General features: G+C 39.4%; 11 protein-coding genes and 1 long non-coding RNA gene across 35 annotated transcripts in view; 6 read left to right on the forward strand and 6 right to left on the reverse strand.

Moving 5' to 3' along the window:
- Positions 1–5,892: 5,892 nt before the first annotated feature.
- Positions 5,893–54,490, reverse strand: pam (peptidylglycine alpha-amidating monooxygenase). Of its 2 annotated transcripts, none has more exons than XM_031738387.2 (26): positions 54,409–54,490; positions 42,576–42,716; positions 42,362–42,487; positions 42,027–42,105; positions 38,323–38,380; positions 37,762–37,849; positions 30,490–30,581; positions 30,153–30,236; positions 28,286–28,334; positions 28,015–28,082; positions 27,204–27,284; positions 27,039–27,115; positions 25,147–25,250; positions 24,163–24,356; positions 23,898–23,954; positions 22,576–22,705; positions 20,450–20,566; positions 20,246–20,318; positions 19,808–20,018; positions 19,219–19,422; positions 18,689–18,804; positions 11,723–11,819; positions 11,446–11,496; positions 8,224–8,463; positions 7,944–8,003; positions 5,893–7,247 (listed from the first exon to the last, which is right to left on the reverse strand). In XM_031738387.2, the coding sequence occupies exons 3-26, from the start codon at positions 42,454–42,456 to the stop codon at positions 7,069–7,071; spliced, it is 2,604 nt and encodes an 867-aa protein (XP_031594247.1). In that variant the 5' UTR covers positions 42,457–42,487; positions 42,576–42,716; positions 54,409–54,490; the 3' UTR covers positions 5,893–7,068. The 2 variants fall into 2 exon arrangements, with proteins under 2 accessions (XP_031594247.1, XP_031594246.1); XM_031738386.2 differs by having other exon boundaries at positions 42,027–42,147.
- A 212-nt stretch (positions 54,491–54,702) lies between these two features.
- On the forward strand, positions 54,703–71,203 carry pomk (protein O-mannose kinase). Of its 6 annotated transcripts, none has more exons than XM_039615016.1 (4): positions 54,703–54,783; positions 60,939–66,008; positions 66,202–66,483; positions 67,447–71,203. In XM_039615016.1, exons 3-4 carry the CDS (start codon positions 66,202–66,204, stop codon positions 68,215–68,217), a joined length of 1,053 nt encoding a protein of 350 aa, XP_039470950.1. In that variant the 5' UTR covers positions 54,703–54,783; positions 60,939–66,008; the 3' UTR covers positions 68,218–71,203. The 6 variants fall into 6 exon arrangements, 5 of the variants coding, with proteins under 5 accessions (XP_039470950.1, XP_039470948.1, XP_039470949.1 ...); XM_039615014.1 differs by having other exon boundaries at positions 60,939–61,111; positions 61,368–66,483; XM_039615015.1 differs by having other exon boundaries at positions 60,939–61,111.
- A 66-nt stretch (positions 71,204–71,269) lies between these two features.
- Positions 71,270–85,716, reverse strand: LOC116319150 (thyrotropin receptor-like). Its single transcript, XM_031738380.1, has 12 exons — positions 85,669–85,716; positions 85,044–85,159; positions 84,894–84,965; positions 77,491–77,565; positions 76,355–76,429; positions 76,164–76,238; positions 75,992–76,069; positions 75,041–75,109; positions 74,493–74,570; positions 74,085–74,273; positions 71,520–72,603; positions 71,270–71,443 (listed from the first exon to the last, which is right to left on the reverse strand). The coding sequence occupies exons 1-12, from the start codon at positions 85,714–85,716 to the stop codon at positions 71,270–71,272; spliced, it is 2,133 nt and encodes a 710-aa protein (XP_031594240.1).
- A 9,179-nt stretch (positions 85,717–94,895) lies between these two features.
- On the reverse strand, positions 94,896–142,720 carry nrg1 (neuregulin 1). 7 transcript variants are annotated; one of them, XM_039615418.1, is made up of 9 exons: positions 142,488–142,720; positions 141,981–142,395; positions 140,930–141,894; positions 136,150–136,288; positions 131,670–131,737; positions 120,157–120,259; positions 119,267–119,417; positions 119,052–119,173; positions 94,896–98,436 (listed from the first exon to the last, which is right to left on the reverse strand). In XM_039615418.1, exons 3-9 carry the CDS (start codon positions 141,627–141,629, stop codon positions 97,815–97,817), a joined length of 1,905 nt encoding a protein of 634 aa, XP_039471352.1. In that variant the 5' UTR covers positions 141,630–141,894; positions 141,981–142,395; positions 142,488–142,720; the 3' UTR covers positions 94,896–97,814. The 7 variants fall into 7 exon arrangements, with proteins under 7 accessions (XP_039471352.1, XP_039471353.1, XP_039471355.1 ...); XM_039615419.1 differs by having other exon boundaries at positions 141,981–142,172; positions 142,284–142,720; XM_039615424.1 differs by lacking the exon at positions 131,670–131,737 and adding exons at positions 113,556–113,756; positions 129,012–129,070 and having other exon boundaries at positions 98,300–98,436; positions 141,981–142,720.
- LOC120441206 lies at positions 101,333–101,935 on the forward strand. Its single transcript, XR_005613880.1, has 2 exons — positions 101,333–101,601; positions 101,681–101,935. It is a non-coding gene; the product is annotated as an uncharacterized LOC120441206 (long non-coding RNA).
- An 11,277-nt stretch (positions 142,721–153,997) lies between the features above and the next one.
- On the reverse strand, positions 153,998–191,061 carry slc38a9 (solute carrier family 38 member 9). 4 transcript variants are annotated; one of them, XM_039615452.1, is made up of 17 exons: positions 190,805–191,061; positions 176,162–176,263; positions 174,854–174,925; positions 171,980–172,123; positions 170,361–170,490; positions 168,214–168,332; positions 168,014–168,077; positions 167,760–167,853; positions 163,400–163,570; positions 162,558–162,617; positions 161,882–162,088; positions 160,984–161,091; positions 159,526–159,632; positions 159,274–159,387; positions 157,024–157,172; positions 156,520–156,609; positions 153,998–155,746 (listed from the first exon to the last, which is right to left on the reverse strand). In XM_039615452.1, exons 4-17 carry the CDS (start codon positions 172,075–172,077, stop codon positions 155,581–155,583), a joined length of 1,677 nt encoding a protein of 558 aa, XP_039471386.1. In that variant the 5' UTR covers positions 172,078–172,123; positions 174,854–174,925; positions 176,162–176,263; positions 190,805–191,061; the 3' UTR covers positions 153,998–155,580. The 4 variants fall into 4 exon arrangements, with proteins under 4 accessions (XP_039471386.1, XP_031594274.1, XP_031594273.1 ...); XM_031738414.2 differs by lacking the exons at positions 176,162–176,263; positions 190,805–191,061 and adding an exon at positions 175,119–175,233; XM_031738413.2 differs by lacking the exons at positions 176,162–176,263; positions 190,805–191,061 and adding an exon at positions 175,097–175,210.
- On the reverse strand, positions 187,528–191,091 carry purg (purine-rich element binding protein G). Its single transcript, XM_039615453.1, has 2 exons — positions 190,985–191,091; positions 187,528–190,863 (listed from the first exon to the last, which is right to left on the reverse strand). The coding sequence occupies exon 2, from the start codon at positions 190,845–190,847 to the stop codon at positions 189,819–189,821; it is 1,029 nt and encodes a 342-aa protein (XP_039471387.1). The 5' UTR covers positions 190,848–190,863; positions 190,985–191,091; the 3' UTR covers positions 187,528–189,818.
- A 7,241-nt stretch (positions 191,092–198,332) lies between these two features.
- il6st (interleukin 6 signal transducer) lies at positions 198,333–213,439 on the reverse strand. 3 transcript variants are annotated; one of them, XM_031738381.2, is made up of 16 exons: positions 213,280–213,438; positions 212,777–212,851; positions 209,304–209,603; positions 208,318–208,465; positions 207,375–207,538; positions 207,037–207,188; positions 206,348–206,510; positions 204,475–204,554; positions 203,246–203,504; positions 202,639–202,806; positions 201,942–202,043; positions 201,356–201,502; positions 201,110–201,250; positions 200,764–200,860; positions 200,338–200,419; positions 198,333–199,633 (listed from the first exon to the last, which is right to left on the reverse strand). In XM_031738381.2, the coding sequence occupies exons 2-16, from the start codon at positions 212,838–212,840 to the stop codon at positions 199,019–199,021; spliced, it is 2,682 nt and encodes an 893-aa protein (XP_031594241.1). In that variant the 5' UTR covers positions 212,841–212,851; positions 213,280–213,438; the 3' UTR covers positions 198,333–199,018. The 3 variants fall into 3 exon arrangements, with proteins under 3 accessions (XP_031594241.1, XP_031594242.1, XP_031594243.1); XM_031738382.2 differs by having other exon boundaries at positions 199,019–199,633; positions 209,304–209,600; positions 213,280–213,439; XM_031738383.2 differs by lacking the exon at positions 209,304–209,603 and having other exon boundaries at positions 199,019–199,633.
- Positions 213,440–217,053: 3,614 nt separating this feature from the next.
- psmb10 (proteasome 20S subunit beta 10) lies at positions 217,054–231,001 on the forward strand. Its single transcript, XM_031738417.2, has 8 exons — positions 217,054–217,223; positions 217,365–217,458; positions 217,563–217,660; positions 218,403–218,543; positions 218,905–219,020; positions 229,791–229,849; positions 229,992–230,143; positions 230,812–231,001. Exons 1-8 carry the CDS (start codon positions 217,159–217,161, stop codon positions 230,921–230,923), a joined length of 837 nt encoding a protein of 278 aa, XP_031594277.1. The 5' UTR covers positions 217,054–217,158; the 3' UTR covers positions 230,924–231,001.
- A 1,419-nt stretch (positions 231,002–232,420) lies between these two features.
- Positions 232,421–239,406, forward strand: LOC116319163 (histone H3.3). Its single transcript, XM_031738402.2, has 5 exons — positions 232,421–232,562; positions 235,532–235,648; positions 236,495–236,616; positions 238,026–238,100; positions 238,931–239,406. Exons 2-5 carry the CDS (start codon positions 235,534–235,536, stop codon positions 239,057–239,059), a joined length of 441 nt encoding a protein of 146 aa, XP_031594262.1. The 5' UTR covers positions 232,421–232,562; positions 235,532–235,533; the 3' UTR covers positions 239,060–239,406.
- Positions 239,407–241,566: 2,160 nt separating this feature from the next.
- On the forward strand, positions 241,567–253,825 carry dcp2 (decapping mRNA 2). Of its 2 annotated transcripts, none has more exons than XM_031738410.2 (11): positions 241,567–241,816; positions 243,176–243,327; positions 243,537–243,664; positions 246,868–246,966; positions 247,063–247,215; positions 248,580–248,692; positions 249,453–249,533; positions 251,288–251,387; positions 251,774–251,863; positions 252,110–252,161; positions 252,704–253,825. In XM_031738410.2, exons 1-11 carry the CDS (start codon positions 241,749–241,751, stop codon positions 252,826–252,828), a joined length of 1,161 nt encoding a protein of 386 aa, XP_031594270.1. In that variant the 5' UTR covers positions 241,567–241,748; the 3' UTR covers positions 252,829–253,825. The 2 variants fall into 2 exon arrangements, with proteins under 2 accessions (XP_031594270.1, XP_031594269.1); XM_031738409.2 differs by having other exon boundaries at positions 241,568–241,816; positions 251,774–251,878.
- A 2,476-nt stretch (positions 253,826–256,301) lies between these two features.
- The window catches only part of LOC116319164 (3'-5' RNA helicase YTHDC2), a 40,547-nt gene continuing 31,848 nt past the window's right edge, over positions 256,302–265,000 (forward strand). For 3 of the 6 annotated variants that reach the window (XM_039614605.1, XM_039614608.1, XM_031738403.2), the window contains exons 1-8: positions 256,309–256,492; positions 258,878–259,031; positions 259,209–259,299; positions 260,781–260,989; positions 261,524–261,726; positions 262,189–262,355; positions 264,137–264,239; positions 264,953–265,000. The exon at positions 264,953–265,000 is cut by the window's right edge and continues 109 nt beyond it. In XM_039614605.1, coding sequence (XP_039470539.1) covers positions 258,884–259,031; positions 259,209–259,299; positions 260,781–260,989; positions 261,524–261,726; positions 262,189–262,355; positions 264,137–264,239; positions 264,953–265,000 — 969 coding nt within the window. In that variant the 5' untranslated portion in view covers positions 256,309–256,492; positions 258,878–258,883. Of the gene's footprint in view, positions 256,493–258,877; positions 259,032–259,208; positions 259,300–260,780; positions 260,990–261,523; positions 261,727–262,188; positions 262,356–264,136; positions 264,240–264,952 lie in introns of all 6 variants that reach the window. The other 3 variants (XM_039614607.1, XM_031738406.2, XM_039614606.1) reach the window with 2 other exon arrangements.

A 265,000-nucleotide genomic window follows, 5' to 3' on the forward strand; every position in this document is an offset into this window, starting at 1 on the left:
ACTGAGATTATTGTACTTGATCCTTAAAAAATAAAACTGAGTCTAACCAGAAACTTACTTTAGATGGCCACCAGTAATAGTGTGAGGAATCATGGAGTAATTTTGATCATGATATGTTTTTCAGTGTACAGACCAAACAAATATGTAGGGATGCCTTTAAGTAATACTTTACTTGTACTAACCTGTGTACTTTTGACACCATGTGTTAGAGAAAATCAAAAATTAATTCAAACTTGTCCAGGCAATTCTGTTTTTGAAGTCAATTTGACATCTATTTTTGTGTTTAAAAAGAACTACAGGTGGCTAAAAAGATATTAACTTATTGTGAAGCGAAAAGGTCTCTATCCAGTCCGTTTTAAGGCTCAGATAGATGACCACAATGTCAAGGCTTAATAGCAATTACATTTCTGTCCAAATAATATGTAATTTAGAAAAGCAAACTGAAATGTATGATTTTACACAGAATATTTGAAAAAACTGTGCTGTGCTGTTGGCATAGACTTTGATGCTATGGCTACTGACCCAGACGTCCTTGCCCTTCAGACTGCACAAACAGGTCTTGTACTGGAGAACAGGCCCATGTGGAACAATGGGCCCAGCCTGGCACTGGCTTAGGGGCAGTTAAAACAACTACATTTTTTGGAAAAATCTAAGGAGAACTTTTACTTTTACTGTTTTACTCCCAGTCCCATCCACTAACTTGGAGGAGGTGAGGTTTATGGACTCTGGATGGCATTACCGTGGCCCCCAGTAATATTGTAAGGAATCTTGGAGTTGTATTTGACCAGGATATGTCCTTCATATTAATCAAAAATGCATCAGTACTTTCTGCATTTGCACAACAGCTCTAAAATTGGAAAAGATCCTGTCTCAGAGTGATGCTGAAAAGCCAGTTCATGCATTTATTACTTCTCGGATGGACTATTGTAATTCATTCAATTCATATCCTACTGTCCTAAAACTCCTTAACAAGCCTTCAGTTGATCCAAAATGTTGCAGTGAGAGTACTGACAAGGACTAGAAAGAGAGAGCGTGTATCCAACAGAAAGAACAGCAGTAACATACTACAGCTGCCTGTCTGGTAGCTGAGATAGGCTGCAGCTCCTCTGCAATCCTGATAAGGATAAGAGGATGGATGGATTATTACTGTTATAGTTAAATGAACATCTACTATATTATTTTAAAAAAATGTATTATTACCTGAAAGTGACACATGGTGGGGAAGTTTTTCAAACCATTCAGTTAGGAAAAGAAGCAATAAAACACAGCGAAAGCACCTCATTATAATACATAAAACTGCATAAATGAAAAGTATCTAAGGTAAAAAATAATTCTTCAGCAGAAAAATGTTTCCCATCAATGTTAAGTTGAATAACATGTTTAAGATCATTTCAAATGTTTTTTAATGTCTAGCATCATATTCTATAAATCATATTTTAACCGTGGCTGTCCTGTGAGGACCACATACTATGAAAATATGATTGTTGTTCATAAGCTCAGAAACACAGGCCTAAATCTTCATTTTTCAAAAAGTATATTAAAATATTAAAAAACAAAAAGATCAGGTGAATTGAAAGGCTTCAGCAGTGTGTTACATAAATGTCAATAGCTATAGAAGGGATTAAAATATGAAAAAAATGAAAGTGGAGTGTTGGCAAAAGAGCTGGTTAAACGTATTAAATTCAAACATTCTCATAGATGTTTGAAAGCAATGCTGAGCCTGCACCTGATCAACTTGCCTGTTTTATTATAGCAGACACGGTCAGAGCTGTCCATTCTACATCACTGTCATAGCTTTTCTTGCTAACGTACTAAAGAAGTTACTACCAACGTTTTCACACTCCAGCTTCTCTACATCACACATGTTGGATAAGTTGGTTAGCCATAGTAAACTGTTATGATGTTAAATCACTGAAATTAGTTTACTTGCTTAATGGTAGCTGTGTTTCCATAGCTCTCAGCTTGCCCAGCTCCATTCATTGTTAATGGACTCGACCCCCAGTCATGCTAATGCTCCCACACCCTCAGAGACATAGGAGTGCTGCAGTCTCTTACAAGATTGAAGTGGACAGTGCAAAGTTAGAGCAGCAAAAATTAAGAAAAACAATGGAATAGGATACAATAAAAAGAATAACATACTATATGCAATAGAATAAAATACTACGTTGTCAGAAAAAAATTGCACTTAGTGTTATTGCACATGTGTGGATGTGTGTGTTTGGTCAGCGGCGAAGTCTTTGTTGTGGAGTCTGACAGCAGTAGGAAAGAAAGACCTGCAGAATCTCTCCATCCCACATCGTGGGTGCCGCAGCCTGCCACTGAAGGAGCTGTTCAGTGCTGTCAGTCTCCTGCATGGGGTGGGAGATGTTGTCGATCAGGGATGACAGCTTAGCCACCATTCTCCTGTCATTCACCACCTTCACTGGGTCCAGAGGGCATCCTGAACAGAGCTTGCCTTCTGGATCAGCTGTTCAGTCTAAAGGCTGAATCCACATATTAACTGACAGGCAATCAACTTTATGACAGCAATGTTGAGATGAAAGGAGATAGATCACTTTATTTTGGTATGGTTTAATTTAATATCTATTTTCAGATTTGACACTTTCCCCGAATGAAACGTCAATGAAAAGAATACTAACAGGGACAAAAGAGAGCATATTTCTCCCATACTTTCTGTTAGAGAATTGTGGATCAATATGGTTGTCACTGTGCAAGATGATTAGATCTTTAGCAAGAATGCTTACCTCTGTTTTCCACACACATACACACACAAACATCACATTATCACATCACATGCTCAGACACACACACACACACATTACATGCTCACACATCACAGACGCACACGTCACATGTTCACATGTGAGTGTCTTATCTGTCGCATGATTAACGAATTTTTGTGTAACCACTGAAGTTAATAAAAGGGCTGCGAGGGAAGGCTGGAGTTGGAGTTGTCTGGGATCAGGTGAGGAACTTGGAGCTCCAAGATCCTGATCAGGCTTCCCTTGCGCAACTAAAAACCGATCAAGCTCTAATTGACTTGCTTTGTTCACGGTGATAAGTCTCTGAGCTAGCAAGGCCTGTGAGTGCAGACCTAACACTTTCTAAATTGGCTTCCTGTTAAATCCAGAATTGAATTTAAAATAAAATACCTATGCTACAATTGGCTCAGTCTGCCGGGGGCTTCCCATGATACATGGATTGTTTCTTCTTCACTCATCTTTTTTACTATGTGTTTATACACCACTCTGCATTTAATCATCAGTTATTATTGATCTCTGGCTCTTGTCCACAGTGTCTTTTATCCTGTCATCACCATTACAGCAGATTCCTGCCTCTCCCTCAGCCTGGTTCTCCCCAAGGTTTCTTCCTGTTAAAAGGGAACTTTTCTTTCCACTGTCAGCAAATGCTTGGTCAAAAGGCATAGTTTGTTTGTTGGGGTTTTCTCTCTACTATTGCAAGCTGTTTACCTTACATTATAAAGCCCATTGAGGCGACTGTTGGGATGATTTGGCATGTTATAAATCAAATTGAACTGAATTGAATATCACAGCAAACCAAAAGAGAAAACTACTCATTAGGTATCGTCTTGATGCATTCTCAATCATCCAGGAAAGTAAATCTCCAAAAGTTGAATCTGTTCATCTGGATGTAGCGTTTTGTGGGAGAAACGTTTCATCACTCATCCAAGTGACTTCTTCAGTCTCAGAGTGAAGACTGAGACTGAGACTGAAGAAGTCACTTGGATGAGTGACGAAACGTTTCTCCCACAAAACGCTACGTCCAGATGAACAGATTCAACTTTTGGATACTCATTAGGTAGTTCAAACGCCAAAATCCATAATAAGAAAGAAAAGTCAGGATAGGTAAAACCAATGCATATTGTGATTTTGACAATTTAAATAAACAAGGTTCCAGAAAAACAGGTGGAAACTGCCTTACTTAAACTGTGTAGAGAACTACAGTCCCTGAACATCAGACTTTTGACTATGTGGTGTCATTATTTCAACCTTCAGCAATACAAAAGCATGACTCTGTAGGTCTGTTAAATACTCCTGACCTATCACAAACTCAAAACAAAAAAAATTCCCCATAGTGATGTAATTTAGTGTTAAACATTTTTCTGTTCAGACTTTTTTTTTTTTAAAAGCAATTCATTTGCTTTAAAAAAGGTTTTCCAAATGTAGTCACTAGTTGTGCAAACGCAGTAGTCATTCAGTTTGTATCTCCGTATCGCTTGTATCAGTTTGAACCACATGACTGGATATGTAAAGCGCTTTGGGGTCCTTAGGGACCATAAAAGCGCTATATAAATACAGGCCATTTACCATTTACCATTTCACATGACAAGTGTTCTGATCCTACAACCACCATGATGTCACAATGCTTTGCAAACACTTTATTACACAAATAACAGTTACTGAAAATAGTACTCTTGCAGCAAAACCAGTGTGTCACAACTAATATTACAGCATCCACATGTAAAACATGGCATCATGTTAGGAAATCATTTAAACATTATGATATACTGAGTATAAATACAAAAAGAAGTGGTGCAGACTACATAAAAAAGGAAAAAAGACTAACTGAAACAAAACCTCAGAATCCTGAACAAACTTGAATATTTTGAATAAACAAAAGTCTTCATCCACTATCTCTGAGCTTCCAGTATGTGCATGAAGTGTGTTCAGTGAATTTTCCTTAATTAATTAATCCACATTAATTTGGACTTCACTTGTTCCACATTGCTGCCATCAGACTGAATATGTCTTTATTGATTTTTACATATAAATGCTTTTATTGATTAAGTCAGAACACCCAGTTGGTTTAGGCTGCTGGGTAGGACAAGATAAAACAAAACCATATATATTTTGGGTATATATATTTATAAGCTGGGTTTAGCGTTATGAAGCTTGAGAAGTGGTTCTTCTAAAGCAGGGGTAGGGAACTCCAGGCCTCGAGAGCCGGTGTCCTGCAGGTTTTAGATGTGTCCTTGATCCAACACAGCTGATTTAAATGGCTAAATTACCTCTGCAACATTTCTTGAAGTTCTCCAGAGGCCTGGTAATGACCTAATCATTTGAGTCAGGTGTGGTGACCCAGGGTGAGATCTAAAACCTGCAGGACACCGGCTCTCGAGGACTAACGTTCCCTACCCCTGTTCTAAAGAATGATTAGTGCACAGATTCAGGCATATATGAATTTATACACTATAAATTTTCTGAAGGGAAATAAAATCACTATAATACAAGCTCTACTGGCAGCAGTTTTCATCCCATGGTACGTGTTGTAATGGCAGGTGATTAAAACAAAAGGCAAGACAGATGCAAAAAGGCACAGAATCACAAGTAAAAAAAACGGATCCAACTTAAGATTAAGTGAAAAATCATTGTGTTTAAGGGTAGAAGTAACCATATTAGGTCAACCACTAACATGGTGACGATAACAGTGTTTGCGCCGCCCCCTACAGTTCCTTTACAATGCAACAAGCACAATGACCAGCAAAAGTGGCAGTAAGTACCCATATGGAAAGGAAATAGTTAAAACTTATAAAAGACTTGCATAAGATGTGGCCTACTTCATATAGTGAATCATATAAGGCTTATATGATTTACTCATGAAAGTGGCCACTTTCTCATTACCTTCATATATTGTTTTAGTAAGTATCCAAAACATACAAGTTTCATTTATATAATTTTTCAAGGGATCTTATATCTGTTTTCACTCTTGTATGCTTTTCATACAAGTTTCACACAAGACAGATACAAACTTTATAAGATTTATATATATCTTTTCCATATGGGTAGGTTACCATATAGATAACACAATAACTGAAACTGCAAACAAGATCAGATGTTTTAAATTTGGGAAACTTTCCCAGAGAAAGCAATCTTTTATGAACAAGTAATTTATTAAGTGATATCATCACATCATCATATAGTGACCAACAGACTGAATAAACTGATTAGAGAGGCTGGCTGTGTGATTGTCTGCAAACATTTGCAGCATTGGTGGACAGGTTGTCACCATTGTCCATTATGGATCATCCTGACCACTCACTGCACCAGCTACTCTAACAAACAGATTTAGCTCTGCTGCTACAAGAACAGATATAGGAAATCTATAACACAATATATATGTCTGACCATACATCATTATAATTATAGTTAGTGATTTCAGTGACTGTAAAAAAAGAATTTCCAAAATACAGGATTAAAAAAAATTTTTTCTCATCAAATCTCATATGCAGTGGGTTTCACCAAACAAGCAATTTTCATTCAAGTGAGTGTGATATTTAAATGCATCCTGTGTAGTGTCTGTCTGGTCTTGCGTATTATTACAAACATTTCATCAACTGTTGTTGTGATTTGGTGCTGTATAAATAAAACCGAAAAAAAAAAAAGAATTGACAATATTTCTCTATTTCACACTTTAAATCACACAATATCACATGAAATGCCACTTTTGCTAAAAACTTGAAAAACAGAAAAATAACAGAATTCATAAGAGTATTTTTTTTGCCATGAACAGCAAGAATATAGTTGACGAGGAAGCCAAGTCCATAATGACTAGAGTGAGAGCTACATTACAGTGCAGGACAGTTGGAGGCTGATTAATCACCATCAAGATGAATCCTGTTAATTAATTAATAAAACAAAGGGAATGTATGTTAAAAAAAACACTGACTTTGAAGGCGGACAGCAATCCAACATCAGCCTTTAACAGCTGAAGGGGAAATGATCTCATTCTTTTAACAGATTTGCATTGTTATTTTAAGGCCAAAACCAACTCCAGATATTTCAAAATATTGTTAATAATCTCAGTAAAAGCAGGTTTGATTTGGGGAAATGAAATGAGTGACACTGTGACATGAGTAGATTATGCCAGAGAATGTATGAATACCATAGCTGAATTAAATAAATAACTTATCAAAATATTTTTTTTACATACAATAACACACACACACACACATTGGCAGCTGGTACAACAGTTACACATGTGATGAATAACTACATCAGCGATTTTAGCAGAAGGTTGGCAGAAGGTTTGCAGTTGGCCCCAGAACATCTAAGAGGAGGACTGAGGCGGCGGCAGAGCAGAGTACTCCTCATTTTCAGAGTCGCTGCTGTCCTCATCATTTCTCTCTTGGTCACTGCCTTCAGTACTCAGCTGGTCAAAGCCCTGACGACTATAACCCTTATGGGATGGAAAGAAGTTTCCCAGATTCAGACTGCCCACTGCTTTACCTAGTAAAGGTTAAATACCAGAGAGGAGGAAATGAAGATTTCAATATGATAATAAAATCTACAGTTTTTAGGGAAATAATTCTCAACTTAGAATGATGGCTTCAGTTTACACACTGGCAGTGCATTGTATTGGGGATATTCATTCAGTCCCTGTGTAAAGCTATGGTCAATAAGATGATGACATGACATAAGAGAGGATCTATTTTCATTTTCTGAAATGTTTTCTAGCCTGGTCACGCCTTCAACAGACACTAATGAAGATGAATGAACACTGCTTTAGACATAATGTGGTAAAGGAGGGGGCAAAAGTTATAAGTTTTTATATATGACTGAAATGTTACAATATTTTTCCTTAATAATGGTTTAGTATCAAAAATTTTTTTTTAAAGAAGACGAAAGAGAAGAAAGAAGGAAGGATGATAACCTAAATTTGTGTTGGTTACAAGTAAATGGGTCTCAGTTAAAACAAAGTCAATAAATGATCTTCCCTCGTAGCCTGTCGGTGCTGCAGAACTGTTGTTTTTTGTGACAGCTGAACTTTACAGTTTGAGCATACTACTGCAAATCCAGCTGAATATATTCGGTAGTTAGTATAGCTGACAAATGAAAAAAATACATGAAGCATCTCAAACCTTATATTAAGTAAAAACGAAGTCTGGTATTTATTAAATTTTTAATGTAATGTAAACAACATACCCCTTATTTTGCCCAAAATGCCTCTCACCGAGCTGGGTTCAGCTTTGACCTCACGTTGATCTGTAAATGTTCAACAGTATTAGGTTTAATGTTCAATGACTGTTAAGATGATCAAAGACGAGAGAGGAAACAGAGCAGAACAATGTGCACTGACTATAGCAAAAAGACATTAGTGCAGTCAAAAGTAGTTAAAATGGCCTAATTTCTATCTCATTTGTTGTTCAATATTAAAAACGAATGGATTTTCTGCACATACTCCCATGGGTGTTTTCATACATACTGTATTTCCTCCAGGAAATGAAGACTCCTATGGAGATCACAACAACCAGAGGAATGAGCAGCAGGGTGGTGATGATGACTGGGAGTACACGCTCTCCTTTGTTAGGCTTTGCTGGACTCTTCCTCTCTTTGTCTGCCTCTAACTGTGGTTGAGTTTTTTGGACCACAGTTTGCTTCTCTTGGATGGCTGCGGTCTTTGATGTGTCTTGCTTTACCTTAGTTTGGACAACGGCGTCCATTTCTATAGTGAGAGATATATTCTAGTTATCAGTGTTCTTTTTACCCCAGTTCTGTAAAGCCTCAAAGATCCCAGCAACCACAACTGATAAGTGTGTGGCTGTAGCTCAGGAGGTACAGCAGGTCACCTACTGATCAGAAGGTTGGTGGTTCGATCCCAGGCTCCTCCAGTCTACATGCCAAGTATCCTTGGGCAAGATACTAACCCCAAGTTGCTCTCCGATGCATCCATCGGAGTAGGAATGTGTGTGAATGTGGTTAGACAGCACTCAGTTTAGAGACAGTGCTTGTGAGATTGGGTGAATGTGGCATGTTGTATAGAGCGCTTTGAGTACTCCGGGAGAGCAGAAAAGCGCTATGTAAGATTCAGTCCAATAACAAAGGTGTTTTTATCACAGGCAATTGTGTCACCAGTCAATTGTGACGACCTTACGATACGATACACCATATTCAATATAATTGTTACTTCCTTTGCGATGCCAGCTGAAGCAAACCCTTGATTCCTAGGTCTAGGCTGCTGGGGGCTTCCAATGACGAGTGTTTCTTATTCACTCATTTGTTTCACTCACAATGTGTTTACTGTTAGGAATAAAATGATTAAGTAAAGCTGTTTTTGTGATTTTTATATACATTTTGCAATTGTGCTCATTAAGAGTTGGCACTCCGTGCAATAAGGGTCAAAAGCATCAATTGAGTGCTATGATTGAATTGAATATTGAGAAGCGTTTATACACCACATTTAATCATTAGTTATTATTAATCTCTGGCTTTCTTCCACAGCTTTTCTTTGTTCCTCCTCATTCTTCCTCTCACCACCAACCGGTCATGGCAGATGGCTGCCTCTCCCTGAGCAGGTCCGTTCTAAAGTTTATTGCTTTAAAAAAGGGAGTTTTTCCTTACCACTATTGCCAAAGTGCTTGCTCAAAGCGGGTCATCTGATTGCTGGGGTTTTCTCAGTAGGATACAATAATCTATTAACTGGTCTGTCTGATCATAATATGATTTTAACTGTTAGGAAACTGACTAAAAAACAACTGGAGTATTTTAGTACAAATAACCCTGGCCATGTAAAGACATTTATTCCCAAGTCTGAAATTGTAAAATTTGAACAGGAGTTTGCAAATTGCAATTGGGATCATCTTAGATACAGATGATATAGATATAGATAGATATAGATGATTAAATTTACTAAATTAGCTTTTTCAAAGCAAGCAGTTGATTGGTTTGAGTCCTATCTTCAGAAAAGAGAGAAGAGTGTGAGGGTTGATAAAGAAAAGTCATCCATGTTGGAAAATAGAATGGGTATTCCCCAAGGATCTGTTCCTGGTCCATTGCTGTTTAGTTTGTTTATAAATGATTTGCCTGCCAGCTGTCCAAAAGCTAGCTGCTAGCTTTATGCAGATGATGCAGATATATATGTACCAGCTAAGTCAGCTGGTGAAGCAGCAGACACTTTAACGGCACATCTGAATAATGTCCAACAATGGCTGGAACATAATCATCTTGTATTGAATTTTTAAAAAACAGTTTCTATCTGTTTTTCTATTAGGAAACAAAGTTTATCTGATGATTTTAAAATCAAGTTAAGGAATGAAGAAATAAAGAAGGTTAAAGATTTTAAGGTTTTAGGAATAATTTTAGATTCACATCTTAAATTTGATAAACATGTAAAGAAGATTTCATAGACAGTTAAGGCTAATCTGAATTGTTTTAAGTTAATTCAGCATTATATACCTACTTCAGCAGCTCAGTTATTTATGCATTCTATGGTATTATCCCATTTTTCATATTGTATGACAGTTTGCACCCAAGCAGCACCATCTACAATTCAGACTGTGATATCCTTATATAATCAATGTTTAAAAATAATGGATAAAAAATCTGTTTGGTGGCATCATTGTCACATTTTAAAGAAATATAATCTACTTAGTTTTAAGAGTTTTAATCATTTGTGTTTTCTTAAATTCGTTTTTTAATGTATAAATAGGCTGGCCCCAGACTGTCTCAATAGATACATCCAAAGACAAGATAGTAATTGTATTACTAAGAGCATGGTGAACGGCAACTGCAAGATATCATATTGCAGATAAATTTGTTCAGTCAGCATTTTCCATAGAGGCTTGCCATCTGTGGAACACACTTCCAACTAATTAATGATTTTTGTTACTGTTTTTGTTGTTGTTGTTTTTTATCATTTATTGTCTATTAAATGTAGTTGTTTATGATCGTATTTTGGTTTTATGAAAATATATGTTTTATTGTAAAATGTATGTATTGTGATTGTAAGCCCAACAAGGGACAATGGTTGTTACTAGGATAGCAAAAGCTATAAACTTATGTGTGTTACATCAGTTTCATGTTTTGTACTTGGACTATGTTAAACTGCACCGTCCCTTTTAAATAAATAAAACAATAAAAGCCACAAATATTGTTGTGATCTGGTGTGATATAAATAGAATTGAATTGGATTGAAAAATTCCTTGATTCCTTAAAAAAATCCTTGCCATATATATAAATATTTTAGGTCTAAAAAATGGTATATAGCTGTTGAAAGAAAGGGGCATCCTAGTTAATGGAAAACGCAAGACATAGGTGAAGGAAAGTGATTGCACAGTTTTTCTGTGATTGCCTTGTAGCCTTCCCTGAAAATTTCACTATTTAGAATTCTTCAAATGATTTTGACAACTTCCTTTCTTGCAAGTGTGATGGATATCACCTTAACACTGTCTCAGAATGTTCAAAAGCAGTCATGTCATGCTGTGGAATTCTTCAAAGGTTGTAGCAATGGTACATGGTGACCTTAATCTGACGTTAATATTCAAAAATATCCCATATAGGCAATGAATTTTGTATTCTGAATGGGATTATAGGCAGCACGGTGGCACGGTGGTTAGCAATGTCTGTGACTCACTGTTATGAATAGCTGCCTGCCCCTTATGGATTCTAAGATTATGTGCCTGCTGCCTCCAGGTATCCAATTACTGACCTTCAAGTTCTTGAACCTCGATTCCAGCTTTCTTGACAGAATGATGCAACTCTTGAAAATAAAAGGTAATAATTAAAACAAAAAAAATCATTGATGTATACAACCTAGTACTACTGTTCATCTGCAAAGCCAACAAAGAAGCACCCATAATTCAAGTCTTATAAGTCTGAAATAAATTAATCATCAAAATTGGACTCAATACCCATACATACTTTATGATGGATTTTGCTAGAACAATTAACAGTTGGCAGCATTATTTTGATGAAGATAAACTTACTCTCTGTTGTAAACTTGTAGACGGACTTGCTGCTGGCATCCCCAACAAAAACACTGCCATCCCTAGTTTCAGCTATATCGTGAGGCATTTTGAACTCCTGCAATTGAAAGACAAATACAAGTCACTTAAATTCTAGACAACATAATGACCCACCATTAAACACAATCTTCTTAGTATAGTACATTACTGTGTGGTTCAGAATGTACGCAATACTTTGGACACCTGCGAACAGATTTAGCTAAAATTTTGTTAACACTGTAATGACGGAAACTCAGAGTTTTCTATTGCAGAAAGAGGATTAACTCAAACTCTTATCATGGTAATAGACACTGAACTGAATCTGCTCATTTGCAGGTTTTCTTCAACAAACTGACTCTTGTTCACTCTTTCAATGATATTGTGGCCCCAGGGTATTGTTGGAGGCAGAGTGGTTCAAAGTTAGGTGTGTTCACGGGGATGCTCACTGTAGTATCCTACAGTGCCACTGCTTATTAAATTTAAGGGCAAAATGCATAGAGTTAGTTAGTTGCAGTTAGTTCGCGCCTATTGCATTTCCTGATTCCGGGAACTGGCCCGGGTTTAATAACCTGTTGGGCCTTTATGTGACAATGCGATCATGACATTTAGTAGCATGTAGCGTCTGCACTGTCATGGTCCTGGGTCATTTGACCCAGTGTTTTGAGTTTTCTTGTGTTTTGATTTTGTATTGTGATTTATGTTTAGCTCCACTTTGTTAGTCTTGAGTTTATTCTGTAGTGTCTACGTTTTTTGATTACTAGATTGCCTCTTGTGTCTTTGCCCTCTATGTCCCTCTGTGTGTGTCTGTCTTTGTATATTTTGTGTGAGTTCTTGAGTTCTTCCCTTCTCATGTTTCATTCTATCCTCCCCTTGCTTGTGATGTTTATCAATGTTTCCCCAGTCTGTCATGTCTCTCTCGTCTCCTCTCACACTCCCTCGTGCTCTTTCGTGTTCCCTTGCTTCCTCTCGTCTGCCTCTCCTCCACTCCTGTGTCATGTTCCTCAGTTTCCTGTTTTATCACGAAGGCCTTACATTTTCATGTTCGGTGTGTGTCCTGTGTCGCGACCTCCCTCATTCCCCGCCATGTGTTCCGCCTACCTGCCTGTTTAGTTTCATGTAGAGTCCAAGTTTAGTTAGTTTTCGCATTTTCTGAAGTCCAGCAATAAAGCTGTGTTTTGAGTTTATTTTCGCCTCTGTGAGTCTGCATTTGAGTCCTCTCCTGTCTGCTTCACACGGCCAGTTTATAACATGTGCAGGGTTCAGCGGTGATGCAGAGTTGTCCAAAACCAACTCCGGGGAAGAGTAGGATGATTCACTCCACGGAAGATTTTCCACTAGAGCAGGCTTGTGACGACACCCTACACCTGAGCCACATGCTTTGTATTAAATAATTTATCGAGTAAGTCGTGACACTTGCATATGGGAAATGACAAAACTTTGGGGCGAATAATGGCCTGATTTTATTGGCCAGGCATCCGGGTGAATTTGTGCCCGGATGCAGGTGTGCATCCTGCCTGGAGCATCAGATAGTTAACCATCACGCCATCCCAAAACTGCCTTTGCTCCCATTACTATTGATGGAGGTCATGTTTGAGTGCACTGGCATGGACCTCATTGGGCCATTTCACTGGAATGCACGCGGCTGTTGCTTTGTATTAGTTCTGCGTTTGCGTTTAGTTTTTTATTTTTTAACAGGACAATGACCCTTAACACACCTCCAGGATGTGTAAGGGCTATTTTAACCAAGAAGAAGAATGATGGAGTGCTGCGTCAGATAGCCTGGCCTCCACAGTCACCTGACCTAAACCCAGTCAAGATGTTTTGGGATGAGATGGACTGCAGAGTGAAGACAAAAGGACCGACAAGTCCTCAGCATCTTTGGGAATTCCTTCAAGACTGTTGGAAAACCATTTCAAGTGATATATATACAGTTAAGCCCATAATTATTCATACCCCTGGCAAATTTTGACTTAAAGTTACTTTTATTCAACTAGCAAGTTATTTTTTAACTGGAAATGACACAGGCGTCTCACAAAAGATAATAAGATGATGTACAAGACGCATCATTGTGGAAAAAAATATTTCTCAGCTTTTATTTACATTTGAGCAGAAAGTATCATGTCCAGAATTATTCATACCCTTTACAAACTGTCACAGTCTCTGGGAAAATCCAAAGTTCCATACCATTCCAAATAGTCAAAGCTGTTCTAAAGCATCCTAATTACCCTGATTAATTGGAAATAGCTGTTTTGATCAACTCAACAGGTGAAAAACAGCAGCTCTCTGCAGGTGGTCTGTGGACATTCATGGCTAAGACAAAGGAACTCAGTGAGGACCTGCAGCTGTGCATTCTGGCTGCTCACAAGTGAGGAATGGGCTACAAGGCCATATCCAAATGTTTTCAAGTTCCAGTGGCTACAGTGCAAAGTATTATTAAAAAATACAAGATGTTCCGCACTGTGGAAAATCTCAGAGGACGTTGTCGGAAGCCAAAAGTGAAACCTGTGCTGGCCAGGAGAATAGTGAGAGAGGTGAAAAAGAATCCAAGGATCACCACCAAGGCCATTCTGGTGAATCTGGGCTCTGCTGGTGGCAATGTCTCAAGGCAGACAGTCCAACGGACACTGTTGGGTTCCACGGATGCAGACCAAGGAAAACGCCACTTCTCCAGGCACTTCTAAGGCATGCAAAAGCTCATTTGGCCTTTGCAAATGCTCATCTGGACAAAGAAGAAGGTTTCTGGTCTTCAGTGTTATGGTCAGATGAAACAAAAATTGAATTATTTGGTCACAATGATGTTGCCTTCATTTGGCATAAAAATGGAGAAGCCTTCAACCCAAAGAACACCATCCCCACTGTCAAACATGGTGGTGGGAACCTAATGCTTTGGGGGTGTTTTTTAGCCAATGGACCATGGAACCTAATCACAGTAAACAGCACCATGAAAAAAGAGCAATACATGAAGATTCTCAACAACAACATCAGGCAGTCTGCAGAAAAACTTGGCCTTGGGAACCAGTGGACATTTTAGCACGACAATGACCCAAAACATACAGCAAACGTGGTGAAGAAATGGTTAGCAGACAACAACATTAACATTTTGCAGTGGCCTAGCCAGAGTCCTGACTTGAATCCAATTGAGAATCTGTGGAGGGAGCTAAAGATGAGGGTGATGGCAAGAAGACCCTCCAACCTGAAAGATTTGGAGCTCATTGCTAAAGATGAATGGGCAAAAATGCCTGTGGAGACATGCAAAAAGCTGGTCTGCAATTATAGGAAGCGTTTGATTGCTGTAATAGCCAATAAAGGCTTTTTTTCTATTGATTATTGAGAAGGGTATGAATAATTCTGGACATGATAGTTTTGCTAAAATATAAATAAAACCTGAGAAATATTTTTTCCACAATGATGCCTCTTGTACATCATCTTATTATCTTTGGGGAGACACCTGTGTCATTTCTGCTCAAAAAAGAACTTGCTTGTTGAACAAAAGTAACTTTAAGTCAAAATTCGGCAGGGGTATGAATAATTATGGGCTTAACTGTAGATATACGTATATATATATGTATATACAGTGGCTTGCAAAAGTATTCGGCCCCCTTGAACTTTTCCACATTTTGTCACATTACAGCCACAAACATGAATCAATTTTATTGGAATTCCACGTGAAAGACCAATACAAAGTGGTGTACACGTGAGAAGTGGAACGAAAATCATACATGATTCCAAACATTTTTTACAAATAAATAACTGAAAAGTGGGGTGTGCATAATTATTCAGCCCCCTGAGTCAATACTTTGTAGAACCACCTTTTACTGCAATTACAGCTGCCAGTCTTTTAGGGTATGTCTCTACCAGCTTTGGACATCTTTTGCAAGGCACTTTTGCAAGCCACTGTATATACGTATATATATATATATATATATATATATATATATATATATATATATACATATATATATATATATATATATATATATATATATATATATATATATATATATATATATATATATATATATATATATATATAGATAGATAGATAGATAGATAGATAGATATACACACACATATATATATGTATCCTCCATGGAGAAGGAGAGAAGGACGCAACCCATAACGGCAATGCTCAGTGGCTGGTGGATCTGAGGGCAGACCACAGCAACCTCCCTGAACAGTGTCCAGTAACCATCACAGTGGCAGACAGGTACTCGACTATGAAGAGCTGGACAGCACCAGGCCCTGACATGGTTCACGCCTACTGGCTGAAGAAGCTGACTGCACTCCACGAGCATCTGGCAGCACAAATGAACCAGCTGCTAGCTGACAAGAGACACCCGGAATGGCTAACCGAAGGTCGGACGGTCCTGATCCAACTACCGACCAATAACCTGCCTCAGCACCACGTGGAAGCTCCTGTCAGGCATCATATCGGTTAAGATGAACAGGCACATGGGTCAATACATGAGCGGGGCACAGAAAGGGATTGGCAAGAATACCAGAGGCGCAAAACACCAGCTACTGGTAGACAGAACAGTCAGCTGAGACTGCAAGACCAGGCTGACCAACCTGTGCACTGCCTGGATTGATTACAAGAAGGCCTATGACTCAATGCCCCACAGCTGGATACTGGAATGCCTAGAATTGTACAACATCAACAGGACCCTACGAGCCTTCATCAGGAACTCAATGGGGATGTGGCGTACAACACTAGAGGCCAACTCCAAGCCCCTAGCACAAGTCACCATCAAGTGTGGGATCTACCAAGGAGATGCTCTGTCCCCACTGCTGTTCTGCATAGGCCTGAACCCCCTCAGTGAGATCATTAACAAGACTGGCTACGGATACTGACTACGGAACGGAGCAGTTGTCAGCCACCTCCTGTACATGGATGACATCAAACTGTATGCCAAGAGTGAACGAGACATCGATTCACTGATCCACACTACCAGGATATACAGCAATGACATCGGGATGTCATTCGGGCTGGAGAAGTGTAGTCGGATGATAACAAAGAGAGGGAAGGTAGTCAGAACTGAGGGGATCGAGCTACCAGAAGGCAACATTGCAGACATAGAGGACAGTTACAAGTACCTGGGGATCCCGCAGGCGAATGGGAACCATGAAGAGGCCGCTAGGAAAGCTGCAACCATCAAGTACCTGCAGAGGGTCAGGCAAGTCCTGAGGAGTCAGCTGAACGGTAAGAACAAGATCCGGGCTATCAACACCTCGCCCTGCCCGTGATCAGGTACCCAGCTGGTATAATAAGTTGGCCAAAGGAGGAGATAGAAGCCACTGACATAAAGACAAGAAAGCTCCTTACCATGCATGGAGGGTTTCACCCCAAGTCCAGCACCCTGAGGCTGTACGCTAAGCGGAAGGAAGGGGGCCGGGGACTGGTGAGTGTCAGCACCACAGTCCAGGATGAGACAACGAACATCCAAGAATACATTGGGAAGATGGCCCCAACTGACCGAGTGCTCAGTGAATACCTCAGGCAGCAGAAACCCAAGAAAGAGGAGGGAGACGAGGAACCATCATGGAAGGACAGGCCCCTGCACGGTATGTACCACCGGCAGATAGGGGAGGTGGCTGATATCCAGAAATCCTACCAGTGGCTGGACAAAGCTGGACTGAAAGACAGCACAGAGGCACTAATCATGGCAGCACAAGAACACAGCTCTGAGCACAGGATCCATAGAGGCTGGGGTCTATCACACCAGGCAAGACCCCAGGTGCAGGCTGTGTAAAGATGCCCCTGAGACAATCCAGCACATAACAGCAGGGTGCAAGATGCTAGCAGGCAGGGCATACATGGAACGCCATAACCAAGTGGCCGGCATAGTATACAGAAACATCTGTGCTGAATATGGCCTGGAAGTTCCGAGGTCAAAATGGGAGACGCCCCCAAGGGTGGTGGAGAATGACCAAGCTAAGATCCTGTGGGACTTCCAGATACAGACGGACAAAATGGTGGTGGCTAACCAACCGGACATAGTGGTGGTAGACAAACAGAAGAAGACAGCCGTAGTGATCGATGTAGCGGTTCCGAATGACAGCAACATCAGAAAGAAGGAACACGAGAAGCTGGAGAAATACCAAGGCCTCAGAGAAGAGCTCGAGAGGATGTGGAGGGTGAAGGTAACGGTGGTCCCTGTGGTAATCGGAGCACTAGGTGCGGTGACTCCCAAGCTAGGCGAGTGGCTCCAGCAGATCCCGGGAACAACGATGATCAATCAGAAGAGATTGATCATCGTCAGTTTTTTTTACACAAACTCAGTATGCTATATTTTTAAATGAGTACCGATGGAAACTGTTGCTACTTTCATTAAGGTTTTATATTTAGATAGATAATCAACATCACAACCGCACAGATATAGAAACAGAAAAGAACAAAATCAAAAGGACAAGCTGCAAGTAAAAAAAACAAGACTTATGTATAAGAATTATAATCTTATAAAAAAAAAGGCTGAAACATCTGGTATAGTATTTATAAACATAGGGCCTAAACTGAATCTACGTGAAATGCAGTTAAGTAAAATAATATTAGCAAACTCTAGTTAAGTATTTTCTGAAGAAAAAAAAATCATATTAATGAAAATATGTTTCACTCCTTTTTGCAGCGGCCTTCTTGATGTCATATCTGTAGCATGATGTCTTGATAGCTCAAAATGCACTAAAATATTTTTAGACAATGTTCCCTAATCACTTTGACCACTCACCATATTTGCCTTCCTGCAACTGCCTACACTTCCCACAAAAACATAAATCAAGTTGAAGGAACACTTGGGAGAGAAGAACCAGAGGCACAGGTACAAGGGGACATAGAAGTACTTCCACAGAGATCTTAAAATAGCAGATGCAGGCAGGCTTTTGATTTCAATAGACCTGTTATTAGAACATTTGGGGGGGAAAAGAACCTTTGATTGTATTGAAAAGTGTTTTTACCTTTTTGTTAGGGCTAAAGGTGTCCAAAATATCCTTGGTTGAATAATCTATAACAAAACCTCTAATTGGAACTGGACGAGATAGCGATTCCCCATTTACTGCAAAAATCAAGCCATCTTCACACAGAAGAAACACACAAATACACACACACACACAAATTGTTAAGCATGTATATATGTAAAGCAGAAAGAGAGTTCTTGAGTAATAAAATAAATAAAAAGAACTCTTAAAATGAATGCATCTTGGATATTAGTTACGAGTATGCATAAAGCTTGTAAACACTGGATCTACATATTTTTGCTAGAGGATGTCATTGTGACCTAACACAACAAAGGAACAAAGGATGAGCATTGCTTAACATTACAAAAATACTGAGGACACCACTTAGACTGAAAAGTAAAAAAACTGCAGGAGATATACACAAAAAATATATGTTACAATAGCTTACTGCAGTAAGCAGCAAGAAAACAAGCTTAAGAGGAAACAATACGACTACTGACTTCTACTGAGTATTCAGTTAGTAAACTTACCCCCGGTAGGGCTGTAGGAGACCGCAAACACTTCCCCTCCAAATTCATCTTTCTTAATTTCCTTGACAAACTCTCCAGTTTCTGCTATAAAGCACTGGATGCGTCCATTCTCTCGGTCTGCCACACAAATTTCCTTTTTGTCAGGAAGTAACACCAGGCTGTGGGGAATCTGAAAAGGTATTCGCCTTCTCCTGTCTGATGAGCCTATAGTCCAAAAGATAGGACAAGGTTAAAATAATGTAAATTGTGTCTGGAGACACTATGGTAGCAGTAATCTCTTAACCTTCTGGATCTAGTTGCGTTAGTTTCATAAATCAAAAAAAAGCAATGTTTGCAAATACAGCTTTGGATTTAAAATTGATACACGTACAGCTAACACAAGTAAAACTAATTATAATCCCCACAAAAACTTGTGTGGCAGAATAATAAAGAAATTATATTTTATGAGATGTTAATGTCACCTTAGTGTCTGATACTTCTTACTACTCTTACAGTTTAAGCATCGTAGCAAATAGGCTAATATCCAAGCTTTGCAATGTGTGTGTGTGTGTGTGTGTGTGTGTGTGTGTGTGTGGCGCTGGTGAGATACCTGCACCCCACTCAGACAGGTATTTGCCATCAGCAGAGAACTTTATTATCCTGGCATTACAGTAACCATCAGAGACAAAAATGTTCCCACTTTCAGTGTCAACTGCCACATCAGTGGGCTGGCAGAAATGGTTGTTGTCACTTCCTGGTATAAAGGCCTCTCCTAATGCCATCAAGGTTCTGTCTTTGCCATCACTGCTAACTTTTAACACCTGATGAGTATACAAAGTGAAGCATCTTAAATTTTCCCTTTTGTATTTGTGGTCATTTAAACTAAGTTAATTGATATAACATCTGATTTAAATATGTAATCATCAAACCTTATTCTTATAGGTAATAAACAATTTCAAAATGTCTTAATTTTTTAATTTATTGGCAAATATGAAGTGCAATCTATACACACTCATTGAGAATGCACCTTACAAAAACATCAGCTTACCTGATGAAGAGCCACATCAGTCACCCAGTAATTATTCTCTTTGTCTGTTGTTATTCCATGAGGCAAAAAAAACCTGCAACATCAGAGAAATGCATCATTATAAGACAGTTATGACTGTGTTTGAGATGCCTGGTTGTCAGTACTCTAATTCACACACACAAAACAACAACAACAACAAAAACACTAAAGCATTGTATCACTTACATGTTTCTGCCAGAAGCCTTCAAGATACTGCCCTTGGATGGATCCACAACTAAAATGGCAGACTGCTGAATTGGTCCTAGGGACCTCTGCTGGTATCTTGCCTGATTGTTAAAAGAGCTGGAAAACAAAAGACAAAGAAAAAAAACATGAATGTTTTTTTGCATTTTTATAAGAACAATGTGTGGGGATTTTTCTCGACGTCAAATGCAAAAAAAAGTATTTTCGTTTAATAACTAAATTGTCATCCATGTCACATTATACAAAAAAAGTGATTAGAGCTGACTTCTGTTATGCACAATGTTCCCTCTAAGCTGCGCGCGTGCGCAATTGCGCACTGCTGGCAAGGTCTCTGCGCACAGAATATCTGCGTTGCGCACAAAAAAAAAATCTAACCTGAATTGAAATTAAAATTAAAACTTTAACAATTCTGTTTTGGAGTGTTAGTCAGTAAGTGACTGGCTGCTCCCGTATGGGATTAGAACGATGCCACCTTATCCCATAGTCCAGCCAATAATGCGATTCACATTCGTATAAACGCAGCTAATCAACGTCGTTCGCAGGCTATGACCGCGTCCGACACCGATGTTTTAGCTAGCAAAGCGGCGTGGCTGATGTGGAGTTAACGACAAAGTGTACAACCATTGGAGATGTGAGCAGGGCAGACGTAACAATTGACGGAAAAAGTGTGGACTTTACCAGTTTTTAAATTGTGTTGATAGGCCACGTAAAACCAGAGTTATGATAAAATTATATGCAATGTTTGGTTTTCTTCCTGAATACTATCGTTGTTTATATTTACTGCGGGAAGAAACGGTAAAAACGGCGTTTTATAAGGAAAACGCTCGAAAGCACTCTTCGCCTGTGAGGAAAACCAAAAAGAACCCCCACCCTTTCCTATTGGTCGAAAAATGTACCATGTCGACCAATCAAAAAATGATATGATAACATGGCATTTAGTTGTTAAGAAACGGTGGGAAGTTTTAGGAGTAACGGCGGTGGTTTGAGATGTAAGAGATTTGCCACGTTTAGCGCAAATCTTGTGTAGTTAGTTGTAGTGTAGTCAGTAGTTTTGTTGTGTGTGTCAGAACAATGAGGCGACTGCTGAATGTTACAGGTGTTACAGGAGTGATACATCTCCTGTTGTCAGGCAGGTATCAGGCTGTTGTTCTCCTTTATCTCATAGCGGACAGAAATTATTTTTTGGAGTGGCACAAATAATTTGTGTGGCATCAAATTTGATGCAGAACACCGGCTTGTTCTGTAAATAGTTTTAATAGTTTTTAGGTAAACAGTTGCAAAAAACTTTGTTGTTTGCAAAACTCAGTTACTTTTTTGAAGAAGTAACTATATAATTAATTGCCCAACATTGGTCATTATATATTGTATTTTGCAGACAGAGAGTTACAGGACTCTCTCCCAGACCACAGACTCATACTCATAATACAAGCCAGAGCTTTATAAAAAAAAAGAAAAAAAAAAGAAAAAAAAAAGAAAAAGGTGTGTTTTCAAAATTGGAGTTCTATTTTTACTTCCAATAGTGTTAACATACTACACAGGTCATGAACAAGATTTTTTTTAAATTTTAATTGTAAGTGGAACAATTAAAAGTAGTCTAACATAAATGTAAATGCTGTAATTGGCGTGACCACAGTGCACACGTCTGCTGTTGCTCACAGTGGTCCAGGGAGTTTGTGTGTTCGCTCAGACACATGAAAAATTAGAGGGAACATTTTGTGTTATCTCATACTCATCCTTTCATCCTACAATCTATTGGTAAAAATCACTTTTTCAGCTTCCCATCCTCCTATTCTTCATTTCTTAGACATGACTGGTAACTGACATCCTATTAGACTGAAAAGGGTTGCTGTCTGAGGAGGCACTAAATGCTTTTCTTAACTATAATAGTAATTTTTTTCATCAAAGCTAAAACTTATTTGGATTTTTTGTTATACATTTAATAAAAATTGAACTGCTAATACTAGATCTGTGTTCTTTGCCAGTAAGGTGAAGGCATTACATTAGACTGAGAGTACACGACATTGCTGAGAGGGTTTTTTTTGGTGTTCTTTTGGTTGAAAAAGCCTTTTAAGAGAAGAATGGTTATAACATAAGTGAAACAAACTTACTCTGCTCCCCAGTGGTGGTCACCTCTGTGGAAAATGACCAAGTTAGAATCTGAGTCAAGAGCAAGTCCTGACACCTGTCCTAGCTGAAGTGAACTCTGTGGCCAAGCTGAAACTTGCTCAAAATGGTAGTCTATAACAAAAAACAAACACACACACACACACACACACACACACACACACACACACACACACACACACACACACACAAACCCATTAGTTAATCAGTCAATCATTTTCATTTGCAGTTAATTATGATTCAGTGGTACTACCCTAGTAGTACCACTGAATCATAAATAAATGTTTATGGTGGCAGACAGAGATGGCAAGTAACAAAGTAGAAATGCTTCGTTACTTTACGTAAGTAGAATTTTCATTTGTACTTGAGTAGTTTTTTTTCTTGATGTTTTACTTTTACTTTTTTAATGTTCTTAAAATTTCTGATTTCATGTTTTTAAATCAGATATTGGGTTCGTACACATGGCATATGTTTTTTCATATTGTGAAATGTAATGCTAAACAAATTGAGGCAGACTGTGTTATTTGCTGTACTCTGATAGCTTTAAAGTAAATAACACTGTTTGATTCGTGCACAGAGGCCATCCAGTAAAATGTTAGTATAAGCAGTAAATCAGCCAACAACTTATGAAACATCAGCTGACATCTGGTTGAATTCAGGTGTGTAAATCTACAAAGAGCAGCAGGTCAGTTGATCACAGCCTGTACACTAAGAAAATCTACTGGAGCTCTCAATAAAAATTATTGTGAGTTGTGATTTTTTTCCCCATAATGAGCCATTACAACTGATTTCAGGATTCCCCCGCCTGCTAAATCCTACTTTAACCCCTGACTGTACTTGTTTTCGTGTTTAAAGGCAAAGTCACCCTCTACAATGTAGGCAACAAAAAAAGATACATGCATATTCACATACTTCAAATTTATGTACGTGACTGCGCATTGGGCTTGTAATGCTTTTTTCAAGGTATAAGAAACGTACACATGCTTGAATGCAGACTGCACTAGAACTAGTGCTTACACTACACCTTCTAATTTAAACACCATTATATTGTTATTACATTGTTATCCTTAGCTTTAATTCAATTCAATTTTTTAAATTCAATTTTATTTATATAGTTATAAATCACAACAATAGTTGCCTCAAGGTGCTTTATATAGTAAGGTAAAGACCCTACAATAATACAAAAAGCTTCATATTCTTACAGTATTTGTGTGTGTGTGTGTGTGTGTGTGTGTGTGTGTGTGTGTGGAGAGAGAGAGAGAGGGAGAGAGAGAGAGAGAGAGAGAGAGAGTGTGTTAGAACTTACCCTGATCCACAGTTTCTGGTTTGTTTGTATCCAGGAGAACTGCGTGGTCATGATCATCTTTATGGGGGGAAAAAAACCACATTGTTAAATATGGTAGTTATGCAATAAATTTTAAAAAGACAATGGACCACAGATGGAAAGAATTGTGAAAAATGACTAAATACCTTTAATTAGCATAGATTTTATACTACAAAGAACAATAAATGCTAAGTTAACAATTTGGATTAGAGATGGTTAGTATGAACAATATTTGATGTCGCTGAACCTGTGGATTGTCCCAGATGCATCACAGAATTCATATGGCTTGGACTGACTTTAATGGGTACATTTGCCTCAGTGGGAATATGTTGGAACAGCTCTTCAGAACCCATCTCCATGCAGTTCATGTAAGGGATAGCATGTCTGCTGTCCATGTAATACATTATATAGAAGTTGCACATTTCATCATCAGATGTACCGCTGTATTAAAAAAAGACAGATACCTGGTATTAATTTCTCACCTAGTTAGTATATGCAAACAGGCAAATAATGTTTGTGTAAATAGTTTTATGTTGTAAGTGTAACATTAAGACGTTCTCTACAAACTTCTCAACATAGAGTATTATATTTTTAGCAGCTATCCCTCTATAAATGAGTAATAATCACTGACAATTGAGGACTAGCATATTTATTTTAAATGCGTAACTGTCACAGTTGGACACAATTTATTAATATCAACTACCAGCACAAGAAATACAGCATCCTTATCAGGGTCACAGGCCGGCTCGAGCCTATCCCAGCTAACATTGCGCAAGAGGCAGGACATAGCAGGGCACTTAGAATTACTAGACTTTTTTAATCATCTTACAATTTGTAAATGTCAGATGAAATCAAAACTAATATGTGAAAGAAATAAGATGGTTGCATCTTAAGAGCTTTAGTCCATGTTAAGAAATTAGCATTACTGGGCCTTCATTCATTTCAATAAGGCAAGTGCAATTACTAGCTGGCCTTACGGGCCAGGCACATACACAAAACCCACATTCTAGATACATTCTTCTGTGGACAGGCAGGGCAGACTTTGGTATGAGACATTTTTTTAAAATTGAGATCAATACAATTTTAGCACAGTGCTTTTTTATATCTTAATGCTTGGAAACTTATGGCTTGGTTTCTTTATGCCTTCAGTGCATACCATATTGAGAAAAACAGTAAATGGATATAAGTCTTATACTTTTTCACTGAGGTTGCATTAGGTTGAAGAACTCACCCAATGTAAGTTTTTGAGGTTTTGCCCTCACCAGTGAACACACATCTGGCAGCAAGGGTATCACCATATTTCACATTCACCTGCTTGTTAGCAGGATAGAAAGCCTAAAGAGAAAAATCAGTCAGTGGTGAGCAAAGAGAAAACTAAACTGTACTTGAAAAGAAACAGACAATGTGAGCAAGAAAGAGAGAGAGCGTTAAAGAGAAAGAAAGAGAGGGCCTGCTTTTACATTAGGTTTTTTGCAGTCTTTGTACCTAGGGCAATTTTTTAGTTGTTTGTTGAGGTATTTAAAATTGGTGTACTGTAAGTACACCAATTTTAAATTTAAATTAAATTTAAATTGGTGTGCCTAGACACTAGAGTTGTGTCTAGACGTAACAGATTAATCTCTTCATCATAGCTTCTGTTAATGAGTGAACATTTTGTCCTTAAACTTAATGTGTTAGAAGCAGGAAAAATGGCTGAGCTTAAGGATTTGAAAGGCCAAACTGTGATGTGCACATGATTGGATCAGAGTAGCTCCAAAACTGCAGTTATTGTGGTGTATTCTGCAGTGGTCAGTATCTATCAGAAGTGGTTCAAGGAAAGATAACTGGTGGACCAGCAACAAGGTCATGGGCAGCCAAGTGTGTCACTCCATGTGCATCACTGATGCACATAGGGAGCAAAGATTGGTCTGTGTGGTTTGATCCAACAGATGAGCGCATGTGGCTGAAATTGCCAAAAAGGTTAGTGCTGGTTCTGATAGAAATGTATCAGAATACACAGTGGAGACCAGTCAGGGTTCCCATGCTGAACCCTGTGCACCTCTAAAGCACAAACAATGGGCGTTGTAAAGCATCAGAACTGTAACACAGAGCAATGGAAGAAGGTGGCCAGGTCTGGTGAATCATGTTTTCTTTTACAGTACATTATGTGGATGGCTGGGTTCCTGTGAGTTGCTTACTTAGGAAGCATTTGGCACCACAATGCACTATGGGAAGGCTTCTCCAGACCCTTTCACTTCTGTCGAATGTGCTGCTCTCAATATCGAAAAGCATATGGTGCTGGTGGTGGACATGCTAAAACTGGTATTGTATGGCAAATGCCAACTGGATTCCTCCCCACTAGAGGATGTCAAGCCCTTAGGCTATCCTCATGAAGTCTATTTTTGATTTTCCGGTCATAGACATTCACACCAATGCCCTGTGGGAGATCTTTTTGTAGGGATCTGGCAATGCTCATACTGTTCCTTCTTGTACAAAGGAACACATACCAGTTATAATTGGGTAAGGAACTTGTACTCCCCAGCTCTCCTAAAGTAATTGCCTTTCTCCTTCATGCTCTTGAGAATAAGCTGAGAAACACTGCAAACCTTTGCAAATGGCACATATGAACGGGCCATCCTAGAGGAACTGGACTACCTGTGCAACGTTTTTTAAGGTCTAAGTATCACCTGGATATAAAGTATATATACAGTGTCACAACTAATACTATATTAGTTGTGACACTGTATTAGTTGTGACAACTAATACTATATTAGTTGTGACAGTCAGGAAAGATGAGGATGGAAAAAATGTCAGTGTCCTCCACCTGGAAAACCATTGCCGTTTTGGGGCTTGTCTCATTCTTGCCCCTCTTTTGTGTACCCGTTGTTCTTTTCACCAACATCAACCAGCTGAAACTGATTAACAACCTTTCTGATATTTAACTGCCCGTATCAGTATCCCAGAAGTTTAATTGACTTGATACTATACTTTAAAAGTGTTCCTTCAATTTATTTAATGTATTTGATCCCCAAGCAAACCATGATTTAAAAACATATTTTTTGAGCAGTATATAAAGAAATGAGAGTTTGCTCAAGCACAGTACTGTGTGGTTCCCAAAAATGGGCCTTGGATTTGATGACCTACCTGTGGTAGCTGAGGGGATTGTCTCCCAATCAGGGTCCACTTCCCATCTCGGATTCTGTAGCCACTGACCACTTTACCTGTGAAAAACAGACTAATTCATACTAACACTCATACTGATAAAAAAAATTATCTGAAAAAGATAGAAACTTCTTTTTTTTTTCTCACCAAGGCGGTGTGTGTGGGTCCTGAAGGCAAATGGGTAGATTGGATATGAAGTATAATCGCATGCGACATCTGCATCTGTGACTAACACAGGAAAGCAAAGCAAGTCAGGACTGGCATCACTTTTCACTTTTCTTCTGACTTATCCATTCATGCATTCTATCAAGCATTTGTGAGCAGACTGAAACAGCTGGCTTTACTTTTAATTATTTATTCAATTTGTCTTGATGCATGCTCAATCATCCAGGTAAGTAAATTCGAAAAGGTTGATTCTGTTCATCTGGACATAGCATATTCAAAGGGAAAAACGTTTCGTCACTCATCCAAGTGACCTCTTTAGTTTCAGCTGACTGCAGGTTTCCCCAACCTTATAAACAGTATATTGCACAATAACTGAAACCAGGCCACTAAATAAACAATGGGCTGTGAAAATTCTCATGACCATTTGATCAACAACAACTGATCATAGACCACAGATCAAAGGCCATGAGTACCATTCACAGAGAGTTAGGGAATGGCTGCAATCACAGAAAAAAATGTGCAATGTACTGTTTATAAGGTCGGGAAAACCTGCAGTCAGCTGAGGCTGAAGAAGTCACTTGGATGAGTGATGAAACATTTCTCTCATTAAAAAACGCTACATCCAGATGAACAAAATCAACCTATTCAATTTGTTACTTACAAATAAAGAAGCTATCCAAGTTAGTTTTGTTATATGACAAAGTACATAAACCCGTAAATGTGACTTTGTCACACACAAACACATGATTTACTGCAGGTTGGACTGTGCTGTGTCAAAAGACTTATAACATACCTCTTTTTCCTGGAAGGATAACTGTGTCCACAGACATGAGCAAATATATGCCAGCAATGAATGGCTGCCTTTTTAGAAGTCCAACAGAAGAACAAAAACAAAAAAAAAGTTAGTGGATTGGAAGGAAATGTTTATTTTCAGGTTACTGATGTTTATATTCTTTGATGTTCTCAACCAGAAGCAGTCTTAAAGAAACAACTGTTAAAATGTCTTCTAATTTATTTTGTTTCATCATTAACTGAAAAGTTCATTTATTTAACTCATTACTTACGGCCTAGAAGTCATTCTTAAAGTAAGTCCTGAGCAATCTTTATGGTGATCTGCAACAAGCAAATAAGAGGGGACTATGATATTTATACAGTTAAGCTGACACTAACATAAATGATCAGAGCCCGACCAATATAGATTTTGGAGAAGATACTGATATTTGGTGTTTTAAAAATCTGATCTTCTAATGTATCAGACAATTTCTTTTTCTTTCCAACACAAAACATAAACAAACATTCATTATGTGAAGTTCTTTATTTACTCATTCATGCGCTGCACTACTCTGCTCATATCAGCTGCTGTGTTTCAAACTGCTGGCATTTCAAACACAGGTGTTGCAACTGGCAAATTGCAGTGCACCATCTGGTGGACAAATATGCAAAATCAACACTCATAACATGGTTGGGGGATATTTCACCCATCTTTTCTTTACTTTATACATTTTTATTTATTGGTTGCTATAAATGTTGATACAGAGGGATCAATAAATAGCTAATATTAATAATATCAATGGGACGATATTATTAATATTAATAATGAATAATATTGGCCCATTGAAGTCAACGAACAAGGGACACAGAACAGCAGTTTTCTTGGCTTGCTTGATTAGCTCAAATTGATCAGCCCAGGCTAGAAGGCCAGAGGCTATTAGGTGAAGGCCAGTGTTCAAGAAAGTTGACACATTTTTACCAAGTTTAGGTGGTACCTAAGTTAGATACAACTTGTGTGATATAGAGAAGATGGACTGTAGTTTGTAATATCTCCTTTAGCAAGTTAGCAAGGAAAGCCTTCATAAAGAAGAGAAGGTGTCAAATCCAGTTTAATAAAACTGGCAAGTGGAAGCTCAGCTAAAACTTTAAGAATAGCATCTCTGAGAAATCACTTGGTTGACCGAATGCACATCATTTAACCAACAGTTTTGCTTTGTCTCTTGTAGATATAAACACTTTATAAACTATATATTTTAATACTTTTTTAAAATCTGTTTTTCCAAGATCTTAACAGCTGCTTTTTTCCCAAAAGATATGTGGTCCTCTCAGGACAGATTTTATACAATCTGATGCATTTACTGTAAATTAAACAAAGTATGAAATGTTTAAGCTCAGTCCTAAACATGTTGAGGAGAAATGTTAATCCATGAGGAACATTTTTGTGCAGAATAATATTTTTAGTTGTGATAATTTATGTACAATTTGCCAGTAATGAAGTGTTATGTGTAGTGAAGTCTTTCCTTGCTTCTTTTGCTAAAGGAATGGTTCTAAAAAAAAAATCCAGCACCTACTGTCATTGCCCACTACTGACAAATCATTTTGGGTAATATAGTAGATATTCATTTAACTATACAAGTAGGAAAATTTTATAGTTCTTTATAGTTCTTCAGACAGGAAGGTGTGCAGAAAGGTAAAGGCATCCATGTAGAGTGAAGCTGAAGCAGGCCGTCAGCAGACAGGCAGCACAAAACAGTGTTTTGTGCACCTACTTCCCATTTCCTAGCAAAATATTAAGAAATCGCTGGTGACTCAAGACTTTTGAACAATACTGTATTTAGGTTTGAGAGATTCACTACAAAGTTCAATGCAGAGAACCTACAACTGTGTGTTTGGTTGAAAAGCAACAGAAAACTAATGTTATAAATATCAGAAATAATATATACTTGCTACACTAGAAGAAGTCATTGCACTTGATATAAAAGATTGCAACATTTTATTTCAGTGGTGAATGGTCTTAGTGTAGTATTTAAAATTACTTTTCAAACTCTTTGGATCTTTCCAGTTTTTTACTGAATTACTGCTGCTTTAATTTGAGCTGCTTAATTTGAGCACATAATATTTTTTTTTATTATATTATATGTATGTTTCAAAAGGACTAACCTTTGAAAGCACTAATATCTCCGTAATGAATCTGCAGTACAAAGTAGGACATTCCTGAACTTCTTCCAACTTTGAAGCCAACATCTGATAAAATACAGAGAATAGTGGTTAACAATGGACATAAGACATCATGAATATAAACAGTAAAAGAAGAAGAGGGGAAAAAAATGAGTAGCATACATTACATAACAATATACATAAAACCTACAGATTCTTCTTTTAACATAAATGTCAAAAATAAAACTCCACCCTATTTTAATGCAGCAGTTCAATACAGAAAAAGTCATATTTATTAACTAATCTAAGTAATTGTTAACCAACCCTGTGAGCGACGTACCTTTAGGTAATTTGGTAGGTGGTGCATTTCGAGCCCAGGCATACATAATTGCTGGTTCATCCTCACAAGTGCCTTGCACACTGCCACAGTCCCTTATTGTAGAAACAGCATAATAAGCACCACTTTCTCTTTATGAATGACCACAAAACAGTGAATCCCAAAGGCAGTTACAGAACAAAACAAACAACTATCTCCAGTTTAGCCATTTGCTGTGGAGCAAGCATATAGAGGCATTTACATAACGAAAGACAAACGCACAAGCAAATAATATTACAAATATTACAATACATGAGTATTTGTCATTAAGAACTCAATAGCAAGACTAAGTCAAGGACAGGTTGACCATTTGTCATTGAGCAATTCTATTGCCAAATTACAGTTGTACAGCATCAAATCAAAAGAACCATGTTGCATCAGCTGCACCCTTTCGGAGTCGCCACAGTGGGTGACCAGGCTCCATCTCATCATGGCATATTTCTAGCATCCCCCTGCCACACCAACCTTCTACATATCCTCCTTCATCTCCAAAAGTTGATTCTGTTCATCTGGACGTAGCGTTTTGTGGGAGAAACGTTTCGTCACTCTGAAGAAGTCACTTGGATGAGTGATGAAACGTTTCTCCCACAAAACGCTACGTCCAGATGAACAGAATCAACTTTTGGAGATTTACTTACCTGGATGATTGAGCATGCATCAAGATATCCTCCTTCGTACATCCATTCAAAACTTCTCTGTGTTCTTCTGCTTTTTCTTCTGCTTATCAGATTGATATTCATGTAACATATTCAAGAATTTTTGTCCAGTATATCCACCATCTCTTTACTGCACACATCCAAAATAGTTAAGCTTTGCCTCTCTCTCTTTGGATCTTGCAGCATCTGCTTGCAGTCAGCATACGTTATGTATTCAGTGTAGCCATAAGGTAAAGGTACAGTGACATTAGGAAATACATAGTGCAAAAGAAAATTGTCCAATAAAATTTGTACGTTTTTTAGTTTGTGAATACACGTTGCTTTTCATACAGTGGCTTGCAAAAGTATTTGGCCCCCTTGAACTTTTCCACATTTTGTCACATTACAGCCACAAACATGAATCAACTTTATTGGAATTCCACGCGAAAGACCAATACAAAGTGGTGTACACGTGAGAAGTGGAACGAAAATCATACATGATTCCAAACATTTTTTTACAAATAAATAACTGAAAAGTGGGGTGTGCGTAATTATTCAGCCCCCTTTGGTCTGAGTGCAGTCAGACCAAAAGGTCTGACTGCACTCAGACCCTTTGGTTTGACATTGCCTGATGAGTGCTAATGACTAAATAGAGTGCACCTGTGTGTAATATAATGTCAGTACAAATACAGCTGCTCTGTAACGCCCTCAGAGGTTGTCTAAGAGAATATTGGGAGCAACAACACCATGAAGTCCAACGAACACACCAGACAGGTCAGGGATAAAGTTACTGAAAAATTTAAAGCAGGCTTAGGCTACGAAAAGATTTCCCAAGCCTTGAACATCCCACGGAGCACTGTTCAAGCGATCATTCAGAAATGGAAGGAGTATGGCACAACTGTAAATAGGGATGGGTATTGATAAGATTTTCACGATTCCGATTCCATTTTCGATTCTGTTTAACGATTCGATTCTCTTATCGATTCTTATTTTTTTAAAAAGAGAATACTAAGGTCGATTAGCTTAGAACTTTGTTTTATATCTTCTCTTTGAACAAGATAGAAATTTAGGAGTAACATGGCCTTAAGAACACAACAGTGAGATCTTAAGAGATCCACAGCCTACGGCTCTTGAATGGGGTGTCACAGGGTCCCCAGGAAAAAAAATTGTAAATGTAAAATAATAAAATAAATATTCTTCTGTAGCATTAACAAAGTATAACATAAATTATTCTGTGGCAATTACACAAGAATATCCAGTGCACAAAAATACCTGCCAACAATTAAACACATTCACTTACCGAAAATTGGGGGCATCTGCTGTGGCAAATGGGTGCAAGCCTTTGACCACAAACTTAGTCACTGCTCGGTGACATTCGTCTATCCTGGCCTGAAAGGAGACGCTACCGGTAGACTGCAGCGAGAACTGCCAGCCAGACTCTGTCTGTCTCTCTCATCATGGTCACCTAAATGCAACGCACAGTAATGGTAGGTTTTGTAATAAGGCAGATCGCACTAACATAACTGTTAGTTGATCATTTACCTGCCGTATTAACGGGAGAGGACGTGCAAACGTTACCGCTGCTGCTGGGTTGAGATTCACGAGTCCGGAGCGGAATTAAAAATACGACATTCATTAAAGGTTATCGTGTGTTTTGTGAGCAAATGCTTTTGCATATTCGTAGTGTTTCCTCCTTTAAATGAAATATCTACTTTGCAAGTATTGCATGTTGCCCTGTTGTCATCCGTTCTCGTAAAGTATAACCAAGCCGCTTAGGCGCCCTGCCAGATAGATGACGCTCCGCAACGTGGTGACGTCTTTCGGGGCGACTGGAATTGATAAGGGAATCGTTTGCAAAAATGGCAAACAATTCCAAGGAATTGAAACAGTGGGAACCGGTTCTCAACAAGAACCGGGTTTCGATACCATCCCTAACTGTAAACCTACCAAGACAAGGCCCGTCCACCTAAACTCACAGGCCGAACAAGGAGAGCGCTGATCAGAAATGCAGCCAAGAGGCCCATGGTGACTCTGGACGAGCTGCAGAGATCTACAGCTCAGGTGGGGGAATCTGTCCATAGGACAACTATTAGTCGTGCACAGCACAAAGTTGGCCTTTATGGAAGAGTGGCAAGAAGAAAGCCATTGTTAACAGAAAACCATAAGAAGTCCCGTTTGCAGTTTGCCACAAGCCATGTGGGGGACACAGCAAACATGTGGAAGACGGTGCTCTGGTCAGATGAAACCAAAATGGAACTTTTTGGCCAAAATGCAAAACGCTATGTGTGGCGGAAAACTAACTCTGCACATCACTCTGAACACACCATCCCCACTGTCAAATATGGTGGTGGCAGCATCATGCTCTGGGGGTGCTTCTCTTCAGCATGGACAGGTAAGCTGGTCAGAGTTGATGGGAAGATGGATGGAGCCAAATACAGGGCAATCTTGGAAGAAAACCTCTTGGAGTCTGCAAAAGATTTGAGACTGGGGTGGAGGTTCACCTTCCAGCAGGACAACGACCCTAAACATAAAGCCAGGGCAACAATGGAATGGTTTAAAACAAAACATATCCATGTGTTAGAATGGCCCAGTCAAAGTCCAGATCTAAATCCAATCGAGAATCTGTGGCAAGATCTGAAGACTGCTGTTCACAAACGCTGTCCATCTAATCTGACTGAGCTGGAGCTGTTTTGCAAAGAAGAATGGGCAAGGATTTCAGTCTCTAGATGTGCAAAGCTGGTAGAGACATACCCTAAAAGACTGGCAGCTGTAATTGCAGCAAAAGGTGGTTCTACAAAGTATTGACTCAGGGGGCTGAATAATTACGCACACCCCACTTTTCAGTTATTTATTTGTAAAAAATGTTTGGAATCATGTATGATTTTAGTTCCACTTCTCACGTATACACCACTTTGTATTGGTCTTTCACGTGGAATTCCAATAAAATTGATTCATGTTTGTGGCTGTAATGTGACAAAATGTGGAAAAGTTCATACTTTTGCAAGCCACTGGGGACAGTGATGATATGATATTATGATAGTTATGGTATGTCACTACCAGGATGAAACTGCATTGTAAGAATTAGGAACAATGGTTTAGTTTAGCTATTTGAAAAAATATTCAAGCCAAGGACTCAATTGATCTACGGCTCTTTTTATTAGAGCACATGTCATAAAGATAAGAAAATGTTATCAATCTGTCAAAAACTTACTTAAAATGAAAACATTATTTTCTTAGTTTTTTAAGGCAAAGTCTGGACACAGAGTGAAGTCTAGTTTTTATACCCAAATTTGAGCCAGCACACAGGATTTCTCTGAGAATAACTATAATTTGGCATCATACAGGGAGTGCAGAATTATTAGGCAAGTTGTATTTTTGAGGAATAATTTTATTATTGAACAACAACCATGTTCTCAATGAACCCAAAAAACTCATTAATATCAAAGCTGAATGTTTTTGGAAGTAGTTTTTAGTTTGTTTTTAGTTTTAGCTATTTTAGGGGGATATCTGTATGTGCAGGTGACTATCACTGTGCATAATTATTAGGCAACTTAACAAAAAACAAATATATACCCATTTCAATTATTTATTTTTACCAGTGAAACCAATATAACATCTCCACATTCACAAATATACATTTCTGACATTCAAAAACAAAACAAAAACAAATCAGCAACCAATATAGCCACCTTTCTTTGCAAGGACACTCAAAAGCCTGCCATCCATGGATTCTGTCAGTGTTTTGATCTGTTCACCATCAACATTGCGTGCAGCAAACCACAGCCTCCCAGACACTGTTCAGAGAGGTGTACTGTTTTCCCTCCTTGTAAATCTCACATTTGATGATGGACCACAGGTTCTCAATGGGGTTCTGATCAGGTGAACAAGGAGGCCATGTCATTAGTTTTTCTTCTTTTATACCCTTTCTTGCCAGCCACGCTGTGGAGTACTTGGACGCGTGTGATGGAGCATTGTCCTGCATGAAAATCATGTTTTTCTTGAAGGATGCAGACTTCTTCCTGTACCACTGCTTGAAGAAGGTGTCTTCCAGAAACTGGCAGTAGGACTGGGAGTTGAGCTTGACTCCATCCTCAACCCGAAAAGGCCCCACAAGCTCATCTTTGATGATACCAGCCCAAACCAGTACTCCAAGACTCACTCTCATTTCATCAGTCCATAAAACCTTAGAAAAATCAGCCTTGAGATATTTCTTGGCCCAGTCTTGACGTTTCAGCTTGTGTGTCTTGTTCAGTGGTGGTCGTCTTTCAGCCTTTCTTACCTTGGCCATGTCTCTGAGTATTGCACACCTTGTGCTTTTGGGCACTCCAGTGATGTTGCAGCTCTGAAATATGGCCAAACTGGTGGCAAGTGGCATCTTGGCAGCTGCACGCTTGACTTTTCTCAGTTCATGGGCAGTTATTTTGCGCCTTGGTTTGTCCACACGCTTCTTGCGACCCTGTTGACTATTTTGAATGAAACGCTTGATTGTTCGATGATCACGCTTCAGAAGCTTTGCAATTTTAAGACTGCTGCATCCCTCTGCAAGATATCTCACTATTTTTGACTTTTCTGAGCTTGTCAAGTCCTTTTTTTGACCCATTTTGCCAAAGGAAAGGAAGTTGCCTAATAATTATGCACACCTGATATAGGGTGTTGATGTCATTAGACCACACCCCTTCTCATTACAGAGATGCACATCACCTAATATGCTTAATTGGTAGTAGGCTTTCGAGCCTATACAGCTTGGAGTAAGACAACATGCATTAAGAGGATGATGTGGACAAAATACTCATTTGCCTAATAATTCTGCACTCCCTGTATGATAATGTGCTTTACTACTTTTTCTTGCTATTTTTGGAAATAGTAACATTTGAAAATTCATGGATAACAACAATAATTACAGTTTATCACTAAAAATATAATTTTTGTTATAGAGCTTGTGCACACAGGTTCTTAATAGATGCACCTAGGGTATAAATTTTAAAAAAAAAGTGTGCATATGAGACAAATATGTAAGACAGCTTTCTTCCATTTGTACAACATCTCTAAAATTAGGAATCTCACATTAATGCAGAAAAACCTAATCACTGCTAAAGGGTTTCTCACAGTACTGTTTAGAATTCTGTGGAAACTAGGAAGCCTGAACCAGAAGCGGTAACCCGTAGCAACAGTTGTCACCACTCACAGAGAGGGGTGCAAGCGTGCTACCGAGGAAGGGCTGAGCTGCCAGTTGACATGCAACACTGTAGGTGAGGCATTGTCACTGTGTCTGCAGGGAAAGGCATCACCTGCCTAACCTGGCTCATTTGGCCTGCAGGCTGAGGATTTACAATTATTTGAGAAGAATACTCATTTTTTATTGATTGTAACATTTGAACATTGTTGGAGCCACCTTCTTGGTGAACAGCAATGAAATACAATAATGAAAACAAACAACATGGTACCTTGAACATCTAACACGCTAACTGGGAGTTATACCTGAGACAGTAAAAAAAAAAATACTTTTGTGTGTGCAGAGAGAGAGAGAGAGTTTTTGTGCTTGAGAGACTTCTGGGACTGACAACCTGAATAGAGCTTAAGTGGGGCCTCTTGGGTGGAAACATATCAGGTAAAGTAGCGTATCCCTGCCAGTGGAGCCCCTTTTCCACAGTTTTAGGGACTGAGGCTTCCTCCTTCTGAGGGTCACGTGCCTCTAGGTGCCCAAAGGGGGACACAGAGATCACTCCCTTGCTGGTGGTGCACATACAGCTAGAGGGGGTACTACTCTCTTGCCAATGGGCAGAGAAATGGCACGTCCTTGAGAGCTAGGTGCAAGCTTGGGCTTCATATTACATTTGAAGATGATGGCTGTTTGAGTCATTTTTTTATGTTGCATTTACATTTCCACTGTCAGTGGTTGGTGGGTAACTAAAATAAAAAGCTATTATTGGTGCACTAAACAAAACTAGATTTGATCTGTGCTGATGTTCACAGCTAGCCATTATGGTTAGGTATTTAAATAAGAATATAGTCTAAGATTACAGTTTTTCCATTACAATTGAGTACCACCTAATACAATTAGTCAACATTAGAGCAACGTAACTGAGCATTCCATGATATTATTAGTATTCTACACGAACGCACCAACAAAGGGGGACCTCGAGGCAACAATATACTTGCTGCTCTGTCTGTGGCTTTTCAGCAGACTCAGGGACCACAGCAGGGGGGTTTTGTAGCCATTTCCCTCGGGTATCTGTTGCTGGGTTTCAAAACTGGTGGTTTTGATTTTTTGTGAATGAGATGCTCTCATGACTCATCAACCGACGGCACTGACCAGCCAATTGGTGGCATGCAGTCTGACGACGTCACATTTTAGTACCTGCTCCGATTACTTTAAAACCCCAGTTGAGCAGATAGTATTTCAGTACCTGGTACCTGGTACTATGACCTAATAGAAAACCCTGAAAAGCATGGAGAACCGTGGCAAATCTATCCGAGTAGGTAATAATGAAGAAGGGGCTTAACTTGCACTTCTTATGCAAGGTTTTTTTGTTCCTGGGTCCTGGCTTTTCGCCCCAAACAACAAAAACAGTAATAAAATTAATTTAAAGTTGGGCATTACCAAAAGCTGTGGGTGGAGACAGGGGTCTGACAGCCAAACAGCAGCATGTGATGGACTGTGTCCATACTGGCAAGAGGTATGAAGTCCACTGAAGAGAAAAAACACTGGTTAAAATTTTCCACTTCAAATTGACAGTGAAGTTCACACATAACAAATCGCCTTTCAATGTACCAACAGCCTGATTCTTTGAAAATACATCAGACTGGTAAATTGGAGAAAGATCATCACCACCCTCTAATTAATTTAAAGCTAGGAATGACTTAAGTTCCCTGAAAAATGTTTCAAAATATGAAAATGTATCAAAAACTTTTTAGTGAAACTAATAAATTATTACATGCTGAAAATAAATTTACACAGGAGATATACAAAAGGTAATCATGGTGACACTATGTGATAGCAATGATGCCTTTAAAATTTCCATTTCAACTGTTGATATAAATTGAACTTTGTCATTATTACTTTGTATCCAGCTAATAGGTCAGCTAGAAACATTTTTTTCTGTAATTGCCAATCACTGTAGGTTTTATAATATATAATAAATTAATAAAAGATAAAACTCACCAATATATGCATCTTGCCTAGTTGGAACTGGAAATGCCATGCAAAGGTAAGTGTCCGACTGAAATATTAAGGAAAACAATGACACTGAATGAGTGCTAAATGGAGAAAAGACACACACACACACACACACACACACACACACACACACACACACACACGAGTGGTTTCAGCAGATCCCAGGAGGGATATCCAAGCTCTCCGTCCAGAAAAGCGCAGTCTAGGACTGCACACTGGGGTCTGTTGAAGCCACTCACCTAATTTGGGGGTCACTGCCCCACAGAGGTCACTGTGCTCATGGGGACCAATGTTGTCTTAACGCTCCACATCTTTCGAGCTCGAGCAGTATTTCTCGAGCTTCTTGTGTTACTTCTTCTTGATGTTGCTATCACTTTGTATCTATCACTACGGCCTTTTTCCTCTGCTTATCCACCACTACTATGTCCGGTTGGTTAGTCAACTACTAGTTTCTCCATCTGCATCTGGAAGTCTCACAAGATCTTAGTTTTGTCATTCTCACCATCTTTACTCAGCCATACTCAGCACAGATGTTCCTGTATGCCCTGCCTGGTAGCATCTTGCACCCTATATTTATATGCCAGATTGTTTCAGGGTCATCTTTGACCCTGCATCTGGGGATCCTGTCTGGTGTAGTGGACCCCATTCTCTATAGAGCTTGTTCCCATTGCTGCCAAGAATCATGCGTCTGTGCCATCTTTCAGTCCAACCTTGTCCAGCCATTGGTAAGAATTTTCTATATCAGCCACCGTTCCTGTCTGTTGGTGGTGCATGCTATGCAGGGCAGTTTCTGTTCTTCCTCAGGTTTCTGCTGCCTGGGGCATTCACTAAGCACACGATGAGTTGCAGCCATCTTCCTGATGTACTCATGCATTTTGTTTTTTCATCCTGGATAGTGATAGTGACTGACACTCACTATTCCTTGGCCTCCTTTCCGCTTAGTGTACAGTCTCAGGGTGCTGGACTTGGGGTGAAGCCTTTCAAGGCTTGATCAACCTCCATGGTTGCAAAACAGCTTTAAATTGTTAACCCATTTTGTGTTCCCTGAAAAGGTTTTTGGGTAACCTTACCTTTTTTTTTTGTTTTGTTTTTTTGTTTGTTTTTTACCTGTGGCAGTTAACCTTTGTATCAATTTAAGCTATTTATTGGACTAGAACAACTTGAATTGCAGTAAATAACTAGAAAAATTAGGATGTTCTAAAAGTTTGACCAACTGTGTAAATTAAACCGAGTTGAATTTAACTGAATTCAAATCAATCCCAGTGAAAATCTGTGAGGTAAATTATAGACCAAAGGCCATGCCAGAAGACCATTACATCTGGAGGAACTTCTTTGAGATTGCCTAAATAAGAATGGGCTGGCATTGCTTATGAGATGAGACTTGCTAAAAACTTCAGCAAGTGCAGGCTAGTTTATCGAGGGTGGGAGGATAATTTGGACCCTGGTAGCTTGTGATTTTCCCATATAATTTTTTTCTGTGTTCAAAGTAAAATAAAGTAAGCATCCAAAATGAAACATGATGTTTGGGAAAGCTGTGCAGGGACCTCTGCTCCTAGTTGCCACCTGGCACACAATGCACACAATGCACACAATCCCTACGGTGCCTCCTGTGGGTGGTGGGCTTGCAGGAGGATGGGTCCATGTCCCTTTTTTTGGGCTGTTCCCGGATGGGCCCCATGGACCAAGGCTCAGCCAACAGATGCTCGGCCTTGGGCACCCTCCCCGGGCCTGGCTCCAGGATGGGGCACCCTATCCCGGGCAGGGTGAACTGTTCCTTGATGTTCTACGCATACGGGTCTTCTAAATCCCTCTTTGTCTGGTCCCTCACCCAGGACCAATTTGCCATGGGAGACCCTACCAAGCGGCGAAAGCCCCCAGACAACATAGCCCCTGGGATCCCTGGGACACACAAACCCCTCCAGCACAATAAGGTACCGATTCGCGGAGAAGCTATTCTATCCATCCATCCATCCATCTTCATCCGCTTTATCCGAGGCCGGGTCGCGGGGGCAGCAGCCTAAGCAGAGAAGCCCAGACCTCCCTCTCCCCAGCCACCTCCTCCAGCTTATCCGGGGGAACACCAAGGCGTTCCCAGGCCAGCCAAGAGATATAATCTCTCCAGCGTGTCCTGGGTCTGCCCTGGGGCCTCCTCCCGGTGGGACATGCCCGGAACACCTCACCCAGGAGGCGCCCAGGAGGCATCCTTGTCAGATGCCCAAACCACCTCAACTGGCTCCTTTCGATGTGGAGGAGCTATAGAATAGAAGCTATTCTATTCCGTTCTATTTTAATTCTAAGTCTCCTTCTTCAAAGGTGTCTTCCTTTACATGCATTATTGATCTTATACCCAAGTATTTCAAGGAATATTGTCGCAGTGGTATATATGTGCGCACTGGTTTCAGTGATACTGTTAATAGGGATGGTGCATAACGCAGTGTTTACATTTGTATGCATCTCCTCTGATGAGACATTGTGAGTGAGTTGGGGCAGTTGTGCTCTTGGCTGGGTGACTACTTTGAGTCTGGCCACAATCTTCATCCTCAGCTCAGTAGATTCATCGCAGGAAGCTATGTATCATCTAGTATGCCTTAATCAGTATTTGAAAAAATAATAATAATAAAACCCTCTCACCCTGTGAGGGGGGTGATATGTTTCTCAAGCATGGGTGCTCTACCAGATGCCTGGGAGTTTGAGGCTTTGGCACAGTATCGTAGCTGTACTGGATAATGACCTTTGTTGTGCCTGAAATCTGCTTGAGCCAATCTTCCAGTTTAGGGGTTAGAGCCCTCAATTCTTCTATTACTAAGGAACACTGTGGATTTTACCTTCCAGATCTGCTTCAGTTATTCATTCAACCCCTGGTACTTCTCCATTTTCTTGTGTTCCTTCTGGCTAATGTTGCTGTCCATTGGGACTACCACATGTATCACAACTGTGGTCTTCTGTTCCTTGTCAACCAACACTGTGTCTGGTTGGAGTCCAACCAGATCTGTCTGTCTGGAAGTCCTTCAGGACCTTAGCCCCATTATTCTCAACCACCTTTGGTGATGTATCCCATTAGGAATTGGTGGAAACTTCTAGTTCCTATATTCATCTCCAGCCATTTGGTTGTGCCTCTCAGTATGTGCAGTTTCAGGTTGCATCTTACATCCTGCTACTCTGCGATGGATAATCCCTGGGGCAACTTTGTACAGTTTGCAGCTTGGGTCCTGTCTATGTTTGGAGGAGTAATGGTAAGGTTTTCAAATATAAGAACACTGTACCAGTGTCAAGCATGATGGTGGTAGCATGTTGCTGCAGCGTTTTCAAGAAAGGTGATCATGTATCCATCCAGAGTTGTGCCAGAAACTTGTTAATGGCTACCAAAAGCATTTGGTTAACGTACAACTTGTTTAAGGACACTGAATATTACTGGGCGTATATATAAATATATTTGAGCCTGCATGTATTATATGTGTGGACAAAGAAAAATAATTTTTTAAAAATCAAACTTGTGCACTAAATTCTTTTCTTTTAAAGTAATTAAATATATAAGCTATACAATCATTCTACTTTATTAAAAAGAACAGGTCAAATAACTAATTACAAGCCCAAATTACCATGGCATTCATCCCCTTGATAAGTGTACATAAACTTCTGAAACAAACAACTGATAGACACACACCAACATTGCCTGGAAACAGACTTACCCCAGTTGGGATAACACCAGGCATGCGAAGATCCACAGAGAAGTTGTATGGGTTTGCTATTATCTGCTGCTGATTGGTCCTGGACACACATTTACTGGGATTCAGTACATTTTCCTGAGACCTTCAGCAATACAGACACAATCAATTATTAATAACATGTTAATAACATGTTAGGTCAATTACACCAAAAATACATCAACACAAGAACCAGCATACCATATCATATACCATTCCATACATTTTTGTGTTTTTATAATTAAAGTTGCTTTAGGCTAGTAAGGCTGTAGCTAGACTACATAAAATAAATAAATAAAACAATATATGTATAGTCTTACCTTTTAGACACATGCAGAGTACTTTGTATTTTCATACTGTGGCTGTAAAGAATGAATGTTAGCACCACCACACAGGATGCAGGAACTCCCATCATTCCAGTGATTATCAAGTGTAATGTGTCTATGCTGAAAATGTAAAAATAGATGCTGTCACTACTATCCTGTGGAAGAAAAAGTCTATTAATTAACCTACATATGATAATGATTGACATACCTGCCTATTCTCTTTGCTCAACTTGATTGAAGACTAAAACTACAACTAGAGGTGAAGGTTTTCTAGAAAGACCTCACTCATTTAGCATCTTTATGCTTGGTCACTTTGCTGGCAGAAAAACAAAAATTCTGGAGCAGAAACCTGGAGGAAAAAAACAAAAAACAAAAACATGCTAAATGCAAAAGTGACAGATATGGAACCCAATAAGGCAGCAATGTATAATTATTTTGTTAACAAAATGTGTCCATTAGACAGTATCTGTTTAATGGACACGTCTACCTGGTGAGTTTGATATAATATTAAAGCAAAGGGGAGTAAAGTTTAATGCGAAATAAAATATCATGACATTACAGAAATCACATTTCACGTTACTGAAAAGGTCAAGGTTGTTTTTGAATGAATGTAGAGATGGAAATTGATGAGAATTCACTTTCTATACTAGTCTTAGAATTTAAATCGTAATGGAATTATCACGGAATCTTTCCATTCATAGAGTGTGTTAATTATTATCCAGTAAGGATACCATTGTTCCCTCGAGGGTGGACAGGAAACTGCAGGATCTAGGATTGAGCAGCTCTCTCTGCAGCTGGATCCTTAATTTCCTGTCTGACAGATGCCAGGTGGTCAGACTGGGCAGCATCACCTTATCCCCCGTCATAATGAAAATTGATGCTCCACAGGGATGTGTACTGAGCCCTCTCCTGTACTCACTCTACACCACAACTGCATGGCCACAAGCAACTCCAATTTCATTGTTTCAAGTTTGTGGACAACTGTGGCAGAGGTGTTGTCCCGGGCTCGGCTGCAGGGGAGGAGTGGTGCAGTGAGCTCAATGGGGCAGTGCTGGAGAGGCAGGTGAGAACACAGCTGGTGGCGTTTGGTCTGGTGTAGAGATGGCACGATACCACTTTTTTATGTCCAATACCGATATCATAAATTTGGTAATCTGCCGATACCGATAGGAATCCGATATAGTGTATTTTTTAATCAATAAAACTGTTTTTTTAATATGTTGCTGCATTTTGTATAAGTTCATACTCAAGTTTAAATAAACAACAACACTAAAGCTATTCTGTTATACCTGTATGTAAAAAATACACTGCACTCAAAATATTTCATAGTTCAGCAACACTGATCAATCTAATAAACTTAAACCTACTCCATCCTCCCTATTCTGGTATTTTAAAGAGTACTTAGCAGAAATATTAAGCAACCTAACTAATAGGGTTGCAAACTCCCAGCAAAAAAAATAGAGAACCACCCCCCACCCTCCACCTCATGATGCTTAATCGATGTAATCAACTTTAATTTGATGCAGTGTGAAAAAAAATGCACAGAAATAAATTATTTTTCAAGAATAATTAAATAGATTCAACATCTTTCTTCAACAGAACTGCAGACTGCACAGATGGTACCTTCCCAAAGGAAAAAGTACCATAGCTTACTAGGGTATATTAGACTTAACAGTTACTATATACAGTAATGGACTTCTACACATTTTACATCAGATTAAAACTTTGGGTGTAAGATTCAGATAATTATTTATTAAAAGCTAGACATTTTAAATGAGAATAAGAAAGAAAAGTATGTCTTTGTGCCCCCTTTTCCCTGTTCATGCCCTATCGGCCCCCCTGGCTAAACTTTGCTAGATCCGCCCCTGCACAGTTACCAGCCGTCAGCTACATAGAAAAGGATCCTGGTCTAGAAAGTAATATTAAATAAATTCTAACAACAGCTTATCAAGCTTAAACGTGCTGCTGTTGTTCAGCCGCTGGTTTCCTCATTCTGGTGCAAAGTGGGCCAAAAACAAAGAAGAGAGACGGACTCGCGACAGAAAAGCCGATCAGCTGATCATTAATAAGTTTCAAGCTTAACGTGGGAATGCTTTACAAACATTCAGAGATGAACTTACACACTTGCTTTACTTCTCTCTGGGATAACTTCCTCGGAGATGAAATGCTGGTTTGGTAGCGAGGCTACAAATACACACAGCCGCTCTATCACCTGACGCACACTGCTCCGACGTGCTACGGTTATAAGCAGAGTTATGCCGTGTCGCAAGTTTTGTGAGGTGTTTTTTTGATATTTAATGGATCGGATTACATTTTTTATTTCTCGCCGATATCCGATCCAGTAATTTAGGTCAGTATCGGACCGATACCGATACGTAATATCGGATCAGTCCATCTCTAGTCTGGTGACGGTTTCTTCCCTTTTTTAGTGAGACAGGAGAGGAGCGGGAAAGAGGCTGGGAACAGCTGAGACCGGAGCTGTCCAGACTGTGGACTGTCGCAACAAACAAAAACTAAAAATAAACGTGGCATCTCGCTATAAAGAACTGTGTGTGTGTGTGAACTGCATTTCACAAGTGGTGCCGAAATCCTGTCTGCGTGGGAATGTCAGACCCACATGCTGCGCCACCCGCCCAGCCTTTGAAGTTCCTGGCGCAAATGCTGGCGGAGATGGCGAAGATGAGCCAAGACCAGGTGGCTGCCCAGCGCGATCACCTGGCAAAGCTGCAGGAGCAAGCGGACCGGCAGACCCAGCTGGTTGGAGCGGCTGCGCCACCGAAGGCCCCTCCACTTTCGGTGGCAATGCACCGGATGGGCGACGGGGACTTTTCGAGCCACGGCGGAGGCCTGCCAGTGGCCGCAGGTGGAGTGGCCTCTGCATTTGCTTCCTCTGCTGTCGGGGGAGGCTCAGACGGCGGCCCTGAGCCTGCCACCGACCTCGTGGAGCAGCTTCAAGGACGTGAGCCAGGCGGTGCTGGACAGGATGGGTCTCGCCCCTGAGGATCATCGCCGGCGGTTCCAAGCCTGTCGGCTGACCGGGAAGGATCGGCCATTTGCTTGGGCCCGGAAACTGCACGACCCGGCGGTGCGGTGGCTGCAGCCGGGATCGTCAGAGGGGGAGACGCTGCTGGTGGACAAGGTGGTGCTGGAGCAGTTCGTGGAGGGGCTGCCTGCAGAGACAGCGAGATGGGTCCGGTGCCACCGTCCCGCGAGTCTGGAAGTCGCGATCACGTTGGCGGAGGACCATCTCGCCGCCAGAGCGGAGGAGCCCGGGGAGGGCAGCCAGAAACCGAGCAAACAAGCCCCAGTGCCGGCACCAAGGCGTCGGGTACCTGCGCCGGCGCAGGGAGAGCGGGCGCCGGTGCTGAGCCCCACTAATCTTTTTGCTTCGTTTGTGCCTTCCCAGGGATCAGAGATGAGCAGTGCCGCCCCTTAGCCATGGAGAGCGGCACAGATGCCAAGGCAGGAGTGCTGGAAATGCGGGCAACCGGAATACCTGAAGAGGGACTGTCCTCTGATGGAAGTGGGGCAGGTGTTCCGCGTCGCCAGTGCCCCAGCACCCTCTCCCGGTCCAGGAGGGACGTACAGCATTCCGGTAAGGACTCGAGGGGCTATACGCCATGCTTTGGTGGACACGGGCTGTACGCAGACCCTCGTGCACCAAAGCTTGGTTCGCCCCGGGGCATTGCTGGAGGCAGAATGGGTGGAGGTGAAGTGTGTTCATGGTGATATTCACAGGTATCCCATAGTGCCGCTGTATAAGGCGGGTCCTTCATGGGAGGCCCCGCCGGTTCCGGAAATTCCCCCCACGGGAGATTTCCCAGTGGAGCAGTCTCGTGATGACACTCAGCCTTCGACCAGGTGATTGAGATTGATGGTCACGTGGTGCGCCCTGAAGCCGTGAGGACCTATCCACGCTTCATTTTATTAAAAGATAGGTTATATCGAGTGAGTCGTGACACTCGCACGGAGGAGACACTCGCCCAGTTGTTGGTGCCGCAGGGCCGCCGGGAAATGATTTTCCAGGCGGCTCATTATAAACCCATGGCAGGGCTTATAGGGTATGAAAAAACTCTGGAGCGAATAACGGCCCGATTTTATTGGCCGGGCATCCAAGCGGATGTGCGCGGCTGGTGCGCGTCATGCCCGGACTGCCAGCTTGTTAATCAGCCGGCCATACCAAAAGGGCCTTTGCGCCTGCTCCCACTCATGGAGGGCCCATTTGAGCGCATTGGCATGGACCTCATTGGGCTGTTTCACCGGAGTGCACGCGGCTATCGCTTTGTATTAGTCCTGGTGGATTATGCAACGCAATACCCGGAAGCAGTCCCGCTGCGCAACATCTCTGCAAAGAGCGTGGCGCAGGCACTGTTTCAGGTCATCTCCCGAGTCAGAATCCCGAAAGAGATACTGACTGACCAGGGCACTTCGTTCATGTCTCGCACACTGCGGAAGCTGTACGAATTACTGGGCATTAAATCTATTCGGACCAGCGTCTACCACCCTCAGACGGACGGGCTGGTGGAGCGGCTGAACAAACTTACGAATCATGGACTTTAAAGTCCATGATTCGTAAGTTCATTAACGAGGATGAACGCAATTGGGATCGCTGGCTAGACCCTCTGTTATTTGCAGTGTGGGAGGTGCCCCAGGCCTCCACGGGATTTTCTCCCTTTGAACTGCTGTTCGGCAGGAAGCCACGTGGGGTGCTCGACCTGATTAAAGAAAGCTGGGAGGAAGGTCCGAGCCTCGCCAAGAATGAGATTCAGTGCGTGTTGGACCTGAGAGTGAAACTCCACACTTTGGGGAGGTTGTCACGGGAGAATTTGCTTCAGGCTCAGCAGTGTCAGCAACGCCTGTATGAGAGAGGGGCTAGACTCGGGCAATTTTCACAAAGTGCTTGTATTACTCCCTTCTTCCAGCTCAAAGTTGCTCACCAAGTGGCAAGGACCCTTTGTGGTCACACAGCGAGTTGGGGACGTTGACTATGAGGTCACACGGTCGGACACGGGAGGAGCGCCGCAGATTTATCACCTCAATCGCCTTAAAGCGTGGAGAGAGGCTGATACCGCTGCTCTGGTGAGCCTGGTTAAGGAGAGAGATGAGTTGGGGCCGGAGGTGCTAAATTCCATCATCCCCGCCTCCCTCCCTTATGATGACCATCTCACACAGGCCCAGAGAGTGGATGCTGTCGTGTTACAACAGCATTTTGCAGATGTGTTCTCCCCCCTGCCCGGCCGAACGTCTCTCATTGAGCATCATTTTGAAACGCAGCCTGGTGTGATGGTGCGTTCACGGTCCTACAGGCTTCCTGAGCATAAACGGCAAATTGTTCAGAGGGAATTGGCTGAAATGCTGAAAATGGGAGTGATAGAATAGTCGCACAGCGCCTGGTGTAGCCCCATAGTTCTTGTGGTGAAGAAGGATCGGTCAATACGGTTCTGTGTCGACTATCGCAAAGTGAAAGAAGTGTCACGCTTTGATGCTTATCCCATGCCCCAGGTCGACGAGCTCCTGGATCGGGTGGGCACGGCCCGTTTTTTCACGACACTGGATTTAACCAAGGTCTACTGGCAGATTCCCTTGTCTGCCGAGTCCAAGGAAAAAACGGCCTTCTCCACTCCGTACGGTTTGTACCAATTCGTTACGCTTCCGTTTGGTTTGTTCGGAGCCCCTGCGTCCCATGCCCCTTTCAGCGCGTCATGGACCGGGTGCTGCGTCCGCACGCTGCATATGCTGCCGCCTACCTGGATGACGTGATCATCCACAGTGACACCTGGGCGGAGCACGTGCAGCAGGTGGCCGCGGTCCTGGAGTCCCTGAGGAGGGCAGGGCTCACGGCCAACCCGAATAAGTGTGCGGTTGGACGGAGGAGGTACACCTGTGGACGCACCTGCGTCCACAGGTGGAGAAGAGAGCAGCTATCGCATCCTGCCCGCGCCCCAAGACTAAAAAGTGGGTGAGACGGTTTCTGGGGCTAGCAGGTTACTACCACCGTTTTGTGCCGGGGTTTGCGGAGCTGACCAGCCCTTTGACCGATCTCACCCGGAAGGGTGCTCCAGATCTGGTTCGGTGGACGGGACCGTGCCAGGCAGCGTTTGTGCAGGTAAAAAAAATACCTCCGTGGGGAGCTGCTGCTTCACACTCCTGACTTTTCCCTCCCTTTTGTTCTGCAGACTGAAGCCCCGAACAGAGGGCTGGGGGCCATTTTGTCAGGTAAGGGGGGCCGACCGTCCCGTTCTTTACATCAGCCAGAAGCTGATGGAGCGTGAAAGATGGTACAGCACCGTAGAGAAGGAGTGCCTGGCTATCCGGTGGACGGTCGACTCCCTTCGCTATTACCTCCTGGGGCGCTCTTTCACCCTCTGCTCGGACCATGCCCCACTGCAGTGGTTCCACCGCATGAAGGATGCCAACGCCCGGATCACCCGGTGGTATCTGGCTTTGCAGCCCTTTAAGTTCAAGGTGGTCCATAGAGATGGCTGTGGCCGATTTCCTCTCTCGCTTGCGGGGGGTGGGGAGTAGGTAGGTTTGGCTAGACGGCTCCCCGGCCTCAGTTGGGCGGTGGGGGTGTGTGGCGGAGGTGTGGTCTCGGGCTCAGCTGCAGGGGAGGAGTAGTGCAGTGAGCTCAATGGGGCGGTGCTGGAGAGGCAGGTGAGAACACAGCTGGTGGCGTTTGGTCTGATGATGATTTCTTCCCTCTTTTAGTGAGACGGGAGAGGAGCGGGGAGGAGGCTGGGAACAGCTGAGACTGGAGCTGTCCAGACTGTGGACTGTTACAACAAACAAAAACTAAAAATAAACGTGGCATTTCGCTATAAAGAACAGTGTGTGTGTGTGTGTGTGTGTGTGTGTGTGTGTGTGTGTGTGTGTGTGAACTCCATTTCACAACAGCACAACAGTGATGGGTCTTATTAGGGCTGTGCGATATGACCAAAATCTCATATCCCGATATAAGACATTTATCGTCCTGAGAACGATATAAATCACAAAAATGTAAAATTTTCTGTAAATTCTGTGAATCTCGGGCAACTCCACTTGTGTGAAGTGTTTCCAGCTGGGCGTCCTTTACCTGGAGTCCAGTGTTTTAACCGATGCATTTTTAGACATAAGTTGTAACGGCCACCATTTTCTTTCAAAGTTTGAGTCTAAGGTTTATTTTTTAGCACCTGACAGCTCTTTTTCGCTTCCCATCCGTAAACTCTCCGCATACTCTTTCAAGTGATTCAGTTTATTTTGAAAAGTCTCAACAGGATCTTGAGCTTTATTGTGAAAGGTTTATGTGTAAAACTAACAAGCGGACAGCGGAGCCATGCGATGGTTTTACCATCATTGTTGCTAACGACAACACGTAAAAACAGGCGCTTGTCTGTCCGTAGTGTGGTTATATTAAATATAAGAAAAAGAGAGAACTTTAAGAAATTAATATAGCCACTACAGAGACCATCAAAACGATGAAAAACTGTTGCTGTAAACAGTTTATTTTACAACACAACGAAACAAACGATAGCATAATAGGAAATGATAGACGTTTTTATATCGTCATCTGATATATATCGTCACATCGAACAGCCCTAGGTCTTATCACCAAAGGTGATGAGACAGCTTACAGGGTGCAAAGAGAATAATCTCATCCTTAACGTCACAAAGTCAAAAGAGATGATAGTGAACTTCCAAAGGTGTAGAGAAGCAAATTTCCCCATTATCATCATTGCGCTGCTGTGAGTGAGCAGCTTCCGTTTCCTAGGTGTACATCTGGCAGAGGATCTCACATTGTCAGTTCACAGGAACAAAATAGTGAAGAAGACACAGCGGCGCCTCTTCTTTCTCAGGAGACTGAACAGATTCGGCATGAGCTCCCGCATCCTCAGGACCTTCTACTGCGGTGCCATTCAGAGCATCCTCGCTGGATGCATCACTACTTGGTATGGCAACAGCACTGCCTACAACCGCAAAGCTCTTCGGAGAGAGGTGCGGTGTTCTGAAAGGATAATTGGAGGTGAGCTTCCCTGCCTCCAAGACATCTACGGTGCCTGAGGAAAGCAGGAAGGGTCATCAAAGACTCAGGTCACCCCAGTCACAGTCACTGTTCAAACTACTTCTGTCAGGCAGGAGGTACTGCAGTATCTGGTCCCGAACCAGCAGATTGAGGGACAGCTTTTTCCATCAGGGCATCAGACTGCTGAACACTGACCACTTCACTGTCACTTTATTGAAACTATGACATGCACTCCATAAATGGCATTTTGCACAATATTCATCTTCTGACTTTCTGCATATCCAGTAATTTGCACACATTCTTTTTATTTCTACATATATTTATGTCATTCATTGCATATTTATCATGGGCATATTTATTTTTTATATTATTTTTAGATTTTTTTTAATTTCTGATATATATATATATATATATATATATATATATATATATATATATATATATATCTTTTCTTATATTTGTTATATTTTGTACATTTAATCAATTCAGGATTTGTTGCATCGATATTGCATTATTTAAAAACTAAAATCAATTTGAATCAGGGAAATCGATTTTTTAAACCCACTCCAAGTCACATATGACATCTAACGGTCTTGCGGACATAATGGTTGATTTTGTAATATGAGCATGTGCTACCTTATGTTGTTTGATGAGCTCTAACAAAAGATCCAAGCTAAATAATGCAATCATCACCACAAAAGTGATAAACTAAAATGCTCCCCCATGCCCCCGTTTTTTTTGTTGTTTTTTTTTGTTGTTTTTTTAAATTAAGAACCAGTGTCATTGTGGTATTTTAATGTCATCAGTCTGAAATGCACTGACTTCCTCAAAATGTCTTGCTTAACTCATAGCCTCATTGGTCCAACGCAAGTACTAATTTATTAGTATTATTCATACATAAAAACAAATGCAGCAAAACAATTAACAGCAATGAAAAAGTAGTTCATTTCAGGTGAGTAGACTAGCAGGGCAAAGTTGTTATGTCCACATGGTGTGATCAATAGTCCAATATAAAGCCCTAACCCCTGAGTCCAAACCGGTGATTGGCATTTTGACTGCTAAAATGAATCCTGCAACTGTAACCAAATTGCTATATTGTTCCATTTTCAAGACTTCTTTGAATATTTAACCCAACAGAGTTGATGGGCATGCCATGTGTCCAAATAAAATGACAGATTTTAGATGACATAGCACAAGACGCACTCTCACCAAGTCAGAAGAGCAGACTTAAAACTACATACTACATGTGTACGTGTGTGTATGTGTGTGTGTGTGTGTGTGTGTGTGTGTGTCAAAACAATGAAGCCACTACTGAATGTCACAGATGGTGGCCAAAAAGGCACCAAAAGGAAGGTTTAAATAACGCTGGTGGACAAAAGGACAACATGTACATCCATCCATCTTCTTTTGCTTTTCTGGGGCCTGGTCGTCGGAGCAGCAGCCTAAGCAGCCACCTCCTCCAGCTTGTCTGAAGGAACACCAAGGCGCTCCCAAGCCAGCCGAGAGATATAATCTCTCCAGCGTGTCCTGGGTCTGCCCCGGGGCCTCCTTGCGGTGGGACATGCCCAGAACACCTCACCCAGGAGGCGCCCCAGGCGGCATCTTTGTCAGATGCCCAAACCACCTCAACTGGCTCCTTTTGATGTGGAGGAGCACCGGCTTTACTCTGAGACCCTTCCGGATGGCTGAACCTCTCACCCTTTCTCTAAGGGAGAGGCCAGCAGCAACCCTTCGGAGGAAGCTCATTTCTGCCGCTTGTATCGCTTTGGGTCACTACCCACAGTTCTCTCTTCACCACAACGGACTGGTACAGGGTCCACATCACTGCAGCTTCAGCACCAATCCGTCTGTCCATCTCCCGCTCTCTTCTCCCGTCACTCGTGTACAAAACCCCAAGATACTTATACTCCTCCACTTGGGGCAGGAACTCATCCCTGACCCGGAGTGGGTCCTCCATCCTTTTCCAGCTGAAAACCATGACCTCAGATTTGGAGGTTCTGATTCTCATTCCCACTGCTTCACAATGAGTTGCGAACCATTCCAGTGTGAGCTGAAGGCCATCACCCAGTGAAGCCAAAAGAACCACATGATCTGCGAAAAGCTGAGATGAAATTCTGAGACCACACAAGTGAAAGTCTTCTGCTACGCCTAGAAATTCTGTCCATAAAAAATGTGAACAGAATTGGTGACAAAGGGCAGCCCTGGCGGAGCCCATCATCCACTGGGAATGAGTCCAACTTACTGCCAGCTATGCGGACCAAGCTCTTGCAACGGTTGTATAAGGATCGAATGGCCCGTAGCAATGGGCCAAACACTCCATACTCCCCTAGTACCTTCCACAGGACACTCCGAGGGACACGGTCGAATGCATTCTCCAAATCCACAAAACACAGGTAGACTGGTTAGGCAAACTGTCATGCACCCTCAAGTATCCTCGAGAGGATAATAAGCTGGTCCAGTGTTCCACGACCAGGACAAAAACCACATTGCTCCTCCTGTATCCGAGGTTCGACAAACAGACGGACCCTACTTTCCAGCACCCTGGAATAGACATTCCCAGGGAGGCTGAGGGGGCCTTATTGGGGACAGGAACTAATTTCTGGAGTGGCACAAATGATTTGTGTGGCATCTTATTGTAACACATGATTATGATTATTATTTTGTAAATCGTTATACAAAAAATGCTTGAGATATTTTGCCTTAAAATTCAAAATGCCAAAAGAATATGCTGGAAGTGGATCAAGTGGATCAGGAAAATCTTTAGGCAAGCTTGTGTGTGTGTCTGTGTGTCAAACTTTCTTGCAATTTATCTAGAGCTATAGTTCTAAATGCTTTCTGAAGGCCTTTCGGAGTTTTTCAGAGAAAGCAGTATCTGAACAGTGTTTGAAAGTCATGTCCTTAAGAAATAGTAAAAAAATCCAATCTGAATGAGGCTTGTAGCAAAACGTGCTTTGAAACAGTTTTTTCAATTTTTCATGTGTTATTATTTTCATTATTTCCATCAATGTTTGCACATGTTTCAATAAATCACTATATCTACTTCCTATATACGAAACAAAATACGTAGGAATAATTGGTGGTTCGAGACTTTTGCACAGTTCTGTATGTAAGCACATAAAATTGCTCATGTGTCCATAATAATCCTATTAGCAAACAAAAATGAGTGAACGTACTCAAAGACTTAAATGTGACAACATCATTATGGCAAAATCCAAACAACAAAAACTGCTTTTCTCCTCTACTTGAAACATACTTGAAACCCAGAGATTGCTTATTAATGGCGAAAGAAAAATAACCGAGATGCTTTGCTTGCTTGGTGACTCATCATCTGTTAACAGATAACAGAGTAGGGTGGCTTTAACAGAGGAGGAGTGCGAAGGGGAAGCTCTGTTGACATCAGAACCCAGGAGACGGAGGAAACTATGGAAACAGGGCTATTCTCACACGTCAAAAACAATGCAAGGCTTACTGAACATCTTCACATGTATACTATTACGTACATATTAACATTAAGCATCTTTAAAAAAAAAAAAAAAAAAATCATTGAAACATAGGGGTAGACACGTTCTTAGATACATTTTATGACGTGACAGCTGGTCGGTGCCTATAACGACAAGCGTGTAGCTATTACGTGAGGATTTATGATTTTTATTTATTTGTTTGATTGATTGTTTGAGCGTTTGTTTTTAATAATGCAAAAATAGCACTGGCGATACGACTAAACATATGTCACGCCTGACCATAGACCGGAAGCTACAAAGAGAAAATGCATCGATTTAGCGAATCGATACATATACCTCACCCTATATCTAAGCAAGCGAAATCTAAAGAAAAAGGTAGCTAAGGGTTTCCTACAACTTAGTCTACCTTATCAGGTTACTAAAAAGGCAACTTTCATATCCGTTTTCCACATAAGCTAACGCCCGCCATCTGTTAAGCTGGTTCGTTTTTTGTCAGGTTATCCGTTTCACTACAATACCAAAAGTACTATAGAGCTTGATTAAATATTCTGAAGATATGAATTTTGAAGGTGAAAAGATACCTGCTCACTCCCACTCGGCGTCTTCCACTCGCCTGTTATTGTAATAACCCTATGCTTCCTTGAGCCTAAGCAGTGGCGTCCACACTTTCACTTTTCAGAGTAAAAGCAGACATTTCATTATTTATTATTTTCATACAGGCTCAGAAAGGCTTCATCACATTGTAGTTACTGCAACCCCTGAAACTTTAATATGGAGAATAAAAACTGAATATTTTGGGTAAGTCATTTTTAGTTCGGTGAACTACTGTGCTTTTATTCTGGAAATTTGAAAGGAAGTTTTTTTCTTGATACGGCTGATGGTGGATGGGGTAGCAGACATGTTGCTATCGCCAAAAGTGCCTCCTGAGTCATAACACCATGTGAACCCTAGTTACGGTAGGCATCTTCGTAAATAACGCTGATCAATAGATATGCTTCATCACCTCTATGTGGGCTTCCTTGTGTTATTGCTCTACATTAGCTAAACGTAAGATTGCTCTGCCTGACACCATTTAGCTGCATCTCATTGTTGTAGTATAACTTAACATGATATTATTTTACATTTGCACATTTGTTCCATTTTAAAACCGTGCGGAGAATATCACGCGCTGAAATGCACGTAGTCAAAGTCTTACGCATGCTCAAAAGCCACTAATTTGTGCCTGCCGCTGTGGTATTTAATTACTTGGAGTCTTTAGTGTTGGTTTATTATTATACTTTAAGCATGATAGTTCTCGTGTCCATTTTTAAATACTTTAACTTAAACCGTGTTTACAAAAAATGTTTGTTTCCTCTGCAAGTAAAGAAACTGTTTTAGTCGTAGGTTTTTAGTTGTTTGTTTCTTTGTTTGATTTTAGATACTTAAACTTGGCGGTAATTAGTGGTCATATACCAACCATTTATTAAAATTTATTATGTCCATAAATCTGCAGAGTTTGAAATCTCCCCATATGTTAGTCCTTGTTTGTCAGCATACCATAGTCTACAATAAGTTTATGATTAAATTAGTTGTTCTCGGTGTACCAAATAAAAGAGTGCATTATTTTCTTTTTTTTTTTATTAAGTATTTAGTGGTATAAAAAAAATAGCAGAACAAGACTTCACTAAAGATATATTTTATTTGCAGGAATGAACAAATAGAATTAGCTTTCCTAGGGTACAGTGTAATCCACCCATTTATCCATCCATTTTCTTCTGCTTTTCTGGGACCGATGGTATGGAACGCCAGGACTGCCATAATGAATTAATTAAATACACCATTAAATAATTAATTAAATGCGGCAATAATTAATTAAAATCAGAAATAATTAATTACATAAATATTTACGACACATGTAATTAATTAATTATTGACACATTTAATTAATTAATGACACATTTAATTAATTATTGACCGTTTTAATTAATTAATAACACATTTAAATAATTATTGACAGTTTTAATTAATTATTTAATGATTTATTTATTTAATTCATTTTGGCACTTTTGTCCCCTTCATCTCTCTCCTTGAAATAATTTTATCTGTCAGCCTCACCCATCAAACTAAGTGGGCGGGGTTAACGCTGCCATGCAGCTTCTCGAACATTTGATTGGTTGCTGTGCAAAGTAAGTCAAGACAGGTCGATCCTAGATAATCGATTGCTTGTGTAGACTTGGGGCAGCCAGGTATCCCAGAATGCATTTCAAATCACAGGGAGCAATGGTGGTGGTGTAGTTTTAAAATACCCCGTTTTTCTGTCACCAACTACACTTTTAATAGTGTTTTAGCCGCGAATGTCGTGCCGTAATCATCACATGTCTGGTCAGGTTTTCAACATAGAACATGTTTGCAAAAGTGCTCAGATGTTTTCAGAGCTCTGCTAACAGTCAGCTGACAGAGTGCACCGAGCTCACAGCCCCGGTGTTCCAGCTTAACTGTTTATTTTGTGTGTATTTGTTTGTTTTGGAGGGGGGTTACGTTAACCGGTTTGTTTACATATTCCACTCTCCGTGTTCCACATGTTGCATTCGCAGATTCTCATTTTCACCGAACGATCGTCTCTTTCCGCCTGGTCCTGTGTCTCTGTGCTTCTGTAACATAAAGAACGAGCTGACATTTTTCTGATGACACCAGTGATCAGCTCAACAGGCCCTCAGTTTACCTGCATGCATCCTCCTCCTCACCTGTCAGCGGTTGTTTAACACCTGCTGCTAATTCAAGAAACACGCCCACGTTACCTGGTGATAGTCACAGTTTAACTGGGCAGCCGGTGCTCGATATAACGCAATGTCAGCGCATTTTTCTGCACAAAATAAGTAAATATAGTTTTTTTCCCGAGTGCAGAGCTGCTGGAGCTTGTTTCCCTACAGAGCGCTTTATAGGCGAACCAGCTTTATCAGCCGCTGATGTCCAATCACCGGCACAGCTTTGAAACCTCACCTAAGTTTTAGCTCTCAGAGGTTAAACGCTGGACTTAATTCACTCAGGTTTTGTCTGTCGGGTCACGTTTACTTCGCTGTTTTATTTACAACTGAGCAAATCGGTTTGGCTGAGGTTAAAGTTACGTTTCATAACTGCATAGTTTTACAGACGTTTAATGGTTCACCGTGTTAGACTGAACCATTCGCCTTTCTTTATCTGGTGTGTTTTGGATCCAAAACACACTCAAATTCAATCCCAAATTCAATCTCAAAATTCACTGTTAAACCCGGATTTAACAGTGAATTTTGAGATTAAACTGACTTTTAAAATGTTTTATACAAAGAGGAAGAAGGCGCATTTCCACCGAGAGGAGCAGAGTTTGCAACAGCATGTTCATCATGAAGACTGCAACCTGGGCATTATATAATCTGTTTTTTAATAGTTATTCAACTGTATTCTAAGCACCAGCTGTCTGTTAGAATTTTTAGAGTTTACTTAACTAAAAATAAATGAGGTTAACATATAATTTGTGTGATTTTTTTTTTCTCTCTTTTTTCTTTTTTTTTTTTTGATTTTTCGGTCCTATTATGTTTAACTGTCAAAGGCTTGTTACAAACTATGAAACACATCGTGCAGACTTCTGGATGTTAGAAGAAAACTAATACTGCTCATGAATGAGACTAAAGGCAGGAAGGTGTCCTTTAAAACTAAACATCTTAATAGGACCTCCCTATTTATATCATAGTTTCTGATATAAATAGGGAGTGTATTTGTATTTCTGTATTGTGTATTTCAGTAATAACCTACTTATTTCAGTGTAGTGGTGAACAGTCACACAGCTCACGTGGGCGTTATCTGTGATACTCCTTAACTATAATTTATCCAAGTTAACTTCAGTTAACCATTCAGACGGTTCTTTTGCAATGAACAACATAAACACCCATGTTTCGGTGGGTTTCCGCTGTGCCAGCTGTTTAAATTACAGCTGATTATGCAGTAACCATGGTAACCACGGACTCTGAGCGTCTGGATCGACGCAGGTCAGACAACAATTTTACATATATGATCTTAAAACAGGACATAGCCATTATCCGTCCTGGCCTCATATCAAATGTGAACGCAGACTGAGTCTATGTTTGACGTTTGCTTTATATCTAATCTTCCTCTCAAACATTTAAAAAGCAGCCAGTCTGCAGCTGAGGGAACACAAACTCAAATTGTCGGAACAGGTTCGATCGTGTATTAATTTGGTGATTTATTAAATGTATAACTGTTATTCTAATCTGCTGCTGAGTCTCTGACGCTGATGAAAATGCAGAAAACACAGATCACGAACACCTGTTCAACCAATCACTTTCATTCCACTTTGATCTGCGACAAACTGACGGTTCATCTCTGTTACAGTGTTACGTTAGACTGCTATATTTTTGTGTTATTTATGCTGTAGATTTTCACGTCTCTGGAATAGTTGGCAGTAGGCTAATAAGGATGATTTTCTGTAAAATCATATTGATATGACCCGTGACATATTCGTAAATGACCGTCAGATTAGTCAGCTGGGAAACTCTGGGTTAACTCATAGAGCTGAAGATATCGTGGATATGCTGACCTCGCTCCATGGTGTACAGGGCCATTTACCCTCATGATTAATATTCACAATAAAGATATTAGCCGAATATCATGAAGTGTGTATGTGTTTCATAGTGTCGAACAACCTTTGTACAGTTAAAGCCAGCAGTTACTACATGACGGAAACACCAACGTTATTTCTTTTATGCGTTTATATGCAGGTCACGCTGATTACTGAACAAAAACCCAAAGATCAGCTGTTAATCGAATTTATTTGCTCTCTCTCCTCCTTAAACATGTTTTTAATGTTAGTTATAATTCAGAATTGGCGACTGAAACACGTAGGACACATAAGAACATCAGGAAATAAAACCCCGATAAATATAACCTCAGTAAAAGAAGTCAGTGTCAGCGGGGGTTATTACAGCTGTGTACCGGGGCCTGCGCTTTGTCGGTGGTAATAACAGCTGGAGGCAAGCGGGTCTATCCCACGCTTTGCCGTGAGACTGGGCTGGGCAGACATCTCCGAAATCATCGAAGCACTTTTGCTAAGAGGCTGTATCTTGACAAACCGACCAGACATATGAAGATTAAACCACTACATTCTCGGCTAAAAAAAATATTAAAACGGTATTTGGTGACACACAAATAGGGTTTTTCAAAGTTCAGTTCTGTTAGTTTCCACATGCCGGTTGTTGTGTGCTAAAAACAATGGCCACCAGGCCAAAGCAATGGTTTTGACTCGATCAGCGTTAACCCCACCCCCTGAGTTTGATGGGTGAGGTTGACAGATAAAATTATTTCATGGTGAGACCTGAAGGAGTCAACTGTGCCAAAATGAATTAATTAAATACACCATTAAATAATTATTTAAATGTGGCAATAATTAATTAAAATGTGAAATAAATAAATAAATAAATGTGGCAATAATTAATTAAATGTGTCATTAATTAATTAAATGTGTCAATAATTAATTAATTACATGTGTCGTAAATATTTATGTAATTAATTATTTCCGATTTTAATTAATTATTGCCACATTTAATTAATTACTTAATGGTGTATTTAATTAATTCATTATGGCAGTCCTGGCGTTCCATACCGATGTGTGAGCAGAAACATAAACAAAGAAGCCCAGACCTTCCTCTCCCCAGCCACCTCCTCCAGCTTATCCGGAGGAACACAGAGGCATTTCCTGGCCACGACATCCTTATGTTTGATCTTGGTGTTCACTATGGACAAACTGTGAATTGCACAGTAGCTGAATAATAAAACACTTGGGTTCAGGTCAGACAGGCTGTTGCTCCAAATAACGCCCCTCCAGGTATCACTGTCATTGCCAATGTAAGCATTAAGTCTCCCGGTAGGGCAATGTAGGCAAAGAAGCGCAAATGACAGTCACCTGACCCAAAGATACAGGGAAGCAACGCTCTTGTCTATGGTAAAAACCACATGGTACTAGCAGCAACCCAAGAATGCTCAGGGTATAAAAGAATGCCCATCGCAGATTTTAGCCCTTCTGCAGGAGACTAGTTCTGGAGTCCAAGGTCATTTTCTTTTTCTTTCCATTTCCAAACAATCTCACTAGCAGTTGTCACCTTCTTACCAAGCTTCTTGGGGGATTTTGTAGCCCATTCCAGCCTTGTGCAGGTCTACAACCTTGTCCTTGACGTCCTTTGACAGCTCTTTGTCTATGGAGATGGAGAGGTGGGAATGGGGATGGGGTTTGAGGTCAGAATAAATCTGTGGGAGCCAGAATTCTGGCTTGGTTTTAAAGGATCTTTTTATTTATTTCACTCATTGACATCCAATGAAACTTAGAACTGCTATGTATTGTGTTTGTTCTGGATTTTTGCTCAATTAAAATGAATCTACCATAAAAATTTATAGCCTTTTGTTGTTCAGAAGAGACTCAAATAATTATGTCCCCCTCTCTATGTCATCTCTAACTTTTAAATGCCTATTTTTATGCCTTTGTATGTCATTTCATTGAACAAGTTTTAGTATTTTAACACACTGTTATCAGGCCTATTCAGCTAAGGAACTGTAATTTTAGTGTTTCAGCTTGTTCAGCTGCTTTTACTAAGCAGTATAATGAGCATTTTCTCTATAAGCGTAACAAAGACAAAATAAAGATTACATTTCTAAGAATTACATATACATAACTTATTGAAATATATAAAATCATTGTACACTACAGTATGTCACAAACTGCAGTATGTCAATCTGCAATACAGGATTGACATATAGGGAAATTTCAAACTCTGCAGACTTTTTAACAAATATATTTATATTAAATAGTTGGTGTATAAACAGTTCATTAGTCTGTTTTTTTCTGGGTTTTTGATTGATATTCTGTCTATCTTCATTAATATGATACTGTCGTACAAATAGTTTTTTTTTAAGTGACCAGACTCAAAAATTTGGCAGGGTATGAATAAATTATTTCTCCTCCTATATACAGCAGTCAAATTATGTTGTGTGTTTGCCTGTTTCATTAGAACTGACAAATGCAAAATAAATCATTCCTCGTTGTGTAAGTGACTTTCTGTATGGGTTTTTTTGCTTTTTTTGCTGATAGAACACCTTTGGGATAAATTAGAGCCTGCCTGTGAGCTAGGCGATCTTGTCCAACATCAGTGCTTGACTTCACAAATGTGCTTCTGGAAAAATGGTCAAAAATTTCCATAAACACACTCCTAAACCTTGTGGAATGCCTTCCCAGAAGACCTGAGGCTGTTATAGCTGCAAAAGGTGGGCTGACATAAACACTATAGATAAATAATGGGATGTCACTCGAGTTCATATGCGTGTGTTGGCACATGTGCAAATACTTTTGGCATATTATTGTCTCATCTGACACTGGATCATTGTCTTTGACAACTGCTGATGGCTTAACCTTCTTAACCTGTTAGTTGTGCTCTGGTCACCTGCCTTTTTAAAGAAATGTAACCCCTGACATTCTTTGGTTTGCTTTTTCTCCTCTTTCTTTATTTTCTTTCCGATTTAGCTCTTTTCAGGAAAGACATGATGTGGAGGGGTTTGTATTAGTGGTCACATGGATATACCAAATTAGCTGTGCTGTAAAGCCGAGTCCAAATGCGTCATTTATAAGACTTGAAATCAGGGCTGCAACTAAATATTATTTTGGCAATCAACTAAACTGCCAATTTTTCTTTGATTAGTCAATTAGTCAAGTATTATTTCAATAATTCTTATCTCCGCTTCCTGTGGGCAAACCTCCTGTTCTAGGCTCCAGTCTGCCCACCTGTTAATAATCTCACTGTTGTCTCGTCTCACAGAAAATTAAAATTATGATCCAGGAAACATAGCAATTTGAAAATAATCAAATGTATTTTTAACATTACTCAATAAGACTGTCAGAATAAAATGAAATAAATAAAAATGTTAGATTGTACAAATTAAAGTTCTAGTATTATTTAAACAAAAAAAATAGTGCAAACGGGAAATCAAAAATGGCTTCTGTCCATAAGTTCAAATAAAAGCTTCAAATTAAATCAAAAAGATTTTTTTTCTAATCCAGTGTAACAAGTTTCTGAATTATTGATATTGTTCGACCCACAGATCAACTACCTAACGTTAGGTAGAAGAGTTTACTATTCAGAAGAAATGCTATATATATTAATGTTAGGGGAAAACAAACAAACTAGGAGACAGTATAGCAACCCCTTTTTGATGGTTTAATATCGCATTTCACTCATTAGCTAACAAAACTGTAATGATGTTCAGTTATCAAGCATCATCCTGGGATATTTCTAACAGGATAGCTAACATAAACATTACTGTACAAAGAGTAACAGCGTTTATATGTCTGTGTAGGTTCATGGTAATCTAAGGAGCTTGGAAAGAAAAGCGACCAGACTTCTTTAAGTGTCTTGAAGACGTTTTACTTCTTATTCGAGAAGCTTCTTCAGCATTTTAAACGCTCGTACACTGAATTATTGCTGTTTTGGAACAAAAGCACAGCTTTGCACAGACTGCATTTAACTTTATTTGTTTTTGTATATTTTTAAATCTCCGTTTCCATTTTGTTCTGTCCTCCTGCTTTGCCGTTCACACTACATTCTTAGTTTTGGCAGACGATATAGGCGATACTGCCTCCAAAACAAACTTTTGGTTCCAGTCGTGCAAGGGCCTCTCTCACCTTTAGGGCCCGGGTGGTCAGTCCCACTTTTATCCTCACTAAGTAGGTGGCCCCCATATTCATCAGTTTCTGCTTACAATAGCCTGTTTGAAATACTCATTCAAACAAGTTTATGTTTGGTTGAGTGGTTTGTTAGACCCTGTGAAAAAACATGTTGTGGTTAGACCCTATGGAAAAGTGTCTCAGATATACAAATACAAATTCAAATTTTATTTGTCACATACACAATTTTACATAATACGACATGCAGTGAAATGCTTGTTGCTGTGCAATGCCGAACCATAAAAAAAGCTAAACGGAGACATAAAAGTAAACATAAAACTAAACTAGCAAGTAATTTAGATAATATACAAATGTAAAATTTAAAACTTAACTGTAAAAAATGTACAATAAAATTGAAGGTTTAAAAAATAATAATTAAAAAAAAAAAAATAAACAAAGTGTGCAAGTAGAGACTGTGCAAATAAACAGTGTGCAGAGTAACAGTTTGCAGTGGAATAAATAGTTCCTGATGTATAGTAATGAGAGAGAGTCCAGTCTACACATGGTTCAGGGACCGAATAGCCTGAGGGAAGAAACTCCTCCTCATTCTCTCTGTTTTGGCCTTAAGGGAGTGGAAGTGCTTCCCAGAACTCAGAAGTGAGAAGAGTCCATTGTTGAGATGAGAGCGAACTTCATAATCTTCCTGGCTTTGGTCTTGCACCGCTTAGTATAGATGGACCACTTTTTGAAGATCTCGTCTGTCCTGATTGGTGCTGTTCCCATACCATGTGCAGATGTTTCCCCATCAGGATGCTCTCAGTGGTGCAGGAGTAAAAGTTCTTAAGCATCCTCAGCGGGAGATGGAAGTCTCTAAGTCTTCTGAGGTAGAAGAGACACTGACAGGCTTTCTTAACCAGAGTGTTAATGTGACATTACCATGACAGGTCCTGAGTCATGTGGAATCCCAGGTACCAGAAGCTATCCACTCTGTCCACTGGCGCGCCACTGATGTTTAGGGGCTCGTAATTCCTCGCCTGCTTTGTACTGAAGTCCACAATCAGCTCCTTTGTCTTGCTGACGTTTAGGAGGAGGTTGTTCTCCTGGCACTAGTTCTCCAGGTGTACGTTTCCATTTGACTAATTTAGAGTATGTAGTTATTAGAACTAGTTGTTTTAGTTATTTTCATTCATACCAAAGATTAAATGGTAAATGGCCTGTATTTGTATAGCGCTTTACTAGTCCCTAAGGACCCCAAAGCGCTTTACACATGCAGTCATCCACCCATTCACACACACATTCACACACTGGTGATGGCAAGCTACATCGTAGCCACAGCTGCCCTGGGGTGCACTGACGATTAACGATGATTCTAATTTCTTAATCGACTAACCGTAAAAAAAGTTGGACTAACCAACAAGTCTAAAGAAACACTCAGTTAAATTTAAGAACCGTTTAAAGAAAAATGTCAAAAATTAATAACAAATGCTCTTTAAACCATTAATCACATTCTTCAATAAATGAATCATGCCGCTTAACTGTACGACACCTTCCATCATGCATTATCAACGTACATCAATTGTACGTTATACTCCAGACAGACAACAACAAAGAACACTTAAAACAAACCGATGTTAAATATGATATGAAAACATGTTACTACAAAAGGTGTTCATGTACTATTAAAATATGACAAATTAACATTGGAAAAGTGTGGCTCATTGTGGCGTTCATTGTGAATGATGCATGCTGTTTAAAAGTTCATAACAACCACTTCAGTAAAACTAAAATTCTAAAACAACAAAACAAGAAATCATCCAGTCATTTTCTTCCACGTATCTGAATTCCAGAGGCGGCAGCAGGGAAGCCCAGGCCTCCCTCTCGCCACGTCCTCCAAATTATCCAGGGAATCATCAAGCTTTTCCCAGGCCAGCCGATAAATGTAATCTCTCCCGTGTTGTCCCGAGTCTATGCCGGGGCCTCCTCTTGGTAGGACATGCTCAGTTGGAACACCCTACTTATGAGAGAACTACCCTAGCCATCTCCATGTGATGTAGAGGACTAGCAGCTCTACTCTGAACCCCTCCATAATGAGTGAATGCCTCACTCTGTCGCTAAGGGAGTGCCCATCCACCTTTTGGAGAAAACTAATTTCAGCTGCCGGTGTCTGCAAACTCATTCTAATAGTGTTCACAAAAACATGAAGCAGAGATTAATAGATCCAGGCGTATCTCAATAATAACACTCCATCTGGTGGCAGATGGTTACATAACATTTGGGACACAATATCAGAATCAGAATACTTTATTATTATTCCCCAAGAAAATTATGTGCTTACAGTTGCTCCAAGACAATAAAAACAGTAACAGACTGTACTAAATTAAATACAATTCAATATATTACAAAAAATAAGGAATAGCTTTAATATATGCAAATAGCTCAATTATAAATATCCAGAATATTACAGAGATTAAATATACATGATTGATATTTTACTCTAAACTGTAAAAATTTGTTATTTTCTCTGTAGAGCAGCGGGACTCAATGTTGTTGGCACATTTCAGGAGGACGCTGCTAATAAAGTTACACAATTACAGAGTGAATTCGCGTTTTATTATTATATTTACAAAATACCACAGTTTTTGTCTTGGCCGTATCATTTTATTTTGTTGTATTTATCCACGACACCTTAAAGGCCGGTCCGTGAAAATATTGTCTGACATTAAACCAATCCGTGGCGCAAAAAAGGTTGGGGACCGCTGCTGTAGAGGATGTGCAAAAGGGTGCAACTATTGCTATTTTTCTTTTTTTTTCATGGTTTGTGACTTGTTTGTGTTTATCCTGAAAGGTCATTGTTAATGTACATGAGAAATTTGACAGAAATGTTTTAATAATTATATTCAAGAGGATTTGCATGATATACTCAATTATATTGTAGATGTTTCATACTTGTCTGACATCAGCTGAGTTACTTTGCATGGAATGTGTTGCTTGCGCCCATCTGTCTTGTTTCATCTTTAGCCAGACTAAACAGTAGTCTGGGGCGCACTGACAGAGGCGAGGCTGCCGGACACTGGCGCCACCGGGCCCTCTGACCACCACCAGTAGGCAACGGGTGAAGTGTCTTGCCCAAGGACACAACGACCTAGACTGTCCAAGCTGGGGCTCGAACCGGCAACCTTCCGATTACAAGGCGAACTCCTAGCTCTTGAGCCACGATAGAGTGATAAAGAACATTACCTCTATCCCAGTTATAGATTTGTTTTGGATTTATTCCCAGTAATAAAGGTGAGCACACTGAAATGAATGAAGGTGTGTTCACCATTTTAAAGTAAGTCATTTGTTACTTCCTTACATTTGTTAATGCTGGGAGAATAACAAAAATAGATAGGCTAGTGGATATTTTTCCTGAAAATCTTTAAAGAAAAACGATTTTCCAACATTTAGTACTTTAACCAGGATGGTACCACAGGACCACTACACATCATCGTCAAGGCTACACAGCAGGTACAGCTGACCACACAATATACCTCTGACAACAATGGCCAAAGGGTGTGAAAATAAGACATGCTTGTAACATTTAACTAAAGGAGGCAGGAAAATACTGCTTTTCAGCCTCGTGTTATGCTAGTCTTTAATATCAGTAGCTGTAATTAGTACATTTACAATATCCCTTTTGTCATTTCTCTTTTTATTTTAGATGCAGGGCACAGTGGGTCAGCGCAGCAGGACTACCGTGGCCTACATTATTCCAGTAGTTGGAATATGTGCTGCTGCTTTCCTCCTTACCAATATATTCATTTACCTCTATCTGGACTCTGTGTATCAGCCTGGTTTGCAGCAAGTTTCACCTCTTGTGGGCTGTGTGCCTCAACACTTTAAAATGCCAACCATGAAAAACTGCACTGCCTGGCTCCAGTGTTCACAAATAAACGCTGAAGTACATGAGCTGAAGCTGATTGGCCAGGGAGCAGTAAAGAAGGTAGACAGACTTTTACATATATATGTGTATTGGCTAAGTTTGTATGTGTATCAAATAAATGTAATGTCAAAAGATTCCATGTTAATTCCCCATTTCCCATTGTGACTTTAGCAACTTTATCATATTATATAACAAATGAACAAATTATATTATAGTTGTGACACTGGACAACATGTCACAACAAAATACAAAGCACACTGATGTTATACAGGTCCCACATTGTTTAATGTTAATGTAAAGATTTAGGGCATATTGCTTGTAACTTAATTGTAACATTCACACTCATTGCCATGAAAAAGCATAAATCTCTCATGAGCTCTTGAGAGTGCCTCTTGAGGAGGTGCAGAGGTGGAGGATGAACCCAATCTAGATATCTATTGTCTCATGTAGTCTGGGAGTTCACTGAATGTTGGAGTGGGTGTAATTTACCTCTGCAGTGGAGTCGGGTGGGTCGCCCCATGCTCTGTGGGGCTCTGTGGTGCTACTGCTGTGGGCCCGTGTCTGAGTCGCCTGGGCCCCCTGCTCTTGATGGATTCTGGGGACTGGGAGTGCCTATGAGGGTCAACAGGGGAGCTGCTATTTTATTTTATTTTATTTTATTTTATTGTAATAAAATAAAATTGATAATAATAATAATAATAAGATTGAATAAAATATGTCAATCAAGTGGACCAGTATAGCAAAAGCCGTAATGCTCTACTTGGTAAAATAAATCTGTTGGGCATTTTTCTTGGCCTTCAGGCAATAATTCTGATTCTGATTGCTACAGTGTCGGACAGGACATACAAAAAGAAAAAGGAAAAAAAAGCATAAATCAAGCTAAAATAATTGATTATGTCATAAAGTAATATATGGCAGGTTTGTACAGTTAAAAATACAGATTTTGTTAAAAATATGAAGTTTTATCATTGGCAACAGTCAGTAGACCTTGTGAATCTCATCTATTTGGTTTTCTTTCCTCAGGTTTATTTGGCAGAGTGGAGAGGTCAGAAGGTAGCTCTGTCAAGGCTATCATCTCTCAATTACTTGGAGGATTTTCTCCATGGATTGTCAATGTTACAGGCCCTGCAGAGCCCCCAGGTGGTTCAGTTGGTGGGGTTTTGCCTTGAAGAGCACATCATTTTGACAGAACACCACCCGTTTGGCTCACTGCTTAATCTAGATGGTATTCTTGAAAAAGAGCAGCACAAGCAACACAACAATTGGGAGATGCGGCTGAGGCTAGCTATAGATTACGTCACTATCCTCCATTACCTTCATAACAGTCCAGTTGGGCGACGAGTTATGTGCGATTCAAACAACCTTGAGAAAACTCTGTCCCAATTTCTACTGACAAATGACTTTCATCTAGTAGTGAATGACCTTGATGCACTTCCTGAAGTGGATATGTCCAGAAACTTGTTAGTGAAATGTGGCCATCGGGAGCTCATTGGAGATTTTGTTGCCCCAGAGCAGCTATGGCCATTCAGAAACAATGGAAAGCCATTTTCAGACAATCTCATGCCAGAGTATGATGAGAAGACCGATATTTGGAAGATCCCGGATGTGACGTGGTTCCTTATGGGAAAGGTACCTGGCGGGGATTTAGTCCATTTCCATCTTTTTCAGATCCATGAGAAGTGCAAGAAGAAGGATCCCAACGACCGCCCTTCAGCTTTTGATGTTTTGAAGGTTTACAAATCAGTCTACAGCAGCATGGTACGAGACAGTGCTGGGTTTAGAGATATGCTTTAGAGTAATGCCTCATTTGAAGAGACTATCAATATACAAGAACAATTGGCTATCTCATGTACTTTAATAAATGCTCTTCACTTGTTCTGTCTGTCAGTCTTTCAGCAAATATTTCTGTCTGTTTAGAAAGCTGATGATAGAGCTGGAATTCTTAATAATATCAGCCAGGGCATACCATGGAGTTTTCACCTCGAAATTCTATACATAATACCCCATAAGGGCAGTTTTTTTTTTTTGTTGTTTTTTTTTTTTTTTTTTTTTTAAGTTTTCCTTGAAATTCTTGGAGTGTATAAGTATTCACTGCCTTTGCAGTATCAATCAAAATTGATTTCAGCTGCATTCTATTTTCATTAATCATTTGTCAGCTGTTTCTACAACTTGACTGAGGTCCACCTGTGGTGAATTCAGTTGATTAGACATGATTTGGAAAGGTACACACCTGTCTGTATAAGGTCCCATAGTTGATAGTGCATGTCGGAGCACAAACCAAGAAAAAAAGTCCAAAGAATTGTCTGTAGTCCTCGAAGTCAGGGATGTGTTGAGGCATAGATCTGGAGAACGGTACGAAAAAGATTTCTGCAGCTTTGAAAGTCCCAATGAGCACATTTACATGATGGCCTCTGTCATCTGCAAGACAGAAGCCACTCTTCACTAAAAGGCACGATAGCATGCCTGGAGTATGCAAAAAGGCACCTGAAGGACACTCAAAAAACAAGAAAAACAAAAATGTCTGGCTGATGAATCAAAGATTGAACTCATTGCCCTAAATGGGCATAGTGAAGCATGCTGGTGCTAGATGTTATTCACCAGGAGCTGAGAGAGTACCCAGGGTCAAGGGAAAGATTAATGCAGCAATGTACAGACTTAATGATAACCTGCTCTGGAGTACTCTGGTCTATGTACTGGGGTTAAATGTTCATCTTGCAAGAGGACAATGACCCTAAGTGCTCAGCTAAGATAACAAAGGAGTTCCTTTGTTATCTTGAGTTATGTCCTTGAGTGAACCAACCACAGCCCAGACTTGAACCTTAATGAACTTCTTTGGAGAGATCTGAAAATGGCTGTTCTACCAGTGCTTCCCATCCAACCTGATGGAGCTTGAGAGGTTCTGCAAAGAAGATTTTCAAAAACTGCCTCTAACTAAAAGCTCATAGCATCATACTCAGAAAGGCTTCACATTGTAATTAGTACCAAAAGTGCTTCAACAAGGTTATGAATACTTTTGTATATTTGCCATTATGGGGTATTCTGTGTAGAATTTTGGAGTGAAAATTAATTTAATCCATTTTGGAATGAGGTTGTAACATGACAAAATGTCATGACAAAGCAATTAAAGCACTGTCAATACTTTTTGGATGTACTGTATGTCTGGCTTATTTTTAAAATGGTTTAGGTTCATGTATATTGAGATATTTTTATATAATCTTGGTTTTAATGTACAACTTGTAGGCTTTATTGAACTATTTAGGATTAATTCTGATTCAAAATTGATTCTGTTCATCTTAATGTAGCATTTTCAGTGGAAGAAACATTTCATCACTCATCCAAGTGACTTTTTCAGTCTCTGCAGGTTTCCCCAACCTTATAAACAGTACATTTGCATAATGATGGAACCTAGCACCACTGATTAACAGTGGGGCGTGAGTCAGTTTAATGATAATATGCAAATTGTCTGGGTCACTGATTGTAGCAAAGGGTCCGACACACACACACACACACACACAGTATTTTGCTGTGGTGGTATTTGTTTATTTTCTTTATTTTCTTATAGTTCGTTTGGGTTTAAGGCACTCTTGTACTAGGAAGCAGCTCCTTCCTCAGCTCACTGCACACTCACCCCTCCCGTCTGTTTCCACTGTCACTATATACATATATATGTGGAGAGAGAGAGTCATCAGTCACAGCACACACACCTGTCTCCTCTGCCACCTCGATGCTTCCTCGAGAGCCCACTGTACCACCCCTCCACTGCAGCAGGCCTGAGACCAAAGCGCTGCCACATTGATCAATATCCAGTGATCAAAGACCCGGATCAATGACTTTACCTTTTTCACTTAAATAGCCTCCTTGACTCCACACTCAAACCAGTGTGCCTCACTGTCCAGGATGTGTAAGTGCTATGTCCAAATGAACAGAAAAGATGTGGTCCCAAATAGAGCTATTTTATTGTATTTTTTTAAATATGCTAATAGCAAGGATCCAGTTTGATTATAAATGGATTTATTGGAGGTTGAATTAGTCTGCTACAGTGGATCATAATGGCTTGTATTTTATCAGTGAACAAGAGTGCTCAACATATTGTTAAAGTGACATTGTCTAATTTTTTTTGTGCTTCTTGCCCTGAAAGGAATCTAATAAGTGGCCTTTTTTTACCGAGGAAAGAGCAGTTAATTATACAGAACAACCAACAATCTGCAGCCTACCAGGGTCTCACTTGTTATTAGTTTAAATTCGCAGTTTAGAATGTTTAGAATAAATTGTAGATCACAAAAAGTTAGGACAAACCTGCTCTTTACATTTCCCATTGTTTAGATATTTTTCCCCTTTGGTTGATAATTTAAATTCCATATGGTATCTAGACCAAGGTTTGTTACCTGGTTCTAAAAGCAAATATAAAATAAATAATGCATTGTTTGTTTTCTCGTGATTTGAACTGTTCTGTTTTCTTATTCCACCTTATGGCTGGAATAGTATAATGTTCAGACATTATTTGGTAAATGGCCTGTATTTATATAGCGCTTTTATGGTCCCTAAGGACCCCAAAGCGCTTTACATATCCAGTCATTCACCCATTCACACACACATTCATACACTTTATTTATATTTGTGACCGCATCAAAGACATATACGTTAAATATTGAAATTCAACCTCATGGTTACTTCTCTGTTTAGGTGACATAGTACACTGTGGATTGATCAGGTCTGTGAATATGTAACCATTTATGACTATTACTATAAGAAATGGACATTAATCAAATTTAAAAAGCCATTTTTTGTTTTTTGAGTCTTATTTTTGGGGGGATATGGATGCTGGACTTTGGGGTAGAGAATTTCTTTATATGTAGGGAGTAATACTGACTAGTTGGCTTCGATAGAGGTGTGCTTGCCGTTGACAAAGACCCATCTGACTCAGCATCATCAGGATGTCTCTGTGAAATGCCTTTGTCAAGATAGCATAAAAAAATGGGTTGGTGCAAGAGTTGAGAGGATAGAAAAGAACCAGCAGCACCTGTGGAGAAAAAGACATAACCCTTATTATAAATTGGGGGGGGTGCATTAAATATTACAAGCATGTAAAGTAATACCTTGGAATCTGTGACAGTTATCATCGGGTGGTGGAAAGCTGCAGACAGGCCGTAGAAACAAATGGGAGCCAGACATAAAAAGTTGGTAAAAATAATAACAGCCATGCGTTTGGCCATGCTCGTGTCATATCTGCTGGAGTTATGATTGGGATTGTGTACCATAAAGTAGATGTGGATGTAACATAAGCATACTACCATAAAAGCAGTGACATTAACAATCAAGACAGAAATAATGTAGGTCCGTGCAGCAGTTGTCCCAGTGTCCATAGGTAAGCAGATGCTTACTTTCTGGTAACTGCTCACACCAAGTACTGGCAGCAGTGCAAGAAACACACACAACAACCAGCCGACAAGCATTAGCACAGATGCATGACGCAACCTCATTTTTCTGTCTGGCCTGATAGCTGAGAAGATGGCATTCCAGCGCTGAAGACTGATTAAAGTTAATGTGAACACAGATAACTCACTTGCAAACACAGATAATGTTCCCACTATATTGCAGCCACTTCCTGTTTGCCAGGTAATCGCATAGTGATGATAATTGGAGCGTGTGTAGAAATCCACAAATGCAATGACCAGCAAGTAGAACCCCATACAGCAATCTGCAAATGCCAGGTGACCTATAAGAAAACGGGTAACAGACATTTTCTGTCGACTGGTCAACAGGATGACGAGCACCAATAGGTTTGCTGAAATGGCAAATAAACTGATGACCCAGACCAATATCCTCAGGATGTCTTTACTCATCACATCTTCACAGGGGTTCAAAGCATCAGGCAGGGGGGTGCATGAGGGTCCATCATCTGCGTCAAGTTCATTACACAGCGAAGAGTCAAAAACTTCACTAAGATGCTCTGAATATGTTTTTACATAGAACAAAGTATCATCCTGAGACTTCTTGGTTGGGCAAATCAGGCTGTTGCGATTGCTATTTGCACTGCCATGAGTTGGAATACCAAACTTTTCAGATTTCAGATGTTGTGAGATGTTGTACTCCAGATACCTCTGAGAGAGCGTTGCAGATGACAGCTGCAGCTTCCCTGAAGTAGCCCATGTCAGGTTGCAGATAACTGCCTCAGAGTGTCTTGCACAGAAATGAAAAGAGTTATTTTCCAGGGAATGAATTACAAACATATTTTCAAATACAAATTTTGTGACGGAAGTGGGTTGTTGTTTAACCACATTTAAATTGTAAATAAAAACAATGCAATAATCTGCAAATCATTTAAAGCCTATTTTTAATTAAAAATGCAAAGGCAACATTACATATCTACCATATGTGCTTTTTTGTTACTATTAAAACAGTTAGGACATAGTCTGTGTTTACCACCGAGTTTCATTATCTCTTCTTTTAAGAACACTGTAAATGCAAGTCTTTTTACATTAACTATTCCTATGATTTTTGTCATATTTTTCTATTTCATAAAATATATTTTGAATTGTTAAGAGGTTTGGAACACAGGCAGGTCAAGTTAGCACCTATATGCTTTACTCTGGACCCATACTGTTGTTATACATTCAGAATTTGGTTTGGGTATCATTCAAATAAACATGTGTTCATGTGTTCTCCAAAGCCACACTCAACATTAATGGCGACTATGAAGATGCACAAGATATGTACATTAATGAATCCCCATAGATGTTGACTTTTAAACTGTGCACTAATAACACGTCCCTCTCCTCTTAAGCCAGAGGATGTGATGTCCATGATTTCTTTTGAGTTTCTGATGCGGAAGTCATGCATTGAATTTGAAATGAAGCCTATGTTTTTTGTCATTATACAACTTTTCCTAATTTTTTTCTAACTCAGTTTAATTTAAACCTGCTGTTGTATTACATTTACAGTTATAATTATCAATATCAGGATTTATTATCTTGTCTTTGCACTATTTTAAATAGAATTTGCAAATAATATTTTTTTTCCTTTTTTGGAAATGTGTTTATTATAGATGAATCACACCATGAATTACTACATGTGATGCAAAGTGTAAAAAGTAAAAACCCACAATGGTTTTTATTTGTCACTTTGTGATGTCAGAGAGTTGGATCTTGTCTAAGATACAGACAGTACTCGACAATACTTTCCACCTAAAGACTAAAATAGTGTTAAAAAGTATAACATAATATGTAGTATTATTGTGATAGCATTCGCAATAGTCAAAAAACAGCAATTAATCACAACAATATATAAACAACACGCATTGTAAGTTGTTATGATCTTATGTAGGGATGGATATTACAATTAGCGCACTTTTTGTTTCTGTAAATTTATAGCAGTCATTGAGCAGGTTATATAGGACAGCATAGTGAATGTTTGGCTAAAGATGGAAACAAACAAAACAAAAGCTGCAATCTACAGTGCATCTTTTTTCAACTGTCAAATGTTTAAATGCTAAATTATTGCCATGTTCTAAATAATTATTTTTTCATACACTGAAATTACTAGCTAGTAGCTAGTTAAAGCTTTTGAGAATAACCAAGGCCTAATATTATGGACATTACAACAGAAAGGAGAAAGGAGTACACAAGTAAAAGAAAAACAGGGAAAGATTTCCTAAGACTTACCCTTGCCCTCTTTTCAGCATTTTAAGACCACAGCAATGGCTTGGGAAGGTCAATTCAGCGCTTTGTAAGTGAACAAAAGCTCTAAAGGAGGGCAGCATTTTTAAGGCCCATGTGTTTTTAGCTTGGAGCTTTTCAATGTTCTTCATACCTATTGATGGTAAAGAGTGTACTTTGGTATCTGAAAGATCTCTGGAATGACAGACAGATAGTTAAGAATTAATTCATTGGGCAATAGAGCTCTCTCTGTCTTTCTCTCTCTGTCTTCATATACAGGAAGAGTGGGAGAGAGAATAAAAGAGCGAGAGAGAGAGAGAGAGAGAGAGAGAGAGAGAGAGGGAGAGAGAGAGAGAGAGAGAGATTTGTCAAGAATACTTTGTCTTTTGTGAATTCTGTATTTAAGTTACTCACAGGTGAGTTGGGCCTTGAATCACACCATAAAATGCAAATTCCTCTATTTGTTCTAAATCCAAATTCCTATCAAGATACCTGAATATTTGGGAAAAGATGGGGAACAAAGTCACATGATGAAAACTATTCCGTTTTACCAAACCTTAAGTTTTAAAATGTACTTTTTCTGAAAAATGTGTTTAGTAAAATGAAACTGACAAGAATAACAAAGAAATAAACTGTTGTATTTCATTTTGAATTAAACAACAAAAAAAGGTTGAAAACCATAATCAGTGACATTGGAACATTTTAAAGTATCTGGAACAGTATACCTAAGTATAAGTACTACGAAGTACTAATAGGGCCAATATTATTTGACCCTGCCCAGACATTTTAGTCATTAAAATTGCTTGATCACTTGAGGCTATAATCTACCTACGACTTATCCCATCTATCAAACACGTTAGTAAAACTCAGACACAAAATATATAGACAAGAAATAAATAAATACAACATGTGAATTGAATCTTGTGTCTTGTCAGTTTAGTGAATAAATCAAAAGTTCATACACTTCCTCCAGTTTGGTTCCATTGAAAGCATAGTCCTGGATCTCTTTCACACCATTGCTATTCAGCACACTAAAAATGAGAAGAAAACCCTGTAAATCTTAAATTCATAATTAAATTTGTTGTTAAAAGTTAGTTCCATCTCTGTGTTTCACACTCACATGTATGCCATTGGAAACTATACTAAATACATTCTGTTGTCGTAATCTGCAGGGTATGCATATTGGAAAACGATTTTAAATCAAGCCATCAAGATGTGACTGATGTGCAAACCTGCGCCTTTAACATAAGGTGTATAACCAAAAGTATTGTATTAAGTTGAGTTCTCAAATATACTGGGCTACAATCTCTGGTCAAGTGTGGCACAATCTCCAACTCCTCCAGTCTGCATGTTGTAGTATCTTTGGGCAAGATACTGAACCCCAAGTTGTCCTAGAAACATTCATCTGAGTGGGAGTGTGTGCTGATGTTAGACAAAACACTTAGGCATAGAAAACTATTGCTGTATGTTGTCTGTTTGATTGGATGAAAAAAGCTTGTAGTAAAAAGTGTTGCAAAATGCTGTTGCAATGCAGCAACATCCACTCTCTGGGCCTCTGTGAGATGGTCATCACAATCGAGGGAGGCGGGAATGGTTGAATTTGGCACCTCCAGCCAACCCATCTCTTTCCATCACCAGAGAAGTAGTTTGACCCTCTTTCCATGCTTTGAGGAGGTTGACGTGGTAACGTCTCATGGAAGGAAGGAAGGAAGGAAGGAAGGAAGGAAGGAAGGAAGGAAGGAAGGAAGGAAGGAAGGAAGGAAGGAATTTTATCCCAAACCATGACCGTCTTTCTAGACCTAACCAATAACCATATGCCAGCTAGTAGGGTCCGTCACCAAGCTCCATTAACATGGCAAATCAAGAGATAAAATGTGTTGCATTATTAGTCATTGACATTAAATTAAACTCACATAGTCAAAGTATTCAGAGATATTCCAGTAAAGGAATTAGCAGGTATGACTTGGATAAAAACATTCTCCACCATCTCCCTGTTAAAAAGGAGCAAACACACACACAAAGGCTTCAAGTCAAATTATTAGAGGACACCGAACAGCAGAATATTTATGACTAAATGCTACATACAATATAAAATGTTCTTGGCTGGAGTGAATATGCTGTAGCTCAGGAAAGGTGGTGAGACCTGTGTTTGTGATCCCACTGTATTAAAAGAAAGCTGAGTCAAGAACCAATAAATGTACATAACTTTTACGTTGCTTCTTTGGAAAATAAACAATACAGTCATAATATAAATAAGCAAATAAAATCCTACTTACAGATATTTTAAATTAGGCAGATTCTTAAAAGCGTCTTGATCAATATATGACAGTGTTTTGATGCCATTTAGTTGTCTGTTGGACATGCAAACAGACACAGAGACACATACACAAAATATTTGTATTTTTTCATGTAATCCTTTTTTGCCTAAATTTCTTTTTCAGTCTAAGATATCTCCAAAACTGTTTTAATTATAGAAACATTCATAGAAATCTTTTTCACAAGTTATCTACTGTAACAAGTTCAACCTGTATCTGACAGGAAAAGGGGCTTGTCATATTGGGGCTTGTTATATAAAAATGCAGAACTAATGACAAAGGTTTAATAGCACAGTAACCCTGTGCTTGAAAGGAAAAACTGGTGGGTTTTAGGATCCAAGAAGAGCCATGTAAGGATTGAATAATCTGCTGAAATAATCTGTTAAAAATACATACTTGTGAAAACTATATAAATGGCCTGTATTTATATAGCGCTTTAATTGTCCCTAAGGACCCCAAAGCGCTTTACATATCCAGACATCCACCCATTCACACACACATTCACACACTGGTGATGGCAAGCTACATTGTAGCCACAGCCACCCTGGGGCGCACTGACAGAGGCGAGGCTGCCGGACACTGGCGCCACCGGGCCCTCTGACCATCACCAGTAGGCAACGGGTGAAGTGTCTTGCCCAAGGACACAACGACCGAGACTGTCCGAGCCGGGGCTCGAACCAGCAACCTTCCGATTACAAGGCGAACTCCCAACTCTTGAGCCACGATCGCTCGGAATTTGAGTGATGTTAAACTTTTTATATTTTAATCTAATTATTTAATTTTATCATAACTTTTATTATGATGATGATCAAAAACAATGCTATTTCGCCACTTTGGTTTAGTCTTTTCACATTACTGTATAATTATGTTTTACATCTAACCAACCCATCTCCAACATTTAAAAAAGCCAGGTCTTTGAAAATCATTTTGTCCTGGTATATGCCAGGTCTGTAAATGTAATTGGCATTACAGGCAGTACTACTGCAGGACAGAGGCAACATGATATGAGACTTATTTGTATTTACTGAACCATAAATCCATTCATTTGATGATTAATTTCATTTCATGTTAAATTTTTGTGCATGAAATTTACATACATGTGTGTGACCCTGGACAGGTTGTAGAAAGAATGCCTTTCAAGATATCTTAATGTACTGTCATCAGATATGTATCTGAAAAACACACAAACAAAGTACAACTTCAGATTTGAAGATTGAGAGATTTAGAAAGAAATAGAGAGGGAAATACTTTTAATTGTCTTGTACTCCTGGACAACTTTTAAAGACAAAAACGATGGTCACTGAATCAAATTTGATATCTTCTAATAAGAACATTATTAGATACAGATCCTGGATGGATAAGAAGCACAACTATGAATAAGAATGAAGAAATTCTAAAGCTAATTTATTATTAGCTATAGAATTTATAGAAAAGCTCTAGAAACTCACAATTCTGATGTAGGGGTCAAAGCCATTTATTGACAAGACAATAAATGGCTTGTTCTCCAAAACCCAAAACTCACCACTGCAGCTCTATTGCAACCTCCCAGCAACATTTTAACCCTTACTTAAAATACAGCTATCTTAACTAATCATAGGCTGATTTCTAACCTTCTTTTTATGTTAAACATTCTTGAAAGAGTAGTTGTAAAACAGCATAGTATAATTCCCAGAAGAATGGGTTATTTGAAGAGTTTCAGTCAGGATTTAGAGTTCATCATAACACAGAAACAGCACTAGTGAAGGTTACTAATGATCTCATATGTTCTCTGACAGTGGACTCATCTTTTGCTTGTCCTGCTACACCTCAGTACAGCACCTGATACCCCTCACCACACAAAATTTGCTAAGTTCCAGGGGGTTCTATGCAGTAATCAGTTCAATTTAAATAAGACATGCTTTCCTTAGATAATATTATTAGATGACATAGCATACATTTTCACTGCTATGCAGGTGATACCAGCTTTATTTATCCATGAAGGCAGATAAGAGAAACCAATTAGTTAAGCTACAGGCATGTCTTACAGACTTAAAGGCTCTCAGGGTACCTGCGTCACTGACCAAGTGTTTTGCGCCATGGGTTTTTTGAATGTTGTTTATTCATTAATTTTTATTCTCTGCGCGACCTATGTTTCTTAATTTAGTTTCTACCACTCTTGAGTTTATCTTTATTTCTAGTTAGGTTGTCTTGTGTGTTATATGGTCCCCTTTTATGTCGTTGTTTCGTGTCTGTGCCCTTCAGTGTCTCCCAGTTAAGTCAGTCTTGAAATGTTGTTGTTGTTGTTTCTCAGTTTGTCCCCCCAGTCATGTCCCTCTCTCCGTCTCTCTTCCTCCATGTCTCCTGCTCACTATCTCCTTCCTCTGTTCTATTGCCAAGCTTATGTGTCTTTGTCTAGGTCTCAGTCTGCGTGCCCCTATTGTCAATTTGACAGTCCCTGGTCCCATGTGCATTGTGTTCTGTTTGCTTCCCCTGTCTTGTTATGCTAACTGCTGTGCTTCAATGTGTTTCACTTTCCTTACCATCCCTTTCTGTATGTATACTGTCTCAGTCTTCCCTTATCCCTTGTCCGAGTCTCTGCTCAACTTTCCTTCTGTCTTCCAGGTTCAACAGTTACGTAGTATTTTCCTAGTTTAGATTAGTTATTGGTTTTCGGTTTCTCTTATTTTTGTATCCTTCAGCAGGCACATTAAACAAATATTTAAGGAATGTTGCTAAAATTGGAAACTTTTACTTTACTTTTAGGCTGAACTATTTTATTTCATTATCATCAGCTTCTTAAAACTTCCTAAAAGGTCTTCAGTGATAGTGTTGACAGAGAATAGAGAGAAAGAGCATATATCTCCTATCTCGCCATTGCATACCTGTTAAATTCATTACTAAATTGTTATTAAATTGAATGTTATTCATATAGCACCAAATCACAACAACAGTTGCCCCAAGATGCTTTAAATATCTTTACTTAAAGGTCTTGAATAATCAGGTCCCATCTTATCTTAAAGACCTCACAGTATCATAACACCCCAATGGGCCAATGCTGACTTTGCTCTGATCTTTGAGAGGAGAGAGGTTGAGGAGAAAATAGGCACATCCGGGTCTGAAGAAGTGCATATCTCTGTGGTGATATATTCCACCAGAAAAGCAGCATCCTGTGGAAATTCAATCCCACAGCAAAACAGTGAAAACCCAAATCTTCTCAGTTGAATTCCTCTTGAATTTATAATCTAACACAGCAAGAATGAGCAGAGAAAAGGCCAAAAAATATCAAACCAAACTGCAAGTCCACAGTTTGGGCAGCAGTTCATCTCTCTGGTTTCTCAGGTGGAATTTCTAGCTGTGAACTCTTAATCTACGATCCAATCTTCTGTACTGCTCATCTCAAAGAAGACAAGGGGATGTCTCCCATGAATATTCATTTAATTTCTTCTAGCCCAAAAAGGTGCTGCATAAGGAATCTTAGTGAGAGGCCAGTTGTTAGACTCATTTCATGGATTATATTTTCTTATTACTGGTGTTAGCCCATCTGAAGGACATTACAGGCCACCAGTTGGACCCTCTGCAGTTTGCCTACCGGGCAAACAGGTCAGTGGATGATGCAGTGAACATGGGGCTGCATTACATCCTGCAACACCTCAACCACCCGGGAACTTATGCCAGGGTCCTGTTTGTGGACTTTAGTCCAGCTTTTAACACCGTCGTGCCTGAACTTCTCTCCTCCAAACTCTCCCAGCTCAGCGTGTCACCAGCTACCTGTCAGTGGATCACCAACTTCCTGACAGACAGGAAGCAGCAAGTGAGGCTGGGGGAGATCACCTCTGAAACTCGGTCCCTCAGTATTGGTGCCCCTCAAGGATGTGTCCTCTCACCACTACTGTTCTCCCTCTACACTAATGACTGCACCTCCAAGAACTCGGCTGTTAAACTCCTAAAGTTTGCAGACGACACCACTGTCATTGGCCTTATTCAGGATGGTGATGAGTCTGCATACCGGCAGGAAGTTGAGCGGCTGGTACTCTGGTGCAGTCAGCACAATCTGGAGCTGAATACTCATAAGACTGTAGAGATGACAGTGGACTTCAAGAGACATCCCTCAACTCTGCTCCCCCTCACCATATCAGACAGCCCTGTGTCGACTGTGAAGATCTTCAAGTTCCTGGGTACCACCATCTCCCAGGACCTGAAGTGGGAGACCAACATCAACTCCATCCTCAGAAAGACCCAGCAGAGGATGTACTTCCAGAGACAACTGGGGAAGTACAGTCTTCCACAGGAGCTGCTAAACCAGTTCTACACTGCGGTCATTGAGTCTGTCCTGTGCTCCTCCATCACAGTCTGGTATGGTGCAGCCACTAAACAGGACAGGAGCAGACTGCAGCGGACTGTACGGGAGCAGAAAGGATCATCGGCACCCCCCTGCCCTCCATCCAGGACCTGTACCTCTCAAGAACCAGGAATCGGGCAGGGAAAATCTTCACAGACCCCTCACACCCTGGACACAGACTTTTTGACCTGCTGCCCTCTGGCAGATTGTATAGAAGCCTGCAGACCGGACCACCTGACATAGTTTCTTTCCCCACGCCATCTCCCTCCTAAACAGTTGAACTGTCATACTGCTCCCACTGCCAGACTGCAACTGCACCTTATGTACATTCTGTAGTATTCATTCCACTTCATTTCATTTCTGTCATCCTGTATTCTATGTACAGGGAGTGCAGAATTATTAGGCAAATGAGTATTTTGTCCACATCATCCTCTTCATGCATGTTGTCTTACTCCAAGCTGTATAGGCTCGAAAGCCTACTACCAATTAAGCATATTAGGTGATGTGCATCTCTGTAATGAGAAGGGGTGTGGTCTAATGACATCAACACCCTATATCAGGTGTGCATAATTATTAGGCAACTTCCTTTCCTTTGGCAAAATGGGTCAAAAGAAGGACTTGACAGGCTCAGAAAAGTCAAAAATAGTGAGATATCTTGCAGAGGGATGCAGCAGTCTTAAAATTGCAAAGCTTCTGAAGCGTGATCATCGAACAATCAAGCGTTTCATTCAAAATAGTCAACAGGGTCGCAAGAAGCGTGTGGACAAACCAAGGCGCAAAATAACTGCCCATGAACTGAGAAAAGTCAAGCGTGCAGCTGCCAAGATGCCACTTGCCACCAGTTTGGCCATATTTCAGAGCTGCAACATCACTGGAGTGCCCAAAAGCACAAGGTGTGCAATACTCAGAGACATGGCCAAGGTAAGAAAGGCTGAAAGACGACCACCACTGAACAAGACACACAAGCTGAAACGTCAAGACTGGGCCAAGAAATATCTCAAGACTGATTTTTCTAAGGTTTTATGGACTGATGAAATGAGAGTGAGTCTTGATGGGCCAGATGGATGGGCCCGTGGCTGGATTGGTAAAGGGCAGAGAGCTCCAGTCCGACTCAGACGCCAGCAAGGTGGAGGTGGAGTACTGGTTTGGGCTGGTATCATCAAAGATGAGCTTGTGGGGCCTTTTCGGGTTGAGGATGGAGTCAAGCTCAACTCCCAGTCCTACTGCCAGTTTCTGGAAGACACCTTCTTCAAGCAGTGGTACAGGAAGAAGTCTGCATCCTTCAAGAAAAACATGATTTTCATGCAGGACAATGCTCCATCACACGCGTCCAAGTACTCCACAGCGTGGCTGGCAAGAAAGGGTATAAAAGAAGAAAAACTAATGACATGGCCTCCTTGTTCACCTGATCTGAACCCCATTGAGAACCTGTGGTCCATCATCAAATGTGAGATTTACAAGGAGGGAAAACAGTACACCTCTCTGAACAGTGTCTGGGAGGCTGTGGTTGCTGCTGCACGCAATGTTGATGGTGAACAGATCAAAACACTGACAGAATCCATGGATGGCAGGCTTTTGAGTGTCCTTGCAAAGAAAGGTGGCTATATTGGTCGCTGATTTGTTTTTGTTTTGTTTTGAATGTCAGAAATGTATATTTGTGAATGTGGCGATGTTATATTGGTTTCACTGGTAAAAATAAATAATTGAAATGGGTATATATTTGTTTTTGTTAAGTTGCCTAATAATTATGCACAGTAATAGTCACCTGCACACACAGATATCCCCCTAAAATAGCTAAAACTAAAACAAACTAAAACTACTTCCAAAAACATTCAGCTTTGATATTAATGAGTTTTTGGGTTCATTGAGAACATGGTTGTTGTTCAATAATAAAATCATTCCTCAAAAATACAACTTGCCTAATAATTCTGCACTCCCTGTATATAAGTTTAGATTGGTTATTTATAGTTGGCTTACACAGCTTTGTGAATGTTTGTATATGTATATGTATGCATGTGTAATGTATATATAGACGTGTGTGTGTGTGTGTGTGTGTGTGTGTGTGTGTGTGTGTGTGTGTGTGTGTGTGTGTGTGTGTGTGTGTGTGTGTGTGTGTGTGTGTGTGTGTGATTTACATTGCCATGCTTGAGAGTCACCATCTACCGGATCCAAATTCCTTGTATGTGTCTGCACATATACATGGCCAATAAACACGATTCTGATTATTCACTATATTGGTTAAACTTATACCTGATTGTATTATGATCAGTATTACACAATTAAGCATAATTAACTTATAAAATTCACAAATTAATTATGATTTTGTGTTTAACAATTACAACAGACTTAATACTTTTTTCTGGTGAGCTGGAGAAACAGTTCTTATCTTTGCACATTCCTGCAACCAGTCTCATGCCCAGACACTAACTGGCCCAGGTCGAAGCAGAATCATTTCTGCATATACAAAATCCAGACATTAAAAAATACTTCCATTACTCAAACTACAGTTCTCATTTAACATGTTAATTCATTGACTTATACATTGATTATAGTTTTTATTAAGAATTAAAGCTGATTTACTATTAGAAAAAGCACATATAGATAAACTCCCTAACAAATTTTCCACCTGTGGGACTAATAAAGGTTATCTTATCTTATAAAGGTTATCTTATTACCACTCTGTGGTAATAAGTCTTTGTGCAGGCAAAGACAGAGATGCAGAGCTGACACCCTCAATTAGCTAAGGAAACACGCCTATAGACCTCCATTCCCCTTTGTTGCAAATGTCTGTTCTCTCAACAACCAACGACCAAACTGGCTCCGGAGAACTCTGGAAGCAGCCATTAAGCTGGTCACTAGCCTTGAGCTGCCTTGAGGTCCCTTGCAAAAAAATGCTGTGCTTGTATAAATGGGTGTGAATGGGTGAATAAGGCAAGTCATATAAACCGCTTTGAGTGCTCAAGAGTTACCATCAGTTACCATCACAGTATTACTAAAATAGTATATACTACTAAATTACTAAATACAAAAAAAAATAAAATAAATAAAAGTTTAAAAAAAAAACGAATCAACTTCAGACAGAAACAGGGGTATGCTTTTAATTAATTGCTTTCTGCTTTTAGTCACAGAAAATGGCTGGCCCTCCTTGAGCCTGGCTCTGCCGGAGGTTTCTTCCTGCTAAAACTGAGGTTTTCCTTCCCTCTGTGACCGGGCTCAGGGGGTTATTTGATTGTTGGGATTTTTTCTCTACTGTAGTAATAAAGCAACCTGAGGCAACTGTTCTTGTGATTTGGCATTGCATGAATTTAATTCAATTTAATTGAAATGAACCAATTGCATGTATTCAAATGTCTTTTATCTGATTCTGGTAAGAACTGAGGTTCTAGTGGAATGAATCTCTGGTCGTATGGATGATTTTGTGTCTATTTATGAATCCATAAGTCACTATGTTTGAACCTATCTTTAATATGTGGCTTTTATTAAAACTGTGATGCACTTTGTTTTCTGTTTTTTGAAATGTGCTACACAAATAAAGCTGTTATTACTAAGCATGAGAGTGGTGTTATGAAATGAAAGACAACCACATCGAAATTTTAGAAATGAAAATGTCCAGAAGAGCAAGCCACAACAGAAGACTAATGGGTTAGTAAGGTATTTTGAATTTAAATCAGAGTTTGCAATGTGACAAGGATATCTCTTTTTTTTGGTCACAGTGGTAAGTTGTTTAATATATAACCTGTTCCACTAGATGCCATTTTTATCACATATTCTATTAAAAGGCTGCTCATACCACAATAGCTGGTTAATGAATACATTTCTCTGGCTAGAGGACCAAAAATAAAACAAACAAGAGTAGTCCACAGACTACATACTTTGTAAACTCCCTCTACCAAAAGCAGAGCTCTCTGCATTTAGACAGGCCAGTGAGCTATGAATACTCTACCCCTTCTGAACCATAAATTCCACCTCAATCAGCTGATGCATTAGCAACATACACTGATTTTCCTTTCCAAATCAACTATCATGTCATCTATAAGACCCAGGGCAGTATATACTTCAGTTCTGCTTCAACTTTTACTGGAGGGGAAGAAAAAAAATGCCCGTGATGTTAATAGTTTTGAAAGTTGAGTAGTAATCTACTAGGTTGAATGAAAGAGGAGAGTTTCGTAGAAAGTATCTTACATTTGAGAAATATTGGCCAAGTTTGCAAAGGCATTCTCAGAAATGGAATACATTTTTGTCCCCAGAAGCCATCTAAAAGAGAAATTGAAAGCATTTCAGTCTAACCACAACAGTCACAGAAATCAGCGGTTAAGGACTGTGGTTACTTACACTTCTTTTGTGCTGGAATGGAAAACAGGCACAACCTCAACTCCAAAGCACGACACACTGTGTATTTCCCACTCACACTGGCAATGAGGTGGACAATACTCCAGATGAATAGTAGTCTTGACAAAGATAAAAAATAGAAAAATAATTTGAAAAACAGAATTCATTGTAAAAGCAGTACCTGTGAAGACTCTGCTCATTTGAGTTTTCAAAGCCACTGGGCTGTCCTGGATTTTGGCCAATTACAAGTGCTCCACAATTGCCCTTCAAAATAAGATGTTGAATACAATTTTCTAGGTGTATAATGCAGATTATACAGTAAATATGTTAGGTATGTATTTGATCAGTATTAAGAGTTTAAATGTCATTAAATCTTTTATCATCATTATTCTTTTGATACTTTTAATACTTTACACATTAAACCCCAAAGGCATTTTTTTTGCCTAGGCTGTTCATTTCTTATTTCATCTGAAATAAAATTAAAATAAAAACTTGCTGTCAACGGACCACTAAGGCAGGCAGAACTCGTATTAGTTCTAGTACTAAAGGTTTATTTAGGTGTTTATTTAAAACAAGAAAGTGAATCAAGAATCCAAACACAAGATTAGCATTATGAAAGTTCTGGTACCACAGGGTTATTCCACAGGTTCAAATCATTCCACAGAAATTCCGTCATGAGCCCCGATCAGCTCACCACTCAAGGAAAGTTTCTTCAAAGGAATGTGCACAGGAAAATAAAATTTACGTTTTGTTTTAGGGACAAGCAGTGCAAACACAGAGAAAAGGAGGCGAGCTTCGCTAACTGGTGGTACTTTAATAATCCAGCAAAGATTGAAGCAGAGGCAAATCAGCAGACATGAGGAGAGACCTTTTTCTCGGTGTAGAAGTGGATTAACAACACTCTAGAAAAGTTAACTGTGAGTGCTCAATAAAGTCAACAGAATCTTCAGAATCTGAATCTCTAGTAGGGTCACACTTTAAAACCAACAAAAACTAACATTAGGACATTAGTTCCTAACAGAGGTGTGGACTCGAGTCACATGACTTGGACTCGAGTCAGACTCGAGTCATTAATTTTATGACTTTAGACTTGACTTGAAAAAAGGTTGTAAGACTTGTGACTTGACTTGGACTTTTACACCAGTGACTTGGGACTTGAATTGGACTTGAACCTGTTTACTTGAAAAGACTTGATATTTTACCCAAATCTAAAATTTAACATACATATTATATAAAAAGTGCGGACCATTAATTCACTTTATTCATTCATTCATTCTTACCACACTCCGTATGTATGTGAGCGTGGGCTGTAGCACAGCCAATCAAATTAACCAGATTTGAAAAAAACAAGAACAAAAACGCTCGAGCCAAAAATGCTTCCAAGAGTAATTTCTTTCGGGTACATAAACTACGAAGTAGTCAACAAAAAACGAAGTGCAATATGCAAAACATGCAAGAAGAGAATCACAGACGGAGATGGAACAACTTCCAACTTTGTCCGACATTTGAAGTTGCATAAAGAACGGTAGGTGGTGCTTTTTTTTTTTTTTTTTTTTTTTTTACGATGAGACAGCTGACTTAGCTAACTTCATCTTATTAGCAAATGTTCTTCGGGCTACGTTGATGTTTGGCTTTAACAGGTATGATATGTGTGTCATGCTATTTTAAATCCGGTCCTGCAAGCGCATCCAAGAATAACATGCAACTTGTTAGCTCAGAATTGTCGGTGAATGGTGAGCAGGGTCCGTTTCAGAAAGTGGGTTCTGTAGCTGTACTCAGTCTCTCTCTCGTCTCCTCCCCATCATTAACCCCGTAGATTTAACCCAGTTTAGACTGACAAATATTTATTTTACCATCACATCACAATTCAAAATCACTGTGTTTAATTTGCAATTAGTGTATGGTCGTGTTTAACTTTTGCATGTCTGAGCCAGGGAAAAAAAAATTTTTGGTTAGAAAATCTGGCCCACCTTAGTGTGTAATTGAGTAGTCCTGCTATACATGGCCTTTTTTCTTCTGTCATTTATGTCAATACATCAAATAAAATACTTTGATCTTATATTATTAGCTGTTGTTTATTTGCAAAGGTTATTCTCAACAGGGATGCTAGACAAAACGGCGTTTTCTACAGACAGCCTAGCATACGCTCTCCATTTGCGAGTGAAAAAGAAAAGAAAAACACCCCTTCCCTATTGGTGTTAGAGTTTACCATGTCAGCCAATCAAAAAAATGATAAGGCAACATGTGACATTTGGTTGTTTAGGAGAAGGGAAGTTTTTAGGAGTGACAGCGGCGCGAGCGAAAGAAAGAGAGAGAGAGAGTTTTCATATGTGAGACATTAGTGACGTTTAGCGTGTTTGGAGGCTAGAGTTAGTTTGTTGTGTAGTTATTGTTTTGTATTGTGTGTCGGTTAGACTGCTGAATTTCATATTTGATCTAAAAAGCTGTCAAAGGCAGATTCCAGTGTAAACGCTGTCTCCACATAGAAAACTGGACTGTTGCACCTCCAGTTGTCAGACCTGCAGGGTTTAGGCCTGTGGTGTTCTCCTCTGTCTTATACTGAACACAAACTACATTTTTGGACTGGCACAAATAATTTGTGTGCCTTCTTATTTGATGCAGCACACCTGATTGTTCTGTAAATAGATTTAAATGGTTATATAAAAAAACCTGAGGGCCTTGGCTGCATTTTTAGGTAAATAGTACCATATAACTTTGTTGTTTGCAAAACTTGTGCATAATTTTTAGAAATGTACAATTTCTATTTGCATTTCAAGTTATGAAAATGATTCGTTAAACATGTAAAAAATATAACTTTTTTCTACTCGGATTCTGAATTTTTGTCTGAATTTAGATCAACTGTGCTAATATAGTATACCAAAATGAAAAAAAATAACTCAAATTTCAGATATTTGAGGTTGTGCTGTAAATAATGATACCAAACAAGGCAAGAAAAACATATTTTAAAAGTGAAATATAGAAGTAAAATCAAAAGTAGTCAAGAACGGCCAATTATACCCTGGACCCCAGAGGGTTAAAAAAAAGACTTGAAAGGACTTGAAATTCAAAGTTTCGGACTTGGGACTTGACTTGAAAGTTGTCTGTCTTGACTTGCGACTTGACTCTGACTTGCTTGACTTTACTTGAGACTTGACTTGTGACTTGAGGATAAAGACTTGGGACTTACTTGAGACTTGCAAAACAATGACTTGGTCCCACCTCTGGTTCCTAATGTCCTTATCTTGCTATCTATGCTATGTGAAGGTTTGTTGTTGTTTTTTTTAAAAGAAAAATAGCATGAGTAATCTGTTATCATCTCTCAGCCCTCTCTATCATTGATGAATAACAGTAATAACAATATAGAGTAACATAATCAAACTGGCAAGAAAGAGGAAGCAGAACAAACCATAATACACATGACATAGTAACTATTAAAATAAAAGAGGAAGTAACACAGACACACTGAGACAAACAAAAAAAGAATAACAAAACATGGAGATGAGACTAGGACAGACATGAACAGACCAGAAATCAAAAAACTATCAATACAAACTCAGAGGAACCAGAAGGTAACACCCTCAACTAGAACATAATTAACTTCTTACTATCAAAAAAGTGAATAATGAGTCCAAAACAAAACTCAAAAACTGGATAATGCCAGGAAGAAAAACAGGATAATGACACTTGTAATATATGTCAAACTGACCACTTTAAGTTATAGAGGATAATTTGATCTAAAATACTGCAGCAATAGTACAGACAGGGACTAGAAAGAGAAAGCATATATTTTTCCTGTCTAGCTTCTCTTCATTGGCTCCCTGTTGAATTGAGAGTACAATTTAAAATCCTTCACGTAACACTTCAGGTCTTAAATAATCAGGCCCCATCGTAACTTAATGACCTCATACTACCTTATAACCCCAATAGAGCACATCACTGTCAGACTGCAGGCTTACTTGGTAGTAGAATGGGAGGCAGAGCCTTCAGCTTTCAGGCCCCTCTTCTGTGGAAGCGGCTTCCAGTTCAGATTTAGGAGACAGACACTCTAACTTTTAATATTAGGCCTAAAACTTTCCTTTTTGATAAAGTATATAGTTAGGGCTTGATTCGGTGACCCTGAATCCTCCCATCTGGGGACTTCCCACGATGCACTGAAGGCTCTAAACCAGCAGACTGAGTTATGTAGTGAGGAAATCATATAGTGAGTCAAAAAGTGAATTTCAAACAACTGCATGGAATGATTTTATGAAATGTTGGAGAATATATATGTTTGAAATAAAAAAATGAACTGAACTGAACTGAACTGAATTAAAGCTAGCAAGCTTAATGTTAGTACACTAACACTAATCTTGCTAGTGTTAGTATTGTAGCGGACTGGGTTACAAGTTAGTTGACTTTTGTGTTATCAGTGTTTTGTGTTCAGAATTGCCAGTTACTTATGGCATAGTTGGACCACACTCGCAGCATGGTGATTTACTGAGTGTCCTTGAATGTGCAGTAGTCTAGAGGCCGGTTGGCCTGTCAATCAGATCAGCTACCAATGACAGAGAGTCTGGAGGAGAGCATGTGTGCTGAGAGTGTTCGGGGGGCGGGGGTTACAGAATGGTGTGTGTGTGGCGGAAGAAAGGAGGAGAGAGGGGGATTGTTTTTGTTGCTGGGGAGCGCGCTTTTTCCCTGTTGTTTTGGCGTTGGCTACGGCCCACAGTAGCCCGTGTTACTATTCTGAATAAACACCAGTAACCGCAACGCCGATCGTCTGTGTCTTCTGTCGGAGGGACGCTACACTGGTGTCAGAAGTGAAAGTGAAGCTTCGCCTCCGGAATTATCTGCACTCGTGCCGCCCCGACTCACGGCATCGGCTGTGGACGCTGGAGATTTTTGCGGGACTTTGCGGAATGCTTCCGATGGATTACTCCAAGATCAAGCGAGAACCTACAGCAGAAGCTCACGGACACGACTACTCCGCCGGGGACCGGAGGTTCGCGGAACACAGAGAGCGGGTGAGACAAACGACCGCGGATATGGCGAGAGAAGCCGGCTTTGCATCCTCTCACCGTTCGGGTGGCCGACGGAGCTCTTTGGGGACTTCTGCAGTGGCTGAGAGTGTGGAGAGAGACACACCGACGCATAGAGGCACTTTCCACGCTTCCATGAAGACCCCCAGGTATGATGGCAAGGCTGACTGGGAAGCTTTTCATGCACAATTTGAACTGTTGGCCAGGGCTGGTGGGTGGTCTGCTGAAGAGAAGTCCCTGCAGCTAGCTATGTGCCTTACTGGCGATGCCCTGTCTAGCTTGCTGCTTTTGAGCCCAGAGGGCAGGGGGGATTATGATGCTTTGGTCGGGGCTCTGAAGAGGCGGTTTGGTTCTTGCTCCACTCTGAGCCTGCTGCGCTCCGAACTGTGCAGCCGCCGCCGCCGACCAGGAGAATCCATTAGGGACCTAGCTAATGACATTGAGGGGCTGGTCCACCGCACCTATGCCCACATGCCCCCCACCATCCAGGGCGAATTAGCTTGTGACCACTTCCTCCAGGCCCTGCTTCCTGATGAGCTGCGGATCCAGACACTGTTAGCTCACCCTAAATCCCTTCAGGAGGACCTGGAGCTGGCTACAGAGAGAGAGTTACTGTGCGCTGGGGCTGCTAAACCCCTGACTGAGCTGACCAGGCCACCGCAGACGGGGGCTACAGGAGGGACTGCACCGCAGAACCCGCATGGGCGGAGGGATTGACCCAATTGGTGAGAGCTGTCACGCTACATGGGGAACAAAGGCCGAGAAGAGGGCCGAGGGTCTGCTGGGGATGTGGACGGCCGGGTCACCTAGCCCGAGACTGTCCCCACGCCCACCCAGATCAGGGAAACGACATGGGGTCTGCATGACGATGCAGGACCCTGGGGCTGTGTCCCGACCTCCTGTCGGGACACAGCCTCCTGTTCCGGGAGGAACAACCCAGCTCAGGGCCCATGGGGGTGCACAGCGCCCCTGCGGAGCTGTGGATGGACAGGTGGAGCGGCTTGTTTTGTTGGGCAGGACTTGGGTTGGCAGCTGCTGGTATGCCCCATTAGTTGTGAATGGACTATGCTGCTCAGCCCTGGTGGATACCGGGTCTTCAACAACAGTTTTAAGACCTGATGTGGTGGGAAGGGGGGATCGCATCCTCCCTACCATGGTGAAGCTGCAGACTGTGACGGGAGAGCGGGCCCCCATGCTAGGGGAAGCACTGCTCACCCTGAGTGTGGGGAGGAAGTCAGTCCGCTGCTCTGTATGGGTTGCAGACCTGGAAGACTGTATACTGGGGCTGGATGTACTCAGGGCACTGGACTGCGTTATTGACACGAGGGGGGGGGACGCTCTCGTTCCCTGACGGTGGTGTTGTTCGGATGTTGCGGCGGCCACCCCAACCTGATCACCCTGCAGCCCATGCCCTATCTGAGCGGGCAGCCGACTCCTCCCCAGACCTGACTGGTAGTCCGGCCGCCCCCAAGGACCCACTTACACTGACCTCAACTTCACCCCATGCTGCTTCATGCCCTCCCCTTCTCCCTAAGGAACCGCCGGACAATGGCGGGAGAGTTTCAGCTGTGAGGAGGGTGTGGGAGGAGAACTGCGATGGACTGACTGCTAGTGAGCAGGGCCTGCTCTGGCAGCTGCTGCTGGACTTCAAGGACTGCTTCTCCTTCTCAGAGGATGACATCGATACTGGAGATCCACAGCCCATTCGGATGAGGCCTAGACACCCCCCTGGCCAGACAGGCTGCAGCGGAGAGGGCTCTGTGAGAGGTGCAGCGTGCTGGACTCATTGAACCATCCACCAGATGCGCTTTCCCGCAGACCCTGTGCCCAGGACGGATGCCACTACTGTGAGAGGAAGGAAGCTCAGGAGGAGGACCAATTGGTGCCCGATGTAAAGTGTGCTGTGACGGGGGTGGAGGAACGGCCATCCTGTCAGAGGCTGGTTGCTGTGGATGCAACGGAGTGGAGATATCAACAGGAGGAGGATGCTGACATCAAGCCAGTGCTTGAGTGGATTGAGGAACAGCGACAACCCCAATGGGAGGAAATTGCCATGTTGTCACAGGCCACAAAGGGACTCTGGTCCATGTTTAATGCCTTGCGGCGGCACGATGGAGAGCTGCAAAGGGGCTGGAAGGAACCGGCTACGGGCGAGATGAGGTGGCAGTTGGTTGTCCCGCGGGCCCTGCAGGAGATGGTGCTTCGCGCAGTGCATGGGGCCCCAGGGTCTGGCCACTTTGGTGTCACCAAAACACTCCGCCGCCTCCGGCAGGGGTTCTATTGGGCCTGACATAGACGGGACGTAGAGGACTTTTGCCACCGCTGTGACAGCTGTACAGCACGGAAGGGACCCACAGCCAAATCCCATGCCCAACTGCAACAGTTTCCGGCAGGGTACCCTATGGAGAGGGGATGGACATCCTGGGTCCTTTTCCCCGCACAGAAAGGGGTAACCGCTATATCCTCACAGCTATGGATTATTTCACAAAGTGGCCAAAGGCATACAGTTTACATGACAAAGAGGCTGAGACAGTTGTGGATGCTCTGGTGGAGGGGATGTTCAGCAGATTTGGGGTGCCTGAAGTAATCCACACGGACCAGGGCAGGAACTTTGAGTCTCGTGTGTTCGCGGCCATGTGCGAGAAACTAGGCTCCCATAAGACCCATACAACACCCCTCCACCCACAGAGTGATGGACTCGTTGAGAGATTTAACCGTACACTGGCAGAGCAACTGGCGCTAGTAACGGCTAAACACCAACGTGACTGGGACAGTCATGTTCCCCTGGTCCTCATGGCATATCGTTCGGCGGTCCAAGACTCCACTTCGTGCTCCCCTGCCCTCTTGATGTTGGCCAGGGAGATCAGGACTCCAGCGGAGATGATGATGGGCCGACCCCCCGATGCTGATGGGGACCAACCAGGTCCTGACTATGCGAGGAAGCTCCAGGATCGCATGGAGTCTGCTCATGACTTTGCTAGGAGGAAACTGATAAGTGCGGGGGCGCGGCAGAAGAGGAACTACGACGTCCATTCCAGAGGCCGACATTTTAACGTGGGGGAACTGGTCTGGGTGTACAACCCCCAGAGGAAAAAGGGCAGATGCCCTAAGCTGAGGAGTGACTGGGTTGGACCCTGTAAGGTTCTGGAACGTCTGGGGGAAGTGGTGTATAGGGTACAACTGCCCCCAAGGGGACGGAGGGTCGCCCTGCACCAGGACAGACTGCCCCCTATCGGGGTGCGGCCACTGCACTGACACAACAGGGTGGGCCGCAGACAGACCTGGACTCCACCCCTGCAGACGCTGCCATCACCATTGTGACAGCCCCTACTGTGAGCCCTGTGAGCCCTGGGCCCACAGCCACTTCGGACGTGGCCCCTCCCCCACCTCCATCTGGGTGCCTTCGCCCAAGGAGGCACCATAGACCACCAGGCCATCTGAGAGACTTTATCCGCCCTCGTGGGCGAGCTGTATGTTAGCCGAATTTTGTTAGCAGCATAATGCGGTTGTTTCTGTCCTGTATGCAGTTTGCACTATACCATTGCTCTGTTGTCCTTTTGTAAAATAAAAATAAAATTAATGTCCATATCCACGCTCTAGACTGCACCATTATTTTCCTCCTCCAGCACTGGAATGGAAATCATCTGATTGTAGCACAAGTGCAAGTGGAACCAATAAGCAAAATCGTTAAGCAAGCAGACTAACATTTCCAAAGCATTAAACTAAGGGAAATTGGTTCCCCATACAACTGAACTGCTCGGAATTCAATTCCTATCCCTAGATGTCATTGTCTTCACAAGCCCTCCTCCAAAATTATTGCACACCAATTACTGCCTTCCACAGGTTGTCAGCCTGACAACCTGTAAAAGCACTGGCGCATTTCACTATCTCTCTTCACACTCTTCATACATCTGTCTTGGTCAGTCTCATGTTAGCAAAAATACTTTAAAAGAAAGGTCTCTTTAGTAGTGCAAAGCTATGTGTGACATAGTAGCCATCCCTCAGAGAGCATCTTATTGGTGTGGTGTGAACAAATGAGGTCCCAAAGCCTCCGTGTTGCGTTTTTTGTTTATCTGTAAGGCTAATATCTCATAATTAGCATCACATATGTGTGTTTGTGTTTTGTCATTTACTGCACACAGTGTATTGCGGAGAAGTTTTGGAGGTGGACTGTTACTCTGATATTATTAGACATTACAAAGAAAGGCCCCTTCTCTAAGGAATTTAAGGGGGAGGGTTGCCTCACTAGTGAATGCACCAGAAAGTAAACATGGTCATGAGTTTCTGGGCTTGGAAAAGCTCTCTCTTTTTATGCAGGTCTAAAGGAGGGTAAAAGGTGGCTGCCATGGTGATGAGTGAAGTGGTCAGAAAGCTGCCAAAGAGGAATGGTGGCATGTAAAACTAATTTGCAAATTCTCACCATTATTATAAATTGTAAACTTATAATTGGGGCATATTTGTCTTCTCTCTCTCATAAAAAATCCCTACACCAGTTTTACCCATAACATACGTACATTATTAACTAAACTTCCACAAGATTGGGTTTATTTTGAACTAAAGGTGAACTAAATGGTAAGTTTACTACAGTATATTATAATATAAATGATAAATTTGTAATATATATTACCTTTCATCAGCAAGCTAATATATATCATATGATAGCCAGCAGTGAGATGAATTCATTATTAATTATATTAATTAAATGATACAGGACTGAAGTTGTCCCGTTAACCCATGTGTCTTTAGCTTTCCTAAACTGCTTAAAGCTTGGCAAGATCTGCAGCTTTACCTTATGCACTCAATAAGTCATGAACACAAATCAAAATTTTGTGCTCAAAAATTACTTTTATTTGAGTACATGAAAGAAGACATTACATGAAAAAAATTTACATATTTAATGGGTATCTAAGATACAAGTAAAATACAGAATGAAAACAAAATGGCATTGCTCAGCACATAGATTAACATGTATGTAAAGGGAGTACAAATTTGTGTTATTATTTATTTTCAGTGTAATATGCAGCCAGGACTTAATTTGAAGTTGTGTAATCAAAACACTATAATTACTGATAGGATTACTATAAGAAATTAATCACTAATCTGCCTGCTTTCCTGGGTTTTTAATTGCAAGTCCATTCTTTACATCACATCCACTTTCCCACAGTGTCAAACAACTCTGATAATACTGACATCATCATTCTAAGCTGGATAATTTTCTTGCCTGCCTGCTGCAAGACAATCAGCCTCTCTGATGTGTGCTTTAAATCTCACTGCTGTTTTGTCATTCTGTCTTTCAGACTCTCATATGTGCAACCCGACTCCTTCACATTTCCTTCCATTCACAATCCACATTCAAGCCTTCATCCTCAATTCCACCACTGCCAGCATCTAGACACCGGGGGTCTTGTCCTAATTCCTATCATTGTTGGGACTTTGTTCTGCCATGAGCGGTCCAGAAGGTCTAATTACAAATTGCTTATAACTGAGAAATCATCTTCAGTTCTTTAAAAAGATCAGTCCGTACTGAAAAAACAAACGGATAAAAAGCCATAGAATTTGACATATAAATCATGTTCACATGTATGCTCAAATGTGAAATGTGTGTTTTATTTATTATTACAGCTGCACAAGACTTTCATTGTATCAATCAAAAGTGAGACAGAAAAACCGAAAGTTTTTTTTCAACCCAAAATGCTTTGACACTAACACACAAAAACACATAATGTGATATTCAGTGAGAAACAACAATGCAGGAGATTTTCCTGATATATTTACATAAATTAAAGACACTCCCATTTCAAAACAATATTCTTTGTGTTATGCTAAGCATACAAGTGACAAAATGTGCAAGATTTTTTTTTCTTTTGTATTAATGTGTGCAGATGAAATGACTGTATATCTTGCATTGTTTATATCAAATCTGTTAAATTTATATCAGGACAGGTCATTTAAATTTAAAGGAAAACCCTGAACTCAACTTGACTCCTACAGCAAGGGGATCTGATATGGTCAGGGGAAATTATTTACCAGGTCCACTTTCCTTGTGAGAATGTTCATTTTTTTTGTTTGTTTGGGTCTTTTTTGTTCTTGGGAGGGGGGTCATATTATAATATTAACTAATTAATGTTAAATAATTAAATTAATAAATAAACAAATTTGAATGTCTCATAAATAATCTTTGTATATAAAATAAACAGAATTGCCACTATTTAACCACCGATGGGAAACACAACTGTGTCATGATACTTTATACGCTAAACTCACTGCTGATTCTACATACACTGATTACGGAGCCCAATAGTTAATTTAAATTAATCTTTCAAAAATGTTTTTATGACAAGTCTAGAAGTCTTTTGCAGATTTCCATTTAATATACTGTTGTTAGAAAAGTTTGGAATTTTTTTTGTTTGTTTTTTTAAATAACATTGAGACTGCAAAAACTGTTCTAGCTGAAAACATAAGAACATTAAGTCGATTGAAGTTGTAACAAATTAATTTGAGGGGGAGATTTTAATTTCAAATTTTTTTCAGAAATATGGTTTAAATTAAAGGAAATGACCACCATTTATACATTCAGCACTTCTCTAAGATCCACAGTCCAATACTAAGCACTGGTTAGACTCACACAAGAAAACATGAGACATAGATCTTGTAGTTAATTTAGTATAAACTTTGTAGATATTGTTCATTTAAAGATACTATTTTAAAGAATTGCTGGTCTTCACGCTAGTAGTCGTTGACATGTACCACCTTAACAGAGACAGTTTATACTTAGGCAAAACATCTGTCAGCATAGGAAGAAATACAACTTCTAAGGAGGATTATGGGGCATGTGAAAACCAGCATCCAGCTTGACCCATACCAGAAACGTTAGGATTATTAGGCTGCTACTCTTTAAGCATGAACATTGTTTAAATGTTATAAGAGTGCCATACAATTCAGTGAAGTACTTCTTCAACATAGAAATGGTAAAATGTAAATATCTAACTTAATATAAATGAAAAAAAACCTCTTTAGGTGTATCTTATGCACCTTGATGAAGCAAACTTTAATGAATGTATATTTATCTCACAGCTACAATATTCATTCTCTGGCAGGTCATCCACAGTGTAGTCCAGTGATGAATAAAATTATTAAGATCTCTAACATTTTGATGAAATCCAGGTTATGAGCTGACTAATAATATATACCATAAGACTGTGATAAAAGTAGGACATCAGGTAAGAAAACCATCAATTCAAGTCAACTGTCTGCTCATTTTTTCATCACAGCATTTAAGAACATAGCATGCACTTTGAACCCATAACATTTGATTTCAAATATGTCAGTGGGTGCCTTAAAGTGCAAGATGTTAAAGGCAGACAACACAGAACATCTGATTAATAACCTGAAGAATAGGATGGTGATACATGGCCCAGTATGCAATATTACGGCCCCTTAAGTATACTAAACAGAAAGGCACCATTGATATTTGTCTGCACTGAAATATTCTTTTAACTATACTATGAACTGCTGCATACTAGCGTATGGCACTTTACCTATAAGACATGACCACATTTGTACTGTTTTTTTTTTATAAAACTTTATTTGCTACATCTCTAAAATAAAAGTTTCATTCTTCATTTGTCTTTAAAAGTCTTTACACAGCAAATAAATTATGAGAATTTATCGAAAATAAAGGTTTAATAATGGCTGTTTATATTCTTCCCCCATGTGAAGTAATCTTAGCAATTTCTCTTTTTTTTTCTTTTTTTTTACTTTACGCAGCAATTGAATCTTGTTGGTTGATGAGGCTAGATGACTTCACTGGTAGGTCATCATTTGGTGATGCTGGGTTAGTCCTGCTGCTGTCTATAGCCCTGAGTAAAAGGGCTGTATTCCTATCTGCACTTAGGAAGGGTATGTGTTCCCCCCGAGGCTCCTCTGTATCACTTACTAGTATGCTGTCACCATTTAACCTCAAATAATCAACCACATGGTCAGTGACACTTTTGTTGCTGCAGTCACTTACATTGTTGTTTGTGTTAATTAATTTCACAGGTGCTGTTGAAAACATACAACTGGCAGCTCTGGTGTCCTGTATGGTTTGGTAGTCAGCATTCTCCATAGTGAACAGTGGACTAGATGGTAAGCTATCTGCCACATGGCCATGATTGTAGTGTGAAGAGGTTCTCTTTTGTACATCCCGGCTTGAGGACTTGTGCAGCTGATGCAGCAAAGGGCGCTCCTCCTCACCAGAGGGACTTAAAGTCACAGAGGGAACAGAGATAGCTAGGCTGGATATGGGGGCTGAAATCTCGGATGGAGGAGAGCCTGGGGTTGCGAGAGAGTTCTGCGACTCTGAAGTCAGCTGGATCAGGGTTGTCATCACTGGTACAAACCTAAAAATACACATGTGAACAATAATTATTCAACTGGTTCAGCAGCATTCCAATTCAACATCAGTATAACTTAACACACAATAACTAATCACATTGTTACCTGGTGTTAAATGAATTAACATAACATAATGATTTTCTAGTGTTGTTGACTCAAAGCACTTTTATACTATAAGCCGCAAATTCACTTAATTAAGCACATTGTTCTATTTACCTATAACACACACACAAAAGAAGTTTTTTACAAATGATCATAAGAAGACTGCTAATCCAGCCCCATCTCAGCACTATGAACTTCATAGTCATGAAGACTATGACACAGGTCTCATTCCCCTACACGATATGTCTGCGAGTCTAATATTTCTGCAAGAGGTCATTGTATCTGACAGAACAACTATAGATGGAATGAGAGAGTACATTTAATCTATTACTAGGATAAACTGACTTCTCTCAAAATGTAAAAGAATCCACCCACCATTTTGATCACACTCTAGATCTTGTTTTAACATATGGCATAGAAACTGAACATTTAACAGTGTTTCCTGAAAACCCTCTTGTCCGATCATTTCCTGATAACATTTAAATTTACAATAATTGATTACACAGCAGTGGGGAGTAGACTTCATCACAGTAGATGTCTTTCTGAAAGTGGTGTAACTGAGTTTAAGAATATAATCCACCCACTGTTATCATCTCCATTGCCCTGTACCAACACAGAACAGAGCAGCTACCAACAGCAGCTTCTCCAACAGAGGTCGATTATCTTTTTAATAATTTTGTCTCCTCACTACGTATGAAACTGGATACTGTAGCTCCTGTGAAAATGAGAGCCTCAAATAGGAAGTACTTGACTCCCTAGTATAATTCTCAAACGTGTAGCCTAAACCAGATGACTCGTAAGCTGGAAAGGAAATGGCATGTCACAAATTTAGAAGATCATCATTTAGCCTGGAGAAATAGTTTGTTGCTTTATAAGAAAGCCCTACGTAAAGCTAGAACATCTTACTATTCATCACTGATTGAAGAAAATAAGAAAAACCCCAGGTTTCTCTTTAGCACTATAGCCAGGCTGACAAAAAGTCAGCACTGTTGAGCCAACCATTCTTTTAACGTTAACTAGTAATGACTGCATTAACTTCTTCACAAATAAAATTTTAACCATGAGAGAAAAAATTACTCATAATCATCTCAGAGATGTAACATTGTGTCCAGCTACTTTGAGTACCATTGATATTCATTTAGAGCCTTTTTATCCATTTGATCTTTCTGAGTTAACTTCAGTAATACTTCCTCCAAACCATCAACGTGTCTTTTAGACCACATTCCTACAAGACTGTTCAAAGAAGTCCTGCCATTAATTAATGCTTCAGTCTGAAACATGATCAATCTATCTCTAATAATCGGCTATGTACCACAGGCCTTCAAGCTGGCAGCAGTTAAACTGTGACTTTAAAAGCCATCTCTAGCGTCTTAGCTAATTATAGGCCATCTCCAACCTTCCTTTCATATCAAAAATTCTTTAAAGAGTAGTTGTAAAACAGCTAATTCATCATCTGCAGAGGAATGGCTTATTTGAAGAGTTTCAGTCAGGTTTCAGAGCCCATCACAGCACAGAAACAGCCTCAGTGTTACAAATGATCTTCTTATGGCCTCTGACAGTGGACTCATCTCTGTGCTTGACCTGCTAGACCCTAGCGCAGCGTTCGATACTGTCGACCATAATATTCTGTTAGAGAGATTAGAGGATGCTGTAGTTTGCATCATATCTATCTAATAGACTCCAATTTGTTAATGTAAATGGACAGTAACTCTTCACACGCTGAGGTTAATTATGAAGTTCTACAGGGTTCAGTGCTAGGACCAATTCTGTTTACATTATACATGCTTCCATTAGGCAGTATCATCAGAAGACATGACACCCAACTCTATCTATCCATGAAGCCAGATAACACACACTGCAGTTAATCTGCAGGAATGTCTTAAAGTCATAAAGACCTGGATGGCCTCTAATTTTCTGCCTCTTAATTCAGATAAAACAGAGCTTATTGTACTCGGCCCTGAGAAACTTAGAAATATGTTATCTATCCAAATTCTTACTCTGGATGGCATTACCTCCAGTAACACTGTGAGGAACCTTCGAGTCAACTTTGATGCAATTTTTTAATGCACATATTAAACAATTATGTGGGACTGCTTCCTTCCATTTGCGCAATATTTTTAAAATTAGAAATATCCTGTCTCAGAATGACGCTGAAAAACTAGTTCATGCATTTATTACTTCTAGGCTGGACTACTGTAATTCATTATTATTATTTATTATTATTATTATTCATTATTGTATTCTATTTTTATCTTATTGTATATTTTATTCTATTTTATTCTGCTGTATATAGTATTTTATTTTATTCTATTCTGTACAGTTGTGTACTGTATTTATTCTTATCTTATTTTATTCTAATTTTTCCTTCACAACTTTTGCACTGTCCACTTCCTGCTGTGACAAAACAAATTTCCCACGTGTGGGACTAATAAAGGTTATCTTATCTTATCTTATCTTATCTTATTATCAGGATGTCCTAAAAACTCCCTGAAAAGCCTTCAGTTAATCTAAAATGCTGCCACAAGAGTACTGACAGGGACTAGAAAGAGAGAGCATATTTCTCCTATATTGGCTTCTCTTAATTGGCTCCCTGTTAAATCCAGAATTGAATTCAAAATTCTGCTCCTCACATACATAGAAGGTTTGGAATATTCAGGCCCTATCTTATCTTAATGACCTTGTAGTACCATATCACCCCATTAGAGCACTTCGCTCGCACACTGCAGGCTTACTTGTTGTTCCTAGAGTATTTTTCATTAATATTTCAGGCCCCTCTTCTATGGAACCAGCTTCCAATTTGGATTCAGGAGACAGACACTATCTCTACTTTTAAGATTAGGCTTAAAACTTTCCTTTTTGCTGTAGTACTGTCATGGTTCTCAAAATCTGGAGAGGTCGTGGTGTGTGTTTTTGTCTTCGCCTCTCCCACCAGGGCAGAACTGGACCTTGATTCCCCGCCTCTGAACCCGCCCTGAACACACACCTGTGGCTCATTCACACTGATGCTGGCAGACTACTTAAGATGGCAAGAGAGGTTGCTTCCTCGCTGAATTGTCACACTACCTAGCGTCAGTGTAGCCTAGCCTTTTGAGTATTCGTTGTGATTTCCTAGAGTTTCCTCCTAACGTTGTTTTCCTCTGTGTACAGGCCTTCTAGATTCCCTGCCCATCTTACATGCCGTCTTGGTTCCTGTGGATGTGTGTGAGTGAGCATGAGCATTTTGGAGTGGACTATCTGAGTGAGTTGTGGATTGAGTTGAAGAGGAGCGTGTGTGCCCCTGCCTTGGACCTTCCCTCCCCTTCGGACCCCCCTCCACTCCCTGGAGCCCCGTGTTATCTATCTCACTGTATATATCCTCACTTGGTGCCACATTGTAAATAAACCCTCACCTTCTCTCTAAAACTTCAGAGTCCTGTGAGTGTGTCCTCTGCCTAACAATCTGTGACAACTATATAGTAAGGGCTGGATCAGGTGACCCTGAATCCTCCCCTAGTTATGCTGCAATAGGTGTAGGCTGCTGGGGGATTCCTATGATGCATTGAGTATTTCTTCTTTAGTCACCTTTCTCACTCATTATGTGTCATTAGACCTCTCTGCATTGAATCACAGTTGTTATTAATCTCTGGCTCTCTTCCACAGCATGTCTTTTATCCTGTCTTCCTTCTCTCACCCCAACCGGTCACAGCAGACAGCCGCCTCTCTGGCCGATCCTATACATTATTGTAAGTAAAATTTATTTATATAGCACTTTTCGCAGATAAAATCACAAAGTGCTTTACAACAAAGAAAATGAAAAATGAAAAGAATGGAAATACAACAAATAACAATGTAAAACAGTAAAATGCAACAAATTAATTAAAAGCTTGCCTATATAAAAATGTCTTCAGCTGCTTTTTAAAAGAATCAATGGAGTCTGTACAGTGCAAAACCAGTGGGAGAGAATTCCACAACCTTGGTGCCACTGCCTGAAAGGCCCGATCACCATGAGTTTTAAATTGAGTGCGTGGGGCCACCAACAGTCTCTGACCTGATTACCTTAGAGCTCGGGAAGAAGAATGCAGTTTCAGCAGGTCAGATATGTACTGGGGGGCTTGACCATGTAGGGCCCTAAAGGTTAAAACTAAAATTTTAAAATGAAACCTTCAGCCAGTGAAGGGAGGCCAAAACTGGAGTGATATGAGATCTTCCCTTGGTGCCTGTTAAGAGTCGTGCTGCAGCATTCTGCACAGTCTGAAGACAATTTAAAGATCGTTTGTAAACAAGTAAAAAGACCATTACAGTCTAAACGTGAAGAAATAAAAGCATGAATAATCATCTCAAGTTCAGGCTTTGACACCATTAGTCTGAGTTTTGAAATATTCCTTAAATGATAAAAAAGTTCTGGACCAGCCGCTTAGAATACTGCTCAATTGACATCGAGCTGTCAAATATGACACCGAGGTTTCTAAGGCTCGATTTTACATAGGGGTCTAAGAAGCTGATATGCTGCCTAATTTCTGTTGTCATTTAACCATTGCTTAATTTCTGTCAGGCAATTACTTAAACTAGACAATTTATAAAACTCAGAGACTTTAAAAGAACAGTAAATGTGAATGTCATTGGCATAGAGATGATAGGAGATATCATTGTAGCGCCTAATAATTTGGCCTAGGGGGAATATATAGAGTGAAAAGAGAATTGGACCCAAGACAGATCCCTGAGGTACCCAACAAGATAGAACTCTTGATTTGGACATCACTTGATTCATACGAACAGTAAAAGTCCTTTCAGATAAATATGACATGAACCATTTTAAAACAATGCCAGTAATCGTCTTGATGCATGCTCAATCATCCAGGTAAGTAAATCTCCAAAAGTTGATTCTGTTCATCTGGATGTTCCTGGTCAGTTCCTTGGGGTGGCTGTGGCTCAGGTGGTAAAGCAGATCAGCTACTGATCGGAAGGTCGGTGGTTCGATCCTTGGCTTCCCCAGTCTGCATGTCAAGTATCCTTGGGCAAGATACTAACCCCAAAATTGCCCTCCGATGCGTTCATCGGAGTGTGAATGCGTGTGAATGCAGGTTAATTTGCACTTGCGTATAGAAGTGCTTGTATGAATGGGTGAATGAGGCATGTTGTATAGAGCGCTTTGAGTACTCCGGGAGAGTAGAAAAGCACTATATAAGAATCAGTCCATTTACCATTTAATCTTAATTATGCAAGATTAAGGAACTGACCTCCCAGCCCATTGTTCCTTCAGTGGGCTGGTTTCAGTCATTATGCAAATGTACTGTTTATAAAATTGGGGAAACCTGCAGTCAGCTGAGACTGAAGAAGTCACTTGGATGAGTGACGAAACGTTTCTCCCACAAAACGCTACGTCCAGATGAACAAAATCAACTTTTGGAGACTGCCAGTAATCCCAAATAAGGCCTTAAGCCGGTTTACCATGATACTGAGATCCACAGTATCAAAAGCAGAGCTGAGATCCAATAGAACCAGAACTGTGTATTCTCCAGAGTCTGCTGCCATCAGGATGTCACTAGATACTTTAAGTAAAGCCGTTTCTGTAGAGTGCAATTTACAAAATCCAGAAAATGTCCATGACATCATTTTTTTTCTCCAGGAAATAGTTCAGTTGTTCTGCTACAGTTGTTTTCCAAAATCTTTGATACAAAAGGCAATTTGGATATTGGCCTGTAACTGTTTGGAAGGGATGGATCCAAATGAGGTTCCTTAAATATTTCTCTTCGTACTGGTTCAGTTCCCAGCTTCTTTAAACAAGCTGTTGTTGAGCCAATATTAATCATTTCCACAATACAGGGGCCAATAGAGTCAAACACATTAATGAAAAAAGAGGCCGGAAGGACATCAAGGAGGCTTGAAGTCAGTTTCATATGAGCAAGCAAAACACTGATGTCCTGTAATGTAACTGGAGTAAAGGAGGACCAAGTATCAGAGGTAAGCAAATTGTAAGCTTGATACTGAGAAGATGATGGAGAGATATTTGGCCTGATGGCAGTGACATTATTTGCGAAATAATTCAAAAAGTCATTACAATCAGACGTTGAGTAAACTGGTGCATGAGGAGCATCAGGAGAAACAATAGTCTTAATTGTATTAAACAAGAATTTAGGATTTTTCTTTTTTGAAGCTAAAAATTGTTCAAAATACTCTCTTCTGGCATTTTTCCACATGTCATTTAGTAAGAAAATGGATTCTTTAAGATGTAACCTGTGAACCTCGAGCTTGGAGGGTCTGTAGGGTCTACCTTACAATATAAAGCGCCTTGAGGTGACTGTTGTTGTGATTTGGTGCTATATAAATAAAACTGAATTGAATTGAATACATGAGAAAACCCTCTACATGTCTAAGTGACTATACTATGAGTTTTACTTCCAAACTGGAGAGACTTGTTGTAGTGGTAACAAATTCACTTTGAATACGTTGGCATGTGTTTACATCCTATCTTGCCACTTTACAGTCCAAGTGAAAAACAGGAATGGAAAAATCAGAAAGTTGATATAGCCTTTACATTTTCTTAAAAAATCAAATTGTTATACAACAAACAGACACTTTGTTAGATACATCTGTTTAAATACTTAACACAAATGTCTAATCATGTTAACAACTCAGGACATTAAGTTAACCGTCTGAAGTTCAATCCAAGCTGAGATTGGAAAGAAAGTGCTCCTTTCAAAGATGTCCCTTGCTAGTTCACTAAAATAAACTTGAAATTGAAGACTTTGGAAGTAACACTGTGAAAATAACAGACTTGTGAACAACAACTAACAGCCTTTAAAGAATCTAGTGTGTGTGAAGGTTCTCAGTCATCCAGGTCCTCGTAGTCTAAGGAGCTTGGAAAGAAAAGCGTCTGGACTTCTTTAAGTTGCTTGAAGACGTTTCACCTCTTATCCGAGAAGCTTCTTCAGTTCTAGGGTCAAATGGTGGAGAGTCCCACATTTAAACCCTGTGGGAGTATCCCCCCAAAAAGAATCTAGTCCAATAAAAAAAGAAAAAAAGAAAGAGGTAGTAGCTGAACCTACAAACAACTCAGTGTTGCCACTATGTAATAACAACAACCCCACCACCAACAAGCACTTTGAGAGTGCTAACCTCCTCAAGGGCAGCTCACTAGGGCCAGTATTTACTTTTAAAGAAACAGTATTGTATTTTATATATTCATTTTGTTTTCTTTCTACTGTTTAAACATACTGCGCTATAAACTTCTTAAAGTAAAAATCAGATAAGCGTGTGACGACAGAGGTTTGCTTTGATTACACAAATATTATGTAGAAGTAGTTTATTGTTTATAGGTACTGATTTGTCAGCTTACAAATTTTTGATACAAAAGGTAATTTGGATATTGGCCTGTAACTGTTTGGAAGGGATGGATCCAAATGAGGTTCCTTTAATATTGGCTCAACAACAGCTTGTTTAAAGAAGCTGGGAACTGAACCAGTACGAAGAGAAATATTTACAGTGGCTTGCAAAAGCCCCCTTGAACTTTTCCACATTTTGTCACATTACAGCCACAAACATGAATCAATTTTATTGGAATTCCACGTGAAAGACCAATATAAAGTGGTGTACACGTGAGAAGTGGAACGAAAATCATACATGATTCCAAACATTTTTTACAAATAAATAACTGCAAAGTGGGGTGTGCGTAATTATTCAGCCCCCTGAGTCAATACTTTGTAGAACCACCTTTTGCTGCAATTACAGCTGCCAGTCTTTTAGGGTATGTCTCTACCAGCTTTGCACATCTAGAGACTGAAATCCTTGCCCATTCTTCTTTGCAAAACAGCTCCAGCTCAGTCAGATTAGATGGACAGCGTTTGTGAACAGCAGTCTTCAGATCTTGCCACAGATTCTCGATTGGATTTAGATCTGGACTTTGACTGGGCCATTCTAACACATGGATATGTTTTGTTTTAAACCATTCCATTGTTGCCCTGGCTTTATGTTTAGGGTCGTTGTCCTGCTGGAAGGTGAACCTCCGCCCCAGTCTCAAGTCTTTTGCAGACTCCAAGAGGTTTTCTTCCAAGATTGCCCTGTATTTGGCTCCATCCATCTTCCCATCAACTCTGACCAGCTTCCCTGTCCCTGCTGAAGAGAAGCACCCCCAGAGCATGATGCTGCCACCACCATATTTGACAGTGGGGATGGTGTGTTCAGAGTGATGTGCAGTGTTAGTTTTCCGCCACACATAGCATTTTGCATTTTGGCCAAAAAGTTTCATTTTGGTCTCATCTGACCAGAGCACCTTCTTCCACATGTTTGCTGTGTCCCCCACATGGCTTGTGGTAAACTGCAAACGGGACTTCTTATGGTTTTCTGTTAACAATGGCTTTCTTCGTGCCACTCTTCCATAAAGGCCAACTTTGTGCAGTGCATGACTAATAGTTGTCCTATGGACAGATTCCCCCACCTGAGCTGTAGATCTCTGCAGCTCGTCCAGAGTCACCATGGGCCTCTTGGCTGCATTTCTGATCAGCGCTCTCCTTGTTCGGCCTGTGAGTTTAGGTGGACGGCCTTGTCTTGGTAGGTTTACAGTTGTGCCATACTCCTTCCATTTTTGAATGATCGCTTGAACAGTGCTCTGTGGGATGTTCAAGGCTTGGGAAATCTTTTTGTAGCCTAAGCCTGCTTTATCCCTGACCTGTCTGGTGTGTTCTTTGGACTTTATGGTGTTGTTGATCCCAATATTCTCTTAGACAACCTCTGAGGCCGTCACAGGGCAGTTGTGGAGCTGTTTTGCAAAGAATTGGCAAGAATTTCAGTCTCTAGATGTGCAAAGCTGGTAGAGACATACCCTAAAAGACTGGCAGCTGTAATTGCAGCAAAAGGTTGTTCTACAAAGTATTGACTCAGGGGGCTGAATAATTACACACACCCCACTTTGCAGTTATTTATTTGTAAAAAATGTTTGGAATCATGTATAATTTTCGTTCCACTTCTCACGTGTACACCACTTTGTATTGGTCTTTCACGTGGAATTCCAATAAAATTGATTCATGTTTGTGGCTGTAATGTGACAAAATGTGGAAAAGTTCAAGGGGGCCGAATACTTTTGCAAACCACTGTATCTTGCCCAAGGACAGTTAGTATCTTGCCCAGGGATACTTGACATGCAGACTGGAGGAGCCAGGGATCGAACCACCAACCTTCCGATCAGCAGATGACCTGCTCTACCTCCTGAGCTACAGCCACCCCAAACAACAGACGACCTGACAAAGTTTGCTAAGGGACCAGACTACTGAAGCATAGTGTCAGGACTTCAAGAGGTCTCTGCAGCCAGGGAATCCAGCAGTAATTCATTCTCCCAGATATGGCAGATACTGGAAATTTGACCTTCTAGCTGGGCTATTTTCTGGTATAAGTAGATTGTGTCGGGTCTGTGTTTAAGCATCCACATAGTAGATAACGCTAACATACATGTTAAATGTTTGACATTGAATAAGTTTATAGCAAAATTATTTAAAAGTTAAAGCAAAATGGTAAGTAGAATAATTGGACAGCAAATGGACCGTTGTTAAATAGACAGTGTAGCACTGATGTCACTGCAGCAGTAACCATGCAGCCTGTTTCTGTCTGGGTTTTTTTGGTTTTTGGTTTTTCGGAAAATCAAGCAGACACAATGCCTGCTCCCCACTCCCCTCTTCTTGGCCTTTCTGGCACCTTCACCATCCTGCACTCTATCCTTGCTGAAGTAACGTAAAAGTTTGTTACTTCTCTATTTATTTAACTATTTACTATTACAAAATAATGGGCTGTAGATGATTTTTTTAGAACTGTTCCTTTAGCAAAAAATAGCAATTAAGCATAATGAAATCACCTTATTATTCATAATACTGTATTATTGGCAAATTATACATGCATACAAATAAAAGCAACATAAAATTGTGCAGCAAACTGTACCTCATCATTGTTATATGGATCAGTCTTACTTATTGAAAGTTATTTTAATATCTCATTTTAAATACAGTCATACAATTCATTTTTAAAATCACATTAAAATACATCTCTTTAAAAAAATCACAGCTGAATTACAATGATTGAGCACTGTGTGAAAAACTGTCAAAATCAACAAGGGGATTAAACAAAGTGGTTTGTAAGAGAAAGCTCATCTGTTATGACGATGAATGAGTGCTCATTTACTTGTTAATGCTAGCTCTCTTCACACAAAATGCAGATGGTAACTGATCTCAGAACACTGAAAGCAGAGCCAGTGGCAGCTAGTCTTGTATGCTAATTTCCTAACAATCTCTCACCAAAGTCCAGAGGTTTATCTACAGTGTGCATACACAAACAACCAGAAGAAATTCTAAGCTCTCAACTTGACAAGCTCCAGGCACTAATAACCAGTATTGGGCAAGTTACTTTGGAAAAGTAATTAATTATAGTTACTAGTTACTTCTTCAAAAAAGTAACTGAGTTAGTAACTGAGTTACAAGATTCTAAAAGTAATTATTTACTTGAAAAGTAACTATTGCGTTACTTTAAAAAAAAAAGTTTAACCCTCTGAGGTCCAGGTTATAATTGGCCATTTTTGACAACTTTTGATTTTCCCTCTACATTTCACCTTTAAAAACTATTTACTTTGCCTTGTTTGGTATCATTTTTTTCAGCACAGCCTCAAGTGTCTGAATTTACAGTTACGTTTTCATTTTGACATACTGTATTAACACAATTGATCTAAAATCAGACAAAAAACATAAAATCCGGGTAGAAAGGTTTATTTTTTTACTGTAACAACCACAAACATGTTTATTGAATCATATTTCATAACTTGCAAATATAAACTGTCAATTTTAAAATCCTATGCACAAGTTTTGCAAACAACAAAGTTATTCGCAGCCATTTACCTTTTACCCCCTTTTTTAATAACCATTTCAAACTATTTACATAACAATCAGGTGTTCTGCATTAAATAAGATGCCACACAAATTATTTGTGCCCCTCCAAAAAAATTATTTCTGTCCTCTATAAAGGAGAACATCACAAGCCTGATACCTGCAGATAGCAGTCGCATCATTGTTCTGACACACAACACAAAACCATCCTCAACACTACACACTAACTACACAAGACAACACATTAACTACACACTCCAAACATGCTAAACGCCACAAATCTCTCACATCTCAAAACTCACTCTCTCTCTTTTTGTGCTGTCTTTCTTTCTCTCTCTCTCTCTCTCTCTCCCTCTCTCGCTGTCACTCCTAAAACTTCCCCCTCTTCCTAAACAACCAAATGTCATGTTGCCATATCATTTTTTGACTGGTTGACATGGTGCATTTTTCCACCAACACAAAATGGGTGGGTTTTTTTGTTTGTTTGTTTTTATATTTTGGTCATAAACAGAGAGTGCTTGCTAGCGCTGTCCTTAGACAGTAAACGTGATGAAACTATTCAGGAAAAACGCCGCGTATATATATTGTTTATCATGACTCTGGTTTTACGTGGCCTATCAACACTATTTAAAAACTGGTATATATCACCTTGTTGCTTTGTCATCTTAAAGTGGTCATGTGATTGGCTTACCATGACTACTTTATTTTTTGTCAGTCAAACAGCAGCACTCATGCGATTGTTTTGCCCTCTAGCTCCAGGTGTTGTGCCAAAAAGTGATCGTCTGCCAGAAAGTGATTGCTGTCCGCGGGATCGCGCGCAGCTGCTAAAAGCTGTAGCGCCCAGATTACTTACATAGACAGCTACTTCCGTGCAACTGATATAAGATGCGGTAAGCTGAACACAGCTTCAGCCATCTGTTAGTAACGGTAACGGCTTTGTAACGATAGGAATAGTAATTAGTTAGATTACTCGTTACTGAAAAAAGTAACGCTGTTAATAACGCCGTTACTTGTAACACCGTTATTCCCATCACTGCTAATAACAAACACAGAAACTTCTATGAGAAAACCTACCCTATACAGATTTGTATGACAAAAGAATTTCCCTCGGGATATATCTTATCTTATCTTATCTTATCTTAGTTCATTGGCTATATAATCAAGTCAAATTGACCCAGCTTCCAGAGACGACAGCTAACTGTGGACAAGAATACAGTAAAGTATGGTAAATACAATAATAATAATAATAATAATAATAATAATAACTGTATATCATTTTTCTACTCTACTTGAGCATTTAAAACCCTTTATATTACATGTCACATTCACCTATTTACACAGACATCCATACCAGCACTTTTTCGATGTCTAAGTGCTTTCTATCTAACATTCACATTTCGATAAATGCATCAAATGCAGCTCGGGGTTCAGTATCTTGCTCAGGGACAACCAGGCATGCCCAGCCATGTACACTGGAGCACCCAATGATTGACCAAACATTCCGATCTGTAGACGACCTACTCCACCTTCTGACTCATATCCACACCCAAAATTTAAACCACAGAGGCAGAGGAGAAGCTTTATGACAGAAAGCGGTCCAAGATAAAAGGAGAGAGACTCATTTACTTTGTTTTAATCTATGCCTATTTTTAGATTTAACTAGATAACCACTGCTCTATGGGCTCAAATTGTGGTCATAAATATTTTGTACTTGTAAATCAGTTTTGTACTTGTAAATCAGGATTTGTATGTGTAAAAAGAATTTGTGTGTGTGTAAAAAAGATTTGTATGTGTAAAAAGAATTTGTGTGTGTGTAAAAAAGATTTGTATGTGTAAAAAGAATTTGTGTGTGTGTAAAAAAGATTTGTATGTGTAAAAAGAATTTGTGTGTGTGTAAAAAAGATTTGTGTGTGGACTTAGCCAAAGAATACGTGTGAAACTCTGCACTCAAGTTTCAAGTTACAAGTACAAATTTTGACCCTATTTTTCTTTCTTTCATCTGATTGGCCAATGTCATGTCAATCACAAATTCAACATCCAATCAGAGAACAGACGGGTTTGGCAAATTGACCACAATTTGAGCCCATACATGTATGGTGATTAGCACCACATTCCAACCAATACTCTCGTTTTCATAAATACTGAGGGAGTAGCCACTTCCTAACCTCACTGGATACTCAAATTCTTTCTTTCATTTCGTTGCTCTCCTTTTCTTTGTCTCAAGAAGAAAAACAAAAATAAACAAAAATGTTTTTAAAAATCACATGATCCTCTATTTTCCCTCAGCCAGTTTTTTTAAGCCATTCTTTTGGTTAAACATTTTTTAATTGGATACATTTTATAGACCTCTTTTAATTTTTCTTCAAAACTGAAATTCTACAAAGCACGCTTTGTTTAATCCTAGTGCTTAGTACTTTAATGCATGTTTTTTTGCAGTGGAAATTTAAAATGCTATAACAGTTATACATTAAGAAAACAAAGAAGACGAGAAAATAAATATTTCTGTCTATCAGTAAACAGTTATACTTGGGTTCATAAGTTTTTGGACAAGGGCACAATTTTTGTCAGTTTGCGTCTTTACATGACCCCAGCAGGTTTTAAATCAAACAGTTAAGATGTGATTTGAATGCAGACCTTCAGCTTTAATTCAAGGGTTTTAAAAAAGTATTTCACTCATTGTTATAAATTACTGAAAAATTTAGTAATAAAACTATAAATTTCATATACATGGGCCCCATTTTTTAGAGATAAAAGATGTGAGACGTTGCAGAGACACATAAAAAATATAACACATATATAACATAAGTTATTTGTTAAAAATACTACAATTTTGTTGTACATGTACAATATTCTTAATATATTCTGGTTACAGAGTTTAAATTCCTCCCTCAGTGTTCTCTCTGTGTGATCCAACTTCTCTGGATATGCAAAGTACTGTGGTACAGGAATGACATTCCGAAAGTCAAAAAAATATATCTCAAAGAAAAAATTAAAATATAGTTGAGCCAGAATAATGATAAGATAACTATAGCTATGGAAAAGAAAAGGGGCAGCTCATGCATACCACATCATGTATAAAATATGGTGAAGGCAATGTTATAACATGAGCAATGTTATTAAACAGTCACAAGATGTTTCCACTGAAACAGTCACTAGGATAGAAGTAGCAGGATAAATTCTGAAGTGTAATATACTTTCAGTTCAGATTCAGCCAAATGTTGCAAAACTGATCAGATGGAAATTCATAGTGCAAATGGATAATCATTTTAACCATACTACAAAAGCAACCCAACAATTTTTCAAGGCAAAGAAATGGGATATTCTTCAGTTGCCAAGTCAGTCTTGTGTTCTCAACACTGCAGAACATCTTTTTAATTGCTAAAGGCAGAACTTAGGGCAAGCAGACCCACAAACAAGCAGCAAATGAAGGTAGCTGCAGTAATAGCCTGGCAGAGGATCTCAGTATATAAAAATCACTAAACTGCAATACTTTTGTTAAACCTTTTCAAGTAAAGTTTAAATGCTGCACTTTAATTCCAAAGGTTTTCTACAAAAAAAATATTTGTATTTCTTTTGTTTTATCTATAAAACTCAAACATGTGATATGATAATTAAATTTTATATCTTAGATCTGCTGCACATTGTTAAAGATACTTCATTGAGGTAACATCATATAAAAATAAATAAATAAATCTTTCCTGCATCCATTTCAAATTAAAAGTGCTCAAGTGTTTCACTCAACAGAAACACTGGCCTTTAGGTTTTGATTATGGCATATTTGTATGAACTTGCTGTAGACAGATTTGAATGATCAAATATTCAAATATTTTGAATGATCTTAAAATAATTTATTGTAAGTACCATTTTTCTTAAAAGACAAGAATTTTTTTTCTGAGAGGTATTCATTTGATTTCAGTGAGCTGTATACACTTTCTATTAGCATTTTATTTTTATTTATTCTTCCATTGCTTCCATTGTCATATTTAGGACCCAGTGTTGGACTTTGATGCACACTATATAACACACAATAGTGACATCATATTTTATGAAGTATTAACCATATAGATTTAGCAATTTTCTGCTTTTTTGCAATTTCAGAAATACATGCTAGATGTCTCCTAAAGAATTGGTTTCATATTCTTCATGGTTCAGATTTAAAATTAATTCATTAATTAATCAATTACCTTAGAGTTTATGGCAAGTGTCTGTTGGAGTTGGGTGCATCTCGGCACTTCTTTGAATGAGCACTTAAGTCACTGGTGCCACCGGTGGCATTCAGACGACCCCGGGCACCCTGTGTGGCAGGTTGGCTATTCTCCGCCAATGACATCACAGAGACAGACTCAGTGTCAGACTGTACACTGTTGCTCCAGTCATTACTCCAGCTGCAGAGACAGGGAGGGCGTTGTTTACATAATGACAGTGTTTAGGCCTGTAGACCGTTAAAACAATTAATATGGGACAAATTTCTGCACTGAATATCTTCTCTCTGTTTTCAAAGTGTGTTTTGTATTCCAGGTTGCACAGGGTATGTATGAACTATGTATGAACATGTAAGCAATTTAAAATGCAACTGTCATTCTGTCATCAGGAAAACCGGTACCCAGTACATTTTTTCTGAAACAATTTTCTACATCTAAAGAGGAGTGACCATTTCAAAAGCATAGCAAAATAATACTAGTGTAGTTGTCTGCACTGTTCACCAGGAGGTGCACACACCAGAGTTTAAATCCTGTGCACAGTGCGGTGATTTTGCTATGGGGACAGAAGGACTTGAGTCCATTTGGGTTTAGTCCATCAGGACTAGCACATATTGCTGGAGGTATAGTCAGTGCAGACCTTATCTTATGATACCTCATGACTCAGACTTTCTTGATGTGCTGTGACCTCTGCCCCAGCTTCCTTCAAAAGGTCTTTCCCTCCTTGATACTTAAAAAATATATTTAAAAACAAAGTGGTTTCTTGGCTCTTATTCTTGCCTCCTTGTTCCCTAACTTGAATATACTTAATTTTTGTGGATCCGTTGAACCAGAATTTATTTTGTGGAAAATTGTAAACATGTTATATTCTCACTGCATATGATGCTGGATACTGCATTTGCCTCTGAAAAAAGGCAACCAATGAGAGAGGTTTGACATACAGGACATAAAGGCCTGTATGACCTGTAAATACCTGCTTCCCAGACAAAACTGAGATTACACTTAGTTTAAAATGCATAACTTTGTCAGTGTTTACAATGTGAGGAATCTTGGAGTAATTTTTGACCAGGATATATCCCTCAGCACACACAATAAGCAAATATGTAGAACTGTCTTCATTCATTTGGACAATATCAGTAAAATTAGAAATATCCTGTCTCAAAATGACGCTTAAATGCTAGTTCTTCCATTACTCCTAACACTGGACTACAATGATTCATTATAATCAGGTCGCTCTGAAATCTCCCTGAAAAGCCTTCAGTGGATCCAGAACACTGCAGAAAAAGTAGTAATAGGAATTAAATAAAAAGAGGCCATATTTCTCTCATATTAGCTTCTCCTTATTGGCTTCCTGTTATTCTAAAAGAGGAGCCTGCAGACTGACTCCCTGTTCCAGGAATTTTATCTGTCTTGCTGTCCTTACTATGCCAAGTTGATAGCCTTTCCAGCAGACCACAGCATGAGAGATTTGGAGAACTCATCACAGCACTGTCCTCAATCCTGGCACACCCCAGGGCTTCGTTCTCAGTCCACCCTCATATTCACTTTTCACACAAGACTGCACCCCTATTCATAACGCAAATTTTATATACAAGTTTGCAGATGACACAGCCGTGGTGGGGATGATAACTGACAACAATAAGACGACCTACAGAGAGGAGGTCCAGGGATTCACATCCTGGTGTTAGAACAACCACTTGCTCCTCAGTACCAGCAAGACAAAGGAGCTTGTTGTTCACTTCAGGAAACATAAAATGGATACATCACATGCCAGTGGACAACCTCTTTGTGATTCCCTCCCCTCTGTCCGGCTCACGGTCATGAGAGCACAGACAGTATTTTTAAGTGCTCTTAACTTAGCCATCACTAGCCACCATAGAACAGAGGCACAAAACCTTTTCAATACTGAACCCCCCAGAACTAAGGTTTGATAGAAACATCTAAATACATTTACACCAACTCCAACTTTCAGATTTTATTACCAAAATTTTTTAAAACGTTTTTCAGGACAGTGTTTTTTTCAATCAGGATTTTTTTCTTAAATATTTTTATTCATCTTTTTATGCCTAAAGATGAATAAAAATACTGAAAAAATCCTGGTTGAGGTTGTCATAATTCATGCATAAAACAGTTAACTGAATGTCCTGATGAAAACACTCCCTGTTCATCACTCACCATGCCAAGATTTTCTGGAAATAATTTGAGGTGTGAATGCAGGAAGTGTATTTTTAATGACATTCGACAGCCCAGTTTCTGGTAGGAATTAAGCAGATGCTGAACTCCTTCCTTTTATGCAGGAGACTAAGTAATGCCCAGAAAGCTTTCGAGCCACTTGAAAGCCTCCCAAGCTTTGAACTCGCCTGTTGAGAGAGTTTGTTTGAAGCCTGCATCCTGCAAAACGGACTTGATCTGCAGACCAATAAATATCCCTTCCTTCATTTTTGCAGCTGTTTGGAAACCTTTCAGCAAGGTACTGAAAACCTCATGAGTTTGCTTCACCCATGGCCTTGACAAGATTTTTCATCAAGCCTACCTCAAGGCAGAAACCTGACAGTGCTTTTTCCTGGCTCATAGGCATCTTATGGCTGCCAGTCACGCTTGATATAATGTTCCACAGTAGATCGGCTGTACCACAGGCACAGTAAACAGCAGTATTTGGTGAATTCTCCTTGCATTCCCATCAATATACCAATCACCTTCAGATCACCACAGATGTTCCACTATGGAGTTTTATACTTGACTAATTCAAACAGTGTCTTCATGTTGTCGTAGGACGTCATATTACTCCTTTAGATAAACAGAATGGGCAATTGGCATACTTGGTTTGGCATTTCCATTATGGAGTAGGACTGCCTTCAAGCTTCTTTGTGAAGAATCAATGAAGAGATGCCATTCAGCTGAAACATGCTCTTGTGACAAACTGCTGAAGGTTGATGTTGATGTTCTGTTGATGTCATGACAATAGCACAGTGAGCCATCAGGCGTGAAGAACGCTGTCAAGTTATGACCCTCAAAGCAATTAAGTTCCGCTTTGTCTTTCGACAGCTTTAGATCACAAACGAGATTGTTCAGCTCTACTTGTGTAAAAGTCTCTGGTTCTGAATCTTCATCGGTCACATAATCAGGATCTGATGACTCTGGATTGTAACCAGATCCACCTTGACCATGTTCCTTACCACCTTCTACAGAAGCTAATCCATCATGTGGTCATCATGAGGAACAGACCTTATTGTAGAATCCAGGCTGGGATATATACAATTTTTGTGCTTATTTTTTCAGAGAGTCCTATTGTCTTCACATTGCAAAAATAGCAATCATTGAGATGATCTCACAGTTTCTGCCACACCATCAGGATTGCAAATAGCATTGCTGCTTTTCGCAGATTTAGCAAGTCCATTGGAACAACTGTTGCAGGTGAAATGTTGACCCAAGATTTATCCTGGTCACCCAGTGGACAGCCACAGTACAATTTGTATATCTTCTTAAGGTCTGTGGTAATTAGGCGACGTTGTGCTTTAGTTGTGAATGAACCACCCAAGTAACAGAAACTGTCTGGATGATTAATACAATTTCTAGGCATGGTAACAACTGAGATCAATTGCAATTAAAGTAATCCGTAACATAAAACACAGGGAACTGTCGTTAAATCTGGTAATACGCTTAGGCTAATTATACCAACTATCACACAATATATAACTAGCTTCATCACAAAAACTATACATGCTAAGGAAACTCTAAACGCAGATTTGAAATCAGCATGAAAAACACCACAAAATCCACATAAGCTTATCTCTCATGATTTTGACTTTTTCTATATGGTGAGTGCAGAGGTGGGAACTGTACTTCCATTGAATTTGTGACAGTATTTTTCATATTGCAAAATGTGCTGAAAAACTGAGGTAGCCTAACTGCGTTATTTAAAGGTTTCATGAAAATATACTGCAGGTTAGTGCAGGATAAACAGCTTAGTTTGCTGTACTGTAATGGATTTACACTAAGGAACAGTGTATTGCAATGGTGCACAGTGGGTGTGGTGCTTATAGTCAGAGCTAGTTTACATCAAATGTAGCAGAGATGAATCAGAAGTTAAGCTAATGATGCTGAGATTCATTCACTGAATGCCACCTTCACACCAAATTTATACCATCTAGTATAGCAGCAGTCCTTACAAGCATATAAGCAGTATCCTGTCAGTGTAGAATATGGAAATCAGCCAGGGCAACTCACAAAACATCTGCTTGTATCTGTTGGCTTCAGTTGTGTAAATCCACAAGAGCAGTAAAACTTAGAGCACAGCAGTAGCCCAGATCAGTTAATCAGAGTCTGTGAAAAATCTACTGGAGTTCTCAATAGAAAGTTCTTTCAGTTGTGATTCTTTTCCCTATTGACAACGATTTTAGGGTTCCTCCATGTGCTGAATCCCACTTTAATCCCTTCCATACTCATTTTGCTGGTTAGAGCCAAGAAAAAGTTTGGTTTTCTTCCTTCTTTTTCAGTTTCCAACTTCTACTAAAGTAACTCAAGTATAAGCTGTGCTAATACAGTGCAAGGTTCAGTTAACTTTGTACAAAAACTCCTGGTTGAATCTTCTTCCAACAAGCAACTTTTTACTTTCTTAATTTGAGTATATTTCAGAGCCTGTACTTTTTTGCTTTTATTTGAGTAAAGTTGAATTAATACTTTACCTTTTAATGGAGTTTTTTTTAACACTAGTGTCTGTACTTCTAAGTAAGTACAGAATGTCTGTATTTTTGCCACTCTGGGTGAGAGTAATATAAAGCTACAAAAACTGCTGGTTGAATCATCTTCCAACAAGCAACTTTTTACTTTCTTAATTTGAGTATATTTCAGAGCCTGTACTTTTTCGCTTTTATTTGAGTAAAGAAGTTGAATTAGTAAATGGTAAATAAATAAATAATAAATATAAAGCTTTAGCTTTACGTAATTTCAAGACTATGATCAGTATTACTTTAGTAGTTAATGCTGTTTTTAGAGCAAAATCTATTCTTCACTAGTTTTTTCACAAGTTAATTTATTTCACTATCTAAAAATGGAAGGCAATTTTCAACTATTTTTCAACTAACACTTGATTTTGAGAAAAGTTGGTCAACAAACAGTTATTCAATTTTGGAAATGTTTGCTGGATGGATTCTACTCAAATTTAGATCTTGAGAAGTAATATTTACAACACAGATTAAAAGTAAAGCTTACTTCTACCAGGGAAATCAAATTCCCCCACTGCTTTCTTAAAGTGTGCACTGTATATTTCAAAGTGATTAATTGTTCTAATCACCAAAGTCACATATGTGCTAAACAGTGTCCTACGTACCCTACATATTATCATTTGCTCTAGCAACAAATTCAATTACTACATTATACATAGTGTCCTCTTGTGTTACCTGGACCCCAACCAAGTAGTAACCAAGTAATAACTGAATAATATCAAATACCCAAAGTGAAAATATAAAGTCATTCTCTTACCTTTGACTGGAGATGTTGGTGAGTGTGGTAGGATCATGCACAGATAAGGTATATTTGCTTGTGGAAAAGTTTGTCTCTGTCTCCTTTTCAGCTGTATGCTTCATTGTTCTTCCATTATGTTGCTATAAACAGAAAGCAGAAACCACACTGACAACTGTTATGAATTTACAGATTCAAATTTTGATTCCTTTTATTTGATAACAGTAACAGCATACACCAATAAGCTGCAAATCTTGAAGAGGCAAGTTAGAATTTGGGCGTCCAGTGGTAGATTTTGCCACATTGGAGTCAATACCAGTACTGGTATTCTTCCTCTTATTCCTTAGACTTTGCCTTAAACGGTCCCGTAGTTTCTTTCTCTGCTTCCTGTTTGTAAAGAAACAAAGTAGATTGTGAAAGAGCCCAGATCGCAACTTGGATACATAACTGATGGCAGCCCCACATAAACAAAAAGATAATAAAAGTAATTCATAGTTGATTTTAGCAAAAGTAATTTATGTTTATAAGAACATTGTACAACAGTACAATGAATATGGTTGTATTGTCCACTAGCAACACAAATTCCTCAAAATTCTCTCAGCCCAGTTGGTTTTACCATATCTCTGATCATTGATCTGTGGATGATGTCCAGCTTTATAGGTAATTTTAGAAATGTTATAATGCTTTCACTGTGTGAAGAAGTGCCATGGATGAATGTAACAGACTTTTGTAGCTAAATCACAATTAAAGACACGTCATCTCATGCTCCTTCCAGATATTAAACAAACATACATTTTCAATTATAAAAATTGTAAAACTAATAGTCTATACTAATGTTTGAGCCAAGGAGGTCTATTGCACAATTAAAATTGTACAATTGAGCAACTACTAATTAAAATACTTCAGAGTATCTCATCTTAACATCTTTTTTTATTCTTTGGTCTGAATACTTTCTTTTATTGATGCGCCTTCTTTTTTATACATTTTGCATTCATTTATTCAACCACAACTGCAAAAGAGAAACTGCACCCTGAATTTGGAGGTACAATATGAAACTATAATAAAATCAGGGAGAGTACCTACATATTATACAATGAAAAACAAAAAGTGGCATTAATGACATTACTTGGTTTTGCAGTAGGCAACCACACACATGATTCCAACGACTAGGAGCGCAATGCAGATTCCGGTTATTGTTAAAATACGTTTCTGATACAGCTCCTCAGCTTCTGAAAAAAAGGACAACCATTCTTTAAAACATTAGATCTAAACACACACAGTCAACCACAAACACAAACAAAGACTCTGGCAACCCTAAACCCAAACAATTTTTTAAAACGACTCTGTAATACAGTTTTTAGATTTCTAGCAACCACAGTCCACATGCAAAGATTTGAAGAGAGATAAATCTGTGTCTTTAATATAACTGAAATGTAATTAATTAGAGGGAAAAGGGCAGTGGCTGGTGTATTAAGCTCTTTGAATCCCATAAGCTTATAATTCATATAATTTTTTTTATTTTTGTCCAAAATCAATCTAATTTAAATCAGTCATAGAGGTGAGAAATAACAAAGTACAAATACTTCATTCCACATCACCGCATACCTTCAAATATCAAAGTGGTTTGAACCTAAACAGTTAATACACAAAAGACTATGCTAATAGTCTTTTGTGACTATTAGGGATTAACAAAAACATGTAATTTATGCATAACTTATTGCATGTTTGTTTTGGGGGGGTTTGCCACATCAAAACGAGTGTCGATGTCCATAAGATGTGGTTGTGATACTTCAGAATCTAGCTAGACCTACAGAAGAGGAGCAAGCGTAAAAGGAGTAATGTAGCAGGTAAATTAAAATGCAATGTTTCAGTTAACAAGTATTAGCAAACACACAAACTGTTTGTGTGCAGCCTGCACACTGTGTCCGCTTATGTTTCCCAGGTAGAGGAAAGAATGAGAGCAAACTTCACACAGCGGTGGAGAATGATAAGAAAGATAGGCCAAGAGAGGTAGAAGAGAGGTCACAATTAAAGGTAACATTTGATAAACTTGGCGTTGGAAATCAGCCAAAACAATTCATGAAACATCTGCTTACATCTTCTTGAATTCAAATGTGTAAATCCACAAAGATCACAAAATCTCAGAGCCACAGCAACAGGACAGGTCAGCTGATCATAGCCAGTGTACAAAGAAAATCTATTGAGGCTCACAATAGAAATTATTATTAGTTGTGATTCTTTTACCCACGCTGAGCTATGCGAAGCCACTACAGGATCTCCACCTGTCGAATCTAACTTTAACCCCTGAGAGTACCTGCTTTCCTGATTAACTGTGGAGGCAAAATCTCCTTCTATTAACTAAAAAAATTAAGCAAGTTCTCTTTGTTCTCCTCTTTTTTTCTGTGCTCATACTCTACATAACTTATTCAAGCAGATTACATTCATTTAGTATATTTAAGAGACCACACTTTTTCATTTTCACTTAAGTAAAAGAAATGAATTCATTACTTCAACTTTAAGCAGAATAGGTTTTAACACAAGTATCTATACTTCTGTTTCTACTTTTCCCACCTCTGATCTTACAAAACTATTAGTCAGTAAATGAATAAGCAGAGAAATAATCCAACCATGCTTCAAGTGCCTATGCAACTCAGGGTTGCAGATGTGTTTTATATAAACATTAGATCATTCAGAATCTATACAAAGGCACAGGAAAGAAACAGCTATAAAACTATAAAGGACTATAAAAGTCTTTTCTAATTTTTCTCACGTTTTCCAGACTGAATGAAATGTGCATACTTCTATACAAATTAAAAACTGATACAACAAAGAATATGATGAATCTCACAGCCAAGCAGAGAGCTTGAGGAATAACACACAACACCAATACATGATATACTCCAACACAGATCTGAAGACCTAAAAGTTATTGTATTCAATCTTTCTACTAATAACTCCTTATTTCTACAATAATAGATGTATTTAACAGTGCTTTTCCCCCCATCATTTTTGTCATCTTTCTGTGTTTCTTGCTTCACTTTCAGCTCAGCCCCACTGCTCACTGTGGATGGCTGCACTCTCTATTTGTTTTGACAAAGATTTTTGTCTGTTCAAAGGGAGTCCCCCCCCCGTGCCACCAAGAAGTGTCCTCCTCACAGGATATTTTGGAATTGTTTGGTTTCTGTTTATAATCTTTTTTTTACCTTGCAACATGAAGAACCTTGAAAGGAGTATTGATTTGTCTTTATACTTGTATATATATGGACTGAGTAGTTCATGTTATTACAGGAAACAGGCATGCGGACATCTGCACAGACCCCTTCGCTCACCATCTAATGATAACATTTATGTCTCTTGAACCTTTGACCCGTTTGAAAAATTGCATTTGAAAAGACTTGGAATGATCTCTGTTTATACTCGCTTGTCTTAAGTAGCTACCTAGATACTTAAGTCCTGCAACTACAACTTTACATCTCCACCATAAATGCATCACATCACAGTGTAAGCAGGCATTATTTTCTTATTACTAAGCAAGAATTTCCATGCTGTCACTGGAATCACCAGGATGTAGGACACAAAAAAAGAACAAATTCAACATTCAACTTGCCAATGAGATTTAAATACTCAGAAACTAAAGGTGCCAGAACACTGTTACAGATTGTACTGGCTCACTTTGGCTACGTTCACACTGCAGGCGAAAGCACATCAAATCCGATTTTTTTGACCCTATGCGACCCATATCCGATCATGGTATGACAGTGTGAACGGCACAAATCCGATATTTTCAAATCCGATCTGGGTCACTTTCGTATGTGGTACTGAATCCGATACATATCCAATGTTTTAGAAAGCGACTGCTGTTTGAACGGTCATGTCGCATTAAATCCGTCTTTTACGTCACTGACACATGACAGACGCCAATTATCAGCGCCGGAGAAGACATCGTGAACGCTTCCTGGCCATCCAGTGTAGATGTCAGTGAAACTGTTGGGAAGACAACGTGAACATTTTATTTGTACTGTATAATCTGCAGATTCTGACAGAAATCTGCAACTATCCTTTGAAGCACCGCTCCTCTCTAAAACTGCAATAAGGATCATTATTAGGTTATTTACATTATTATGTAAATAACAGAATAATTTAAAGCAAAAATTGGGAAACGTAAAGTCCGAAGTCTTTATATTAAGGGCCATCAGTCAAACAATATTGTTTGCTCTGGGTCTAAACAGAGCGCGTTGTGTGTGACGTCTTCTTTTGCGCATGCGGGCCGCTTTGAGCGTTCACACTAGAGCGCGTTTGCTGTCGCATTTTATTTGTAGTGTGAACAAGCAGACAAAAAAAAAATCGGATTTGATAAAAAAATCGGAATTGAGCAATAAGACCTGCAGTGTGAACGTAGCCTTTAACCCATGATTACACACATTTTAATCAGAGCCAGGGTCCCCAGACTGACTGACTTTTTGTGCTTCTCAAATTCTAAAATTGTAGCACAGGTTCTCCCTCGTCACAAAGAGTACACCATCCATCCATCCATCCATCCATCCATCTTCTTCCACTTATCCGGGGCCAGGTCGCGGGGGCAGCAGCCCAAGGAGAGAAGCCCAGACCTCCCTCTCCCCAGCCACCTCCTCCAGCTTGTCCGGGGGAACGCCAAGGCATTCCCAGGCCAGCCAACAGAGAGTCCTGGGTCTGCCCGGGAGCCTCCTCCCGGTGGGACATGCCCGGAACAGCTCACCCAGGAGGCGCCCAGGAGGCATTCTTGTCAGATGCCCGAACCACCTCAACTGGCTCAATGTGAAGGAGCAGCCGCTCTACTTTGAGCCCATCTCGGATGGCCAAACTTCTCTCCCTATCTCTAAGGGAGAGGCCAGCCACCCTTCAGAGGAAGCCTATTTCCACAGGTTGTATCCGCGATCTCATTCTTTCTGTCACTACCCACAGCTCGTGACCATTGGTGAGAGTAGGGACGTAGATCGACTGGTAAATTGAAAGCTTCGCTTTTACACTGAGCTTTCTCTTTACCACAAAAGACTGGTACAGCGTCTGCATCACTGCGGCCGCAGCACCAATCCATCTGTCGATCTCCCACTCACTTCTCCCATCTCTCGTGAACAAGACCCCAAGATACTTAAACTCTTCCACTTGGGGCAAGAACTCGTTCCTGACTCCACTCCACCCTTTTTCAGCTGAGGACCATGGCCTCAGATTTGCAGGTGCTGATTCTCATTCCCACTGCTTCACACTTGGCTGCGAACCATTCCAAAGCGCGCTGGAGGCCATCACCTGATGAAGCCAACAGAACCACATCATCCACAAAAAGCAGAGATGAGAATCTGAGACCACCCAAGTGAAAGCCTTCCACCACTTGGCTACAACCAGAAATTCTGTCCATAAAAATTACAAACAGAATCGGTGACAAAGGGCAGTCTTGGCAGAGCCCATCACCCACCAGGACCGGTCCGACTTATTGCCGCTATGTGGACCAAGCTCTTGCAACAAATGTATAAGGATTGAATGGCCTGTAGCAATGGGCCAGACACCCCATGCTCCCGGAGCGCCCCGAGTCCACAAAAAACATCTAGACTGGTTCGGCAAACTCCCACGCACCCTCAAGTATCCTTGAGAGGATAAAGTGCTGATCCAGTGTTGCACGACCAGGACGAAAACCGCATTGTTCCTCCTGTGTCCCAGGTTCGACTAACGCATGGACTCTCCTTTCCAGCACCCTGGCATAGACCTTGCCAGGGAGGGTGAGGAGTGGGTTTCCCCTATAGTTGGAACACACCCTCCGGTCCCCTTTCTTAAAGATGGGAGTCACCATCCCGGTCTGCCAATCCAGGGGTACTGCCCCTGATCTCCACTCAACAGTGTAGAGGCGTGTCAACCAAGATAGCCCTACAACATCCAGAGCCTTCAGGAACTCAGGACGGACCTCATCCACCCCAGGGGCTATGCCACCAAGGAGTTGTTTAACTGCCTCAGTGACCTCGCCCCCGGAGATTGGCGGGTCATCCCTTTTGTCCCCAGACTCTGCTTCCTCCACGGAAGACGTGCCAGTGGGATTAAGGAGGTCCTCGAAGTATTCCTTCCACCGCCCGACAAGTCAGCAGTGCTCCACCCGCACTATACACTGTGCAGGTAGCACGCCGCTTTCCCCTCCTGAGTCACCTGACGGTTTGCCAGAATCTCTTTGAGGCAGTCCAAAAGTCTTTTGCTTCAGCCACTCCCTGCGCCCCATTCTGCTTGGCCTGTCGGTGCCTATCAGCTGCCTCCGAAGTCCCACAGGCTAACCAGCGCTTTGGGGTCCTTAGGGACTATTAAAGCGCTATATAAATACAGGCCATTTACCATTTACCATTTACCAAGCCCGATAGGACTCCTTCTTCTTCAGCTTGGTGGCTCCCTTCACCTCTGGTGTCCACCATTTGGTTCGGGGGTTACCACCATGACAGGCACAAACCACCTTGCAGCGGTAGCTCAGTGCAGCGGCTTCGGCAGTGGAGATGCTGAACATGATCCATTCTGACTCAGTGTCCCCAGTCTCCCTTGGAATGCTGTTGAAGCTCTGCTGGAGGTGTGTGTTGAAGATCTCGTGGACTGGGGCCTCTGCTAGGCATTCCCAGTACACCCTCACTATATATTTAGGCGCACCAGGTCTGTGCAGCATCCTCCCCGGCCACCTGATCCAACTCACCACCAAGTGGTGATCAGTTGACAGAGTACACCTAATAACAATGCTAAAATGAAGAAAAATGCACTCATTGAAAAAGCTATTAAATCCTGTATATTTTACCACATGTTTTAACTTTAGCTAATGGGGGACCTCATACCTGGTTATAGCCTTGATCACATATAAGAATATCTATATCAGCTAAAGAGAAATGAGCCTACACCAATAAATGTCAGAAACAGACAATATCAGAACACCCAATCAAAGTTAATCAAATGAGAAGTGGTTAAAGATCATCAGCCCAAAGATTATCAAAAAAGGATGAAATTCAGAACAGCCTATCACCTTTTGTCATTTGACTGAAGTTCCACACATACCCAGATTTGAATTTGAGATGATTGCTTACTGAGACATGGGCCCTATCATTTCCAAGGCAGTTACACCAAAAGATAAGCACTAAGTTCAAACTTTACCTTGCGTTTAAGACAAACCTTTTTTGATGTACTGATAAAACCAAAGTTAGTAAGTTAGATTTTTTTTTATAATTCACAAAATACTCTTGCTGTTGCATAGAACTTCCAGCAGGAACAAAATCAGATGGCATGCTGTATCTCTGGTAAATGGTAAATGGATTCTTTCTTATGTAGTGCTTTTCTTATCTATCTGAGCACTCAAAGCACTTTGGTTTGTAGACATCTTTGCACTTTAATGTCAGAGCAAGCTAAGAATAAATGCCCTGGTCTGTTACTTAGAAAAACTTCAGCTAACTATATTAGTTCAGAATTTAAAAGGCATAATAAAAATGTACATCATTTATGTAATAAATGTTAGTATCAATGGTTATTACAATGTTATTACAGTGGCCTCAATCAGCATGTATTGGGGTGTGGTCTGTGGCTTGGCTGCAGGAGTGGGGTGGTGAAGTGGGTTCAGAGGACTGTGCCAGGGGAGGCTGGCAACTATCATCTAGTCATGCCTCCCCTATTTCAGTAGAACACCAGGACCTGGAAGGAAGAGCTGAAGCTGGGACTGGACAGCCACTGAGTGCAGAGCAGAGTAGAAAAGGTTATCTCTGTGTATGAGACAGCTGGCAGTGTGTGGCCAAAAATGCCCTTCTAAATAAAATACTAAAAATACTAATACTACTAAATACAATACTGTTACCCATTAACAGTGTATGTTCTGCTGGACAAAATAACACTGGCGTGTGTTACTCACTCAACTGAGGAACACCTAATAATAACCACGTTTATTAATGGTCCATATATGAAGTGCACTATATTACCAGAAGTATTAATGCACCGATTCAAATCATTGAATTCAGATGTTCCAATCACTTCTATGACCACAGATATATAAAATCAAGCACCTAGACATGCAGGCTGCTTCTACAAACATTTCTCAAATAATGGGTTGTTTTCAGGAGCTCAGTGAATTCCAGCATGACACAGTGATAGGATACAACCTGTGCAACAGCAAGTCCAGGCGTGAAATTTACTCCCTACTAAATATTCCACAGTCAGAGGAGGTGCAAAATGATAGAGGTTGTCAACTTTCTGCAGGGTTAATCACTATAGACCTCCATATTTCATGTGGCCTTCAGAATAGCTTGAGAACAATGACGTACAGAGCTTCATGGAATAGGTTTCCATGGCTGGGAAGTTATATGCAAGCCTTACATCACCATGTGAAATGCAAACCATCAGATGCAGTGATGAAGGCTTAGGTGTCTGGTTTTGGCAGTTGGTACTCATTTAAGTGTCTGTATAGGTTCTCAGTCATCCAGGTCATGGTAGTCTAAGGAGCTTAAAAAGGTACTTGTCTAACTGCCCTGTGCTAAGTGTGAAGTTTGGTGGAGGGAGGATTGTGGTGTGGGGTTGTTTTTCAGGAGTTGGGTTTGGCCCCTTAGTTCCAGTGGAAGGAACCCAGAATGTATATCAATATTTCTGTTCAAACATGACTGTGCACCAGCACACATAGAAAGGTCCAGAAAGGTCCATCATGGTAGAGTGGGTTTGGTGTGTAAAAACTTGACTGGTTTGCAGTGTCTTAACCTTAACCCGACAAAACACCTTTTGGATTAATCAGAGCCGAGACATCAGTGTCTGACTTCACAAATGCACTTCTGGAAAAATTGTCAAAAATCCCCATGAACACACTCCTTGTGTTTTTTCTGGCTTTTCTTCTATGCTATTTTGGTAAAATATTGTTTAATTCATTGCAGTTGTTTAAAGGGTATAAGGAAAAATTCCTGGTTTGTGGGTATATCCTATTTTCACTGTCACTATTTCAAATGCAAATGTATGATAAATGATGTGTGAATTCATGCTGATACTGTATAAATGTTTACTGTCTTATTCTCAATTTGGATGAAGATTTGCAATAGAAGTTAGCACACTAAAGCATCTGCTTGTTCCATTATCAGACTTACATGATGAAAAGTGAACAAACGTGTCACAAACCAGAAACTGAAAATTGACCTTAATATAAAAGTTGTGCCTTTTTGATCATTGTGGCATAAAAGAAAATGCAACATAAAAGTAAGAAACAAGTTTGCAGCAGTTCTGTGGACAAAAACACCAAACAAAAAGCTGCAGTTACAGTGACTAAGACAGTAAATGTTAAATAGTAAATGGAATGATTCTTATATAGCTTTTTCTATTCTCCCAGAGCACTCAAAACGCTTTATAAGGCTATCACTCTTTACAGCAAACCTGAATTGGAAAACTATCACAGAATGCACTACCCATAATGTGCAACCATTCAGTGGATTGACTATGGTGAATATGTTTGAGTACACCTAATTTGTGCACAGAGATTTGTTTATCAGAATGTAAATTTCTGCTGAAGCTTTTGACATTTTGGTGTCAATGTCATGGATCCAACCCTCCATGTGTTGACAGTCTAGGCTGGTATTCGTACTGTAACAGAGCAGGGATTTTTTTTTCTTAGTATGCTTTGAGCCATTTGAGTATTGTTGCTAACCATGTGCATCGCCTTTTAGACTCAATTTAATATCTTCTAATATTCAAGTATGATAATCCACCATTTCAGAAAGACACGGTGTCCCTAATACGTTTTTTGTGAATATGTAAAAGGCTGTATTTAAGAAAAGTGGTTGTATGGATTGAAACACTCAATTTATGAATGTATATAAATATACATAATAAATAAATATAAATAAATATAAATACAGCTTTAAAGAAAACACTTAAATGGAGAAACACTGCATTAATGAAAAATATAAGAACTAAAGAGGTCAAGTTGTTAGTCAAGTTGCAAGCCAAGAAGATGAGAGGAAATGGACATACTGTAAAAGCTGGCCATTACATAGTTTTGGCAGCGATCACCAGTAAATTCAACTGGACACCTGAGTAGGAAACACGAGAAATAGAGAAGAAGAGAAAGAGGGTGTTAGTTTATGTCATATGCAAAACCCACAGTCATCACTGGTGTTATGGCTAGTTAAACCAGCATGTCTAGCTATTGAGTCTTTATTTAAAATTCTCCTTTCAGACTATGTTGGTATATTGCATAAGTCATAAATGACAGATGATCAATTCTAATTTAGTGATTACAGTTAACCTAATTTAACTACTCTCTTTGCAACAGACTGAAATTTGCATGTATGTCATAAGACAATTAGGATAACCCCAGTTGCATAAATTTCAGATAAAATAGAATTAAAGACCCCAGTAATGGCTCCATTACTCTTGGCCATTCAGTACTGCAAAAGGTGATCCCTCTGCTCTCTTGTATGTGACATTTATTTTTTTTTTCCAACACTGCGTTTAGACTTGAAAATTTACAGTGACCTGCTAACCTGCTCAAGATAAATATGCAGTGAAATTATTTTGGAAATTTTTCACGCTTTCACATTTCAAAAACGGTTTTAATATGTTTAATACACAAAGACGTCCCAAATACAAGTTACAAAATGCAGATTAGAAACAATCATTTTATTTTTTGTAAGAAATACTTATCAACCTACCTGGCCCTATGTAACACAGTTAATTAATGTTAAATCTTGAATTAACTATGATTAACTGTATTAAGAACTGCAAGCCTCACTTGCATCAGTTAAGACTGACATTCATGATTCAACAATACGAAAGAGACTAGATAAAAATTGGCATCCTGAGAAAACCACAGTTGATCAAAACGAATATAAAAGCTTGTCTCACATTTCCCAAAAAATACCTCAATGAACCCCAAGACTTTGGGGAAAATATTCTGTGGATAAATGGGACAAAAGTTTAACTCTCAGGAAGGTTTGCATTCCATTACAACTGGAATAAATTAAACACAATGTTTCATAAAAAGAACATCCTACCAACAGTCAAACATGGTGGTGATAGTATGATGGGCAAGGCCTGCTTCAAGGCCCTAATTTATGGAATCATGGATCAAAATAAAACACAAACAAAAAATAAAAATAAAAAACAAAGTCAAGGCTTTGTGGTGGCCTAGTCAAAGGTTAAATCCATCTGAGATGGTTTGGTATGACTTTAAACAGGCCTACATGCTTCAAAACCTTCCAGTGTGGCTGAATTTTGCAAGGAAAAGTGGGCCAAAATTCCAGTGATCTGAAAGACTCATTGTCAGTTATTGCAAATGCTTGATTGTAGTTCTTGCTTCCAAGCGTGGCACAAACAGTTTATAGGTTTTAAGAATAGTTATCTTTTCACATAAGCCCATGTAGGTTTAAATAGCTTTTCCTCTTAAATGAAATCATTTAATAACTGCACTTTGCATTTACTCAGGTAATCTTTGTCTGATATTAAATTTTTTTTTGATGATCTGACACGTATCAACAAATATCAAAAAAACAAATATCAAAAAAAGACAGAAACGAAATCAGTAGGACTGTAGCACTATAGATTAGGGGCAACTTTCATCTGCTCTTATGCATTTTCAGACAATTTTAAAGCTTTTCAATAAGCTGTAATATAGTGGTATAATCCTAAACTATTGCATCTAATATTGTTATTATTGTTCATATCATTTTTACATCTAAACCCAATTACCAGTTTGGATTTTCCTTTTATATTGTATAAATATATTTATATTTTCTTTTTTATAGTTCTTTAATGTGCTGACACCATTTAACACTTTCTGAGTTGCAAATAAAAGAATAGGGCTTGAATTAGACTTGTACATCATGGGTATGTCTTAATTTACGCATTCATTTAACTAAATTCACAATTTTGACTATAGTCAGATCTCCCTGTATCGTAATAATAGAGATTATTAAGTTTAATAACTGGCCACTCATTTTCAGCTTTCCTTTCTGGCTTTGAATAAATAGTTTATTTATACGTTTTATATAATGCTGACTACTAAAAGCAATTAAAATACACGCACATAATTTAGCTGTTTTAATAATATAGGCCTATATACTGTCTATTGATTTTCCTATCACACACACTCATACACTGATGCTTTGATTTCCACAGCTACACAAGTATATTTAGATCTATTATGTGTTTGTCTTTATTTTAATATTAAAACTTGTAAAAGCTTGTATCTAAACTGATAGATGATATTAGCATAAAAAAAAGATTTAGAGAATGGAGAATCTGAACTTGCTTTGCACTACAGCACCCAAATTTTACAAGAACATAATCAATGTTTTGTTTTCTGATGATGTGGCAATGTGGCTGAATGCAAAGAACAAGAAACACCACTTCATACTGAAGTTGAGATCACTGGTCTAAACAGGATGGATGAGGTGTGGTGAGATGTGAATTACATGCAAATTCACTGCAGAAGAGAGTATGCTTAAGCCTTTAGACCATGTTCCACATAGAGTCTACTTGAACTTGGAGAAATAAGTTAAGCATGCTCACCAAGTTTATATCTGTGCATAGAAGGCAACATGGATTTCTCCACTATTTCGTGGAGAAAATATGCTAAGAGTGAAACACCAGCAATGACATGTGGGACTAAATACAGTTGTATTCACATACGTTTTGGGTCTGAGACATTCTTAAGAACTGCTTGTTCACATCGGTGCCCAGTGAATCCAGCCAAGCACCTAGTTAATGGATAGAAAGGAAAAGACAAAAACAGCACCTACTGTTATCCACAGGACACAAACACTTAATGACACACAGTCACAAAACATACCATGTTCCAAGATACAACTTTATCATATATAAATAAATAAATAAATAAATAAATAAATCTAGTTATAATGTTCCAGTTACAACATAATAAACATAGTGGGAGTTCCTGACCTGGATGGGAGGCATCCCAAGAAAGCCCTACAACACCCATGGTCTTTAGGAACTTAGGGCGATCCTCATCCACCCCAGTGACCCAGCCACCAAGGACTTGTTCAGCTACCTTAGTGACCTTTTTCAAGTAATGGGCAAATCATTCCCCTCATCCAGACTATCACAGAAGGATAGGCTCCTGCACGGTATGTACCACCAGCAGATAGAGGAAGTGGCTGACATCCAGAAGTCCTACCAATGGCTAGACGAATCTGGACTGAAAGACAGCACCGAAGCAGCACAGGAACAAGCTCTGAACACAAGATCCATAGAGGCTCTGTCACAAGGCAAGACCCCAGGTGCAGGCTGTGTAAAGATGCCCCTGAGACAATCCAGCACATAGCAGCAGGGTAGAAGATGCTAGCAAGCAGAGCATACATGGAATTCCATAACCAAGTGGCCAGCATAGTATATAAATGGTAAATGGTAAATGGCCTGTATTTATATAGCGCTTTAATAGTCCCTAAGGACCCCAAAGCGCTTTACATATCCAGTCATCCACCCATTCACACACACATTCACACACTGGTGATGGCAAGCTACATTGTAGCCACAGCCACCCTGGGGCGCACTGACAGAGGTGAGGCTGCCGGACACTGGCGCCACCGGGCCCTCTGACCACCACCAGTAGGCAACAGGTGAAGTGTCTTGCCCAAGGACACAACGACCGAGACTGTCCAAGCCGGGGCTCGAACCGGCAACCTTCCGATTACAAGGCGAAGTCCCAACTCTTGAGCCACGATCGCCCTCTATAGAAACATCTGTGCCAAGTATGGCCTGGAAGTCCTGAGGTCAAAATGGGAGACACCCTCTAGGGTGCTCAAGAATGACCGAGCTAAGATCCTGTGGGACTTCCAGATACAGACGGACAAAATGGTGATGGCTAACCAACCGGACATAGTGGTGGTAAACGAGCAGAAGAAGATGGCTGTAGTGATAGACGTAGCAATATCAAATGAGAACAACATCAGGAAAAAGAAACACGAGAAACTGGAGAAGTAACAGGAGTGAGTGACTCCAGCAGATCCCAGGAACAACATCCGGGATCTCTGTCCAGAAGAGCACAGTCCTAGGAACAGAAAAGATACTGTGCAGAACCCCAGGCCTCTGGTAAAGGACCTGAGCTTGAAGGATAAAGACCGCCCCGGCTAACCACTGCCGGTTGGTTAGACATCACCAGTTTGTTTGTCTGTATCTGGAAGCCCCACAGCATCTTATCTCAGCTTGATCATTCTCAAATGGCGTGTCACATTTTGACCTCAAGACTTCCAGGCCATAACTTAGCACAGATACATGGCATACTATGCCAGCCACTTGGTTATGGTGTTCTATGCATGTCTCGCTGGCTAGCATCTTGAACCCTGTTGTTATGTGCCTGATTGTTTCAGAGCTTGTTTCTGTTCTGCCATGATTAGTGCATCTGTGCTGTTTTTCAGTCCAGCTTTGCCCAGCCACTGGTAGGATTTCTGGATGTTAGCCAGTTCTACCATCTGCTGGTGGTACATACCCTGCAGGGCCCTGTCTATCCATGATGGTTCTTCTCCTTGTCTACATTGTCTGCAATGTTCCCTTCTGGTAGTACAATCCCTTCAGTTCTGACTACTTTTCCTCTCTTTGTTACCATCTGGCTAAACTTCTCCAGTCCAAACGACATTCTGATGTTGTTGCTATAGCTCCTGGTGGTATTGATCGATGAATCAATGCCTCATTCACTCCTGGCATACAGCTTGATATGATCCATGTAGAGGAGGTGGCTGACAATTGTTCTATTACGTAGTCGGTACCCATAGCAAGTTTTGTCAATGATGTCACTGAGGGGGTTCGGGGCTATGCAGAACAGCAGTGAGGACAGGGCATCTCCTTGGTAGATCCCGCACTTGATGGTGACTTGTGTGATTGGCTTGAAATTGTCCTCTAATGCTGTTCACCACATCCCCATTAAATTCCTGATGAATGCTCTTAGGGTCCTGATGATCCTGTATAGTTCTAGGCATTCCAGGATCCATGCATAGGCATTGACTCATAGGCTTTCTTGTAGTCAACCAGCGGTACACAGGTTGGTCAGTCTACTCGAATAGTCTTGAGCGACTGCTCTGTTACCAGTAGCTGGTGTTTCACCCCACTGGTATTCCTGCCGATTCCTGTCCCACACTCACTCGTCCATCGCTTTCTTGCCCATTCTCGTCCCTCACTCTCTTGCCCTCTCTTGTCCCTTGATTTCTCGTCCCTCGCTCTCTCGCCTTCTCGTTCCATTACTCCCTCGCTCTCTATCCTCGCACTTTTCCCTAGGTTTTGTCAGTCTGCATCCTAATGAGTGTCTTTATCCCATACTTCCTGTTTTACTTTGATATACTCCTGTCTGGTGTACGTCATGTTTAGTTTTGAAAAATAGGCTCCCTTTTTTCTATTCCGTCTTTATTCTTGTTGCATCATTTTGGATCAACTGAAAGCTTTTAAGGGAATTTTTAGAACAAACTGATAAAAGATTCCTGGCGTCCAAGGTAATGCCATTCAGAATAAGCTTCTGGTTAGATGCCACGTATATGTAGGGCAGAGTACAATAACCTCAGTTTTTATCTGATTTAGAACCAGGTTATTAAAGGTCATCTAGGTATTTATGTCTTTAACACTTTCCTGCTGTTTAACGAATTGGTTTGTATCATCTGGCTTCATGGATAGATAAAGCTGGTCATCACCTGCCTAAGTGATGCAGTCCTAGCACAGAAACCTATGGAACTCTATTTACATGAACAAATTGGACTCTATTAGATAGATATAATTCACACCATTGCAAGTTAGTACCTAAAATACATATGGTATTCTCAAATCTCTAAAAATAAAACAAAGTATTAATAAACTATTATGGTCAACAGTACTGAATGCGGGGTTAGGGATAGGGGGGTTAGGGTTAAGATAAAAGGAAGGGTTGGAGAAGGTTAGCCTGTAATTAGCTAAGACAGCCGTGTCAAGTGATGGCTTTTTAAGAAGTGGTTTAACCCACAGTATCCAGAGTCATGTGCAGTAAAGATGCAGTAAAGATGTAACACTACGCCGCTACCTAAACCATACTCCTCTGTGGGATCAGAGTTTAGGTAGTTGCTACATGGGACTGACAAACAATGAAAGACTTACATCCTTAATCTTAGTTACGGCCCTTTCAGAAAGACATTTACTGTAATGAAATGTATTCCTCACTGCTATGTAATCCAGCACTTTAAATTCATTAATTTAAATGTTATTAAGAAACTGTCTAACAAAAGAGGGTTTTCAGGAAATACTGTAAAAGTTTTTAGTTTCTATTTTCGAGGTTTGATAAATTTGGCCAGATTTCTAGACATGAGATCTGCTCCATCCAAAGTAGGATAGATGCCGTCTCTCCTAACAAGACCAGGAAGTTTCCCAATTATCTATGAAGCCCACATAATTTTTGGAGACAACTCAGATAGCCAGCAGTTTAAGGAGAACATGCAGCTAAACATGTCACCCCTGATCTGTAGACAGTTAAACTTCTAGACTTTTGTTTTCCCTGTCCCAAGACATGCTGCTACCATCAAATTGAAAATGAGTAAATAGTTTTCTTAAAATCATACTTTTCTCAGTTTTAACATTTCCCTTCACCCCATCTACTCCCAACAACTGGATCACCGTTGCTGAGCCTAATTCTGCTAGAGGTTTCTTCTTGTTAAAGGGAGTTTTTACTTCCCATTTATACAAATCCATTGGGGGTTGTCTGATTGTTGTTATTGTAGAGTATTTACAATAAAAAGGGCCTTAGGCCAACTGTGTTGTATTTTGGTGGTTTATAAATAAAACTGAATTTCATTAAATTGAATTGATTTTTTCTGAGTTCTACTGTGAATAAATAATTTTACTGACATCCCAGCTTTTTCAGAATTGGGGTTGTATGATAAAGTACCATTATATTTCTTATGTTTTCATTCATGTCTACTTTTCAGACAATATAGGTTGGATTTAGTTAATTAAGCAGGATAAAGTACAAAAACTATTTTGTTCTGGGTCAAAGGAGTTTGCAAAGAAAAGCGTCTGGACTTCTTTAAGTTGCTTGAAGACGTTTCACCTCTCATCCGAGAAGCTTCTTCATTTTGTTCTGGCTTTACAGATGCCAGCAGTAGCAGTATTCAGTGAGCTTAACCTACAGTTCATGGCATACCTGCAGAGAAACTTTGTACTGCCCGGGATGATTTCAAGGGTAAAGCACTCTCCTCCATTAACACAGTAGTTCCTCTGACTGTCACTGCAGCGGGTTACGTGACTTGAGGTCTTTGCTGTAGTGGAAGTGCTGATGGTAGCTGGGAAGAGACACCTATAATTAGCATATCATGAAAACAACACATGCATCCTCAGCCTTAAACGTGAATTATACTTCTGCGCCAGATCTATGTCATAACCAGAATACCATTTTAACCCTACCCTACAGGTAACCTGATGTGCACCTTCCGAGAAATAGCTACACATCATGTCAACGCATACCATAGTCTGGAAGGTTGTGGTGTAGGGATAAAAGAGTTTCCAGTTACAACCTCAGTTAGAACATAGATTCCCCACAAAAGTCTTAATCAAGCTTAATGGTGTGTTCGCACTAGGCACATGGTTAGCTTTTATCAAGCCCTAGCACAAATATTCCTTCTCCCCACGTTCCTACTACCCAATGAACAGCTAGAGTATACATGCAAGTGGGCTAATGATAAACACGTGTAAACTCTCATCATCATATTTTGTTAAACATGTGCATATAAAAAATGCTTGCGGGAATTTAAACTGTAATAAATTACTTCTTGGCCAATAATCTGTCGAATATTGGTCAAACATTTCTCTCATGAAATGTTTGACCAATATTTCAAATAATTTTCAGGCAGAAAGAGCATTCCTATCACAAGATGGAAGCGGCAAAGCAGATGCTTTTTGGCAGTTACCTGCTTTTTGGCAAAGCAGGTAACCCATAGCATGGAGAGGAAATGGTATTTTACAAACTTAGAAGATTGTTGCTCTAAAAAAAACCTCTGTAAAACTAGAATATCTTACTATTCATCACGGAAGAATATTATGTTTCTCTTTAGCACTGTACCCAGTCTGACAAAAAGTCAGCACTCTGTTGAGCTATGCATTCCTTTAACTTGAACTAGTAATCACATCATCATTTTCATAAGATTTTAATCATTAGAGATAAAATTACTCATAACCATATTAGATTTAACATTATGTACATCTACCTCAGTACTAAGTTAACTTCAGTAATTAATTCCTCCAAATCACAAACATGTCTTTTAAACCCATTTCTATAAAACTGCTCAAAAAAGTACAACTTTGACAAACATTAAATAATGCCTCAATCTTAAATGTGATCAACCTATTTCTACTAATGGGCTACATACCACAGGCCTTCAAGCTGGCAGTAATTAAACCATTTTGCAAACACTAGTATAACTGGCAAAAATCTGCCAGACTGTTCTTCCTACTTAGTCAGCTTGCCTCTGTTGGCCTCTGCATTTGTTCTGGATAGCTGACGCAAATCCTGCTCCTCAGTCTCTGTAGTTTATTGACAAAATGACAACAACAAAAAAAATAGTACAAAAGGTAAAGGTGTCTAAATATGTTATTCGATCCATTGTTTCACTGCAATGAACTTGTCCTTTACTAAATCAATTGCATGACACTTATCTCAATCAAACAGTAGAAGTTTCCCCAGTTTATTGCAAGTAATTAACTAAAAGCACACCCATCGCCATATTTTAACACTGATTGACACTTGTTTAAGCTGACATCAAATATGTTATACCTTCTATGGGGAAACCTCTTCACAGGGTACCATGTAAAAGGACCTAGGTCTTGCTATGTTTCCCAAGACTAAATCTATCAGCAGTATAATAAGTAGCTTATTTGACCTAAAATTAAAACTTCTCTTACTGTTTAAATATTATACAGTAGTGGATAAAAATAAAATATACATCTTAGAGAAATTGTTTGATTTTATGATTTGTGCATTACAGTACAGGAACATTCAGATTTCAGTTAATATTAGGAATATTTGCAAATATGTAATCAAGCTAACCAGTTCTTTGTTCCCACCATGTGTGAACATTAATGTTGATGAGGGATACTTGAAGTTAACAGTTTGGGTTAAAAATACTACCTTTACAGTACATATTACATGGTTACACCCTGCCTTGGTTATGCCACTAGCACACATTTTACATGCAGTTATTCACATAATTATTAGTGGTGGCTTACCGTTAAAATATCAAAAGTTCCCAAAATATCTGGTTTCCATTTAAGGATAGGCATGCTATAACAGTTGTATAACAGTTATAACAGTTATGTAGACAATTTGTCAAAACAGATTTTTAATAAATATAAGTTCCTAGAATTTTGAATAAATTAATGCTCAATACTCAGTATCCTGTCCTGAAGCATGACTTTTATCCACAGTCATTGTGAAGGGACGGATTGCATTTCATTGCAACATGCTTTAAGTTGTTCTAATGAAATGAATTGTAGCAATGGTGTGTAAAAGCTATTGGTGGATTAAAATAAGCAATCATTTGCTGGGAGCCATTGCACCTATCATGTTTGAAGATAATTGTCAAAAATGTTGTTTGACAATATAAGTCATCCTAAAAGGTCATGGCCATGGTATATAATTCCACAACATCAGTATCTTAGAAATGTAGCTCATCAACTTTTAGTAAAGGTTATAAACTCCCCTACTATAGGTTTTTATCCTCTTTGATATTATCTTGATTCTACTAGGCTTCGGCTGCTGGGAGCATGATGTGTTTCTTCTTCACTCACCTCTTTTTGCTTTTTATGTAGTTATACAATACATTGCATTTAATCATTAGTTAACATTAAACTCTGGCTCTTTTCCAATGTGTCTTTTGCCTATCCTTCTCTGCGCTCTTCTTTTTCTATCACAGCAGATGGCTGCCTCTCCCTCCATTTTTCCTACATTTTTCCAAGCACTTTCTCATTGGGGTTTTCTCTTGATTATTGATTATTATCTTGATTATCATCAATCTGAGACAGGATGTTTCTATCTTTAGAGGTATTGCACAAATGTAAGAAAGTAGTCCTACATATTTGTTTAATATGGACATTGAAAACCATATCCTGGTCAAAACTGACTCCAGACTCCAGAAGATTCTTCACAGTCTTAGAGGAGGCCAAGGTAAAACCATACAGATTAAGCATCTGGTTAGATACATATACTTAAGATTTTTAGAACTGCAACATATTGCTGTAGTGTGTTGCACTGTTGCCACACAGCAATTAAATACTGGGTTCAAACTCAATGTCTTCCTGTGTGGAGTCTACATGTTTTCCCTATGCCTCTCCGGGTACTCTGGCTTCCTCTCACAATCCAAAGATATGCGGGTTAGGTTAGGTTAAGTTAGGTTAGGTTAGGTTAGGTTAGGTTAGGTTAGGTTAGAATAGAATAGAATAGAATAGAATAGAATAGAATAGAATAAATCTTTATTATCCCACGGATGAGAAATTTCAGTGTTACAGAGCTCTTACAGCAAGGGAGTGAGTGATTCTAAATTAGCCATAGGTGTATTAGTGTTTGTTTGTCTCTATTTTACTCTGCAATAGACTGGCAACATGTCCTAGATGCCCAGGTCATCCTGTGACATCTAAGAAAGGGTCTGGACTCTTCATGATCCTCACCTGGATAACTGGGTAAGAAATGGATAGATGAACTGTTATCAATTTTAAAATACTGGAGAAGAGGTATTTTTAAAATAAAAAAGGGCAGCGTGAGACAGTTACAATGCATCTCATAATGTCAAACTTCAAAGTGAAACCTTTAGAAAGTACAGACAGTCTTTGGAATAAAGCTGCACTTTCTTCCTAAATTTACAGCAGCGCTGCAACTTTGAGATGAGTGATAGGGGCGGAGCAGCAGTGCTATCACTGAGAGACACCAGCTTTGCCAGAAATCAGATAACATTCTACAGGCCAAAACAAGACATTTATACATTTCAGCATCAGAATCTCACTTGGGATACTCAGAAAGAAAATTAACAGAGGTAATTGTCTCAAACATTAACCTTCTATCACTGCTGGTATTCAAGCATTCTTAAGTAAAGCACTGTCTACAAACCAACCACTGACCTACCACCACTACCTCACCACAATACAACACAGATTGATGTGACTACAAACAAAACAACCTAGTTGAATGGCACTGGCAGAAAGAGAGTATAAATGGATTGATGTTTTTTTCCCTGCGCCACAGGGATGGTGGGGACATCAGTTAGCTTCAAGAAGGCTCTGACCTTGAAATGTAGCACAGGCAGAAAACAGGAAGTCTCCCTGTGCCACAGCCTGGGGTTTCAGTTTATGTCATGCATCATTTATTGATTTGCATTTTTCAGTATAACTTGAAATGTGCATCCACACACACTTCAGAGATCTTTTACATTTCTCACATATGTTTTCTGCAACAAGAAAAACATAAAAAAAAAAACACTGATAAACTTTAATTACTTAAGTCATTTCATTATAATATAAAGCACCACTTATACTCTAAAGTGGGTAAAAGAGGATGACTAACAGAAATCGCACAATTAGTGTATGGGTAAAGTAGATTTAAACTAAAGGTTCATGCTGTACACACTTTGTGTAGAAATAGTTCAGGGGCTTACTCATGGCACCGTGTGCAAGTCACAACATATCTGTTTTCAGGTACAGAACATCCTTGTACAGAAAAAAGAACACTACAAAACGAATGATACAAGAGAAAAAAGTTATTTGAATGTTATCTTATCAACCTGTTTTACCTTTTGCAATGATGAAAATCATAATTTGGTGTTAGCATGTAATGCCTAGCCATTACAACCTATATCTAATTTAGGCTCATAAAAATATGTAAGTAACTTAAAGCAAAACCCACTTACAGATTTTTATATAAAAAGGTATTTGGTACTTACAGATAGTTTGATGATGGCTGTGTGATTTCTGTGTTGACTTTGGTTGAGGAGTCTGCTTTGGGGTGGTATAGTGTTCAGCATTATATTTCAGTGTGACAGCAGGCTCAATCACTCGTGAAGACTGAGACACATGCGGCTGTTGTGTAGATTTATCTTTTACTGAAACTTCAGGATGCTCTGGGGTAAGGGTGAAGGTGGTGGTTAGGGAGTTATTTGAAGGAGTTGTATGAGGAAACGAGACTGTTATTCCCAGCGTGGGTTCAACTGGTATAATAATTGGGTCTTGTCCAATAGGCTTGGGATCTAAATGTGATGGTGGTTCATACTCAAATATCTTATCCACAAAGACCCATTTGAGGCCAGCTGTGCAGAGGGCTAAGCTAAGCAGACAGGCCAGTATGGGCAGGATGCAGATTTTCTCAGAGTGCAGGCAATTGTTAATCTGTTCCATCTCTATGCACACACAGCAGGCCTCTGGCAAGGTCACAATTCCGAAAGCCCCCACATGCTCCCCATCGTCACCAGCACCACCTCCTTCTGCAGTTCCCTCTATAGCCTCCTCCCCACTCTCACCAGCTGCCTCTGTCTCCTCTGGTTTCTCTTCTGGGACTTGCCTAGTATCAACAGTAGAGCCAGTGGGGGAGACTGATCCAAAAGGGGGAGCTGGCCCTGCAGAGACTTCCTCCATTCCCTCGGTCATCCTTTCACACTGCTTGAAGAAGTGTTTCTTACCACCTTAGCTATTAACTCAGATCATCACACAATGACACTTTTCCACCAATGTCTTTTAGTATCTTTTCCATTGTGTAGACACAGAGTGAGAGCTGGGTTTCAGAGAAAGGTGATGCCCTTCAAATAGTGGAACCTTGCTAACAATCCAGGGGGTACGTAGACAGTCTATGCATTAGAAAAAGGAATTCCTTATTCATGCTTTTTTTTCACAAGGAAAACAACTGTCAAATTTCCTGCAGCAGAAAAGAAAATAGAGAAAAGATTTTTTTAAATGTGCGGTCTACTAGTGAGCAGCAGTGAAACAGTTGTACTCACTCACCTGAATACTTGGGAAGAAAAGGTAGTATCGACGTGATGGGACAGCTGTAGCTGAGGCAAATGTAGTGCAGAGGACAGGCCAGCCAAGCACTGCAGTGGCAGGAGGGACATGCTGTCTAGTCTTGGGAGCTCCAAACAGCTGAAAAGCTGAATCATCAGGGAGCGGCAGGTGTCCTTCCTCTCAGTGCAGCCACTGAAACAGATGAGTAAGGGGAAAGAGGAAAAAAGGAAATTATACAGAGTGGGAGGGGGGCTGCAGCAGCACAGAAGGGCAGAACTGGATACTCCCCTTTTCTTCTCTCACCCCTCCTCTCTCAATCCTTTATTTTCAAGTGGTGAGCTGTGCAGACTCTGGCCTCCTCCCTCACTGCCTCTCTTCCTGTCTGGTAGTGTGCAATGCAGGCTGCTCCCAATCCCTGTACAAAGCATCAACCTAAGCAAGTTCCTACTTGATCCAATTAGAGCATATGTCAGCAAATCAGAGACAGGCAAACTGCTGTAGCCACACCCTCTAGCACCACTCCCCATTCATTATGCTGGTACCAAAGGGTGTGTTGGCTTTTTCCTTTTTTATGCAGAGAAAGCAGCCACATGATCCACCTAAGGGGATAAAGCTGTTGTATCCTACTCATCTCAAGCATCAGGTCTGCACAAATAAAAACATGATAAATATGTGATAGATACATACATAGATAGATACATACATAGATAGATAGATACATACATAGATAGATACATAGATAGATACATAGATACATAGATAGATACATACATACATACATACATACATACATACACACACACACACACACACACACACACACACACACACACACACACACACACACACACACTCACTCACTCACTCACTCACTCAGTTCTTAGGCATTTCTAGCCTTAAATATGGTGTTGTATTTCTTAGCCTAGATTTCAACACATATCTTGGTATATAGTATTATGTTTCACTGGATAAAATGGGGATATTGATTCCAAAACTGGCACTTCTTTTTTATAATGATCAACTGTGACAGAAAGCCCCAGGACTACCAATAAAACTATTAACTTCCCTCCCCCACTCATACCACCAGGGGCTAGAAGGACAATCTACAGTCCATAGTCTTCTGGATGTGTCTGGGCTTAAACAAGATGGAAACAGCTAGAAAGGTCAGGTCACAGCAACACTGAACATTGACACTACTGTGACCCTTTCCACTTACTCAGACAGAATTAATACCATTAATGGTATTTGTGGGAGATGACTTCCTGTGATTTTGTTTCCAATATTGACTAATATTCTGCTTTTGTGTGTGTGTGTATGTGTGAATATATATATATATATATATATATATATATATATATATATATATATATATATATATATATATATATATATATATATATATATATATATATGTATATATGTATGGGTGTGTGTATACGATATGTATAAATGAAAAAGTCTACATTAAAAATATGTATTAAATTACTAAATTTATATTAAACAGACTTTGACTTTAAAAATTAACTGAGTTTTCAGAGAGGCCAATCACAGTTTGTTCAATCAACTTTGATTATTTTCACTATTAGTTAGGCACATGCATGAGTGCTGAAAAAGAAAAAGTGCCATCATCGATGGAAATCCAAGAGTAGAATCTCCATTTTAAAACAGTGGACTGAGGAACATGAATGTGTGTCAGTCAGTGTGGACGTTTATCTTAAAAATATCTACTAAATTACCAAAAATTTAGTCATATTTATTTAACTATAGAAATAATTATATTTTACAGATTTTGCAGAAAGATGAAAAGCAGCACAAATGTTTGTTTTTTTTTATCTGATACTGTCAATCTCAAATTGCTAAATAGTGGAAGATGTTTTTGTCTGTGTATGTTTGTTTCCCTTTCTGTAAAAGTCCCCACCCCCCACTTTATTCAGTGTTTGCATTCAGTGTTTCCATTCAAAAGCCCTACAGGTCTAAGCATGCCAGTTTTCTTAAACACCAAACTCATTTATTATTGATGCTTCAGAATGAAAAGAGTACGATGAAACTGGGTAAAGATAAGAATATATATAGTGATAGCAGTTACATTAATATATTTAGTTTTGATGTTTTGTCTTTAATATTTTCAGTAAAACAGCTACAACTTTCACTGACAGCATATAATATAGTTTTGCCCTTTTCATCTGTTAATTTTGGAGTTTACTCTAAATTTACTCTATCATTACAACAATTAAGTGTATTCATCCAAGAGTTCACATATAGGATGATTTTTGTCTGTCACTGGTTGGTGCTGAGATCTGAATCTGGGGGAAGCTCATGTAATCACAAAGAGAAAATCATCATCACAAACTATCAAATATCCCTCAAAACTTAAATAAAGCTGATCCTTCCCTGTCCTGAGTTCTCTACATTTTTTTTTCTATCCACAGGTGCGCTGAGAGGTAACATGTAAACTTGTTGTTAAAAAAAGACAGCTTTATATAGTAAGCTATTATCGAGTATGAACTTTGAATTTAGTTGTGCTTTTTAAAAATGAAGAGCTGCAAAGATGAGATGATTGGGTAGTTTTCCAGTCCTGGTTCCATTGAGGTGCTGCATCATGGTAACCTGCAGGAAAACAGAGAAAAACGCATGCTGGTACTATCACTAGTTTTGTTTTTGGCAGCTGCATAAGCACTGCACACTGAATTTTGTAAACCATAACTCATGAGTAATCCATACTGCTTTGTAATCCGGCCCTTTTAAACAAATTCTCAGGATAAAATAAATACATTTAAAAAAAAACAAACAAACAAAAAAAACAATAATATAAAATAGACACACATTTACTTTTAAACAGCCATGATTATGAAAATTAAATGCTGACTGATATCAGGAATTCTACTCTCCACAGTTGTTAAACAGATATACACAGGTCTCTCTGTAATGGAGGATGTCACTTTAAGAGAGAGAGACGTGACCTCCTGAACTATGAATGATGAAGATGATAAGGTGCTAACTCTATGCATCTGCAATCTCAACAGGGTTGTCCGATAAGAACAGATGGCTTATCCACAAAATCCACTGCCACTTAGGTATCTGTCGTTCACTCATTTATTGAACAAGAATCCAAGTTACACATCCATAATGTGAGTGAGGGGATTTAAAGTGCAGTAAAATGCTGTGTGCCATGTGGTGAAGTGATGGTGTGGTTTAGGCCCATCACTAACAGCATAAGAAAGAACGAAATTCACACGGTGAGTAAATCTCTACTGACTCTCCCCACCTGCAGCTCCGACTGAACTCTTTGCGTCGAAGCGTGTACGTAATGATGAGTCATTCCTGGATTCAAGGAGACCATGCTACTGATGTCAGAGTAAAGCATTTCAACCAAAAATTCCAACACTTTTAACAAAAAGGAATGTTCGATCGTGTCAAAGGCCTTGAAGAAGTCCAGAAACAACACATAACTGTCTGTTGTGATAAATTCTCTGTAGTCTAGCAGGTCAAGAATCAGTCTAGTGTGGTTATGTATGTTTCTACCCTTCACAAAGGCCGACTGGCACTCATCCACTATTTTGGAAAGCCCCAGATCCAATCTATTAGTAAATATAAGCTAGCAACTAGTAGTCATTGCATAATAAAGTAATTGGTCTCCAATTATCCAGCAATAGTTTGTCCTTATTGGGCTTTGGAATTAATATGATAACACCCCTTTTCATGGTAGAGGACAGATGACCAGATGAAATACATTCCAAAGGCATTATTAAAGCAGTATCCTGATATCATTCCAAAAATGAATATAGAATTCCACTGTTAATCCATCCAGTCCAGGTGACCTTCCTTTTGACATACGCCCAATTGCTTTATCTAGCTCTTCAATTCTAAGTTTATCTTCCATGTGTTGCCTAAAAGACTCGTCAATTATTGTACTACATGGCCTAATTATTTCAAAAAATGTTTGACAATCATCGATTGAAAAGTTAGAACATTTCTATAAGAAATTATATGAATCTATTTCCTCATTTATTTGTTCTTGGCTATCAATGCTAAGATTATTAACAAGTAGCTAATTGATTTTCTTTTTTGTTTGTCTTTGTTTTACTAGTCCAAAGAAATAAGAAGTATTTTTTTAACCTTCCTCAAGCCAATGAGATCTTGAGCGTATAAATGCTCCTTTTGCTGTCTCCAAATATAAACTACCCAGTTGATTTTGAAGATTATTTAGTTTGACTTGTTCTTCTACAGATGAGTCTGCTTTTTGACATAATCTATTCATATCATTAATAATAACATGCTGTATCTTTTTTTTTTTTTACTTTTGAGATGGCTTTACTTATTTTTATGGCTACTTCTTTTATTTTAAATTTAAACCATTCCCATTTACTCAAGGGTGACATTTCTAATAGATTAATTTCGTTTAACAAGTTTTTTGTTTCATTGCAAAATTCATTGTCTAGAAGGCTACTGTTAAACTTCCATAAATAGTTAGGGATATGCTTAACCCCACCTGGTTGAAAAGAAATTGAAATAGCACAGTGGTCAGTCAGGGGTGATGCTGATATTTCACATTTAAGGACCTCATTTATCAGGTTAGTAGAGATTAACCAAAAGTCTAACCTTGAACATTGACCATTATTAACCGAATTGTACCATGTGAATTGTTTGGCACTGGGATTTCTCATTCTTCAAAAATCAATCAGATTTCCTTTAGTAATGAATTCAGCTATAACCTCCTCATAATAGTGGCTATTTCTTCTTGGAGGAAGGTGATCCATATAGATGTCAGGGACCAAATTAAAGTCTCCTCCAACTATGACTTTATCAGTATTATAGTAGGGCTGGGCCATATCATACTGTTCACAGTAATACCAGTATAATGTTGGCCAACGATAAGAAAATGAAAATATCGTGATAGAATATGGGTAAAACGCGCATGCGCAGTGCCTTTGTTTTCATATGCACATGGCGGAAAAGCATGCTGGCGATGGAGAATGAGAAGGGCGAAAGCAGATCGTTAAATGAAACGGATGAATCAGAATTGGTTTGCAAAAATGCTGCGACTTCAGTGGTGTGGAACTGGTTTAGCTTTCGTCCGTCAGATACATAACAAAGCACTATTTTTGGTAGAGCATGCTAGCGGGCCGTCGTTATTACCGTGTTTTTTGGAAAATACGGCACACTTAAAATCAATCCTTTGATTTTTCTGAAAATCGACAGTGCCCCTTGTAATCCCGTGTGCCTTATGTATGAATTCTGGTTGTGTTTACTGACCTCGAAACGATTTTATGTGGTACACGGCGCTCGAAAATCTGTCAAATGTTTTAGTATGACTTTGCTAAGCTACGAACCCGCACCACTTGATGGATTGTCGGAGCATTACGGCTATCGTTTACCCAGGCGGTGGACTGTATCCACTGTGTCTCGCAGTCTGTCCACTGATCGAGGCACAGCTCTTGTTCTCCCGATGACGATTTCTCTTGTGTTTTCTCCATCCTTCTCTGGTAGTCCAGTCAGTCTCAGGTTCCATCTCCTTTTGTATTGAGCGCACTGTTTTCTTTTTGGAGCTTTTCAATTGTTTCCTTAAGCAGAGTAATTTCTTGTTTGTTTTCTCTTGTGGCTGTAGTATTAGCCTCGATGCGCTTGTCAAATGTTTTTAGAAGTTCAACTGAATCCTAATTGAATTTGTAGGTTGCTGCATATAAATGTACTAACTAGGGACAAAATAGTCTTATTATTAACAGAGCCTGCAAAAAGGGTGCTTCTGACCATCTTAGATCCTCCTCTGTCAGTGCACCCCAGGGTGGCTGTGGCTACAACGTAGCTTGCCATCACCAGTGTGTGAATGTGTGTGTGAATGGGTGGATGACTGGATGTGTAAAGCGCTTTGGGGTCCTTAGGGACTAGTAAAGCGCTATACAAATACAGGCCATTTACCATTTACCAGTATGTTAATGACTAACCTCATATTGTGGATGGATTATCTCAGTAGTTCTAACTGAAGTTTGGTCTGTTTACAGGATCTCGCCATGCAATTGCATTTGTTACCAGTGTTGGGCAAGTTACTTTGAAAAAGTAATTATTTATAGTTACTAGTTACTAACTCAGTTACTTTTTTGAAGAAGTAACTGAGTTACAAGATTCTAAAAGTAATTAATTACTTGAAAAGTAATTATTGCGTTACTTTAAAAGAAAAAACGTTTAACCCTGTGGGGTCCAGGGTATAATTGGCCATTTTTAACTACTTTTGATTTTCCCTCCACACCTTTAAAAACGATTTACTTTGCCTTGTTTGGTATCATCCTTTTCAGCACAACCTCACGTGTCTGAATTTACAGTCATGTTTTCATTTTGTCATACTGTATTAACACAATTGATCTAAAATCAGACAAAAAACATAAAATCAGAGTAGAAAAAGTTATATTTTTTACCATAACAACCACAAACATGTTTAATGAATCATATTTCATAACTTTAAATGCAAATATAAATTGTCAAGTTTACAATCCTATGCACAAGTTTTGCAAACAACAAAGTTATTTGCATCCATTTACCTTTTACCTTGATTTTTTTAAATAACCATTTCAAACTACTTACAGAACAATCAGCTGTTCTGCATTCAATAAGATGCCACACAAATTATTTGTGCCACTCCAAAAAAATAATTTCTGTCCATTATAAAGAACATCACAGCCTGATACCTGCAGGTCTGACAGCAGCAGGTGTATCACTCCTTTTTTTACCTGGAGACAGCAGTCACCTCATTGTTCTGACACACAACACAAAACTATCCACAACACTACACACTAACTATAAAAGACAACACATTAACTACACACCCCAAACACAGTAAACGTCACAAATCTCTCACATCTCAAAACTCGCTCTCCCTCTTTTTCTGCTGTCTTTCTCTCTCTCTCTCTCTCTCGCCGTCACTCCTAAAACTTCCCCTGTTTTTTGGGGGGGTTTTTTGGTCATAAGCAGAGAGTGCTCACTAGCGCTGTCCTTAGACAGTAAACGTGATGAAACTATTGAGGAAAAAACGCCGCGTATATATCGTTTATCATGACTCTGGTTTTACGTGGCCTATCAACACAATTTATAAAACTGGTATATATCACCTTGTCTTTAAGTGGTCATGTGATTGGCTTACCATGACTACTTTATTCTTCCTCAGTCAAACAGCAGCACTCATGCGATTGTTTTGCATGAGTGCTGGACACCTGGAGGGAAGCTCCAGGTGTTGTGCTAGACAGTGATCGTGATTACCGTCCGCGGGAGCGCGCACAGCTGCTTAAAGCTGTAGCGTCCAGATTACTTACGTAGTCAGCTACTTCCGTGCAACTGATATAAGATGCGGTAAGCTGAACACAGCTTCAACCGTCTGTTTGTTGAAAAATAGTAACGGACCGCATTTTCTTGTTAGTAACTGTAACGGCGTTGTAACGATAGGAATAGTAATTAGTTAGATTACTCGTTACTGAAAATAGTAACGCCGTTACTTGTAACGCCGTTATTCCCATCACTGTTTGTTACTAACCATCGCGAACCCTCACGTTAACTTTTATTGAATGGAAAAAAAAGAAAAAAAGAAAAACTTGCATTCATCCTCCAGCTTCAGTGTGCTAATGTGTTTATATTGTAACAATGGTTAAATGTTATTTTACAGTGACAGGTTGGTTATCTCTGCACGCTGTTGTTATTTCTTTAAGATACATGTTTGGTTGTGCAGCAGGAAAAAGGGAGTTAATGTGTGCAGGAAGGGGAGGGGGGTCTTTGTTGTTGTGTGACTGTACGGGGCTGAAGTGAGGTATTGTACGAGGGCACTCTCCCGAGTTAACGGCCCGTTTGCCTGTGTTACGGAATAAACGGACAAACTGAGATGGTTCTTGGTTCTTGAGAACGTTACACTGGTGTCAGAAGTGAAAAGAAAACGACTAAAACTCCCGACACCCTGTTGCTGGCGACGCTGACCGTCATGAGACCCCAGGATGTTGCCAGACAAGATTAAGAAGGAGACGGAGGAGAGGGAGGTTCGTCCGCCCTCGCCTGCCCATAGAGTGAGGGAAACGGCGCTGCGGCTGTCTGCTGAGGCTGGATTTTCTCCAGGTTTGACTAGGCTCGGGAACTTTTCACACCGTGGCCGCGATTCCGGTGGGAGGGAGTTGACCTCGCTTGGCGCGTCGTCACGTGATGTAAACAAACATGGCGGCGCCCAGCAAGCTGCGGCGAACATAAAAACGCCTAAGTTCAACGGCAAGACGCCATGGGAAGTGTTTATTGAATAGTTTGAGCTGTTAGCTGTTGCAACTGGCTGGTCTGAGGAACATAAAGCTCTCCAATTGGCTTTGTGCCTGTGTGAGGATGCAGCTGCATGTCTGCTGCTGCTGACCGAGGAGTAAAGGGGAGATTATAATGCTCTGGTTGGGGCACTTCAGAGACGTTTCGGGCAGTATAACCAGCCGGTGCTGCTGAGGTCGGAGTTCCACAACAGACGCAGATTGCCAGGACAGCCCCTTCGCATTTTGGCCCATGAAGTCGAGTGTCTTTGCTGGAGGGCGTATGACAGCATGCCACCATCAGTGCAGGTGGAGTTAACTCGGGACCAGTTCCTGCAGGCCCTGAGCCCTAAAGAGCTCCGTATGCAAAATCAGCTTGCTCGACCGGCCACACTCAGTGCAGCCCTGGAGCTAGCGTTGGAGAAGGAGATGCTTGCAGGATCCTCTGGGGGCGCTGATGACACATATGTGGTGAGGGCTATGTCAGCACCTGTGGAGCAGATGGAGATGCCAGTGGGCCTGTGCAGTTTGGTTCAGACGGCTGCTCTGCAGTCGCCTTCCCCTCGGGCTGGCCCATGCCGCCGACCACAGAGCTGCTGGGGATGTGGACAAGTTGGACACCTCATCAGGCAGTGCCCCAAGCTTGCAGCGGTTCAGGGAAACGCCCACGGGCCCGTGTAGGTGGGAGTACACGGGCCAGGGAGAACGACATCCCCACACCACCGCCATTTCCACCCGGTGCGGTCATCGCTGTGGGCTGGACCCAGGTTGGCGACTTTTGCCATGTTCCAGTGATGATTGCGGGGGTGTCCTGTACGGCCCTTCTGGACACGGGGTCCAATGCAACGCTGGTCCGACCCGATGTCGTCCCAACCGGAGCTGCTGTGCAACCAACTAATGTGCGACTTAAGACTGTGACCGGTGACCTGGCCCCAATTAGAGGGCGGGGAGTGTTCCAGTTTAAGGTGGGAGACCTCGGTGTGCCTTATGCTGCCTGGGTGGCTGACATGCAGGACGCCTGCATCCTTGGGCTGGATTTTTTGCGAGCCATTGGTGGGGTACTGGACTTGGGCAAAGGCTTCCTAATACTCCCTGATGGGAAGAAGGTGCAGCTTATTCCTCCCCCGGTCTGCCCGGCATCTGCCACAGCGTCCACCTCCACCTCGGAGACCCCCGCATACCCACCAGCAGAGCAGCAAGCGGGGGAGGAGGAGAGGCTCTCAGCAGTGAGGAGCATCTGGTCAAAGAACTGTGAGGGGCTGACTCCACAGCAGCAAGAGAGTCTATGGCAGGTACTAAAAGAATTTAGAGACATTTTTGCCCTGAAAGAAAGTGATGTTGGCTTGACACACTTGGTAGAGCACGTCATTGAGACCGGGGATGCCCAGCCTATTAAAGTGCGCCCCCGCCGCCTACCCCTGGCTCATCAGGAGGCTGCTGACAGAGAGTTGTGTGAAATGATGAAGGCGGGCATCATAGAGCCGTCTGATAGCCCGTGGGCCTCCGCTGTGGTGATGGTGCCTAAGAAAAACAGCCCAAGGATGCGTTTCTGTGTGGACTACAGACCACTCAACAAAGTGACAAAAAAGGACTCTTACCCCCTTCCCAGGATTGACGAGTCTCTCGATTTAGTAGCCGGATCCTCCTGGTTCTCCACCCTGGACCTGCGGAGTGGCTACTGGCAGGTGCCACTGTCCCCTGAGTCCAGACCGAAGACAGCCTTGTGCACCAACAGGGGACTATGGCAGTTCAAAGTCCTGAGCTTTGGTCTTTGCAACGCTCCTGCTACCTTCGAGAGGCTTATGGACAGTGTGCTGGCTGGTGTCCCACGGCAACGGTGCCTGGTCTACCTGGATGACCTTCTAGTACACGGGAGCTCCTTTGATGCTGCTCTGGATGCCCTGAGACAAGTGTTGGGGAGGGTGGCAGCTGCAGGCCTGAAGCTGCACCCCGACAAGTGCCACTTCATGAGGAGGGAGGTGGAGTTTCTGGGCCACAAGCTGGGTCATGAGGGCATCAGCACTTTGGAGGAAAAAATTCACACCATTACTGAGTGGCCCACACCAGCGGACCAGAAACCGCTCAAAAGCTTCCTAGGACTGGCGTCTTATTACAGGAGGTTTGTGAAGGGCTTTTCCTCTATAGCTGCACCACTCTTCCGCCTGCTGCAGAAGGACCGTGACTTCATCTGGACCCATGACTGTCAGCAGGCATTCAACACCCTCCGCAGATTGCTGACAGAGTCCCCTGTCCTTGCCCCCCCTGACCCCACCCTGCCTTTTGTCCTGGACACTGACGCAAGTAATGTGGGGCTGGGAGCTGTGTTGTCGCAGGTCGGGCCGGACGGTGAGAAGGTGGTGGTGTACTTCAGCCGGGTCCTGAACAGGAGTGAGCGGCGCTACTGTGTCACTCGACGAGAGCTGCTGGCCGTGGTGGCGGGGGTAAGACACTTTAAGTACTACCTGTGTGGCACATCATTCGTTATCAGAACTGATCATGCCGCCCTCCAGTGGCTGATGTCTTTCAGGGAGCCAGAGGGACAGGTGGCTCGCTGGCTGGAGGAGCTCCAGGCCTTCAATTTCACTGTGGAGCACAGAGCAGGGACGCACCATTCTAACGCCTCTCTAACCTCTCTCGCCGCCCATGTGCTGCAGCTGGCTGCCGTTACTGTGAGAAGCGAGAGGAGACAGAGCGGGAACTCACAACAATTGACGGAGCAACACAGCTCGCCTGCAGGGCTCTTCTGGTGGTGGATGCAGCGGAGTGGAGGGCACGGCAGGAACAAGACACTGACCTGATGCCAGTCCTGCAGTGGCTGGAGAGGGAGGAGCAACCCCTTTGGGATGAGGTCACTGCGTTTTCCATCTGTACCAGGGGGCTGTGGGCCAAGTTTTAATGCTCTCAGGCTGAAGGAGGGGTTGTTGGAGCGTGCCTGGAAGCATCCCGCCACAGGGGAGGAGAGGTGGCAGGTTGTGGTGCCAAGGTCGCTGAGGTCAGCTGTGCTGGAAGCCGGCCATGGGAGTGCTGGAAGCCTGCCATAGGAGCACTGACTCCGGCCACTTTGGGGTCTCCAAGACCCTACGCCGCCTGCGCCAGGGCTACTACTGGGGTCAGCAGCGGAGGGATGTGGAAGACTTTTGCCGCAGCTGTGATGCATGTTCCTCGCACAAAGGGCCACAGGACCAGTCCCGGGCTCAGCTTCAGCAGCAACCAGCAGGAGCTCCAATGGAATGAGTAGCTGTGGACGTCATGGGCCCATTTCCACTTACAGACAGAGGAAACCGCTATGTCCTTGTGGCCATGGACTATTTTACCAAGTGGCCGGAAGCATATGCCATCCCAGATCAGGAGGCTGAGACTGTCACTGATGTGTTAGTGGAGGGGATGTTCAGCCGCTTTGGAACAGCAGAGACCCTCCACAGTGACCAGGGGCGTAACTTTGAGTCCAAGGTATTTGCTGCCATGTGAGAACGCCTTGGGATTAAGAAGACCCACACCACCCCACTTCACCCCCAAAGCGATGGACTGGTGGAAAGGTTTAACAGGGCGCTGGCCCAGCAGTTAGCCATCCTTACCTCAGATCACCAACAGGACTGGGACCACCATCTTCCCCTTACCCTCATGGCCTACAGGTCGGCAGTGCAAGATTCCACGAGATTCCAAGAGGAATTATGACATCATCACCCCCCGCAACTGTGAATTACATAACCGAAAGACAATGAATGAAAACTGTTTGTACTTGGTATAAAGACAAAGGGATTCATTTCAATTAAGCTTTATTTAGTGTACACTGATAGAAAAAAAGTCTTCAGCTGTATTCATTTAAAGATTATTAAATAATACAAAGTGTGGAGAAAAAAAATAATGGTTTTAATAATTGGTTTGTGGGCTACAGAAAAAAAATAAACCCCATAATAATAATAAAATAAACCAAACACCTAAAAAGTTTGACTGATTTGTACAGGTGACTTTCGCAGCACCTTATCTTCCCTTACACCCAACATTTCTGTTCATTTTTGCTGTGTGGAAAGGGAAATCACTCTGAACCAATCTGAAAACCCCACATTGATATTTATAATTTTGTTCACTATTATGACAGGACTTAATAACAGCTCAGTATTAACATGATAATACTGGTGTAATGTCTAAACGGTGCAATACTCAAATAACACAAGAAATACCAAGGTATAGACCAAGTAATAGCTTGTATCAACAATTGTTATTGCTGAAACATATTAGACTAAAATGTGAAAGAAGGGGCCAAAAACTATGGGTATGGGTAACATGCAAACATGCCCATGAGGCAAAACTAGTTATTAATAGTCTAATATTACCCTGCTATAACAATTGTTAATACTGAGTTATTGCTTGCTTTTTACCACAGTGCATTTTGATCGGCATGTGACCTCAGTGAATGCAATGTTACACATAATAATGCCCACAGTACTAAAATTTGCCTTAAACCAAAATTATTTTTCACACTGATACTGATGATTAAAAAAAAATGTGAAAATTAAAGTTAATACAGACTCTTTCCATGCACATCATCCCTTTAGCTATCCAATCATTAGTAAAATATAGTATACATTTAAAACAAATCAAGGCCGCAGTTAATTATCCTATGGCTGGGCCAGATGTTATTTATAATTAAAAAATACATAAGTCAATAGTTGATAGTTACTATCAGCAAGATATAACTGTGACTGCTGTAATCCAGCCCTATCAAGTTACAGTTAAGGAACTATAGAGAGCTAATGTTATTCAATTGGTGTCCACATCACTTTGGCCTAAACAGAATGAATATTTATAAATCTTCACCTGTTAAATTTTCCATTTTGTTCACTAGATCCAGTTTAATTCTGGCTGGTTCTGTTTTAGTTTTGAATAAAGTGCACTCTTGGCTTTTTCCTAGGAAACTGTTGCCAAAAATATATATACGGTAACCGTAAACCCAATGCTCACACCCATTTGACACATCTGTGTTTCAACACAGTGTACAATATGGTATACGACTAGCAGGGCATCTCTTGAAATTGTCTGTTGAAACTACAGTTTGTGAACAGATCTCAGAGGAAGATGTGATCACAGAGAAAAAGGCTGGATAACATGAAGAAAATAAAAATGAATGTATACCAAACAAAAACACTGAATTCCTGTTATTAACCTGTATTACTGCCCTAATATTCAACAGTAACTTCTTGTGATAGCCAATTTAACTACCACAAACAAACATTTATCTGAGTAGCTGATTTGATTCATGTTTCTTCAAATAATGTCAGATTGTCAACTGAATTCTTCTTCATATTTATTAATCTTAAATCTGAAAGATTAACTAGCTACTTCTACATGAAAAACTGAGCCACCAGGTTGGCCACACCCAGCAAGATTAGTAAACTGTGGGAAATCGCTGACGTCCACCTCAGCATCCCCTGCCGTCTCAGGGTGATCATGTGGACTAATGCGGGAAATACAAACACTAAAGCCAATCCACAAATTGCTCCAGAAAATCTGCAAAGAGGAACACAAAGTTAAAACCACTACTCAGCAATCACTACACCATTACAAGGTGCCAACTAGTATGCTAAACAACAATGGCCACAACAACAAAAAAGGAAACAGACTTGAATGTTTCCTTTTGTGGCTAGGAAGGAAGGAAGAACTTTTCTTCCTTGCATAGGTAAGGATGAACTTCCATGCTAACACAGGTTTACCTTTTGGCCACTGATTTAAACCCTGAAATACAAATAAATAAGACATTCAGTTCTAATTCAAACCTGGAACTATCAGAATAGTTTTATTTATGTTTTTTATTTATTTTATTATTCATTTTTATATTGTAATGACCTTATTTATTTCATAGCCTTTTATTATCTTTAAATTAACTTCAGGGTAAAATGACTGATTCCTATATAGTGCTGTTCTACTTCTCACCCAAAGCACTTCGAGGGTACGACAACAATTGGAACTGCTTATTCTGTGACTATTTTTCCGAAAATACAAATATAGATCTGTTTAGTGAATTTTACTTTATTAAGTTAGTCATCCATTTATCGCCATTATTATAACAATCTATTTCATTTATTTTTCATTCAAGTATGACCAATGTAGTCTTTAATTTCAAACATCTCAATAATGTAAGAATGTCATCAAAACATTTACAGAATTTCATAGCCACACAGTCAGTCTACTTTATGAAATGTTATTCAAGCTAAATTATTAAACTAAGACTAATTAGACTGTTTTGCATTCACTTATGTGAAGAGAAACAATTTCATACTTACCGTATGATGGATCCTATATTGGGATAAAATGTGGCCATCAGGACACCAGCTCCAACAATTAAGATGTTCAGTATCAGAACATGAAGGAAACTAAACAAAAAACAATATAACAAACTATAAATTGCTTACAGGCAAGTCACCGATCGCTGTTTACCCAGGACATCATAAGGTTGTTAAGAGATGGCATGCTTTTGTTTTTTTATTAATTTATTTATTTATTCGGTTACAATGTCATTTCTTTTCTTAGTCTTATTTAATGAATAACAATTGGAGTAGAAACTGCAACTCTCTTATTACAGCTATGTACAGGAGCACAAAGTGCATCCCACAGCAGAAAACTGCCTGATTATTCACGCCGCAGACACAAACAACTGGACAAAATTTAGCAGTTAAATTGAGAAATTATCACATTTTTTTGTTTAAAATACAAGCAACGTGGGGGCAATATGATCAGTTATCAGCATTGTTTTGTTTCCTGTTAAATGGAAAAATCATTACTCTTACCTGGGATAATGATTTCCAAATAGTTGACCCATCATCTGAACCCGCACCAGATAACCCAACAGGGGGTATACAGTAATCATCTGGAAAAGCAAGAAGGTCCTAGCCACAAACACCATAATATCACTGCTGGGGAAGTTATCCAGGAAGTTCTGTGAGAGAAAAGCAGTGCAGTGTTTATAAGCTAACTTATGTTTGCCAGAAATCAGCAAATACGGGGTTTTAATGTTCATGTCCATCAAGAAGCTGTCATGATCCTGGGTCATTTTGACCCAGCGTTTTGTGTTTCCTTAAAGTTCATTTTGTGCCTCGTGTGTATTCTGATTTGGTATTCTGTGTCCTCCCCTTGTGCCCTGTTCGTGTTCTGGATTTCCTGTCTTATTCTGAAGGTCGGTGTCTGTTGTCATCGTGTTCAGCTTGTCTCCTCAGGTTGTCTTGTGTATTAGAATCAGCTGTGCTCCCACCTGTATGTCATTACCTGGTCTCCTTGTTTGTGTGTGTGTATATATATAGTGGGTGTCAGTCTGTGCCTGTTGTCGGCTCGTCTGCATTTGTCTGTGTAGTCTGCGTTTCTCTGTGTCATCTGCGTCATCCGTGTATCTCTGCGTCTCTCTGCATTCTCCAGTTCATATGACTTCAGGTTTGCTCTTTAGTTTATCCCAGTTTAGGTCTTCTTCAGTTATTTGTCATCCCTCACTGCCTGTTTGCCACCCTGCCACTCTGTAAATAAACGCTCACTCATATCATCAGTCGCTTGCTTGCATTTTGGGTCCTCATTCATCCACAACACGACTGCTGCCCCAGCCGTGACAGAAACAAGCCAACAAAAAATTCTTATGGTTCAAACAAAAGCAAATCATATTTAAATCTAAACAGAAACAAAATGACTAATATGTCAGAATAAACACCATTTAGCCACAAGATTAAAACTGCTGCCATGTTATGTATAGCATACTGACCAACACGTTCCATTGGAATGTTCTGCAGTGATACCTTGGGTCCTGGCTTAGTATGGATTCTACTTTTCATCTAAATATGGTTTCAGACCACACACCTAATGGAAGCGGGAACCCAATATACCACAGAAACTGCTCGGGAATTTCCCAGTAAATACACACAAAAATATAAAGTAAATAATGCCAAAAACCACGGAAGACCATTTGAAGCTACATGTACATGACTGAAAAAATCAAAACTGTTTCAGCTGTCAGTGTACAGTGTGAGGAAACAAACAAACAGAAGGAATCCTCTTTAAATCATCTATTTACATAAAAATCATTGTGAATGCTTAGTTAGATTTTAACATTAATCTAATTGAAATTTATGAAAAAATTGGTAATACTGAAAAACAATTCCACTTACAAAGAGTAGATTAAAAGTGTGTAACCCTGTAAGTTAATTACGTCAACAAAAGCTTATTAGAGTCAGAAGTTACAACAACCAATTCATATGGTCCCTCTCTTCTAACATATTGACTGTGTTTATTTTAAATACATATTGGAGCAATTTAAAGAGTCCTCCCATTGATGGACTGTAACTACAACTGGAAACTTTGTTCTGCTCTGTTGCCTCTGTAAGCTCAGCGTAGCAACGCAAACCACTTCTCAACCATGAACTACTACAGCTGTCATACAGTAGTTCAAGGTCTACTGTGTGACAGCTATAGTCAAACATGGTGACATTGCCTTAGGAAACACGTGGTGTAAAGGATGAGTATAGATTGTTAACAGTGACTACATTTTCAAAATTGTCCAGTAGTAACCATGTTAACCACTGAGCCCAGTTTATTAGTGTAGAAATGATCTACCTTTACCAGCTATATCTCAAAAGACTTAACACAGCAGATTAACACCTTTCAACACTAAAGCAAAGTTATGATAAACTGACCTCCAACAAAGACAATCCATCTTTTACCCTGCTCAGGGATAACCCAATGTAGATGGTGTGCAATGAAAATAACAGGCCCCTTTACCCAGATACATCATAGATGGTAAAAATCTGCTACCACTGACTCTTTTCAGGGAAGAATAGTCTTACTAAATGTAGTGCATTGTACTGAACCACAGCTACCTGAATACACTTTCTGAGAATGCTGCTGCCAAAAGACATTTAATCGGTTACTAAATCGAAGGGTTTACTTGCATCTTTAAGTGGTAGTGGGTATAGGGAAAATATGAGCATTTTGGTGAAAAAAATAAAATAAAAATGCATACATAAACTTATTTAAAAATAACAATAAAGTGAAAATCTTACTGGCTGAATGCAGTCTTTAAAGAGAGGAGGAGAGGGGAAAGCAGCAAAGATCAACACTCCAACATACAGGTAGGTTAGCCCCACTAAAAGATAAGCCACAGACAGGTCGCGCACCTGAAAACATACCAAATTTACCTTAGATCCATCAGAATTAAAACTTCTGAGACTGAATTATGTCATCTAAATTTACTCAGCAAAAACCAGATTTGAAGAGTACTAATATTTGGAGGAACATGAATAAATACCACTCACATTGTTCTCTTGGTCCTTGTTGTTCTTCATTAATGTGATGATGCAGTTGTGAATGAAGAAGGCGAGAGTGAGAACACCAGTGAGCTGAGGGAAGAGCAATCTGAACTCTGAAAGATCATAATTAAAAAATAGATACATTTGCTAATGTAAAGAAACTGAGAACACACACGCACGCATGCATCAGGCATAACATGACCATCTGCCTAATATTGTGTTGATCTGCCTTATGCTTTCAAAACAGCCCTCACCCATCAAGGCATGGACTTCACAAGACCCCTGAAAGTGTGCTGTGTTATTTAGCACCAAGATGTTAGCAACAGATTCTTCAACTGCTGCAAATTACATGCCAAGTCAACACCTCAAACTTCTTGTTGTACTCCTCAAACATTCCTGAAACATTTTTGCTTTGTGCCAACACACATTGTCCTGCTGAAAGCACCACAGCAGGGAATATAGTTTTATGAAAGGGTACGCATGGTCTACAATGCTTAGGTAGGTGGTATGTATTAAAGTAACATCCACATGGATGGCAGGACCCAAGGTTTTCCAGCAGAACATTAGCCAAACCATCACACTGCCTCTGCTGGTTTACCTCCTGCCCATAGTTCATCCTGGCGGCAGGTGTTCCTGAGGTAAGCAACGCACATGTACCCGGACATCCACGTAAAAGAAAACATGATTCCTCAGATCGGGGCACCTCCTACCAGTGCTCCATGTCCTAGTTCTGAATCTCACATGCCCATTCTTGGCACTTTTGGCAGTGGACAGGTGTCAGCATGTGCACTCTGACTGATCTGAGGATATGCAGAAAACTGCAATGTACTGCGTATTCTAACACCTTTTTTACCAGAACTAGCATTATGTTATTGAGCAATTAGAGCAACAGTAGCTCAACTGTTGGATTAAACAACACGGGCCAGCCTTCCCTCCCCACATGCACTAGTGAACCTTAGCTGCCCCTGATCCTGTCACCGGTTCACCACTGGGCCACTTCTGATAAATACTGATCACTGCAGACCAACAACACCTCCACAAAAGATGCAGTTTTGGAGATGCTCTGACCAAGTCATGCAGCCATCACAATTTGGCCCTAATCAATCCTTGTTGATTAGGGCCAAAAATCCTTACACTTTCCCTTTTTTCCCTGCTTCTTACATATCAGCTTTGAAGAAAAAATGTTCACTTGCTCTGTCAGTGGTCATAATATGCCTTATTACATGGATCCATAGGTGTACAGCCAATGGACCTCCATTTTGCACCTTAATAATATAACATTTTGATTTTCAGCTGGTGTCATGACTTTTTGCACATCCCTTTCTTCATGTGCTGTGTTATTTCCCATTATTACACAATTTATGGACATCTTTGGTGTCATTTCTTTCGGTTGTTACCAATATCTACACATACATCTACATTCCTGTTAAAAGACACACAAAGAAGCATTAACACCAGTTTTACCTGGAACATAGAATTCCGTTTTGTCAAACCAGTGGAATTCCAGGTGAAAGCCAAGGCGGACAGCTTTGACAGTGACCAATACAATCAGGTAGACCACTGATATGGTGCCTGTACAAGATGGATGAATGACATCAATACATTAATGGATGAATGGCTGATGCAACACAGAAAGAAGATTAATCAAGCCCCACAATTAACAATTAATTGACTTATCTCTACTCCACATCAGAGTATGTTTATTTAAGTAAGTACAAATGTTAAATAAAGGAAAACCATGATCAGTATTGCGCTTCACCACTCATTCATCTTTAAGCAAATGTGAAATTCTTAATGAGAAGACACCAGTCTTAACTCCATGTCTACAAAGAAAAGGATCTAGCCAAGTTTTTGAGCTTTCAGTCAAAATGATGTGACAAAAAGAATACGCTTCTATGCTGGCCCCTTTTTAATCAAATGCCAACAGTGTGTTGTGAAGAAAGTCCGGTACACACTATATACGAAGCTCAAGATTTCTGACTAATCTAAAACAATGCGACTGCTCTTGGTAAATAGACCAGTTCTTGTGTAGCGCTTTTCTACTCTACCTGAGCACTTAAAGTGCTTTATACTACAATATGCCTCCCCCATTCATTCAAGTTTTTTTCTAACCTTCGGTACTTTCTATCTAACATTCACACACATCCTCAGATTTCGATGGCTGCATTGAAGAACAAGCTGGGATTATCTTGCTCAAGGATATTTTGGCATGCAGACTGGAGCAGCCAGAGATTGAAAGATAAATGAGTGGACAATGCTGAAAAAAAACTGAAAGCGTTTTTTTTCCCCATCTGGATAATCCTGATACATTCCCACCCAGGGTGGGGTGGCTGTGGCTCCAGTCAACCTCTTGATGTCTTACCCAGGAAAGTGAATCTTGCAAAGAAGGAAGCTGAGCGTAAGCAGAGCAGTGGAAGGAGCAGAATGATGAGATAGAAGGGGACAGTGTTGGTTTTACTCCAGTAGCGTTCAAAAGGGTTCACATCAGACATATTTCCATTGTCACTGAGGTAAAGGGTGCTGATGGTGTTGTTCCCTCCAGGGTTAGTATTTGGGTAAGGGCAGATGACTGGTGAACAAATGAACAAAATATCATCAAACACTGTTAATTAACTGGGTAATACAAAATTATAAAATGCACCAGATCAAAGGCATAAAGTACATTTTTGTTTTCAGTCACAAGCTTTTCCAGTCTCCTTTTGCTTTTTGCCTAACCGCTGCCTGTTTGGTGGTCTTTGTGAGGAGGTTCACTAATATTATTTCATTCACAAACATTTTGCCCCTAGATTTAACCATCAGAAATTCCCGAACTTTTATTCTAAATCTAATTCTAACTTTAATAAAAATCTGAAAAAAGACTGGAAATACGGGCCAAAAAGCTTTAACTTTTACAATATTTAGTACGCAGGTGGTCTCTGTCCTTTTTTCAAAGCAGTAACTTTGTGATTCCCTGGATGTGATTTATTTACTTGGAATTTATAACCTTTTTTGAAAGGTATATGATAAAGCTGAAACTTTGCATACAGCAAGTGACTTACCTTTTTCTGAGCCATTGGTTTCCAACTCTGAATCTGACACATTGATATTGTGAACATGGTCTATGGACAAAGAAGAGGAAGCCATCGGTTAAGAGAAACAAGCCTTCTTGCAAATTTTGAGATAAAGCCTAGAATGAATTTACATCTTTCTTCACAATGTCTTTGTGTTATGCAAATGTCTTCTGTGCAAATTTCAGAGATCTTCTCGGTGTGTCTTGCCTTGAGTTGTAATTTCTGTGTATTTAAACACAGAAACTTGAAAAATAATGTAACAATATCTTTTAGGTCATCCAATGGCTTAACCTCAGCTAAACGAGTTATTACAAACATCAGGCACACTATGTGTAATATTACCACAGTTAATTAACCTCCTAGGACCTGGCGTCCACATATGTGGACATCACATTTTGGGTTATTTAGACCAAAATACTGAATTTTGCTTTACAAGGGCCTGATACTCACTTACGGGGACATTATACTGCTACTGTTCTATCAAAATTTTAAATGAATATCCTCATATGTGGCTCTTATTTTTCTTAAAAACAAAAATAAGGTAAAAAAAAAAAAAAAAAAAAAAAAAATCTGGTAATTCTTTGTTTTTACATTCATCAGGCCCCAATGTGATCAAATATCAAAGAGAAATTAAAATTGCATGCTGTGGAAGAGTTCGGGTCTTAGGAGGTTAAAGCTTGTAGAGCTGTGAATTTCGTTTTTGCTTAAAATGTTTCTGAAGTCACTGTGCTGCACATATAGTAACATAAACAAGTAAGCATTAACATGTGGAGCAATAGTATAGAATGACATAATTCCACTCTTTTGCAGATAAAACCATTGTTTCTTACTGTAAATAAACTGTCCAGTGTTGAAGAGGAAGTTGGACATGAGTACCCAGTAGACTACCATAGCTCCAACAAGTGACACCATAGAGAACATCAAGCTGGACCACTGACCAACTTTTCCGAAATAGTACTGACAAACATCAGGGAATTCCCAGTCTGATGTGTCCACACAGGCTAGGAGAGCACAAAGAATAATTACAGAGGTAAATGATTGGTTACCAAATATGAAGTTAAAAATATATCACAAAAACTTCTCCATAGTACACAGTGGTGACAAACATGAACTTTATGAGCTAACATTCTTTTGCAAAGTCTTTTAGTAAATGCAGCAGCATAAAATATTTTTTTGATTCAGGAATAATGTTCGATAAGTTCAGTGTTAAGCTTCACCATTTTATTTAGGCTGAATTAATTTGCTCTGTACCTTCAGTCTTAACAATAACTTCTTGTAACTGTGGCAAAAATATAGCGGTTCAACCGTGATCTAAAAGCAAGTGTTTAGATGTATTAACAACTATGAGGGGCCGTACAAGCCAAAATTCATTCTTTCACTCTCACACACATACATTCTTCTTTCACATACATATATTTTCACTCTCTTATACATATATTCTTCTGTCAGACACACGTATTGTCACTCTCACATATTTTCTTTCACATACATATATTTTCACTCTCACATACATATATTCTTCTGTCAGACACACGTATTGTCACTCTCACATACATATACTTTCACTCTCATATAGTTTTATTTTAATTTTTATATTTAGATATTTTTATTCTCATGTTTACACATATTTAACACACACATTGCAATATTGTGCTCTCTTATACATGTATTTTAATGTACATATTTACAAATTTTCACTCTAACATACATGCATTTTCATTTATGCATTCCTACATTTTGCTCTCATTTACATGCATTCAGTATGCATTTAATCTCACAAATAATATATGTATGTAAGAAGAGAATGCATACATGTCAGAAGAAAATATATGTATGCAAGAGAATCATGTATGTGAATGAAAGAGTATAGTGGAAACGGAAGGAGTTTAATGGAAACGGAAGGCTGGGTGTCTGTACCGCTGTGATTGGCTGAGAAGCACGCGCGGGTCACTTTCAAGTGTCTGACAGCATGGAGTGGGGAGAAGAAACTCGAGTTCTTCAGCAAGCTATCGGGGTGTTAAGAAATATTTTATCATCTCCTGAAACGGTCACATCGTTGTCCTCGTCACTTGATCGAGATGGGACGGGCTCAACTTTTTTATTTACGTGCTCTCAGAATAGTGGCACAAAAATAACGCCATAGTGACCCAGAAAGAGTATTTCAAACTCCGCCACTCTGTGCTCCTCTGCCACTGCCTCGTTTGAGTTTTGGACGAAATGGATTCTGGATATGTTATTGAAATGACGAAATGACGATGCATTTCGTCATTTCGAGCCGATTGGAGACCAGAACAGCCAATCAGATAGTTTTGCATCCAAGTCTGTGATTGGCTGGTTTTGTGAGACAAAAATAACGCCATAGGTCACAAAATAAACTTTTAAGATATTTTCATGCGAGAATGGTGCTGTGTAAACTTCAAATATCTGCTTGATTCATCAAGACATCACATATTTCCATAAGTGCTCTAACATTTTCGGAGATGCCTGTTACCTATGGCGTTATTTTTGTCCCACTATTCTGAGCGCACGTAAAAAAAATTGAGCGCACGTAAAACAAGTTTGCAGGTGCAAGTGTTGCATTTTGAGGAGAAATTTATTTTGAGCGAAGAAAAGCTGAATTTGAGTGAACAAAATTCATTGCAGCGTGCAAAAAATGTATTTCAGTGTTTGCTATTATCCACACACACACACACAATAGCAGCCCCTCTCGCTCAGTTTTTGTATTTGCGCTCACGCTCTCAACATTTCTGCCCGTGCGCGCTCAACTCTTTGTGTACGCTGTTATATTGTGCCACAAAACCACAATATAACAGATGGTGATTTTTCATTCTTATGTTTGTTTGTTTTTGTAACGGTATAAACAATGAAAGGTGGTGGATTAGCCAATTGGTCATGATCAACTCTGGGCTGGACCAATTACAATACATCCGTATTGAGAGGAAAAAGAATGCGATTAGTCCCGTACTTCAGCTAGAATGAAAAAAAAGACAAAGCTGGAGTTATTCTGTCTTTACGTTGCACAGCTGCCTCTTCTCCCCTCATTCTCTCCCCCTCCCTCCCTCTCCTGTTGCTACTTCAATCATGAAACCGATCAATGATCAGCTGATCGTCTCTCTTGTTTGTTTATCTCCCACTTTGCGCCAGAAAGAGGAAACCAGCGGATGTGGCGCTAAACAACAGCAGCACGTTCAAGCTTGATAAGCTGTTAGAATTTATTTAAAATTAATTTCTAGTATCAGCTGATGTTTGCTGGAGCCAGAGCTGTAAAAACTGCTGCTCATGGTATCGGTTTGGAAACATGAAGGTGATACAAATCATGCATATACTGTATACCAACAAGACAGTGTACATCACTGTCACAACAGCGTTTGTTTTAGTTCAAAGGCTTTATGGTTTTTCCTATAATACCTGGTGGTGTAGTCGGTGATTTTTTGTCAGTTGAGCTTTATATATTATGTTTAACCCGAGTGACCACCCGGTCAGCTGGTGGGTAACTATCGCGTTATTTTTGTGCCACTATTCTGAGCGCACGTAAAAAAAAAAAAAAAAAAAAAGTTGAACCCGTCCCATCTCGATCAAGTGACGAGGACAACGATGTGACCGTTTCAGGAGATGATAAAATATTTCTTAACACCCCGATAGCTTGCTGAAGAACTCGAGTTTCTTCTCCCCACTCAATGCTGTCAGACACTTGAAAGTGACCCGCGCGTGCTTCTCAGCCAATCACAGCGGTACAGACACCCAGCCTTCCGTTTCCATTAAACTCCTTCCCTTTCCACTATACTCTTTCATTCACATACATTATTCTCTTGCATACATATATTTTCTTCTGACATGTATACATTCTCTTCTTACATACATATATTATTTGTGAGATTAAATGCATACTGAATGCATGTAAATGAGAGCAAAATGTAGGAATGCATAAATGAAAATGCATGTATGTTAGAGTGAAAATTTGTAAATATGTACATTAAAATACATGTATAAGAGAGCACAATATTGCAATGTGTGTGTTAAATATGTGTAAACATGAGAATAAAAATATCTAAAAATAAAAATTAAAATAAAACTATATGAGAGTGAAAGTATATGTATGTGAAAGAAAAATATATGTATGTGAAAGAAGAAAGTATGTGTGTGAGAGTGAAAGAATGAATTTTGGCTTGTACGGCCCCTCATAAACAACACTGCACATTCGCATGTAACAAGTAGTTAGCTCATATTTATACAAATACTTTTTTTTTTTAAATCTCTTATTTCATCCAGTTATCCATTTCACTCAGCAGGAAATATCCTAGATATATGTACAAAGCAACCAAAGAGCTTTTCAAGTTAAACTGATGGAATTTCTTTGACTCGCTGACACAGTCAGCACATTCCATGTCCACCTGCTAAGAGCAGACTTCAGTAAAGGTTTGAAACATTATAAGTAGGTAAGATGAAAGCTGTTGCTGCTGTCTTCAGGTCATTGAGGGAAAAGCTTTTAAACTACAGTAGTAAGGAATACTCCATAGATCAGGCTCTGACTGATATAAAACAGAGCAAATACAGCAATGACATTCCTGTACGGTGATCACCCAAAAATGTAACACTTTGCAGAAGACAGACTTGTCTTCATAAATGACAAATTCTGATAAATCCTGATAAATACATTAGTCTTCATCATGCATTTTGGGGAATAAATTGCTCTATAGATCATGTTCTGAATGATACTGGAACACAACACTCTGTAAAATCTTTATAATGCAGACACTAAAGAAAAAAAAAAAAAAGAATGTTGGGCAGATAATAAGAGGGAAAAAACAATTAATTTTAGTATAAACAGATAAACTATTTTTTAAATTTAAGGGTAGAATTTATCTTTCTGGCCTGCAAATTATAAATAGCATAATTAATCAGCTATGCTAAAGTGAATGGCAACATATTAAAGAAATTCTAACAACAAAAAACATAACTGCTCTCTCACAAAGAACCCTATACACTGTATATGTTGAGAATTTGCCATTGGCCTTATTTTGCATATTAATATGGAATGGAAAATATTTTTCTAGCATTTGAGATCTGAAACAAACCATTGTGAACTGGGTACTATTGTCCCCTTTTTGAAACTGAAAAGTATCTCAAAAAATACTAAAGATATTAGTATTGGTCTATTAATCCCAAACCTAGTTTGTAAAAATGACTTACGTATTGACTTTGGTGATTTGAGGACAATATAACAACAATACAGCATCAGCAGGCCTATGAAGATGACAATGAAGACTCCAAGAGTGAAACCAGCCTGAAATAAAGTCAAAATTGTATATTTATTTTAAACTTTTGCCCTCTACACTAACTTTTATTTGCACAAAGTTCGCAAACAAAGTTTGTTTTTTTATGTGATTTTAGGTGTGGTTTTGAATGAGCTGAGAACATCGAGTATGTGAACTGAAACACATCACCTGCTTTATACCCCAAGGCATGCTGAGTATAGATGTACCCATCATTGTGTTCCATATAGCAAATCTGGGACAAGAAAAAAAACAAACAAACAAATAAATCAAAGCAGTTAATTGCATCCAGTTAAGTACAAAGAAAGCATGTAGCTTCCACATGCTTTGTGCAGTGTATTTCACATTTTACTAATGCTGATAGGGCTTACATGGTGATGATACTGGGGTTTTTAGAGGTATGGTCACTGCCTGGGACCTTGAAAGCTGTTCCCAGTGGACTGTAGATGTAGATCTCATCTGGCTGGGGAATCACATGATCTGGAGGACTCTAGGGAGGAAAAACGGAGAGACTAAAGATGAAGATTTCAGAAAGGTGCATGTCATGACATCTTATAATTACAAAGATAACTTTAATAGCATTCCCCTTATTAAGGTAGGTTAGCTTCATTTTCAGATCTTCAGTTTGTAATTCACTGTTACTACAAAACTTTGAAAAGAAAAAGATTAGGAGATAGCTGATAACCCCTTTCAATCTGAAGTCATAACCATGTAGCAATAATTTTTTTTCTGTGAGAATTCACGAAATGAAAAGCAACTATGTGCTAACATATCCAATGGATGGAAACATAATAGCAATAGAAAGGCGAATTAAAATTATTTTAAGTAAAAATAAAAACAGATGATAAGAGAAACAACAATACAGATGCTTTGATACAGGTGCACTGCATGGGACAACCAGGGCTTAAAGTGGATCTTGGCAGGTGGGAGAATCCCAAGATCTGATGTAGCAGTGCAGCAGGAAAAAGACTCACCTCAAAATGAACAAGTAGATTTGTACTCTGAGCTCTGGTAGTTTTTACAGATCTTGTTTTCTTTTTGAACAGGCTATGTGATCAATTGACCTGTACTGCCTCTATGGCTCTGGGGCAGCTTTTTGTGGATTTACCCCATTGGATTTTCCAATATATTCTGACATGTTAGATACACTATTGATCTATCATGGCTTCCTTCCAAAAACTTGGAACTTTAAAAGCAATAGTTAAGGTTATTAGCTTAAACTTATGACTTCTTTCAAGTAATATAAATTATTACAGTCCATAATACCAATTTATACAGGCCTGAGATCGATCACTGATCAAAGACCACTGATCAAAGTCGACTGATCAATGGTCCCATTCACCATTTACAATGCTGTGATTGCAGCCATTCCCCAACTCTCTGTGAGTGAATGGTACTAATGGCCATTGATCAGTGGTCTTTGATCAGTGGTTGTTGATCAGTGGTCATGACAATGTGCATATTAATTATCAAGGAACTGACCTCACAGTCTATTGTTCATTCAGTGGGCTGGTTTCAGTTATTGTGCAAAGGTACTGCTTATAAGGTTGGGGAAACTCGCAGTCAGCTGAGACCGAAGAAGTCACTTGGATAAGTGACAAAACGTTTCTCCCACTGAATATGCTACGTCCAGATGAAAAGAATGAACCTTTTGGGGTTTAAATTATCTAGTGCCTTCAAAAAATATTTTAATAACTGGTGACCCGTCCAGGGTATACCCTGTCTCTTATGGCAGCTGAGATAAGCTTCAGTGCCTTGCGGCCCTAATTTGTATAAGCAAAGATTGATAAATGGATGGATGGATGGATGGATGGATGGATATTTCAACTACAAAATACTGTTACTTGCTAGAAAAAAAAAATCAGACAGCTAAGTACAATGAAAACATATTTATTGAGCTCTTTTAGAAGCGTAACACAGTATATGGCACTACCGGTCTCTTCCAAAGAAAAGCAACTCTGCTTACACTCAGGCCCCTTTTGTACAGCTACATGCTAAAGGTAATCTATAATTTTATGCTGATGGGAATAATCTCTTCCACTGTGACAGTGCTCAAAATTCATAGGGCTGTATGGAGCAACTAATAGCTAGTATTAAAATTACATTAATCATATATTACCAATTCTAAGTTAAACACCTAGATTTTGAATTTGATAAATGTTGTGGACAAATGTGTTAACACCCTTTTTCCATTGCTGGAAAACCACTAGCATATATGTGAATTTTGTTTAACTTCCTAAAGTTTTTATTTCAATTTCTGTTAGCGTCATGAGACAGTGAATACAAGGATTCTTACATGAGTCTATGTGCCAGTCAGTTTTTTGTGACTACACAGACTCATCCATGAAAACTTTAAATTAGGAATCCCTACTACATCACGCTGTCTCCAGCTCTCCATGCCTGCGTCTATAACAAAGAATAATCATGGCTTTCTAAAAGCTTTTATGCCAAAATTCATTGCCGTTTTTTAGGTTTATAGCTATGCAATCAATAAATGCTGACAACAAATTCGACCTACCAATTGTCGATCAGAAGACCCCATGAGTCTGCTGTAGTAGTGTAATCTGCTGTTGAGTACAGCAGCCTCAGCAGATACTGTCTCTTGTGGGCCATCATTTATAATGTTCTTGCGTTCCACATGGAAAGGCCTGAAAGACGTCAATAAAAATCATGTAATTTTCAAGTCATGTAAAAACACAATTTCTTTGATGTCATTGCATACAGTAAGGATTTGCACAATTTACATTTTTATATTATTTAAAGTATAATATGTTACAATCAGATAGGGCTTTATATACAGTTTCTCCCAAAAGTGAATACATACCCCACATTTTTGTAAATATTTTGTCATATCTTTTCATGGGACAACATTGAAGATATAGCACTTTGATAAAATGTAAAGTAGTCAGTGTACAGCTTGAAACAGTGTAAATTTGCTGTCCCCTCTAAATAACTCAAGACACAGTCATTATTGCCTAAACCTCTGGCAACAAAAGTGAGTACACCCCTAAGTACTCTCACGCTCTCTCATACTGGTCACTAGAAGTCTAACATGGCACATCATGGCAAAGAATTCTATGAGAAAAAGAATTGTTACTCTATATAAAGATGGCCAAGGCTATAAGAATATTGCCAACACCCTGAAACTGAGCTGCAGCACAGTGGTCAAGACCATACAGTAGTTTGACAGGACAGGTTCCACTCAGAACAACCTCGCTATGGTCGACCAAAGAAGTTGAGTGCACGTGGGATGTCATTGTTTTGGGGCTGCATGAGTGCTGCTGGCACTGGAGAGCTACAGTAAATTGAAGTACCTATGAATGCCAACATGTACTGTGACATAATGAAGCAGAGCATGATCCCCTCCCTTCAGAAACTGGGCCATAGGACAGTGTTCCAATATGATAACAACCCCAAACAGCTCCAAAAAGACCAGTGCCTTGCTATATAAACTCAGGGTAAAGGTACTTGACTGGCCAAGCATCCACCAGCTCTATGATGTCATCATGGAGGAGTGCAAGAGGAATCTAGTGGGACCCTGTGAAGCTCTAGTGAACTCCATGCCCAGAGTTAAGGCAGTGTTGGAAAATAATGGTTGCCACACAAAATATTGACACTTTGGAGACAGTTTGGATATTTTCACTTAGGGGTGTACTCACTTTTGTTGCTATATGCTGAGTTATTTTTAGGTGACAGCAAATTTACACTGTTATACAAGCTGTACACTGACTACTTTACATTGTATCAAAGTGTCTTATTGTCAATGTTGTCCCATGAAAAGACATAATAAAATTTCTACAAAAAATGTGAGGGGTGTACTCACTTTTGTGACACACTGTAGCTTGACTAAGAAAATTCATGCATTAAAGCAAATATATTTGAGATTTGAGTGGTTCTAATCATTGTGTGAACTGGATTAAAACTCACTAACACAGGGAATGGTGCTAGGAAAATGAAGCACTCACACATCTCACAACTAACATCTTAGTATTTGCTTGCTAAGTGAATTCCAAGAAGTCAAGGTAATAAAGCACCTTGTTTATTATCTAGCAATGAAATGAACAGCATGAACCTATGGCATGTGACAGGCAAGAGAGAAACTGATTCATACTTTGTACTGATTAGCACAGCATTTACCTTTTAGTTCTGAAGTCTAGCGAATTTGTGGAGTCTCTTTGCAAGTAGTCCTCTCCAGTCTGCTCTGAACTCAGCAAAGGCCTGGAGTCATCCTCCATGATTCTACTGACTTGCAGCTCAAGCTTCTCAACAGGTGTCACCTAACTGGAAGCAAACATGTTACAAAATCTAAACACATACAACCACAGCAAACATAAGACATTGTTTAGTACAATTGTTTGTTTAATTGTGTGCAGATCAGCATTTTTCAAGGTAATTTTTGAATGCGTGGGTCTACATTCCAGATGTGCTTACTTCACCATTTTGTAAAAATTAACCTGTAGAGACATGTGCACAATTATTCACATGTACTCAGTTAAGATGTGGCTCAACTATATGATATGAAGTTATATTTATGTCAAAAGTCACAAAGGAAAAAAACATAATCACAAGCATTATTACAAGTTCTTCAGTATTAAAGTAATCCAGTGCAAAAAATAACTATTGATAGTTCATTTAGCAAATGTCATTTTCAAAACTGTCAACAAAAACAGTTTTAAGCAAGGCTCATGTTGCTGCCAGGATGTAACTTGGCTTAACACAGTAACAAAGTTTTTGGCATCACTGCTTTGAATGTAACCAGTCCCATTAGGACCCCTCTTCCTTTGGGCCGTCAAAATTCTGTTAATTTTAAAGCTTTGAAAGCAGAGTACCCGCAAGAGCGTGAATCTGCTGCAGCACAGCATTGCCAATGCTATGAACTGCAGAAACGCCTGTAGAGTGAAGATTGCTGTAAAGGTCATTAGGAGTCCACTGCCCTCTCTGCAGAGGATCGACTATCGCAAAATCCACACGACAGCTGCCTCCATCCTCAAGGACTCTACCCACCCTCAACAAAGTCTGTTCACACTTCTACCCTGAGGCTGCAGGTATAGAAGTGTGAAATCTAGGACCTGTAGACTAAAGAACTCAATGCCATTAGACTCCAAAACACATGACAGGAGTTTATAACCTCAGATTACCTCAATCTACATTCCTGTACACTCAATCGAATTCGCACAGCTGTCTTGAACACCAACTGCTGTCTGCTGTACATACAACTGATGTAGTATAAATAAGTACATAGCTTTTGAAGCTCATTTTTTTGAATCTGTTGTGTGTTGTGTGTCTCAGTACTGTGCATATGACAAAATTTTGAAACCTGAAACTCATCTCCTTCCTCATTTCTCTTTTGAATAAAGAGACAAATGAGGAAGAAGCATCAAAGCCATTCAAGGTTTCAACATACAACAGCTATATAAAACTTCTCAGCCACTCCACAGTTCTTCATATTTTGCTCCCAATGATCCAGACTTTCTTTGAGCAATAGCTCCCCAGCCTTTCTGAAAGTCTTTCAAAGTTTCTCTTCTGGTGTTGGCTGCTATTTCACTCACTTTTAATTAAATTCGTGCACCTGGCCTTTCTCAGAGGAATGTCTTTTTTATTGTTTGTTAAGCCACTTAACACTGTCCTATGAATCATCCCATTAAAAAAGCACCTAACTCAAGGGATGAGCCAGTGGAAGGATCGTTGTTAAGAAGCCATTCCTAAGGAAGAGAAACTAGGAGTAAAGGCTGAGGTATGCCAACATACACAAAACCCGCATGAAAAGTAAGTGACAACAGGTCTTATGGGTTGACAAATCCAAATTTCAGGTTTCTGGTTTATATCATCATAAATATGCATGGAGGAGGTCAGGAGAGCAGTACAACAAAGAATGCACAGCCAACTGTAAAACATAAGTGGAAGCTCTAGAGCTGCAGCTTTATTTTTCAAATATCACAATGATCCCAAACCATAGAGTATAAGAGATGGACATCAACTATTGGTTTCTCAAGTTCAATGTTTGATGTTTCAAGATGAGCTTTCTTGGAGGAAGAAGTATTAATCCACACTCTCATTAGCTAATAACCTAATAACCTGTAACCAGCGAGAATGGCTGAGATTTAATTTCACAGGTAATCCTCGATTCTGAAATATAGTATGATCACGATTTACAAAACAGACTTCCACCCATTCTGCGTCTTTGGCCTGTGCGAGGAAGCCAGGTTACAAAAATAGAACTCACACCAACATGAAAAGGTTTCTACCAGATGGTGGATTCAAACTCAGGACCTTCTTGCTGAATGACAACAATGCTAACCACTATGCTACCCTTACAAACACAATTATTTTTTACTTTACACAAAACGAGTGAGTGAGCTCATAAACTCAGCAGAAAGAGAATTCACATAAACTTCTAGAGGACAGAAAGTCTCCTTGGAACCACAAATATTGCCATCTGATGGTATTCCCAGAGCACGGACCTCACAGAAGCGGTGCAGGATCGTCTTAACAGAATGGAATAAAAGGCAGCCGACATCCAAAGAGGAGCTTTGGAATGTGTTTTCACACCAAATATCAATTTTCAAGCTTTTTAGAATTGTACAATTTCTGTTTTGCATTATATGCAAGAAATCGCCACACTTATTTCACATTTTCTTAGGAAGAGCTTTTTGTTCTGCCTTTAGCGACTTAATCTTATAGACATAGTTCCGCCATGCACGTGACAACACAAATATTTCTCTGGACAAAGTAACAAGTCGATACTGAGACTGTCTGAGGTTTTGGCACAAATAATCCATAGTGAATTCTTTCTGTAACCACATTTCAACACAGATACGTACTAAGTGTAAAGAAGTTTTAAAGATTCTTAGACTCAAAGTCACGTACAACAAAGCTCAGACACTTTAAACACCTTAACGAGAGAAACTGCTGAGTGTGCAACAAAGGCTGGTAGTTGAATGGCAACGTTTCATATCTAAACTCCTTTTTTTTTGTCATGCTAGGCTTGCATGGCTTCTTTGTAGAACTCACAGTCTGCAGTGAAGTGTCCTCTCCTCGGGTCTTCAGCTCATCTCAGTTCTGCTGTCTCTGCCATTGTTTCACCTCGAAAGTTGAAGTGAAATCAAATATCAACACAGTTGTTATTCATTTTTAAGTCTAACACCACCGGTGACATCAGCTAAATATTATTCCGATAAGAAATAATAATTGAATAATATTTGTACACGACTAATGAGCTGAGCAACGGCGTAGAGGAAGAAGAACTTAATTTACAAATAGTCAGCAGTCTTCGTACCAGGCTTGGTGACGATGTTGCTTTTCTTCCTGTTCCTCTTCTTCTTCGTATGTATTTAGGCCGGACAATACTCTTCGAACGCTATGCCGCCCTCCACCTTCCTCTTCCCCTTCTACCTGCTGCCGTTAGGGGTCGCCACTGTATATTTTCTACAGTGGTGTACCACATTTCTGGACTTCTAATGCGACATAAACCATTTAATGTTTGCCTTTAAGTTTTTCAAACAGCTTGCCAAGCCTGGTTATGCCCAGCAAGAACAAAGGGCTAAAGTCGGCATTCAGGCACCATCAGTTGAGTGAAGGTGTAATTAGTAATTAAATCTGATTCTCAGTTTAATAGATAATATCAAGCAACTCAAACTGTCTGTATTGCTTCCAGTTGTTGTCTATGAGAATAGGGCCATTTAAGGTTTGAGCATGACAGCTCTTTAGAAGTTAATGGCCAGTGACTGCAAATAATTGTTGTCGCAACAGTTGCGCAACAGTGTCGCAACAGCACTTGATTTTGGTCAGATTTGTCTGAGGCCAGGACAATGTCTCATTTTGACACTGCCCCAGGAAACTACATGGTGAATCGAGATGGAAAGGATGTGCATCAGGTTAGAATGATTAAGAATATAATAAGAAAATAGAGAAGGAGGGATGGTGGAAAGCTGTCAAGGCTCGCTGTGTGGCAGGTGGAGTAGAACCCAAATGCAAGACTCGGAAACAGGGGAGGTAAACTAAAGGGCGGCCTTATTGGTGTGTGTGTGTGTGTGTGTGTGTGTGTGTGTGTGTGTGTGTGTGTGTGTGTGTGTGTGTGTGTCTTTACTTTTCTAATGCATATTACAGAATATAACACCTGCATATTTGTAAAATGACAAATGGCCACCCCATTTGATTTCCATGCCACCCTAAGAAAACCTATGTAGATCAGCTCCTGGTTAACTTTGAGGTTGGCAACTTTAAGGTTCATAGTGATTGGTGCGTGCATCAAGCATAAAGAGCGAAACCCTGTATAGGTGGGTGTGTAGCTGAAAGAAAAATCACCTATTCAAAAGTTACCTATTCAGCTGATGTGTCGTACAGCGGTGAGAATTGTTATTATCGGGAAGTGCAACTTTCAACGTATTTCCATTCATGCTGAGAGGAGCTCGCCATCACCCACTGTACAATGAAAAGAGAAAATGAGAAAAGGGACATTTTCTCCAGTCTGGGTTAATTTAACCCTGCATTTTCCCCTCACATACACACATAGCACTTATATTTCCTAGCAACAAAATTTTCACTTTGATTTTCTCTTTTTTTTTTTTTTTACTTATACTTCCTTGCAAACGTGTTTTTGTAAATTCTGCATTTTACATCATTTGACATATTGTATTATGTGTATTTGGTATCAAAAAATCGGAATAAATGAGCCATTAAGCAACATGTCAACACAGTGTCGACACAATAAGGGCAATGTGCTACACACTCCATGAGCATCATGTACCTATCACTGTTTCCTGTTCCAGAACAGCTGATCAGAGTAAGTTCAATTAATTCAATGTGGAATCTGCTTTCTGGTTACAGCCCCAGAGGGAAACAAGAAAACCAAAAATGACAAATCTTAAAGGAGGAAAACTGAGAGGGAAGACACAATCATGTGGCAGGACAAACAAAGGACAAGGGGCAGAGTTGACAGAGGATGGCAAGGGAACAGGCAACAGGTGGGAGGACAGGTAAAACAAATCACCCAGGAAGTATAATTGAATGTTAAAAAAAAGTGCCAAGGATTAAGGTTGAAATGAGAGCAGCTGGGAAGGTGGTTAGTCCAGATGACATACCTGTGGAGGTATGGAGCTGTCCAGGAGGGAGGGCAGCAGACAGTACAGGGTGGGCCATTTATATGGATACACCGTAATAACATGGGAATGGTTGGTGATATTAAAGTCCTGTTTGTGGCACATTAGTATGTGTGAGGGGGCAAACTCCTCAAGATGGGTGGTGATCATGGTGGCCATTTAGAAGTCGGCCATCTTGGATACAACTTTTGTTTTTTCAATAGGAAGAGGGCCATGTGACACATCAAACTTATTGGTAATGTCACAAGAAAAACAATGGTGTGCTTGGTTTCAATGTAACTTTATTCTTTCATGAGTTATTTACAAGTTTCTGACCACTTATAAAATGTGTTCAATGTGCTGCCCATTGTGCTGGATTGTCAATGCAACCCTCTTCTCCCACTCTTCACACACTGATAGCAACACCGCAGGAGAAATGCCAGCACAGGCATCCAGTTTCCGTAGTTTCAGGTGCTGCACATCTCGTATCTTCACACCATAGACAATTGCCTTCAGATGACCCCAAAGATAAAAGTCTAAGGGGTCAGATCGGGAGACCTTGGGGCCATTCAACTGGCCCACGACGACCAATCCACTTTCCAGGAAACTGTTCATCTAGGAATGCTCGGACCTGGCACCCATAATGTGGTGGTGCACCATCTTGCTGGAAAAACTCTGGGAATGTGCCAGCTTCAGTGCATAAAGAGGGAAACACATCATCATGTAGCAATTTCAAATATCCAGTGGCCTTGAGGTTTCCATTGATGAAGAATGGACCCACTATCGTTGTACCCCATATGCCACACCAAACCATCACTTTTGTTGTTCCAACAGTCTTGGAGGGATCCATCCAATGTGGGTTAGTGTCAGACCAATAGCAGTGGTTTTGTTTGTTAACTTCACCATTCACATAAAAGTTTGCCTCATCACTGAACAAAATCTTCTGCATGAACTGAGGGTCCTGTTCCAATTTTTATTTTGCCCATTCTGCAAATTCTGTGCGCCGATCTGGGTCATCCTCGTTGAGATGCTGCAGTAGCTGGAGTTTGTAAGGGTGCCATTTGTGAGTAGCTAATATCCGCCCGAAGGATGTTCGACTAATGCCACTCTCCAGTGACATGCAGCGAGTGCTACGCTGTGGGCTCTTGCTGAATGAAGCTAGGACAGCCACTGATGTTTCTTCATTAGTGACAGTTTTCTTGTGTCCACATTTTGACAAATCCAACACTGAACCAGTTTCACGTAACTTAGCAAGCAGTTTGCTAACTGTAGCATGGGAGATGGGTGGTCTCGTAGGGTGTCTTGCACTGAAATCTGCTGCAATGACCCGGTTACTGCGTTCACCAGATATCAACACAATTCCGATCCGCTCCTCACGTGTTAACCTCTTCGACATGCCAATGGCTGTGAACAAAGAGAAACTTGTAAATAACTCATGAAAGAATAAAGTTACATTGAAACCAAGCACACCATTGTTTTTCTTGTGACATTACCAATAAGTTTGATGTGTCACATGGCCCTCTTCCTATTGAAAAAACAAAAGTTGTATCCAAGATGGCCGACTTCTAAATGGCCACCATGGTCACCACCCATCTTGAGGAGTTTGCCCCCTCACATATACTAATGTGCCACAAACAGGACTTTAATATCACCAACCATTCCCATGTTATTACGGTGTATCCATATAAATGGCCCACCCTGTAGAATCTAGAGCTGGTTTGGCCAACTCCAGGCCTCAAGAGCTGGTGTCCTGCAGGGTTTAGATCTCACCCTGGGTCTACACACCTGAATCACATGATTAGTTCATTACCAGGCATCTGGAGAACTTCAAGACATGTTGAGGAGGTAATTTAGCCATTCAAATCAGCTGTGATGGATCCAGGACACATCTAAACCCTGCAGGACACCGGCCCTCGAGCCCTGGGTTTGGACACTACTGATCTAGAGAAAGCATATCATGCCAAGATAGGAATTATGATGCTGTATGAGGAAGTCATGAGTGGCAGGTGGTTCAGGACATACATAGGACAGCCATAAAACGACAGGCAAGGCGGTGGTGACATGTGCAGTAGGAATAACAGGTGAGCTTAAGGTGGGGGTGGGATTACAGGGAACTTCTCTGAGCCCCTTCTGGAGGGTTTGATGGATGGGTTGACAGATGAGGTCATACAGGATTCTCCATGTACTGTGATGTTTGCAGTTTATATTGTGATCTCTAATGTGAACACAATGAAGACAGCCTCGAGGAGGAAGAAGCATACTCTAGAGAGAAGAGGAATGAAAGGCAGTAGAAGCAAAATAAAAAATGTGTGTGTGAATGAGAAGGAAGCTACAAGGAGCAGAAGTAGTAAAGAGGGATGAGTTTAAATATTGTGTGTCAACCATCCAAAGCAACAGACAAAAGAAGTCGGGAAGAGCGTGTTGTAGTGGCGTGCACAGAGACAAATGCCAAAGTCTAATTTGTGACAGAAGGTTAAGAGCAGCAAAAATGAAAGGGAATGTTTACAAGATGATAGTGAGACCTGATATGATGTATAGTTTGAAGACAGGGGCACTAACAACAAGAAAGGAGCCCAAGCTGGAGGTGGCAGAGCTGAAAATGCTCTGATTTTTCACTTGTAGTGACCAGTACATTTACCATATTGCATAGAAACTGAACATTTAACCGTATTTTGTCTGACTACTCATTTTATTTTAGAATAAATCCTTATATAACAATAGACACTAGACTGATCCAAGTCTGTAACCATGCTTTAGGAAGGGATTCCTTCATCCAATGCAGAGCAACTAGCTAAACTTTAATCCCACATAGGTCCATTATCTTGTTAACAGTGTTACATCCTCACTGCATATGACTTTGGACACTATGGCTTCCCTGAAAAAGAAGGAAACAAATGAAAGATGCTTGACACACTTGTACAACTCACAAATGCACACGTTAAAAGCAGATAACAGCAAGCTGGAGAAGAAATGTCGTTGCACTAATTTGGCAAATCTTTATTTGGGCTGGAAAAATATTCATGTGAGAAAATATGTTTTCCAGTTAGGATGGGCGAGGCTTTAGTTGATTAATAACCTGGAGTGGAAGATTACTGTCACACCCCCTCCTCGGTCTGTGATTCTGACAATTACTATAACTCAGGGGTGTTGATTTATTTAAACTAACATAATCCTCGTTCTTCAACCAGGTTCCTGTAAGGCAGAGTAAATCAATTTGTTGAGAAATTATTAATTTATGTATTAATGGGGACTTAGAAGAGACCTAATGTTTAATAATCCACATTTCGCTGTTTTACTCTTTAGTGCAATTGCGGATACTATATTATTCTTTCTTTGTTTTTAATGTTTAAATCATTTTTGCTGATTTTAGTGTTGTTGTTTTTTTTGTTGTTGTCTGGAAGAAGACACAGTATCTAACGGGGTGGGGTTTTGGGGGGATAACAGGAGGAGAGAAGCTACTACTTGGCTACCACCTCCTGCAAATGTCTTGCCTCGGCTCACAAGTAAGGAATCTCCTCTTCCAAACTTTCATACTACAAATACAACTGCCATTCCTGGACCATCAAAATTTATGCTGCTCTCTCTATTGGTAAGCTGGTTTGTGAAAGTCAAGTGGTTCAATAAAGTTTTTGCATCAACGAGAGTTGTTTCAAGTCTGCATCTGAGCCCAGAGTTGTATTTTGGTCTTTTCAGCCTTCTGACACAAAGACTTAAAAACACCATGATACTTTATGGATTCTTATCTGTCAATGTGGTGCTGAGTCTTGCTTTTAAGCTGAAATTACTCCCATTTCCAGTCATCTATATTCTTAAACACTGAAACATTTAAACCTTGTTTGACAGTGGTAAATAAACTTCTGTGTGCAAGATATTTGATACTAAATTTTTTCTCATGAAAACAAACTATCTTCTCAAAAAGCACAAAGATTTTGTATTGATTGTGTGTTCTAAGGAGAATCTGCAAGCTGATGTTTCTACTGTATGTTCATGTTGGATTGTTGCCCGGTGCAACAGTGTGTAATGTGAAATGCAAAGCATTACAGTATGTAACAGTTTGAAATAACACATGGCCTTTACTAAGTTAGGAAGATATGATCAAATATAAATTTACTGTAAACTTTTTATAACAGTGTGGTGTGGTGCTGGATTGATTCTTAAAATAGAAACTGAAACCATTAATAATCCTGTAAAATCTTTTAATGAAAAAATCCCAACAACAACAATAATCAGTACAACTTTTTAATTTTCCAAATTCCTTGCCAGCAACAATCAACACAAAGGTTTCCAAACTCAAACAACTTTGACCTGTCAAAGACTATATTGATGTTTGCTGTCCAAAAACTGCTACATGAAAAAATATTCAATTAATAAACATTGGAAGAAATAAGACTACAAAATTATGTTAGATTGTCTGTCTGTAGATCTTTTAGACTTTGTCACAAGGGCAGTGTAACTGTAAATAGACATGACTGTTTTTTGTCTAAAAAAAAAAAAAAAAAAAAAAAAAAAGGAAAAACATAGACCATCTAACAATGGAGTACCTATAAGTTCAAGATACTCTTGGATAACAACACCTTCATCAGACTGATTCTGGTTCTGGTTTATCCAAGGGCTGGAGGGTGGTTTTATTATTTACAGTTAAACTGCACCATTTATGATAACCTAAGATATGTGTTCCTGATGCAGGTAATGCACATACTTCACATTTCAGAAATACTATGCATTAAAAAGTTGAAATTTTCCTACACGCCAGGCTTTCTGGTGATTAAGTTTGGAGGAAAAAAATAGGGAAGAACATGGGCAACATTGAAACTTTCTCTGTCCAAGTTAAAATGCCACACCCTAATTATCTAACACTCTATGGGTTTGGAGGAGTGGAAGTAATACTGTGTGCTCATGTTTGCAGAGAACATTGAAAAGCTGTCACATTTCTGTATGTAAACATGAGTTTGAGTTGTGTTTTGTAGGGCTGTTGCATTTTAAAGTAGAAAGTTGGATTTTTCCATATTTCTGACATCTTTGGGAAGCAGCACTATTTGAGAACAGCAACAGGACATCAATTTTCTTTTATCTACTTTTTGTAGTTCACCTTTGCATGCATTCAGCTGGGGGTCCATAGAAGCACCTTTATATAATATAACGTAGCACCATATTTCTTATAATTTTCCTACTATACTGGGACCCAACCATGGACATGCATACACTCTAAAAACATGATTACCATTTCTAAATGTAGCATAATTTCAAACATTACAAGGCAAGTAATGAATATTAATACAGTACTTTACATGTAGATGATTTTTTTTTTTTTACAGTACACATCAAAGAAAGTGCTAAAGTACAAAACTTCCTTGTTTTTTTTAAGTGTTAGTTAACATGAATATAGGACACACCAATGTATTACATTACATGAATATAAATTTACACACTTGCACATTTTCGGTATCCACTCAATTTTTAAAAGATTAGCAAACATTTATATCCCTACATTTCCCACTTCAAAACTCTGATGATGAAAACTACAGACAACAGCAGCAGGTCTTCTTCAGTACGTGTACATTCACATCACTCTGCCTGCACAATCACAACCATATAAACACATACAGTTTGAGTTCTATCTCTGTTTCTTAAAAAAAAAAATACTATGGTAAATTATGATGGATATGAATATATTATCCAAATTTATAGCAGTGATCCCAGTAGTTCTCAGATGACTATACTGAATCATTGCCTACTGCTAAAACAAAGTACAGGAATAAAAATCAGAAGATACAGTGTAACTGTGAAGATGCTTTAAGGCGCCAGGGTTGGAAACATTAGCTCCAGTTAACAGTCCAGATTTATTTTTAATCAAGCTATTAATTAAAATCCAACAACCTGTAGCCCTCAGCCTATAGCCTTATCTTTTCTTTTACTGTCCATGGATGTTGAGATAGTCTTATCTGCTATAAAGAACCATACCACTAGTCGGCATGTGGGTTAAAAAAAATATACATAAAAAAATAAAGCAGTGCTTCCCACCACAATCAGGTGGATTTTTATACAATAAATGAGATGACTTAAGGCATGCAAAATTTTACCCTCATACTATGAAAACTGTCGAAGTTACAGGCTCTCAAAGTGCATAAATTATCCAGATTTTTTTTTAGCCCTCATAACTTCATAAATACAAGAGATGGCAACAGGAAATTTACAATTTTAGCAGAAGGGCCTGGAACACATGTACAGTTTGAACCAGAAAAAAAGAGAACTGCATCAAATTTAAGTTTCATAGGAATTGGATATTTTCCACCAAGGTTTAGTAAAGTTAGTAAAAGAAACATGCTATCTAATGTCAAAAGAAAACAGATACGAGCAATGAAGCAACAAACTGAAAAGAGAGTAAACCAGTGGGTGTAGAAAATGATTTTAACACAGAAGGAATCAAGGAAAGAAGAAACTTGGTATAAAAATGTAGGTAAAGGAGACTTTTCAGATACTATATCATTTTTGACCACCACCTATCCCAAATGGTTATATGACCCTTGAAAAAGTGCATTTTTGGAAAATTTTAACATTTAGTAGACATTAAACTGAAGGGTTTTTTTTCCTCTTGAAACTATATTGTACCCAATGACATTGATCAAATTGCTTAAATTTCATTTTAAAAACAAAATCATGCTGAACAAAAGTACCACTTAGTTCAGCATGATTTGTTAATTGTGACACTTGCAGTGAATGAAACATTGATTAAAGTTTTTACCAGAACCTAAATGAAAATTTCATGTCGCAAACTCCTGTAATTATGAAGTTATGAGGGCTCGAACATTATGGAGACAAAAATACTGCTAATTGGTAAAAGTTTGGACCCACCCAATGTACTTTGAACTATAACTTAAACAGTCATTTGTTTTGTTTTTTGACTGATTTTCTATGGAAAGCCCCTGAATGATAATAAAGAGAACATATAGTAAATGATAAACAGATTTATACTTATGTAGTGCTTTTTTACTCTGAGTACTCAAAGTGGTCAAATATGGCTCCATAAGATGCTTCTTGTGCTTTCATACTTCTATGATTGTGATTCTGACAAATTCTGACATATATGATAGTGTTCAGAGCAAGCTTGACAACGCATAATTTAAACAAGAAAATTCCACCCTTTACCTGGGAAGCAAAAAAATAAAATTCATGCAAATTTAAGGTAATGAATTTCATGTATTACCATGGTCTTTGTCAGCAAACTAGCAAATTAATCTCAGGAAGTTTTTGAAAGTTTGTGTGGGCCTTCTGTGTTTTGTTTTTTTGTGTGTCTCAAAAGTTGGATGCACTGTAACAAATTAAAAAGCTAAGTTTAGTTAAACTTAATAACCATTTTGTTTTCCAATTTTTCACTATCTGTCCACCACTTTCTGTCAGGAATCTATCCACCTTTTGAAATTATGTACTATTATTATTATTATCATTATTATCATTATTATATGTTTTAGGAACAGAACTTTGCTCTCTGGAGCTAACTGTAGGAAAAATGGAAAAGACAATGGAAAACTATACAGCAGAACTAAAAACCTCTTTTCTTCTTCATTTCCTTGCTGCTTGACATCCAGATAAAAATCTCTTTGTAGATCTTATCTAATCTTTAACACCAATTCATACCTTTGCTATTTTAGCAGATGTGGGTTAAAATATGCTAAAGTGAACAAACACACAATGACATTTGAATACTCAGAGAATTAAGCGTTGTCTGATTAATGTTAAACACAGAATTTGCTTTATATGTTAGTGATTATAACACAGTGCCACTGGGTGGGAGGATGGTAGCATAGTTTATGTAGAACTATGCACAGATCAATATGGACTACAGCACAGTTTAACATAGGTTTAGAATTCAAAAAGGCTTTTCTCTTTTCAAGTGACTAGGTGTAGTCGCAAGAGAATACAGCTAAAATATTTTTGTTATGTGTCAATTATTCTTCAAAAAATGCCATATTTGACATTTTTTCACCAGCAGTTCCATGTTCAAGTACGAATATCTTCACATTGTTCATGTCAACATAATAGAATAATCCTGACATGAACATTTAATTTCACATTATTCTGTTAGATTCTAGTCTCGGTACGAAGGATAATGAAAATTTTATATAGCATTTGCATGAATATACACATATAGATGTTAAACTATTGAGAGCCTCAATAAGAAGCTGTCAAAAACCAATACAGACAATGACAGGAGTTTTGAAGCACACATCATCAGATTCTACAAGCAGAGAACTATGATTGTCACTTTACACCAAAGGCATAGCTAGAGATGGTTCCTCTATGTCAACTGATTACAAAGCAGCAGAACAAAAGTGCAGCTTTTATTTAAAGTGCTGTTGATTTTGGAATTTTCAAAACAAATCTCCATCATGATTTTAAACAATGTCACATTCCACCTCTAACACAATACTTTGTCTTTATGTCAATATCTTGGCCTCAGCCAGTCATTGACATAACCAATATCTAGGGTAGATGAGACAATTTTCCTAATTCTGTGACAATCAATGTTGAATCACATTTCACTAATGAGTTAATTAAATTATTACATATCATGTAATTTTTAAAATAAACTGTGCTTTGTACCCAGGTTTATATATACTTTGCCATTTATATGAAAATAAAACAACTCTTCACTAGATCAGACAATAGACACACCAAACCAATCCTGTGCTTTTCAAGCACAAAGGCATTCCAAGAATTGGCTACTAAAACTACAAAAAAAAAATCATAACTCTTTTTTAAATTCTTTTTCCTTTTTCCCCTTCTTCGTTTCACTAAATCTCAAATCCATGAAACAGATATGACACCTGCACTGAGACAAAGAGCCCAAAACAGACATGAGGTATCAAATATTAACTTTTGACTTGTTTCTGTTCAGATATACACTTGACAATTAGCTCTGACACCTCTTCATATAAGCATCAGCATCCCGTGGGAAATATGACTTCCTACATGAGAATTTAAAAAGCTGCCCACCTCAGTCAAAATAAAGTTCAAACAGTCAACGTATTTTAGCTTATTAGGACCAGTACTTTAAAAAAATACTGTCTAATCTCAAAGGGTGTACCTTAACTCCAGAGGTACTTTCCTTGTAAATTTCCATATTAGAAAGGAATATCATGTTGTAGCAGATGAATCTATTTAATTGATTGAGTTTATGCTTTAAAATCTACTGAAGATAAAACTACCTTTACCATGTCCACATTTAGAGTTCAGGTACTTCAATTTTTAGGTTTTTTCTTTTTAAAGACATTAAGGTTGATCTATATTTTTGCCTTGTCCTGATATGATGCTCAAGTCTAAGTCTGGCTTGGGATCTTTGTCAATGTGACCAGCTCTGCTTTCATGCTGGGCACAGAATGCAAACATAGGCAAATATACAGCAAAATGCCATCCAAGCTCATGAATAGCAGCACTTGCATGGATTTTAAGGACTTCGAGTCAAAAATGAACTTACTCTTACATTTACACTTTCAAAAAATTTCATCGCTTGTTCATCAATAGACAGCAAGGAAAGGTAAAATACACGGTTCTGCAGGCACAAGCATATTGATATAAAGATTTTCTATAGACCCATTTGAGCTTGATGTTGAGCCCTTTCGATCCCAACACCCCCAATTCACCAATAAGCACTGGGCTATTTGCTGAAATCAAGGTAACAAGCCCAGTTTATACCTCGACTTTAGGGCTGCCACAAACGATTATTTTGATAGTCGACTAGTCACCGATTATTTTTGCGATTATTCGACTAATCAGATCATGCATCCATTGGACGTAAAACGTACAGCTTATTTCACCAGCATGCATCTGCTCTTATATAACTATCATTAGCTTACAGCTTTAAGTGTTTAAGGTATGTGCTAACCAAAAATAAAGACAAGATGATAGTTTATTAAATTTTTATGACATTTGCAGATTGTTTCGTTGGAGTTTAATAAACTCAGCCGTCTGCTCCTTGCTATCTAAAATATAACAGGACACCGGAGTATATTCTCGAGCATCTCACACTTCTGATAATCAGTTGTCTGCTTGACCTTTATTCAGCTGTGTAAAAACTAAAACTTTAATCTCAGCCAAACCGATTTACTCAGGAACAAATAAAATACTAAAAAAAGCCAAACAATATCATTTTTAAGTTATCTAAGTGACTTATATATCATGTTTAACCTGAGTAGCGAAAGACGGCGGTGGGTTTGAAAACGATTTGCCGGGAGTCCGGTGTTCTCACCGGCTCTAGTGAGCCTTCAACCCCGGCTAGCTATTGAGCCGGTGGGTAACAGACGTCTCCGAAAACGTCGGAGCACTTTTGAAAATATGTGATGTCTTGATAAACTGAGCAGATATTTGAGGTTTACACAGCTACATTCTCGCCTGAAAATATGTTAAACGTTTATTTTGTGACCCAGAAAGAATAATAAGAGTGATATTAAAACTAACTAGCTGCCGCCATTGTTGAAAACTGAGCAGGGCCGCGCTATGAATTCTGGGACACAGCTTCTTCTTCTTCGGGGTTTAACGGCAGCTGGCATCCTTGTACATGCAGAGCTGCCATCTTCTGTTTCAGTCCGTTATTACACTCTTAAATCCTACTACTTATTCCTGCGTCTTTGGGATCTTACAAAGCTTCAAACGACGTGTCGACTATTAAATTAGTCATCGACGATTTTAATAGTCGACGTAATCGTGACTAGTCAACTAATCGTGGCAGCCCTACTCGACTTTGATCTGTTTACGTCATACTAAAAAGAAAAAAGAAAAAAAAAAAAAAAGAAAAAAAAACGGACCTGAGCTGTAATACTGAAAACTGGGTATCAACGTCCTCAAAAGAAAATGTGTGAAACCATTTTCATAGCACCACATAAGGTAACAGAATAAGCAGGAAGGTACTTAAAGTATGAACTTTGATGTTTAATTATTCCTCTTCATACCACAAATAAATGATGAAAAGAAGCATTCTCTTTGGCAAAATGTTTAGAACTTGTAGAACTTGGCTGTAACGAGTGAAAGCCAAAAGATTTGAAAAGAAAAAAAACAAAAAAACAGAGGCTTGTTTATCTAGGTCAAAGTGCATAGACCTCTTCACTCTATTATTTTAGAACTTTTCTACCATCAGTGTACCATCAGCTATATGTTTCAAATTCATGTGAATAAGAGGAAGAGCAGCCAGACTCCCAGCAGTCATGCAACATGGTGCATCTTTTTTCAGGTCTACATTAGGCTCTGTCAAATGTATTGAATACATTGAATGACAGAGGATACAGCTTTGCAGCCACTAAAGAAAGCATATTACCATGTTGTGTGTTCAGCAGAACACATGTAGAATACCTTTCCTTCTGTCAATATATTATGTAAATGTAAGTATTAGGATATTAGTATCATATAAAATAAATAATGTAACTCCAGTAACACAGTTACTCTCTAGAAATGTGACATAAGATCTGTGTGTCTTTCCAGATAGCAGTCAGTTTTTTATTCTTCTGTTGAGCTGTATTTTAGGGTTGCTGAATGGACCGCTATATATATATAGTTGTTTTCTAGTTTTATTAACCATTTTTAAGGTAATTATATTTAGTCATCAAGTGATCTATTCTGTCAGCAAATTCTACAAGCATGTTCTTTTTTAAGTGTTGCAACGCAGATTTCCCGCAGAAGTCTAAATCACGCTTAAGTGCTTGTGTTGGATAGAATTGGATTGCAGTACCTATAAAGTTTTTTAACTCATTTTACCTCCCCCACTTTTGTGAATGCAACACACACTACAACTGCAGGGTAGAGTCTTATCAAAAACCAGGACATCATGTAGTGCTTTGTGTCCTTGTAATTTAGAGCAGGCTTCTACAGCACAACATGTCTCCCCCCATCGTTATGCTGCCGAGGTAAGCAGCAAATTAGCACAGTGCTACATTTTACACATTTCAGGGTGATCTAGTCTGGTCATTTACAAAGATTTGATTGGCCTAAAGTACTGCACTGCAGGAAAAGCTGTCACTAAATTCATTTTTGCCAGCATTATCATGGACATTTAAAGCAATGTGTCTCATATCAGGCAACATAAACTGGAACTGTTAACATGAATGAAAAACTTCCAGCTGGACCAGTGAAAAGGCAGCACACACCAATAGTATGTGATTAATGTCACAATATGTGTCTTATTTTTCTCCCCTCCACCCAAGTCTAAACTGGCAGCATTAATCTGTTACAACACTCATTTCCCATATCCAATTCTGATTCCTGTAATTTAATTTCTTTTCCACTTGTCCAGTTGGGTTGCAAGTGTTCTATAATGCTGCTTGTGTGTATTGCACTTACAGTAAGTTCCAATATATGAGGTATTTTCTTTATTAATAAAGGGTAATATTTTTTCTTTCTGTATCATTTCTTAAATTGTACCTATCACAAAAACATACTATACTGAACAAATTAACTCAGTTTATTTAAACTGACAAAATTTCTGCACATTAGTGTGCCATAAAACTGTTAACCATATTGCTTTGGGGGTAAAATATTAACAGATATTATTAGCGTCAACTTTCTATGTAACTTAGAATTAAAGTTTAAGTTATTGAACAGTGCACTCTTGAATTTGAATGGCAAGAATGAGTATGGTATGGGGAGCATAGGGATGCAGCTGGCTCAGGACCCTGGGATGGCCCTGACTAACTGGCTAAAACACATTAATCAGCAATGAGAAAAGGATGACTGACTTCTTGGCATGTTAAAAATTTTGAGTTTATCAGCCCTTGGCAAATAAACTAAAAAGTTAATGAAGTACATGGCATCTGAGTAGTATGGTAGGGGCACATACAGTACATCATATTATTGTCACATCTGAACAAAACTGAATCCCTAAATTAGGCTACATGCTAAAAGCACCATGAAGGTCAGTCCTCCTGTCCCTCACTGTCTTGCTGGCCATCTGTCCTCTTATCTTTGTGACAAGAAAAGATTCGTCGCATCTCCTCCTCGTACCTGATGAAATTCTCTCCGAATCTAGCCCAGGCTTTTAGGGGAACTGTGATGGTGTTTCTATACGGCTGTCGCACTTCGCTAATTTTTAAAAAGATACCATACCGGTTTGAACCCACATCAAAGTAAAACCTTTTGTTGTCCACTCGAAATGACGCAGCCTCTGGAAGCTCGGGGTTATCGCTGCGATTCCTGGAGCCTGCTCGGCTGCGGTCTTCGCTCTCTTCGTCCCCGTAGTCTTCAATCAGCTGTGACAGAGCGTCTCTGAACTCAATCAGTCCCTGTGCGGGTAACACTATGGTCTGCTCGATGCCCTGGCCGTAGTAGCCCATTGTACCGTGTCCTTTGCTGACAGTCTGCCGTATGCGAAGGAACCTGCCTCTCTGGTTCTCCTTCAGGTCCAGAAAGTACTTTCTGTTGTCTCGCTCAATAAATTCGCTCTTTAGAACACGGTGTGCATGGTCATCGGACACAATAGAACCGGTGGGGGACAGGTTCGCGTGATGCTCCTGCGCTCTCTTACGGGAGTCGTTCCCGCGGCCCTGGCCATTGTTACTGTGGTCCTCGACCTGCGGAGGCGCCAGCCCCCCCCGCAGTCCAATGCGGGCGTAATAATCTATAAAGTCTCCCAGACAGTAGCGTAGAGCTGGAGCCATCGACATAGACAGTGTTAGCTTGCTCTTTCTGATGTTATCATGACGGCCCCTTCCTATCCACACCTCGGCTATTTTAAGGAAACGGCCGCGCACACTCTGCTTGACATCTAGATAAAAGCGTTTCTTCTGGATGTCGACGCGTTTGGAAGCTAATTCTTGGATGTCATTTCCTTGCTGCTGTGACCAGGTCTGAACATATTGCTGAGGAAATGCATGTCTTGGTAAAGAGTCTGATGCAATCTTACCCCTGCCTCTTTCCATTCCTTTGCAACATCCATCAGCCATCATGATTTATATTCCACCACTAGACAGCACAGGACAAAGCGTTTTGTCCATTACAAAGGGAAATTAACAGGCGAATAAAGCAGGCTTACTCATACAAATATCAGAAGCAACACACAATTTAGCGAGATGCCTCGTATGACCTGAAAATGGCAGCTAGTTTGGAATCATCAGCTGGTCGACTTTCTGTGTCCCGAGAAAAGGTCAAGTTCTCCTATTTAGCTATTTCCAGTGCAAACCTACATTCCACTTTCTGTCAAGTATTTGCCTTATACCTCCCCTTTTACTAAGGGAGCTAGGGAAACAGCCAACCTGAAATGGGAGGAGGCGTCCAATACTACATGAACCCGATGAACCTATCCACCCCCCTCCCCGTCCTGAGAATACCTCAGTTAAAGAGACACGACTTTTATTCTAACTGAAGGGTGCAATTTTCACTCACATTTTTTAGAAAGAATTTAGGAGAATTTGGGTAAAACCTGTACAATGATTATTATGACACAAAAAACCCTTAATATCTCAAATTATGGTATTTGTAACTCAGAACAGAGGATTGAAATAAAATACCAAAAATTAAATCGTTGTCTTTGTGAAACAGTCAAACTGCTGCCTGTGGACTACTATTGCTTTACATATTTTGAAGTTGATTTATTCATCTGGACGTCACAGTGCATCTGCATCATGACTAAGACTAACAATGATCAACAATGGACAGTGAGGTCAGTTCCGTGATCGTTAATATACAAATTGGCATTACCATTCATCATAACAATGGTAGCTTTGGTCCTCAGTCTTTGGTTGGCAGCTCAAAACACCACATTCGGGACACTTCATGTTTCGTGGAAAAGGATGAGAGACGTCATCATGATCGCAGATGAAACAACAGTCTCTTATCATCTTAAATGTCTCTTCACTTGTCTTTTACATACTGGAGCAGTAGAGATTTTAAGAGATTACAGGATTGCCACAGCCACAGCAAAAGAGCCACTCTCAGCACTCTTAACCAGGTCTGTTTGCTCTTGAAACTTTCTTCATTACACAGGGGCAGTACTACAAAGTAAAACAAGGGTGTCCAATGGCTTTCCCATTTTCAACCACTGTGGCCAATTTGTATATGGAGGAAGTGGAAAAGCCATTGGTTCAGGTGTGACACCTGGGTGAAAATCAAATTTCAGGACATAGCACAATTAATGGATCACGACAACCCAGCAGACAAACACATCAAGTTAACTGGGGAGTATGTGAAAAATAAAATGCTAGGTTTCTTAGACCATGAAATTTCCATCACTAATGGGAGATATTTGAAAGTCAATGTGTAACTTAAAACAATGCCAACACGAACACCAAGCCTACAGACACAGCAACCACGGAGCAGAAGAACATCATATCAAGAATGCCCTGAGTAAAAGTTATGCCATCTGGCCATTTGTCACAGCTGGGAAGGTACCTAAAGAATTCTCCAGGCCATCCAGGACAGCTCTAATCTCTCTGTCCTCTCTCCATCCTCCTTGCTCCTTCTTTGTTCTGACAGTCACATACAAATGCCTTTTATTCAACTAGAAAATAAACATGAAAATATAATTTTGTAATAATTATTATAAGAGCAGGTGTGGGATCCACATTTGATAACAGTATAACACAATGCTTAGTGAAATCATCATTATGAAATCATCATTAATGAATGTGCACAAAACAGGAGTTACATCAGCTTTATAATTTTTTGTTGACTTTGACTACATGTCCACTCTTACCTGGGTTTTTTTTGGTCTTTTTTGTATTATCTCTGCTTCTTTGCTGTCTTCACCCTGCTTTCTCTCCTCTCTTGATATTTGTGCTCGCGTCATGTCATCTCATGTCATGTCATGTCATGTGGGGTCAGGTCAGGTCTCAGGTTTTTTATGTTTCTATTTAGGATCATGTTTTTCTCTGCCTCAAGTATTGGTTTTTTCATGCTCCTGCTCAGATTCATGTTTATGTTCTCATGTTGTAGTTTTCATAGTTAGTCTTAGCTTAGCTTAGTTCACCTTGCCTTTGTTTTGTGATTTTTTCTCCTATCAGCTAAAGAAATGGCTCGCTTTTTGTTATACCTTAGTTTTCTCTCTCCCGTGTCTGCTTTTGGGTCCAGTCCACAAACACACCGGCCATCTTGGCCGTGAGATCCAGATACTTTTCTTTTCAAGCTCCTTAGATTACTATGACCTGGATGACTCTGAACCTACACAGACATATTCATAAGTCGTGGCAATGTCCCTGCATTTTCAGAACACTTTGGGAGTTTTCTATTATTTAGAAAAAGCCCAATTTAGTGTTGTGAAGTGTATTTTAAATCAAAAATGCCTTTTTATGAGTGCAAGTTAACAGCATGACAATGAGAAGAATTGACAGTTAAACCTCTTTTCAATCTACTTTGTCTCCAGTAGATGAATTGGTAGACAATGTCAGGAAATTAAACTAGAGAGAGAGAGCAAAAAGAAACAGCTTAACCTTGATTTACATTTTTGAGGGAAATCTGCGTCCTAATTTACGGCACAACCAGAAATTCTTCTTAATCCTACACTGCAAACTTCAAGGTCATTCAAGTCACTGTGGGCGTCACGTCAGTATGTAAAAGGTTATGGCTTAGGGTTAAAAGAAGTTCCCAGTTCCACATAAGTTATGATGTAGGTTCATACATAGGTCACACATAAGAGTGGACATGGAATAAAAGTCAACAAATTGTCTATAAAGCCAATGTAGGTTATGTTTTTCCCACGTTCGCTGATGATGATTATGTCAAATAACTAAGCAATGTGTTATACTGTATCGAATGTGAAGCCTCAATCAGTTCTTATAATGACTTAGATAGATGGTAAATGGAATGGGTCTTATATAGCAGTTTTCTACTCTGAGCACTCAAAGTATTTCATACAACTTACCAGAGAATGCCTGTACCCTGCTAGAGCCGCTTCTAGTGTTTTTTAGTCCCCAAAGAGGAAGCAGGAACCTCAGAGACCCCACTCATCTTGTTCATTTTCATCTCTACAGCAGCACAGCATTCTTGCCCTGCCTGCCTTCGATTTACCTGTCTTACCTGTGGCCTCACTGCTGAGCAATCATTCGCCTGGTTCTTGCGAATAACTGTATCTCTGCTGGAGCTTGTTTCCCAGCTTGTGGGCACCATGTTCTCAGAAACATTCTCCACAGTGAGTAATACAGGGTGGGCCATTTATATGGATACACCGTAATAACATGGGAATGGTTGGTGATATTAAAGTCTTGTTTGTGGCACATTAGTATATGTGAGGGGGAAAACTCCTCAAGATGGGTGGTGATCATGGTGGCCATTTAGAAGTCGGCCATCTTGGACACAACTTTTGTTTTTTCAATAGGAAGAGGGCCATGTGACACATCAAACTTATTGGTAATGTCACAAGAAAAACAATGGTGTGCTTGGTTTCAACGTAACTTTATTCTTTCATGAGTTATTTACAAGTTTCTGACCACTTATAAAATGTGTTCAATGTGCTGCCCATTGTGTTGGATTGTCAATGCAACCCTCTTCTCCCACTCTTCACACACTGATAGCAACACCGCAGGAGAAATGCCAGCACAGGCATCCAGTTTCTGTAGTTTCAGGTGCTGCACATCTCGTATCTTCACACCATAGACAATTGCCTTCAGATGACCCCAAAGATAAAAGTCTAAGGGGGTCAGATCGGGAGACCTTGGGGGCCATTCAACTGGCCCACAACGACCAATCCACTTTCCAGGAAACTGTTCATCTAGGAATGCTCGGACCTGGCACCCATAATGTGGTGGTGCACCATCTTGCTGGAAAAACTCTGGGAACGTGCCAGCTTCAGTGCATAAAGAGGGAAACACATCATCATGTAGCAATTTCAAATATCCAGTGGCCTTGAGGTTTCTATTGATGAAGAATGGACCCACTATCGTTGTACCCCATATGCCACACCAAACCATCACTTTTGTTGTTCCAACAGTCTTGGAGGGATCCATCCAATGTGGGTTAGTGTCAGACCAATAGCAGTGGTTTTGTTTGTTAACTTCACCATTCACATAAAAGTTTGCCTCATCACTGAACAAAATCTTCTGCATGAACTGAGGGTCCTGTTCCAATTTTTATTTTGCCCATTCTGCAAATTCTGTGCGCCGATCTGGGTCATCCTCGTTGAGATGCTGCAGTAACTGGAGTTTGTAAGGGTGCCATTTGTGAGTAGCTAATATCCGCCGAAGGGATGTTCGACTAATGCCACTCTCCAGTGACATGCAGCGAGTGCTACGCTGTGGGCTCTTGCTGAATGAAGCTAGGACAGCCACTGATGTTTCTTCATTGGTGACAGTTTTCTTGCGTCCACATTTTGGCAAATCCAACACTGAACCAGTTTCACGAAACTTAGCAAGCAGTTTGCTAACTGTAGCATGGGAGATGGGTGGTCTCGTAGGGTGTCTTGCATTGAAATCTGCTGCAATGACCCGGTTACTGCGTTCACCAGATATCAACACAATTCCGATCCGCTCCTCACGTGTTAACCTCTTCGACATGTCAATGGCTGTGAACAAAGAGAAACTTGTAAATAACTCATGAAAGAATAAAGTTACGTTGAAACCAAGCACACCATTGTTTTTCTTGTGACATTACCAATAAGTTTGATGTGTCACATGGCCCTCTTCCTATTGAAAAAACAAAAGTTGTATCCAAGATGGCCGACTTCTAAATGGCCACCATGATCACCACCCATCTTGAGGAGTTTGCCCCCTCACATATACTAATGTGCCACAAACAGGACTTTAATATCACCAACCATTCCCATGTTATTACGGTGTATCCATATAAATGGCCCACCCTGTACAGTTATTTTCCCTAAAGTTTCCCAGCCTGAACCACATACACCCGGAGCTAAGTTTTCTGACTCCCAGTATTCATGTAATAAAACTGGAGTAAATAAGAGTGGTGAGGCCATTTCTTAAACTGATAATTGTGAGTTAATCCCTTGTATTGTTGAGCCTGTAGAGTCAGTGACACTATCTGTATCTGTGACAGTACTGAGCCTGCCGACCATATAATCATAGATTTAGTTTCTGAGCCAGGCCATATGAAGTCTTTATCTTTTGTTCATGAGCCTGTACTTAATTAAGCCAAGTTTTCTGTTGTTGATTAAATGAACTCTGGGGTCAAGTATTCTGTTAAAACAGCTAATGCCAATACTCAATTCTTTGCTGCTGACGTTTAAAAACTAGACTTCAGGTCTGTGAATGAACCATCAAAATCTGAGCTGGCATATTCTAAGACGCGATTTGCTGTCATAAAAATCTATCAGTCTAAGACTGAATTTAATGTTCTCCAGCTGAAACTCTCTGAGTCTGTCAACCATGTTACCAGCCAAGTGGCTAGCATGTTCATGAGTGAGTCTCCCAGGAACTGCTGACTATACACCCGAGCCTGCCTTTTCTGAGTCTTTTTGTATTTCTGTGTTGGACCCTTTTGAATCTGTTGCCATGAGGAGCCTTTCCTAGAGCTTATCTGTTCTTCTGAGCCCACAAGACTGTTTGTAATGTTTCTCAAAGAGACTGTTGCCCCCTTTCAGGCACCTCTAAAGACTGCTATTTAACCTGGGGCCACCCCTGAGTCATGTCTGCTCCCAGGGTGAGGGCAGCTAGGCCCTAGTCTGTCCTTCCACCCGTACCGGTATCATCTCCCTATGTATAAAAGTAGTACACTGAGAACCAGCAGTCAAAAGATAAAAACAACAGCAGTGTCCTCCAAGTGGTTAGTTACCACTCGGTCCAATATTCGTCAAAGTCCTGAATTTAGCGACTGTTCTGGAATTCAACTCGTCTCGGTTGCAAACAGTGAGTCCTCAGCTGAGCAACACTCCTGCCGCAATTGTAGCAGCTCCCCCACAAATTATCTTATGGCCTCTGACAGTGGACTCATCTCTGTGCTTGTCCTGCTAGACCTCAGTGCAGCTGTCAATACTGTTGACCAGAATATTCTATTAGAACAATTAGAACATGCTGTAGGTATTACAGGGACAGGCGCTGCAGTGGTTTGTATCATATCAATCTAACCTCCAATTTGTTCATGTAAATGGAGAGTACTCTTCACATACTAAGGTTAATTATGGAGTTCCACAGGGTTTAGTGCTAGGACCAATTCTGTTTGCATTATACATGTTTCACTTAGGCAGTATCATCTGAAGATAGCATACATTTTCACTGCTTTGCAGCTGACACACAACTTTATCTATCTGTGAAGCCAGATAACACACACCAATTAGTTAAACGACAGGAATGTCTTAAAGACATAAAGAAATGGATGACCTCAAATTTTCTGCTTCTAAATTCAGATAAAACTGAGGTTATTGTACTTGGCCCAGAAAATCTTAGAAATATGGTCAGTGTTTAGAAGGTTACTTTTAAATGTATTCCACTACAGATTACAGAATACATGGCCCAAAATGTAGTTTGTAACATATTCCATTAAGTTACTCAATGTGAGTAACATATTCTGAATACTTTGCATGAAAAATCAAGACATTAAATATTTACACAGGAATAATCCTTAGAATTTTTTATTTTTTGTTAGGTCTTAGACGTTTTATGTGATGAGCATGTTGGTCCTTAGGGACTGGACTAATAATTCAAATAACCAAAAATGAGCTATTGTGAATCCTATAGATGTTTATTTGTAACAATTAATGTATGTTTAATGTAGAGATGCTGTTTTTAATTGTTGTTCTGTTGTTTATAAGCCCTTTTTTGTCTTTCATGTAGTACATGTTTTATGTATGAAAGTTTTTTTGTTATAAAGTTCCTAAGACCCCTGGAAGGGTAGCTACTGCTACTACAGAGCCAGTAGGGATCTTAATAAACTAAACTAAACAGCATGGTACTGCCACCACCGTCCTTCACAGTAGAGATAGTATCAGCCAGGTGCTAAACAGTGCCTGGATTCTTGGTGACACTTGGCATTCACACCAAAGAGTTCAAACTTTAAAGTGTCTTTTGGCAAATCCAGGCAGGTTGTCATGAACCTTTTAAATACATATACCATATATTACCATATACACCTGATTATTGGAGTGCTGCAGAAATAGTTAATGAAATAATCTCCTCGCTCCACAGAGCAATGCTGAAATTCTGTCAGAGTGCCCATTAGGTTCTCTGACTAAGGCCCTTCTATGATGATCACTCATATTGGCCCACATTAGGAAGCGTCCTGGTGTCCACAAACCTGTCTCACTGGGACTTCAACATTTATAAAATGTAAAGATAAAGTTAGATTACTGGCTCCACTATGTGCTTTCATTGTCCTACTTCCGGTGCAGCAGGAGGGAAGTAGTCAGCAAGAAACTCTGGAACAGAGAATCCAGTTTCCTTCATCTCAGAATGTACCCCATAAGCAAGCAATTAAGCATCTCCCAGGTCACTTACATATTACTCAAAGCAGTTCATTAGAATGTCTAGCAAAAATCAAAAACCGAAGCCTACTGACTTTCCCTCATATGCTTTATTGTTAAGTTTTAGCATGGTGTCATTTGAAAAAGAAATACAATCAGCAGTGATCGATCAGAGCTGAAGCAATGCTGTTTATGACCACACTGTATTCCAAATTGTTTTAACATTGTGATACAACAAATTAAGATATAATGCTTGCTTTGACACAGCCTGGAGTGAGAAAACACATCTTCCAACAGCATCTGGAATTAACATTAGGAAAACTGAAAAACAACAGTTTCAACATTTTAAGAGCTTCATGTTGCCTTTAATAAATGCAATAAAAACATAAGACTTTACATTCAGCCAAAAACTGTCAATTAAAAATTAAAATTCAAGTGAGATTAAGGAAGTTAGGCTGCACTGAGCAGTCACTGGCATGCCATTAGCAGTTTACGTTAGTATAAAATTGTATTTCATCATTATGTTGAAGGTGTTGTTTTATTTACAAAGACCTGGCTATGTAATTTTTCCTTGTGAGAGTAAAGCAAGCAAATGACAACCACAAGCTCTAATTCACATTACTCTTTACAGTGTAATATAATGGGACTATTTACATTTGATTAAGTGCAAAAGATATACTGGGATTTGTTCAATGCTTTAAATAAACACCCAGGACTAACAAAGGCACAAGACCACATATGTAGGTGATGCATGTATCAGACGAGATATCTGAGTCCTTACTGTGGCCTGTAGCCACCCAGCTGAGGCATGTAGCTGGAGACCGTTGCTGGTATCCAGTCATCAGATTGGCAATCTGTAGGTGCTGTGTGTTCAGTGTCTTCTTCCAGGGGACAGAAGTCCAGCACCTCTTGCTGCTCCATCTCCAACGGGTTGAAGTCATTACTGTCGGTGGCATTTTCATTCCCTGCATTGTGATTAAAGCAGGGCTGTCTCAGGAAACACTGTCTGCTGCCCTCCTGCACCATGGTGTCATGGTTCTCTTCACAGTCCAGCAGTGGCTGTGTGGACTCAGACCGTGAAAAAATGGACTGCTGGGGCAGCGAGCTTGGGTTCTGGCCCTTGTAACCACTGGAGGCGACTACAGAGGAGTACTGAATAGTGCTGGCCGTGGTGTCAGCCATATCACCACCCTCATCACTGTCAGACACACTCTGTCGAGGTGAGGACATGCAGGAGGAGCCACCGATTCCACTGCTGTGCTCCTCAGACAGATACTTGTCCTTTTTCAGAGGCAGACTTGCCTTGTCCTCCTCGAATACACACTTTGCATCACAAACATCCACATTAAGCACACTGATGCCAGATAGACAGTTCTCTCTTGGTGCCTCTGCCTGTAGAGAAGGAAAGCACAAGAGAAATGTATCTGACTAAATACAAAACGGGACTGAAAACTCACAGTATTAAGGTATCTACAGATAAAGACATATTAGACAGTCTGTCTGCACGTTAGTCAGTTTTAAAGCCTAATTTTGCTGTGCCAGTGTAGCTCAGTGCTTCAGCAGGCAGCCACATGCCACTTGGCCAGAGTACAGCCCAGGTTCGAGTTCGAACTGTGGCCCTTTGCTGCAAGTCTTCCCCCTCCCTCACCACTATCTTCTCTATCTGCACTGGTCCACTATCCAATAGAGGCAAAAAATCTTTCAATTAAAAAAAAAAAAAAGCTTGTTAGTTTGACACCTCTTTGTTCTTCCTCTCCTATGAAAGGGATTTGTAAATTAGGATACAATATTAATAGGGTAATTCTTTTAGTCACTGGACTTCTGTGCAAGCTGTACATGCAATGCTTTCAGCTGATGTTTTATGCATGTTTTACGCGAAACATGGAAGACGGTTCTTCACTCAGTACTCTGACCTTGTTGTATGGGGCAAGTGTCATTAGCTAACAGAAATGTATGTGCAGTGATGACAAACAGGGCTGAGAATGAGCAATCTGCTTTATCCAAGCAAACATTTGTGCTATGTTCTGGTGGTTTAATATAATTTTTTTTATTACCATTATACTGGTCATGCTGACACACTAATGTGAAGCTCTTACTTTCAAAGGATAATCTGGAGACCAGTTCCCAATGGTGCTATCTCCGGGATTTGGAATCTGAGGCCAAAAGTTGTCCTTGATCCTGTAGAAAAGAAAAAAAACAAAACATACTTATATAGAAAAATAATACAATAACTCCAAAAATATTGAAATCACAGTTGAAGTGAAGTTATTATGATGAATATTGTGCATGAAGTAATGAACGTTTACAATTTTTAAGACTGGTATGCTCAAAATAAACTAGTATAATGTGCCTCATCAAATGACTAAAGTGCTGTACACCCAAAGGCACATTAAAATGCCTGCAGTCTGAGAAAGGGTAAGATGCAACAAAGAGTAAATGGAAACCCTAGATGTACGTGTTCAGTTTACAGCCATTCACTGAGAGGCGGTAAACATCCCAAGAGGTATTTAAGGGTAACTTACACATCTTTTTTGCAGAAACAGAGCAGCATGGTCATGAGAACAACAAACAGAAACCCAAGGCTCACTCCTACCACAATGCCTTCAATTTCTCCTGGTGCTATGAGGTGAAAAAGAATATATAGATAAGACAAAGGGCTAACAGCAATTCAAAAACCAATGGTAAAAATCTAAACTTCAATTAGCCTATCATCCAAGACGCTCCAGTAGCCTTCTTTTCAAGCTCTCAAGACTACAACACCTCAATTCACTGAGAACCTACACATACACTTTGGAAAAGGTAAAATTGACTTTGTGACATTTCTCAACTAGTTGGAAGAGTAGATCATGTAGGGAAACTTATACTGACCATATTTCAGAGTAGTGAATGAGTGGTTAGATCCATTGACTGAGCCTCTGATAGTTGAAGCCTTTATCCAAATGTCATACTTTGTGTTGCGTGATAATGATGTCAGAGTGTATGAGGTGGTGTTAGGTGGCACAATTATGCCTGCAAGAAAGAACAACAGAAATCAAAGGTTAGCCTGGCAATTGAGTGCTTTCATTAAAAAAACGCTAACCTAACAGTTCAGCACAACATGGAACCAGTAGATACCATGAGTTTCAGTCCCGCTTCGATAGTATATTGTGTAGTTTGTGATGAAGCCACGCCGTTTTATCAGAGGAATCTCATCCCACTCCAGCTTGGCTGTGTAACATCCTGGGTCACCACTCAGGTTGACAGTAGGGGCTTGTGATGGAACTGTAAAAAAAATAATAATAATAACAACAAACTGATTTTAAGAACATCTCTGTGGAAATAACTGATAGACAATATATAACTTGTCAAATGATTAATATAAAAATTTTGCATAGGATCATCAAACATTTGAGGGTCTTACATTACTCAGACAAGGATTTACATTAATGTTAGCATCTTACATCACAGTCTAACCATCAGAGCCAGTGGTAAATTACAAAAAGAGCAGTGTTGTTGAACGCTGCTACATGAGACTTAAAAAAAAAAAAATTTAAATTTTGGGCTGTCAACGTTAATCTCGTTAAAATGACGTTATGACGGTTATGGTGTTAACGTCATCTTAACGAGATTAATGCTGACAGCACTATTCAAATTATAATATCCACAACAATTCAATATACAATGTTTTACTATTGATTAATTGACAAGTATGATCTCTTACCTCCTTGCTCAGCATAGGCTTGTTCATGGACTGGCTTCCCAACCACTTTGCCATATATAGGGTACACTGATATTCTGTAGTGAACAAATCTCTTAAGGTCCCCTAGATTTCACATCAAGGTTAAAAAAAGGGGGGGAAGCACTGTTTAATTAATAGCAATCCTACACAACATGCAGTTAGAGTAAAGCAACGTAAGCTATTAGTAATAGCAGCCATAGTAAAAGTTAACTTAAAGATCCGCTGCAGTGTATGCCTGCAATCATGGCAAAATATATTAATTCCTTGTTACAGGAGAATACTTTCTTGCTTTAACAAGGTTGTATTAAAGTCACTATGACATATTTATCATTCGTGTTTCTTACCAATAAGAAACTTGACTCTTTATAACTCCACATCATTATCATTAAACAATGAAATCACAGACTACCTTTTTAACCCCACCTTTTTATCACTTTTTAAACAGATCTAGCTAAAGTTCCATCTGCACAGTACAGTCAGTCTCCTCTTTATGACAGCTCAAACTAAACAAAAGCTTCTTATAGCCATGACACAAGAGAGATTTTATGATGGGTGACATATGCCTTTAAGATGGACAACATGAATGAACATTCACCAAACATGGTTATTCCATATTTCTTTAAGAGGGTTGTACAACAACTTTTTGTTTCCTAAACCCTCAGAAAAAAAGAAAAAATACCTTTAATTGTACTGCAGTTTGCTTTTCCATTTTCCCTCTGCCAGTTTCTCTCACCATCACCGAACCATTCCACCACATACTCGGACACTGTTCTGTTGGGGGATTTCCATGAAATCAACAGCTGACCGTCAAGGAACTGTACCTCCATTTTTTCCACTGCAGGAGGTTCTGTAACAGACACACACGCATGAAACACACAAATATAACCCTAACCCAATTTGTTATACATTGGGTCTTGATTTGAACCAAACTTAGTGGATAAACTACATTTAGTAAATTATAAAACCCATTTAACCTCGAGTTAAAACCTGCTAAGAACTTTGAGTTAAAGTTCTGAAATTATCTACTATGTGTATACTAGGCATATAGTCATACATTACTCACACCACTATACTGATCCTGTTAACTGCCGTTTTATAGCTGGGACATCCCAAACAGCTGTTAACAGAGTTAAAAATTATGATCATGAACCACATGGCATCCTGATTCATGGTTCCTGCTGAATCTCTTTGGATACCATCGTACGTCTCTGTTACTGTTACTTATTTTAGACACAGTTGTGTCTAAATGTCACGCCTGTAAATTCAAAGTCAACATGGACACTTACCCCGTGCTTTGCGGTAAATGATCAACTTTGCCTGAGGAGATGCCCCCACAGAATTTATGGCTGTGACATACACGGTCACAGACTCCTCATCATCCAAGCGAATAGTTTTTAGTGGAGTGAACTGTTTTTTACTTGAGCTGCCATCTGTCAGACTTCTGTTCACTGGAATAATCTCCCAAGTTCCATTCCTGATTCTATACTTTTGTTTCTCAATCGTTATGTTAAATCTTCTTATCCTCCCATTGGAAACCTCGGGATCCTGGATGAGCAAAGTTGCAGACAGTTCTCATTATTACACAAAAACAACCAACATGACTGCTAAGAGAAATGCTAAAAAACCCCAAAATGCCAGTGTGTCTATGAAACAAAAATTATTTATGTTATTTATCACACTGAACAGTGTGTTCAATACAGCCCGACAGATATATCTGTGGGGCCGATATATTGGCTGATATTAGCTACTTGCCAATATGTTGGTATTGGCATTTATAACAAATATCAAATTATGCCTTAAAAACTAAACAAGAGATGAGAGAAACACCCTTTATCCATATTAACATTGTTGACGTTACAATATGTAACTTGCCTGTTAGTAGCATATGTTTGAAAAGCAAACATATGCAATTACAACAACTAGCTGATTGGTCCAGAGTGCAAATCCACAACTTGGTGTAACAATAAAATAAGATTATTTTTAAACTGGATTTTTATATTATCTTAATAAGGACTTGTAAGTGGCTATACATAATAAATATACTTTTCTGAAAGAAAAGAAGAAATATTTTAAATGACCTCTCGTATTCCAATTTTTAAATCTGTTATTCAAACCATGGACTATATCCAGGACTATATCACAATCTGTCCAACTCATTCATTCTATTCTGGTAAAATTTTATTGATCTAGCCATTGATCAAACTGCTTGCTACAATGAATAAATGTTAACTATAATTAACTATAATGAAGACTATGAAAACAGTCCATGACAGTCTGTTCTAACATGTTGGCTGTGGTGAGTTAGGGTTGGCAGCAATAGTTCCTTTTGTTTTTTTTTAACTGGTTCAGTTCAGTTGAAAACGTATCTAAATGTTTTGGTCTATCTGTAGAATGTCTATCAGTTATGTTAAACCTTTCATTTCAAACAAATTCTAATGCTTTGTGCTTAGGACAACAGGAGTATTGTTAGATAAAACCGTTTTTAAACGTTAAATTGAATGTGATGGAAATTTACCTTACAAATGAACTCAATTTGTCGTTTATTTATGCCTTCCGCCGACGTGATTATCCATACATCTGGTTTACTTGTTGGTACTAGGTAAAAGAAAAAGAACAGGATATTAAATCTTTTAGTTTATCAAAAGGACACGTAAACACATGGGTGGACAATGTATGCATTTTCATGGGTTCAGCAAATCTTCTCACTGCCAGAGGTTTTTATTTTCAATTTTTATGCATTTGGATATAAAAAGGTCTTGAGGACTTCAGAGTCTGAATAGTTTATTCATCATGTATAACCAGTGATGGGAATAACGGCGTTACAAGTAACGGCGTTACTAACGGCGTTACTTTTTTCAGTAACGAGTAATCTAATTAATTACTATTCCTATCGTTACAACGGCGTTACAGTTACTAATAAGGAAACGCGGTCCGTTACTATTTTTCAACAAACACACGGTTGAAGCTGTGTTCAGCTTACCGCATCTTATATCAGCTGCAGGAAGTAGCTGTAAGTAATCCGGACGCTACAGCTTTATGCAGCTGCGTGCTCCCACGGACAGTAATCACGATCACTGTCTAGCACAACACCTGGAGCTAAGGAGGCAAAACAATCGCATGAGTGCTGCTGTTTGACTGAGGAAGAATAAAGTAGTCGTGGTAAGTCAATCACATGACCACTTAAAGACAAAGCAACACGGTGCCAGTTTTTAAACTGTGTCGATAGGCCACGTAAAACCAGAGTCATGATAAACAATATATAACCGGCGTTTTTTCCTCAATAGTTTCGCCACGTTAGCGCTAGCAAGCACTCTCTGCTTATGAGCAAAAAACCAAAACAAAAAAAAGTTTTAGGAGTGACGGCGAGAGAGAGAGAGAGAGAGGGAGAGAGAGAAAGAGAGAGAGAGAGAGAAAGAGAGAGAGAGCGAGTTTTGAGATGTGAGATTTGTGACGTTTAGCGTGTTTGGAGTGTGTAGTTAATGTGTTGTCTTGTGTAGTTAGTGTGTAGTGTTGTGGATAGTTTTGTGTTGTGTGTCAGAACAATGAGGCGACTGCTGTCTCCAGGTAGAAACAGGAGTGATACACCTGCTGCTGTCAGTCCTGCAGGTATCAGGCTGTGATGTTTTCCTTTATAGTGGACAGAAATTATTTTTTTGGAGCGGAACAAATGATTTGTGTGGCATCTTATTGAAGAACAGCTGATTGTTCTGTAAATAGTTTGAAATGGTTATTAAAAAAGGGTAAAAGGTAAATGGCTGCAAATAACTTTGTTGTTTGCAAAACTTGTGCATAGGATTTTAAAATTGACAATTTATATTTGCATTTGAAGTTATGAAATATGATTCATTAAACATGTTTATGGTTGTTACAGTAAAAATATAACTTTTTCTACTGTGATTTTATGTTTTTTGTCTGATTTTAGATCAATTCTGGTTATACAGTATGACAAAATGAGAACATAACTGTAAATTCAGGCACGTGAGGTTGCGCTAAAAAGAATGATACCAAACAAGGCAAAGTAAATAGTTTTTAAAGGTAAAATGTGGAGAGAAAATCAAGAGTAGTAAAAAAATGGCCAATTATACCCTGGACCCCAGAGGGTTAAACGTTCTTTGTTTTTTTTAAGTAACGCAATAGTTACTTTTCAAAGTAATTAATTACTTTTAGAATATTGTAACTCAGTTACTAACTCAGTTACTTTTTTGAAGAAGTAACTAGTAACTATAATTGAATTACTATTTCAAAGTAACTTGCCCAACACTGTGTATAACATACTATTAAGTGAACAATTCATTAATCATAAGTGTGCTAATTGTCTGTGGCAAAATATTCCATTTGGGGAAATGCTTTTACTGAAACTAGTCCAAACTGGAATTCATAATACTCACAATCCTCTGGTGTTCTCTCGGTAACGTTCCTACTCCAGTCACTCCAGTAACCACAGTTCTTGTTATTATATTTGCACCGTACTTGAGTGACATAAACTGTGTCTGGAGTCAGGTTCTGGAGTCTAAAGGACTGTATATACCTCGAAGTGTCTGCCAGGGGTACCTAAAAACATAAACCATATGTCACTTAAAAATGAAATAAGAGAAAATATGTACCTGTCTGAGAAGAATCACAACTAAAATATTAAGACCCTAAGATTTCAGCAAATACAGGACCCTCTTGCTTTGAGGCAACAGTACTATGCACAGACCCACAGTGTGTTCCATTTGAGCACCTTGAGCATGTGCTACAAAGATAAAATGGTGTACACACTGTACAGGGACACTGGCAGCTGTAGAAGGTTGTATAGAACACAAAAACCATATTACTGTGCTAAAGTAAACCTTCATTCTCAATCACTCTCAAGAGCTTTGTGGAGAACAGATTCAACATGTCATGAAACTAAATCAGATTTTCTTAAAATTGTCAGTAATATAATTTCTGCAGATGTGTTCATTAATAAATAACACAACACTGGAAACTTAACTTGATTTACAGGTTTACACAATAGTTTGAATCTTTTAGAAATATGGTGATATTGTCTTTTACAATGGCAATTTTTGATGGAAGGGTATACAAACATACTTACATAAATCCACATTTGAGATCCCAATGGGCAGTATCTAATTTCATATATCGTTTCCAGATAAAGTTTATCAATCGAAGAAGTCCAGTTCATCACAAGGGAGGTGGGAAAAACTGCCTCTGAAATGACTGTGACGGATGGAGGCTTTGTTTTTACTGCGACACACACACACACACACACACACACACACACACACACACACACACACACGTCACAAAAAGAATTCAAGACAATCAACAACTGTTGTTGTACCGTCACTTAATCTGAATATAAGTTTTAGACTACTGGCTCAGAACATGCAAATATGTTCAATATAATAATCAAATGTACCATTTACTTACCAAAGCAATTAGCAAGCTTTATCAGATGTTCAGACTCTTCTTTTCCAAGTTCATTTTGTGCCACCACCCAAATCTCCAGTTCCATATGATGAGGAAAGACATTCATATCCACTGTGGTACTGTTTACTGGCCCTAATATTGATGCAGTATAGACTTTATCACTCCTAAAAAAAGATGTAGAAGACAATTTACTTGACAGTAAAACCTACACAAAGCTAGACAACTGGTATTCATTAGTAGTTTAAAAAGTCACATTACATTTAGCTGGCATAATGGTGCAAAGATTTGCACAATCAGGGTATGCATGGTCTCTTTGCCCCTGCATGGGTTCTCTCCAGGTACTCTAGCTTCCTCCCACAGTCCAAACACATGCATGTTAGATTAAGTGGTCAGGATAAATTACCCCCTATGTGTGAATGTGACCATGTTTCGTGTGTTCATATTTGAATGTGGCCATGTGGCTATACAACTTGACACTGACAGGCATTACATGGGGCGATCGTGGCTCAAGAGTTGGCAGTTCGTCTTGTAATCGGAAGGTTGCCGGTTCGAGCCCGGGCTCCGACAGTCTCGGTCCTTGGGCAAGACACTTCACCCGTTACCTACTGGTGGTGGTCAGAAACATGTACGCCAGTGGCACCAGTGTCCGGCAGCCTCGCCTCTGTCAGTGCGCCCCAGGTCAGCTGTGGCTACAATGTAGCTTGCCATCACCAGTGTGTGAATGGGTGGATGACTGAATATAGTGTAAAGCGCTTTGGGGTCCTTAGGGACTAAGTAAAGCGCTATACAAATACAGGCCATTTACATGTTTAAATTGTCCATACCAGCAATATAAAAATGTAATACAATGGCTTTAACATACAGCTTGACTTAGTTTCACCATAATGAATGAAAAACAGAATCATAAACAAAAGAAGTAATGATTCATGAAGCATGTACTCACCCTGTTTGTCTAACAAACAGTGTATAACTTGTAGGGACAGCTTCCGTTTGATTTCCTACTGCTTCCCACTGACATCTGATGTTTGATGAGATCTTTTCGCTCTCGTGAACTGCTATACAAGACAGATTCTTTGGCTTCTCTGGGCGATCTGATATTGAAACAAAACACAAACTAAACTCACAAAGTTTATCTCTGCATCCCACAAAATTACAATTTTCAGTGCATTTTTTCTGTATCATTATCAGGTGGTTTATTATATATTTATTATATATTAAATTTAAATTCAGCTTACAAATGAGGACAAAATTATTACCCCATTATGAAATTCAAAGTTTTTATCAAAGTTTTGCCATGTGCTTTTTAACAGAGAAAGGGATTTTCAACATAGTATTTCTTAACATACTAGATTTCTTTAGAAAACAGCATTAATTATTTCTATTAGCCCACAATAAGAGAATTATTTGACCCCCCAAAAATAAATAAATACTGGCAATGGCCAGTGGTACCCTTCAGCCTCCTATCAGATACATCTATGGTATCAACGTTTCTCCCATTTTAAACACTACATCCAGATGAACATTTTTGGCATTTCCTTGCCTGTATGATTCAACATACATCAAGACAACACTACAGGCTGTTTGCTCCAAAAAATTATACACAATGGACTATTAGCATTAGGGTTAATCATTTTAATCCTGGTATTGGTTTGTCTTAACTAATTTTGTTTCTGTGTGCAAAGTAAAATAATATAGATATCCAAAATAAAACCAAGATATTTGGAAACGCTGTGTTTCACAGCACTTGGAAAATACTTTAAAAAATGAAATTTTCATAGGGGGGCTAATAATTCTGTCATCATATATTATTGTTTGGAAACACGGAAAGGAAAACAAACTACTGCTATCACAACCGATCGAAAAAAGAGTTATAGCTGCATTTGGGTAAAAACAGCAATAGATTTTAAAGTTATGACAATAAGAACTTACAGCCTTTCCTCAGCAGAATCCCATGAATAAATTTGCCCTCATTTAGGGCAACATACTGTGACACTGTCTTGCATTTGCACAATAACCATTCAGACTTTTCACTTCTGATGGTGACAGTGACATTAAGTGCTGAAGTGTTGATTTTGATGTAATGTTCTTTGGGTATAATTTCAGAGAACTTCCAGTAGAGATCATCTGCTGTGACTTCAGTTGTGTTGATGATCATGCACGTAGCTGTGAAGTTAGACCCAATCTGAACCACTGGAGACTGTGGGGCTATCACCAAATGATAGTCATCTGCTGAAGGTCAAAACAAAAAACAAAAAAAACAAAAAACAAAAAAGTAAACCCACATACAGAGTAAAACTCAGAAAAATCTAGCTGATGAGTGCTGTGCTTGTGTCAGCAACAAGATTATTGATACATTTCTGTGAGTCTGAGCCATCAAATTACCCACAGTTCCTGTCACAGTCTAAGCAATACAACCACAATAGGAACATCTGCTGCTAAGTGTGATGAGACGTGACCACATTCCTCTTTTTAATGCAACATTATACTCCGCCTGTCACGGCAACATGGACACACATGGTGTCCATGGTTATACCAAGTCAGAAAAACAAATCATCTTTTACACTAGTTTCAGTACAGCACAATGGCTTTACGGTCATTTCAGTCATTACATAATAACATTGTAGTTACAATTTCCTAACTTTTGGGATATATGAGGTTGAGGTGGAGGTCATAGCTAAAATATTGTGCTCATCATGCTGGCTTGTAACTAGTTTCCCTAAAACAGAGAAAGCTGGAGGGATTCTGACGGCCCCCAAACATCTGTACATATGAAGTACAAAATTATTTAACCTTTACCATTCATGTTTATTTTTTGCGCATCTTTCACGCTTATGTTTGAGATCATCAAACAAACTGTATTTTAAACAAAGAAAACCCAGGTAAATACAAAATTGATTTTGTAAATTATTAGAATTATTAAGGAAATAAAGATATCCAAACCAGCATGGCCCTATGTGAAAAGGTAATTGCCTACAAACCTAATAGCTAGCTGTGCCACCCTTGGGAGCAAGAACTTCAATAAAATGTTTGCAATATCTCAATTCTTGATAAATTATGAATTAACTGTGATTAATCATATGTTTCAGAAAGCTGAGTTTAATTTCGGTGGTCACACCCAGATCTGATTATTCCCAAACCCGCTTAATCAATAAAAACCAACAAAAACTTGTTTGACAGACTCAAACAAGTTCTATTTTTGTTGGTTATATTTGGCATTGGTCTTGTTACACATATTCCTTATTTTAAGAGATTCTCTCCTTATATTTGTATTTTTTTTAAAAAGATCTCCCTGGAGCCTACTCCGGGGAGATCTTTTAGCCTCCCCGGAGTAGGCTAAAAGATCTCAAAACAAAGCAAAAATGTCAGAAATCAGAAAGGGGGCATATACATTCTCAGAGAATTGTAATTCTTAAGGTAGGGAAGCTAGTCTTCCCTAATCATCTGGGAAGCATTAGCTGCCAAATCTGCTGCCAATTTACAAACACAATAGAAAGAGCTTTAACCATCACTTCATTTCAAAGGTAGAGGTGGAGTAAGAAACCAGCAATTTTCTTCTGTAAAGAATAACATACAGAAACTGAGCAGAAAAAAAATGATATGACAGACAAAACTGACACCAACAAACATAACAGACACAAGGCTGGAAAAAAACAACAGACAAAAAAGAAACATCTCTTTTGAGGTATCATCACAGACGGGCATGTGTCTGTAGTAGGTAGCAAACTATCATTAATTTCTCCATGCAAAATAAATAAAGAAATAAAGAAGTAAACTGACTGATCAAGATTTTTTTTACTAATTAATTTTAGGTCCTGTTTTTGTTCTCTCAGACTGCTCTTCTGTCTCTCTCTCCTTTCCATATGCTGCTCCCCATCTTACCTCAGCTTGTCTGTCTCTATATCAACTGCATGTGCTTTCCCTCACTTGTCCTTACTAACCATATGTATTAAAAAAATTTAGTAAAACTGTATATATGTGTTGTATTTTCAACTTTAACTTTTTAATTAGAATTCTCTGTCCAGAGGCCTGCTTTTTTTTTTCTTTAAATCACCTCAATTCTTCAATTTTGAAAAGTACAGTTTATCTCAACCTTCACAAAAAAGTCAATTGAGAGTGACATGTTCATATGCTACTACCCTCTGCTGCAGAGGTAAAGTTAAAACAAAACACTTCATTTGCATTTTGAACTGGTACACAATGTCAATGACAAAAAACTGTTTGCACTCTCACTTTAGTTGGATAGAACCAGTTTTGTCTGGATGACTAATTAGATAATTCATTCAAATAAAGCCAGTGTTTCATGTAGCACAACTGCTCAGAACTGATTCTGAGTCTATTTTTGTATGATTTGGCTTGCCTCAGCCTTTCTGTCCTGTTTCCCTTCCTTAAAAGTGGCTTCTTGACTGAGACCATTACTGATGAGGTTTCAGCAAATAGTAGATTGATCACCTGATCAGGTCTTTGCTGGATTTTTTTTCTTCTATTTTTAAGGAAATAATTTTTAAACACTCTTCAATTGCTGTAGATAGTGTTTTAGGACTGTCACTTCTTTTGTTCTCCACTGTCCACCAACCTGGCAACTTAAAATAGGCTCTTTGCTAAGTTGTCTGTTATGTGTAGACAACACTGAGTTAGGTGCCTTTTTATGTTTGAATGATTTAGTGTTAAGGGTCTTAACAAAGAAAAAACCAACCTTCTTATGATAATGGCCAGGAACAAAGACTGGACTGAAAATGAAAGTGAAACGAGTGGGGAAAAAGCAGCCAGTGCTTAGGGAAAACTGTGAAAGACCATCAGAAAGCCAGGAGAACTATTGCTTAAAGATACGTCAATAAAAATGACTACAAAATCTGGTTCTCTAGAACCACAATATAAAGAAATGAGCAATGAATCAAGATTATTCGCTCTATCACCGCCACAAAACACACACACTAAGACACAAGGAATCAGATGAGAAAGCTCTATTTTGTGCATCATCTTTGCAGCACTAAAGAAAGGCTTTTATTAGGCAACAACTGCATCACCTCTAAAATAGTCCTTTGGTCCACATCTCACATGAAGCTGCATCACCGTTTTCCCTTTGACAGATAATAATTCTCAAATATGTAATCAGCAATGTTTACTAGCACTTGTATTTATTACTGAGATAATATCAATTCAGCCAATATCTTTTACTCACAATAGTTTGAATTACCTTACCTTGAACGTGGTAAAGTATGCTTAAAAAGCCTTCTGAAAGTTTGTTATTATACCAACACTGGGGCAGCAGGAAACATGACATTAAAAATGTTGTCAAAAACAATCTACATTCTGAGTGTCCATTTTGATTCTTTCTTGCGTGTATACTAAAAGATAACACTCCCCAGTGACTAAAGATGAATTGTACTGTTGATGATACTGACCAGCAGCGAGAACAGAAGCCACCCAAGCTAAAACGCACAGATGGAGCACAGCTGCAGAGACCATGATGACGACGACTATATAGAAAGACAAAAATAAATAAATAAATAAATAAATAACATTAGTTAGGAAAGAATTGTATCTGTTCTGTTTCAAACACACAACGTCGCAGCTTGTTTTAGCATCATCGTATCGTACAGCGTTGAGTTAATTAAACTGAATAATCATTTACTGAGCTTTTCATACGTTTAGTAATAACTGTAATACCACAGTAATAACAGTAATAACTGTGATAGTAATAACTGTGGCAAAGACACTTAAATTTAGGATTTCATTACGATGCTACGAAACAGCAGCTAGCGTCGATGCTAAAAATTTTGTAGGAACCCATGTCCACGGCAGTCACGTCGCATTAGCCATATATTTAGCAACGAACTCACATTGTCATTCCTGCTAATGGTAGTGTTTCCACAAAAACAATCAAAAGAAAGCGGTCATAACTTACGTAAAAGTCACCCGTTACTGTCCTTGTACAATGCTGGTTAGCCGCGTAGTATATCTATGTACACCCAATTGTCTAGACAACTTAAACAATTTTTAGATACCATTTCTCGCTCGCCGTGCGTCTGGTTCTTGGTATAAGACCACCCACTTCCCGTCAAAGGCAAGCCTGTGTCGCAATAGGTTACGTAGCAGCGCTACTCATTAGCCGATCTCACAACGTCGTGATGGCCCTAAACCATTTCTGCTGAGCGTCTGCCATATCGACGAAACGTTTCGATATCTGAGGAAGTGCACCCGTGACTAAATGCTGTTTGCTGATTTTACAGACAAACTGTCAATTAAACACCTTTGACGAATCGCAGACTTTTGCTGTGTGTGCTTTGTGGGCCTTACGCTCTTATTTTCCCGTATGTCTCCGCCTTTCCCCTTCAGAACAAGAATACACAACATCAGGAATCCCTTGGCACTGACTTTAGCTACATGACAAAGCAGCATAATATTCCTGATCCGTTAGAAATTGGAATTAGTCACTCTTTGTTAGACCTTTGTCAAACAGGCTTTGCATATTGTGCAAGGCATTGATGAGAAGTGTGGGAATAGGAAATTAACATGCCAACAGTTTCTAAAAGAAAGGACACTAATGTAAATAAAAGCAGAAGCTTATAATCATATGTTAAGAGCCTCCTTCTGCTTGCTGCAGAATCATTTACATTTACTTTTCATATTATATGTGCAAATGATGCAGTTTTATATGTAGTAAGATGTTTTCATAGATTTTATCAATACTTTTAATAAATGAATATTTAGATGATAACTATAGACGAAGCTTTCAGGATATAGAAAAGAAGACAAGTCTCTGCTTGCCTTTCTACAAAATCGCTGCAGGCCACTGAAGCTGGTTTTATGATCCCGCAAACTTGGCCATCCCCGTACACTATTCCGGTCTGACAGAAGCGGAATTTATGGTTAAGCAGGTAACCCATTTGCTGTCCACTTCACTCCAGGGAGCTCGACCATAAAAGCAGCTTGATCGTGTGCTGTCTGGGCATTGGCTGGGTCTTTTGTACAGTTACTCGAAGAGACTGAGAGGGAAAAGATTAGAAATGAGTATATCAGCTCACAGCTCAAGATGAAGGCAAACATAGAGAATCAAGGCTGAGATGATTTGGACATGTACAGAGGATGTTGAAGGTTGAGCTGCAAGGCGCGAGTAGAAAAAGAAGTCAGAAGAAGAGGAGGTTAGGGTGTCACGGTTCTGGGTAATTTTGACCCAGCATTTTCTGTTTTTTTTATATTCTTCTGTGTTATGGTTTGTATTCTGATTCTCTTGTTATGCTTTGTCGATTATTATTATAATTCTATGTTTCAGTTTATTCTGGTTTAGGGTTTTGTCCTTAGGTTTTGTGTTTTGTGCCCTCGTGTTTAGTGTGGGTTTAGTTCAGTGTTAAGTCTGCATCTTTGTGAATTGTTTCCTGTTTTACTTTGAAGGTTCCTGTCTTATGTAAGTGTGTTCAGTTTTGCTTCCCCTGTCTCGTCTTGTCAATTACTCCCAGCTGTGTTCTCCTGCTGTGTCGCATTCCCCTCGTTATCCCTCAGAGTATTTTAGCCCCGTGTTTCTCTTTGTCAATGTTGCGTCGTCTGTGTTTCTTCCCTTAGGTCATGTCAGGTTTCAAGACTGTGTGCAGGTCATGGTCATGTTCCTTGTTCTAGTATACGTTTCTTAGTTCTTTCATGTCCCTGTACTAAGTCTTGTTTATAGTCGTTTCAGTCGTCATTGTCGTAGTTTTCGTTGTTCTTAGTTTCTCCAGTTTAGGTTTTATTTTAAGTAGCCCTTGTCCCTGCTGTTTTGTTATGCCTTTGTATCAGCCACAATAAAGGCTCGCCTTTTGTTTAAAGTTCAGTTCTGCCTCCTCGCCTGTGTCTGTTCCTGGGTCCTCCGCTCTCTCTCCACTCGGTCTGCCCCGCAGACCATGACATAGGGTGGAGGACATGGAGAGGGCTGTGATAGAAGAGGATGTTAGCGGTAGATAGAGGCTGATGTGGTGACCCTTATAGGGAGCAGCTGAAAGAAGAATTAGAAAAAATGCACTCTGGGATTAAGACACAAGTCACCACCTGATACACACCGATACATCCTTTAGAATGGGCAGAGCAAGAACTCTTGTTCTTCATTTGATTCGTACTTTGAAATATAACAACTTTATCAACATTTCAGAACTCCACAAGAACAAAAATACGCACAAATACACATATGGGGAACAGTTTGTCTTGAAGCAACAACTGCAATCTCTTAATTTCAACTTTATATTCAAAATGATCCATTGTAATTTTTTCTTAATGTCTCCCATTGCTTTTTTTTCTCGTGGTCTGATTTTTGTTTGTTTTCTTTGTTGTCTGTCCAATGGCATATCAAGATGAAAAAATGTAGTACATTAACCTTAGTCACCATTGCCCCCCTTTTCTGTTGCCCACACCCACTCAAACTGCAAGACCACCTCTTACCAGAAAATGTCACTGTTTCCTTGTAACAATGCTTGTTCCCAGTAAATCTCACACTGTTTAAAGCCTGTTTACGTCTCCTTAAATGACCCCACATTTGTAAGGAAACTGCATCTGTGGCTGGAGCAGTAGAGTTGAGTATGTATGTTGTGTCCGTGAAAATCTTTCCATACATAAGCGCTTTTACATTCAGCTCTTCACCACAACAGACTGGTACAGCATCCGCATCACTGCGGCCGCAGCACCAATCCGTCTGTCGACCTGTATAAATAAAAGTGAATTGAATTTATAAGTTAAAAGTATCTATACAAGTATTGGCATTGGCAATAATGACCCTGGCCCTGGTTTAGGGCGAATACCAACATTTGCGGCATCGTAGTATCGCACCACTAACGTTAATCCTGCTTCACGCTGAGGATTACCCACAATCCTTTGCCATTTCTAGTCAGTACGGGATGACTTTTGACACAAGATGGTGATATTGTCCCATTTAGCTGTATTTATTTATTTATTTATTATTTTTGATTTTGTTGCCAGAACTTTCTTTTTGCATCAGTACAAACAAAAAGGCTACTTGAACCTTTTTTTTTTTTTTACTTGAACCTTTTTAACTATGTTACAAGCCCAACGTAAACACCTGCGCCATGACAGGAGGAGAAAACAGAGATATGTTTAGGGTGTAAGGAGACTGATGTCCGTTTGTTATTGTCTCTCCATGCCTTCAGCAGGAAGCAACGCCAGCCTGCAGTACATAAAAAAATATCTTAGACAGTACTACTCGGGTACTGAAGGTGCCATAACGCCATTTTATTTTTTGAATTCCAGTCCAGTTCTTGACCACTGATGGTTAAAAGATAGTCTACAACAGATGTCTAGGCCTTTGGCTTAACATAAAAATTAAAATTAAAAAAAGCTAGGAGAAAAAGACTAAAACCAGACCAAAATTTTCATCCTGATGCCTCACTTAAACTGCCACTTTAAGCCACTTTAAGTCTCCAGGAGCAGGTTCCATCTTTGCAGGTAACGTGTAATACACTGCAAAGAAACATTAGCAATGTAATTCAGAAGTTAATTTTAGTGGTTTATGAGATTATTCTTGTTAAAAAATAACAAAACTCATATATCTTTACTATTCTTTGAACACATTTTTCATGGAAATGAATAATTATTTAGAACAAATAACAATAAACAACGAGAACAGATAAGAGAAAAGAGAAAATGTCAGACTGATGTGGGTATTTTTTACAGCGGAGAAGGCGGGACTTGTTCTGAGAAGTGAAAGTAAAACCGAAAACTTCTGAGAAGCACCCACACAAACTGACGCACCGTGACAAGGTTTTTCTTGGATTTTTAGTCTTTTACTTTAGAATCTGCACCTAATATGCTGCACAGTCTGAATTCCTATGCGCTTCAGCCGGGAGGTTTCTCTTTTGAGAACAGCCGCAGGTACACAAACTGGATTTAACAGCGTTTACAAAAATAGCTTTACGACATTAATGGCGGAACAAAAAAAATGATTAGCGATTAGCGATTTCACACTAATATGAGCCTCTCTGTGTTCCCTTTTCTCTGCCGTGTCATTACCAGGAATGCCGTGCTGGAATCCAATTTGTCTCAGGCTGGTTACAAAGCTCCTAATGCCAGGAAGACAGGCACCACCATTGCTGGAATTGTATACAAGGTTCGGATTAATCATCAGTGGTTGGACAACACTAGTAATACACCAGGAAGCTGAGTTAGTATTTAAAGTGTGTTAACTTTTATATTTCCTTTTTGTGGTGTTAGGATGGAGTCATCTTGGGAGCGGATACCAGAGCTACAGATGACATGGTTGTGGCTGACAAAAACTGCATGAAAATTCACTACATTGCTCCAAAAATCTAGTAAGTTTACTCATTAATTTCACAGGACAAGTCGAACTGACTCCTAACTCACTTTGAAGATAGCTCTCACCAGAAAACAAGACCCCCGATGGCGGCAAGGCTCCTAGCATGGCAGCTTCATTTCATTCAGTTTCTTGATTTCTTTCCTGATGTCAAGATTTAAACCAGTATGGCCCATCAGCCAACCATCTGCCTGAGTCAGCTTACAAACTAAATGGTCACATTCCAAAGTCTACCTCTTCTGGCCCCTATCTGCCCGTCTAGTGCCGATTCTGCCATCACGCTCTCTTCAGAGAAAAACATTCCAATAGCTAGAATGCAAATACTACTTCTAACATTTAGACTTTTGCTTCAAAGCCTGCTGATGCCTTTTCAGTTCCTGAGTTGGCCTTTGCCTCCTCAAAGGACAGATTCAGCAACTATATGGCTTATTTTCTTGCTTCAGATCTCTCTCCTTCTCTCTTAAAAACACAAAAAACAAAGACCCAAAAAAAGACTAAAAACAGAGAAGAAGAATAAGACTTGAGGCAATACATGGTAGTTCAGTGCCATGTATCTCCAAAACAAAAGAGATTTAAAAAATGCATAAAAATGTACAAAAGTACAAAAATGTGGCTTTTTTTCTTTTTGCGTCAAAGGCTAAGCAGAGACACTTATGCCATGTTCATCAAACAGGTTATTTTACTTGTTTGAATGTTACTTAGTATATTACTTGTCTAACTATGTTTTGTATGTTTTGTAGCTGCTGTGGAGCTGGTGTTGCTGCAGATGCAGAGATAACTACACAAATCATGTCATCCAATGTGGAACTTCACATGCTCAACACTGGGCGACCCCCACTTGTTGCTATGGTTACCAGACAGCTCAAACAAATGCTGTTCAGGTGAGAGCAATAGAGTATAAGTAAGTAAGTAATAGTTGGATGCTAAAGAAGTGATATTCAAATTGTGGGGCATAGAGCTGCTATGGTTGGGTAAAGCTAACTTATTATGGGAAAATAAACAAGGGTTACAGACTTTTATTTCACTAAAATTTAAATTGGATAATTTTCTATCATTAGCTTCTGACCTAGGGCATGAAATGCTTGCTGGGGCAATAAGCATTTGTATACCCTCATTGTCTCTGTACTCTATTGTTTTTGTTTTGCTGCTTATTCACATGTGCACATTTTGGAGGATGTGCTCCGTATTCCTCTAACAAAAAAAGCAGGATGTTGTGGTAATGCCATCTGTTTGATTTGTCAGGTACCAGGGTCACGTGGGGTCATCTCTGATTGTTGGAGGAGTTGATGTGACTGGAGCTCACCTATACAGTGTTTACCCTCATGGCTCTTATGACAAACTGCCTTTTCTCACCATGGGTATGTATATGTTCAGGGTACTGTTTACTATATGTGCAGAATGCTGTGGCAGGTGTCTAAGAGTTTTCTAGAAGAAAAATCAAATAATTTTAAAAGTTGGAACTCGGTTTAAAACATAAATAAAAACAGAATCCAGCAGTTTTCAAATCTCATAAATTAATATTTTATTGACCATACAACATATTATAAACATACCAAATGCCTAAACTGAGATGTTTTACTACTTTATGATAAATACAGTACTGTGCAAAAGTCTTGAGGCACCTGTTATTGCTTTATATTTTGCTATGAAAGTAGCAAATAGAAGCAGTAATTTTGAAATGTGCAAACACATATGCAAGTACAGTATATAAGGGAAATGCAGAGTTTGAACAATTCCACCCATCTATCTATCTATCCAGGGGGGCTGGAATTTATCCCAGCCGCCATAGTGCAAGAGGCTGGGTACACCGTGGACAGGTTGCTAGTCTTTTGCAGTGCTAACAGACAGAGACAGACAACCATTCACACTCACATACACACATACAGGCAATTTAAAATTACCAATTAACCTAACCCCACTAACTGCATGTGTTTGCACTGTGGGAGATATTACCCAGAGCGAACTCGCATAGATTCAAACCGCATGCAAACTCCAGACAGAAAGGCCCAGATGCTGGAGTTGACGTGGACCTTCTTGTTGTACGGCAACAATGCTGCCCTGCACAAGTCTAACAAGTTTAAAGTTAATATGTGGGATGCCCACCTTTATTTTTCAACACAATCTGACCTCTCTTAGGCAAGCTTTCTTGTAATGTCTTTAAGTAGCTTTCATGTTCTCCAAGCTTCTGGAAGCATATTCCAAAACTCATGTTTTAAAGACTACCTTACTATCCCAACAGAACACTTATACTGTAGGCTTACTGTAGTTCCTCACTGTACACTATTTTGTTGTACATGTACAATAACAATAAAGGGCTATTCTATTCTATTCTATAGTTTTCAAAAATAGAATGGGTAACAGAGCCTTCGGCTTCCAGGCCCAACTCCTGTGAAAGATTCAAGAGATTCAAGTGGTTACGCAGAGCAGTGAAATTCTTACTTTGCAGGTTCCCTCACACAACTAAATAAAAACTAACATAAAATAAAAATAAAGACTAAATTTAACTCTGAGCATAGAAAATAGCATTGAAAATAATAAATAAAGTAAAACAAGTACAAGTTTGTAGCACTTGTAGCTTATGTAGCTTATGTGTAGGTGTAGTCAGAATTTAAAGTGCAAGTAGTTGCAACACTGTCACAGTGGTAATATATACAGAGTATGCGGTATTAAAATGTTGATATTGTCTGACGTTGTGTTATGTTGTATATAACTGTACAAAACTGCAAATTACAGGTTAAAGATAATTACAGTTATATTATGTTGTATATAACTGTACAAAATTGCAAATTACAGGTCATAAGTCAGTGATTCAGTAGCCTGATAGCCTTTGGATTGAAACTGTTTTTTAGTCTGGTTGTCCTTGCTTTCACACTCCTGTAGCATCTGCCAGATGGCAGGAGTGAGAACAGTGTGTGCTGTGGGTTGGTGCAGTGCTTGATGATGTTGTGTGCCCTTTTCCTGACCCGAGTGTTGTAAATGTCCTGTAGTGGTGGGAAGGGTACTCCACAGATGAATTGTGCCGTTTAATGACACGCTGGAGAGCCTTCCTGTCCTGAGTAGTGCTGTTCCCATACCACACTATGATAGAGTTTGTCAGGATACTCTCCACTGTGCATCTGTAAAAGTTGCTGAGAAATTTCGGGGTTAATCCAAATTTTCTCAGCTTCCTTAGGAAGAAGAGTCATTGTTGAGCCTTCTTGATGGTCTGCCATGTGTTATGGGTCCAGGTGAGATCCCCACTGACGTGGGTGCAGAGTAATTAGAAGGTCTTCACCCTCTCCACCTGAGTCCCGTTGATGTATAGTGGGGTGTGCTGGTCTCTCCTCATCCTTGGGTCAATAATCAATCAACAGAGTTGGGGAGTAACTGAATACATGTACCGGCATTACGTATTTAAAATACAAAATATGAGTAACTGTATTCCGTTTCAGTTACCGTTTAAAAAGGTAGTATTCAGAATACAGTTACTTTGTTGAAATAAAGGGATTACACGGCGGTCTTTTCCTGTTTCATATGTTAGGCTATGCCCTCTCTATTTTTGGTAATTCCACGCCGGTGGAAACCCAAAGAAAACACGCATTAAGAGGCTCTAATGGCTGGGTCTCAAAATTGCGGCCCATGTCACCTCTACTTGCATAATGACGTGAAGAAATATTTGTAAAATTATTGTTCAAAAAATTATTTAATATGAAGGCAATAGGCAGAATGTTACAGGCATAGCCCTGAAGAATGTAGCCTCATGGGCAGTGTAGCCCAGTTGTAAGTAAGCCATTAAGACTCGACTGTACACTGTGTTCGTGTTTTTCTCTGAAACAATAAGTTCTGTTGGAGCAGCCTTTCAACGACTCTCTCTGTCTCTCGCTAGCAAAGTAGACCCAGACAACAAAGTAAAGCTAGTTTTCGGTTACGAGCCTGACACGGAACCCGACGTATTAACCAGAGGTCCCTTTACTACAGTTCGGAGCCGCGGACCTGTTTTATATATGGTCAGAATAGTTTTCTATACGAGATCACTGCAAAAAGTGCACCCTTACCTAATGTACACCCTACTGTTACTCATTTTATATTAAGATTTAAAAATCTAGTTGGTATTGGTATGACGAGTATCCTTCAGTAATAGTAATAAATCACCAGTGTTGGGTAAGTTACTTTAAATTAGTAACTTAGTTACATTACTAGTTACTTCTCTAAAAAAGTAACTCAGTTACTTCAAGTTACTCGTTACTTTCAAAGTAACTAGTTACTAGGGAAAGTAACTTTGGTTTTACTCAGAATTCTCTTGTTAATGTGTTGCTTCTGTAACTGGATACCCAGCCAGACTGCCAGTCTTCTAGTTTGCTTACTTGCCACAAGTGCACTGTGCCACCTACCAACAGAAAGGAAAAAATAATGTGCACATTTCCACGAGAGAAATCCCACGCCTGGACCGTCGCCATGATTCTAGCCTGCTTTTTACATCCAACACAAAAACTGCAGTCGTGGTGCTTTTGATTGTACTCAGAACTTGGAAATTCTGCCTTCTGAATAGGAAGATGTAGGTAACACCAGACTGCAGATGAGCTGCATACAGAGCTGGACTGGGACAAAAAAATCGTCCCGGGCATTTTGACTAGAGACCAGCCCGCCATTATAGGAAAAATCATAAAGCCTTTGAATGAAAATAAACACTGTTGTGACAGTGATGTACACTGTTCTGATGGTATATATGTATCAATCTATCAATCGTTTGTTGTAAGACTCAGATAATTATTTTTTTTAAAAGCGAGACATTTTAAATGAGAGTAAGAAAGAAAAGTATTTCCTTGTCCCCCCCTTTCCCTGTTAATGCCCTACCTGCCCCCCTGGCAACACTTTGCTAGACCCGCCCCTGCACAGTTACCAGCTGTCAGCTACATAGAAAAGGATCCTGGTGTTATTTGTCTCTCAGAAACAGTTCATAACTTCCCTTCAACTCATTCATGTCACCGAAAAGGTAAACCTGTTTCTCCATCACCTGTTCAACTCTGATGATTCAGTAAGGACATCTCCTGGTTTCATCTGCATGTTTCCGTCTCACCAGATAACCAAATCGATATCATGACCAGCAGCTTTACAGCTGTGGCTCCAGCAAACATCAGCTGATACTAGAAATTAATATTAAATAAATTCTAACAACAGCTGATCAAGCTTAAACGTGCTGCTGTTGTTTAACGCGACATCCGCTGGTTTCCTCTTTCTGGCGCAAAGTGGGCGATAAATAAACAAGAGAGAAAAGCCGATCAGCTGATCATTGATCAGTTTCGTGATTGAAGTAGAAACAGGAGAGGAGAGAATGAGAGAAGAAGAGGCAGCTGTGCAGCTTCAGCTTTGTGTCTTTTTCATTGTAGCTGAAGTCCGGGACAAACTGTTCCTTTTCACCTCAGTACGAAACGCGTAATATTTTCTCTAAATATGAGACGATTCTGTTTTTTACGGGACGGTTGGCAACTCTAATAATTAACCGTATGAACAAAATAAAGTTCAACATCAGTAACATAGCACCCACCCAGCTATATAGAAACTCCGTCATGCTAGCTAGCACGCAGTACGAAAATGTCAGCATACCGAAAATAAACTCCACCTAAACTTGGTTTATATCTGACTCCGATAGACTGCAGGTCATAACTTCTTACCTGAAGTTCAGTTCACCTGACACGCGGACCGGCGGCCGCTTCGGGTCTCTCCTCTTGCCTCCCTTTTCCTTCATCCACCTGCTGGCTTCCACCACTTGCTAATGTTACTGAATCTGTGGAAGCTCGCGATATCCACCACACGGCAACGAGTAACGAGCCTATCTAAATCCCAGTAACGAGTAACGCGTTCCTGGTTTTGGCATAATAACTAGTTACCGTGCTCGTTACCACAATAATAACGTAGTTACTGTAACGCGTTACTTAATAACGCGTTAGTCCCAACACTGTAAATCACACAGCAATAGTACATTCATGTAGTTGTTAAAAAAGTTAGATAATATACTAAGTAATCCAAAGTATTCAGAATCCGTTACTCTCATTGAGTAACGTAACAGAATACGTTACAAAATACATTTTGGAGCATGTATTCTATAATCTGGAGTGGAATACATTTTAAAAGTAACCTTCCCAAAACTATCAATCAATAATCATCATACCCTTCTCAGCATTTAAGGAGAGACTATTTTCCAGGCACCAGGATACCAGCTGAGCCAACTCTTCCCTGTAAGCAGTCTCCTCTTCACCAGTGAGCCTGATGAAGGTTGTCCCGTCAGTGAACTAAATGATGGAGGTGTTGCTGGGAGGGGACGCAGTCGTAGGTGAAGAGGGTGTACAGGAGTGAACTGAGAACACAGCCTTGGGGAGTCCATGGGTTGTGCCTGATGTCTGCCTGTGAGGAAGTCCAGGACCCAGCAACAGAGGGGGGGTGTCAGTCGAAGAGTAGAGAGCTTTCCCACCAGTCTGTTTGGGATGACAGTGTTCAGTGCTAAACTAAGGTCTATAAACAGCATTCAGACATAGGTGTCCTTATTTTTGAGGTGTGAGAGGGCTGTGTGGATGTCTGCATTAACAGTGTCTTCAGTAGAACGATTCTTCCGATATGCAAATTGTAGAGGGTCTAATGTGTCCGGGATGGCTTCTTTGATATGGGACATGACTATCGTCTCAAAGCAAAACTGAAGTGAGTGCGATGGGGCAATAGTCATTCAAGCAGGTTATGTTGTTTCTCTTGGGGAAGAGCACTATGGTGGTGGACTTGAAGCATGTGGGCACAGCTGACTGGGTGAGGGACAAATTGAAAATGTCTGAAGAGCAGACCCTCAAAGCACGGCCAGGGATGTTGTCAGGGCTGGCTGCTTTTCAGGGGTTAGTTCTCCTCAGAACCTTGCATACCTCAGTCGAAGTCGCAGTGTGTGAAGAGCTCTGTGCCGCCTCTGCTGGTAGAATGCCTCTGTGTTGGTTGGTGTTGAAGGTGTCGAAGCAAGCGTAGAACTCATTCGGCTCGTCTGGTAACGTGTTGCAGCTGACTGTGACCCTGCTTCTCCTCTGCTGGAAATCAGTGATGTGTTGCAGGCCCTGCCACATGAATCTGGAATCTGAGTTGTTGTAATATCCTTCCAGCTTTAGTCTGTACTGGCTCTTGGCTTCTCTGATGGTAACCAGGGAAGCCAGTATGCATCAGTGGTAACCACTGATGCATATTCCTCTAAATTCACAGAACTGTCTTAAACACACCCCAGTTTGTAGCATCAAAGCAGTCCTGAAGCACCGAATCATTCTCTTCATTCCAGATTTAATAATTTTACTTGCTGGGAGGGCTCATTTGAGGAGCTGCCAGTATGAATGGAGCAGCTCCCATTTTGGATTCGTGAGACAGTAACCCTCTCTACTTTTAAGATTAGGTTCAAAACTCTCATTTTCGACAAAACCTAATGTTAGAGCTCGATCAGGTGACCCTAAATCCTCCTTTAGTAATGCTGCAATAGGCTTAAGCATTTCTTCTTCACTCATCTCCTTTCACTCTCTTGTGTATTTTTACACAAATATTTGTTATTCCTCTCTCCCTGCTTGCGTCATACAGATTCAAGCTGAGTACATTCATTAGAATTACAATTTAGATGAAGAAGTATAATCCTGTTAACAGCAAGAAAATGACATTTATTTGTGTTGATTTCAATATAGATTTGTTGAATCCAACTGCGAACAGCACCATCACTAATTTCATTCATACTGTGATGGACTAGCAGCAAAGGAAACTTAGGCACAGGTTAAAGTCCAAAAACAGGATTTTTTTTATTTAACCCAAAAACATAATTGGTTAAATCATTCAAAAAGAATCAAAATCTTGGGCCCATAAAAGAGGTCAAAATTACAGAACTCTACTCAAAGTTAACAAACAATACTTATAACTCAAACAAACTGACCTAACTTAACGAGACAAAGGGGAAACTTAAATAGTGGCTGACCAGCCCACAAAAAACACAAGGGGTAAAACACACAAAAAACCGAACTGAAACTAACATAATGAACTCCAATTTCCCCCCATGGTCCCAAGTTATGGAATGAGCAAATTTGCAGTTTTCCATCAAGGCTTGCTCCGCCCCTTTTCCACCTCTTGGCTCCTCAATCAAGGGACTGGAGCAGCTGCAACTAAGGTAACTCAGACAACAAAGATTAATCATACTTAACAGTGTAAACTAAAATGTCCACACTTATTTGAAAATGCAGTGTTATGTGGATATGTTAATTAATTCTAAACCAAAACCAGTTATTCATTGTCCTGTAAATTAATTCCTATATTTAAAGACAAATGTGAATGTAGTGTTGAATGTATAAGCCTTTACACTAATATGGTGGCCATTACCACTGTGTGGCTGTAAGTGCAGCCATCACACATACAATGTCTAGCATTATGTCTTTATCCCTCCATCTCCCGTCCAACGAGAATAACCTCACATAGTTCTACACTTATCGATAATATTTTCACTAATGCTGTTGACAGGAATGTTGTAAGTGGATTAATAATAAATGACATATGTTACCATCTACCAGTTTTTGCAACATTACAGAACTATGCCAGGATTAACAGATGTGAACCTAATAAGAAATTAATTGGACATAAAACACAAGAAGCAATTTGCTGCCTCAACAGCCAAGACTGGAGTAATATCTATGTTCAAGATGTTGATGTGGCATTTGAAAACTTCTTTTCTATAATATTAACTCTGTCCCCTGGTGAGTATAACGAAGAAAACCAAAAACTGAATACTGAATGCATGTATGAAAAAGAATCTGTTGTATATTTTTTTTTTAAAGAAAAGAACAATAGAAGCTGAACAAACTTATAAGAGGTATAAGAATAAATTGATAAAAATTATAAGAAGCAGCAAAAGAAATGACTACAGTAAAGTTTTAGATGAAAATAAGAATAACATGAAAAACATGTGGACAATACTAAATAACATTGTAAATAAAGGAACTAAGGGATTAGAATATCAAAATAACTTCCAAATACAAAATACAATGATCAGTGACATAAAAGAAATTGCAAATGGTTTTAATGACTTTTTTCTTAATTTTGATCCTGTCTTGGCTTAAATAAAAACTGGACACGCTCCTAAAACTAAAACTATTAATGTAGCAAACTCAGACTTGTAGCAGACTTATCAAAGTGTCTGAAATGTAAAATTCCAACCTCCCCTTTAGTGTGCTTGTTGGGCAAATTGGATGATGTCACTACAGAAACTAATACAGTCCACATGTTTTTTACTGCCCTATGCATTGCCAAGAAAACGGTCCTCAAGAACTGGAAAAATAAAAATAATCTTAATTCTAGCCAATATAGAAACCATCTAATAGATCACATTAGTCTCAAGACAGCCTCTGCCACCACATTAGATCAATCCCTCTGGGCTCCTTTGATCGGCTCGATCACCTAGCGGGGGTGGGGGGTCGTGGTTTGGTTCCCGCCTTCACCATTGTGGTTGATGTGGAGGTAGGGACAGGCTTAGGGCGTCTGGAGAATCCCTAGGGACGTTATCCCGGAGGGCTTAACCCAGGGCTTGTGGTCATAACCTGGTTAGTGGCTCTGGTTGCTCTTAGAGGGTGTTCTCCTTGTGGCTGTGTGCAGCTGGGCTGGGGGAGGGTCTGTGCTGGCGGACATAGGTTACTGGCCTGGTAGCCTGGTTGCCCCTGAGTGGATCCGGGGCAGGCGTGGGGGCTTGGGGTTCAGGGGTGCTTCGCCTCCGTGCTAGGGCTCTGGTTGGGCCTTAGGGACTTAGGTCCTTGTTGGTGTGTTGCCGAGGTTGTGGGCGGGTGGGTGCACGGGGGCTCAGCTCTGATGCAGGGGGCCTCTGGCGCATCGGCCTAACTAGGGGGCTCTTCAACTGACAGGGAGTTTGTTCCATCCTTGCAGGAGTCCACTCTGCAGGTGGGGGAGAGTCATAGGAGAGGTGGAGAATAAACTTAACTTGGGTGTCTACTGTCTTGGGCAGTCTGGGAGATGATTGAATGTTAGGGTAGGTACAGTTTCCTCTGCGGTGGGGTCGGGTGGGCTGCCCCGGGTCCTGTGGGGCTGAGCGGTCCTGCTGCCGTAGGCCCTGATCTGGATGGGCCTGGGTTCCCTTGCCTTGGTGGGTGCCGAAGGACAGGGGTGCCTACTGGGGTCAGCAGGGGAGCTGGCCCCAGGGAGGGGCATCTTGCTCCTCCCATCTTTTCCTCCCCATCCCCGGCTGCCTCCCTCTTCCCGCTCCAACACACCCACCCACACAAGTAGGGCCTTGGGGTGCGGGTGTGTCACCAGTCGATCACAACCTTTTAATTAACAAACTATGTACATGTTGGGGTCAGAGGGGTGGCATTATCATGGGTTAACAGTTACCCTAAAAACCAGAAACAGTTTTTATTTTATCCAAATAAATAAATAAAATCAAAACTGAAACCTGTTGTGTGTGGAGTTCCCCAAGGATCGGTTTTGGGGCCACTGCTTTTCATATTGTACATTAATGAGATATGTGCAATTTCAAAGTCTTTGAAAATAATATTATTTGCAGATGATACAAAATTACTGTGTCGTGGAGGTAACTTGGAACAACTTCTGAATGAACTTGAAAATGAATTAAATAATCTGAAGACCTGGTTTGACTATAATAAATTAATATTGAACCTGAATAGAACAAAATTCATAATATTTGGGAATCACACATATTCTACCAATAGTAAACTGACAATAAATAACATGGCAATTCTCTGGCAGTTCTCTACAAGGTTAAGGATCGTATAAATCAAATGCATTATATACTCTTTATTGTTCTATGATACTCCCGTACATGACATATTGTGTGGACGTGTGGGGAAACACGCATAAAGCACACATCCATCCAATTCTGCAAAAAAGAGCAATAGGGATAATAAATAAAACCACTTCAAGAGAACCATCAAATCCACTTTTTATTAAACTGAATATTCTCAGATTTAAGGATTTGGGTGACCTCAGAACTGTACAATGTACAAAGCAGCAAGTAAATCTTTGCCACAAAACATTCAGAACTTTTTCCAGGTAAGACCAAATACTCATGACCTGGGAGGATTCCTTATGTTCAGCAAGCCAGTAGTTAGGACTAATGTAAAATGTCACAGCATTACAGTCACAACAGTACGGAAGAGGATTAGGGCCACTGGAAAAAAAAAAAAGTGGGCACTTCTTTTTTTTTCTTTTTTCCTGAATTCTGAGAAAAAAGTCAGAATTCTGACTTTTTTCTCAGAATTCTGTACAAATAAAGTTAAGTTAAGAAAAAGACATCAATACAAAAGTTCACGCGATTGTTTAATAAATGATAAATTGCATGAATATAGGAAATCTTCCTCTCATTGTGTTCTGTTGAAGCCTTGTCCCCATTTTCATAGACTGAGGCAAGAGTGTTTTGGTTTACAAGCTGAATTTATTTGTGTGTATGTTTATGTGTTGTATATGAGTCTAGACTTGTATACAGTCAAACATGTGTGGATCATATAATGTCAAATTGTGAATATTGATTTGTAAATAATGGAATTTGAAATAAGGTGGAAGGAACAGAAAAAGTGTAAACTTCACCCTACTCCTTTATGAGCATAAACATTGTGTAGCCATAGAGATATTCATGAAAACTTGATGTTTTTAAGTTTTTCTTATCTCTTGTTATTTTACATATATTTACATGTTTGAAAAACATTATTCTATCTGTCTCATTCATAAAGACTGCATCTCTGATGGGATTGGTAGTTTGCACATCTGGAAAGCACCATCAGTACTGAATAGGATATATAGAACTTAGAGCACCATATGCTCCCATCCAGATGATGTTTTTTCAAGGTCTTGCATATTTCAGCAAGACAATGCTAAACTGCATTCTGAATCTATCATTTTGTGATGTGTTGCTCCATTCAAAATGATAATATATTTCTTAAAATGATACATGTTCTTAGTTTATACAAATCATTTTTTCAGTTCATTGCATCCTGTTTTTAATACTTCATACAGCATTCCAACTTTCAGTCATAAATTATAATTATAAACATACAGTTGAATGAAAATAATTTTGCCTAGCAACAGACAGTGACAGTAATGGTAATAATAACAATATTTGGCTCTGATTTTAGGATCTGGAGCAGCAGCTGCTGTCTCTGTATTTGAGGACAGGTTCAAACCAAATATGGAGGTAAGGCATTGTCATGTTCCCTCTTATGACATACGTAATGAAATAAAGAGTCAGATCTTTAAGAATAAACAAATTGAAGTAATAATGTCCACAGAATCGGAAATACATATAAATTGAATGAAATTTAATAACATGTCTTCAGTTGGAAGAGGCGAAGCAGCTAGTACGAGATGCCATCGCTGCAGGGATTTTCTGTGACCTGGGTTCAGGCAGTAACGTTGACTTGTGTGTCATCACTGAAGCTGGAGTGGAATATTTGCGTGGCTATGACAAGCCCACAACGAAGGGAAAAAGGTGAGCCATTATTCTATTACACTGTTAATTTGTGTTTTTTCATTTGTTAATCTGCTGGTCACATAATCAGAGCCCTCACATTGGCATTTTCATAAAGGACAAAAAAACTAATATGATCACTAAATTCAGCATAATATAGGCATCAACAATAGCAGCAAGAGTAACAAAGCAGTTAAACCAATGCGATTTAACACCAAAGTTCAAAGTTAATCACAATTTAATCACAATTTTTGAACTTCTGCTTGTCCACCTGCTTTTCATAGAAAAGCAAAACTGTAGATGCTATGCAGGAAACTTTTCCTGAATCACTGGAAGAAGTTGGGCATTGAGGCCGTTATTAGTTTGGTCAGATTTCTTGACATTTGACAGACACTACAAACATATCATAACTGCTTAACATCAAACATGTACAACTCCTCAAGATTATCCCAAAAGAAGTGTCACTCAAACCAGAATTATTCCTACTTTGCTTGTACTCAGAGCACAGTAAACGGCTTCTTTTCAGCTTAACTTTTTATTTAACTTTTGTCCTAAATAAAATAGAATGTGTGAATAAATCTGAAACTGACCTGACAGGTTTTTTTTCTTTAGGAAATATCTAATCCAAATCCAATTAGATAAATCTAATGCGTTACATTTTTTTCTCTCTCTCTGTCTTTTCTTTTCAGAGAAGGGCAGTACAGGTATAAGACTGGGACCACTGCTGTCCTGACCAAAACTGTGACACCCCTGTCCCTGGATGTGGTCAATGAATCTGTTCAGATTATGGACACTGAATGAAATTCAATAACATTTTTCAGCTGGAATAAAATGTATTCAGTAGAATAGGATGAATTAAAAAAAAACCTTGTTAAATGATTGGTGTTTGCAAATTTATTTAGTGACCACTGCTGAAAAATACTAGAAGATGGTAACTATTTCTTTTTCTTACTAAAAAAAATCTATATATAGCAGAACACGATCCGTTTTCTAAAGAATTATTAAGGAATTTATTAAAAATCACTTTTGGTGACCTACTGGTCTGTGAAAACAAAATAAAATCTTCTTTTCATGCATTGCTAATTGCTGTGACAGCATTATGCTTTATAGTATATATTCGATTATTTATTGAATAATTTGAAGAGTATTATATCACACACTTCTCTGTCTTTTAGCAAGTGTTTACATTTCTTATCAATAGCTCCCAAAAGGTTATCTCTAAAGAGCTCCAGACAATGCACATAGGTGACAGTGAACTCCTATTAGACAAGATTAATCCTAGATCCCAAAGTTTATTTATGCACTCTAAATAATAAGAGAAAAATCAGGGGGAATAAGACAAGGGCTAGTTAAGACATGTGTACCACAAGAATGAAGATCACACTTACTGATTTACACATATCCATCTAAGGATCCAGAGAGTGGGTGAGCAACATTTAATGATTCCTGAAAAAGCACATGGAAGATCAGATCACAGCAAGGTTATTCACAGCAAACATGCAGGAATTATCATTTTAGTGGTCGACAATAGCTTTAACTATTTTAAGAGAAACAAAATCCAAGTCCCAAACGGAAATAATTTGAGAGCTTTATCACACAGATATCACTAAGCAGATTGTGAGATGGCTTTTTTATGCATCACCACATGCAGTTTAAAGGGGAACAAGTATGTAGATCACTTGGCAACAAATGCTGCTTTATGAGAAAAGAATACAAATTGCCCAACAACATGCACTTTCAGATTACACTTCTATAATGAATAATTTAGGTAAAGAAACTGAGCAGAATACTTGGAAAATTGATTCCAGTACAAAAATTAAAGGGAAAAAAAAATCTAAATCCAGAAACTGTGTACATACTTTCTGAATCTGAGAGCATAGTTTATAAAGCCAGACTATAGGTTTTCTTTCATTTTTGAGTATCAAAGAGTTAAGACAGGGCTTGTCCTGTATGGAAAACATCTGGTAGGCAAGTATAAGAGGGACAGCTCAAAACCAGTACAACGACTCAGTAAACACAATCTTTACCACTTCAAGAATTTTATTATGCACACCAGAAGAGTTTAGAGACTGCTTAAAGACTTGTGAGCGGCTGGACAACAATTTCAAAACCTCGCTCATCTTGGATTAACTAGCCTAAAATGACAATGAACAAAAATTACTGAATAGCTTTTTAGTGGTAACATTTCAGTTCGTTTCAAACGGAACTTGGATACAAACAGTAGAGGTCAGCAGGCGTGTGTCGCGTTTTGTGGAGCCATACGTGAAACGGAAATAGACGAAGAAGAATCTGCCCCCGCAAGCTGGATCAAAGCTGATTGGCTGAGCCAGCGGGGGGCGTTGTTTGAATTTCAGTCAGGAGTGTGTGGCGTTTGTAGCTTTTCGGGCAGTTATATCGGCTTCCAGTATTTCAAGTTGAAAACTAGTGTTGAACCTAGCAGGTACGTGTACTATTATGTTACTTTTCTAATGAAACATTTTCAAGGGTGAATGTGTTGTTGTTCACGTGTTATAGCTCCTAGAACATATCATTTTAGATAAACAATCTGTAAAGCAAGGACCTTCTGTTCCATTTGGCCGTATGAGTCGTGCATAAAACCGTTATTTTGTGGGGGGAAATAATAATAATTATAATTATAATAATAATAAAAACTAAACTAAACATGTTATTATTTTTAAGCTTCATGTGTGACCTTTGCAGACGTCTCTGTGGAAACCGTGTAATGTTGCTCTAAATATTGTGCAAGGCATTCATACTTTTTCCCCGTGCAATTTCCCCGCATCTTTCTACCATCCCTTCCACTTACATCTTGTGGATAATTTGATGTCAGTTAGTCACCCATTTGAAATTGTTAATCCTCACTACCTTTTTATTGCCATTTCCGAACGAGTTTTTGCTACAGGACCCAATGGTTCGATCGAATAGATCAAATATTTTATATCAAGGTGGTGTTATCTCTAGCTTTCACTATATATTAATAATATTTGTTTGCTCATATTATAGCAACACTATCCATTAGCTATATAGCGTAGCTTGTATTTTAGCGACTGCAACTTGTCAATTTCCTTGTATACAGTAGTTTTAAAACGCTGTGATTCTTCACAGGAATATGACATAACATCCCAACATAGTTATATTAGGCTGTCTTTATAATGCCGCTGTCATAATTTTAGTTTTTCCAAAATGTAATTTGAAACTGTCACTTAAAATGAAGGTACCAGAGAAGACCTCAGAATTGCATGTTGTAGACTGTATAAGAAACAAAAGATTAGAAAAGGGACACAGTACAGAGCATGACAACAATGCCACTTAAAAACAAAGTGAGTTTAAAAAGTGCCTACAGTGCATCTGGAAAGTCTGAATAGTTTTAATACAACTTTGTCCTCATTTTGTGGTGTTACAGCTTTTTCTCCAAAATGGATTATATCCATTTTTCAAAATTTGGTTTGTGGTGCATGCTAGGGATATTCTTTGTGACTAATTTGTTAGGGTATTTTCACAGATGGGTTATTTAGTCCATTTAAATGGAACTCTGTTTTGTTTTCCCAATTGTTGCAGTTCATTTGTGCAAGTGTGAACACAGTAATCCCACAGAGACCCTTTGGAGAAGGTGGTCTCTGTACGTTTCCAAATGAACTCCTGGTTCGTTTATGGTGTGAATGTGATCTGACCCTGATTCAAGCCAACTGCCAGGTGTACAGTACATGTTTGAGCTATAAGATGTCCTTTAGTTATGTATGCTTTGGATTCTCAATGTAGGAAGGAACCATTGATGTGCAAAGGTCTGTATGGGCTAGCAACTAGCCGAGAAGTGAACATTACCAAGGCTTTTAACTTTGAGTACAAGATCCATAGAGGCAGGGGTCTATCACACCAGGCAAGAACCCATGTTTAGGCTGTGTAAAGATGCCCCTGAGACAATTCAGCACATAACAGCAGGTTGCAAGATGCTAGCAGGCACCCATAGTATACAGGAACATCTTAACCTCAAGTCCCGAGGTTAAAATGACCACCATAGGGTGGTCGAGAATGACCAAGGTAAGATCGTGTGGGATTTCCAGATACAGACGGACAAACTAGTGATGGCTAACCAACTGTACATAGCAGAGGAAGACAGCCATTATGATAGATGTAGCTATACTGAATGACAGCAACATTAGGAAGAAGGAACTTAAGAAGCTGGGGAGGTACCAAGGACTGAGAGTAGAACTCAAGAAGATGTGGAGGATGAGGGTAACAGTGGTAATCTGAGCAGTGAATTCCAGGCTAGGCTAGGCTAGGCGAATGGCTCCAGCAGATCCTAGGAACAATATCTGAGATCTCTGTCCAGAACATCACAGTTCTAAGAACAGCAAAGATACTGCACAGAACCCCTCATGCTCCCAAGGCCGGAGCTTGAAGGATATATGTATATATATTTGCTGAACACCAGAGACAGATCTGAAGAAGTTAGCCTGGACTTTCTTTCCATATATCTTTCATGTAGAGTGTAGAAAGGAGTAAAAAATAAAGAAAAAACATTAAATGACTCTTGACTGTTGGTGTATACTTGAGAAAGTAATTTTTGAAGATGGAGCTGAAGTAGTTAGTGTCTGGGGGAAAAAAAGGCTTGACACACTTGGATGAGATTTGCACATGTCCTGCTTTCCCTTCTCATTCAAGCAGTTATAAAATGTTGCATTCCACTGGCATGAGTGCCTTTGCAAACAAGAGCTGCTTCTCATGTGTCAAGGTAGCTTGATTTTTCTAATGATCTGTGATTTGAAGTAAGCCACTCTTGCCCTTTTACTTTGATTTTGTCTCAAATGCATTCAATCTGCCGAGCATTTTCTTCTGTAATCTGATGATCTTTTCTAGGCCTTTTAAGCTGTTGTTTTATCAGAAGAGAGGGTGAGAATAAAAAGTTGTCATACAATGGTGGAGCTTTCATTGTGTCTTCAGCCATTCTATGTTTAAATGCAGGAGACAAGATAGTTGTCAGAAGGTTGTCTAAAACTGTATTCTTGCTGTAAGTTTGCTGTCAGAATTCGCACTTATTGGCAACGTAGGAACTTTTCTCTTCCTTTTCTTTGAGCCTTTTTATTTTTTCTTAATGGTGTAAGCTAAAGTAGCAAAATAGTGTTCTGACCACGCATCTTACTATCTTGGCCAAGCTTCTAGATTACAGTGTAGTCTATACCTTCCTGCTCTATACCTTTATTTACCTGGATAAATAAAGTTTAAATAAAATGAAAACAAAATAACTGCTTACCTTATCTAATAAAATAATAAGTACAGTTACTGACTCAAAAGGAAACTTGAAAGTCTGTTCTTTGTTTTTTTGTGCTTCTAGTAATGTCCCCAATCTGTCATAGTTAAATTGTGACCTTGGTGTTATTCCCTTTGTAATTTTCGCCTGTACATTTGTAGCGATGCGTCATAATTCATCTGCCAGCCGTAGGAAGGGTAAAACCCCTCAACGGCGCCCCCAAGTGCCAGCCCAAAGGACCTCCAGTGTAACATCCCCAAGACGCAGTGGAGTTCCAGGTTAGAATAACTTTAGTAATTTTTGTGTGTGTATATTTTGTGTGTGTGTGTGTGTGAGAGAGAGAGAGACCGCTCCCAATGGGGACCACTATCACGTAGCATCCATAAGTGACTGAAACAGGACATTATATCATATTCTTGTCACATTCAAGAACTTTCACAGTATATTTCATATCATATCTAAATCACTATTACATCACTAACTGCTGCACTGATCATGCTGCTTCACTACTGTGTATATTACTTTGTACTTTGTCACTCTGTTGAATTACTCTGTTCACATTACTCTGGTCACTTGTTTACTCTACTGCACTGCTCTGACAATATATTGCTGTGCTAATATGGCACAAGACACTTTAACATTTTATTCGCACAATGTACATTTTCAGATTTTTTTATGTAAAATTTCCAGATTATTTTTTATTTAATTTACCTATTATATAATGTCGTTTTTTTGCACGGTCAAAGGAGCAGTTCAGAACACATTTCACTGTGTGTTATACTCGTATGAGTGTAACACTATTGCACTAGCAAAAGCGCTTGCTCATAGGGGGTCATCTAATTGTTGGAGCTTTTTCTGTTTTCTCTGTATTATTGTAGAGTCTTTAACTTACAGTATAAAGCACCTTGAGGCAACTGTTGTTGTGATTTGGCACTGTATAAATAAAATTAAAGTGAATTGAACTTGCCTTACTCGCTGCAGGTATTTGGTAGTTGCAGCTTTCTTAGTAGCCAAGCCCTATTGCAGACAGACTCTTACTTTTCAGCACTTGAAATCAAAGGCTTATTTGACTATCAAAGGTTTTACTTAATTGTCTTGCTAACAAACTGTATTTGTGCATTTAGGACAGCCTCCTGTTTCCCCCAAGAAGAGGAAATTTCGACCAGGAACCAGAGCTTTGATGGAGATCCGCAAGTACCAGAAAAGCACAGATCTCCTCCTTAGAAAGGCGCCCTTTGCCCGTTTGGTGAGTCTGACAACAGCAGACCAGACACAGATAAAGCCACTTTTTATCCACTGGGAGTCTTTTTTTTTTTTTTTTTTAACTGTATTCTCAGTTACAGCATTTTTTTTCACTGTTTACATTGTTACAGGATTGAATCTGTTTTTGCGTTTTGTTTTTTTAGTTGAATCAATAGAAGTGTGCTTTTTTTCATATGCCTTTTAATTGTCGGAAGTACAAGAAAGAGAAACTACAGTAATTACAAATATGCTCATATACTCTGTCTCTTAACTTGGGTCTTAATGTTAATAACCATTATAGATATCTACTTGTCCAGTACAAAATCTATGTCTCCATCCTCACAATAGTATGTAAATGATCTTTACTGTGTTCACAGAATTGAGGCTGAAACTGGCAGCAAAACAAACCAAGATAAAAAGAGCCGATTCTGTTGTACAATTCAATGTCTATAATCTCTTTGAAGGACACAAGAGGGAATTTTAGTCTTGTCCTCTTTGGGACTGATCTAGGACTAGGATTCGGGCATTTGGTGCCATCAGAGTCGACTCTCTCAATGACCTGCAGGCACAAAAAAATAGTTATTAAATAAAAAATAAATTAACTGCATCATACATACAGTCAAATGAAGAACTGTACATATGATGCAGGACTGCATAGAGTCCTGCGAAAAAATTGTGGAAGAAGTAATGGTGAACTTACTTTCCCTGTTAATTCCTATGCACAAAGTAACAGCCAGGTGTTACTAATCAAATGCACTTGATTTACTGATCAGTAGGAAGTGTGAGCACCTCTATGAAACCAGAGGTTTTGGTATGCCCGGTAAGAATACTTCTATGATGCGCTTGCATCAGCTGGCTTCTTTCGTCGTGGAGGATCAGCGGTTCTACTCTGAACTCCTCCCAAATGACTGAACTGTTCAGCCTGAAAACCCAGCCACATTTTGAAAAAAGATCATATTTGCCGTTTGTGTCTGCAATCTAATTTTTCACCTTTAAAGAGCTAGCAATAATAGTGTCAACACAAAGATCAGGCAGGGAACTTCTTTCACACCCAAGTTTTTGCTTCAGCTACTGCCAGAGCTGCAGTCTGCTTGGGATGTCAGGACCTGTCAGCTGTCTCTGGAGTCCCGCAGGCAAACCAAGTCCGAACAGTGCTCCTTCTTCAGCTTGACAGCTGTAATCACCTCTGGTGTCCACCATCAAATTCAGGGGTTACTGCTACGGCAGACATGTGCCAACATTTCTGAGTTCATGTGCAGTTTTTTAAACAAATCTGTTACATACTCATATAGTCGGTGTTGAAAACGCATCACTGTCTAGAGGGGTTTTTTGTGTGTGTTTGTTGTGGTTTTTCTTCTATGTGACTGAAGCCTCTGTTTCTTAAAAAGATGTTGGTTCTTCCTTTTGATTTAGGTTCATGAGGTGTGCCAAAGCTTTTCTAAAGAAAGGCTCCGATGGCAGGTTTATGCTCTTCTGGCCCTCCAAGAGGTAAGACGCTATCTTCATTAGCCTTTTGATGAATTGCGGACACTTGTAATGTTCACTTGTCTGTTTGATAAATTTACCTAGAATTACAAGTGTGATGGTGTGCAGTGGGGTTTTGTTTTGTTTTTTTGCCTTAAATGAGGCCTTTTAGATCGCCATACTGCCATTAGGTGGGGATCAGTTGATAGCTTACGTACCCTCTTCACACAGGTGACTGTGACAGAAAAGTATTCACAGTGCTTCACTTGTTCCAGTTTTATCATGTTTGAGCCTGATTCCAAAATGGATTGAATTCATTTTTTACCTCAAAATATTATACACAACACCTCATAATGAAAAAGTGAACCAGTTTTACTTGGAATTCTTGCAAATTTATTAAAAATAAAAACCAAAACATGTACATTAGTATTCACAGACCTTGCTCAATACTTGTGGCAAAAAGTCACATGTTATACTTTTGTTTGGTATAAGGTGTTTGTCCTGATATGCTGTGGTTGGTTGTCCAGTCTTTTTCCAATTCTAATGTCACAAACTTGACGTGCTAACTGTAACTGAGGCTTTTAGAGTCTGAAATGTAGCTCTTGGAGTCTTTTGTAGTTTCTCGAAGCATTACATAGTCCAACCTTGGGTTAAATTTCCTGGTAAGATTAGTGACTGCCTTGAATGTTTCCCATTTTTGAATAATATTTTTCACTGTACAATGATGGACTTGTTTTAGAAATGGCCTTACAACTCTTTTTATAAACCCACTTCTGAAGTGTAATTAATACATATTCCTATTAAGCCGTAGTAAAGCTTGCGAATCAAACTTTTCTACATTCTTGTCCTCCCAGGCTGCAGAGGCTTTTCTCGTCTTGATATTTTCAGATGCCAACCTGTGTGCCATCCACGCCAAGAGAGTCACTGTATTCCCTCGTGACATTCAGCTAGCCCGGAGGATCCGTGGGGTGGATAATCTGTAATTTCTAATCCTATAACAGAAATACATTTGTTTCATTTTGATTTAGTTTAAATTACAACTGTTATATTAAAGGTTTTCTAATTGTATGCTACAATGTGGAGAGTTGAGGTTTGGTTCCTTTTCACACGTTGACTTAAAACAAATGGCAACCAATGAAACCAGAACCTTGTTCAGTCCCCCCCCCCCCACCTTTTTTTTTTTTGGTAAACATTGGTGAGGGGTTTTACTTTGCAGAATATATTTAATGTGTTCGTGTGATCACTGTTCTTTTTGTAATATTTGATATGCTGTTAATGTGTATATATTGTTGTACGTTGTATTAAACTTATATTCTTTTTTTCTACTGCATGTGCCTCATCTATTTGATTTGGACAAAACTTATTATTTTATTTTAACCTACAATGGAAACAAAAACCCACAAGAGGTTTTCTCAGTTGTACTTTCGCCTCTCAAAGCAATCTGGCTTGTCTTCTTTGATCTTGGATATCAGCAAGGATCACTTATTGAATATTTTCTCTTTTCATTTTCTGTTACCCCTGGAGTTATTGGACAGTCATTGGTCTAAAAGAAAGACAGATGTTATAAAGTAATTATATAATTATTATTGAGGACTGTGCTAAACAGCTGTCTGTGATCCTGAATTATACACTATGATGCCAAAAGTATTCTCTCACCCATCCAAATCCATAAATGTAGGTGTTCTAGTCACCTCCATGGCTGTAGTTATCAAGCACCTAGGCCAGCAGAATGCTTCTACAAGAATTTGGGAAAGAAAGGAGGAGTTTGGTGACTTCCAGTGTGATAGGTGCCACCTGTCCAACAAGTCCAAATTGTGAAATTTCGTTGCTACCCAATGTTTCACAGTCAAACGTTAGAGGTGGTATAACAAAGTTAAACCGATTGTGTCCGAGTTGCTGTCATTCCCAAAGTGGTAGGCCACGACATCACAGAGTGGGGTCAGTGGATGCTGACCCCAGTGTATTTTCAGCCTGTCTGAAGCAGGACAAGATCCTAGTGCTATGGTAAACAACCTCAGAGCTTAACAATTATCTACACAGTTGGCCTCCCATCATATGTGAAGAAGGTGCAGGGAAGACTAGTCTTGGTCTCTCTAAGACCATGAGTGAGAAAACAAATTTAATCCAATCAGATATTGGTATTTTAATATGGGATTTGATCCTGCAACATGAAATGAAGTATCAACTTTTCAGGGTTGCTCCTCACGTCATTACCCCTCAGTCAGTGAGTGAGACGGTAGACAGCGGTGAGGATGACAGTGCAAGTGTATCGCAAAAACTCATATGACTGACAACCGTAAATGAAGCAGCATTTTTCTGAATGTCAACCTGCATTAGGGACATACTATTTGGCTACTGAGTTTGGTTCTGTTTCTGTTCTTTGGATTTGTTTGCAGTGTTTTGTTTTTGTGTTGAATTAAAATGAAAAGTTTGATTAAAATATTAAACAAAAGTAAGAATGCCTGCTTTTGTAACAGAACAAATACATAAAATTTGGCAATTATAAGGCTTCTCATACAAACACTAAATGCAAAAGGGTTTATCAAAACACAAAGCATTCATATTTGCCAATTAAAGCTAAAATATGAGGCTACAGATGATGATAAATTTAGAGCCATTTGGGACCCAAAAGAGCCAGCTCTTCTTTTGGAGTTGCGCCACAAGAGCCCCATGACTAACTAACCCATGCTGCAGAACTTTGGAGTAAGTCGCTGAAACTTGTAAATGACAAGAAAGCCCGTAAACGTGTTGTATTATTCAATAAGTTTCAATTTAAGTTCATTTACCATTTACCAATATGTTCAATTTATGTTAAAAGGAGGCCTCCCTATCTGAGATGTGGATCATGATTTCCCTTTTTGTTAACACTGTTTGTACCTATGTTCTCAAATTCTACATTGCCCTTTTTTGTCGTGTTTCTTTCTTTTGGTTTTTCACGGGTTTTTTTTTTTTTTTTTTTTTTGGTGTTTCTTTTTCTCTTGTTGTAATGCTCAACCGAATAGATGCATTAATAACGGTGCCTTATATGTTTATATTATTGTTGACAAATAAAGTTCATCGAAAGAAAAAAAAATGCTTCAGACTGAGCTCATCATGTGACCGAAAGGGAAGCCAAATGATGAACTTCCGGTTGTGAACTAACGTGGCGTTCATGTTATTTCAAGATGTTGTAATAATAAACTTCTAATTTGTACATGGCGTTCGCGTTGGCACCACGGGAGAGTCCGAGTTTCCTGTGAGAGTCAACTTTTTGTGATGGATCCGATATATAACATTCGAAATACCACAAATCAGGAAAAGTCCACTATTCTGTGTAAATAAACTCACATTCAGCGGGCATTGTGTTGGTGTATAATATTATTGTGTAGTGTTTTCATCTACAAACAAAAAGTTGTTTTTCTTACGCCCACAGTCACACAGCTGAATTAGTACCCGTCTCTCCTCTAAACCACTATCTTTCAATGTATTTTCATCTATCCTACATGACTTGAACGCAACCTCAACATCATATTCCGGAGGAGCACGGCGAATTGGTAGTTAGTGAAAGCTGCTCTTTCCTAGTTTGTTTGAAGCTGGAGCTTTATCGCGCTAGAATTAGAACGTAAACTAAAAACGATGGACTAGTGTGCGACTCTAATGGCTTTTGTACTTGGATGGTGAGAAGGAATCAGGATGTCGGGCACCAACATGGAAACAAAAAGAGTGGAGATACCCTCCAGCGTATTGGACGATCTCTGCAGGTAACTTGGCGTTTCCTGGGGACCTCTAACACTGTTATTTACTTTAAATTGAGATTTAATTGTTATCACAAAAACCGATTCAGTGGTATCACGATGAACAGAAGTCCAGGATCAAGAGCTGTGGCGTCTATGGCGCATGGTATTATCTTTGTAGCTCTCCGTAGCTCAGTCAGTGTGTGTACTGTGAACACAGTAAAGGGTGCACTGAATATTATTTATCCGTAGGATGACCACTACATCAAACCGAAATCCACCCTTTTAGAAGGAGCCTGGGCGAAGCACTGTATCACGAGTTAATCCAGTGGCTGGTAACATCAGTTTCCACCCATCGTCGTAGGGTAATGGATTCAAACAATAAAGGCTTGAATACAATAACTTTGACTTCGTGGTAATAATGTCATTTGCTCAATTACAGTACCAATTTGCACGTCTCCCATAAGTTTTGATTTGCTACCTACATCTAAGGCACTACACCCTCGGCACTGTGAGTGGGAAAGCTTGAAATGATGAACGAGTATTGACTAATATGTTATTACGGTAACTGAAAAACATCTGACGACTAGGATTCGTATCTCACACATCTATAGGACACTAGTAAATGACATGGCACTAAACACCCTCAGTATAAAAGAAAAGTGGGAACTTGAATTAAATGTGCTGACTGAGGAGAGGGCCTGGGATATTGGCAGGATATGAAAGGGGAGAATCTTATTATTCTACGTACCCTGTGGTGTTGGTACTTAGAGTAAAATGCTGTAAGAAAAAAGCACATGTTCCTATTGTTCGCCAAGAAGCTTTCAACTGTTAACTGGAGGAACAACGCTACCAGTACTGATCCAGTAGATACACAGACTGAAACAGATTTGTTTAGCAGCAAAGCAAAGCTACTAAGTATATTTGGTTGATTATACAGCCGAATATGGATACAAATGTCTTAAGATGGACTCCAGTCATATCACACTTGAATGCCTAACCCCCTAAATATAACCAGATGCTCAACAAACAAAAACAGCATTAGAAGGAAATAGCCCTTCGTCAAGGAATGTTTTGGTAATACATGTTCAGCGTTGTTTACAAGAATCACAGAGAAAGCACCTCTCAGCATTAGCAAAGTTTTTCTCATTTTCCCATGCAAACTGTTTGTCTGCAGTTAATTTGTTAGAATCTGGTTAATGCCCATCCTTTCAGCTTTAAAATGGAAAAAACGCAGCATGAAGTAACAAGAAACAGTACCAACACAGAGTCGACCATAAATGCATGCAGAGCAACACAAAGTATAATGACAGTACTGTGAAAGGAGAAGCTCTACATACAGTTTCTGGTCCTAATCCCATTTCTTTATTGTTTGTGCTTCCCCAGCCGGTTCATCCTGCACATCCCCAGTGAGGAAAGGGACAATGCTATCCGAGTTTGCTTCCAGATCGAGCTAGCCCACTGGTTCTACCTGGACTTCTGCATGCAAAACACTCCAGGAGCTCCTCACTGCGGGATAAGAGACTTTGCCAAAGCTGATATCCTTACATGTTACAGAGATTTTAAATAACTTGTGATTTTTTTTAAAATCTGTTTTTTATAATGTGTATTACTTTTGAAGGCATTTTTTGTAATGACAATAGGCAGTGTAGTTGTCCATGCACCTCTTCGGATGATCATGTGAGGTGTAGTTGCTGTTTATGTTATTTCATTTTAGCAGAGATAATTTTTCTTGACTGCTGCAAACTGTTCCATCACTGTCCATTTCTGTTGCCTCACGGAGAGGATGTGCAGAAAGTTCTTGAGCAGTGGAAGGAGTACAAAATGGGTGTACCCACTTATGGTGCAATCATTCTAGATGAATCCCTTGAAAATGTGAGTTGTTGTATACTCATGCACTGCAATGGCTGTGAATTCTTTTCCTCTGTTTTAGCCACCGTGTTAATTAGTGACAGTATTGTATTTGTATGTTGAGATCTGGTAGCACTTAGAGAAAATAACTCCTCAATATGGCAAAAAATCTCAGCAAGTGGTGTGGTAATTAGTGTGGAAGTGGAATATTGTTATTCTGTGGACCCTATCGTTTTGGTACTTGATTCTTAAGGAAATCTGCATAGTAGATTCTAGGATGGGGCCTAGTTTATTTGAAAATGTTTTCTAAACTTCCAGAATAACAAATGGTATTGACTGCAACAGATTCTTATAATTTAAATGGTAAATAATGTTCCTGGGTTTGTAGTGGGCAGAAAAATGTATTGAATATTTGGTAGGTGCTTTTTGTTTGAGGAATTAAAATCCTCTTTTTGGGCTAGCATGCATCACACAATGACTCTGGATGTGTAGAAATGTGGTTTGGCTTCTACATCAAAATTGCTACAGGCCTGCTGTACTCGTGGGGGCTATGTTTTTCATACAAAACCTTGAAGCCATGCTATTTTCCTATAATTGGGATGCTATAACAATATGTACAGTAATGCAATGCACATGCAACGCGGCTATGATGTCTGAGATGTTGCGCTGAGGTAGGCTCATGGCTGGTAGTTGGATAGGACCGGTCCATTCTGGGAATCCTTGAGGGTCAGGACTTTCCGGCCTTCAGTTAGCCATTCTGTTTGTGTCTCATCCATTAGCAGCTGGTTCATTTATGCTGTCAGGCACTCATGAAGCACAGTTAGCTTCTGTAGGCTGTAGGTGTGGATCATGTCAGCGCCTGGCGCTATCCAACTCTTCATGCTTGACTCTTTCTTGGATGTCTCCCACTGTGATATGGATGATGGACCCTGTTCAGGGATATGTATCAATTCATTTCAAAGCCTCTATTGTCACTGCATTTGAAAACACAGTGACATTTGAATCACATCACCCAGTTGGTGACCAAACACACACAGATATGTGTCTCACATGTAAGCAGTGTGAACAAATAAATAAACAAAAAGTAGGAAAAAGATTAATTTAAATGTGGATTGTAATAAATACTAAAAATGAATATTTAAAAAATCTCCATATTATTCTTATTCACATTGAGAACAGATTTGACACAGTAAAGTAATTACACACTGATTGTTTGTAATTATTGCACTTGAACTGTTTTTGTGTAGTTGTTTTTGTTCAGGGTTATTATTGCCTATGGGAATAAACTGTTGAGCCTACTGGTTCTTGTCTTCAGAGACCTGAAGCGCTTGCCTGAGGGCAACATTTGGAACAGGTCATGGCCTGGATGTGAAGAGCCAGTGACGATTTCTATGCCCCTGCTGATGTAGTGTTTAACCGCAATTTGCCGGAAGGATGAGAGGTGGCAGCCAGTGACTTTTTTTTGTGCTGTGTTTATGATGTGCTGTAGTCTTTTTTTTTTTTTTGTCTGTGGATGAGGAGCTTGCATACCACACTGTGATGCAGTATGATAGCAGGCTCTCACCAGGAGCTCCGGCTGCAACCTGTTTCTCTTCAGGACTCCAGGGAAGTGCCAGCACTGCTGAGTTTTCTTCACTGTGGCGGTGGTGTGAGCAGTCCAGGAGATGTTCTCTGCTATGTGGGTTCCTAGGAGTCAGAAATCCTGGACCCTGTCTACAGTCTCCGTTGATGTATAAAGGGAGATGGTCTGCTCTGTACTCCCTGAAATCAGTGATGACTTCCTTCTTTTTCTTTGTGTTGAAGGTCAGGCTGTTCACAGAGCACCAGGTGGACAGCCTCTGGATGAGTCCAACTATGTTGGAGTCATCTGTGAAATCTATGATGAAATTAGTGGTGTGGATTGGTGTGAATCATGAGTGTATAGTGAGTATAGAACCGGGCTCAGGGCAGACAGTTTGTTTATGAGTAGTTTATTAAAGTTGCTGAAGAGCATTCACACGTGGTTTCTCCATTCGATTTTGCCTGTGAGTGAACTGGTGTGGGTCTCAGGATAAGTCTGTGAAGGTTCTCAGTCATCCAGGTCATCGTAGTCAAAGGAGTTTGCAAAGAAAAGCGTCTGGACTTCTTTAAGTTGCTTGAAGACGTTTCACCTCTCATCCGAGAAGCTTCTTCAGTTCTAAATAAAGGACACTCTTTCGAGGATGCCAATGTTCACATTTTGGACAGAGAGGACAGATGGTTTGAAAGAGGAGTGAAAGAGGCCATCTATGTCCACTGTGAGCGACCATCTTTGAACAGAGGCGGTGGTTTACGACACCAACTGTCTGCCATCTATAATCCAGTTTTGAGTTCCCTCCCCAGACGCCTTAACGCCCACTCACATCCTGGGCCATCTGACCTCAGGAATTCACATGACAAGGTGGGGCCAGGTTTCACAATGGGCTCACCCGAAACCCTGGCTGATAAGGTCCCACACCCGCTTTCACACCTGGGCGCATGTGATTAGAGGATCACCAGGGGGTCCTTTGTCCCTCCTTGGGGGGATACTCCCACTGGGTTTAAATCTGGGACTCTCGGCCATTTGACCTTAGAACTGAAGAAGCTTCTCGGATGAGAGGTGAAACGTCTTCAAGCAACTTAAAGAAGTCCAGACGCTTTTCTTTGCAAACTCCTTTGTCTCAGGATAAGGCTTTGGCTGGCTTCTGGCTTTGATGTGTTTTAATACCAGCCTCTCAAAACACTTCATAGCAACAGTGCAACCTGTTTGTAGTCAGTCAGGCTGTCAGGGGTGGATTTCTTAGACAGAGGGAGGATGATTGCAGACTTCAGGCAGGGTGGGATATTGGCTTGTGCTAAGAATGTGTTGAAGATCTTTGTGCAGACTTCTGTAAGTTGGTCAGAACATGCCTTGAGTAGCCTACCCGGCACACCATCAGGGCCGGCAGCCTTCCTCTGGTTCACTGCGCTAAGCACCTGTCTCACCTTGTGCTGTTATACAGCGAGGGGTTTCATGCTGTTGTCAGATGGAATCAGTGTGTTCCTCACACCTGGCAAAGAACCGATTTAAGTCTTCTGCCAGGGAGACACTGATGTTTTGGGGAGAGGGGCTGCCTCTTTTGTAAATTATCAAGTGTATGAGGCCTGTGAACACTTGTGCATGTGTTTGGTGAATGAAAAGAATTCTTTGTGCTTCAACTAACTGGTCTTTTGTTTTATTTCAATTTCAGGTACTGCTTGTTCAGGGCTACCTTGCAAAATCTGGTTGGGGCTTTCCAAAGGGGAAGGTTAATGAGGATGAAGCGCCAAATGACTGTGCAGTTCGTGAAGTAAGTCAGGCAGTTCTTATATCAATTTAAAGCAATAAAAGTCACATATCTTAAAATGCCTTTAGTTCTTATTTGATAATGATGGTTGCTTTCCAGGTGTTGGAGGAGACGGGTTTTGACATCAAGAACCGTATCTGCAAAGATGTTTACATAGAGCAGAAAATCACTGACCAACTAGTGCGGCTCTACATCATACCAGGAGTGTCCAAGGATACAAAGTTCAACCCCAAAACTAGAAAAGAGATAAGGGTAAAAAAAACATTTTTTCTACCTTTGGGTCCAGATTTATTAATATCTTGAGCTGGTGCAATGCCTCTTTTGTCACTTTCAGGATGAAAATGAATTAAAATGCACTGAATAAAAAGGAGGGAACAGAGAAGCCCAGAGCTCTCTCCTTATCCACCTCCTCCAGCTCTTAGCTGACACCTTTTTAGGCCAGCTAAGAGGTGTAATCTCTCCAATATGTCCTGGGTCTTTTCCTAGTAGGACACACTCAGAACACCTTACCAGGGATGTTCATATAAGGTGGTTTAGGGATCATAGTTCAAACCACCTTCAAACCACCTCAGCTAGTTCTTTTTGATGAGGATGAATAGTGGCTCTACTCTGACTCCTTTCTGGATGACTGAATTCCTCACTTTATCAATAAAGGTGGGGAGAGGAATCGAGCACCCGTTCTTCTAGAAAACTGGGTCCCAGTTGTCCAGTTCCTTGAAATTGTTAGTCTGCCTGCATATCGATTCCGCTTATCGTTTCTTGCACTCGCACTACAATCAGCAGATTTCAGTTTGTGTGTCAGAGGAGGAAAATAAAGAGACATATGGATATTTATTTTTATTACACAAAAGGACAAGATAAATGGTAAAGTGGAAAAATGCATCCAGGACAGAAACAACTGCATTATACTGCTAACACAATTTTGGTTTTTTGCAAGCATCTGCCAAGACAGCATGCTAAAGCTAAAGCACCTCCATGTCCAAGGCATGGTTCTCAGCCAGAAAAATGGTAGTGTGCCATCTCCAGGTAAGTGACGAGTCACTGCCCCAAGTGGAGGAGTTTAAGTATCTTGGAGTCTTGTTCACGAGCGAGGGAAGAGGGGAGCAGGGAAATGGCAGAGGAATTGGGCCCGCATGTGCAGTTATAAATACACTGAAATGGTTTGTTGTGATGAAAATAGAGCTGAGCGTGAAATTGTCCATTTACCAGTCGATATATCTACAACCCTCATCTATGGTCACAACCTGTGGATAGTGAACAAAAGAGGCTGTATTGTTTTTGTCCACTGCTCCTGCAAACACCCTTATCATGTCTGTGACACTATATGCACTAGTCTTAACAGATTGCAATGATCATGACTGTGTTGATTGAAAAATTGAAAAAACCTTACTCTCAATGGCTTAGACTTTTTGCATTTGTGGCATTTTGCTAATTCACAATACTGTCAATTCCCTCAAGCTGTAGTCAGTCATCTGTTAATGTATGTGAAGATTATTCGCTGTTGCAGTGAAGCAGAAGTTTTCTGGTCCTTGATCTGTACTGTCTGTAGCTGACACAAATGTTTAAACTTTTACTTTGTTTTTGCTTTTTGTTTTGTTTTTTTGCTTTTCTTGTAGAACATTGAATGGTTTCCTATTGAGAAGCTTCCCTGTCACAGGAATGACATGACCCCAAAGTCTAAACTTGGACTTGCCCCAAACAGGTTTTTCATGGCCATTCCATTTATAAGGTGTGTTTCTAGAAAACAACATCTAATCATTTCTATTGTCCAATTATCCACTGATAGCTTTCAGTTATAGCAAGACACATACGTTTGGTTTCTTTTTGGTAATAAGATGAGCAAATAAATATCACTCTTGTGTCTGTTTGAAATTCAGGTGAAATGTGTTGAGCCTAGCTTATCGTAAAGACTTGAAAAAAAGGTTGCACTGACACTGGGCCAATTTTAGTACTTATACCATATAATACCTCTACTTCTACCAGCACTTCCTAGAAGTTGCGTGCTCTCTTTAGTCTCACAATGGGCTTGTGTGGAGAAGAAATGTCAATTTCTTTGTCACACTAAGATGATCATCATTACTCTTTGTAATATAGTTATTATTGTAACAAAGTAATTTCCCAAATATACGACGGACGAATAAAGTATTTTTCATCTCAGCTCATCTCCTTTTACACATCCATAGGTTTGGGTACTCCCCAGGGTCAGAATGTCAGTGTGAAGATGTGGTTTCATGTACTGAGTTTAAATATTCAGTGAAATTGGCATGAAATCCATAATAGTAAATGAACAAGTTCATGGAGGGAGAAATGGATCAAAAGTACCAGCTGCTCTGAAATCAATATGGATCAGATGGATCAGATGATCTAAAAAAACACATCCATGAAGTCTGTCAAACCTCTGAACTGTCTAAATAAAATTTTGCGTCTTGTTTGTTTGTCATGTTTTTGATTGTATGTCTAATGGCAGATCTTCTGCTTTACTTGTGTAGACCACTGCGAGACTGGATTAGCCGGAGGAAAGGCGAGTCAACAGACAGTGATGACGACTTTGCAAACATCAGCAACATTCGGTAAAAAAAACAATTCTGCAACAGAAATCCCACACAGTAGTCAGTTCAATTCAGTTGTATTTATATAAGGCCTAATCACAATAACTTTTACCTTAAGGCGCATTATTTTATAGGGTAAAGACCCTGCAATATTAAGTAGGTTTTATAAGTTTTAAATCTATGAGTCCGGTAGGGTCTGCTTGGGTCCCTGTTACGTTAATTTTGTCATCCGATAGTGACGGCAAGGGTCAATGCCAACTTCCGTGTGCCTACTTGTTTTTTTGATTGCACAGACTCGTCTATAGAAAATTTACATCACAATCCCAGAGCTACAAACACGCCCAGGCAGTGGACTTCAAAGAGGTATGACAGGAATGACTACTCAGCTGTCAGATCTCCACCCGTCTGTGTTCATGTCCGCACCAGGCTTTAAAGAAAAACTCCGACAATCAGCCGATCCTCTATTACCAAGCATTTGGCGAAAGTAGGAATTCCCTTTTCACAGTAAACCTCTGGCACAAGCAGGTTCAGGGAGGGGCAGCCATCTATCATGTCAGGTATCACCAACTCCGCCATTCCCGTCAGCTCTACCGAGATTTATACCTTCTGGTAGCTTGACACATTCGCCTCAGTCCTAGCAGCAGGCTTTTCTAGTTTTACCATTTACCATTCAAAGCATGTAAGACTACAAGGCACATTGACCCATTCATATAGAATATTATTCCATTTCTTAAATATTGTTTGGGTTTTTTTGTCCCTAGGTAGCTTTGTCTCTAGGTTCTTTGGTGTCCTTAAAAAATCTAGAGACATGCATCCACAAGCCCCCCTATGAAATTGAAAGTTTTCATCTAAATTTTCCCAAGTGCTTTTTTAACAGAGCAGGTTTATTCTTTGGAAAGCATCAATTGTCTCTATTCGCACATAATAAGAAACTTATTTCAGAAAAAAATGGACAGGGTCAATATTATTTGATCCCTAAAAAAAAAAATAAAAAAAATAAAAAATTATTGAGCCATACCACAAAGCACTACTGTGCAATGATGTGCTTTAGCCTTGTGATGCTGAAACCTTGTGAAGTCAAGTAAAAACAACTGTTGATCCTCACAAAGAAGGACATGGATTTTGTAACAGGCTTTGTGTAATCTTAGCCCCAAACAGACTCACAGACTATTTGGGCTCACAGTGCAGATTATACTTTATTTACAATGCAACAGTTCACAGACCACAGATCAGCCAGCTCTGACGTCCTTGACTCTCCGACTCTCTGGCGTGCAACTGAAATAGCCTTCCCTGGCACTGCTCCTGGAACCCACTGCACACCCTTCCCTGAGCCACAGAACAACCCCATAAAAGAGATGCAGAGTTATCACAGCACTTAAAGTAAAAAAGCTGGAGTGAGAAACATCATCAAGAAATTCAAGGAAAGCCACACGGTCAAAGTAGACAATCACTAGAACCCTGCATAGGAATGGATTGTGAGGTTGCATAATAACGATAATGTTGACACTGTTAGTTTTTGCGATTGTTTTTGGAAATATTTGGGAATTTTTCTGTCTCTCTGAGATGAGCAGACTAAGCAATTTACCATCATGTGCACATAGAGCACTGAGAGTACTCCATGTGGGCTCTCAATGCTTTTAAAAGCATTGTTTTGTTTATGTATAAACATAAGCAAATCAAAGCATGAAATGAAATTCAATGAAATTCCCACACTTTCATAGATTGCAGCAATTTCACATATCCAGTTTCTTTTTTTTCTTCCTTCTGTATCATAGGTCAAAATCTCGTCATCTCACAGGTAGCGATGCCTTTCAAGGGGAGAGCTGGACAAAACACAAGCAGCAGAAAACTTTGGGCCAGTTTGAATTGAACCAGGTTAGAAAAAGACTACAGTCAGTCACCATGTGATAACAGCAGGCAGATAATTAAAAATGAGGGAAAGAATCTATCAGTAAGTGTAATGATTCATTCAGCCTATGTCCTGATAGAAAATGTATGTCTCAGCAAGTCCAAATGAGAAAGATAAACACGTATGAACAGGCATTTGTTATGTTCTAGTTGCATGTAGAGTACTCAATGTGATTCAAGTCCAGATTTTGACAAGGCTTTATTAAATACTTCTGATATCACTGTCTATCTTACACTTTATTGTTGTTTTAACTATATTAGTAATTACTATATAGGTATAAGATGGGAAGTAGAATCTGTCATTTGTTATTATAACCACAGTCATCTCATAAAATCTGTTCTTTACTCTGTAGAAACCAAATGTGAAAGGCAATGGGAAGAAATTTCAGGACTTGCCTTATTTGAAGAAAGGCTTTTGTGACAATGGAGCCAACAACCAGCAGGTGAAAACCATATTAGTAAGTGCAAAAACATTTTTGGTCCAGATAGCGGTTTTTAGTAAAAAGCCTCAAGATCATCAGTCAAAAACAGCACATACACTTTCTGCTGGTGCAACTTAGCTAATATTAAGGGTTTCAGATTCTATTTTGATTGAATATATAATATTAATAAGCATTAAGCATTTAAATTTGGCATCTTGTAAATAGTTAATGAATTACCAGCATCACACTCTTTAACTGATTCTACAGAAGGAAGATAAAAGACTTCAACCACGAAGACTACAAGACAGTTTTGAAAGAGGTATGATTTTTCAGCACTCTGACATTCTACTTGGTCGAAAGCTTTTACATAGATCGAGGGTTTATTTCTACTTATTTGACCAAAGGAGCACTTAAAAAGACAAGATGGTCCTTTCACTGCAACTTATCTAAGAGCCTTCTGGACAGTCAGCAATGGCAAATGCTCCCTGCACCCTTCATATCACATGTTATTAACACTGTTAATAAAATGCATGTAATATATCATTATCTAATGGAGTAATGGTCACAATAGGAGTGTATGCAATAAATCTAACTGCTTATAAGTAAATTTCATCTGAATCTATTGAAATAATGGTGATAATTCAGATTAGATCAAATGGATCCAGTGCTACAATATCCTACCCTAAGTATGTATGTATTATCTGTCAACAAAAAGATCAGTTGATTGTTTGATTAATCAGTACTAAATGTATAGTAATATAAATCTTATATAAATGACTTTCATGATTTATAGCAAATTTAATTCATTCAAATTTTAATTCATAGATGATGATCACTGATCACGGGTTTTTCTTTTCACAGACGCAGCTCCAAGCAGCTCCTGCGGTCATCAAGAGAGTAGAGACTATGAGCCAATGCTGTCCTCTAAGGCTTTCTTACATTTCAGATTTGACAGAGACGCCATCATGAAGAGTTTTGATTACTGATATCGTTGATGCTGATCTGTGCATCCTCTGTAACGTCAAACCTTGATCTCAAGAGACTTTCTAAATTAAGGATATGAGTAAACAAGGGATATTAAGGATGTAACTAAACCATCTCCTTCTCATCTTGACTTGCTTTTTATGCGCATGTGTGTTGCCTCACTGGCAACACAGAGTAAGTTTTGCTGAAAGAGGTAAAACATAGTAGAGGACTACACAGGTAAATCAGTAACTTTTTACAGGCAAATGATGTTTTGAAAACATTTACTTTGAACTTTTAAGTACATTTATGATGACAGTAAAAAGTGGGAAATTAATCCTTACTGCATTTGGCCAGCAAATCATTTTTGAATTTGTCATGTTATATATTGCTTTTAAGCTATAACATATTTAGATAATAGTTTCCTCCAGTCATTCAGTTAAGTAGCAAACATTTTCTGCACGGTGTCTTTTAAAGTGAAGCTGGCTTAATTATATTACAGTGTTCCTCTTTTTTTCCTCTCAAGAAACTTTAGATTTTATGCAGAAATGTAGAACTTTGTATGCCATCTTTGAATAATGACTTGGGAAAGAAATAAATTTGTCTTTAAATTGAATGTCATTAAATTCATGTTACTCTGTCACTGTATCACACTATGACTGCCAATATTAAAATCACTATATGAAGCTGATGATTGCAGATCCAAGAAGGGAAAAGGTCTGCCATTATGAGAATGACCATGAAGCAGGATATCGCTTTTATTTTGATTAGAGTTAGTTGAATTGAAGACGATTCAAATGAAAAAGGTAGAGGACTGCACAAATATCTACCCGTTTAAATACGAAATTACAAGTGAATTTCACATTCAGTTTAATTAGCATCATGGTAGTGCAGCACTCATACACAATAGTTTTAATTCTAATTTTGGTGTCATGTTTGCATTTTCACCATCAAATATGTACAAATGTACAAAGATGATTTTATCATATATCATTAAAGCTCAGTCTGACTGATTTGCGATCTGCTTTAGACCTGTGTTTCTCAGTCTGTTTCGAACAGTCTTAATTATAGCCTTTTACCACATCTACCATGTTTTACCATGTTTCCTGTGATATTTCTAAACTGTAAAGGTTCTCAGTCATAGCAACACTATCTGACTGCTATGGTATTTTGTTGGCATGAAAAGTGGAAAAGTTTGGGTTATTTACTTTGGTGGAGAATGACAGCATTGAGCCACTACATCAGAAAACAAAAGCAAGGGCAGTTTTATAGATTATAGTTTCACTGAGAGTAACTGTTTTCAAACCACATGTCAAGCAGTTCTTATTTTCCTTGAAGGGTTTATGCACTTGACAGATGATTTCATTCCATTTTAGAGTATTTTCTAGTAAAGTGAATCCCTGGGACTTACTTGTACCATTGACTGTAATTAATTTTGGGGTGTTTTGACTTTAAATGGGAATGTTAATAAAAACTTTTTTTCACTCTCAGAATTTAACTTACTAAAAATAAAATCATACATCAAGAAATACTCTTCAATGTGGTCCAAAAGTCCACTGCCCTCTCTCCTAGATATCTCCATACCTCCTGTATGGAGATGCATGGGAGATGCTATATGTCATCTGGGCCAACTGCCTTTTATCATTCTCTTCATAGCTGCTCCTTAAAAATTTCTCTGCATTTTCCGATTCATCATCTGTCCTCCATCTGTCCTCGCTCTCTCATCTTCTCAACACTCTCTTCACTTAGCACACTTAGCACATTTCCATCTCTGTTCTTAACCACCCTAACCTGCTACGTGTCCTTTCTAGCTCAGTCTCTCTGCTCAACCAATCAATACAAGTCATTTTTCCGTTCCTCAGTGTCCACCCTTACATGCAACTCAGTGAAAGCCTTGTACTTTACATCTGTCACCCCTCCTTTTGCCATGCACATAGCATCCCAGTAGTCCTTTCTACTGTATTAGGTGTTTTCCCTCAGTAGTACAGCTGTACTTCCCATCAATCTGAGAAATCTTACCTACCACCGCCTGTATCTACTCCATTTAATCCTCCGGGTTTGGTATGTGTGTGATCCTCAAGTTTGGGTCCTCGACGCAGAGGCCTGGGAGTTTGAACAGTCTGTACAGTATCTTAGCAGTTCTTAAAACTACACTCTTCTGCACAGAGACCTCTAATGTTGTGCCTGCAATCTGCTGGAGCCACTTATCCAGATTTGGAGTTTTAACTCCTAATGCTGCTGTTACCACTCTTGTCAGAGTGAGTGACTCACTTCCTACTTTTTCCAGGCTTGTTCTAGACTGTGTGGCTTTGAATTTGAATATTTCTGACAGCTCAAACCCTTGCTGTGTGTGAATTGGAATATAACTTTTAACTTGATTTGACATGCTTTGAACATTACAAAGTTGTGAAAAATGGCCTCTCCAAAAATCCCAACTTCAGTCCTATTAAAAAATTGTGCACTATGCTTTAAAGCTGGGTCTGTGCTGGAGAACCAACCAATTAAAATCAGTTCTGCCAAGAACCACCAGAGAAGATTTTTGATGGCTACCAAAAGCATCTGGTTGAGGTGCAACTACCTAAGAGACATTTAATAAAATATTCATGGGGGTGTTATATTTGAACCTGTGTGTATACTTTTGACCCTGTGAGATGGGTCAGTTTGTAAGCCTGGGGGGCTCCCAGTCTGATGTGGTGGTTAGTAATACTGGGGAACCACAAGGAATGGTCCTATTGCCATTCTTGTTTACCTTGTACACCTCAGATTTCCATTACAACAGTGAAACATGACACTGCAGTAGTTGGTTGTATTAAGGGTGGGCAAGAGTTAGAGTACAGGAAGCTGTTAAGGAACTTTGTGGAGTTCAAATAAATCACCTCCTTCTGAATGTCAGCAAGACAAAAGAGATGGTGGTTGACTTCAGGAGGAAATAGCTTGCTGCTGGCGCGGAGGGAAGGGGACAGCATCAGTGTCAGAGATGCCAGGAGGATCAACAAACTCATCTGCAACCCTGGAAGCATCATTGGTCAGAATTTGGAGGTGTTTGAGTCAGTGATGGACAGGAGGTCACTGAACAAACTGTTCTACATCATGGACATCTCTCCCACTCAACTCCACACTTCTCCCTCAGACTGAATCGCTGCCATGAAGAACGCTTCAGGAAATCATTCCTGCCGTTCTCTATAAAGCTCTGTAGTAACTCTTCATTCTGTGACTGGTGAATACACATGTTAGACATAGGATTCCAAACATACTTTGTATTATACCTTCGTGCAGCTATGTTTCTTTGATTTATAGATTCATTAAAGCAATTTGCACTTCTTTCTTATATTTATCTATCTATAAAGCACGCAAGAGAAATAAATTGAAGGTAACATCAGAAAAATTTCTTGGCGAAAAATGCACATATATGTAACATATACATAACACCTATATTCTTGAAACAAACGGTTTACTTGAATTTTCAGTCTTCAGATCCATGCTCCAGTCCAGTAGGCGGCGGTAATGCTAATAAACTCAAAAGAAGAAGAAGCCACAAAAACACGGGTTTAAATGGATCAGATGAGCGGTGGTCTAAGGTTTACATGAAAAGGAAACTCAATTCAACTTTGGCTTCTTTCATATTCATGTGAGTCATCCTACTATGTGAATTGTTGAGAGTACAGTCGAAAGTCTTCACTAATCAAGGTACGACATAATTCCTAAATTCTTTTTCCGTCAGGTTTGGACCTACAGTCAGTTGCATTTTATGACGATATTCCTTTCCTCTTAGCTAAATTAGTTCTGTGTTTGGCCACCAGGACAATGAAACACTTAAGACACTTGTGAAGAGGGCTCTTTAAAGCAAACGTAGCTTACCGAAAGACTGCTTTGTCTAAAGTTGTAAGATGCTTCTCGCCGAGAACTGCACCTGTTTCGTAGTTATATAGCATGCTAGTAATGTAGTGGTAACCTTTATGCTAGAAGTTATTAAACGGCTTACACAAGTTGCACTCTTTGGATAACTTTTCAAAAATAAATCAAAAGGAGATTAGTATTGATGTCCCAACTTCACAGTTTCTTATGCTTTTTGGTGATGTTTTGGCAGCATGTCAACGTGTCCAAAGGTTTCAAGTCGCAGATTTAATAATATAAGTCGAAAGCAAGAGTAAAAGTCGTCTAAAATGTATTCCAACTTCTGGTCAAAACAGGTATAATCTTAGCCTACCAACACTGTGAGCCACAAGCACTACCCTATGCCGAGAACTTAAAAAAAAAAAAGTATGTAGTTCTCTCGGTTATGATTGAAAATATTCAAACTCATTAGTTGTGGATTCTGCCTTAACGGGTTTTGTAATTGGCGGGAAAGAAAATTGGTCGAAAATGACATGTTCTATCTCCAAAGAAGAGTTTCTCGAAGCATTCTATGACTGTGAGTGGCTGAAACAGACCAAACCATAACTAAAGGGAGGGCTGGCGCCACTCGGGAAACACAAGGGATCATGTATCTGGTTAAAGTTTGAAGGTTGATCTACAGATCAGGATGAATTATTTCCATAAGGTCCAATACACTCGTACTGCAGTTCCACTCACCACAAAAATCATCTGTTGGTTATATTGCCATTTGACTTGTTTCTGATACTGATACTCATCACAACAGCGCATGCATAAGCTTAAGAAATCCAGCAGCATAACTGAACCGATGAAAAATGAATCGTGTCCTTATTTTGAACAAAATAATAGTATGGTATAGGATGGTGCATTATGTTGACTGACTTTGTAAAGCTGTGACGATCACCAGTTAACATGGGTGTGTTTCATAAATCAGTAACAGGTATTATACAGCTCACAGAGGGAGCAAGATATGGCTGACCTGTGGACTCGTGGGAAAAACGTGTGCTTGCGATTTATTTCACATAAATGCATATATATGAAACTTCGGACTCTATTGATTTTTATTTCATTGATTTTAGTCATGTTTTGTATTTGTTAGTAAATTAACAGCTAGCTCAATGCACTTAACACCTTATCTTTTCTGATATCTTTCCTTTTTGGAGCACCTAATAACAATACCACCTCACACAGCTAGATGGAAATACAATAAACAAATGAATCAATAACATAGTGGTGAGTTGACATTGATTGATTTAAGTGGCTTAAAAGACTGTAGAACATTTTGAATCACACATTAAAAAAAATTAACTACCATATTTGATTTTTAAAAATTCTTTCTAGCTAGAGCATCGCTGGTGCATTCAGACATTCCTCTACCATTGAATTAGGCAAGAATGTCTGAAGTTTCTTGAAGGTAGAAGACACTGCTTACTTAGCTTCAGCTGTTGTCATGCCAGTGGTTGTGGGGACGCTGAACAGAGTCACAGTCTCAGGGAAAAAAAAAAGTCCTCTGGAACTTGTGCTGGTGTAGAACCTGATAGAAAAGCACCCACAGCAACCTCTCAGCTCAGGGCTTTCATAGATGAGAGTAAATTCAGTCTTAAGTTTAGGGTATGCCGTGATGATGGTGTTCAGAGCTTCAACAGATAAATAACGACCATTTTCATAAGGTTCAGGCTCCTGTTGCTGCCCAATCTGTACGTCAAGACTAGTAACCTTAAAATGGAGATCACAGAAACTTTTCTTGCCTAGATGATAGAACATGCATCAAGACTTAAAATGGAGAGCAGTTGTTTATGTGTGGCTTTAATAAAGGCTTTATTATTAAAGAACTGTAAATTCTATAATTTCACTGCTCATAATTAATAGTATTATGAAAGAGGGTGGTCATTCTGAACTTGCTCCATCAGAAAAAATAAAAAAAGTTGTACTTTTTTATCTTAAACAGCTTAAACAGCTGAACCACACTGTGCCACATTAACCACCACCTTACGTGTCTGGTTTGTTGGTTTTTGGGGGGTTTTTTGTTGGGGGGCGGGGGGGGGGGGGTGTCTAATTACATTCAGGAGATATGCAAGTATTTAGATTCTCCTTTTATGTTGGTTTTTTAAGAGGTTAACAACAAATAAGCTGCAGGAAATGATGCATGTATGTATGTATGTATGTTTTCACAACACTTTTTCTGTTGTTTTGTTGCAGTGCAATATGTCAAAAATTGGTGCAGCTACACAAAAACCATCCATGAGCCATAATGGTTCCAGTGCCAGCAGCTTTAAAGAAATTCATATTGATGAAGAAGTCAAGATAGCAGTGACCTTGGCTTTAGAGAGGTTTCAGTACAGTGACCAGAAAGGTATAAGCTGTTTTTATTGGTCTATATAAGAAAATAAAAAACATTCATTCTTATAGTATGTAACAGCATTTTGCCAGTGTTATATTCATTACATCTCCCAGAATGAGCAGAAAGTAATTATGGTTGTCACTCAATAATTTACTACTATTTATTATTTTTCTTTCCCTGACTAAACAGAGATGGAATTTCCTTCCTCCTTGACCAGTACAGAGAGGGCTTTCATTCATCGAATGGCCCAATCTCTGGGTTACATTTCTAAGAGCAAAGGGTAAGTTCTTCCTCCAGGATTGTTGCCCATCAGTATCTCAGTCATTACACCTTGTGCTAAATGTAAGCAATTAGCACTGAAAATGAGCTGAGTAATTTAAAAATGAATGTACCCTCTTTCTTAAAAGGGAGAGAGAGCATTAATCTACAGTAAAGTTGGTCTGTAGTTTTGATTTAAGTGATTTTAATGGTGACTTTGCAATTGCATATAATGTCTATAGCCATACCCTATTGCTGATGTGGACTTCCTTAATAAAAAGAAATATAATAATTAGGAATTATTAGTGTTATGGTGAATACATAGATGCCAGTGGTCATTACAAATTGTGCTGTTTGTGTTTTCTCCTGCAACTTTCTGCTTGGCATCTCTGAGGTGCCAAGGAGGTTGACAAAAGCCTTCTTTTCAGAAACACCTATGCATGCTTGAATAACTGCTCTGCTTCCCATTCAGCACTTACACAAGGATTAATTAAAGTTATCTAATTTAATTCCAGTTACAGGAGTACAGACATAGTCCATTTTAATTATGTCAGTAAATAGCTTTTGATCACACCTTTTAGATTTTGCATTTGTAAAGACACTGTGATTATACTTAAACACAAATCTGCAAATTGATTATAATTCAATGTGATATTACCAGGGTTTGAATATTTAAAAAGAACATTTCATCAAAGATTTCAATTCATCCTTGAAACCTTTTTATGTGATTTACTGAAAGACTAGTAAATTGGTAAATTGGTAAATTAGTAAATTGGTTAATTTTTAATTAATTTTAATTATTCTAGATTATTTTAGGAACTGTAAAATTCTCTGAGGTGATTGAGATGCTAGCATTTAAAGGTTGTACATATCTAAAATTAATTAAGCCACATTCATTATAGGTAACTAAACAGGTATGTGCAACTAAGTTACACATACCAACACCATACCTCTCGTCAGACTTGTCAGATCTTACTGTCAGCTGGTAAACTAGTGGGTAATTAAAGGAAGAAATTTAATTATATTGAATAACCAATGTTGAATTCACAAAAAACAAAACAAAACTTGACAGTAGTTTAAGAAGAAATACAAGACGTTTCTGTCTGTGAGTCCCCCTTAATACAAGGAACAGTGTCTTGTTTTTCACAGTCCTGCAATTCAGTTTTTGCAGCATGACCAGTTCCTGGCACACATTTATTAAATTATGCTCTTAATGTCATTTCTGCGCTTAACAGCTCTCTTTGCAGTTCCTTCAAAATCCTCTTTTATCACCCATGTCTCACTTTACTGCTACACACAAAGAGAAGGTCATTAGTGAACCTAACAACAGGGGTTTCAAATACATCACTTCTTCACTGAAGCCCTACCACACATCCCCACAAGCTAGACTGGGACTGAGGAGCTGTCAAGCCTAACTTACAATTACAGAAACCCCCCCCAGCAATAGACCAAAACAAGTTATAATAAGTATGGTAATGGAAGAACATTTTCCTTGTCTTTCAGAAAGGGACCAAATCGCTTTCTCACCATCAGGAAGAAGAATGAAACGGATAATCCTCAGCCGACCATACCCATGACACTCTCCCAGAATACCTTATATTTTATCCGCAGTTTGCTACAGAGGTTTCCCATCAGCAAGAAGGAACGCATAGATATACAACCCAATGAAAAAAGTGGCATATCTGTGTCTGCAGAACCTGGTGACTGTCATTGTGTGTGCATAAAATACAGCTGTGTTTTACTGATGACTGCTAATATTCTCTATGAACTAGAGAGAAAACAACAAAAACGGACCAAACTGATGTTAAACCAAAATGTTGACTCTTAGCTTACTGGGCTACATGGGGAGAACATTGGTAGATATACATTGGCTGTAACTATGTCTTAAAATATAATTTTATAAAGTCACAGACAGACATAAAGTCAACTTTGCTTATTATTCGCTTATATGTGTGTGTGTGTGTGTGTGTGTGTGTGTGTGTGTGTGTGTGTGTGTGTGTGTTTCCAAGCCTGACAGCACTAGTCATATGGGCTTTAAATGCAGGGGCTAACCCAACCATATGTTTGCTATTTTTTTGATGTGGACCAAATCTCCCATATTGTGCTTCTGCAACAGTAATTGTAAAATAATAACAAACACACACACACAAAGTGAAACAGAAATATCTTTTGACACCTTTCGTCTTTGGATATAGCTCAGTCAGCAGCTGCATTGTTCTTAGCCTGTCTTTGTTGTGTCCTTTCAGACAACAGTTATGACAAGAACAGAGCGAGCGGACGCTTAAACAATGGGATTCCTATGGTTCCTCGTCGGAGAAGTCCATCAGAGCTAGACAGTTTTCGATGCTCCCTGCCTGTGTATGAACACCAGGAGGAGATCATCCAAATTATCAAAAAAAACAGGGTCGTGCTCGTGTTGGGAGAGACTGGCTCTGGAAAAACAACACAGGTGTGTCTGTGGACAAGTAGATATTCCAGCACTTGGTTCTGACATCTTAGTCATGATTGCTTTCTACATTTTTTATTTATTAAACTGTTTATTGTAAGATACAAACTGAAAACGTAGACAACGCACCAATAGCCTCTGGCTGTAATTGCTCTTAGGATGTGGAGGTTACTTGGTAACCTTACCTCCGGTACCTCTGTTTATAACAAGTAAAATATTTAGGTACTCAACCTGTACCTATATGTTATGTTAATATTATAATATGTTAATAATATCAAAAGAAATATCTTTTATGAAATGGGTTTCTTTTCAAAAGCATAGTTGATAAAATGTTTAATGCATGTTTAAAAAAAATAAAGTTATAATTAAATTATATATTATGCCTGGGAAAATAGATCTTAAAATGTACTGTGTTGGGGTTTTCCATTTTCAATGTGGTTATACATACTGATGTATTTTGTCCAGATCCCACAGTTCCTTCTGGATGACTGCAGCAAGAAAGGAGAGTCCTGCAGGATCTTCTGCACTCAGCCCAGACGCCTGGCTGCCATTGCTGTGGCTGATAGAGTGGCAGCTGAGAGGGGGGAAGGTGTGGGCCAGACTGTCGGCTATCACATCAGACTTGAGAGCAGGTAGATAAGACCAAAGCGAAAAATGACCAAATTATATTTAGGTTTCAGTTAAGCGAAGGACTTGTAACATGTCCACAGTACACATGCAACTGTAAATAATTTTTAAACTGATAAAATAATCAGAATTAAACCTAAAAAACATTTCATGTCCCAAAAAAACATTAGAGGCAAAACCGAAACATAAAAGCAGATCTGTCCTTTTTTAAATAATGTGCCGTGGATATAAAGCAACATTATAGTTGAATTTAATTTTATTTATATAGGGCCAGTTCACAACAGCAGTCACCTCAAGGCACTTTATATTATAAGGTAAAGATCCTACAATGTTAGAAAGAAGATCCAACAATTAGATAATCCCATAGAAAAAAGCACTCTGTGACAGAACCAGGCTCAGGGAGGAGCAGCCATTTGCTGTGATGGTAAGGGGAATGGGAAGAGAGCAGAGAAAGACAGGAGAAAAGGCAAACAATAAGAGAAAGAGCCAGAGTATAATGCTGGTGATTAAATACAGTAGTGGTGTATAAACTCACAGATAGTAAAAAAAAAAAAAAAAAGATGAGTGAAGAAGAAACGCTCAGTGCACCATGGGAAGCCTTCCAGCAGCCTAACACTATGGCAGCCATAACTATAACCTTTATCAAAAAGGAAAATGTTAAGCCTAATCTTAAAATTAGATAAAGTTTCTCTCTCCCAAATCTAATTTGGGAGCTGATTCCATAGTAAAAGGGCCTTATAGCTAAAGGCTCTGCCTTTCATTCTGCTGTTGAAAAACCTTGCATCAGGATTGTCCTCCTCATCCCTGTATTATTATGGAACAGTGAGGCTTGGCTCTTGGAAAGTTTGAGCACTGCGCTCATAGTATTGAGACATCCTGTTATGCCAGTTACGCACGTCTTCTGATATCTTGCCCTGTCATTCTAAATAAATGCAGTTAGCTACTGTCATGCACAGACAGAAAATAAGTCATGCTTACTGGTGTTAAAATTAGCTTAATTTACAGTAAATGGCCTGGCACCACACTGAAACACAAAAACCTTAGTAACTCAGGTTTGTTTGTTTCAGTGCGGAATAGACGAGATGAGCTTAATGGTGCACACTGAGAGATTTCTAAGATGTTGTAATCAGTCGGTGTTTATAAAATAGAGTTTTCGTTTTATTGCAATTCCTTTCCTGTCTGCTTGAGAGTGTTTGCTGTAAGGAAGCTCCTAGCGATTAATTTCTCAGTTGACTAAACTAGCGGAAAAAAATTAGACTGAACAGTCTAAAACTAAGAAACACTCAGATATCACGTTAAATTTGAACTGTTTAATGGACAATGTCAACAATGTCAATGTTATGAACACAGCCCTACTCTAAACTGACTGACTGAACTCCTCATCCTGTCACCAAGGGATCCGCGATCTTATTATTTTGCCTTTTAAGGATCTCAAATTAACAGTGTTTTTATTCCCAAATAATTATATAACCAATCTGGCTTCAATGCAAGTCTAATAGCAAACATTTTCATCCTGACATTGCAGTCGCCTGCACTGAGGTCCTCTCAGCTTGTTTTATAAGCGTGAACTTTCAGCTCAAGCATTGACAGTACCCACATGTAAGTAATGTCAGAAGCATGACACAGCCAATGAAAAACCTGAGCTTTTTAAATACGAAATTCATTTTAAAATACATTCTTCCCACTTTTTCAAGGGTGATTTATGTTTAACTTGTCCTCCATGCTTACTGGAAGTTATATGTTTCTTAAAATGGAATTATAAATATGAATACTTTGCATTTCTCAGGGTATCTCCCAAGACATTGCTGACTTTTTGCACCAGTGGAGTACTCCTCAGAACACTGATGACTGGAGATGCCAGCTTGACAACTGTCACACATGTCATTGTGGTGGGTATCAAGATTATACAAGCAGACAGCATATAGTCTTAAAAAAATTTTCATCTACATTATATTGCCCAAAGTATTCACACATTATTCACTCATCCAAAAACTCAGCTTTTCCAATCACTTCCAGGGCCACTTGTGTGCATCAAGGTAACATCAAGCACCTAGGCATGCAGACTTCTTCTGCATACGTGTGAAAGAATGGGTCTCTCTCAGGAGCTCAGTGATAATAGCATAATACCGTGATAGGAAGCCATCTGTTAAACAGCCAACTGTTAGTGATATTAAAACAAAGTGGAAGCGATTACGGTAGGAGTTTAGGATGCCATGAAATATCACAGAGCAGTACCTAGTGAGGTTCTATTGGAGAGTCCATTGCTACAGACCTCCAAATTCCACATAACCTTCAGATTAGCTCAAGAATAGGGCGTAGAGAGGTTCATGGAATGGGTTTCCACGGCCAAGCAGCGGGATCCAAGTCGATGTTGACAGTTGCAGTCCAATTGATTTTGATTTTTGGCTATACTTAGTTATGTTTCTGGTAAATAAAATAAATAGTAAATAAATCAAAACTGTCCTATTGGAATGTGGTGTTTTTGCTGCCTTCTTTGCTTTTTCAAGAAGTTGCCTCTTCTCGCATGTAGTACAACATGTCACAGAAAGCAACATTAAACCAGTGGAGATCGTTAAAAGAAAATGAAACTGACTCTCAACAGGATGAGGTGCATGAGCGTGATGGTCTGACTGACTTCCTCCTCACGAAG

This window comes from Oreochromis aureus, linkage group 7 (genome assembly GCF_013358895.1).
Source record: "Oreochromis aureus strain Israel breed Guangdong linkage group 7, ZZ_aureus, whole genome shotgun sequence".
Taxonomy (NCBI): domain Eukaryota; kingdom Metazoa; phylum Chordata; class Actinopteri; order Cichliformes; family Cichlidae; genus Oreochromis; species Oreochromis aureus.

Excerpts from the sequence above, each read along its gene's own strand:
- pam (XM_031738386.2), bottom strand. The coding sequence starts at position 42,456 with ATGATGGGAGTTCCTGCATCCTGTGTGGTGGTGCTAACATTCATTCTT. Across the intron at positions 27,116-27,203 it reads GACCCACACACACCGCCTTG|GTAAAGTGGTCAGTGGCTAC; the intron begins GTGAGAAAAAAA and ends TGTTTTTCACAG. Across the intron at positions 11,820-18,688 it reads CCTTTAGCCCTAACAAAAAG|GAGTTCAAAATGCCTCACGA; the intron begins GTAAAAACACTT and ends TTTCAATTGCAG.
- pomk (XM_039615016.1), top strand. The coding sequence starts at position 66,202 with ATGCAGGGCACAGTGGGTCAGCGCAGCAGGACTACCGTGGCCTACATT. Across the intron at positions 66,484-67,446 it reads GCCAGGGAGCAGTAAAGAAG|GTTTATTTGGCAGAGTGGAG; the intron begins GTAGACAGACTT and ends TTCTTTCCTCAG.
- LOC116319150 (XM_031738380.1), bottom strand. The coding sequence starts at position 85,716 with ATGACGGAATTTCTGTGGAATGATTTGAACCTGTGGAATAACCCTGTG. Across the intron at positions 85,160-85,668 it reads ACCTGTGGAATAACCCTGTG|ACTACTATTCATCTGGAGTA; the intron begins GTACCAGAACTT and ends ATCTTTGTCAAG. Across the intron at positions 74,571-75,040 it reads GGAACCAAACTGGAGGAAGT|GTATCTTGATAGGAATTTGG; the intron begins GTATGAACTTTT and ends CCAAATATTCAG.
- nrg1 (XM_039615418.1), bottom strand. The coding sequence starts at position 141,629 with ATGACCGAGGGAATGGAGGAAGTCTCTGCAGGGCCAGCTCCCCCTTTT. Across the intron at positions 119,418-120,156 it reads GTTGCCTACTGCAAAACCAA|GAAGCAGAGAAAGAAACTAC; the intron begins GTAATGTCATTA and ends CTTTACAAACAG. Across the intron at positions 119,174-119,266 it reads AAGATTTGCAGCTTATTGGT|CAACATAATGGAAGAACAAT; the intron begins GTATGCTGTTAC and ends TTCTGTTTATAG.
- slc38a9 (XM_039615452.1), bottom strand. The coding sequence starts at position 172,077 with ATGGAGGATGACTCCAGGCCTTTGCTGAGTTCAGAGCAGACTGGAGAG. Across the intron at positions 170,491-171,979 it reads CTAGACTTCAGAACTAAAAG|GCCTTTCCATGTGGAACGCA; the intron begins GTAAATGCTGTG and ends GACGTCTTTCAG. Across the intron at positions 168,078-168,213 it reads AACCCCAGTATCATCACCAT|ATTTGCTATATGGAACACAA; the intron begins GTAAGCCCTATC and ends TTCTTGTCCCAG.
- purg (XM_039615453.1), bottom strand. The coding sequence starts at position 190,847 with ATGATGGCTGATGGATGTTGCAAAGGAATGGAAAGAGGCAGGGGTAAG.
- il6st (XM_031738381.2), bottom strand. The coding sequence starts at position 212,840 with ATGGTCTCTGCAGCTGTGCTCCATCTGTGCGTTTTAGCTTGGGTGGCT. Across the intron at positions 204,555-206,347 it reads CGAGAGAACACCAGAGGATT|TACCAACAAGTAAACCAGAT; the intron begins GTGAGTATTATG and ends TCTTTTACCTAG. Across the intron at positions 203,505-204,474 it reads AAATTGAGTTCATTTGTAAG|GATCCCGAGGTTTCCAATGG; the intron begins GTAAATTTCCAT and ends TTGCTCATCCAG.
- psmb10 (XM_031738417.2), top strand. The coding sequence starts at position 217,159 with ATGCTGCACAGTCTGAATTCCTATGCGCTTCAGCCGGGAGGTTTCTCT. Across the intron at positions 217,224-217,364 it reads TCTTTTGAGAACAGCCGCAG|GAATGCCGTGCTGGAATCCA; the intron begins GTACACAAACTG and ends TGTCATTACCAG. Across the intron at positions 217,459-217,562 it reads TTGCTGGAATTGTATACAAG|GATGGAGTCATCTTGGGAGC; the intron begins GTTCGGATTAAT and ends TTGTGGTGTTAG.
- LOC116319163 (XM_031738402.2), top strand. The coding sequence starts at position 235,534 with ATGCGTCATAATTCATCTGCCAGCCGTAGGAAGGGTAAAACCCCTCAA. Across the intron at positions 236,617-238,025 it reads AGGCGCCCTTTGCCCGTTTG|GTTCATGAGGTGTGCCAAAG; the intron begins GTGAGTCTGACA and ends CTTTTGATTTAG. Across the intron at positions 238,101-238,930 it reads CTCTTCTGGCCCTCCAAGAG|GCTGCAGAGGCTTTTCTCGT; the intron begins GTAAGACGCTAT and ends TTGTCCTCCCAG.
- dcp2 (XM_031738409.2), top strand. The coding sequence starts at position 241,749 with ATGTCGGGCACCAACATGGAAACAAAAAGAGTGGAGATACCCTCCAGC. Across the intron at positions 243,328-243,536 it reads AAGAGACTTTGCCAAAGCTG|TGTTCCATCACTGTCCATTT; the intron begins ATATCCTTACAT and ends ACTGCTGCAAAC. Across the intron at positions 251,879-252,109 it reads AGCAGGTGAAAACCATATTA|AAGGAAGATAAAAGACTTCA; the intron begins GTAAGTGCAAAA and ends CTGATTCTACAG.